Source organism: Heloderma suspectum, chromosome 7 (assembly GCF_057233095.1).
Source record: "Heloderma suspectum isolate Gila_16-S chromosome 7, 16-S_ref, whole genome shotgun sequence".
Lineage (NCBI taxonomy): Eukaryota > Metazoa > Chordata > Lepidosauria > Squamata > Helodermatidae > Heloderma > Heloderma suspectum.
The window spans coordinates 4,450,853-4,679,649 of NC_139464.1; the positions used below are offsets into that span (position 1 = coordinate 4,450,853).

General features: G+C 46.5%; 2 protein-coding genes and 1 pseudogene across 4 annotated transcripts; 2 read left to right on the forward strand and 1 right to left on the reverse strand.

Annotated features, from left to right (window-relative positions):
• Nucleotides 1-3,783: 3,783 nt before the first annotated feature.
• Nucleotides 3,784-43,748, forward strand: SMO (smoothened, frizzled class receptor). Of its 2 annotated transcripts, none has more exons than XM_084808927.1 (12): nucleotides 3,784-4,122; nucleotides 25,963-26,168; nucleotides 27,015-27,224; nucleotides 27,930-28,102; nucleotides 29,485-29,704; nucleotides 30,363-30,486; nucleotides 32,256-32,348; nucleotides 35,497-35,605; nucleotides 36,694-36,879; nucleotides 37,332-37,480; nucleotides 37,822-37,956; nucleotides 40,310-43,748. In XM_084808927.1, the coding sequence occupies exons 1-12, from the start codon at nucleotides 3,867-3,869 to the stop codon at nucleotides 40,954-40,956; spliced, it is 2,508 nt and encodes an 835-aa protein (XP_084665053.1). In that variant the 5' UTR covers nucleotides 3,784-3,866; the 3' UTR covers nucleotides 40,957-43,748. The 2 variants fall into 2 exon arrangements, with proteins under 2 accessions (XP_084665053.1, XP_084665052.1); XM_084808926.1 differs by having other exon boundaries at nucleotides 29,485-29,716; nucleotides 40,310-43,607.
• Nucleotides 43,749-60,378: 16,630 nt separating this feature from the next.
• On the forward strand, nucleotides 60,379-211,825 carry AHCYL2 (adenosylhomocysteinase like 2). Of its 2 annotated transcripts, none has more exons than XM_084808928.1 (17): nucleotides 60,379-61,229; nucleotides 166,054-166,162; nucleotides 172,674-172,817; nucleotides 174,817-174,917; nucleotides 176,290-176,392; nucleotides 177,944-178,038; nucleotides 187,438-187,544; nucleotides 189,179-189,295; nucleotides 192,266-192,329; nucleotides 193,880-193,968; nucleotides 197,122-197,192; nucleotides 197,450-197,544; nucleotides 200,427-200,525; nucleotides 200,885-200,953; nucleotides 204,456-204,534; nucleotides 204,628-204,748; nucleotides 206,067-211,825. In XM_084808928.1, the coding sequence occupies exons 1-17, from the start codon at nucleotides 60,846-60,848 to the stop codon at nucleotides 206,071-206,073; spliced, it is 1,854 nt and encodes a 617-aa protein (XP_084665054.1). In that variant the 5' UTR covers nucleotides 60,379-60,845; the 3' UTR covers nucleotides 206,074-211,825. The 2 variants fall into 2 exon arrangements, with proteins under 2 accessions (XP_084665054.1, XP_084665056.1); XM_084808930.1 differs by lacking the exon at nucleotides 60,379-61,229 and adding an exon at nucleotides 137,079-138,027.
• On the reverse strand, nucleotides 156,532-157,972 carry LOC146339272 (solute carrier family 2, facilitated glucose transporter member 9 pseudogene; annotated as a pseudogene).
• Nucleotides 211,826-228,797: the final 16,972 nt, after the last annotated feature.

The window sequence follows — 228,797 nt, forward strand, 5'->3', positions numbered from 1 at the left end:
GTCTTCCTCCAACTGAAGGGAAGTCTTCCTCCAGCCCAGAATGTTGGAGCAGGGGGGCTTTGGTCCGATCCAGCAAGGAAACCAATTCTACTGTTTGTTCCATTCATATTCATTAATGTGCAATCAAAGCATGGAACATTTCAGAGGCTCCATATTGCTGCACTGTTAAGGCTGAAGAATGGATTTAAATATAATTCTGTTCTGTCGGTGAATTATAGTCTGTGTATCCCCTCTTTAGCTTCCTGGTAGATGAGCTAATTAAGGAGTTACTACAATAACTTTACCAAATACAGTGCAATCCTTTTTAAGGAAAGCTTTTAGTGAGTTTTTAATGAATTGGTGATGTATTTCATCAAGGCCCTGGCTTTTGTAAATTGGTTGGTACTTTTATAATTATGTATCGGACTCATGTTTCCTTAATTTGGATTGCATTTTGTATTCCATATGTAGTTTCTCAGCTGCTTCAAATGGGCTTGTCTTTTGTTTAGTTTTTGGTATGGTGAACTATAAATCACTTAAACTAAGCTGGGGCTGGGAAACCTGTGGTCCTCCAGATGTTGTTGGACTCTAGTTCTCATCAGCCTGGTGAATGGTGAGGGATGATGGGAGTAGTAGTCCATCATTATGTGGAGGGCCCCTTGAACTAAACTAAGTAAGCCTGAGCTGCTAGTCTTCTCAGATCTAAAAACAGAGTAGCCATGTTAGCAAAAACAAGGGAGTCCTGTGGCATCTTCAAGACTAGAAAATTCTAACATTGACCAACTTGGACATGCAGGCCATACTAGATGTTAGAATCTTGAAGCTTAGGTTTAGCAAAGTTATCTTAGGGTGCCATCCTATGCATGTTGAGACAGAAAAATGTCCTACAACTCCCAGCATGCCCCATCCAACATGCATAGGACTGCATCCTTAATTAACTTTCCAACAAACTGCGGACTTGCAAAGCTTGCAGACAGCTGTCTTGCAAAGTGCTTAGTTGCGAGCTAGCCAGCTCAGCTCTTGGAAAGCTTCACTGAATTGCCAACATTGTTTTTAAGGATATCCCCCCCCCCAACATTAAAGGGGCCATTAATGAAGCATATTGAGTGGTGAGAGAAAGGGTGGCAGCAAGGCAAGGGAAGGGAAGGGCTTTTGGTTGAAACGTGTTGTCACTTCTACTCATTTGCTTCTCCAGCACAGTGAAGGCTGGTGGCTCCGATGTCTGTGGGTGGTGAATCCACTCCAGGTTTTAGTCAGAACTCTAAAGGAGCATGCTGGATAACTCCTTTAGAGTTCTTCTGACTCAACCCCAGCCCAGAGCAGATTCACCACCCACTGACATCAGAGCCACCAGCCTCCACTGTTCCAGCACAATCACTTTTCTCAGGCTTCCCCACCTGGGTGCCCTCCAGATGTTTTGGGTTACAAGTCCCAGGATTCCTGATCATTGGCCATGCTGGCTGGGGCTGATGGGACCAGAAGTTCAAAACATCTGGAGGGCACCAGGTTGGGGGAGGCTGATTTGATATGCCTTTACTCAGCGCTAGTAAATTCAGTTCCAGCAGATTCCTGACTGGGCTGTGACTGCCTGTCTTTTTGCATAACACTTTCACACACGCACACACTTGATATAATTTTGGCTTGATGTAATTCTTCTCCTCCCTTTTCCTCCCTGCAATTTCTGGGCCTCCCTTATTTACCTGCCTTGGAACACTACCTGTGTCAGCATGAGCATCTTAGAACTCCTGTCCCTTCATGGCCACATTGAGGATAATTCTGAAGAAATATAACGCATTTAAATAAAATGACAAACCTCTGCGTGGTGGTGTGGAAAGTGTAAAAAAGAAAAGCACTTCCTGTTAACTTTCTATATTTGCCAAATAGAAAGACATTCCTTACACATGTAAAACTGAGAGACATGGGAACCAGGTATGCTGGTACTAGCCACAACTGTGGCGCCACTCTTCTCCAACCGCATTCACAGTGGGAATTGTTGCTGGCCAGGTCATCACTATCACTCCCTTTAATAGCAGACGCAGTTGGTAAGTGCCAACAGGATTATAGTCAAACCCAGGCCACTGAAACACATGAGGAATGTACCAGCATGCTCAGAGGGACCCCAGGGTTTGCACAAGTATGGAAAACCTCTTTAGGTGGGAAAAACACCTGAGGGGGGGCAGTCCCTACCCCAAATAATCCAATCAGGGCTGAGCATGTGCTTAGTGGCCACAGAATATGGGGGGGGGGAGAAACCAGGGGGTGAAATGGGAGTATCCCGGGTGGCTGGCTGGCAGGCACATTGAACAGACACACTCCACAGTGCGACGTTTGCAGCGGAGGCTGGTGGCTCCGATGTCAGTGGGGCGGTGAACCCGCTCCAGGTGTCAGACCCAGCCAGAAGTCTAAAGGAGCTCTCCAAGGTGTAGAGTACTGACACCTGGAGCGGATTCACCACCCCACTGACATCGGAGCCACCAGCCTCCGCTGAACGCTTTATTTCAGATCTCCCTTGTGATTGTCCGTTTCCCACCTTAGGCGTGTTCACACATGCATAAGGACTGCTCGTGCCTCCCGCAAATGGGATTGGGTGAACCGTCCCCCAAAGTTCGGGGTTTGGACAGTTGCGAGCATTTTTCAATCCGCTTGGGGGACGTGCGCGTGTGTGTGGGGGTCTCCTCCTGGGGCCAGCTCAGGAAAAAAAGAAGCCATGCGGAGACAACCCCAGTGCGCGTCCCGATCCGAGCTTCTCCGCTTAGAACTCAGGAATACGCGGCAACCCTCGACGACAGCGATGGGGCGGCGGCGAGGGGGGAGACACTGAAATGGCGCAGTCGACCATAATACTGGGCTGGGGGGCCGCCCTGGAGAACCCCCTTCATCTGCATGGCCCCGCCCGTGTCCAGTCCTCGGTCCCGCCAGGCTGTGACCGAACGTTGGGAGCCGGACTTGCTCATAGCGTCTAAACGCGAGCAGAAACTCACAAAGCTTTGCGGCGGGGGTGGCGGGGAAAAAGTTTCCGGGCTCTGTGGGTAAATCCAACTCAAGTCTTACTCAAAGGGGAGAAAGGGACTTAAGCGGGTCATGACTAACGTGTCACATCCATTTCCATGGGTCTACGCGAAGTAGGACTGATGTGGGCTTTCCCGAGCCCCTGGCTTTCCCGCGCGCCGGGCCTTTCCGTCGGGATCTCTCCAGCTGCGGCTCAGCCTCCCCTCCCCGCCCCGCCCGCCCGCCCGCCCAGCTGTGTCGGGCCGGTCTTGCTCCCCCGAAGGGAGGCGTCCGGAGGCGCCCCGTGTCCAGCGCCCCTCCGGCCCCGGCCCGGCCCGGCCGCCGCCCCTCCTCGCCCCCCACGCTGCCGCGCTTCCATTGCGGCGGCGGAAGGGGGAGGCGGCGAGCGAGGCGCCGTCTTCTTGGCTCCCGCCGCCGCCGCCGCCGCCGCCGCATTCTTGAGAAAGCAGCAGAGCAACAAAGAGCTGCCCCGCGCCGAGCAGCGGCGCTTCCCTGCGGCGGACGAGCGAAGGAGCGAAGGGCCCAGCGTTTGCGGCGCCCGCCGGGGAACTTCGGCCCAAGATCGAGCAAAGTTTCTGGAAAGTTTCGGCGGGCGAAGAGCTGCGCCGAGCGGCGGCGGGGCAGGGCGAGCGGCGAGGCCCGGGGCGCCGCCCGGCCTTCCCGGGCAAGAGCGGCCCCACCGGGGGGCGGAGGAGAGGACGCGGCTCGGCGCTCCGCCCGGGCGCGGGGAGGCCCGCCGGAGGATGGCCTCCGACGGGCCCCGCTCCCCGGCGCTGCCCCCTGGGCCGGCCGCCCCGTCGGGCCCGCGGAGGCCGGGGCGAGGCGCCGCGCTTGGCCCGCCGGCTGCGCCCTAGGCGCGCGGCGCGGGGCGGCGGCCCATGGCCCCCGGCGGCCGGCGCCTGCTCGGGGCGCTGCTCGCGCTCTGGCTGGGCCCCCTCGGCGGCGCGGCGGCCCCGCTCAACGGCAGCGCGGCGGGCGGCGGCGAGGCGCGGTGCCGGCGCGACGCGCCCTGCGAGGCGCTCCAGCGGGGCGAGTGCCTGGGCTCGCCGCTGCCCTACGGCGCCACCTCCACGCTCCTGGCCGGCGACTCCCGCTCGCAGGCGGAGGCGCGCGACAAGCTGCTCCTCTGGTCCGGTAAGGCGGCCGAGGGCGGGGCGGGGCGGGGGCGGGGGCGTCGCCGAAGGGGCGCGCAGGAGCCGGCCCTGGCGGGGGGCCCGGAAGGGCGCTTGTCCGCCGTCAGTCGAACTCCAGCCCCGCTCAGCCCAAGGGGCCCGCGCCAAGTAGGGCTGGCGTCGGGCCGCTTCAGCGCGAGCGCGTCTGTGATGGCGGATGAGCGCGGCGGACCAGGGCCCGCTTCCAGGGGCGCGCGGAGCGCCGCTTGGGCTGGCGCGGGCGCGTATGGGCGCCCACGAGCAGGCCCAGCGCGGTGTGGGGAGGGGAAGGGGGGAACCCTCAGCAGGAAGAATTCTGCGGGGAAGGAAAGGCAGGAGCCTCAGACAGCGAGCACTAGGTTAGACTCAGGCCTGTGTAATACACCTGCGCGACCACTTACAAAATAGTGTTGATTAACACCCTGGCATCGATCAGTTAGTGAACGGGTGTTGTGGGATAAAACCCGGAATCTCGATTCAGGCCACAGGTGACAGAACTGAACCTCCTGGTAAGTTGGCAGTTCCACTCTGGAGTTCCCCACTGAAGTTACTGTTGTTCAAGAATAGCCACAGTAAGGTCACTGGCAGATTGGGAAAGCCTGGTGTGGAGGGGGACTTGCTTGCCCCAGGCGGAATTCAGAAGATGATGGCAGATGTCACACTGTAAGCTGGGTGGATGAGTGAGGCCCTGGTGTTGTGACTGACACGATTTAGTCCAGTAATGGTGTTGCCAGAGTAGAGACAAGGACAGAATATGTATCTGGGCTTGTTGCTAGAGATGTGAAGGCCTAGAAAAAAAAAACGGAAACACTTGGGGAAAAAACCTTTTTTCTCATTTTTTTCTGAGGACAGTTTTTCTGAGGACCGAAAAATGGAATAGCTTTGGATTTTGAAATATTTTCTTTTAGAATTTAAGACAGAGTATTTATATATTGTTACCCAGCCTTTACTCCCTGCAAAATGATTTCTAAAAACTATGTAATAAGAACACTTTTATAGAAAGACTGGAGATGTAAAATGTCTATAAATAATGAAGCAATGGGGAAAATACTTTTTTTTAAAATCTCTGTAAAGTTTCCAGCATAGTTATTTCATTCCTTATTAAAATTATTGATCTAAAGTATATTTTACTGATACACATTTATGTTCAGTTTCCCAACATGTGAGCAGAGTCACCACTGTACATTCTTGACAGTAAATGCCCATTATTTAAATTTTGGGTTTTTTTTGTAGAGTCCTGTGTTTCTGGGCTTGTTCTGGTTAGATTTTGTAGCAAAGTTTTAAAATATAATTGTAATTTTAGGAGCAAACTAAGTTATACATAAAATAACTTTAGGAACAGAAAGGCTGCTTCATGTTCCTAAAGCAGCCCTCCCCAACCTGGTGCCCTCTGGATGTTTTGGACTACAGTGCCCAGCATTCCTGGCTATTGGACATGCTGCCTGAGGATGATGGGGGCTGAAGGCCAAAATAACTAGAGGACACCAGGTTGGGGAAGGCTGTCTTAAAGCAACAAAGTGACTTTTAGTGACTTTAGAGCTGTAAAAAGGTAAAGGTGTCCCCAACCAGTCGTGTCCGACTCTAGGGTGCGGTGCTCATCCCCGTTTCTAAGCCGAAGAGCCAGCGCTGTCCGAAGACGCTTCCGTGGTCATGTGGCCGGCATGACTGAACACCGAGGTGCACGGAACGCTGTTACCTTTCCCGCCGAGACAGTACCTATTTATCTACTTGCAATTTCTTGCTTTCGAACTGCTAGGTTGGCAGAAGCTGGGACTGAAGACGGGAGCTCACTCCGTCACGTGGCACTCGGGTCTCGAACTGCTGACCTGCCGACCTTCCGGTCTGCAGTTCAGCGTCTTAACCACTATTTTTAAATTTTTCCCAAAATTTCAGTTTTTTCCCAGAAAAAAATGGGGAAATGTTTTTTTTCCCATGGCCTCAATTTTTTTGGAAATTTTACATCTCTACTTGTTGCAGGGTCTGGTCCCTGTGTTTGTGTCCCCAGGGTAGACGTAAAAGAGAGAGTTGCAGAACATCACTTGTTGTCACCTGATGCTCCCAGCCAAAACCACTCTAACAGGAAACAATAGTCCATCCTGCACAATGACGCTTTCCTTTCACAGCCTTGCTTTAGGTAGCCGCCCAACCAAAAAAGTTGGTTTGCTGGCGGGTAAAAAAAGATTACCCGCCAGCAACAGCAGGCTGTATCACAGAGATCAGATGCAGTCGACTCTAGTCCATGAAATTTCATGCCACGCCAAATGTGTTTGTCTTTACGGTGCCTCCAGGCAATCTCTTGTTTTCGTTACAACAGACTAATACAGATCCCTTCAGAAACTCCAGGCTTAGTGATAAATTGGAAGGTGTTGCACACAGCAGGCCGGGATGTCAGGGGGGGCACTGCAAGCAAAGACATTTGGGGGCAGGGCCTAATTTGAGATAAGGAGCCCACCCCACCAGGGCTTGGCCCCAGAATTCATTTTTCTTGACAGCATTTTTTCCTGGAATTTTTCAAAGCAATAATATTTGAGAAGACCAGCTTGGAGCATATGCAGAGTGCATTTCCCAAAGCTCCTCTGAGTAAATGCAGCAGGTGCAGCTGGGTTTCTGAGGGCGATTCAGACTCGTTGAGTTGTGCCCTTGCTTCTTTGATGTGATGGTTAGGATAAGCGCGTTGCTGTTCGGAACATTCCTGGGCCCAAAGGAATCCTTAGAGCTGTAAACCACATGCAACAGATGTTCACACAGGTAACACAGACAGGAACAGCAGCTCCGAGGAGGATAGTGTCAATATTGTCTATGATGATCTAAAACAAAGCCCTATGAAGAGAGACTGAAAGAACTGGGCATGCTTAGCCTTGAGAAGAGAAGACTGAGGGGAGATAGGATAGCGCTCTTCAAGTCCTTGAAAGGTTGTCTCAGACAGGAAGGCCAGGATCTTTTCTCGATCATCCCAGAGTGCAGGACACGGAATCATGGGCTCAAGTGACAGGAAGCCATATTCTGGCTGGACATCAGGAGAAACTTCCTGACTATTAGAGCAATACGATAATGGAACCCATGACATAGGGAGGTGGTGGGCTCTCCCACGCTGGAGGCATTCAAGACGAGGCTGGACAGCCATCTGCCAGGGATGCTCTGACTTGGATTCCTGCATTGAGCAGGGGGTTGGACTTGATGGCCTTGTAGGCCCCTTCCAACCCTACTATTCTATGAGTCTATGAAAAGACAACTTTACCTGTATGAAAATTCATCATATAGAACAACTCTGCAACTCTCCTACATAGCGATGCTTTCTGTGGTGGGTAGGTAGGAACCCTTGTTCTTGTGATCCTGCAGTTTTTCCAGAGATGAGCCCCAGACCACCATCTTCCACATAGCTCCATGGATGCATAGACACTTTGGCAACCCTCCCTGTCTCTTGTCCCCTGTTTTAAATGTTCCTGCCCCATGTTTTAATGTCCAGATCTGGGGATGCTGGAGAAATCTATGATGGACTCCAATGAGGTTGGATTCTGCAGCGGACTGGCTCTCCTTAACTGCCGCAATTTACATACAAGCAAGCACTTTATGGCTGCAAATGGCATAAGATACGCTAGTTATGGCTGTAATTTGCCCACGATATGCTAACTGTAGCCACAATTCACATATCTTGCCCTCTTCAAAGTCAGAAAACCCCCTTGCGAAATCGGAGGACATGCCAGGAAATCTGCAGAGCCCCAAGCAACCCAGATTTACCCACAGCAGCCCCCCCCCCCCCGACTGGACCTCGGGTAGTTTGCACCTCTCTATCCAGACCATCCTGCTTGGATTGCCTAGCACAGCCCCAACTGGGAAATGTATTTGTTTAAAATATGTGTAGCCCTCTGGCCCCATCCTACACTCAAGGTGGCTTGCAAGCATAATTAAAATCACAATACACCCCCTCTATTAATAAAACATAATTAAAAACATCCCAAAATAGCAGCAAATTAAGTTCCTGCCCAGCTGATTTTTGCTTCCCAACACCTTTCTAAATAGAAAAGTATTCCAACTTCTAAAGCCATCGGGGATGTGTTTAGTGGAAGACTATTCCACAATCATGGGGCCACCACATAAAAGGCCCTGTGGCTTGCTGAGCTTGACTTGACCTTATTCAGTAATGGAACATGGAGCAAGGCACTTGATGTAGGTTTTAAAAACCTGATGTAGGGATAAATATTGAGAGAGGCAGTCCTGTTACAATGCAGGGCTGATGCTGTGAGGGGCTTTAAAGGTTACAACGAGCACTTAGAATCAAGACCAGAAGTTAACCATTGCAACTGCTGCAAGATTGGTCGCCTCTGCGTCCACCTTTCTTTAGGATGTGGAGTATGTCCAGAACCTGATTTTCCAGTGCCATGCATGCAGGGATCTGTATCCCTATCAGGGAGTTCTCCACATGTCTCACTGAAAATCTGTGTTTTTTATTCGTAACTATCTGCAAAGCCAATCTGAGTGTCTTCCCTTGCAGGGCTGGCCCAAGGCCTTTGGCTGCCCAAAGCAAAGGGCAAGATGGCGGCCCCATCCCATGTATAGAAGCCAATCGAACTGGCAGTTGACTCTTACTTTGATATTGGTGACGACGGGCCGGCATCCTCCGCTACCTCTAAGCACAGCAGTCTCGCTTAGGAGACCCAGGGCCCAGCTCTGCCTCCTTGCCACTCGCTTACCGCTCCACAGGCGCCTGCTCGCTGCCTGTTCGCACACTCACGCTGCAGTGCAGCAGCTGCAGTGCCAGCATGCATCATATGTGCAGGGCAATTCTTGCATACATGTGATGCCTGCAGGAGTGCATGGCCTGGACTCGGTGCCTCTCTGCCTGTTCATTCGGTCAGGGGCCTTTCCCAAAGGTGCCATTTGTGTCACGCTGGGAGAAGGCCACTAGGCAAGAGCCACGGAGATATTTTATTATATTCAGTGGTATGTAAATGCCACGAATAAATAAGTGAATGAGAGAGAGATAGAGCCAGCCCAGGCAAGCAAAAAGCGAGTCTTGCTGCTCCTGGGATACTGACTCACGCAGATCAGAATGGCTATGGGGAAACAGCCAGGGGAGGCTCAGGAGGAACAGCTGGGGAGGCATCCATGGCCCCCCATAGCATCTGCCGCCTGAAGCAGCAGACTCACTCTGCCTTACAGCAGAGCCGGCCCTGCTCCCTTGATCAGCACCTTGATTTAGTAGTCAAGGGGAATGCAATTCGTATATCTTAACTTCAACCAGGTTTTGCCCTGGTTCCACATGACACCTTCCTAGGAAACCTTGTTGGCTGTGCAGTGCGAGGTGGCAAAACAGGTGACTAGTTGGGGGTGGGTCCACTGATTTGGGAGGAGTGATTGATATACTTAGCAGATTCGCAGTTGGTACTAAGTGGGGAAGGACTGCAAGCACTTGAGGACAATTGGTGAAAAATACAAAACGTTTTCAAACTGGAGAACAAGGTACAAAGCAACAAATGAGATTTAGGGTACAATCCTATGCGTGCTTAGACAGAAAAAGTCCTACAACTCTCAGCATGCTGGCTGGGGAATGCTGGGGGTTGTAGGACTTTTTTTTCAGCCTAAACATGTATAGGATTGCACACTTAGCAAGAAAAGGGTGTTACACATAGGTAGGTACCAGTTCACTTTCATAAGGAGCCTAACTGGCATGTGTGGGTGACCTGGTCCCCTCCAGATGTTTTAGACTACAACTCCCAGAAGCCCCAGCCAGCAAGGTCCATGGCCAGAGAACTGTAGTCCAACACATCGGACTTAAACAGTGCTAAAAAAGTGCATGCTATATCTTAAAAACATTTACAAGTATTCCAATAAAAATAACTTCAAAGTAAACCGTGGAATATTTAGTTTTGCTTACTAAGTATAGGTCAAAGAAACATGCCAAATCTGACCCAAAATGATTTAGGGCAGCAGGAAAAAACAGTCTGGCAATGCTTCTGGAATATTTTCCAGTTTGAAATTTTCCAGAAAACTCATCGCTTGTGACCATCTAGTCTTAGTACGTATTGGCTGGGCTCATCCAGCTGTTGCAGGAAGCAGAAGGCAAGTACAGTCCGTAATCACAGTCTACGCAAGAAACAGGGAGATCTTCTCAGAACGGTCACTGTCAGGCCCCAAAGTAAGATCAGGAACCGGAGTACATGCAACCAAGGCCAGATAGCAGACAACGAGCCAGAGTGTGCCCTTTTATTATTATTTATAACATTTATATCCCACCTTTCTTACATTGTGGAACTCAAGGTGGCTACATGGGATTCCCAGGTGGTCCCCCTTCAAGCACTGACCAGACCCAGACCTGCTTAGCTTCAGCAAGGTGGCTGCCTCATGCACCTTCAGACCATGCGTTGGGCCATACTTTTATTCCCATACTGGCCCCACTTCCTGTCCCCGGTTCCGCCACAGCTCTGAAACAGAGAAATCTTAAAGAGGCAGCATTTGACCTGGATTCTTGCAGTTGGGTTATTGTTCAGTGCTTTCCTGATGGGCCCATTAGGGCGCAATCCCATATATGTTTCATATGGACGTTGGAGAAATCTGCAATGGATTCAAATTAGTTTGGATTTCTATGAATCTGACCTGTGGTTCCGCAGCAGGCTGGATTTTTTCAAATCACTCAGATTCTGTGGACTTAGGGACTGTTTTTTAACTTTTGGGGGGATTTGTGCAACTTTGCACGTATGCGTACTTGTGCAGATGGAATGCTTCTCATACATACCTAAAAAAAATCAGATTCTGTCAATGAGCAGATGATGGAACAAAGGATTCCTGACAACCCGTGAAACACAGATGGAAGGCATTTAACAAAATCTGTACATCCCTAATTTTTAGACAGAAAAAAATCCTACAATTCTCAGCATCCCTCCAGCCAGTCATACTGGCTGGGGCATGCTGGGAATTTTAGGACTTTTCTTTCTCTAAACTTGCATAGGATTCCACCCTTAATTTTGCTTACTAAATATAGGTAAAAGAAACATGACAAATCTGATTCCAATTCAATTTTTAAGGTTGTTTTTTTAATGTTCTTCTATGTTTTTATTTATTGTGATTTTTTTCCCCTGGACTTTTTGTAAACCGCCTTGATTGGTTTCAGAAAAGCAGTGTAGAAATTTGTTGTTGTTCAGTTGTTAAGTCGTGTAAAACTCTTCGTAACACCATGGACTATAGCACACCAGGCCTTCCTGTCGTCCGCTCTCTCCCGGAGTGTGCTTAAGTCCATATTCATTGCCTCAGTGATGCTACCTAGCCATCTCATCCTCTGCCGTCCCCTTCTCCTTTTGCCTTCAATCTTTCCCAGCATCAGGGTCTTTTCCAGGGAGTTTTCTCTTCGCATTAGGTGGCCAAAATATTTGAGCTTCAGCTTCAGTATCTGTCCTTCCAGTGAGCAGTCAGGGTTGATTTCCTTTAGGATGGACTGATTTGACCTCCTTGCAGTCCAGGGGACTCGTAAGAGTCTTCTCCAGCACCACAGTTCGAAAGCATCGATTCTTCGGCGCTCAGCCTTCCTTATAGTCCAGCTCTCGCAGCCATACATTAGTACTGGGAAAGCCATAGCTTTGATTAGACGGACCTTTGTCAGCAAGGTGATGTCTCTGCTTCTTACTATGCTGTCTACGCTGGCCATAGCTTTCCTCCCAAGGAGCAAGCGTCTTTTAATTTCATGGCTACAGTCACCGTCTGCGGTGATCTTGGAGCCCAAGAAAGTAAAATCTGTCACTGCTTCCATTTCTTCCCCTTCTATATGCCAGGAAGTGATGGGGCCAGATGCCATGATCGTCGTTTTTTTAATGTTGAGTTTCAAACCAGCTTTTGCACTCTCCTCTTTCACCCTCAACAAGAGGCTCTTTAGATCTTCTTCGCTTTCTGCCATTAGGGTGGTATCATCTGCATATCTGAGGTTGTTGATAATTCTCCCGGCAATCTTAATTCCGACCTATGATTCATCCAGCCCGGCGTTTCTCATGATGTACTCTGCATATAAGTTAAATAAGCAGGGTGACAATATGCAGCCTTGTCGTACTCCTTTCCCAATTTTGAACCAATCGGTTGTTCCATGTCTGGTTCTTACTGTTGCTTCTTGACCCTCGTACAGGTTTCTCAGGAGACAGGTAAGGTGGTCTGGTACTCCCATCTCTTTAAGAATTTGCCACAGTTTGTTGTGATCCACACAATCAAAGGCTTTAGCGTAGTCAATGAAGCAGAAATAGACGTTTTTCTGGAATTCTCTTGCTTTCTCCATGATGCAGCGAATGTTGGCGATTTGATCTCTAGTTCCTCTGCCTCTTCGGAACCCAGCTTGTACTTCCAGTAGTTCTCGGTTCACATACTGCTGAAGCCTAGCTTGTAGGATTTTGAGCATCACCTTGCTGGCATGTGAAATGAGCGCAATTGTACAGTAGTTTGAACACTCTTTGGCATTGCCCTTCTTTGGAATTGGAATGTAAACTGACCTTTTCCAGTTTTGTGGCCACTGTTGGGTGTTCCAAATTTGTTGGCATATTGACTGCAGCACTTTAACAGCATCATCTTTTAGGATCTTAAATAGCTTAGCTGGAATACTGTCATTTCCGCTAGCTTTGTTGTTAGTAATGCTTCCTAAGGCCCGCTTGGCTTCACTCTTGAGGATGTCCGGCTCAAGTTCAGTGACATGGCTATCAGGGACATTAAGATCTTTCCTGTATAGTTCTTCTGTGTATTCTTTCCACCTCTTCTTAACCTCATCTGCTTCTGTTAGGTCCCTGCCTTCTTTGTCCTTTATCATGCCCGTCTTTGTACAAAAAGTTCCCTTGAGATCTCCAATTTTCTTGATAAGATCTCTAGTCTTTCCCATTCTATTGTTTTCCTCGATTTCTTTGCATTGTTCATTTAAGAAGGCCTTCTTGTCTCTCCTTGCTATTGTCTGGAAGTCTGCATTCAGTTGGATATATCTTCCCCTTTCTCCCTTGCTTTTCGCTTCCCTTCTTTCCTCAGCTACTTGTAAAGCCTCATCAGACAGCCACTTGGCTTTCTTGCATTTCTTTTTCTTTGGGATGGATTGAGTTGCTGCCTCCTGAACAATGTTACGGACCTCCGTCCATAGTTCCTCAGGCACTCTGTCTATCAGGTCTAATCCCTTAAATCTATTCCTCACCTCCACTGTATATTCATAAGGGATATGATTTAGGTCATACCTGAATGGTTTAGTGGTTTTCCCTACATTCTTCATTTTAAGCCGAAATTTTGCAAGAAGCAGCTCATGATCTGAGTCACAGTCAGCTCCAGGTCTTGTTTTTACTGACTGTATAGAGGTTCTCCATCTTTGGCTGCAAAGGACATAATCAATCTGATTTCGATATTGACCATCTGGTGATGTCCATGTGTAGAGTCGTCTCTTGTGCTGTTGGAAAAGAGTGTTTGCTATGATCAGCGTGTTCTCTTGGCAAAACTCTATTAGCCTTTGCCCTGCTTCATTTTGTACACCAAGGCCATGCTTGCCTGTTATCACGGTGATTTCTTGACTTCCTACTTTAGCATTCCAGTCCCCTATGATGAAGAGGACATCTTTTTTTGGTGTTAGTTCTAGAAGGTGTTGTAGGTCTTCATAGAACCGATCAACCTCAGCTTCTTCGGCATTAGTGGTTGGGGCATAGACTTGAATTACTGTGATGTTGAATGGTTTGCCTTGGATTCGTACTGAGATCATTCTGTCGTTTTTGAGATTGTGCCCCAGTACTGCTTTCCCCACCCTTTTGTTGACTATGAGTGCTACTCCATTTCTTCTAAGGGATTCTTGCCCACAATAGTAGATATGATGGTCACCTGAATTAAATTCGCCCATGCTTGTCCATTTTAGTTCGCTGATTCCCAAGATATCGATGTTCAATCTTGCCATCTCATGTTTGACCACCTCCAGCTTACCTTGATTCACTGATCTTACATTCCAGGTTCCTAAACAATATTGTTCTTTACAGCATCAGATTTTCTTTTCACCACCAGACACATCCACAGCTGAGTGTCCTTTCGGCTTTGGCCCAGCCGCTTCACTCTTTCTGGCGCTACTTGGAAATTCCCTCTGCTCTTCCCCAGTAGTATATTGGACACCTTCCGACCTGAGGGGCTCATCTTCCGGCGTCATATCTTTTAGCCTTGTGATACGTTCCATGGGGTTTTCTTGGCAAGAATACTGGAGTGGGTTGCCATTTCCTTCTCCAGTGGACCACATTTTGTCAGAACTCTCTGCCATGACCTGTCCATCTTGGGTGGCCCTGCACGGCATAGCTTATGGCTTCACTGAGTTACGCAAGCCCCTTCGCCACAACAAGACAGTGATCCATGAAGGGGAGTGTAGAAATACAGTCAATCAACCAGTGCCCGAGATGGGCTTGGAGATAGGAGCTTTGGGCTTTAGAGGGGTTCATGTGCCACAGTTGCGTATTGGATCTCAGCCTCTTGATAGTGGTCAGGTGGGCCTCTTCAGGATCAGATGCTTTCGTCTCTTTGGGAGGCATCTTTCTATAACCACAGGGACCCCCATAAGCTCTCTGGCACCCTTTCCTTGGAGCCTCGGGGCAGGATCCAGCATTGTCAGTTCCCTGTGCATGCATAGCCCTGACCGCTGGCGGCAGCGATCATTGAATCATAGGATAGTAGGGTTGGAAGGGGTCTACAAGACCAACCCCCTGCTCAGTGCAGGAATCCACGTCAGAGCATCCCTGACAGATGGCTGTCCAGCCTCGTCTTGAATGCCTCCAGTGTGGGAGAGCCCACCACCGCCCTAGGTAGTTGGTTCCATTGTTGTATTGCTCTAACAGTCAGGAAGTTTCTCCTGATGTCTGGCCAAGAAGTCTCTCTTCATAGGGCCTTGTTTCCAGTCCCCCGATCATCTTCGTTGCCCTCCTCCGAACCCTCTCCAGTTTGTCAGCATCCTTCTCAAAGTGTGGTGCCCAGAACTGGGCACAGTACTCCAGATGAGGCCTAACCAGTGCTGAGCAGAGGGGAACTAGTACTTCCCGGGATTTGGAAGCTATGCTTCTATTAATGCAGCCCCAAATAGCCTTTGCCTTTTTTGCAGCCACATCACAGCGTTGGCTCATATTCAGCTTGTCATCGACAACAATTCCAAGATCCTTCTCGCTGGTAGTGTTGTTGAGCCACATATCCCCCATCTTGTAACTGTGCATTTGGTTTCTTTTTCCTAGGTGCAGAACTGGGCATTTATACCAATGAAAGGTCATTCTGTTGTTTTCTGCCCAGCGCTCCAGTCTATCCAGATCACTTTGAATTTTGTTTGTGCCTTCCAAAGTATTGGCTATCCTGCCCAATTTTGTGTCATCTGCAGATTTGATCAGCATTCCCTGCACCTCCTCCTCCAAGTCATTCATAAAAATGTTGAAGAGCACTGGGCCCAGGACTGAGCCCTGCGGTACGCCACTCATTACCTCTTCCCGGTTTGAGAAGGTCCCACTGAGAAGCACTCTTTGAGTCCGATTCTGTAGCCAACTGTGGATCCACCGGATCGTTCTTTCATCTAGCCCACTTTGAGCTAGTTTGCTCATCAGGTTATCATGGGGCACTTTGTCTAAAGTCGAGGTATATGGTGTCCACAGCATTCCCACAATCCACAAAGGAGGTGACTTGATCAAAAAATGAGATCAGATTTGTCTGGCAGGATTTGTTCTTGACAAATCCATGTTGGCTTCGAGGAATCACTGCATTGTTTTCAAGGTGCTTGTATTGATGGATTGCTATATTTACTGACTGGTCTGTAGTTCCCAGGTTCCTCCTTTTTTCCCTTTTTGAAGATAGGACAACATTAGCCCTCCTCCAGTCATCTGGCACTTCCTCCGTCCTCCAAAATTTCTCAAAGATAAAGTGGTTCTGAGAGTTCTTCTGCCAGTTCCTTTATTCCTCTAGGATGCAGTTCATCTGGCCCTGGAGATTTGAACTCATTCAAAGTAATGAGGTGTTCCTTGACCATGTGCCTATCAATCTCAAGCTGCAATCCTGCCCCTTCAGCTTGTACTTCGTCTTTGCCGGGGGGTCATGGACCCTCTTTTTAGAGAAGACTGAGCCAAAGTAGGAATTGAGCACTTCTGCCTTTTTTTTTTTGTCATCTATTATTGTTTTGCCATCCTTATTTAATAGCTGAACCACCATTTCTTTCCTCTGTCTTTTACTGTGCACGTAGCTGAAGAAAGCCTTTTTGTTGCTTTTAGCATCCCTCGCTAACCTCAGCTCATTCTCGGCTTTAGCCTTCCTGACGCCATCCCTGCAATTCTGTGCTACCTGCCTGTACTCTTCCTTTGTTGCTTGGCCTTCCTTCCACTTCCTATATGTGTCCTTTTTTGTTTTCAGGTCATCCCTAAGCTTTTTGTGAAGCCACATTGGCTTCTTCTGTTGTCTTCCACCTTTTCTTCTTGTTGGAATTGTTTGTAATTGTGCCTTGAGAATTTCCTTTTTTAAAAGCTCCCATCCATCTTGGACTCCTTTTCTCGTTAGAGTCACTCGCCATGGGACCTTACTGATCATTGTTCTGAGTTTATTAAAATCAGCTTTCCTAAAATCCAGGGTACGCGTTTGACTACACTCGGCTTTTGCTTCCCTTAGAACCAAGAACTGAAGTATAACATGGTCGCTTTCCCCCAGAGTTCCTGTAACTGCTACTTTATCCACTAAGTCATCTCTGTTGGTTAGGATCAAGTCAAGGATAGCCAATCCTCTAGTTCCTTCCTCTACTTTCTGTAGGAGGAAGTTATTTGCCACACAAGTCAGGAATCCCTTGGAGGGGCCATGTTTTGCAGAATTTGTCTCCCAACAAATATCGGGGAAATTGAAGTTCCTCATTACTGCTACATCATGCTTCCTTAAAACATTGGCTACTTGCTTTTCAAAAGTTTCATCCTCGTCTTCTTGATTGGGTGGCCGGTAGTAGACTTCAACCACCAGGTTCCTTTTATTCTTTGCTCCATTTATTTTGATCCAGATGCTCTCGATGGGGCTACCAAGCTCCTCCTCCTGTATTTCTGTGCAGAGATATGTATTTTTCACATACAGTGCAACCCCACTTCCCTTTCTGTTCCTCCTGTTCTTTTTGAACAAGTTATGTCCTTCAATTGCTGTATTCCAGTCATGGGAAACATCCCACCAAGTTTCAGTTACACTATCAAGTCATAATTTCCCATATTAAGAGTTCAAGTTTGTTCTGTTTGTTTCCCGTACTTTGGGCATTAGTGTATAGACATCGAAGACCATGTGCTTCATAGTCTGGCTTTCTTCCTACATGTTTCTGAAGACAATGATTGGGCGCTACTAGAGCTGTTCTCTGTGTTGCGGTGCATGAGCCTTTTGTCCATTGTTACCCCCAACTTTACATCTCTCTTCCCCGTAGGATTCTGTTTAAAGCCCTCCCGATGAAGTTCTGCATGCTGTGGCCAAACACATTCCTCCCAACCCTTGTGAGGTACAACCCGTCCTTTGCCAACAGCCTGTCTTCCAGGAAGTGTAGCCCGTGGTCCCAGAATCCAAATCTCCCGCACCGGCACCACCTTCGTAGCCAGTCAGTCACCCGATCTCGGATGCCTGCAGGGTGGGAGAGCCCACTGCTGCCCTAGGTTGTGGATTTCCTTGTCGTACTGCTCTAACAGTCAGGAAGATGTTGTGCTTGCAGGGGCAGCCCCCCAAATGATCTGAAGGGGGAGTTTCCGGCAACCTGCCCCCTCCAGAGGTCTTGTCGTTCGGGGGCTTGTGCACCAGGAACTGGCAGTGCTCACAGCGAGCGGTGGGACATTGCTGGATTCTACCCAGTGTCCCCAGGCACTACTTGAGGTCAGGGTTGTGTCACTGACAGAATTACCTGCTGTAACAGAGTTACCTGCTGAGCAGCTGTGTCCAATTTCTGCTTTAGATGTTTCAAGATGAGTTGTTTTGAATAGCCCCACTTCAGACTAGATGTTGCAGCCTTGAACCCATGGTTTGCCCGAATGCCTGGTATAAGATATGGCATCTCTGGAATTGAGCGGAGATGCACAATTCATTTATATACCAAAAGTCACCTCAAATGATTTTGAAAGAGTGTGCACTGGCAAATCTTGGGTGAACATTGAGGCGGAATCCTTTTAAATTGAGCATCTGCAAAAAGGGCACTTTGGGGGGGATGTTTTGTTTTCTGCATCGAAGCCTCTTTTCTCAATACATGAAAAAGCAGATGACCACAGTAGACCCACCAGGCACTCAGATTACTCATAGTCAATTTATTTGTATATTGCATTTTCCACAATACATTGCGATCAAAGTGGTTCACGAACAAGTACAGTTGCCCTCACTATAATACATCACACTATAGCATTAAATTCAGTTATAGTTTATTTCATAGAAACACAGAGCTGGTAGGGACCTTGGAGATCATCTGTCTAGTCCAACCCATTCCTCAGTGCAGGCTCTGCACTGCAGGGTGCAGCTGCAGCATCTAACGAATGGCCATCTAGTCGCGACATAAATACAGGAGAACCCACCCCTTCCTGAGGCAGTCTGCTCCACTGCTGAACAGCTCTCACTGTTTGGCTAAGGTTTAGCCAAAATCCGCTTCCTGTAATTTCCTCCTGGTGGTTCTAGTCCTGCCCTCTGGAGCAGCAGAGAACAACTCTGCTCCATCTTCTGCATGACAGCCCTTCCAATATTTGAAGCCCGCTATCTTGTCTCCCTGTCATCCTCTCTTCTCCAGGCTAAACAGCCCTTTCAACCATTCCTCATGGGACTTGGTTTCCAGACCCCTCACCATCCTGGTTGCCCGTCTCTGGATGTGCTCCAACTTGTCAATGTCCTTCTTGAAATGGGGTGCCCAGAACTGGACACAGTACTCCAAATACAACCTGATTAACACAGAATAGACTGGAACTGTTACTTCCCGTGATCTGGAAACTCTGCTTCTGTTAATGCAGCCCAAGATTGCATTAGCTTTCTTTGCTGCTGCATCACACTGCTAGCTTGTATTCAGCTTGTGATCCACTAAGGGAGCAATCCTATCTAGATAGGCGGCCACCTCCGAACTCAGAGATCATTCCCTCCACGCTTCTTCTGTCCTGCTTTTTCGGCTAGACAGCCGATTGCGGCTGTCTAGCCGCTAGAGCATGGAGCGGGGAAGGAGGCTGCTGTACGACACGTAGGATGTGTCGTACCGGTAGTTACACTCTCCCCGCCCCGGAGCGCCCCCAGCCATGCCCCTTTCCAGCCGCTCCATGCTTCTCTTGCAAGCGCGGAGTATGGGGCTGTTTTGCATTGCCTCCGAGGGGGAGGTTGGTTCTCCAGGAACTGACCTTGGAGTGTGGACTCTGAGGTCGGTTCCCAGAAAACAACATATCCTATGGCCGTCTAGCCGCTGTCTAGCGACCATAGGATTGCTCCCTCCGATACCTAGGTCCTTATCACAATAGTGCTGCTAGTCCAGGTCTCCCCCATCCTATACTTGTGTCTTTGATTTTTTTTTGGTACCTAAATGCAAGTCTTTATACATTTATCTCTGTTGAATCTCATCTTGTTAGGTTCAGCCCAGCCTGTCTAGATCCTTTTGAATCTTGATCCTGTCTTCTATGGTGCTGGCTATGGCTCCTAGCTTCATGCCATCTGCAGATTTGATAAGCAACCCCTCTACAGTCATTTATAAAAAAAACTTGAATGTTTAAAACATTTCAACATTTAATAGCACAAGACATACTAGTACAGGTGTCCCCAGCGCAGCACCCACAGGTACCATTACCCCCATGGGCATGTCCAGTGGTGCCCACAAAAGGATTCCCAACATGGTGCCTGTGGGCACCAGAAAATTTGTGGTTTTTTTAATTCATTTTTTCTGGGCTTTTTTAATATACATACATGGCTTTGTATGGAACGCATACAACTTTCCAGCAATTATACATAGGCTTCAACAAAAGTGGACCAAATATCCAAATGAGTATCCATTTGAAGGTAATGTCTACATGCCACCTCTTCAAATATTGAAAGTGTTGTAAGGTCCTTAATTCACTGCATTAGAGGAGGTGAATATTTATCCTTCCCGTATTGCAATATTAGCCTTTTAGCCATCAAAAGGGTACAGAGAATCCATTTATGCTGATCATTTGTTAATTTCCATGAAGCAAATAAATAATTTAAAAGAGCGTGTACATACATCAGTGAATATTAAGGACTGTTCCAATACAAAATTTTACTGTGTAATACCGTCCCTGCAAAAAAGAAGCAACTACTGGACATTGCCAAAGCATATGTTTAAAAGAAGGATTAGCAGTATTGCTCTCCCTACAATTAGCCGAATTAGACAATCCCTTATTGAAGAGACGTTGCGGTGTCCGACAGACACGAAGCAACAGTTTCTGCTGAATGAGACGCAGCCTAAGATCCATAGACGCCAAAGGCAGGTGCCAAAGCGGCGACCTGCTGATTAGTTATTTTGTGGTGGTGCCCACAGCAGTTCCTCAGCTTCCCAAATGTGCCCACAGGTCCAAAAAGGTTGGGGACCCCTGAACTAGTAGGTCAGTTAACAAGATCCAGCACCAGTAATTACATATATTCACATCAAACAATTCACTAAACAGTTCCTCACCCACATCAAACACACAGCAAATAAGGGAAAGGAAAAACACACCCAAGACACTTCTAACAGCCTGCCCTCAGGCAGCAGAAAGAGACCCTCCCCTCACCAGGGTCCCATGTCCTGAGCAAAGAAAGGGCCCCCTCGTCCCCAGTGCCCTACCAAGATCTTTGGGAGGTGCTACCTGGGCGTGGCCCAGCATTGCCCTGGGTGTGCCTCCGAAGGCGATAACCAAAGCGGATATATGGATGTGCTGTGTCTCCGAACAGCTCCCCTTGGGCCCCAGAGAGCTTGACGGAGTTAAGACCATAAGATGGTGTCCTGTTGGACTGGACCACAAGCCCATCTGACGCAGCACCCTGTCTCACAAAGTGGCCAACCAGATGCCCCCGTGGGAAGCCCATAAACAGAGCAGGAAGGTCAGATTTTTTTCCCAGGCGGGTGGTGGGAGAATATTATCTATGTCTTTCTTTTTTGTACAACTCTTTGCTATCGGACGAGTAACAAGCTCGGTAAATAGATTAATAGTCCTCACCTGTTCTTGCTCCCCAGCAGCTGTTACAGAACCTGGAAGTGTTATTGAACGTGGACATTGCGTTTAGCCAACATGACTAAGGGTGCGATCCGGTGCATGTTTAGACAGAAAAAGTCCTACAACTCCCAGCATTCTCCAGCCAGCATGGCTGGCTGGGGAATGCTGGGAGTTGAGGGACTTTTTCTGTCTAAACATGCACCGGATCGCACCTTAATAGCCTTGGATAGACCAACCTTCCTTTGTGAATTTGGTCTCCTCTTTGAGCCATCTAAGTGCTAAACTGCACGCTATGTTGGAGCTCCGTGACTGGACCTCCCAGCATTATTTTTCTAAAAGCAGCTATGGGATTTGGATCAGGACCGGAGCACAGTGGTGGGAGTGGTGTCTGACCCATTCTTTCTGTGGTGTAGAGATGTGGAAGCCCAGAAAAAATGGGGTGTTGGGGGGAAAAGAAAAAAGGGAAAAACATGTTTTTCCACAGGGACTTTCGAAATTTTTGTGGGGAGGGGATGGGGTTTTCTCCATTTTTTTTTTCTGGTTTCCCTCAATTTTTTCTTTGCTTTTTTCTGTGCTTTCACTTCTGTACATAAGAACAATATAAGAGCCCTGCTGGATCACACCAAGGTCCATTTAGTCCAGCATTCTGTTCACACAATGGCCAACCAGCTGCCTTTGGGAAACCCACATGCAGGACATAAGTGCAACAGCTCCCTCCCACTCATGTTCCCAAGCAACTGGTGTAAAAGCCTCTGATACTGGAGGTAGCATGTAGCCATCAGAACTAGAATCATAGAATCATAGAATAGTAGGGTTGGAAGGGGCCTACAAGGCCATCAAGTCCAACCCCCTGCTCAATGCAGGAATCCAAGTCAGAGCATCCCTGACAGGTGGCTGTCCAGCCTTGTCTTGAAAGCCTCCAGTGTGGGAGAACCCCCTGCCTCCCTAGGGAATGGGTTCCATTGTCGTATTGCTCTAAAAGTCAGGAAGTTTTTCCTGATGTTCAGCCTGAATCTGGCTTCCTGTAACTTGAGCCCATGATTCCATGTCCTGCACTCTGGGATGACCAAGAAGAAATCCTGGCCTTCCTCTCTGTGACAACCTTTCAAGTACTTGAAGAGTGCTATCATATCCCCCCTCAGTCTTCTCTTCTCAAGGCTAAACATGCCCAGTTCTTTCAGTCTCTCTTCATAAGGCTTTGTTTCCAGTCCCTGATCATCTTTGTTGTCCTCCTCTGAACCCTCTCCAGCTTGTCTTCATCCTTTTAAAGTGTGGTGCCCAGAACTGGACACAGTACTCCAGAGGAGGCCTAAGCAGTGCTGAGTAGAGGGGAACTAGTACTTCCTGGGATTTGGAAGCGATGCTTCTATTAATGCAGCCCCAAATAGCCTTTGCCTTTTTTGCAGCCATATCACATCGTTGGCTCATATTTAGCTTGTCATCAACAACAATTCCAAGATCCTTCTTGCTGGTAGTGTTGTTGAGCCACATATCCCCCATCTTGTAACTGTGCATTTGGTTTCTTTTTCCTAGGTGCAGAACTGGGCATTTATACCAATGAAAGGTCATTCTGTTGTTTTCTTCCCAGCACTCCAGTCTATCCAGATCACTTTGAATTTTGTTTCTGTCTTCCAAAGTATTAGCTATCCCGCCCAATTCTGTGTCATCTGCAAATTTGATCAGCATTCCCTGCACCTCCTCCTCCAAGTCATTCATAAAAATGTTGAAGAGCACTGGGCCCAGGACTGAGCCCTGTGGTACCCCACTCGTTACCTCTCCCCAGTTTGAGAAGGTCCCATTGATAAGCACTCTTTGAGTCCGATTCTGTAGCCAACTGTGGATCCACCGGATCGTTGTTTCATCTAGCCCACTTTGAGCTAGTTTGCTCATCAGGATATCATGGGGCACTTTGTCGAAAGCTTTGCTGAAGTCGAGGTACATGATGTCTACAGCATTCCCATGGTCCACAAGGGAGGTGACTTGATCAAAAAATGAGATCAGATTTGTCTGGCAGGATTTGTTCTTGACAAATCCATGTTGGCTTGGAGTCATCACCGCATTGTTTTCAAGGTGCTTCCAGATGGATTGCTTTATCATCTGCTCCAGAATTTTCCCAGGGATTGATGTCAGACTGACTGGTCTGTAGTTCCCAGGTTCCTCCTTTTTACCCTTTTTGAAGATAGGGACAACATTAGCCCTCCTCCAGTCATCTGGCACTTCCCCCGTCCTCCATGATTTCTCAAAGAGAATAGAGAGTGGTTCCGAGAGTTCTTCTGCCAGTTCCTTTATTCCTCTAGGATGCAGTTCATCTGGCCCTGGAGATTTGAACTCATTCAAAGTAATGAGGTGTTCCTTGACCATATGCCTATTGATCTCAAGCTGCAATCCTGCCCCTTCAGCCTGTACTTTGCTTTTGCCAGGGGGGTCATAGATCCTCTTTTTGGAGAAGACTGAGCCAAAGTAGGAATTGAGCATCTCTGCCTTTTTTTTGTCATCTGTTATCATTTTGCCATCCTTATTTAAAAGCTGAACCACCATTTCTTTGCCTTTTACTATGCACATAGCTGAAGAAAGCCTTTTTGTTGCTTTTAGCATCCCTCGCTAACCTCAGCTCATTCTCGGCTTTAGCCTTCCTGACACCATCCCTGCAATTCTGTGCTACCTGCCTGTACTCTTCCTTTGTTGCTTGGCCTTCCTTCCACTTCCTATATGTGTCCTTTTTTGTTTTCAGGTCATCCGTAAGCTTTTTGTGAAGCCACATTGGCTTCTTCTGTTGTCTTCCACCTTTTCTTCTTGTTGGAATTGTTTGTAATTGTGCCTTGAGAATTTCCTTTTTTAAAAGCTCCCATCCATCTTGGACTCCTTTTCTCGTTAGAGTCACTCGCCATGGGACCTTACTGATCATTGTTCTGAGTTTATTAAAATCAGCTTTCCTAAAATCCAGGGTACGCGTTTGACTACACTCGGCTTTTGCTTCCCTTAGAACCAAGAACTGAAGTACAACATGGTCTCTTTCCCCCAGAGTTCCTGTAACTGCGACTTCATCCACTAAGTCATCTCTGTTGGTTAGGATCAAGTCAAAGATAGCCGATCCTCTAGTTCCTTCCTCTACTTTCTGTAGGAGGAAGTTATCCGCCACACAAGCCAGGAATTTCCTGGAGGGGCCATGTTTTGCAGAACTTGTCTCCCAACAAATATCGGGGAAATTGAAGTCCCCCATTACTACTACATCATGCTTCCTTAAAACATTGGCTATTTGCTTTTCAAAAGTTTCATCCTCATCCTCTCCTTGATTGGGTGGCCGGTAGTAGACTCCGAGCCAGGTTCCTTTTATTCTTTGCTCCATTTTTTTGATCCAGATGCTCTCGATGGGGCTACCAAGCTCCTCCTCCTGTATTTCTGTGCAGAGATATGTATTTTTCACATACAGTGCAACCCCACTTCCCTTTCTGTTCCTCCTGTTCTTTTTGAACAAGTTATATCCTTCAATTGCTGTATTCCAGCCATGAGAGTCATCCCACCAAGTTTCAGTTACACCTATCAAGTCATAATTTCCGTCCCATATTAAGAGTTCAAGTTTGTTCTGTTTGTTTCCCATACTCTGGGCATTAGTATATAGACATCGAAGACCATGTGCTTCATAGTCTGGCTTTCTTTCTACATGTGTCTGAAGACTATTATTGGGCGCTATCAGAGCTGTTCTCTCCCTTGCGGTGCATGAGCCTATATCCATTGTTACCCCCAACATTACATCTCCCTTCCCTGTAGGATTCAGTTTAAAGCCCTCCTGATGAAGTTCTTCATGCTGTGGCCAAACACATTCTTCCCATCCTTTGTGAGGTGCAACCCGTCCCTTGCCAACAGCCCATCTTCCAGGTAGCATAGCCCGTGGTCCCAGAAGCCAAATCTCCCACACCGGCACCACCTTCGTAGCCAGTCATTCACCCAGAGTATTTTTCTTTCCCTTTCTATCCCTCTTCTAACTACTGGAAGTATGGATGAGAAAACTATATGGGCCCTAAAGTTCTTGAGTTTCCTTCCCAAAGCTTCAAAGTCTGACGTGATTTCTTCGTAGCTCTGCTTGGCGGTATTATGGAAGACTAGTAATCGTTACCTTCCATGAATTTGTCTAATCCCCTTTAAAAGCTAACCAAATTGGTGGCCGTCACTGCATCTTGTGGAAGTGAATTCCACAGTTTAACTCTGTGCTGCGTGAAGACGTCCTGTCTTTTATGTGTCCTGAATCTCCCACCATTCAGCATCATGGGGTGGCCCCGTTGGATCCTAGTATTATGGGACAGGGAGAAAAATATTTCCCTATCTACGTTCTCCACACCATGCATAATTTTGTACACTTTAATCATGTCTCCCCTCACTTGCCGTTTTTAAGCTAGACAGTCTTGTAGGGGAGTTGTTCCAGCCCCTTGAACATTTGCGTTGCCGTTTTCGGCACTGCCCTTTTGTTGTTGTTTAAATGGCTGCTTAATTGTCAACGAGTTCAGTGGCATTTGAATAGCCAATTGGCTGATTAAAATTATTTTTAAAATGTTTTTAATTCTAATTTTAAAATTAGAATGGTGAAAATACAAGGATTTTTAAAAAGTATGTTTCTAGTCCTCATGGGCTCCAGAGAGAAGGTGACTATTTGATAGCCAAACAAGGCCAGGAAGAGAGGTATGATTCATCCCCCGTTACTCTTGTCTCTGTATTTCAAGGTTTGCGAAATGCCCCCCGCTGCTGGGACGTGATCCAGCCCCTCCTCTGTGCTGTGTATGTGCCCAAGTGTGAGGACGGCAAGGTGGAGCTGCCCAGCCAGACCCTGTGCCAAGCCACACGGGGGCCCTGCACTATTGTGGAACGGGAGCGGGGCTGGCCGGACTTCCTCAGGTGCACCACAGACCGCTTCCCCGAAGGCTGCCCGGTAAGGAGGTGTTTGTGTGGCATGTCAGCACAAAGGCTGACAATTTGCCGGACTGGGCCGTGGTCATGGGGCCAGGGAAAGAATCCGCTGGGGCCGGAAGCCATCGGACTGCAGGGGAAGGGAATTTCCCTGGATACACACCGAGAGGCAGTGCTGTGTGATGGTTAGAGTGTTGGACTGGCACTTGGGAGATCCGGGTTCTAGTTTCTGCTTGGCCAGAAAATTCTCTGGGAGACTCTGGGCCCGTCACTAACTCTAACCTACCTCATAGGATTGTTGTGAGGATAAAATGGAGAGGGGGAGGATCTAGTATGCCTCCTTGAAGGAAAGGAGAGATATAAATGTGGTGTAGAGGCTAGAGTGCTGGACTGGGAATCGGGAGATCCGGGTTCTAGTCCCCACTCGGCCATGGAAGCTCACTGGGTGACTTTGGGCCAGTCACAGACTCTCAGCCCAACCCACCTCACAGGGTTGTTGTTGTGAGGATAAAATGGAGGAAGGAGGAGGATCATGTACGCTGCCTTGAGTTCCTTGGAGGAAAAAAGGCGGGATATAAATGCAATAAATAAATAAATAAATAAAAATGTAGCGGATACATAAAATAGTAAGAAAGGGAGCAGCAGCTGTTCCTCTCCCAAGAGAAAGTCACTATAGCCAATAGGACTGGGAATGATGGGAGTTGCAGTCCAACACATCTGGAGGGCACCACGTTGGGGAAAGCTGCCTTATAAGCTAGTCTGTGTTGGGCAAAGTATTGTGTGTGGTGGTGAGGAGGGCTGAGCATCACAGCACCCAAGAAGAATTTGACGCCCCATTTGCTCCGTTGTTTCTCCTCTGTTCACACAGAATGAGGTGCAGAACATCAGGTTCAACAGCTCGGGGCAGTGCGAGGCGCCGCTCGTGCGGACAGACAACCCCAAGAGCTGGTATGAGGATGTGGAAGGGTGCGGCATCCAGTGTCACAACCCCCTTTTCACCGAGAAAGAGCACCACGAGATGCACGTCTACATCGCCGCCTTCAGCTCTGTCACTATTTTCTGCACTTTCTTTACCCTGGTAAACAGAATTGCGCAGGGGGTTGGGGAGAGAGAAAGATGAGGGAATAACCGGGGCGGCCCAACCCTGCCAGCAGTCCAGGCAGCTGCCTGAGGTGACAGAGTTTAAGACGGGGCGCAGAACCCGCTCAGGCCTGCAGGCCCAATCCTGCGAGATTGGCTGGGACACACGAGGGGGTCCTTTCTGTGGCTGTCGAATTCGCTTTCGTGAGAGGATTGTCTTGACTCTTCGTCTGTGGAAGAGGGAACAGTTAAGGCTGGGGAATGCTGAGTTGTGGGACTTTTTCCTGTCTCAACATGCATAGGATTGTGCCCTAAGTCGATTTTGTTTAGGCAAGCTATCATTCGGCCAGCCTCCCCCAACCCGGCGCCCTCCAGATGTGTTGGACTACAATTCCCATTGTCCCCAATGAGCACACATCTGGAGGGCAGCAGCTGGGGAAAGCTGCATCAAGCTATATATGTTTTTATGCAGGCTCAGCTGTTTTATTTACCTCTCTTATGCATTTTTAATGTTCTTTTGTTGTTGTTTTGCATCTCCGAGCTGTGAAGTGAATTGACAATTAGCTGCCTTGAGTGCTACTTTTTTTTAAGCGGATGGGTGGGCTATATCAATGATCTTCGGTCATGCCGCCACCGCTGCTTTCCTCCATCGTCCCCCCAAAACGTGTGCTGACGCTGTTGTGCCTCCCCCTGCCCCCCTCAGGCCACCTTTGTCGCCGACTGGAAGAACTCGAATCGCTACCCAGCTGTCATCCTGTTCTATGTCAACGCCTGCTTCTTCATGGGCAGCATTGGCTGGCTGGCCCAGTTCATGGACGGGGCCCGCAGCGAGATCGTGTGCCGCGCCGACGGGACCATGCGCCTGGGGGAGCCGACGTACGTTCCTCCGGTGGCCACCATTCGTGACCGAGATGAGTTTGAGGCAGGACTGGCGAAGCAGTAGCCCTCTGGGTGGAGCTGGACTCCCAACTCCCATCATCCACAGCCAATGGCCAGGGTGATGGGAGTTGTAGTCCAACAACATCTCAGGGGGCCACCAGTTCTCTGCCCCTCGCACAGAACATGCTGGGGAATAAGGCTGGACCAGAACTCTTCTCCCTGACACACTAGCCTTCTGTGTGCAGGGATTTGTCTTGATTTTGGCATGGAGAAGCATCAGCTGTGTCAAGTCCTCACCCCACCTGCCCTCTGCAGTGATGCTGCCCATGCACAGGTGGACCACATCCGTAAGAGCTAGGTTGGAGTGGAGGCTCTTTGGCTCAGGGATAAGTGGCACCTTTGAACCAGCCTTGGCATCCAGAGGGTTCATTTATCCAGCTGTATAATGACTGCTGTGTAGAAGAGGGAACATATTTTAGTCATATGGGATAGTCGTTCACGTACTTGGGTGCTGCTGTCCTTACTGAAACCCACTTCTGTAGCGAGACCCTCATAAGAGCTGTAAAGAATTAGGGCTGTAGCTATTTCACATTCTGCTGCACAAGTGGCCTTGGACACAGCACCCAGCAAATTTTTTGAAAAATTTTGTTTTTTGTTTTTTGAAAAAAACAAGTAAGTTTCTAGCCCTTTAGATTGAGGGTGGGCAATTTTCTTAGGTTGGGAGGATGCACTGGCCCTCATGGAACCCTTCGGGGGCCGCCAAAACCCATTCACACACACCACAGATACACCAAGGGGGAAAGAGGCTTTGACTTCCACTCCACCCCCAGTAATCCCAATCACTGGGTGTTTCCCTGCAGAATTGGGCTCCTGACAGGTGTCCCATGTTGCTGGGATCAGGGCCTGCTGGGATGACACTTCTCCTGTACCCTGTGTGGTGGTGCAGAAGGCAGCTGTGGTGGGCCGCACATGCAGCCTCTGAGGGCCCCTGCGAGTTTCCTGCCCCTGCTTGAGCTGGCCAGAGGGCTCTCGCCTGTCCCTCCCGCCTTTCTGTCCACCTGAGCTGTTTACAGAAGCAGGGAGGGAGAAGTGAAGGCAGGCGTTTGGGGCGGAGCAGGTGGCATCTCTTTGGATGCCAGGTTTGGCCTGAGGGCAGCACGCTGCTAACTCTAAAACTAGGTGGTTGACGGGAAAGTGTTTTGCCTCTCTAAGACTGACACAGCTGTTGCTAGAGGGCTCTGTGGGTTGCATCCTGGGTGCTGCTCGGATGTATTTGCCAATGATGGGGGGTTTATTTGGAGGGAGCTGGGCCATGTTCCCCTTCCAAGGCCTCTCTGCAGAAGAGGAGTGACCAACGACCTTTCTGTCCCCCTCTGCAGCTCGAATGAGACGCTCTCCTGCGTGATCATCTTTGTCATTGTCTACTACTCTTTGATGTCAGGCGTGATCTGGTTTGTCATGCTGACCTACGCCTGGCACACATCCTTCAAGGCGCTGGGCACCACCTACCAGCCGCTGGTGGGCAAGACCTCCTACTTTCACCTGGTGACCTGGTCCATTCCTTTCGTCCTCACGGTGGCCATTTTGGCCGTTGCCCAGGTAACGGCGCAGGTGGGACACATCTTTTGGGTTCCATCTGGGGTGGGGGCCGTTTCTCGGGGCACAAGGGACCAGCAGCCTGTTCCCTGCTGCAGAGGTGATGACTGGCCAGCTGGGCTGTGGGGCAAAGGGGACAGAACTCCCCAGGCCTCCACCAGGCCGCAGACAGAGCAGGTGAGGGCTGCATACGGCCTTGCATGATCTAAACACTCAGCGCCCTGAGGTGTAAGAAGGCAAGGGTGGTGGGCCGTCCAAGAGAAGTTGTGCTTTAGTGCAAGGGTGGGGAACCTCAGGCCTGGGGGCCAAACCTGGCCCTCTGCAGGTCCCAGTCTGGCCCTCTTGGCTTTCCCGGATGGCCACGCCCCTCTCCCCTGGCTCCACCCCTTTTTGCCAACCACCAGTCTTTTGGCGTTTTCCCGGCGTTGACACATTCTCGCCCCCTTCTAAAAGGCTGGAATGCCTCTCCTGAGGCTGAGTGACCGGCAGGAAGAGCTTTCAGCCAAAATGTGATGGCCCCGCCCCTTTTGCCTTCGGACCTTGCAGCCCCCAGAGCTGCTCTGAAATTGAATTCTCCCCTTGGGCTGAAGGAGGCCCCCGGACTGCATGTCACGGCTGACAGACCAGCTTCCTGCCTGCTCCTGTGTGCTCCCCTTTGCAGGTGGACGGAGACTCGGTCAGCGGCATCTGCTTTGTCGGGTACAAGAACTACCACTACCGAGCGGGGTTTGTCCTGGCCCCCATCGGCCTGGTGTTGCTCGTGGGCGGCTATTTCTTGATCCGAGGTGGGTTTCTTTCCATATGAAACCTCTCGCTCCAGTTCCCTCTGCCCAGGAGTTCTGCATTTCTGTACTGAAAACCAGCGAGTGTCGCATGGTTGGGAAAAGATAAGGGCCGCGGGTTCTCCTCCGGTCTCCAGCGCGAAGCGGCCTGGCTCTCAGCATGGGGTCTGCTCCATAGGGGGGAGCCCGCACACGGACAGGCCCGTAGACAGACGCCCTGTTCAGGCCTTTGAATCCACCACGTGGGTAGACTTGCGTGAGGGAAAGCCGTGACCAGCACGCTACCTCTGCCCCCCTCTGTTGCCGTCCTCATCACTGTCTGAGGACAAACATTTGCATGGGGTGCCCACAGCAGACTTTTGCCCCCAGTGACCTGGTGTGTTGTAGCAGTTAGAGCGTTGGGGAGACCCGGGTTCCGGTCTCCCTTTGGTCATAAAACTCACTGGGTGACTGTGGGCCAGTCGCTGATTCTCAGCCTCACAGGGTTTTGTGAGGATACAATGGAGAAGAGGAGGATCATGTCCGCCACCTTGGGCTCCTTGGAGGACAAGCGAGATATCAGTGTAATGAATAAATAAAATGATAAAAGGAATAAGAAAGAAAGAAACTTCTGGAGGGTGTTGGGGCAGCCATACCGCACGGTTCTAATTGCGTGTTGGGTTAGAACGTCTGAATGGATCTAGAACAGCCTTCCCCAACCGGGCGCCCTCTGTGTCATGCTGGCTGGGGATGATGGGAGTTGTAGTCACACATCTGGAGGTCCCCTGGTTTGGGAAGGCTGAGCTAGAGGCCTTGGCACATAAACACGATGGATCTGTTCCGAGGGGCACATTGCAGAGAAAGGCTGCCCCCCCCCCCCATATTTCTGGTATGTACTTCTCTCCTGGTTTGGAACGCGTCAGTCAGCTTTTATGTAACATGTTAAAATTACATGTGCGAGCTTGCAAAAAACAGGAATCGATTCTGTGAAGAACGATTAGCGAATACCCTTGACTGGTCAGCCCACTTTTGAGCAAGAAATGTACACGTCTCACGCTGACCAAATAATCTTTAAAACTGAAACACGGTTCACATGCTATGTGAGGCAGCTTTCCTGGGTCCTAATTAATCTCCTCTGCAGAAACTTGTAAATTAAGGGATTTCCTAGGAAACCTCCCACTTTCTCAACCAGAAATCTCACCGCCTCGGGGTTCAGGATGATTGTATTCCTGGGAGCCTTAGGATTTCCTTATTAACAACCTGTCGTTCAAGCCAAGTCAAAGTTTTATTATAACAGACAATAGAGCTTGTGTTAAACAGTAAGAGTGGCACATTTCCATACATGCATGTGCTTCATTGTGTTCATGCTTTCTTTGGGACCGGGGACTGTGACTTGCAGACCTTTGCAGTCAGGTTCCTTTTAGCTCGCGACTGGAGAAGGAGCCCTTTTTTGTGTGGGGATAGATGGAGGGGCAGTAGAAGTTTCCTGGGGTTTTCCCTCCCCCCAATCTCTTTAAATTTTTTCTACTGATCATCCACCCAAACACTCTCTGGTTCCTACTTCTTTAAGAGACACCAGTGTATTTACTGGGTTATTTTCCCATGAGGACTAGAATCATAGTGGATTTATTTTTTAATGAAGGACAAATCATGTGCAGTTTGGCTTTTGCATTCCCGCATTGTGTGGCAGGCGACAGCAGTTATTGTCCTCCCGTTACTCCCCCTTGGCAAAGAAAGCCTTGGTACCGTCGGGGCTGCAAACTTATAGCAGAGCTTTCCTTGCCTCGTTCCAGGTGTGATGACTCTGTTCTCCATCAAAAGCAACCACCCCGGCCTGCTGAGCGAGAAAGCTGCCAGCAAAATCAACGAGACGATGCTACGCCTTGGTAAGCAGCCAGACTTCTTTAGTTAGTTGCGGTATTGGTATCCCACTCCTCAGCTAAAAAGCCTCCCAGCGTGACTGCCATATAATCAGTAAAATGAGACGGTCCTGGCCCGCGGTCTAGAAAGTCATGACACACAAGGAAAACGGAATGGGGAGGGAAGAGGAAACAATTATTTCAGCAGGGCTGGTGGAACGGCCCCGCATCCCTCTCTCCTCTCCCTCACTGTAGCCTGCTGGAATGGCTGCTGCTGGTGACAGCTGAGGGAGGAGGAGCCTTCACGAGCGACATCGCCAGCAGGACTTGTGTGGCTCCCAAGTCTTTGGCGGGCTGCGCTATGTGTGGAAAACATGTAGCCAGCCCAGGGCGCCCTCAGCCACCTGGGTGAGCTGCAGAGAAAGAGGAGGGCACGCGGCCCAGTGGGGCAGCCTGGGATTTGCATGCTGGGGGTCCCTGTTTGGTGTCTCCTGTTAAGAGAATTTGCAGCAGCAGCACCTGGTTGGAAAAGGCAACTCCTGTCTAGATCAGGGGTGTTGAACCTCTTTCAGCCTGTGAGCTGGATTCAGTTTCAGAGAAGCTCTCAGGGGCCACATTCCAGTGGTGGGCGGGACGGAAGGCGAAATGGGGCGGCGGCAGGGTGAAAATGCCCCAGACATCAGCACATTTTAGCCCAACATTCTTACTGCCAGGAACTGCTAGGAGAGGCATTTCCACCTTTTAGAAAGGGGGGGGGTGCAAAATCCAGGAATCCGCCAAATGATCGGCAGTTGGGAGAAAAGAGTTCAGGGATCAGGGGAAGGGGGCGTGGCTCTCTGGGGAACCCCAGGTGGGCCGGAGTAGGACCCCAGGTAATGTCAGGATGAAACCAAGGCACCCTGGCTTGGTTTCAGATTCTGAGTCAGCTTCGAAGGCAGAGCTAGAAGAAGCCCAGACGAGACAGAGAGTGCGGGAGGAAATTCCCCAAGATTCTCCAGGAGTCAGAGATGTGTCTTCCCAGGAGCTTTTCAAACAGGAGGCCCAGGGTCAGAGACTGTATTCCACCCACCTGCCTGCCCCCCATGGGAATGCAGCCTTTGTCGGAGGGAAAGGGGTACTTCTCAGCGGCTTTCGATACCATTAACCATGGTATCCTTCTGGGCCACCTCGCTGGGATGGGACTTGGAGGCACAGTTTTACGGTGGCTCCATTCCTTCTTGGAGGGGCGGACCCAGAAGGTGGTGCTGGGGGACCTCTGTTGGACTCCCTGGCCATTGGCTTGTGGAGTCCCTTGGGGTTCTGTTTTGTCCCCCATGCTATTTAACACACACATGAAACCACTGGGAGAGGTTGTCCGGAGTTTTGGAGTTCGGTGTTACCAGTACACTGATGACACCCAACTCTACTTTTCCTTTCCACCTAATTCCAAGGAAGCTGTTGGGGTGCTAAACTGGTGTCTGTCGGCAGTAATGGACTGGATGAGGGCAAACAAATTGAAGCTTAATCCAGACAAGACAGAGGTGCTCCTGGTCAGTCAAAAGGTAGATCAGGGAATAGGGATACAGCTTGTGCTGGGTGGGGTTACACTCCCCCTGAAGACACAGGTTCGCAGCTTGGGTGTACTTCTGGATGCAGCCCTGAGCCTGGATGCCCAGGTTTCAGCAGTGGCCAGGAGTGCATCTGCACAGCTCAAGCCAGTGCGCCAGCTGTGCCCGTTCCTTGAGATGTCTGACTTGGCCACAGTGACACATGCCTTAGTAACATCCCGTTTGGATTACTGTAACGCGCTCTACGGGGGGCTGCCTCGGAAGAGTGTCCGGAAACTTCAGCTGGTTCAACGAGCTGCTGCCAGACTGCTGACTGGGGCTGGTTACAGGGAGCACACCACTCCCCTGTTAAAACAGCTTCACTGGCTCCTGGTCTGTTTCCGGGCACAATTCAAAGTGCTGGCCATGTCCTATAAAGCCCTATACGGCTCGGGTCCTGGTTATCTGAAGGACTGCATTCTCCCCTATGAGCCTACTCGTGCCCCGAGATCTTCAGGGGAAGCCCTTTTCGCCGTCCCGCCACCATCACAGGCACACCTGATGGGAACGCAGGAGAGGGCCTTCTCGGTGGCTGCCCCAAGGCTCTGGAACTCCCTTCCCAGGGAGGCGAGAGTGGCACCCTCCTTGATATGCTTTCGTAGGCATGTAAAAACTTTCTTGTTCTAGCAGGCCTTTGGGGATAAGTAGTGTGGACCTGTGAAATATAATGGATGGATACTATTTCTCTTGTTGTCTTTTAATGTTTTGATATTTTCACAATTTTAATATTGATGATTTAATTATATTTTTAACTTTTGTATACTTCTGTTTATATTTCTATTTATAGGTCTTAATTGCACAAGTTTTAATGTTGTAAAGCTGCCTTGAGTCCCAGTATTGGGGAAAAGGCAGGATATAAATATAATAATAATAATAATACCACAGATCCCAGAGTCTGCTGCAGGGTTGAGTGGGCGGAGTTGAGAGGAGGTGGGAGGTGGTCTGCCAGATTGGCTGCCCATCAGAAGTTGGGTCAGGAGGACCCTCCCTGAAGGAGGAGCCCAGTAAAAGCCTGGCGGGAAACCCTCCATCTAGTAGATGGGCAACTGCCTTGCTTTGTGTAGCTGATTAGGCTTAGAGGGTGGCTCCTAGCCGTCACAGATGCTGCAGGTGCGGAGACGTGTTTTAGCTGAATAAAGACTCTGCAGTGCGCAGCGAGTCTCTGTTGCCTCACTGTTCAGTGGGAGGGCGTGCAACCCTGGCAGGTAGGCCAGATGTGGCCGACGGGCCCAAGATTCTGCTCCCCAGGCCTAGGTGGACCGGTGTTCTGACTGCATACATGGCGGCCCTCCCCAACCTGGGGCCTTCCGGATGCATTAGACTGCAGCTTCCATCATCCCCAGCCAGCATGCATCAGGAAGTCTGATGTACAGCATCTCCGGGAATCTGCGGTGCGCGGGCAGGGGTCGTGAGTAGGCCGGTTAGAGCCCGCGTGCCATCCTAAGAGAAAGTGGCTGTTTCCTGCTTTCCAGGTGCCCTGAGATGCCTGAACTGTGGTCTCCTGCCAAAGGACCCACATTTGTATGTGTGTCTGTGGAGGTGGGGGAAGTACCTGTTCGTTAACACCCTTCTTTCCGCACCCATGATAGGGATCTTTGGCTTCCTGGCTTTTGGGTTTGTGTTCATCACGTTTGGCTGCCACTTCTATGACTTCTTCAACCAAGCAGAGTGGGAACGGAGCTTCCGGGAGTACGTCCTGTAAGTAGAGAGTGCCTCCCACCCTTTTTCCTCTGCTTTAAGGCACAGGATGGTTTGTGTATGGATCCCTTGGTGCGCGATCTGCTACAGCGTTGCTCCAGGGGATCATGAGGAATTAAAGGAATGGAGGCTGGTGGCTCTGAAGTCAGTGGGGTGGTGGGTCTGCTCTGGGTTTCAGTCAGAACCAGTCAGAACTGTAAAGGAGGTATCCAAGGTGCAGAAGGTGCAGGTTACAAAGAACAACCCAAAATATTCCAAATTCATGTCTTTGTAGCTCTGACACTTGATTCAAGAGATCTTAGTTGATTAATCGTATGGGTTTTAGTTGATTAACTGATTAAACAATCCATTAAACCTGTCTAAATTTGCATTCAAGCCAAAACAACAGCTGTAAAGGGTGTGGGGCAGGGAAGCAACCTTTTGCTGTTTTTACAAGATGCACACATGTGTTGAATTACTCACATAGGAGAAGACAGCTCTTTCAGGCAGCATTTGTTATCTGCAGAGCTTGTATTAAATAACTAACTAACTAACAATAACTAACTAACTATTAAAAAACTGCCCCTTCAGGAGCATCTTTTGAGTTGATCGTGTTTTTAATCAGTTGATCTAAGCAATTAATCAACTTAAAGCTGGCAGACAAGGACAGGGTCTTCTCAGTAATGTCCACCCTTACAGCCCTTCAAGTAGATCCTAGAGACTTGTTTATTTTCCTTGGCATATAATGGAGATCTGGACTTTATTGAGTGCTGTTGTGAATATGGTGTTCTCTGGTTTTAATTGTTCATTTTGATTTGATTATTGTTTTGTTATTGTTTTTATCATTGATTTATTACGGTTTTAAGTTTTCTATGCTGCCTCAGGAGGCGTTTCCCTTAAAGGCAGCTTATAAATATTTTTAAGTAGCTAATTAATTAAAGTTGTACTTGAATATTTGTTTATTTGTTGGGATATTTATAAACCGTCCTTCGTCAAAAGCTACTGGCACCATCCCAAGATCCTTTGTTTCAGACAGCCACATTCAGATCTGAGGCGCCTTCCCTTCCCTGCCCGTTCCCAGTCTCCCCTCTGCTCTTTCTCCACTGCAGGTGTGAGGCCAACGTGACGATTGCTACGCAGACCAATAAACCAGTCCCTGAGTGCGAGATCAAGAACCGTCCCAGCCTCTTGGTGGAGAAGATCAACCTCTTTGCCATGTTTGGAACTGGAATTTCTATGAGTACCTGGGTGTGGACCAAAGCCACCCTTCTCATCTGGAAGCGTACCTGGTGCAGGTAGGGGCATTACAGTCAGCCTCGGGGGCCGTGGGGCAGCTGTGGCATTGTCGCTCACTGCAGCCATGGGGCTTCGTGGTGCACTCGGAAGGGTGCTGCCCAGCGCACTCTGAAAGTGGCGCCCCGAGTGTCCTTGGTAGTGATGGGGCAGAATGACTCACTGCTGCGACCAGGGGTGCTTGCGCTTCCATTTTCAGAGCACACGGGCAGACAGGCTGCACTCGGCACATCCTATGGCTCGGTTTTAAAGTGCAGGAGAAAATGGTAAAAATTAAGAAGCCCTGGGACCCCGCCTGTGCATTGCGCTGGCGGGCGGTAGGCCTTTCTTTAAGAAAACAAAACAAAGCGAGGTGGTTTCCCCACTCCCCTCGCATGGCCCCGGACTCCCGCCCGAATGTCTGGGCGTAGCAGTGCCGGTGCAAGGGCCCCACTGATGTCTGCTTCTCCTGTAGGCTGACTGGCCAGAGCAGCAATGAGCCCAAGAGGATCAAGAAAAGCAAGATGATTGCCAAGGCCTTTTCCAGGCGGAAAGAACTGCAGCACAACCCCAACCAGGAGCTCTCCTTCAGCTTGCGCACCGTCTCACACGAGGGGCCAGTGGGTACGTCTGGGAGAGTGGGGAGAAATGGGGCTCCCCGTCGGTAAGAACGGGGATGTGTTGGGCTGCACTGCCCATCATTCCCAGCCAAGGGCCATGATGTCTGGGGATTCTGGGAGTCGCAGTTCAACACATCTGGAGGCACCAGGTTGGAGAAGGCTGATTTAGGGGCACTGGGCTGGGACTTGGGTTCAAAAAAGGTCCCTTCAGAAAGGACCCAACGGTCCCTTTTTTGGCGGGTGTGGAATTTTGTCTGACTTTGTTCTTTGAGGACACAGACTTTAAGACGCTAAGAATTCAAGTGTTAACTAATTTTTTTGAAGATCTCCTTTTTCTCTTTCCAGCTGGTTTGGCTTTTGATATCAATGAGCCCTCAGGAGACGTGTCCTCTGCCTGGGCACAGCATGTGACCAAGATGGTTGCCCGGAGAGGGGCCATCTTGTCTCAGGATGTCTCCCTCACGCCCGTTGCGACACCTGGTAATGCTTCTTGTAGGGGGGTGTTTGGGTTACAGGGGGTGACAACTGGCTGGGACTAATTGTGATCTGTCCTGCTGCTTGGGGCGCTTCTGTCAGGCACTGCAGTGATCCTGCCAAGGAACTGTGTGGGTCACACGCTGACTCCCTCCTCCTGCACCACCAGAGTTGATGGCCAGAGGGTGGAATTGGAGGCAATTCCAGCTGAAAAAGTCGAATAACAACCCATTCGCCTTCTGGCCTGGGAAGTCAGGTGACATGGGAGGGTATAAAGGCTCTTGGGCCTACTGACTCCCTCAGCCTGGGAACCTCCTTGCTGGGGGAGGCCACGTGGTTTCCATTCTGCACACCCAACCATCGGCTTTCCAAAATGCCATTCTGTCCTCTTAGCCTGAGTGTCTGACAGGTTCAGTCTCAAGGCCCTGCTTTCTGTTTAGAGGGACAGTCAAGGGTGGGTTTATCCCACACACTCTACAACAGCCTTCCCCTAACCTGGCATCCTCCAAATGTGTTGGAATACAACTTCCATCATCCCCAGCCAGCACAGCCATTGGGAATAATGGGAGTTGCAGTCCAAGCAATCAGGCAGACACCAGGTTGCGGAAGGGTATACTAATACAACCTGTGGGGAGGAAATACCAGCCTCGAGCAACCATTTAAAACTGCTTTGAGTTTGCAGCATCCGGAGAACGTGTCGGCTAGGTCATCCCCCCCCCCAAAAAAAAAAAAAAAAAAAGTCAGTAGGAGGGAAATTCTGTGCACTGGGCTTGGTTCTGGGATAAAGCTGTGCCATTGAGGAAGGCCCGGCTGGGGATTGAAGGAGTGTAGGAGATGGGGGAAGCGTGCCCCTCCCTTGTGATGCATGCCCCTCCCCTCTACTCAGCACTGGTTAGGCCTCACCTGGAGTCCTGTGTCCAGTTTTGGGCACTGCACTTTCAGAAGGATGCAGACAAGCTGGAGAGGGTTCGGAGGAGGGCAACAAAGATGATCAGGGGACTGGAAACAAAGCCCTATGAAGAGAGACTGAAAGAACTGGGCATGTTTAGCCTTGAGAAGAGAAGACTGAGGGGAGATAGGATAGCGCTCTTCAAGTGCTTGAAAGGGTGTCCCAGAGAGGAAGGCCAGGATCTCTTCTCGATCATCCCAGAGTGCAGGACACGGAAGAATGGGCTCCAGTTACAGGAAGCCGGTTTCCGGCTGTACATCAGGAAAAACTTCCTGACTGTTAGAGCAATACGACAGTGGAACCAATAACCTAGGGAGGTGGTGGTGGGACCCTTCCAACCCTACTATTCTATGATTCTATTATGCCCACGTCCCACCCATGGTCACCCTTTTAGCCATTCCACCAGCATCACTAGTGGGTTCTACTGGGGTATTTTTTGTGATGGTGGCCCAGCAAGGCATCTGCCAAATCTGCTCAGCCAGGGTATCGTCAATTTAGGGTTGCACCTTTGGAAGACAAGAATAAAATCAACAGAATAAAATGTGCACTAAATGTCAAATACCAGGTCAAATATATAAGCTACCTCTTACCAGCTTAGCCTGCTGCCCCCACTGGACCCTAGAGGAAGTCCGAATGAGGACTTCCGAGTGTTTCCCCGAATTGCTCAGGTTCAGATTCTGCCTGAGTCTCCAGGGGAAAGGGTGGTGTGGAGCAGTGGCTGACCCAGATCAGTTGCCACTGGTCAAAGAACAAGCCCGTCATTCATCCATGGTTACCCAACCCAGGCTTCACCTCCTCCAGCTCTCTTGCCCACTGTCAGAATGTAGACTGTAAGCGCCCTGGGGCAGAGATGGGTCCTTCCTTAAATCACCATGTCTAGAGATGGCACCCTGCCGATTATTTATTTGATATTGAGATATAGCACATACTGCCTTTCTATAAAAACATCCAAGGCGGCTTTAAAAAAAAGATTAAAAATACATAATTACCCATAAAAATCAAAGAGTAGCAATACTTCACATCAGTCTGAAAACTAACCACCTGAGAAGCAGCAACAGCATGGAGACGTAAACTAAGGACGCTGCAAATGCTTGCTTCTCTTCTATGGGTTCATGGTGGAGCCCCTGCTCTGCAAGTGGAAGGTAACTGGTTCGATCCCCGGCATCTCCAGGTAGGGCTGGAAAAACTCCTGCCTGAAACCCTGGAGAGCCGCTGCTGCCAGGCAGTGCCGACAGTACTGGGCAAGATGGACCCAGGGTCTGACTTGGTATCAGGCAGCTTCCTGTGTTCCCGTGTTCCTTGGCGAAACAAAACCGCTGATGCTGCCACCTGAAGGCAAGCAGCGCTGGGCACTGTTAGGATAACGGCTCTCCCTGCCTTGTCTTTGTTTCCCCTGCCTTGCCTCTGCAGTGCCCCCCGAGGAAAGGGCCAGCCTGTGGCTGGCAGAGGGCGAGCGCTCTCCCCGGCAGCGGGGGAAGAAGCTGGGCCGCAAGAAGAAGAGGCGGAAGAAGAGGGAGGAGGTGTGCCCGACAGGGCCCGACGGTGGGATCCACGAGGCGGACTACTTTGCCTCGCCGGGTGCCAGCTCCGTCCCCCGCCTCCCCCAGCTCCCCAAGACCAAATGCTTTGTGGCCAGCCCCTGGGAATCCCGGGCGCTGAACGAAGTGCTCTCGCCCCGAGCCGACCCCCAGTGGAGGCCTGGCGCTCTGCAGCAGGAAGGCCCCTTTCCCAGAGGCCCCCGGGAGCCCCCTGCTGGCTACCGGCACAGTAGCGCTCTGCAACTCACCCGCCACCCCTTTTGCCCTGATAACGGCCCCCAGGATGAGCCGGGATCCGGGAGCGGCGCTTGGTTGTTCCCTGGGCGGCGGCAGCTCCGTGGCGGCAGCGGCGCCTTTCTCCAGTGCCCCTCCCGGTGTGCCGCCTCGGCCTCCATGTTCCACGGCAGCAGCCCGTGTGGGGCGCCTCAGGCTCCAGGGAGGAGAGGCGGTTTGCCCCCCATCCACTCCAGGACCAACCTCATGGATGCTGAATTGCTGGATCTCGATTCTGACTTCTAGGACTGGGGAAGGGCTTTCCCTGGGGGGGGCAGTTTGCGGGTGCATGTGGTTGTAGATCAGCCGTGAGCTTTTGCGGGGAGTGAGAGACGCACGCTGGACCTTTGCCCACCCAGCAGGAGGCTCAGTTTCATGCCGAAATTCATGAACGGAGAGATGGCTTTTAGCTCCTGTCCTGCGCGGTGAACCCTCGGCCCTTCCTGGGTGACCTTTTGAATTCCTCCCGCTCTCCCTCCCTCGAGGCGGCTGGGCTCTGCTCAGTTGTGCAGGTCCCAGCATGTCTGAGCAGGCCTCACGCTTTGCTAGAACAGCGGGATGGGCAGAGATTCAGGGACGCTCCTGCTCCCCACCTTGGCGTGAAAGGCGCGCGAATCTCTCGGAATATTTATCACTTCACGTGTTGCGAGCAAGGGAGGATTCTCGGCAGCCAGCGCCTCAAGGACAAGACGTCAGAGGGTAGATAATCCTCTTTCTCCTGGTTCCTCCAAATGGAAGTGCCTCTCACTTGGCCCACGTCCCCGAGTGGCTTTTATAAACCTACATTCAGCCCCTGCTCCGGAGCAGATCTGGAATCGGTCCCATAACCGTGGTAGGCTTCTGCCGAGGAGGGACACCCAGTGACTGGGTGCACCAGCTCTTGCCGGGTGGGGTGGGGTGGGGTGGAGAGGGTGGCTGGGTGGCTGCTTCCAGAAGTTTCCAGGTGTGGCTTATGCAGGGAGGATCACCAAGAGAGGTGTTGCCAGGCGCTTAGAAGATGTGGGGCCCCGTCTTTCCGTTGGCATCAACTGAGGGGCTTTTTCCAAGCTTAATTGAAATGTGGAGGGGGATTTGGGGGAGGGCACAGGGAAGGGAGGGTTAACTCTTCCCAACTGTGATCCCCCTGGAAATTCCACACACACACACACACACACACACACACACACACACACAGTCCGGCATGGTAGCTAAGCTTAGGAAAAACCTCCCATTTGCAGCAATGGATTTTTTCTCTCCACTTAATTGCCATGCAGGGGGAAGGGTTAACTCTGCTCTCCCACATTTCATTCCCCCTTGAAAATTGCCCCCTGCGTGCCAGTTAAGCTGAGAGAAAAAAACTTCCATGGGCGCCAACGGAGACTTCCTTTGGGCTCTGGGGAATAGATTTGGGGCTGTGAGAAATGGCTCCAGAGCTGGGGCCCCCGGGAACCCAGGCTTAGCAACGCCCATGGTCACTGGGCCAAAGAAGCGACAGCTAGGGACCCACGCTGTGGAGGGGCAGGAGGGCGGGCGATACGTTTGCAAGGGTCGCTTTGCTCGCCCTGCTCTGCTTTGCCCCTTGCAAATGAGAAGTTAGGCAGAATGGCACCGATAGGGAGAAGCAGGATTCCAGAAGGAACATCAGACAGGACACGGGAGAGGGGGCACGAGCTCCCCATTGAAGGGGGCTGAGTTTACCCAGGTGTCATAATCCTCTGAAGTGCCATCTTGACAGACCCCTGGATGGGGGAGGGGGCCGCAGGGCAGGGCTGACGCACGCCGAAAGTCCCAGGTTTAGTTCCTGGCATTTCCAGTCAAAGCAGGGCTGGCCTGCCAGATGTTGGACTACAACCCCATCCTTGACCCCTGCCTGGGGCTGAATCCAACCACATCTGGAAGGCCACCAGTCGCCTCCCCTGAGTGGCTCTGGCGTGCAGGATAATCCCAGGTTCAGTCCCCAGTTAAAACGAGTTGGAAAGCCACAGCCGGTCCGTGCGGACAGTACTGGGCCAGAGGACGCAATGGCCTGACGCTGTGTATGGCAGCACGGTGTGCTCATTTCAATGGGGGAACCTCTCTTCATCGAGGAAAATACTTAATTTCATCCCAAATGATTGCTTAGAACAGCCTTCCCCAGCCTGGTGCCCTGCAGAGGTGTCAGACTACAACTCCCATCAGCCCTAGCCAGCAGAGCTGATGACAAGGAATCGTGGGAGTTGTAGGCCAAAACATCTGGAGGGCCACCAGTGGCCCAACCCTGGCTTGGACCCTGGAGTGAGTAAGGAGCAAGGCGCTCTAAGCAGCCACTTGGAAGTTTGGGATGAAATTAAGAATCTCCCTTGACAAAGATATTCTGGGAACGTGTTGGGAACTGCAAACCCTTGGTGCGGTTGTCTTTTTTTTTTCTTTTTTTATTGTCTTCCTTGTTTTGGCTTTTACAATTTTTTTTAAAATCCCTTTTGTTGTTGTTTAAACTTTTACATCTGCAATGGAATTTAACTTGTTCTGAGGACGTTTTCCATAGCAAGAATCTGAAGGTTTGGGCCACACTGAAGGACTACGCATCCCAGCATGCAGTGCTCTACCTATATCTTAGCATATAGCCCTTGTCACTGCCTGTTGGGAGTTGTACTCTCAATATTGTAGGCCCTCTTCAGACTCGCATTATCTTGCCTAGGATAGTACAACCAACCATAGTATTAATTCAGTAAAACTTTCATGCCCCTTTGGGCAGAAACTGCCCAAAGCTGTCACAAGCTGAAATATTTCTGTTGGGTTGGGGGACTGTTGTTTGTTTCTGTTGTTTTTTAACCTGTCGATGTATAATGCACAGAGATTTTTGTTCTGAATAGTGTCAAAGCTTAGACTTTGTAGTCTTCTCATAGGAAATGATTCTGAAAAGAGAAGATTCTAACCAGAAATTCCCCTGCTAAGGAATGCTCTCTCTTTCCGTGCATTTGTGAAATCATCCCTTTCCGTTCCCACTCTTCAAAGGTTCTGTTCTGGAGAAAGGTACAGCTAAAAGAGGAAAAGAGACCTATTAAAGGCTGGTCCATACTTACTCGGAAGTAGCCCCATTGGTCACAGATGGCCTTCATACAGTGTCGGGCCCTAGAAGACCCTGTTTAAAAAGCCTACCCTGTTGTGTGCATTAACTGGGAGCACATTCCTCCAGTAAGCCTTTTAAAATTTACATAGCACTCTTGAGCCGTCGGAGCGCTTCAGATAACGTTTGCGCCATTCATACATCACGCCAAAGCCCGGTTCCGTGTGAATCTGAATTGAGAAGCTGTGGCTTGTGATTGGCCGGCAAAACAGGATCCGCCTCCAGGGACCACCATGCCAGGAGACAGATGCTGAGCAGAAGGAAAAGGCGAAGTTGGCGTGTACCATTCTGCAAAGTTGGCGCGTATCATGGCTTGTGCATTCCATGGTCCCAGAAGTAAGCCATTATTTAAGCAGTGGAGGCTTGTGGCTGCAATGACAATGGGGCAGCGGATCCCCTCTGGGTTTCAGTCAGAGCCAGTCTGAACTCTAAAGGAGCTATCCAAGGGGCTCTGCATCTTGGATAGCTCCTTTAGAGTTCAGACTGGTTCTTTTTTTTTTTTTTAATCTATTTTTATTTTATTTTTACAAATAAAATAAACACTACCAACAATATAATCAAAATCTTCGGTTTCCAACATTACAGTATTCTAAAAAAATAAAAGGGAGGATAGCAAAAGAAGGAAGAGAAAAGAAAAAAACAGAATGATATTAAACTTCAATAAAGACAAACCAAATATCCAAACAGTCTTCTAGCACAGAAATAGAAGTAAACAATCCATTTCCATTAGCCATAAATTACTATTCAGTTAACACATATTAATAAACATTAAAGGTTTAACCAGCAAGGAACAGCAACAACAATAATCCCATAGTGATATTAATAGTGATAATACTAATAAAAAGTTCAGACTGGTTCTGACTGAAACCCAGAGGGGATCCACTGCCCCACTGACATCAGAGGCACCGACCTCCACTGTTTTTAAGTAGCCCTTATAATGCCCCTGTAAGGTCAGTAGTATTATCCCCACTTTGCTGCTGGAGGGCTTGAGACGGAGAGAGAGGGGCCTGCCTGAAGGCATCTGGTGAGTTTGCAGCAGAGGTGAAATTTGAACCCAGTGCTTTCCTGCCCACACTCTTGGTCAAGGTGCTGCACCAGCTCTCTACTGCTGTGGGATGATGAGCAAGAAGCTGCAAAGCCCCTGGTTTTAATCTCTCTTCAGTCACAAAAGTAGGCTTTAGGCCAGCTGTGCAGAACCTCTGCTGGGGCCCAAATCCAGCCCTCTGGGGGGGCCCAAATGGCGCTGCCCTTTCCCCTAAGTTCTTGTTTGGCTGTTTTCCAGCAGTTGTGCCATTTCCCCCTCATTCTAAAAGGCTGAAATTCCTCTCCAAGGGCTTTAGTTACCGGCGGGAAGAGCTTTAAGTTAGAAGATACAGGGGGTGGGGGTGGGGGTTGGCTCTGTCCCTTTTGCCTTCGGTCCCGCACACCCGGAATGCAGCCCCTGAGAGCTCTGAAATGGGATTCGGGCTGAGAGAGGTTCTACACCCCTGCCTGAGGCATAGCTGCATTGTCCCAGCTCAGCCCTTCCATCTGCAAAATGGGGATAACACTCATAATAATAATATAACTCATAATAATGTACGTGCTCCAAATACTCAAAAGCTCTAGATAAACGCTATTGGAGAAGTGCACTTAAATTATGCCCTGTGCCAACCTTTCCTTAAAAAGAAAACAAGCTAAATATCTGAATTCCTTACCAAACTGAATGTAATTCAATTTACCTACATATATCTTCAGCCAGGATTAGTTCACTGGAATTGGGCTGCCACGCTCCCTGTTCTTCCCCCATCCATTGTGCTGGAGGGGAGAGATTAGAAAAGCTTCCGCTTGGAGTCTACAGACAACTGCGGTTTCTCCTTGTGTTCAGTTGCAGCAAACTATGGTTTGTGAAAACCATCGCTTGTTGTCAAACCAGGATCTGAAAGTCAGGACCAAGCCAGGATTTTCGCTCCTGGTTGAAGAACAAATGGCAGTTTGCACGTATCATAGTTTGCTACATTTGGACACAATGGCAAATAGTGGTTTGCTGCAAAGTAGATGTCGAAGCTTTTCATCTGCTCTCACCTGTGAAGGAGTGGGGGAAGAGGGAGTGCGTGAGCCCAGGCTGCACTGTGACTCAGTCTTGTAGAAATCCAAGCCATATTTCTGCTTTACATAACCATGCACCCTCCAGATGTGTTTGACTACAACTCCCATCATTTCAGCCAGTGTGGCCATGCTGGCTGGGAATGATGCAAGTTGCCGTCCAACATTTCTGGGGGACCCATGTTGGGGAACAATGCCATAGTTTGCGATTATGTCTGAGGGCCATTTTATTTAAATTTCATGTTAGCGGACCCAGATTAATTGCATTTACACACAAGTCTCAAGAAGATCTTCCTTCCTTTCTTCAAAATCAGTTTTTATGAATCTGGATTACATTTCCCAATTTTCCCAATCTGGATTACATTTAGCCTCCCCTAAAACTCCTGATTTTATTACAGATGGTGAGACTTTTGAAAAAATGAATTGTGCTGCGGTGCTCAGCCCTCCATATCCCTGGCCATAATGAAATGCAGAGGTGCGTAGGGTGGGGTCAGTCCCTTTGTTAAGTCCAGTTGCCAACTCAAAATAAAAATTATGGGACCTGGGAGGGGGCAGACTCAGCAAAAAAAAATGGTCTGTTCACCTGAGATGTACAGCTAAACCGAGACCTTTCCCCCTTGGTTTTCTGGTGATGACCTGGGGAGACCCCCTCCCCCCAAATGGTCAGGACCCTTCATGGTCAACTAAAGGAGCAGAGGTAATATTTCCTGCTGTGGCCTACACTTCTTTGCTAAAGGATGTGCTACGTATTGCTCAGATAGCATGGCCCCTGCCTGAACATTGCCCCACCCCAGTGAGGGTTCACTTTTACAAATGGTCTCCAGCTTTTTTGGGTCAGTGGATGCATTTGGAATGTTGAGAGTGTCATGGGCATGCTCACAAAATGGCTGAACTGAAGGGAAGAACTTGCCCATTCATAAAATGGCTGCCGGGATGGGCCTGGCTTGTCGCAGAACGCGCATTTCCCAAGAGGCAAACTGGCGAGACTAAAAGAGAAGTGACTTGCCCAAGAAACGAAGTGCCAGGCAGAGGCGGGGGTCTGAGCCCCAAAACACAAGCCCGCTCCTTGGAACCCAAATAAGGATGGTGTACAGAAGGGTGACACTGTTTCGCACCATGCCAGCCTTCCCGTTTTAAAAAACCGAATCTTAACAGAGTTAAAACCGGGAGTGGCAGGCAGCCTGGGGTGCCAAGAAGGGTGTCTGTGAGGCAGCAGGTGGACAGGCAGGGGCTGCAGCCGGCTTTGGCAGAGGTGGTCACACCCACCTCACCCCACCATAGGTGATGCGGCCGGTATTGCCCTTCCTTGGTCCCAGTCCCACCTGTAGCAGCCCAAGAGGTGGGGACCCAAAGCTGGTCGGCGTGACCTTTAAAGCCTCAGTCTGGCCTACCAGAGGTCAGTAGCATAAAACCATTTTCCTACTTTGTAACCTGTTGGAGGGGGTGGGGGTGGGAAGAAAAGATATATTTTCAATATGCAGCTGTCAAATAAATACGTACTGTTTTATACTCCATTTGATGTCCATGTGTATTAAGGCATGTCAGGGCAGGTGCGGGGGAGAAGAGGAATTAAAGAACATTTTCCATACCTGTCATGCCCCGCCTGGAGATGTCCTCCTCAGCGGAGGAGCTAAAGGCCCAGAAGCCCAGGGCAGCCCGGACCAGGGACGCCCACCGGACCCACAGGAGCCTGAGCCCTCGGGGGAGGGGGCTGCAGGGCCGTCCCTGGCAGGAGAAAGGGGCCCTGCCTCGGAGGCAGCGGCTGAGCCGCTCCCCAGGTGCGTCGTTGCCTCAAGCGACAGGCCAGCAGGGCCCCCGTGCGAAGGAGGGCTCGCCTCCAGAAGAGGCCTCCTCGGGAGAAAGGGCCTCCTCGGGGTGGGCTCTGGAACGGGAGCTCTGGTTGCTGCAGCTGAGCTCTGGGTGGGGTCCGGCTGGCTTTGGGCTCAAAGGCCTTCACTAGGAGCCCAGCCCGTGGTGGAACAAGTCAGTCCATCCACTCCGCCGTGCGCCTTGCCTCCTGAGCCGTGCCCTGTGATTGATGCTCTGTTTCCTGGCCTTCTGGGCTGCCCAACGGCCCTGCTTCTGGGCTGCCCAACGGCCCTGCTTCTGGGCTGCCCAATGGCCCTGCTTCTGGGCTGCAGAACATCCCTGACTGATTTCTTGTGTTTGACCTCTTGCTTGTCACCTTGACCACTCCTGCTGCTGCCCTATCCTCATTGCCTGATTGACTGTGTTCTGACCTCTGCCTGGATTTTGACCACTCCTGCCTTGGCCTAAGCCTCCTTGGACTGAAACCTGTGCGCTTGACCATTTGCTTGCCAACTTGACTACTCAATTGCCTTGCTCCCTGTATTTGCTTGCAGACAGCCAAGATTTGAGCTAGAGCGCAATGATACCCTTGTTCCACAGACCAGCGCATGAGTCATACGTGGCTTTGAGCCCAAGCATAAAAATTATCAAACAGACAAATAACTGTATACTCTCAGTATAGAAATGTCCCACAGTGGAATGCTTTTTACTGTGCATAAAAGGTACTGGAACTGTACAACATTGAACATTCAGGGTGGCCCCCTCCGTCAGGCAACCATGAAAACAAGCAAACTCCAAAACATGCGAGGCAGAAGAGGTTTCTCAGACAGCGGGACAGCGAGGAAGAGGAGCAGGAGAAAACGTGACACCTTTTAACACCTGTCTGGCCACGGCCTTAAAATCCCCCTCTCCAGTGCACCCGCGTTTCTTGTACTTGAGGGACGTGTTAGATTGAAAGCGGGCATGTGCTTGATTTACACCTTGCTTTCAGTGGCGCAAGGGCAGGGGTAGGGAATCTCTTTGAGCCAGAGGGCCACATTCAGTCTCACAGAAGCTCAGGGTGGGTGGGCGTTCTGGTGGTGGGTGGGGCTGAAGGCAAAGGAGGCGGGGCAAAGCTACAAAAATATTCCAGCATAGTGTAGTTTAAAGCTCTGACTGCGAATAACTAAGCCCTAGGAGAGGCACGTCTATCTCTTCGAAGGCCGGGGGGTGGGGGACTGCACAAGATCTGGAAACCACCCAACAATCTTTGGGGGGGGGGAGGCAATGTTTTGTTTGCGAACATCGTTCTAGTGAGATCTGATACAGAACACCACCTAAAGGTTTGAAAAGTTCCGCCACTAGCGGCACAAACGAACACGTGGGCTGTGGATGGTCACACCCTCTTCCCCTGGAACACACACACAGGGCTGGTTTGCACAATCACTGCAGCCCACTGTGGCTTGTTTAAACCTCAGTAGGTTGTGGCGTGTGCCGGTGACCATTCTGACTATTCATGCCACAGCGGGCAGCCACTGCAGCTCACCGTGGCAGCTGAACCATGGCAGGGTGGGTTGTTGCTGTGGTTACGCCACCTCCAACCCAGAAACGGCCCATAGGCTCCTCCTGTTCAGAACTTGCAGTGACTCTTTTCGCAAACGGCATTCTCACTGCACTGTTTTCTAGGGCCTGAGCTGGAAGGGTTTGCAGGGCAGAAGGAAAAAGCACCATGAAGCAAGCATCCTTTTTGGCTCCCCTTTCTGACTTGAGCTGGAAACAAAATTGTAGCCTTGAAGTCCCTAGCCCTCGTGAATGCAGAGCTGCCCTTGTGTCTATGAGTGTGATGCAGGCTGGCTTTGAGGGTGAGAGGGGCAGGAGCCGTCTTCACACCGGCGGTGCCAGTTGGCAGCTGCCACTTGAGGCCTTTCTCTTCCGTCTCCCTGTAGCCTCAAGAATATCAGGGTACCTATGCTGGTGTTATGTCAATGGCCAGCTCTGGTTCACATGGGAATTGACCTCCACTAAACCACACTGGAGAAATCAGGTTTTTATTTTCTTCTGAAGTAACCGTTCCGGTTCTTCCAAAGCCAAGACACCTCATCAAACCAGCACGCACAAAGGTCTTGAACACCTCCTCCCTTCAGCTTCCAGCAGCCATAACTGTCTCCTGCTCCCTTCAACTGTCAAAGCCCGCACAGAACCCAACCACCATGCTGGATGGGATGATGGGAGTTGCACTCTAACACAGCTGGGGGGGACCAGGTTCAGGAAGGCAGGTGTAAGGTGCACACCCATGAGGCCTCAGCATCCAAGACAGCCGCTACCTAGGGAGGCGGGGGGGCTCTCCCACGCTGGAGGCGTTCAAGACGAGGCCGGACAGCCACCTGCCAGGGATGCTCTGACTTGGATGCCTGCACTGAGCAGGGGGCTGGACTCGATGGCCTCGTAGGCCCCTTCCAGCCCTACCATTCTATGATTCTATGAAAAGGGAAGAGCCCAACAGCTGTCGCCTCCTGGTTACATTTCTTGCTGTGGTGATGCGGTTAGAAACAAGAGGGGAAATCTTGTTAGCAAAGTTTCTGCCAGCAGGTGGCACTGCAGAGCTGGCTCGGGCGGGCGGCCGCTCCGCTTCCCTCCGGCGAGGCTGCCCGCTCTGTCGGGGGCTCCGGGGGGGCCATTCGCTTAGAGAGCCGTTCAGGAGCTGCCCCAATGCGCCCCGGGCCTGTCCGGCGTTGATCAGACCATGGCTGCCGCCCTCCAGGGCTAGAGACTGGCAGCGGCACAGGCAAGCGACTGATGTGACCCTGTGCAAGGCTCGGGCATCTAGATGGCAGATCTTTGAATGCAGGGTGCAAAACCTCAGGCCCGGTGGCCACAGCCGGCCCTCCAGGGTTTCCTAGAAGGCCACACCACTCCGCCTTGACCCCTCCCCTTTCTCCCAATCGTTTGGTGTTTTTCTGGCTCTCGTTCAGCGTTTCCTCCGAGAAGGCTGCACTGCCTCTCCTCAGGCTTAGCGGCAGAGCTCTCAGCTCAATGTCCTGGCATTTGGGCCTGCCCCTTTTGCCTTTGCCCCTCCCACAACGAGAATGCGGCCCCCAAGAGCTTCTCTGTAATGGAATTTGGGCCCCGGGCTGAAAGAGGTTCTGCTCCCCTGCTCTAATGGGAAGAGGAGCTGGCTTGTGCAAGGAATAATTTGAGTTCCCTCAGGTGGCACTGTGGGGGCTGGGGATAGATGATGGCAGGAGCTGGTGTCTAACTGGGAGCAGCAAGAGTTCTGAAAGCCTTGGCCCGAGCAGTGAGCAAGGGAAGGGGCCTCCATTTGGGCTGTGCTTCAGGCAGAAGAGGTCTTGAGCCGGTGCTGAGAAGGACACGGCAAGAGAATGAATCTGGACGGCACACAGAAATGTTACAGTTCAGTCTTCCCCATCCTGCTGCCTTCCAGAGAATTTGGACTACAACACCCAGCATTCCTGACCATTGACCATGCTGGCTGGGGCTGATGGGAGCTGAAGTCTGGAGGACAGCTGGTTGGGCAAGGTGGCTCTGTTTGAATGGCTGTCCAGTCCAAGTCTGGCTCAGAAATGAGAACCCAAGCCGACTTCTTGGGCAAGCACCCGATTAAGCCTCCCTCTTCGGCAAAGGCCGGCTGGCTAGTTGGCCAGCTGTGATTACAGCAGAGGTTACAGGGGGCATTCTATTTCCTGGCCCCATGGGCTCTCTGCTCCCCTCTCTTTTTTCTCCAGCTGGGGAGGGAGGAAGACAGGAGGCTGCAGCGGGCTTGGAAGCCTTCCAGTGGCATCCTTGGCTGACTCGGAAACCCCAAATGGGGAAGCACACCGCCACCAGGAGCACCGCAACGCTGGCGCAATGCTCGGACGGGACCGAGCACGCCCCGAGGCCGTGCCCCTGCTCCAAAAATCCATTTAAGACACAGCCCTCAAACTGAGAGCATGACAAATCCGAAAGTGTCCCTTGTGGAGCAAAGACACTTCAAAGGGAGACCAGGGTGAGAGAGCTGAATCAGAATTCATCAGCAGGCTTAATTCTATTGGCAGAGGCTGAATTGGGATTGAGGGTTTTTGTTTGTTTTTAGCACACTGCATGTGTGAGTTGGCTCACCTAGTGCCAGGATGTTCACAATCAGCAACAGCTGCACTGTGGATGACCATTGTGCATAATGCGATTGTCACCATCAGATCTTCCTGCATTGAACTTCCTTCTGACCTCAGTGTTTGCCATTCTCTCCCCCCACTGCCGCCCACCCCATACGTACTGTATATGTAAGAAAAACACAGTCCAAGTGCATGAATACACCATGCCCTTCCTCCACATATATCTTGGCACACATGCCATTCTCACGCCTCTCTCCTCAGCTGCAGTCCCATGACTTTTACTACCACGGTCACTCCACTTTCTTCATTTCACTCTGTTTTTCCAGGGGCAGCCTGCGCTTTATTTGCATAGCTGCAAGCAGTGGCATTGCTAGGACTGGGCCCCAGATCTGTTTCCTAGGCCCCAGGATCTATTCCCCAGAGCCCTGAGTGTCCATTGGTGCCAACAGAAGGTGTGTTTTTTTCTTTCTTCTCATCTGAATTGCCATGCAGGCAGCAATTTTCAAGAGAGATTGCAGCTGGGGAAGGAAGGGTTAATTCTGCCCTCCCCACATTCTGCAACACACACACACACACACACACACACACACACGCACACACACACCAGTCTTTCCCTGCATGGCAATGAAGCTTAGGAAAAAAATATGTTTTCATTGGTTTAAGATGATTTGGGGCAGGGGGGAAATTATTGAAGAATTTATTTTATTTGAGATGACTCGGATGAGTCATGAATTGGCTACTGTTGCCTCCTGTGGAATTAAAGCCTAGACATTATTTCTGCACTTGCATCTATTTATTTATTTAAAATATTTCTAGGCCGCCTTTCAGGGCAGAAGGCCTCCCAAGGGAACTTACAATATTACCATTTATATAATTAAAAAAATAATGCAAAAAATAGGACAGCAAACATTCATAAAACAATAGAAGGCAGCAATAAAACATTACTAAAAACTGACAGCCACCAAGCAGAACAGTCCAGTAACATATAGTCAGAGGAAGACCGGAGTCAACCAGTCACTCTCCAGAGCCTTCCCCAAGCCCGCAGCAGGCCCCTCAACACCAGGCTGAACAGGCAGACACGCAGTAGGCCACACCAGTCTCCCTCGTGAGGCTGAGATGTCTCCGCTTTCTGTTTCAATTACAGTAATTGTGTCTAAATTTTCATCTATAAATATACACAGTTAGCATATATAAATGCTATGCAAAGATATGCCCTTTTCAGTCTTCTTTTTAAATCTAAATCTGCCCTCTACCAGTTTAAAAGCCAAAGCAGCATCCCTCTCAGAAATATCTGACTGTCAGACATTTCCCTTTTGCGGTTCAGAATTCTCTTCTGCAGCTGCAGTGTGTGAAATGGGCTGTTTGCGCTCTGCAGGCTGCCATTGGGCCTGATCCCGATTTAGTCATCCTTAGAGTAGACCCATTGAAATCAATGGGACTTAAGTTAGGTGCCACAACCAGGTTTGGGGAATGAAGCATGGGCACAGGTATTCCAGCCCAGCTTTGGTCCACCACTAAAACAGCTGGAGCAGGACAGAAGCTCGCAGCAGAGCTACTCAAGTGGTCTTCCAAAGCTACACCTGGGATTCAGAGCGATGTCCATAGATCATAGAATAGTAGGGTTGGAAGGGGCCTACAAGGCCATCGAGTCCAACCCCCTGCTCAAGGCAGGAATCCAAGTCAGAGCATCCCTGACAAATGGCTGTCCAGCCTCGTCTTGAAGGCCTCCAGTGTGGGAGAGCCCACCGCCTCCCCAGGTAATTGGTTCCATTGCCGTATTGCTCTGACACTCAGGAAGTTTTTCCTGATGTTCAGCCGGAATCTGGCTTCCTGTAACTTGAGCCCATTCTTCCGTGTCCTGCACTCTGGGATGATCAAGAAGAGATCCTGGCCTTCTTCTCTGTGACAACCTTTCAAGTACTTGAAGAGTGCTATCCTATCTCCCCTCAGTCTTCTCTTCTCAAGGCTAAACATGCTCAGTTCTTTCAGTCTCTCTTCATAGGGCTTTGTTTCCAGTCCCCTGATCATCTTTGTTGCCCTCCTCTGAACCCTCTCCAGTTTGTCTGCATCCTTCTTAAAGTGTGGTGCCCAGAACTGGACACAGTACTCCAGAGGAGGCCTAAGCAGTGCTGAGTAGAGGGGAACTAGTACTTCCCGGGATTTGGAAGCGATGCTTCTATGAATGCAGCCCAAAATAGCATTTGCCTTTTTTGCAGCCACATCACATTGTTGGCTCATATTCAGCTTGTGATCAACAACAATTCCAAGATCCTTCTCGCTCGTAGTGTGGTTGAGCCACGTATCCCCCATCTTGTAACTGTACATTTGGTTTCTTTTTCCTAGGTGCAGAACTTGGCATTTGTCCCTATTAAATGCCATTCTGTTGTTTTCTGCCCAGCACTCCAGTCTATCCAGATCACTTTGAATTTTGTTTCTGTCTTCCAGAGTATTAGCTATCCCTCCCAATTTTGTGTCATCTGCAAATTTGATCAGCATCCCTGCACCTCCTCCTCCAAGTCATTCATAAAAATGTTGAAGAGCACTGGGCCCAGGACTGAGCCCTGCGGTGCCCCACTCGTTACCTCTCCCCAGCTTGAGAAGGTCCCACTGAGAAGCGCTCTTTGAGTCCGATTCTGTCCACGGGTGGCGTTTTGTGCTAGCACAGCTTCCCCCAACCTGGTGCCCTTCGGATGTGTTGGGCTACATTTCCCAGTGCCCATGCTGGCTGGGAATGATAGGAGCTGGAGTCTGTGGCATTCCTGCCGATTTACTAGTATGAATGCCTTTTCTATACGGCCTTTCCCACAGCAGGCAACACCTTCCATACCAGACACCCCCAAGACCTTTACTCCAGGTCCAATACCTTTACTTCTTGAGATGTGAGGACACGCCAGCTTTTTATTCCGACATATATGCTTCACTTTTACCCTTTGGTAGCCACGAGCCATGGGTGTGGGCTTTTGAAAAATGGAAATATTGATTATTTACAGAAGGTGATAAACAGTAAATAACCACTTTGAACATGAGGGTGCATTTGAGCAATTATGGGGTGTAGAACCTCAGCCCAGGGGGCCAAATCTGGCCGCCCAGGGGGCCAAATCTGGCCGCCCAGGGGGCCAAATCTGGCCGCCCAGGGGGCCAAATCTGGCCGCCCAGGGGGCCAAATCTGGCCGCCCAGGGGGCCAAATCCAGCACTCTAGGCTTCCCCAGAAGGCCATGCCTCCTCCCCCTGGCCCCAGCCCCTTTCTCCCAACGATCAAGCACTGGGTGGCTTCCCAACTTCTTTGGTTTCCCCACATTATAAAATGTCTTAAGTCTCTCCTAAGGCTTAGCTACTACCAGCAAGAGCTTTCAGCTAAAACAGGTATTTTTGGTATTTTTGGCCCCATCCCTTTGCCTTTGGCCCCACCCACCACTGGAATGTGCCCCCCCCCCCCAGAGCTTCTCTGAAATGCAATTCAGCCCTCAGGCTGAAAGAGGTTCAACACCCTTGGGCTATGGGAAAGCACTTGCACATTCCCATGTCTTCTCCCTTTATTATTGATGGATGTGGCATTCCAAAGGTACAGTTCACCACCAGAACCTCTTAGTGACCTCCCTGAGACAAACAGTCCCTCTCCTGCAGCTATCTTTCCAACCTGGTGCCCTGCAGGTGTGTTGGACTACAGGTCCCAGCATGCTCTAGCCAGCATGGCTGGCTGGGGTATGCTGGGAGCTGTGGTCCAACACATTTAGAGGGCACCACGTTGGGGAAGGCTGTTTTATGAGCTAATTTAAAAGAGAATATTTTATTCAGAAGATTGTATTTGGATGTAGTTATTGTGTTTAACATTATTTTTAGATGGCCTTTAAGGGTAGAAGCGAATTCATTTCAGAGATGCATGCGCAGGGTACATCCTGGTGGAGGACTGGGTTTATTTATGCGGAATGCTTAATATATGCCACTTTATAGCTCTCAAAGTGGTTTACAAAAGATTCTCAAAATAAAAGTGCACTCAGATCTAGCACAGCCCCAATGGAACCTGGATTATTCCTGACTTCATCCTTGTTTATTCCTGACTTCATCCTTGTTTATTCCTGATATCATACCAGGTTACAGCTCCCACCAAAATCCTTTGAGGCTAGGGAGTGGGGCTGAGCAGCTGGAACTCATTCAGCCCATGATGGAAGCACTTTTCCCTTGCTGGGAGCTGACAGAGTCCTAGAAAAATCACGTTCAATTTCTGAAAATTGCTTAGAGCAAGCAGATCCAGCTGAGGCCCTCAGAGTACACCAAGGAGATAAACCCTCTCTATGAATCAGAACAGAAGAAGAGTCTTCCTAGGTCAAAGACCAAAATCCTCCACAGTGGCCATCCAGTTACCTCTGTAGAAACCCACAAGCAGGTTGTAAAGAAGGATCTGTCCTGCAGTTCATCCCTAGCAAGATACACTGCATCTGAATGTGGAAGTTAAATTTTTCCATCATGGCAAACAGTTGTTGAAACACTTGATCTGCTGTGAATTATATGTTCTTTGGGCTGGATCCAGATTTAGCTTGGTTATCGCTGTCCAGATAAGGATGTAGTTGGTATTTCAGCCTTAGCTGATAAAAGGTGCTCCGCGCTACTGAGACCACTTATACTTGCAGTGATAATGCTGGATCTAAGAGTATCGCCGAACTGTGAACCTGATCCTTTAGGTTAGGGGAGTACAGCCCCCTCCAGAACAGACCGAGAACCACTCAGACAAACCACCCACTAACAGGACCTCCGCTTTGTCTGGGCTGAATCTTAGTTTATGGGCCCTCATCCAGTCCAGTCTGGCACCCAGGCAATTTACAACAATTTTTAAAAGATGATACACAATAAAACTACAGCAATAACTATACAGTTCATAACAGAGAGTGAAAGGAAATGCAGACAAAAGAACAGTACAAACCATGTTGGGAGGAGAATCATTATATTTGACCCTCTTTTCTTAAAACCATCTAAGAGTGCAATCCTATGAGTGTTTAGGCAGAAAAAGGTCCTACAACTCCTGTAGCTGGCTGGGGAATGCTGGGAGTTGTGTGATTTTTTCCTATCTAAACCACGCGTAAGACTGCGCCCTAAGTCAGTGGTCCATCTCCACCACATGCGGCAGTGAGTTCCATCTGTTTCATCAGTGTTGTGTGAATCTGTCCTGAACCGAAATCAGCTGGTCAGTCGTTGGGTGACACCAGGGTTCCGTTGTTATGAAGCATTTTTCACATCTCAGGATATTACTGGGAGAGAGGGAGGGAAGAAAAATATAACTTGGCAACATCCTATAAATTGGCATGCACATGGATGGAGAGAAAATGCCTCCCTTTGTCATCATACTATTATGAAAGGAGACCAATATTTTCCTCTCCATACACACATTCTCCTCCTCCCCACAAAGCTCTCTCTGAGGCTGGGCAGAAATAGGTCGGCATGAACTGCTTAAGCATGAGATAAAGATTGCTCCCCTTATCCAGTTCTCCAGCCTGGTTTTCCATCAGTATGTGAGGAATGCTGAGTCCCTTACAAGGCGATTAAGCCAGGAAAGGCTGCCCTCTGCGACTTGCTCTTCCATCACTGACCTCCCTGAAGGCTTTGAAGCTGCACGGAGATAGTGAGCCATAAAGGGGCCCACTCTTTGAGGGCTCTGCTCTTTCCACCTTGCAGGCAGAATCTCCACCTCGTTTGCTTCTAACAGGGCTCCTCTGCCTTAAAAGCTGCAGGTGAGGCAGAAGTTCAACTGATTAACCCCATTGGAATCACTTGTGCTGGATAAAAGCAAGGTCCCTAGAGCTCAGTGTTGTCCAAACAGGCTCACAGGGAGATGCAGATGAAGGTATGAACTTGTCTTGGGCTGGTCATGTTATAAGTGCAGGAGCCCTGTTTGGGAAAATGTTGGCAGCTTTAATCTGGAGATCAGTTTTATGCTGCAATTTTTACGCAGCATAATTTAGAGTATAATTTAGAGTACATTTTTATGCAGCATATATTTAGAGTATTTTTATCCCGCTATTCAGCCAGAAAATGCTCCCGGAGTGGATGACAAATAATCAGTACAAGATGACAGTCCCTGGCTGCTCACAGGCTTACAATCTAAAAAGACATGACACATAAGGAAAAAGCAATACGGAAGAAAGAGGGGAACAAACTAAAGGTTGTGTCACTTTATCACACCAACACATTGATTAAAGTTTGCAAACCCTAATTTTGGATTTTGAAAATGGGCAGGGATTAATTTGAGCCGGGCTCCCTAGGAACCAGCCTTGGTGCCTGTTTTAGAAATACAGAAAGCTGCCTTAACACAGGTCAGACTAGCCTGGTATTGCCCACACCAGGAGTAGGAACATACGTGGCTGCCTTCTGCCGTGGCTGCTCCACTTAGCCCAGTATTGTCAACACTGACTGGCAGCAATGGCTCTCTGGGGTTTCAGGCATGGAAGCAGGGCCCTCCTGCGTGCAGAGCAGATGCTCAACCACTGAGCCACAGAGCCAGAGCAGGCCACCTGGCGCCCCCCAGATGTTTTGGACTACAACTCCCCTGACCCTGACTATTGGCTGGGGCTGACGGGAGCTGTCACCCCAAGAATCTGGAGGGCACCAAGTTCCCTACCCCTGGCCTACTGACTGAGCCAGGCAGAGGAGTCTTTCCCAGCCCTTCCTGGGGATGCCGGGAACTGAATCCACTGGAATCTTCTGCATGGCCACTGAGCTGCAGCCATTCCCCAATGCCAAAGCCAGTACCTAACCCTAGCCCTGGAATATGTGATGCAATAGTAAAGACATGAGTGTTTCTGAACACATGCAGAGTGCATTTCTGTCTCCACTGAGTAACCTTCCATGAGGGCACCTTGGGGAACAGAGTTTAAGCCCAGCAGGGAAATGAGGACCTGCCAGTCAAAGAATGAAGGGCATAGGAAGGGCAGTCTAACACAGCCTTTCCCCACCTGAGTGGGCTGGAGGACTATGGGACTTGTAGTCCAACATATATGGAGTGCACCAGGTTGGGGAAAGCTTGTCTAATGATCACTGCTAGGTGTTCTTTTATTGACCCTTCACATTTTCTTCTGTCCTGCATGGAACAATGGGCAGAGTGTGGACCTTGAACATGTGGGTTCCAGCCTCCTCTGTGCTACAGCCTCCTTGTATTGTCTCTAGTTATTTACTGCTTGTCTGCCTGCGTTCTCCATCTGCAAAATGGGAGTGAGACTAACTCACCACAGTTTTGTTATGAGCACATAATCAAGGTTTGCAAAGCACTTGGCAGTTTTTAAGCTTCTATATACTTTAGAAACAGTAATGGAAGATTTGAGAGGGAAGACAAATATGGATTATGTATTATCATATTTATTGACTGTTCTACCGTATTTATTATGTATTATGACTGGTGTGGTGTGGTGTAGTGGTGATCAGTGCAATCCTGTCCACTTAAGTCTAATGGGGCTTATTTGGAAGCCAGTGCGCACAGCATTGCACCCTAAGCACAGAGTCTTTGATTCAAACCTTGCCTCTGCACACACACATTACAACAGCTTTCCCCAAACTGCCCCCCCAGATGTGTTGGACCACAACTCACATAATTGGCCATGCTGGGTTAGGGCTAGGGTTAGGAGTTGCAGTCCAACACATCTGGAGGGCCTCGAGTCAGGGAAGGCTGCACTCAAATTATCTTTGGCAAGCCAGTCACTTTCTCATCCTCATCCCTTCGCCTGCAAAATGGGGATCATAGTACTAGTCTACTTTACAGGGCTGTTGTAAATATTATTCGGACAATATATGTGAAGCACTTTGCATTTTCTTTAAATGCTAAATTATCAGCCACCTTGAGTGCCATTTTCTTGGTAGAAACGTGGAGCACAAATCAAATAGATGGATAAATAAAATTATTTGAGGAGGAGCGTTGTCACCTGAAGAAATAACAAGGAGTCTTGTGGAACCTTAAAGATCGACGGATGTATTGTGACATAAATACATTCATGGACGACCCTGGCTGCCCCTGATTGTGATAATAACGGTGTGCCTTTAGTGCCTCCCTCCCCAGCCTGGGGCCCTCCAGACGAGCCGGACTGCAACTCCCATCACCCCTAGGCCGCCTGGCCGCCGGGAATCATGGAGCCGCAGTCCGACGCGCCTGGAGAGCGCCGGCCGGCCCGGCCCGGCCCGGCCCGGGGCTCGGCCAGGCCAGGCCTTTCACGCGCTAGCGCCTGGCCCCTTGCGCGCCGCCCACCGTCGCGGCGGCCTCGCCAGCCACCGCGCGATTTCCCGCGCCGCCCGCGCTGCTCGGCGGCCGGCGAGGGGAGCCGCCGAGGCCGCCGGGCGCGCCCAGGCCCCGCCACGGCCCGCCAGCGCGACCCTGTCTCCGGGCCCCGCGGCGCCCCGGGCGGGGCCGCGCCGGCGCAGCGCCGCCTCGCTGCCCCCGGGCTGCTGGGCTCCCGGGGCGCGCGCGCGGCCGGGCCAGCCGCTGTGGGGCGCGCGCGCGCTCCCGCCGCGGCGGGCCGGGCCCGGGCTGTAGGAAAGGCGCGCGCGGGGGTGGACGGACGCGCCTGCGCGCGTGCCCGCAGAGGGGGCGGGGCCGGGGCGCGCGCCGCGAGCCCGCCCGCGCAGGGGACGGGGCGCGCGCCGAGCTGCGCCCGCGGGCGCGCCGGCGGCCCGGTGTCGGCAGAGTCCCTCGGAACCCGCCGAGCGCCGAGCCGAGCCGAGCCGAGCCGAGCCGCGGGGTGGCGGCGCCCCCCGGACGGCTCCTGCAGCGCTCGGCTGGCTCCGACGGACGCTCGGGACGCATGCGCAGCCCCGCCGACGCCCGCCAGCAGGGCGGCGGAAAGGCCCGAGGCGGGGAGGGCGGGGCCGGAGGGCGGGGAGCGCAGCGCCCGGGCTCGGGCTCGCGGCGCCTGCCGGGAAGGGCAGTCCTCCGAGCGGAAGCGGGCCGCGGGCTGCGGACTCCGCGTCCCGCGATGCCCCGCGGCCCCGAGGGGAGTGGGCGGAGCGCGCGCGCGCCAGGGCACGGGGGCGGAGCCGCGCTGAGGCGAGCCGGCGCCGTTTGTGTGCTGAGGCGGCGGAGGCAGCGGGGATGATGTCGGTGCGGGTGGCGGCCCCGCCGGCCGTGGAGCTGAAGGAGCTGGCCGGGCCTCTCGACAAGGCCGGCGGAGCGGGCGCGGCCACCCCCGGCGCCGGGCCCTGCGCTCCGCTGCCCGCCGCCGCCCCGCCGCCCGCCCCGGCTTCGGCGCCGCCGCCGCAAGCCGAGCCTGGCGCGCCGGCCGCGGCCCCCAAAGCGCCGCAGGCTTCGGCCATGAAGCGCAGCGAGCCGCCCCCCCCGCCCGCCTCGTCTCGGGCCCCGCAGCCGCCTCGGCTGGCCGGCGACGGGGGCGACAGCGGCGGCGCGGGCGGGCAGCTCGGCGAGGCCCTGGTCAGCCCCGACGGGACCGTCACGGAGGCCCCCCGCACCGTCAAGAAGGTAGCGCCGCTGCGGGCGGGCGGGCGGGCGAGGATGGGTGGGGGGAGACCCCGGCGACCCCCCCGCCCAGCCCCCCCGAAAGTTCCTTTTCTCCTGAATAAAACCCCGCGCCCGAGTCCGCCCCCCCCCCCCCCCGGGCATCACCCACACGGCCCCATCCTGGCAGGCTGGCAGCCTCAGAAGCAAGACTTCTCCTCCTTGGCCCCATCCTTTGTTCAGTGGGGATCCTTTGCTCCCAGGTAAAGAGGATACGATCCTGTGCACCTGGAACCTTCAAGGAAGACCAGCCCTCTTCACGCGCAGGCACCCGCACACGCGCGAGCGTCTTCCAGTTGTTTCCCGTCCTTGGTAGCGTTGCGCCCCCTCCCCCCGAAATTCTTAGGAATTGGGCTGAGCTTGGGGGAAAAGGGATTTTTGAAGAATCTCCCCGCCCCCAACTGCTAATAATTGGAGCAATATATAGAGGACCCCCCTCCCTTTTGATACTGCTCCCCTCGTGCATTGGTGAAGCTCTTAAATCAGCCTTCCCCAACTTGGTGCCCTCCAGATGTGTTGGACTACAACTCTGGCTGGGGTGTTCTTGGTCCTGTTCTTGGTCCTGTTCCTGTCCTCAAAAATCCTATTGGGAAGAGTCCCCCCCCCCCCCCCGCAAGACTGGGATTCTTTGGCTTTGATTCTCAGATTCCTGGGATGGTCTCAGAGCATTTGAAACCACTTGCTCTGTAACTACCGTTTCTCTTCTCCCGGCATCAGTCTCCTGTTTAAACTGCTTGGTTGTTCATATGCAGAAGTCTCTTCCTTACCTATTTGCTAGTAGAGTAATAGTTCCTTTACTATTCTGTTAGTTGAAAGGAGCACCTGCAGTTTGTATTTGAATATGACCAGTCTTATCCCTTTTTTCCCCAGTGAGATTTCAAGGGACATGGTGGGTCTGTATTTGCTGGGATCGTTAATCATTTTTCTCCCTCTACATTTCCTAGGATGTTTTTTGGTCTACGTTATAAATTTGGTTATTCTCCAAAGTCATCAAAAATATCGGCAGCTGTGTGGGTTTATTAGAGAAACATTAAAGCAACAGCAATAACATAACATCTTGATTAGGACCAACTGAAAGTTGCAAAGTACTAACTAGCTTTTGAGTTTCACACAACCTGTTCTCAGTTCAGATTTTAAACAGCCAAAAAAAGAACAAGGTAGGGGGCAGAAGAGGGGAAAAAACCCTGTTGCTGGTAAAGAGCATGTAGAGCAAGGATGGGTACCTTCCAGGGGTGGGGGGCTACATTGCCCCCCTGTGCCCCACCCAAGGTAGCACCCCTGCCTTCTGCAGAATTTGCCACCGAAATTTGGTGGTGCAGCATGAGCAAAAAGGGGTATTTACAGCAAAATAGCCCCTTTTTGCTGTTGCAGTGTGAATTTGGCAGTGTGTTGGGCATCTGCAAAAAAGGCCAGGGGGTTGCATGTGGGCTATCTGTTGCTCACCTGATGTAGGGGCTTTTGGGTTTAATTTTTAACATTCAGCCTGAGGAAGAGTTATGTAAAACTCCACATCTAGCATGCTACTGTGTAACTTTCAGTTAGTCCTAATGAAAGTGTAATGCAACTGCTGCTGTTGGCATTTTGATTATGTATATTTCACATAAAGAAGAGCGAGGAATATGGAGCCTTGAGGTAGGGGGAAAGGAATGATCTCAGAGTCCTCGCCATTACTGTAGCAGCAGATGTAACAGCCAAGGAGGAAATTATGCTGATCCCCCCAGCTATTTCTAATTCCTAATATGGCAGAAATGTTGGTCTCTCATCCTGACTTGCTACCCTGGAGGATCAGAAAATCAGATAATTTTAGAGATCTGTGTTTCATTGTCCATTTTACCATACCAATAAATTGTAATGGGATCAAATTGATTTGTGTAGTGGCTGCAGGTGAGGTGTACCGAGCTAGGAATACACACAGTTTTTTCTCCTGCTGCAGCATTCTTTCACTTTGAGTTTCAGTTGTGGGGCTTGCTCTAGTGATTGGAAAGGTTGGGCCTGTATCTGCTCACAAATCTAGACAAGGCAGCTTAAGAGACATTAGCATAAATACCCGAAATCGCTAATTGGCACCCCCAAAATGTTTCAAGTTTCAGCTTGAACCAGTCAAGGGCATGCATAGCTTGCCCATCTAATGCACATTGTGCAGTGGAGCCTATTGCAGGTAAAACCATTGTAAGCGCCCAAAGGCTATTCATTTAGAAAACTTGGTGTGCTTCGCTCTAAGCTAGTTCTTTGCAACATCCCCAGAGATGGAAAAGAATCAGCTAACCTTGGAAAGGCAAGATGAAGGTGTGCTGTTTCTCCAGGAAGTTGTGTGGCCATGAAGGATTGCTTCCCTGAGATTCCCAGAGGCATCTGGCTAGCCACTGTGGGAGACAGAATGGCCATTGGGAACTGGTCTTACCACATCAGACCAATGTTGGATTTAGTCCACACATAAAAAAGATACTGTAGAACTGGAAAAAGTGCAACTAAAATGATCAGGGGGCTGGAGCATCTCCCCTATGAGAGAAGGTTACAACAGCTGGGATTGTTTAGCTTGGAAAAGAGGGTAAGGGGAGACATGATAGAGGTCTACAAAATTATGCATGATGTGGAGAATGTGGATAGGGAGACATTTTTCTCCCTCAAAATACTAAAACCTGGGGTCATCCTATGAAGATGACTGGTGGGAGATTTAGGACAGATAAAAGGAAGGACTTCTTTACACAGCACAGAGTTACCACAGGAAATAGTGATGGCCACCCATTTGGATGGCTTTAAAAGGGGGTTGGACAAATTCCTGGAGGAAAAGGATATTAATGTCTACGAGTCTTGATGGCTGTGTGCTACCTCCATTACCAGAGGCAGTGAGCCTCTGTACACCAGTTGCTGGGGAACATGGATGGGAAGGTGCTCTTGCACTCGTGCCTTCCTTGCGGGTTTCTGCTCTACAGCTGGTTGGCTATCACGTGAACAGAATGCTGGGCTGGATGGACTGTTGGTCTGATCCAGCTTGGCTGCTCTTATGTTCTAGTCCAGCATTGGTGTTGAATCCTTCTGGATTGATTTTGTCTTGGCTGTTGCTGTTTTTGGCTAAACATTTCATTTTTATGAAGAAACACCAATGATGCTATATGAACTAGAAAAGCTTTTAAAATAAAGGAGTAATTTTGAAATCTTTAGCATTTATATTATAGTGCTGTTCTACTTATTTTTAACTTGCCTCTGGCTTCAAATTTTTATGCTGCTCTCAGATAACAGTGCATGTTTGGTTGTAAGTTTTATACGTTCTTTATTATGTAAGCCGCTCTGCAAGGGTTACGTAATAACCCTCTAAAAGGTGGCCTATAAGTAAGTGTGTAAATACAATTTTCTTAAGCCTTTAAGGATGGGAGAGATTTTGGTTAGCAAAATGAAAATAGCTCTAACATGCAGACAAAACTGAACAGTTTAGGTAGTATCTGTCCTTATTTGAAATATATTTCTGTTAGTGGTAGTGCAAGTGCTGATCCTTGTATAGCAAAGACTACCACCCATGGATAAGAGGGAAGTATCAACATGCTCCATGTTTTGTAGTCTTTTTTGAGAGAAAAACTCTTAAGGGGCAAACACTCCCAAAACAGCCCAGTGAGGGCTGAACATACTCAGTGGCCATGGAAAGCTGACTCTTGGGTGAAAAAAAAAAAACTTGGGAAGGAGGAATGGAATGATTACCCTAGAGGAACACATGACTGGCTAGCTGGAACCCTGACCAGGAACACTCCCACTACAACATTTTGTTGTAAGTCCCACTTATCCAGTTAATCTAAATGTATTTCTTTACTTATTTGCAAATAATGAGCAGATCTGATGTCTGGGCTGGTAACTGTTGACTTGAGCTATTCAGTGCCTTAGTATCTGATGTCAGTTTACAAGAGGTAATGATGGTGTGTCTGTGAAGGAATAAAGCTTAAGCTGCTTTTGTTTCTTTATCTGGGCCTTTGAATAAGTCTTCCTTTTGTTAAAGGGCTGCTACCAAACTAAAGTTGGGATAAAGGATTCTTGGGCCTTGGAATGTAGTAATTATAGGGTCTGAATCTGGATACCTCCTCCTTGAAAGTATTACCTAGGGCTTAATATTCAGTGATGTAAAATCATGTTTTAAAGAATGCTTTAATTGAAATGGTGATTTCAGTATCTGCTGTTGTCCAAGCCTGGCTGATCATTCAGGAGCCCCTGTTGCTTGCAGTTTGAAGTCAAAACCTCAAACTGGGTGATAACACTTGCAAAGTGGGTTGCAAATACATTTATTCAGGATTAGTGGCTGATATCTCAAACCTTATTGCCTGTTCTGATCTGCTGATTAGAACAGGGAACCAATATATTCCCCATTCTGTTTCCTGCTGTCAGGAGCACTTAGCAGCATTCAATCTATTGCTACAACTTGATGTCTGTCTACTTGTCTGTAAAATTGGAATATATGTTACTTTCTTGTAAAATGCTGGCGCTTACCTCTTATTTTTAAACTGTGTGCCCTGAGAGAAGGGCAGATATCCCACAATAACTAAGGCTACAATCCTATGCACACTTACCTGGGAGTAAGTCCTGTTGAACTGTGTGGGACTTTCTTCCCAGTAGACATGCATAGGATAGCACTGTAAATAACTGAAGGCTTTCTGTATCCAAAGCACCTGTCCACAGAGAATGCTGAGTCTCTACCCATCAGCTCTACATGATATACTACTCTGGCCTTGCTCCTTCTGGTAAGCCTTTGCTAGGAGTTGGTAACTGTGGCATTTCTGCATCATTTGTGATTGGATACTTAAGTCACTCCTAACACAGCAGAATTGTCCACTCTCAGTTTTCTGCCCTGGGATCACCTTTCTTTGATCAGGAGGCAAGTACATGCAGGCACACCTCTGAGGGTGGGTAACTGTTAACTCTCTCACAGAAAATGGTTTATTATAGTGTAAGTATGCCTCCATGAACTTGAGCACACTCCGGGAGAGAGCAGAGGCCTGGAAGGCCTGGCGTGCTATGGTCCATGGGGTCACGAAAAGTCGGACACGACTTAACGACTGAACAACAAAGTATGCCTCTAGTTCTCATTTTTGGTATATGTATGCTGAAGCTATCAACAGTTTGGGAAATAGTGGTTTCACACTAATGAGGCTTATTAAATATTAAGCATACTGAGACCTTTGCATGAAACAACTTTGCATCTTAGCAGCATTTCTACATTCATAAAATATATGCTCTCTGTAACCAAATGCAAGCCTCTGATTCTGCCCTAATGGCCAGCACAGCTATAGTGTGAGAAATCAAACTATGTTTTCTGCTTTCTTAATATGGTCAAAACAACTTATGAAACATATGTGCCTGCCCAGACCCTAATATAATCTTCAGGGGTCCTTCTCTGGGAGCCACTGCCAATGGAAGTGAGGCAGGTGGCTTCCAGGAAGAGGGTCTTTTCTGCTGTGGCATCCGGGCTGTGGAATAAGCTTCCTAGAGAGGTTCGCCTGGCACCTACATTGAACTCTTTCAGGTGCCAGGTGAAGACCTTTTTATTTTCCCAGCATTTTAGCGTTAGTCTTTTAACTTTGATATTTTAAATCTGTTATTGTATTTTAAATCTTTGCATTGTTGCTAGGTTTTATTCTGGTTGCATTTTTATACTGTAGTTTTAAGCTTTTATATTTTATGCTGCCTTTATTCTGTACTTTGTGATTTTAATTTTTGTGAACTGCCCAGAGAGCTTCGGCTACTGGGCAGTATAGAAATTTAATAATAAAATAAATAAATAAAACGGGACCCAATCTAGCAATGTAATAGACAATAGCTTTTCTGTAGCTAGAGTACCACTAGTCAAACACATGTATATGGTCAAACACATGTATATGTGTCACATATGTATATGTCATGTAACACAGAGCATCCCATTAACTGGAATGAGAGCCCTGTTGCATCTTACATGATGAGCTGGCAAATAGTTGCAGGGATGGTAAAATTACTCTGTTATTTTTCAAAATGGGTTTTGGCACTGAGTCTGGGTTACAGAGGGCTGGAAATGAGAGATTTGAAAAACTCACTCTTGATTGCTCAGTATTGTGGTTTGTCTTGCAGGAAAAGACTCCCAGAAATTCATTGCCTTCAGTTTAGAATTTATTTTGATCATGCACTCTGTGTCTACTCATTTTCATTCTAATCAGTAGCAATCAGTTTTATATCATGTTAATAAATGTTTCCCCTCAGACTAATTCCCCATGTTCTGTCTCATGAGTATGGTTTGGTAGGATTCTGTTAACTAGTTATCATCATAGGGGAACTCACTCATTGGTTCCAGCATACACGGACCATCTCCTTTTGTATATACCCAGTTTATTTTTAGGAAGCAATCTCTGATGCGTCTGCAGCTGGGTGCAAAGACTACTGGGAAACAGTAGCTGTGCTTCTGCCTTTCAGTAACAGGAATATAAAGGCGTTCAAGATGAGTAGATGCATATGGCTGGGAAATTAATCCTTAATTTATGTAGCATTAGAAATATCATGAACTCCAATGGCTTTCACATGTCTTGCAGTCATAACCAGTTTAAATGTGCATAACTTAAGTTGAATGGGCTGGAAAAAAAATCTGGTATCCCAGGTGCCTACCACTTGGATCCTGTCCAGTTTCCACTGCCTGTTTTTGGCCTGGTCTGCTGCTTCTGCTTCCACTTGCCTGCCTCCTTCCCAGGCACTATGGCTCCACATGATGAGACAGTAAGATGGGAGGATGAAAGTAATGGACTAAGGGCAGCGCAAACTTGGATTTATACTATTTCTAAGGCTTTGTAGACATTTGATGCATTCTTTGTTAATGAATGTCAGAAAATATAGGGAATTAAAATGTGTGTTGAACCCTCAATTCCTTTTAATAAAGGACTCTTTCAGTGCTCGTAGCCTAGTGCTCTGAAATAGATTGGCAAGGGCAGAAATAGGACATTCATTCAAGTTTTGCAAATTCCTTGAGGAAATCAGATGTATAAATACTTTTGGGATTTATGTCTTTTTTCATTTTTTTTTTTTTTACGGGGGGATGTGCTTGTTGCAGTTAAATTGGTCATCTCCCTAAGACTTTCAGGCAATAATCTGTAGTTTCCCTTGTATGAATAAGGCGCTACAGCTTCTGAGAGCATGAGACCAGCTTCATTGGATCAGACCAATTATCCTTGTAACCTAGTTAGTATCCTGTCTCCAGTGGTGGCCTGCTATATAAACAGCAGAAGCAATGTTAAGCTGTCCAATGTAATAAAATAGATTATTGTCGTTTTTCAGTAGTCTGTTTGGAGACTTTTGCAGCAAATATGTTGTGAGTCTGTTTTTGCTAGTAGCTGATGTTTGTATCTTATTTGGCTTATCCAGGGATTAGACATATGAACATAGATGTCTATAGAATATCTGGAAAGACAGGAGGCTGTTGTCCATACATCCCCCCCACCCCCATATTCTGACATTTGGCTGCAGAGGAAAATGTTGGCACATGAAAGAAATCTGGTCAGAACTGATGTAGGAGAGAGCTGAGCAGAGTCCAGAGCACTGTGTGTAATTTGAGAAGGCCACTTTTGAATTTCTTCCTGAAATTTATGGTAGAATGTTAAAATTATGAGGGAAGAGATTATACACATTCCTTGTCTGAGAGAAAATGAGCCAATACAAACACTTGGTATTTGCTTTATCACTATATATTTAAGATTTGATGAGTGAAGGAAGATTCAAGTGGCAAAGTAAGGTGGAGGCTTCTGTTTTGTCAACTGATGGTAGCCAGGGAGCGATGAAAGCTGAAATATATGGGTAATGGGTCAGTTGCAATGAAGGAGGCAGAAGAAAGTTCAGTATGGACTAAGGTGGAAAGACTACAGGAGGAGGAAGAAAATGTACATTTGATGTGAAAGGGAGACAGGAGATGGAAGATCATGAATCTGGAGGTTGCTCTTACTCAAGAGGCTTGCTTTTGTCCTGGAGGCATTTAAATGAAACTAAAGGATGTCAGGAGCTGTGTCAGAAGATATGAGTCAGGATAAGTCACTGAAGACACTGCACTGGAATATAAGTGGTAGGGGTAGGTGAATGTTGGGAGAGGGAAAACTGCAGACAGGCGTGCTGAAAATAGAAGGTGGTGTTGGGCTGTCGTCACCTGGCAGTCATTGGAGGATTATATCTGAGAATGTTTAATGGGACAACAACATGTGGGTGGGAGGAGAGAGACTGCGAACATTAAAGAGACTGAAGAAATCCCCATCCCCCACCTCAGCGTTGAGTGAAACTTGAGATGAGCAGTTCCTTTTCCCAGTATTGATGATTAAAGTTCTTGGATTGAATGGGGCTTTCAGGTCTTAGAGCAGGCTTGGAGATGACTCCATTAAAAAGTTGCCCAAATGTTACGCTCTTTTTGGTTTCAAATAGCTAACATCGAATGTCTTCCCTGCCTGGTTGCCTGGAGCTAATTTTTACTTGCCACAGGTGTCTGGGCAATTGGCTGTTACAAGTCTGTGCTGTTTATTTAAATTTATAACCCGCTCTTCACCTCTTTGACCCAGGGTGGGGTACATACATAGCGATAAAACAACTTAAAACCATCATCAAAAGCTCCATTTGCATCATAATCCAAAAGTTTCACCCACTTTCAAAGGCCTGCATAAAGAGGTGTATCTTGACTTGCGGAAGAAATGCATACAATGAAGGCACCAGATGCACTGCAGAGGTGAGTTGTAATCAAAAACATTTGGAAGGCATAGGTTGCCCACCACACCGTAGAGCATTCTTTGCTTTCTCCATCACCATAGGGGTCCCTACATGCTCATCTTCCTGTTTTTCTTTATCCCATAATAAATGTTCATTCTCTGTACCCCTCTTTCTCTCTACACTGCCCTTGGGCTATTACCCCGTTTTCTGTCATTGACTTTTTTTGTTCCACATCCCACTCCTTCCTTCTCATTGCTCCAAAGGAACAGCGCATGCTTTCTTCACAATCTGTACCCTGGGAGAATATGGGATGCGGCCAGACTGAACAGTGTGGCTCACTGGAAAAAACTGTGCTAGCTCCATCATATGCCTCTTAATCCAGGTATAGAGGGAGCAATGCAGAAGCAGTGACCCGGGCATTTTCCTATCCCTGCTTTTGATTAGCTTGGGTATCCCTTATGGACTACAGTAGACCCTTGGAATTCCCTCAGGGGGCACAGTTGGTTACTGAGCATTACGTTGTGCAAGCCTGTTTGAAGGATTCAGATACAGCGCTGTTGACTTGAAGGAGGGAATGTATCTCAACTTGGAGTGGAAAGTTCTGGTCAATCACTTTGGGATAATAATATAAAAAGATGGTGCTTGTTCAAACTGGCAAAGTCTTGTTTCTGCCCTCCCCTTTGCAGTCTTATTCGATAATGTCTGTAATCCAGTTTCTTAAGTTCCCACAGTGTTTGGTCATGAAAACAGGGAAACCTTGTTTGTCTTCCAAGCAAGCTGGAGCATCATGTCTGTAAAATGGATTGTCAAGATGATTGTTAAATAGAACGTTGAGAGGAATGGGAGAACCATTAGATTGTAGTTCATCCGGAAATGTTGCTTAGTCAAATGTTTGGCTCTGCTTTTGGGAAAGTAGTGCCATCAGTTTTATTTGTTTATAAGAGTATTTCTAGACTGCTTTTCAGTCCTAAACAAGCGCTCCCAAAGTGGTGTACAATACTTCTGTTACAGAGTTTAGAGGAGGCATTTTACTGTCCATTGAATGTAAAGCTATTATAATTAGTCATATTCCTAAATTTAAGAACTACGTTCCGCCTCTTTCCATTAAGAGTATATCAGGAACTTATTGATTAGGAAACACGGGGCTACTCCATCCTTGTAAACCAATGCCAGAAGTTGAGCTGTCAGAGTTGTTGCTCCCCTTTTCTTGTGTGTCCATAGTAAAAGGCTTATTGCTGTTGAGATATGATATTCTGTTGCATAGCCTAGGCTAGGAGTCATAGAAACCTGTTGCCTGGATAGAGGAGCAGTGGGGTTACCAAGTCCTTCAGTTTAGAGCTGAGCTATACTAGAGATGCATTTATAAATTTGAAATTGTGCTCTTGACCTTTCAGTACAAAGTTCAACCTAAATAATCCAGCAGCTATTTGTCTGGTGTTTGTCTTGCGTATGCTCATCATTCCTACAATTTCAAGGCCTGCAAAAATAATCAACTAAGTATACACAAACTTTCCAATTAAACATGTATGGTGTCTCTGATTCCTGGGCTCCGTTTTCAATGAGACTGTCATTGGTCCAGCGAGTAATGAGGCAGAAAACAGCTCTGTGTGTGTTGTATTTTTAAGGTATGACTCACAGTGTGATGCTACGCATGTCTACTCAGAAGTAAGTATCACTGTGCTCAGTAGGGCTTGCATGGGAGTAGGTGTGCACAGGATTGTAGCCTAAGTTTGGCGTTGCAAGAAGCCCCCTGAGACATTGAGCTAAGTCATTGGGCTCTTAGCAACAGAACAGATCCCCCCTGCCTCTAGTCTGCAAGGTAGCTGTTTGCACCTTCCATGGGTTGTATGTGCATGCTGGGGGAAGGACCTGAGAAGTTCACTGGGTTTCTGTGATGTCTGTCCTAATTGCAATGGACATTTGTTTGTATTCCCTGCTGTGATTTTAAAGTAAAGTAGTTACACTCCTGGTATGTTGATGAGTTTTAACCGATCCAGAGTAATCAAGGGTAGAAGCTAATTAAGTGATTCAGTTGTTCCACATTATGTCTGTCCTTGATCTCTTGGTTTCTGTCAAGGAGTTAGTTGCTTGATTTTTAGATACTGACTCATTTCTGCCTATGAGTTGGAGAACCTTCATGCCTGGATTTGCATACGCATCTTGAGGCAGGTTTAGTGCTATAGCCATATTGACCATGTGACACATAATGATTGTTTAATAGCTGATGTGCTCCTTTTTAATTTATACAGGCTTGAGGGGATTTGAAATCTGGGAGTAAAGATATTGGCAAAGAAAACACATCATGCTTATTTAAGTGATCCATGTGCAACGCTTGGCAATCCTTACAGCAGCTACCCTCTAAGTTAAGGTAAAGGTAAAGGTGTCCCCAGCCAGTCGTGTCCGACTCTAGGGTGTGGTGCTCATCCCCGTTTCTAAGCCGAAGAGCCAGCGCTGTCCGAAGACGCTTCCGTGGTCATGTGGCCGGCCTGACTGAACACCGAGGTGCACGGAACGCTGTTACCTTTCCCGCCGAGGCGGTACCTATTTATCTACTTGCAATTTCTTGCTTTCGAACTGCTAGGTTGGCAGGAGCTGGGACTGAAGACGGGAGCTCACTCCGTCATGCGGCACTCGGGTCTCGAACTGCTGACCTGCCGACCTTCCAGTCTGCAGTTCAGCGTCTTAACCACTAAGCCACCGCGGTCTCTAAGTTAGGCCAGTATTAATCTTATATTGCAAATTGGAACTGAGGCTGTATGGCTGAGGCTGAGCCATATCTGTTCTGAATCACTTGCTGAATAGGTTGTCCAAGGGTCTTGTAAGTCTGCCCTTGGAAATTTTCTTTGTCCAGCATTGATCAGTTCTGCCCTAAGCAGCTGTGTGTGTATGAATAGCATTGGGTAATGTGGTGGTTTTCCTGGGTGGATTGATTTAAATCAAGGTAATACAATTAGCTGATTTAAATCGCCAAGAGAAAATCCTGATATATATCATTGGTTTAAATGCAGTTTGCCATTGCTACTGATAGTTCTTCACATATTTCTTAAACTGTGATGGGGATTTGATCATTAAAACAAGTTAATTCAAAGCATTTTACAACATCAAGGAGGGTATATTCCTAGATAGGGTTTCTTAGGCCCATGACAGTTTTTCTGTGGCAAAAGTGTGGAGGAATATAGGGATTGGAAACTGTGTCTGTGCTATAATGGCTTGTCTTTTTCTTTCCAGTTCACTCCACTGTTCTTTTCCATGTTGCCTCCTTCTCTTTATTGTCTCTCTGCTTTAAGTCCACTTCCTTGCTTGGCCCAGCTCTACCACCACATAAGCACAGAACAACAACAAGCCTATCCAGGTTATGTCTTCCCGCGTGTGACTTCAGTCAAAGAAACATAGGGAAGTGCCTTACACTCAGTCAGACCGTTGGTCCGTGTAGCCCAGTATTGTTGATACTGACTGGCAGCAATGGCTCCCCAGGGTTTCAGAAAGGGTTCTTTCCTAGCCCTACCTGGAGATGCTGGGGATTGAAACCGGGACCTTCTGCATGCAAAGCAGGGGCTCTGCCACAGAGTTATGACAAAGCCCAGAACTTTCAAAAAGCAAGAGCTGATGGTTAGGCTGGACAGAGCCATTTTTATGAGAGGAAAAACGGAAATCAGTGCTCATATTTGATTGGTAGGTAACTCAATTTAAACCAGTGTCACAGAGCCATTAATTCATTGTTGTGCAATGGTAAGTGTAAGTTTGCCATGTTTGTGATTAAGAGTTAGTTGCAACTTTTTATTTTTTAAAATAGACGTTTAGTATTTTTATTGATTTTTAAAAATGATTCAAATGAAAACTGATTTTTGATTATTAGTTTTAAATTGTTGATTTTTACGACTCTGTAGTCTTCCAATACATGCTCAAATATGCCTCTGTCATCAGAGGGAAAGCTCATGTGATCACGGTTGCCCCTAGAATCACCATGAGGTGAAATCAGAATATGTGTAAACAATTTCCAGGAGCTTATATGCTTGGTTAGTAGCATTTGTCTCTGATGCAAAGGAAAATTATAAACACCTCTGGGAGCACCTTCTTTCAGGAAGACAGCAGATCAGCAACAACTCAAAATAAGCTATTGCTTGATCTAGTCTGAACAGCTAGCATGGGAATTTTAGGACTGACCAAGGCAAGTGTCTGATTTGGTTACAATGTAATATTAGCATATTTTATTTCAAATTTACCATTTATATACTATGCCTTATGGGGTTAAGTATGCAGATGTACATAACTCTTGTTTTAGCAGAAGAGGAATGATACTAGCTGGTAATCCATGTGGTATGCAGATCTCTTGGGAACCGTATTGCAAGGTCTTTCCCTAGCAGGTGCTAATCTCTTATTTCAATGCTTACTGCAATATAAATTAGGCTTACCAATGCCACTCACTTTATGATTTGAAACTTCTGTGTTTTCTTACCTCAAAGCCGCTGGCAAGGGCTCCACCACTCCCTAAACAATTTCTGTGCCTCTAAACTTTGTTTTGACCAGGAGCCATGCACAGGAAATTTGAAACAGTTTGTTTCATTGTAGGGCAAATTGAGCTTGGGATGCATGGTTTAATTTCCTTTCCACCTATGCTGATAGGCCTCTGTCCACTTTAATTTTGTCCCTCCTGTTCCAGCCTGTTTTAGAGGAGCGGTTCATGACTGTAGGCAGTAGAGCTCATATAAATAAGAGGAAGGAGGAATTGGGTTGCTTGTGCTCATGGGGGAGCCTAAGGGCAGTAGTCAAGTGCCAGGCTAAATCTGGGTGTGGGGGCAAGAGTGCTTTAGAGGCATTTGGTGTAGAGCGATCACGTGCTCCTTCTTTGTTAACCAGTTGAGGCTCATTAGGTTTTAAGAGAAGGTCATTGAATTAAGTGCGAAGTCATCCCCACATGAAATTTAAATGTTCTCTGTAAATTGGGTGGCAATGCGATTTTTGTTACTTGTCACTTGGGTGCTGGTAGTGACTGTATTGAAAGGTTTTAATGCAGGCAAGCAATGACTTGAGTATGGTCCAGAATAGGGGAAAGGTATGTAGCTAAAACACACTAAATTAACTACTGAAACAACTGATTTCTGTACATGACAGACATGTTTTCCTTGGCACCCTCCACTCTTCACATGCTATACATTTGGATGGTTACGGTCCCTTATGATTTACTGATTAGATACACCCATATCTTAGGAAGTTTCTGATATTAATAGAGAATAAAACAATTTATTCCGGCCAACTTTCAAAGATGCTCTAGGTGGATGGATGATATGCTGGAGGTGACGGACTCGACCTTGGGGGAGCTGGGGGTGGCGACGGCCGACAGGAAGCTCTGGCGTGGGCTGGTCCATGAAGTCACGAAGAGTCGGAAGCGACTGACTGGATAAACAACAACTAGGTTAATAAGCAGTATAGTAACTAAACAAAATACAATTGTGCATTTATACATAATGGATAATGGAATGCCTTCCCCAGAGAGGCTCACCTGGTGCTTACATTGTGGTCTGTTTGGCATAAAGTAAAGACCTTTTTATTTTCCCAGGTTTTGTAGTTTTTAGGTCTTTCCCTGCTGCTAGTTTTTACTTTGGTTTTATTCTGTTTTAAACCTTTAATATAAAGGTTTTATATTATGTTTCATCATGTTGAATTTTACAGTTATAATTTTTGTGAACCACCCAGAAAGGTTTGGCTATTAGGTGGTATAGAATTGTGGCACCTTAAAGATGAACAAATTTATTCTGATACAAGCTTTCATAGAGTATAGCTCACTTTATCAGATAGATGGAGTGTTATGGGGGCTGTTCACAAGTCATGGTGGCATTCGGTGCCAAATTCTGTGTGATTTACGGGATGCAAGCCACTTCCGTTTTCTGTAAACAACCGCCGATCAGCTCGATCACAGGTTATGGGTGTGACGTGTGAACCCAGAGTGGGTATTAAACCCAGTGGTTGACCCAACAACAATGGATTAACCGTTGGTTTGTTTTGCCCTTAAACAACCCATTGTCCAGGTTTGTATGTCACACTCACAGCCTTGGATTTGGTTGATTGGAGGTTGTTTACAAAAAATGAAAGTGGGTCATAGATGGCGTTCATCCCCACAAATTGTGGTTTAAATGACTCACAATTTCATAGAATCATAGAATAGTAGAGTTGGAAGGAGCCTATAAGACCATTGAGTCCTACCCCCTGCTCAGTGCAGGAATCTAAGTGAAAGCATCCCTGACAGATGGCTGTCCAACTTCATCTTGAATGCCTCCAGTGTGGGAGAGCCCACTACCTCCCTAGGTAATGGTTCCATTGTCGTATTGCTCTAACAATCAGGAAGTTTTTCCTGATGTTCAGCCGGAATCTGGCTTCCTGTCACTTGAGCCCATGATTCCATATCCTGCACTCTGGGATGATCAAGAAGAGATCCTGGCCTTCCTCTCTGTGGCAGCCTTTCAAGTACTTGAAGAGTGCTATCATATCTCCCCTCTGTCTTCTCTTTTCAAGGCTAAGCATGCCCAGTTCTTTCAGTCTCTCTTCATAGGGCTTTGTTTCCAGTCCCCTGATCACCTTCATCGCCCTCCTCTGAACCCTCTCCAGTTTGTTTGCATCCTTTTTAAAGCGTGGCACCCAGAAATGGACACAGTACTCCAGATGAGGCCTAAGCAGTGCTGAGTAGAGGGGAACTAGGACTTCATGTGATTTGGAAGTTATACTTCTATTATTGAAGCCCAAAATAGCATTTGCCTTTTTTGCAGCCACATCACATTGTTGGCTCATATTCAGCTTGTGATTGACAACAATTCCAAGAACCTTCTCGCTTGCAGTATTGTTGAGCCACGTATCATCCATCTTGTAACTGTGCATTTGGTTTCTTTTTCCCAGGTGCAGAACTTGGCATTTATCCCTATTAAATGTCATTCTGTTGTTTTTTGCCCAGCGCTTCAGCCTATCAAGATCACTTTGAATTCTGTTTTTGTCTTCCAGGGTATTTGCTGTCCCGCCCAAGTTTGTGTCATCGGCAGATTTGATCAGCATTCCCTGCACCTCCTCCTCCAAGTCATTCATAAAAATGTTGAAGAGCACTGGGCCCAGGACTGAGCCCTGTGGTGCCCCACTCGTTACCTCTCCCCAGTTTGAGAAAGTCCCATTGACAAGCACTCTTTGAGTCCGATTCTGTAGCCAGCTGTGGATCCATCTGATAGTTGTTTCATCTAGCCCACTTTGAGCTAGTTTGCTAATCAGGCTATCATGGGGCACTTTGTTGAAAGCTTTGCTGAAGTCGAGGTATATGATGTCCACAGCATTCCCACAGTCCACAAGGGAGGTTACCTGTTCCAAAAGTGAGATCAGATTTGTCTGGCAGGATTTGTTCTTGACAAATCCATGTTGGCTTCGAGTAATCACTGCATTGTTTTCAAGGTGCTTACATATTTTTTATTTATTTATTTATTTATTTTATTCATTTCATTTCTATACCGCCCAATAGCCGAAGCTCTCTGGGCGGTTCACAAAAATTAAATCCAAGCAACACACAATAAAACAATTTAAAATATACAGAACATTAAAACCACAATATAACAATACAACCACAATAAAACCTAGCAGCAGTGCAGGAGTTTAAAATACAGATTTAAAACAGCAAAGATAAAAATTTAGAAATCTAAAATGCTAAAATGCCTGGGAAAATAAAAAGGTCTTCACCTGGCGCCGAAAGGAATACAATGTAGGCGCCAGGCGAACCTCACTAGGGAGCTCATTCCAGAGCCGGGGTGCCACAGCAGAAAAAGCCCTCCTCCTCGTAGCCACCCGCCTCACTTCCTTTGGCAGGGGCTCACGGAGAAGGGCCACTGATGATGATCTTAAGGTCCGGGCAGGCACATATGGGAGGAGGCGATCCTTCAGGTAACCTGGCCCCAAGCCGTTAAGGGCTTTGAATGTTAACACCAGCACTTTGAATCGGGCCCGGAAATGGACTGGCAGCCAGTGCAGCTGGAAAAGTACTGGCGTAATATGAGCTCGCAGGCCAGTCCCTGTTAACAATCTTGCTGCCCTATTTTGGACCAGCTGAAGTTTCCGGACCGTTTTCAAAGGCAGCCCCACATATAACACATTGCAGTAATCCAGACGAGAAGTTATCAGAGCATGGATAACTGTAGCAAGGCTATCTCTGTCCAGATAAGGGCGTAGTTGGTATACCAGCCTAAGCTGATAAAAAGTGCTCTGTGCCACTGAGTTCACCTGTGCCTCAAGTGACAGTTCTGGATCCAAGAGCACCCCCAAACTACGAACCTGATCCTTTAGGGGGAGTGCAACCCCCTCCAGAACAGGTTGAATATCACCTAGCCGGGCAGACGAACCATCCACTAACAGTACCTCCGTCTTGTCTGGATTGAGTTTCAGTTTATTAGCCCTCATCCAGTCCATTCCCGTTCCCAGGCACTGATTCAGAACAGTCACTGCCTCACCTGGTTTTGATGTAAAAGAGAGGTAGAGCTGGGTGTCATCTGCATATTGATGGCACCTCAACCCACACCTCCGGATAACCTCCCCCAGCGGTTTCATGTAGATGTTAAACACATGGGGGATAAAATAGAGCCCTGTGGAACCCCATGGCACAATTGCCATGGCACAGAGCAATAATCCCCCAGCACCACCTTCTGGAATCGGCCATCCAAGTAGGAGCGGAACCACTGTAGTGCAGTGCCTCCTACTCCCAACCCAGACAACCTATCCAGAAGGATACCATGGTCGATGGTATCGAAAGCCGCTGAGAGGTCCAGGAGAATCAACAGGGTCGCACTCCCCCTGTCCCTCTCCCGGCAGAGGTCATCCCACAGGGCGACCAAGGCAGTTTCCGTTCCAAAACCAGGCCTGAAGCCCGATTGAAATGGATCTAGATAATCCGTTTCATTCAACAGTGCCTGGAGCTGTCCTACAACCACCCGCTCAAGCACCTTGCCCAGGAAGGGGATGTTGGCCACTGGCCTATAATTGTTAACATCCTCTGGGTCCAGGTTAGGCTTTTTCAGGAGTGGTCTAATTACTGCCTCTTTTAAAGCGGCAGGCACCACTCCCTCTCTCAAGGAGGAATTTACAACCTCCTGGACCCAGCCGGACAACCCCTCCTTGTTTGATTTAATAAGCCATGAAGGGCAAGGGTCAAGCACACAAGTGGTCGATCGGACTTGGCCAAGCACCTTGTCCGCATCCTCAGGCCTCAGTAACTGAAACTCATCCAATAAAACTGGACCAGACGGTGCTCTGAACGCCTCTACCAATGGAACTGCATTAATGGTGGTGTCCAATTCATGACGAATCTGAGCGACTTTATCCTCAAAGTGCCGTGCAAACTCGTCACAGCGTGCTGCCGAGGGTTCCACCGTCTCTCTCCCTGGCCCAGAATGTAACAGGCCGCAAACCACTCGGAAAAGCTCCGCTGGACGACACTGAGAAGATGCAATGCTGGTGGAAAAGAACTGTCTCTTTGCCACCCTCACCGCCACAGAGTAGGCTCAATAGTGGACTCTTACCTGTGTTCGGTCAGACTCAGCACGAGTTTTCCTCCACCTGCGTTCTAGCCGTCTCCCCTCTTGCTTCATTGCCCTCAGCTCAGGTGTATACCAAGGAGCTGGCCGGGCTCTGCTCAGAGGGAGAGGGTTCCCCCACCCAGGTCTCAGTAATACATGCCATACTCATAGAATCATAGAATATTAGGGTTGGAAGGGGCCTACAAGGCCATCGAGTCCAACCCCCTGCTCAATGCAGGAATCCAAGTCAGAGCATCCCTGACAAACGGCTGTCCAGCCTCGTCTTGAACGCCTCCAGTGTGGGAGAGCCCACCACCTCCCTAGGTAATTGGTTCCATTGTCATATTGCTCTAACAGTCAGGAAGTTTTTCCTGATGTTCAGCCTGAATCTGGCTTCCTGTCACTTGAGCCCATGATTCCGTGTCCTGCACTCTGGGATGATGGAGAAGAGATCCTGGCCTTCCTCTCTAAGACAACCTTTCAAGTACTTGAAGAGTGCTATCATATCTCCCCTCAGTCTTCTCAAGGCTAAACATGCCCAGTTCTTTCAGTCTCTCTTCATAGGGCTTTGTTTCCAGTTCCTGATCATCTTTGTTGCCCTCCTCTGAACCCTCTCCAGCTTGTCTGCATCCTTCTTAAAGTGTGGTGCCCAGAACTGGACACAGTACTCCAGAGGAGGCTTAAGCAGTGCTGAGTAGAGGGGAACTAGTACTTCCGGGGATTTGGAAGCTATGCTTCTATTAATGCAGCCTAAAATGGCATTTGCCTGTTTTTGCAGCCACATCACGTTGTTGGCTCATAAGATCCTTCTCGCTTGTACTGTTGTTGAGCCACGTATCATCCATCTTGTAACTGTGCATTTGGTTTCTTTTTCCTAGGTGCAGAACTTGGCATTTATCCCTATTAAATGTCATTCTGTTGTTTTCTGCCCAGCACTCCAGTCTATCCAGATCACTTTTTTGTTTCTGTCTTCCAAAGTATTGGCTATCCCGCCCAGTTTTGTGTCATCTGCAAATTTGATCAGCATTTCCTGCACCTCCTCCTCCAAGTCATTAATAAAAATGTTGAAGAGCACTGGGCCCTGGATTGAGCCCTGCGGTACCCCACTCGTTACCTCTCCCCAGTTTGAGAAGATCCCATTGATAAGCACTCTTTGAGTCTGATTCTGTGGATCCACCAGATTGTCGTTTCATCTAGCCCACTTTGAGCTAGTTTGCTCATCAGGCTATCATGGGGCACTTCGTTGAAAGCTTTGCTGAAGTCGAGTTATATGATGTCTACAGCATTCCCACGGTCCACAAGGGAGGTGACCTGATCAAAAAATGAGATCAGACTCGTCTGGCAGGACTTGTTTTTGACAAATCCAAATCCTGATGGCTTTATAATCCACTCCAGAATTTTCCCAGGGATTGTTGTCAGACTGACTGGTCTGTAGTTCCCAGGTTCCTCCTTTTTACCCTTTATGAAGATAGGGACAACATTAGCCCTCCTCCAGTTATCTGGCACTTCCCCCGTCCTCTATGATTGCTCAAAGATAATAGACAATGGTTCTGGGAGCTCTTCTGCCAGTTCCTTTATTCCTCTAGGATGCATTTCATCTGGCCCTGGAGATTTGAACTCATTCAACGTAATGAGGTGTTCCTTGACCATATGCCTATCAGTCTTAAGCTGCAGTCCTGTCTCTCTTCAGTCTGTACTTCGCCTTTGCGATATGTATTTTTAACATACAGTGCAACTCCACCTCCCTTTCTATTCCTCCTGTTCTGTTTGAACAAGTTATATCCTTCAATTGCTGTATTCCAGTCATGAGAGTCATCCCACCAAGTTTTAGTTACATTTATCAAGTCATAATTTCCCTCCCATATTAAGAGTTCAAGTTCGTTCTGTTTGTTTCCCATACTCTGGGCATTAGTGTATTGACATCAAAGACTATGTGCTTCATGGTCTGGCTTTTTTCCTACATGTTTCTGAAGACTATGATTCGGCACTATTAGAGGTGTTCTCTCTGTTGCGGTGCATGAGCCTTCATCCATTGTTACCCTCAACTTTACATCTCCCTCCCCTGCAGGATTCAGTTTCAAGTCCTCCTGATGAAGTTCTTCAGGCTGTGGCCAAACACATTCTTCCCATCCTTTGTGAGGTGCAACCCGTCCCTTGCCAACAGTCCATCTTCCAGGAAGTATAGCCCATTGTCCCAGAATCCAAATCTCTCATGCCAGCACCACCTTTGTAGCCAGTCATTCACCTGGAGTATTTTTCTTTCCCTTTCTATCCCTCTTCTAACTACTGGAAGGATGGATGAGAAAACCATCTGGGCCCCAAAGTTCTTGAGTTTTCATCCCAAAGCTTCAAAGTTTGACGTGATTTCTTCGTAGCTCTGCTTGGCGGTATCATTTGTTCCCACATGGATGAGAAGAAAGGGATACCTGTCAGTGGGCTTTATGAGTGTAGACAACCCTTCAGTCACATCTCTAATCCATCCTCCTGGGAGACAGCATACCTGCTGAGTCCATGGGACTTCGTGACATACTTGGGTTTCGATCCCATACAGCAAGGAGTCTCCCACTACTACTACTCCTTGTTGTTGTAGGCCTTGGTTTCATCGCCTCTGCTTGACTGATCTTCAGCCTCTTGGTCGCTCTCATGCAGGTTTCCCTGTAATTCTTCCTCTGCAGGCTGTCCTCCAGTCTCCTCCTCAAGTACCTGGAAATAGTTCCATAGTTGCAGTGCTTTCACTGGTGTAGAGTGGCCTCTAGTTCTTCTGCTCCTAACTGTCATCCTTTTCCAAGGAGTATCCTCTACTGCATTTTTCCTCACCTCAGCATTTTCCTCTTCTTCCTCAGCTTGCCATTGCTCTTCTAGCTTCTGTTCTTCACTTTGCTGCTGTAGTTCCACCGTTCTATCCAAGAACTCTTTGTGTTCTCTTATTCCCTGGAGGGTCGCCACTCGCCACTCCAGTCCTCTTACTTTTTCTTCCTACAGCATGATCAACTTGCACTTGTTGCACGTGTAGGCCATGTTGATCTCAGGCAAGAAAACAAACATGGCAGAGATGTTGCAGGTCACCACCACTGGAGAGTCTTTTCCTTCCATAGTCTCTATTCCCTTTATGTTTCTAGCTTTCTGATTGTACTGGAATAGCCTGTGCTTGGTCCTCTATTCACTGGAGATTAAAAACACAGGCACATTTGCTTCCATGACATGCGAACTGGGTCATAGAGAGTTTTAGATTTATATACAGAATGTGTGGTGGTGGTGGTGAGAATTGTAAGCAGTGAAGTCAGAAGGAAATTAAATGCAGAAAGTACTGCTAGTGGCAATCACATTGTTAATAGTAGCCATTCACAGTACAATTGCTGCTGATAACACAAACATCCTGGACCTAGGTAACCCAGTTAACACATGCAGTGTAATAAAAATCTGTTATCCAGATTCCAGCCTCTGGCAATAGAATTGAACCTGTTGATGAATTCTAATGTAACAGTTTCTCACTCTGATTTCCCTTTGAAGTTTCTTTACTTCACAATGGGCAGTTTTAAGGTCAGTGCCAGAGACTCCATTTGCATGCTTATGGGTTGCAAGCTGCCTAATTAGCACAATTACCCTTGCTGGGTGCAGGAATCTGGTAAGAGTGGGTGGCAGGGGTGATTTACAAACCACCCTGAAATCCATGGCTTGATCTAAGGTTTCAGGGTGGTTTGTAAATCACCCTAGCCACTCACCCCCATTGGGTTCAGACGTTATGACAGCCTGCGTCCAGTGAGGGTAATTATGCAAATTAGGTGGCTTGCAACTTGCATGTGCGGGGAGGGAAAATAAGCTGACATGGCTTATTTTCCCTCTGTGATCATGTGAACTTGCCCAGAGTGTCATAGGACGCTGAAGTGTTTTCTGACTGGGTTTTCAATGTTGCCATTTCTGATGTCAGATTTGTGTCCATTTATTGTTTTTCATAGACTGGCCTGCTTGCCCCATGCAGGATGCAAAAGGGCGTTGCTGACAGAAGATGGCATATATCACATTGGACAATGAGCAAGTGAATGAACCCCTAGTGTTGTGGTTGACATTATTAGATCCTGTAATGGTTTTTCCACAGTAGATATAGCTACAGAGGTGGCAGAGCTTTTTAAGGGTGTAACATTTGGTCGGAGAGGAAAGCAGGAGAGCTTATATTGACCGGGTTCACACATCACTGCAAGTGGGTGGTGATACATGCTGGCTGCCATTTTGAATATTCAACCCCTGATGGGCATTGCCATGGTTTGTCATGTGGCAGGGGTTGTTTAAGTGGCAGGGGTTGTTTGAGTGTTAAACATCCCTCAAATAATACATGGTCTGTTGTGGGGTTATTTGGGAGTTGTTTAAGCCATGGTGGGCTGCAGTGATCATGTGAACTGGTGTATAGTGTGCTCTCCTGTTGGACTATGTACTGTTTTGTATACTGTTCTACCAACAGTTTTGGTAGAAAATGCAATATAAAATATCTTTTAAAAACTCACGCATGTTAAGATTCTGTTCAGTATAGGAAATGCTTCTAATTTCTGAAAAATTAATAAGGTAGAACTGATGTTTGGTATCAAATGATTTTTTTTTTAAATGAGAAATTACAGGCACAGCCCAAACAAGCATCAGCTGAGTGTGGGACTGTAGCCTTCCAATCCACTTGACAGCTTTAGGTAGGAGCAAAGCAGATTGCTGTGATGTGTCCAGGGCTAAGCTAAGGCACTTGAGACTATGGCTGGAATTTAAAAGTAACCTTGGTTACCATTATAATTGAAATAGGCCTCATTAGAAAGCATGGCTTTGTGTCTGCTTGTGCATGTTGGCTGCATTCATCTGTATCCTTTGCAACAGCAGCAAGATGTCATGTAATCAGTCGAGTACTCCAGCACAGAGGCTGGCAGGGGTAATTGCCTTCCTTACTGGCCCGTTCTTACAAACATCCTCTGCTGAGCTGAAGTGACAACACTGATGGTATGTTGATTTGTAGAAACCAAAAAATGTGTGTGCTCCTTGGATTTTGATATATCGGTGTATGAACAGAAATATTGCATAGTGCTGGATACATAGTTGATCTTTACACATACTTTTGACTGTCTTAAGAATATAATGTTGAAGAGAAATACGTGTGGTTGTTGCTTTGGCAGTCAGAAGACAACAGAAAATACAATCTGTGCTCTTCATTCCAAAGTTAGGGCCCTTTCAATAACTGGGCTAGGAAGGTGAAACAAATTAGTAACTTGGGTCTGAATGGCTGCTCTTTTGGACAGCTGGGTCACTGGATAACATGGTGAAGCTTGATTGTCAAAGTGTACAAGATGTGGCAGCTTGGGAAGGCAGTTGTGGGATACTGGAATACAGAATTTGGCCAGCTTTAGTAAAGCATCAGGTTTTTATCAGCAAGGAAAATGAGAGACTGAGGATTAAATGGGTGGTTTGAGTTGGATCCTGAATGTGGCTAGAGGAAGGACCCTTTTTTTAGGGGGGGGGAGTGGTGGATCAGTTTCTAATATTGACTGTCTTGCAAGAAGGTAGGCAAATAATGGATCACTGCCTTGTTGTGGCGAAGGGGCTTGCGTAACTCAGTGAAGCCATAAGCTATGCCGTGCAGGGCCACCCAAGACGGACAGGTCATGGCATTGTTCTGACAAAATGTGGTCCACTGGAGAAGGAAATGGCAACCCACTCCAGTATTCTTGCCAAGAAAACCCCATGGAACGTATCACAAGGCTAAAAGATATGACGCCGGAAGATGAGCCCCTCAGGTCAGAAGGTGTCCAATATACTACTGGGGAAGAGCAGAGGGTATTTCCAAGTAGCGCCAGAAAGAGTGAAGCGACTGGGCCAAAGCCGAAAGGACACTCAGCTGTGGATGTGTCTGGTAGTGAAAAGAAAATCCGATGCTGTAAAGAACAATATTGTTTAGGAACCTGGAATGTCAGATCAATGAATCAAGGTAAGCTGGAGGTGGTCAAACATGAGATGGCAAGATTGAACATCGACATCTTGGGAATCAGCGAACTAAAATGGACAGGCATGGGCGAATTTAATTCAGGTGACCATCATATCTACTATTGTGGGCAACAATCCCTTAGAAGAAATGGAGTAGCACTCATAGTCAACAAAAGGGTGGGAAAAGCAGTACTGGGGTACAATCTTAAAAATGATAGAATGATCTCAGTACGAATCCAAGGCAAACCATTCAACATCACAGTAATTCAAGTCTATGCCCCAACCACTGATGCCGAAGAAGCTGAGGTTGATCGGTTCTATGAAGACCTCCAACACCTTCTAGAACTAACACCAAAAAAAGATGTCCTCTTCATCATAGGGGACTGGAATGCTAAAGTAGGAAGTCAAGAAATCATCGGGATAACAGGCAGGCATGGCCTTGGTGTACAAAATGAAGCAGGACAAAGGCTAATAGAGTTTTGCCAAGAGAACACGCTGATCATAGCAAACACTCTTTTCCAACAGCACAAGAGGCGACTCTACACATGGACATCACCAGATGGTCAATATCGAAATCAGATTGATTATGTCCTTTGCAGCCAAAGATGGAGAAGCTCCATACAGTCAGTAAAAACAAGACCTGGAGCTGACTGTGGCTCAGATCATGAGCTGCTTCTTGCAAAATTTCAGCTTAAATTGAAGAACGTAGGGAAAACCACTAAACCATTCAGGTCTGACCTAAATCATATCCCTTATGAATATACAGTGGAGGTGAGGAATAGATTTCAGGGATTAGACCTGATAGACAGAGTGCCTGAGGAACTATGGACAGAGGTCCGTAACATTGTTCAGGAGGCAGCCACGAAATCCATCCCAAAGAAAAAGAAATTCAAGAAAGCGAAGTGGCTGTCTGATGAGGCTTTACAAGTAGCTGAGGAAAGAAGGGAAGCGAAAAGCAAGGGAGAAAGGGGAAGATATATCCAACTGAATGCAGAGTTCCAGAGAATAGCAAGGACAGACAAGAAGGCCTTCTTAAATGAACAATGCAAGGAAATCGAGGAAAACAACAGAATGGGAAAGACTAGAGATCTCTTCAAGAAAATTGGAGATCTCAAGGGAACTTTTTGTGCAAAGACGGGCATGATAAAGGACAAAGAAGGCAGGGACCTCACAGAAGCAGATGAGATTAAGAAGAGGTGGAAAGAATACACAGAAGAACTATACAGGAAAGACCTTAATGTCCTTGATAGCCATGATAGTGCGGTCACTGAACTTGAGCCGGACATCCTCGAGAGTGAAGTCAAGTGGGCCTTAGGAAGCATTAGTAACAACAAAGCAAGCGGAGATGACAGTATTCCAGCTGAGCTATTTAAAATCCTAAAAGATGATGCTGTTAAAGTGCTGCAGTCAATATGCCAACAAATTTGGAACACTCAGCAGTGGCCGCAAGACTGGAAAAGGTCAGTTTACATTCCAATTCCAAAGAAGGGCAACGCCAAACAGTGTTCAGACTACTGCACAATTGCGCTCATTTCACATGCCAGCAAGGTGATGCTCAAAATCCTACAACCTAGGCTTCAGCAGTATGCAAACCGAGAACTACCGGAAGTACAAGCTGGGTTTCGAAGAGGCAGAGGAACTAGAGATCAAATCGCCAACATTCGCTGCATCATGGAGAAAGCAAGAGAATTCCAGAAAAACGTCTATTTCTGCTTCATTGACTACGCTAAAGCCTTTGATTGTGTGGATCTCAACAAACTGTGGCAAATTCCTAAAGTGATGGGAGTACCAGACCACCTTACCTGTCTCCTGAGAAACCTGTACGAGGGTCAAGAAGCAACAGTAAGAACCGGACATGGAACAACCGAGTGGTTCAAAATTGGGAAAGGAGTACGACAAGGCTGCATATTGTCACCCTGCTTATTTAACTTATATGCAGAGTACATCATGAGAAATGCCGGGTTGGAGGAATCAGAGGTCGGAATTAAGATTGCTGGGAGAATTATCAACAACCTCCGATATGCAGACGATACCACCCTAATGGCAGAAAGCGAAGAGGATCTCAAGAGCCTCTTGTTGAGGGTGAAAGAGGAGAGTGAAAAAGCTGGTTTGAAACTCAACATTAAAAAAACGAAGATCATGGCATCTGGCCCCATCACTTCCTGGCATATAGAAGGGGGAGAAATGGAAGCAGTGACAGATTTTACTTTCTTGGGCTCCAAGATCACCGCAGATGGTGACTGTAGCCATGAAATTAAAAGACGCTTGCTCCTTGGGAGGAAAGCTATGGCCAACCTAGACAGCATAGTAAGAAGCAGAGACATCACCTTGCCGACAAAGGTCCGTCTAATCAAAGCTATGGTTTTCCCAGTAGTAATGTATGGCTGTGAGAGCTGGACTATACGGAAGGCTGAGCGCCGAAGAATTGATGCTTTCGAACTGTGGTGCTGGAGAAGACTCTTACGAGTCCCCTGGACTGCAAGGAGGTCAAATCAGTCCATCCTAAAGGAAATCAACCCTGAGTGCTCATTGGAAGGACAGTTACTGAAGCTGAAGCTCAAATATTGTGGCCACCTAATGCGAAGAGAAAACTCTCTGGAAAAGACCCTGATGCTGGGAAAGACTGAAAGCAAAAGGAGAAGGGGACGGCAGAGGATGAGATGGCTAGATAGCATCATCGATGCAATGAATATGAACCTGAGCACGCTCCGGGAGAGAGCGCAGGACAGGAAGGCCTGGCGTGCTATGGTCCATGGGGTCACGAAGAGTCGGACACGACTGAAGAACTGAACAACAACAATGATAGCTGGAATGCTGGGACACGAGGAACCTCAACCGGTGGAGGACATTTGCTTTTCTTGTTGCATTGTAGGCACTTCTGATTATTTGCCAAATCCTGATGATTATTTTTAAAGCTTCAAATACAGCAGCACTATAATAGTAATTCTGTTATAGGTTTCTATATATTTTAATCCTTCAAGAATTAAAATGCCATAACTGGAAACTCTAGTTAGAAATAAATGGGTGGACTTAGTAGCCATCATGTTACTCAGCAAGGTGCATTATGGGAGCACAATAGATCTAATGATCCCTACAGACATAAGATAATTGATGTTCTTGGGTGGTGATAACACAAAATGTTTTAGAGATGGCCAGGCCCTGTGCTGTGAAATATGTTACCAACGTGGGCAGTTGGAGAAGAGGAATCAGTTTTTGGCAATTTTAAATATAGAAAAAGTACAAACTAGAAAGTAGGTACGCCTGGGTTAATTAATCTAACCACCAAAATTACCAAGGGTGGTTGAAAACTGTCACACATTATGTCCTTAAATCATAGCTAAGATTACACGCAGAAGAAACCTGTACTGGAGCAACTTGGCAATCTGATCCAAATATAGCCTGATCCAAATTCTTTGGGCAGCTTTAGTTGAATCAGAGTTCTGATGTACTACTCCATTGCATACTGTCTATTCCTGGTCCTGGGTTTTTAAAAGGATTTAAAAACTCTTAAATGTATATTGGATTCTTTGGTATTTCAATTTCAACTATGTGAACATCTTTTAAAAAATGGTTTTAAAAGAAATCAGAGTGCAGGGTTTAATGCATTTATGAGTTTCTTAAAACTGAATTATGGGTGAATCATCTTCTGCGTAAGAGAACCATAGGGAAAGACACACTGACCTGGTTCTCATGTAACACTAATTCATGGGTTAAACAACCCATGAATTGGTGGGGCTGTGTGGGAATGAGTCAGTGTGCTGCCTCCCGCCTGCTTGGCACTTCCTCTTTGCATCTACTTTCCAAAAGAGCCCTGGGTTGTTAGTTTTGATGTCCCAACCCAGCACTCTGGGGTGCTGACGATTAAATAACCCAGAGTTTCAATCCAACAACAAATCGTGGGTTCAAACTTCGGGTTGTGTAACCTTTAGCAACCCAGAGTGCTGGGTCTGGACATCAGGTTGCATGAATGCTCTATTTAGTTGCGAGCCAATATGCCTTATTTGTTAATACAGCAATCAGCATGCATGCTAGTTCAAAAAATAGATTAATTTCAAAATGGGACTTGATTTAATAGGTTAACTGAATAATCAAGAAAGTCCATTTTAAATAATTGTGACATAAATTCCTTGATATCAGTCCCGTTCTCCCTTTTAGTTGGGGCGGGGGTTGCCATTATACTATTGGCAATTAGTATTTCCCATGGGAGCGCCTGTTCAGTAGTCTCAGATAAGCCAAGCAGTCATAGGAGAAAGTCAAATGCTGCTTTCTTGATATGGAAGTGATGCTTAAAATACCTTCTTGCAAACAGGACTTCAGCAACTATTAGTGCTTGTCTTAAAAAGTAGACTCCCATCACAGTGTCAGAAAGGAAAGTGGCATTTCTTGCCCAAGTGTAACAAACATTCTGCAGCAAAGCCTTTGAAATTGATGCTTTTGAATTGACAAGTTCCAAACTCTTGGGGAAATGCTCTAGGGAGCTACAGTTGGGCACAGCAGCATCTAATTTGTGACTATTGCATGTTAAGTCTTCCCTTCATATGTCATATGTTCATTGTGATAAGCACTGGTAAAACAGACATCCTAGGCTCCTCATGATGTATGAAGCAGTGCTTGTGTTACCTTTTGAAGAGGATGATTTCTGTCTGTAAGTTGGTGGGGGAATTTTCTGGTTATTTTGCGAACCTCATGGGTGCTTTTGACACTGGACCATAAGTTCGTGCTGCTTAACTTGTAGTTGGTTTTTTAAAAATGGACTGGTTCTATTTTCACTTTTCTACCTGAGCAGACTTCAAGTGTGGCTCTTGGAAAAGTTTGCTCTTTGCTTTTTAAGCTTATAGGTGGAGTTCTACAGGAGTTTATCACCAGTAGTTCAATAGGTTTATGAAGCTGCTAGAAGAGGTTGTCTGGAGTTTTGTGGTTGGGTATCATCAGTATTTCTGCCAACCTAGCAGTTCGAAAGCAAGAAATTGCAAGTAGATAAATAGGTACCGCCTCGGCGGGAAAGGTAACAGCGTTCCGTGCACCTCGGTGTTCAGTCATGCCGGCCACATGACCACGGAAGTGTCTTCGGACAGCGCTGGCTCTTCGGCTTAGAAACGGGGATGAGCACCGCACCCTAGAGTCGGACACGACTGGTTGGGGACACCTTTTTTATCATCAGTATACTTATGGTAGCCAGCTTCATATATTTCTTTTAAGCGCCAGTGCTTAGGACTTTGGTCTTGTGGATGAAGATTAACAAGGTCAGCTGACTCTACAAGTGAGTCAGCACAGCAGGTCCTATAAAGCCATTGATGCCAAACAAGCTTAGTCTAAGCATCTCACCATTAAGAGTGGCCATGCAGAGACTGGCTTACCTCCTTACCACCAGCCTGACTTTGACTACACTTCCTGTCTCTGGCCCTTTTACCTTTGCTGCTTTTTCCCAGCTGTGGCCTGTCCCGATGTGAAGCCAGACATGAAAAGGAATGAGGTTGGTGGGGGTGCTTAGTACTCTGGACATTTATCAGTAGGGTATCTGTAGTCCTATCAGAACAGCTTGTGGGTTCTTCTAAATCTGCATTGCTACCTGATAACAGGTGACACCAGGGGAGGGGCTTTTTATTGATTTGATAAGGTGGCTGTGCTCTTTCCTGGAGGAAAAGGACTTGGCCAGGACCATCTATCTGTTAGCCTCACGATTGACTACTGTCATGTGCTTTGCATGGGGCTGCCCTTGAAAAGAGTTCAGAAACTACACCTGGAACTGGCCCACAGACTTCTGAGTTCTATGGAACTCTTCCCAAGGCCTCATGGTTTTGTACTGTAATGCCTAAGGAAGAGATTTCTAAAGAATTTGAATACTCCTCCCAACAGCAAATTACCTTATAAGATCTGCCCATCATCTCTTAAACCTTTGAAGTTTGATGAATCTGGCAAACGTGGTCCAGCCAAAATAGCAGATTTATTTGAAAGAGCTTGTCCTCCTATCTAAACCTGAATCTGGAGTTGGAATTCCAAGGGAGTGATGGTCTTGTCTGATAACATTTTCTTTTTTTCTTCTTTTTGTGTGGCTTCTTGACCTTACTGCCTTCTCCGATACTCTCATAGGTGCCCGCAAGGCTGCTAGACAACAAGCCTTGGTGTTACATTACACGCACTGTAAAGCATTGATCTGTGTGCGCAGCCATACTTGCTGTCAGGGTCATAATTTTTTTTTTTAATTAAACAAGGATAAGTAAAATAAATTGATTGACACGGTGGTTGTATTGAGTCCTCAGGACAGTGGGAGGGGTGAGCTTCCTTTCTCCCCCTTGTGTGTGGCCTAGTCTGATCAGTTTCATACACCACATCTCATTCCACTTCAGTTTATTATTTTGAACTCAGTTTGGTAAGTTTGCATGCTTAAGCCAGAATCATAAACATATATGCCAAACAAAGGTGGTTAGGGGGCAGGGGTTTTCTGAATTTAACACTGAGGGATCACTGGCATGAAGTGCGTCAGCTGAAGTAAGTGAAGAGTAATAATGACATTTGTGGAAGGCTGTAGGAGCTGCCTATGGCAGGGGAGGGGCAGGTTCAGTAAGACTCATCTCCTGAATACCAGAGCCTTTTGTAGGTAGTGGCATTAACTTTTCAAGCATCTCTTTAACCATAAGGACAAGAAACCTGTTTTAAGTTCTGTACTAGGTGGCAAGAACAGAGTCTGGCATAGGAAAGGCTAAATACTGACATGAGCCACAATGTTTTGAAAGATTACTTATCCCCTCACCCCTCTGATCTGTGCACGTACACACGTGCACACCCCCACTTCATTTAGGTATGTTTATGTCCATGACGTAGAGTATGTTTTAGCAGTTTATGGTGATGTACTAACTGCATCTCTACTTGGGCAGAGATTGCCTAGCCTCAGTGATGCTCTAGTAATCTCCAGGTAAGATTATTGTAGTGATCTGTATCTGGACCTGCCTTTGAAGACTGTTCAGAAGCTGCACTTAGTGCATAATGTGGCCTTTACAGCCCTTAATTAAGCTTAGGTCCAGGGTTATTGTAGGATTGTTGTTGTTGTTGAGTCATTCAGTCGTGTCCAACTCTTCATGACCCCATGGACCATAGCACGCCAGGCCTTCCTGTCCTGCGCTCTCTCCCGGACCGTGCTCAAGTTCATATTCATTGCATCGGTGATGCTATCTAGCCATCTCATCCTCTGCCGTCCCCTTCTCCTTTTGCCTTCAATCTTTCCCAGCATCAGGGTCTTTTCCAGAGAGTTTTCTCTTCGCATTAGGTGGCCACAATATTTGAGCTTCAGCTTCAGTATCTGTCCTTCCAATGAGCAGTCAGGGTTGATTTCCTTTAGGATGGACTGATTTGACCTCCTTGCAGTCCAGGGGACTCATAAGAGTCTTCTCCAGCACCACAGTTCGAACGCATCAATTCTTCGGCGTTCAGCCTTCCTTATAGTCCAGCTCTCACAGCCCTACATTACTACTGGGAAAACCATAGCTTTGATTAGACGGACCTTTGTCAGCAAGGTGATGTCTCTGCTTCTTACTATGCTGTCTAGGTTTGCCATAGCTTTCCTCCCAAGGAGCAAGCGTCTTTTAATTTCATGGCTACAGTCACCATCTGCGGTGATCTTGGAGCCCAAGAAAATAAAATCTGTCACTGCTTCCATTTCTTCCCCTTCTATATGCCAGGAAGTGATGGGGCCAGATGCCATGATCTTCGTTTTTTTAATGTTGAGTTTCAAACTAGCTTTTGCACTCTCCTCTTTCACCCTCAACAAGAGGCTCTTTAGATCGTCTTCGCTTTCTGCCATTAGGGTGGTATCGTCTGCGTATCGGAGGTTGTTGATAATTCTCCCAGCAATCTTAATTCCGACCTCTGATTCCTCCAACCCGGCATTTCTCATGATGTACTCTGCATATAAGTTAAATAAGCAGGGTGACAATATGCAGCCTTGTCGTACTCCTTTCCCAATTTTGAACCACTCGGTTGTTCCATGTCTGGTTCTTACTGTTGCTTCTTGACCCTCGTACAGGTTTCTCAAGAGACAGGTAAGGTGGTCTGGTACTCCCATCACTTTAAGAATTTGCCACAGTTTGTTGTGATCCACACAATCAAAGGCTTTAGCGTAGTCAATGAAGCAGAAATAGACGTTTTTCTGGAATTCTCTTGCTTTCTTCATGATGCAGCGAATGTTGGCGATTTGATCTCTAGTTCCTCTGCCTCTTGGAAACCCTGCTTGTACTTCCGGTAGTTCTCGGTTCACGTACTGCTGAAGCCTAGGTTGTAGGATTTTGAGCATCACCTTGCTGGCATGTGAAATGAGCACAATTGTGCGGTAGTTTGAACACTGTTTGGCGTTGCCCTTCTTTGGAATGGGAATGTAAACTGACCTTTTCCAGTCTTGCGGCCACTGTTGAGTGTTCCAAATTTGTTGGCATATTGACTGCAGCACTTTAACAGCATCATCTTTTAGGATTTTAAATAGCTCAGCTAGAATACTGTCATCTCCGCTAGCATTGTTGTTACTAATGCTTCCTAAGGCCCACTTGACTTCACTCTCTAGGATGTCCGGCTCAAGTTCAGTGACCGCACTATCATGGCTATCAGGGACATTCAGATCTTTCCTGCATAGTTCTTCTGTGTATTCTTTCCACCTCTTCTTAATCTCATCTGCTTTTGTTAGGTCCCTGCCTTCTTTGTCCTTTATCATGCCCGTCTTTGCACAAAACATTCCCTTGAGATCTCCGATTTTCTTGAAGAGATCTCTAGTCTTTCTCATTCTGTTGTTTTCCTCGATTTCTTTGCATTGTTCATCTAAGAAGGCCTTCTTTTCTCTCCTTGCTATTCTCTGGAACTCTGCATTCAGTTGGATATACCTTCCCCTTTCTCCCTTGCTTTTCGCTTCCCTTCTTTTCTCAGCTACTTGTAAAGCCTCATCAGACAGCCACTTTGCTTTCTTGCATTTCTTTTTCTTTGGGATGGATTGAGTTGCTGCCTCCTGAACAATGTTACAGACCTCCGTCCATAGTTCCTCAGGCACTCTGTCTATCAGGTCTAATCCCTGAAATCTATTCCTCACCTCCACTGTATATTCATAAGGGATATGATTTAGGTCATACCTGAATGGTTCTTCAATTTAAGCCAAAATTTTGCAAGAAGCAGCTCATGATCTGAGCCACAGTCAGCTCCAGGTCTTGTTTTTACTGACTGTATGGAGCTTCTCCATCTTTGGCTGCAAAGGACATAATCAATCTGATTTTGATATTGACCATCTGGTGATGTCCATGTGTAGAGTCGTCTCTTGTGCTGTTGGAAAAGAGTGTTTGCTATGATCAGCGTGTTCTCTTGGCAGAACTCTATTAGCTTTTGTCCTGCTTCATTTTGTACACCAAGGCCATGCCTGCCTGTTATTCCGGTGATTTCTTGACTTCCTACTTTAGCATTCCAATCCCCTATGATGAAGAGGACATCTTTTTTTGGTGTTAGTTCTAGAAGGTGTTGTAGGTCTTCATAGAACCGATCAACCTCAGCTTCTTCAGCCTCAGTGGTTGGGGCATAGACTTGAATTACTGTGACGTTGAATGGTTTGCCTTGGATTCATACTGAGATCATTCTATCGTTTTTGAGATTGTACCCCAGTACTGCTTTTCCCACCCTTTTGTTGACTATGAGTGCTACTCCATTTCTTCTAAGGGATTGTTGCCCACAATAGTAGATACGATGGTCACCTGAATTAAATTCACCCATGCCTGTCCATTTTAGTTCGCTGATTCCCATGATGTCGATGTTCAGTCTTGCCATCTCATGTTTGACCACCTCCAGCTTACCTGGATTCATTGATCTAACATTCCAGGTTCCTAAACAATATTGTTCTTTACAGTATCGGATTTTCTTTTCACCACCAGACACATCCACAGCTGAGTGTCCTTTCGGGTTTGGCCCAGCCGCTTCACTCTTTCTGGCGCTACTTGGAAATACCCTCTGTTCATCCCCAGTAGTATATTGGACACCTTCCGACCTGAGGGTCTCATCTTCCGGCGTCATCTCTTTTAGCGTTGTGATACGTTCCATGGGGTTTTCTTGGCAAGAATACTGGAGTGGGTTGCCATTTCCTTCTCCAGTGGACCACATTTTGTCAGAACTCTCTGCCATGACCTGTCTGTCTTGGGTGGTCCTGCATGGCATAGCTTATGGCTTCACTGAGTTATGCAAGCCCCTTCGCCACAACAAGGCAGTGATCCATGAAGGGATTGTAGGATTACCTGTCCCCATACATGCCTACTCATATTTTAAGGTGTTTGGCAGAGGGTCTGCATCAGGTATCCCTGCATTCTCAGGTGAGGTGGGTGGTTACCAGGGACAGTGCAGTGCCCCAACTTTGGAATGCCCCCCTTGAAAAGGTTTGATTGTCGATGACTTCATTGTTCTGGTGCCTGGCAGAGACCTTTATTTTCCTAGACTTTTAATCTATTGAATATTTTATGATGCTTGGGTTGCTGCCTTTGTATTTGAATTATTTTGTTTTGTGGTGTTGTGTTTTACTTATTACTTTGATATGTAGATCACCCTGAGAATTTGATTGAAAGGTGGTGTATAAATGCCTTCAGTAAATGATTTGCCACTTCATGCATCTAATAAAGTAGGGTATTGCCTATAAAAATCCATGCCATTATATACTTGTTCTGCTAATAAGGCTGCTTTTCTAGAATTTGCATTACCTAGCATATTCTAGGTGCAACGATGTAAGAGTGAAACCCTGGATAAATCGGCTGTGCTAATATGCATCAGGTAGATTGTTACAACTGTGAAACTGATGTCTTGTGGCGGGAAAAAGATTTTCCAGGTTACTTGGAAGATCGTCTCCTCCCAGATATACCTGCACAGATCCTAAGATCGTCCTCGGATGGCCTTCTCTGGCAGAAGCCCCTGCCAAAGGAAGTGAGGTAGGTGGCTACTAAGAAGAGGGCCTTTTCTGTTGTGACACCCCAGTTGTGGAATGAGCTTCCCAGAGCTTTGCCTGGCACCTAGGTTGTGCTCCTTTCGCCACCAGGTGAAGTCCTTGTTTTCCCAGGCAGTTTAGTCTTTCAGTTTCTGTTGCTTTAAATCTGTTACTATATTTTAAATCTTTGCATTGCTGCTAGGTTTTATTTTGATTTTATACTCTATATTTAAGCTTTTAAAGTTTTATATTGTATTTTATCATGTTGTATTTTATGGTTTTAATTGTTGTGAACCATCCAGAGATCTTTGGCTATTGGATGGTGTAGAAATGTAATAAAAATATTTTAGGATTTTAATTTTTACAGACCTGGAGGTCTCTTCCAGCTGAGCACTGTTTCCTTGTTTAAAGAAGACTTCTGTCTTTCATATACAGTTGCTGTGTTTGGGCAGGCCTTTCTTGGTCTGTGAGAAATAAGGGAAGGGGTCTCATCAGTCCTTTCCATATCTAGACAGCTTTAGTGGCATAAATTGCTGTGAACCTTTCTACTTCTTCACAGCAGCACCAATTGGAGATCAGATAGGAGTTAATGCAACAGACTGCTTCAGGTGTGACCTCCCCAGCATGTATTTCAGAGGTATTATGACTTGACTTAATGGTGTCTGCAGCTTTGATCTTGATTGCAGTTGTCAGCATTTCTCATATAATGAGCACCCCCCCCCCCTTTACAAGTTCAGACCTTAATCTATACACATTGTCTTCAGACTAGGATATTTAGACAGAACTCTTCTTTCCCTCTTTTTTTCTCTTCTTTTTAAAATGAAGCAAGTTTCTTTTTCTACAAGTGTGTTTGGACCATCTTAAAATTGACACTTTGCAGATCATTTATGGTCTCTCCTTACATTCTGTTGTACTCAATCAGTTGCGTTTAAAATATCTAAATTTTAAACACAGGATTGTGAATCAGGCATCCCATCCCTCCCTCCCTCCCCCCCTCCCCCTTCTCTACAAGAAGTCAAGCTGCTGACAGGCATTTAATGATGGCTTGCATGTGACTTGGTGATATTTCTGAGACTGTTCTCAAACCAGCGAGTGATGAAAGTGTCGTAGTTGTACATTTTTAGCATCAAGTGCACATTTATTACAGAATCAAGTGACACTTTCTTATTGTCCATCTAGCCCAGTACTATGTACTCTCACTGGCAACAGCTCTTCGGGAACTCCGGAGTCTTTCCCAGGCCTGCTGTCTGGTGGTGTAGTGATGGGGGAGCACAGCTCTGGAACTGTGCTCAGAGCACATCTGCTGGAGCATAGAGGGGCTCTTTGCTCTACCACATGAATGAGGCGATAACGAAGTTTTCAAGTTTTATCATTGTTTGTGACAGATCAGCATTGAGAACAAAGAAAAGAATGAAGCAGAGCCTGGATACTACCCTTTTCTTTGGCTTTCCTACTTTATACAAGCAGTTTAAATGGTAATACTACTTCATTTGCATTTTAAATTAAAAATCGCCGCTGCCTGAAGATCTTTGGTCAAAGCTCAGTTTGTTTTACAAGTTGTACCTATGTAGTCAGAAGTATGCACCACTGAGTTCAATGGAACTAATTCCCAGGGAACTATGCATAGGATAGTTGTCATGCTGATCCTAATTAATTAGGTATTATGCGATGTATTGCTTGTGTGTATATGTATGTGTATGCGCGTGCACACACACAGATGCATACACATGCCCTGTCATGATGAGCTCCTGTACTTCAACATTCACCACTATCCCACTGCTGCTATCTAACTGGAGATGCCAGAGATTGAATTTGGAAGCTTTTGCATGCAAAGCACTCTACCACAGAGAACATCCATTCACTGAAAGAGTGGAAAGAGTAGGACCCCTTTTCTATATTTGACATGGTTTTGTAGAACAAGGGCTTGTAATAGAAGGTGGGCAAATATAGCCAATGCGGAGGGTCCCACTTCTCCAAGGTTGCCCACCCTGTGTAATACAGTGGACAAATGGAAGCAGTTTGTCGTAGACTAGCAATGGGCAGCTGTGTGTCTTTCTGTCCTCTTCCCCCCCCCCCCCATATTCTGTAGTTTCTATCCTGTCTTCACATGTTGAACTTGTTAAACTTGGTCTGCCCTGCTTTCAGATTCTTAGCTGTGCTGCTTCCAACGCAGCACCTAGAGGCTCTGCTTGCAGTAGTGTCCAGGAGCTCCTTTCACCAGCTGTTCCCTCTCCCACTGGCAGGAAGACTGATGTGGATCTGGTGACTAACATTATGGTCTTCATTACCTACTGCAGTGCTCTTGAAGTCTGCTTGAAAGCCTAAGCTTGGGGCAGAATGTGGTGGCTTGTCCCTTTAACAGATGGGAAGCCAGGAACATATTACGCCAAAGTTTTCATAGACTTACCATTCTGTCCTGCCACTATTAAAGATGCTGTTTCTGCGTAGCCCTAGTTCAAACAATATGGTTTGCAGGCTCAGGCTTCTAATGCTTGAAGCAATAGTATGGTCAGAGTGCAAGAGAGTCATCCTTGTGCAGGGGTTTATGCCTGTGTGCATGAATTCTGTATTGGTCTGTGCCTTTTGTGGTTCCATAAATACGTTCTTTCTGCATTCCCTTATCTTTGCAACCAGTTGGTTGTGTTATTACTGTGAGGTCTTTGTATTAATGGAAACCTTAGCCACAGGGGTCCAGCTTTGGCTGTTGGAAACAGTTACCCGTGTCAGTTTTGTTATGATTTAGCCTTATCTTGTGATTCTCTAGGGTATGCTATCTCTTTTGTGTTCAGTGGCATTTAGCCACTGGTCTGTGGATCACTTCCTGCCAGTCTGGAGCAGAGTGGATAAAATTATTTTTAAAAGTCAGAACTGCATTTTCAACATACTCGATTAAATTTATTTTTTTAAAATAACCTAGTTTAAAGTGAACATTGAATTTAATAAACACATGTTAAAGCATACTTACAATCTTTTACAGCTGAAAGTGTGACCCTCATATCACACACATGAAGTTTGTTTATTTAATTAAAAATATTTCTTGGCCACCTTTCAGGGCAGAAGCCCTTCCAAGGTGTCTTACAGCAATAAAATACATAAAAACAGTTAAAATATTAAAAGTGATAAAAATATAAAAACAATAAAAGCAACAATAAAAGTCAACAATAAAACCAGCAACTATGTTAACAGCAGTAACAGCAACAATAGCAGTCATATTGCTACACAAGGCCATGGTAAAATAATATGTTTTCAAGGCCTTCTTAAAAGCCTGCAATGACGAAGCGTGGTGGACCTCCGATGGCAGCTTGTTCCAAAGGTGTGGGGCCACTGCAGAGAAGGCCTTCTCACGTGTGGTCACCCACCTGACTGCTCTCATGGGTGGGCAAATGGGAAGGGCCTCTCTTTCTGATCTCAAAGTATGGGCAGGCTGATATGGGTGAAGGCAGTCCTTCAAATAACTTGGTCCCAAACCGTTTAAGGCTTTAAAGGTCGAAACCAGCACTTTGAATTGGGCTCGGAAATGCATCGGTAACCAGTGCAGCTGGCACAGTATAAGTGTTATGTGATTGAATCACCTCACCCCCACCAATACTCGGGCGGCTACATTCTGCACATGCTGAAGTTTCTGAACCATCTTCAAAGGCAGCCCATGTATAGCACAATACCGTAGTCCAGCCTGGATGTGAGTAGTGCATGGATAACTGAGGCAAGGTCTGTCCTCTCCAGATAGGGCTGCAGTTGGCGTAGCAGCCTAAGGTGGTAATAAGCACTCCTGGACACTCCTGGCTTCCCCAGTTAGCTCAGAGTCCAGGAGGACTCCCAGACTGCGCACTTGGCCTTTCAGGGGGAGTACAACCCCATCTAAGACCAGTTGTAAATTTCTATCTAAAGGAGTTGGTTTCCCAACCCACAGTACCTCGGTCTTGTCTAGATTAAGTTTCAGCTTGTTCATCCTCATCCATCCCAAAACAGCCTCCAGATACTGGTTAAAGGCCAGTGCCTAACTTCCCTGTTTTGGGGAGGTGGATTGAACTTGTGGCAGAGCAACTTCAGGGCTTCTTGGATGAAGGCTCTTTTCTTGAAAGTCTGCCTTCCGCTCTGGTTGTGGAACAGACATGGCTTTAGTTGGCCTTCTAGACAATTGTCATCTAGACATCTTTCATATTAGCCTTGACCTCTCCGTGGCACTTTCCCCTCATTGACGGGGAGGGGGGGACAATGTTGTCGCACTGAGATGCAGCATCTTACTGCAGGATGTGGAATATCTGGTAGGGCGTTAGGGAGACATCTTAAGGCTAGGAGGAGGGAACCCCTTGGAGATGTAATTGTATAAAACTGGGGCAGCCCTGAAAAAGCCCCAGTCTTGAATATTTACAATTTATCCTCCCAAGAGAAAGGTATCTCACTACAGTGGAGAATTCCAGCCAGTCTCTAATGTTCTGTTCTTGGACAGAGTAGCGTCTGGCTCCAGACTTGATTTAAATCAAGACCATATAAATTACACCCACCACCTGTCCCTCTCCTACAGCTCACGTGGGCTCACACTGCTCAAGGCTGTAGTGCATGCACCTCACCCCCACACCACTCTGTTGTGCATGTGGGGTGAGTGGCAAGTTTGTATTTGAGGTGCGTTTGCACATGTGCAGCCCCTGCCACTCCAGCAGACACCCAATGTGGTCCTCGGGGCTGAAGGCCAAGGCATTGAACAGGTGTTCCCCAACCCTATTTTCTGGAACTGTCCCTCCAGGAAGGACCAGAACCACTGGAACACTATATTATCCAGAACAACCTACAGGTTGAGAAATTCCCATGAGTTCAAACACCCTGCTTGAACACCTGTTTGGATTAATGGATATTTAGTGATGATGGGTTTGGGCCACTGCTCTAGAGTCTTGTGCTTTCGAATCCATGGCACTCTCTCTTGCCTCTAGAAGCACTTGGATATTTATTGCCTGTTTTAGTCTGTTATGTGTGAGGAAGGTGAGACCACCTCACTTATGGAGTTGTCCTTTAATTGGGGACCTTCAGTGAATCAACTCTGTTTCTGCTTTTGCTAATCCACATAGGTATGTAGGCATGTTGGCTGAAATATACAGAAATCTAGCTGCTGTGGTGTGGTGATGGCTGCATGTACATTCAGAAACATGCGTGGGAAGTTAAGTGTGGCATCATGTTGCTTAGCAACCAAATCCTTGGTCTAGCATTTTTGGATACATGGTATTTTAGAGCAGCTTGTACTTGTGTTCCTGTTACCCGAATATGGCAATATAACCGGGATGTCCAGTAATTACACTGCTGTTAAATCCATTTCTATAGTGCTTGAGAACAGGCTGTAGTGCATCACTAATTCCTTTTAATGTAAGGTAGCAATTTCAGAACTTTAATTGTTCTAGGATCAGGTCCTCCTATATGAATTGGTCTGCTCTCTGAAATTATCTGATGAGGCCATTTTGCCCATGCCACTGCCTTTTGATGTGCAGATGGTGATGGTGCATGAGAGGGTTTTTTCCTTAGTACCAAGTGTGTGGAACTTGCTGCCATCAGAGGTTAGGTTACCTGCCTCTTTGTCGTTGGTGTTAGACGGCTTTACTTTTCTGCCACTTTGTTTTTTTTCTTTGTTAGTCTGGCTGTTGTATGTTTTATTACTACTTGTGTATGTGTTTGTAATATCGTTGGCTTATGTGCTGTTTTGATATTTGTTACCCACTTTGGGCATTTCCTTTTGGAAGGAAAAGTGATTATAAATCCGATTATGAGATTAAAAGAGATGGTTCTTCCAAAAGGTCACCCACAGCAGCATCAAAAGTATCTTCTGCATACTGTTATGCTATGTTGCTGTTGATGTCTTAACACCTAGATGTCTTTAGCAGTTGGTAAAGTCTTTGGGAGACATTAACCAGATTATCTCCCGGGTATGTAGAAAGATCAAACTGCTGGTTGACCATGTTTTTAGGGGTGGTGGGGCCGGTCTATAGATACCTCGAGATCTGAGGGTGGAAAAGGAAAGAAACCTTAATGTAGCTCCAGTCTCTCAAGATCTTGGAGTGGGGTCTGTCACACTTCAAGCTAAGAAAAGCATTGAACTTCAAGGGATGACTAATCTGTTCTTCCAGACTGAAGTGTTGTCTGCCATGTTCCTCTGCAGCATTCAGCAGTTACAGATATCTAAATGTACTCCGCAAAGTTGAAAGTGAACTGTGTGCACACCTCTCCCATCCACCCACTCTCCAATTATTGCCATTTAATGTTAAAGGCTTAAACCAAACATTCAGATATTTGCCTTAAAGATGCCTCTGAGAAGATGAGAATGCTTTCTGTAAGCACGATTGAAAGCATGTGACTATGGAGGCGTTTAGAAGGCTCTGTCACAGCATATGTGCTGCCTCCACTGGCCAATTCAGCTTCACTCCAATTCAAACTGGGGTTTGAATTATGTGCTTGCTTGGCGTAAATAGCACTTTGCTCCCCGATTGAACATTCACGTGGCAATGCATCTGGCAATGTCCCCACTACCAGACACTTTATGGAGAGCCATATTTGCAGATTCCATAGTGCCATTGTCCCTTCTAGCCTACTTAAGAAATTCAGCGTGTGCAAGGAAGTGGTTCTATGTCCTGTTTTGTGCGATGTAAGGTTTTGTGGAACCAGTGACATGCTCAGTTTGCATCCTCCATTCCAGACTCAAATGGTTAATAGCCCTTATAAAGCTAGAAGGAGGAAAAGTGGAGCCTCTGTACTGTGCCATGGCTAGTTGAGGGAGGGAGCAGCAGTAGCAGCAACAACAGCATAGATGAGTGGAGCAGGAAATGGAAATATTTGCAAGACTGGATTGTCCTTAATGTGGAAAATACTAGAACATCAGTTCTTTGTTCACTCTATTTTAATTTCCGTCTGTGAGTACAAGGAAGGTAATCATGGAGGCTGAACCATACCAAAAAATAAAATTGGTTTTAAAATGTATTAAAATAATAAACTGGCAGAAAATTAAATATATTCACAAGAAACAGTGAAGTCATAGAAAGCAAAGGTAGCTGTGTTGGCCATTAGAAAAAATCCAAAATCTTTGTCAAATGCCTTTTGAAGGTGGTTGTTGTTCAGTCGTTAAGTCGTGTCCAACTCTTCGTGACCCCATGGACCATAGCACGCCAGGCCTTCCTGTCCTGCGCTCTCTCCCGGAGTGTGCTCAAGTTCATATTCATTGCATCGGTGATGCTATCTAGCCATCTCATCCTCTGCCGTCCCCTTCTCCTTTTGCCTTCAATCTTTCCCAGCATCAGGGTCTTTTCCAGTGGGTTTTCTCTTCGCATTAGGTGGCCACAATATTTGAGCTTCAGCTTCAGTATCTGTCTTTCCAATGAGCAGTCAAGGTTGATTTCCTTTAGGATGGACTGATCAGACCTCCTTGCAGTCCAGGGGACTCGTAAGAGTCTTCTCCAGCACCACAGATCGAAGGCATCGATTCTTCGGTGCTCAGCTTTCCTTATAGTCCAGCTCTCACAGCCATACATTACTACGGGAAAACCCATAGCTTTGATTATACGAACCTTTGTCGGCAAGGTGATGGCTCTGCTTCTTTCTATGCTGCCTAGGTGTGCCATAGCTTTCCTCCCAAGGAGCAAGCGTCTTTTAATTTCATGGCTACAGTCACCGTCTGCGGTGATCTTGGAGCCCAAGAAAATAACATCTGTCACTGCTTCCATTTCTTCTCCTTCTATATGCCAGGGAGTGATGGGGCCAGATGCCATGATCTTCGTTTTTTTAATGTTGAGTTTCAAACCAGCTTTTACACTCTCCACTTTCACCCTCAACAAGAGGCTCTCTAGATCCTCTTTGTTTTCTGCCATTAGGGTGGTATCATCTGCATATCTGAGGTTGTTGATAATTCTCCCAGCAATCTTAATTCCGACCTGTGATTCATCCAACCCAGCAGTTCTCATGATGTACTCTGCATATAAGTTAAATAAGCAGGGCGACAATATGCAGCCTTGTCGTACTCCTTTCCCAATTTTGAACCACTCGGTTATTCCATGTCTGGTTCTTACTGTTGCTTCTTGACCCTCGTACAGGTTTCTCAAGAGACAGGTAAGGTGGTCTGGTATTCCCATCACTTTAAGAATTTTCCAGAGTTTGTTGTGATCCACACAATCAAAGGCTTTAGCGTAGTCAATGAAGCAGAAATAGATGTTTTTCTGGAATTCTCTTGCTTACTCCATGATCCAGCGAATGTTGGCGATTTGATCTCTAGTTCCTCTGCCTCTTGGAAACCCAGCTTGTACTTCCGGTAGTTCTCAGTTCGCATACTGCTGAAGCCTAGGTTGTAGGATTTTGAGCATCACCTTGCTGGCATGTGAAATGAGCACAATTGTACAGTAGTTTGAACACTCTTTGGCATTGCCCTTCTTTGGAATTGGAATGTAAACTGACCTTTTCCAGTCTTGTGGCCATTGTTGAGTGTTCCAAATTTGTTGGCATATTGAGTGCAGCACTTTAACAGAATCATCTTTTAGGATTTTAAATAGTTCAGCTAGAATGCTGTCATCTCCACTAGCTTTGTTGTTAGTAATGCTTCCTAAGGCCCACTTGACTTCACTCTCGAGGATGTCTGGCTCAAGTTCAGTGACCGCACTATCATGGCTATCAGGGACATTCAGATCTTTCCTGCATAGTTCTTCTGTGTATTCTTTCCACCTCTTAATCTCATCTGCTTCTGTTAGGTTCCTGCCTTCTTTGTCCTTTATCATGCCCGTCTTTGCACAAAACGCTCCCTTGATATCTCCGATTTTCTTGAAGAGATCTCTAGTCTTTCCCATTCTATTGTTTTCCTTTATTTCTTTGCATTGTTCATTTAAGAAGGCCTTCTTGTCTCTCCTTGCTATTCTTTGGAACTGTGCGTTCAGTTGGATATATCTTCCCCTTTCTCCCTTGCTTTTCGCTTCCCTTCTTTCCTCAGCTACTTGTAAAGCCTCATCAGACAGCCACTTGGCTTTCTTGCATTTCTTTTTCTTTGGGATGGATTGAGTTGCTGCCTCCTGAACAATGTTATGGAGCTCCGTCCATAGTTCCTCAGGCACTCTGTCTATCAGGTCTAATCCCTGCAATCTGTTCCTCACCTCCACTGTATGTTCATAAGGGATATGATTTAGGTCATACCTGAATGGTTTAGTGGTTTTCCCTACGTTCTTCAATTTAAGCTGAAATTTTGCAAGAAGCAGCTCATGATCTGAGCCACAGTCAGCTCCAGGTCTTGTTTTCACTGACTGTATAGAGCTTCTCCATCTTTGGCTGCAAAGGACATAATCAATCTGGTTTCGATATTGACCATCTGGTGATGTCCATGTGTAGAGTTACCTCTTGTGCTGTTGGAAAAGAGTGTTTGCTATGATCAGCATGTTCTCTTGGCAAAACTCTATTAGCCTTTGTCCTGCTTCATTTTGTACACCAAGGCCATGCTTGCCTGTTATCCCGGTGATTTCTGGACTTCCTACTTTAGCATTCCAATCCCCTATGATGAAGAGGACATCTTTTTTTGGTGTTAGTTCTAGAAGGTGTTGTAGGTCTTCATAGAACCGATCAACCTCAGCTTCTTCGGCACCAGTGGTTGGGGCATAGACTCGAATTACTGTGATGCTGAATGGTTTGCCTTGGATTCGTACTGAGATCATTCTATCATTTTTAAGATTGTACCCCAGTACTGCTTTTCCCACCCTTTTGTTGACTATGAGTGCTACTCCATTTCTTCTAAGGGATTGTTGCCCACAGCAGTAGATAGAATGGTCACCTGAATTAAATTCGCCCATGCCTGTCCATTTTAGTTCGCTGATTCCCAAGATGTCGATGTTCAATCTTGCCATCTCATGTCTGACCACCTCCAGCTTACCTGGATTCATTGATCTAACATTCCAGGTTCCTAAACAATATTGTTCTTTACAGTATCGGATTTTCTTTTCACCACCAGACACATCCACAGCTGAGTGTCCTTTCGGGTTTGGCCCAGCCGCTTCACTCTTTCTGGCGCTACTTGGAAATACCCTCTGGTCTTCCTGAGTAGTATATTGGACACCTTCCGATCTGAGGGTCTCATCTTCCGGCGTTATATCTTTTAGCCTTGTGTTACGTTCCATGGGGCTTTCTTGGCAAGAATACTGGAGTGGGTTGCCATTTCCTTCTCCAGTGGACCACATTTTGTCAGAACTCTCTGCCATGACCTGTCCGTCTTGGGTGGCCTTGCACGGCATAGCTTATGGCTTCACTGAGTTACGCAAGCCTCTTCGCCAGAACAAGGCAGTGATCCATGAAAGGGCTTTTGAAGGTACAAGTAAACAATGTTTACTGGATCACCCCTATCCACACACTTGCTGACATGCTCTCAAAAACCTCTTTAAAAAATAGTGAGACGGGTTTGCAAAAGCTATGTTTATTCTCGAGTGAGGCTTGTCCTATATCTGGGGTGCACTACCTTTCTCACCCCAATGGCAAACTGTGGTGTTGGTTAGGGGGCCCCTCAGGCCGCATAGGTACACAAGTGTGCGCTTGTGATCTCTCTCTTGCACACACATTCCCTTCCTCCCCTTTTCCTTGAAACCTGAAGCAGGCCTTCCGAGTGCTGGCTCCTAGAGTATCCTTGGTAGTGATGGCAGCAAATTAGGTGGCAGTTTTGGCTATGGTGGCTGTGGGGTTTGCAGCCATGTTCTGTATGCCTGATCATTTTATCTTTAATAATACTTCCCACCAATTTACCTGGAACAGATGTTAAGCTGAATGACCTGTAATGTTCTCGATCCCCCCCCCCCATTCCCTTCTTAAACATTGGCATTACATTGGTCACCTTGCAGTCCTCTAGCACAGAAGCCAATCTTAGGCACAGGTTACATATTTTTGTTAGAAAATCAGCAATTTCACATTTGAGTTCTTTATGAATACTCAGCTACCATCTGGACCTGGTGATTGATTGATTGATTGCATTTATATCCCGCCTTTTTTCCTCTTGCAAGGAACCCAAGGCGGCTTACATTCTCCTTCTCTCCATTTTATCCTCACAACAAAACCCTGTGAGGTAGGCTGGGCTGAGAGTGTGTGACTGGCCCAAAGTCACCCAGTGAGCTTCCAAGGCCAAGTGGGGACTAGAACCCGGATCTCCCTGCTCCCAGTCCAACACTCTCGCCATTACACCATGCTGGCTGGTTTGTCTGGTTTCGAATTGTTAAGTTCTAGACCTCCATCTCTTGTTACCACTATTTGCATCGGCTCCTCAGATTCCCTTCCTGAAAATATCAGTTCAGACATGAGTATCTGCCTTACATCTTCAGTAAAGACAGACACAAAGAAATCATTCAGTGCATCTGCAGCCTTCTTATCCTCCTTTAATACCCCTTTAACTCCCTTGTCATCCAATGGATGAACTGTCTCCTTCACTGGTTTCTTACTTTTGATGTGTTTAAATATTTTTAATTGGTCTTAATGTTATTAATGAGATGCTCCTCACAATCCTTTTTTAGCATCTCTTACTATCTACTTGCATTTCTTTTGTGCAAGTTTGTATTCTTTTTTGTTTTCATTTGGGCATGTCCTATTAGTGTGTGATTCCAAGTGCTCATCCACTGTATTCTCTTTCCTATATTCATCTTCTAAAAATTGCATCTCTATGCATCTAACATCTTTATGTATCTTCTACAAATTGAGACTCTTCTTTGTCCTGAAAGGAGGGGTGGTTGTTTTTTAAGGGTGTGGTGATTTTCTCAGCAAACCTGACAAAATTGGAATAGCTGTCATCCTTGCTGCCATACTAACTTCAGATCATAGTGCTTTCCTTGTGTAACACATTTCCAAAGGTTGTCCTTAAGGTAATGGTCACCTGCAAGGATCAGTTGCTATCTTCGACTGAGAAAAGTAAAGGTTAAGTGGTTTAGCAATGTCATTAGAGCTCCCTTAAGCCAGTTGCTGATTCTGCTTTACTCTGAGCTAGCCTTAGAAAAATGCTTGATGTTCACCATCTGGCAACCCCATGGCCCTTTGTATTTTGCTTATAGCATGTACTTGCCATGTTTCACGACACTTCTGTGTTTGTTAAAGTGGGCAAAATTAATCCCCTGAACCAGTTGACCTGGTCTTCTTCGGCAGCATACAGAACTAGCTGCAGGTTGTTTAAGAATTTATGCTAGTTTTTACACCTCGAACATAAAGATGTTAGCCCAGGGTTTAACACTCTCAGTGCATCCCTTGTATAGGATTGGTGTACTTTGCACATTAAGATAGCAGTGGTGAAACCATGGAAAGCTGCAGCAAGGAAGTCAACCACAAGCTGGATCATACAAAGCTGCCTTCTACTGAGTCAGACCATTGGTCCATCTAGCCTAGTTGTCAACACTGACTGGCAGAGGCTCTCCAGGGTTTCAGGCAGGAGTTTTTCCATCCCTACTTGGAGATCCTGGGGACTGAACCTGGGATCTTCTGCATGCAGAACGTGTGTTTTTTCATTGAGCTACAGGCCCTCTACAACAGGGTGACTCTCTAATAAGCAGCTCAAAATCCCTGATGTGCAATGCTGGTCAGAGCTTGGTGCCTCCTTCCAGCTTGTGCTGCAAACTGTGAGTTTTGAGCACCCTGTTCCGCATATATGGTAAAGACTCCAAAAGCTAGTTATAAGATTAAATCAGTTAAGACTATCTCAACTATTTGCCTAGTAGAACTGGAACATATGTTTGATATCCTTATCCTCCATTAATTTGTCTAATCGTCTTTAAAAAGCTAAGTTGGCAGCCATCATCACATATGCAAGGCAAACAAAGGTACTATTTCTTCATAACTTCAGAAGTGGCAATATTTTAGGCTACTACTCAGAATCCCATTAAGTTGGGTATAAGATAGGTGAAACTAGGAACTTGTTCTGTATTGCATTAGCTATCTGAAGTTCTAGAGGTGTCCTTCAGGAGCATGTGTGTTCTTGATATTGCTACTCTTGTTTCCTTGTACTAAATTCCCATACTTACACTGGTGACTGGATTGTCAAACAACCGACTGCTAGGATTTTGAATGATATTGTAGTCAAACTGGAATTCATCTGCTCTTAAAATGTATTGTAGCCACCAGTAATAGCTATTATGGATTTGTATATCATAGATAATGCAGTGGAGAAGCAGATGCATGACTTGGACTACTGTTAATGCAATTGCCTCTTAATTAAATTTCTATTCTATCCAGTTCCTTTGTTGTTGTTCAGTCGTTCAGTCGTGTCCGACTCTTCGTGACCCCATGGACCATAGCACGCCAGGCCTTCCTGTCCTGCGCTCTCTCCCGGAGTGTGCTCAAGTTCATATTCATTGCATCGGTGATGCTATCTAGCCATCTCATCCTCTGCCGTCCCCTTCTCCTTTTGCCTTCAGTCTTTCCCAGCATCAGGGTCTTTTCCAGAGAGTTTTCTCTTCGCATTAGGTGGCCACAATATTTGAGCTTCAGCTTCAGTATCTGTCCTTCCAATGAGCAGTCAGGGTTGATTTCCTTTAGGATGGACTGATCAGACCTCCTTGCAGTCCAGGGGACTCGTAAGAGTCTTCTCCAGCACCACAGTTCAAAAGCATCAATTCTTCGGCGCTCAGCCTTCCTTATAGTCCAGCTCTCACAGCCATACATTACTACTGGGAAAACCATAGCTTTGATTAGACGGACCTTTGTCGGCAAGGTGATGTCTCTGCTTCTTACTATGCTGTCTAGGTTGGCCATAGCTTTCCTCCCAAGGAGCAAGCGTCTTTTAATTTCATGGCTACAGTCACCGTCTGCGGTGATCTTGGAGCCCAAGAAAGTAAAATCTGTCACTGCTTCCATTTCTTCCCCTTCTATATGCCAGGAAGGGATGGGGCCAGATGCCATGATCTTCGTTTTTTTAATGTTGAGTTTCAAACCAGCTTTTGCACTCTCCTCTTTCACCCTCAACAAGAGGCTCTTGAGATCCTCTTCGCTTTCTGCCATTAGGGTGGTATCGTCTTCATATCGGTGGTTGTTGATAATTCTCCCAGCAATCTTAATTCCGACCTCTGATTCATCCAACCCGGCGTTTCTCATGATGTACTCTGCATATAAGTTAAATAAGCAGGGCGACAATATGCAGCCTTGTCGTACTCCTTTCCCAATTTTGAACCCCTCGGTTGTTCCATGTCTGGTTCTTACTGTTGCTTCTTGACGCTCGTACAGGTTTCTCAGGAGACAGGTAAGGTGGTCTGGTACTCCCATCACTTTAAGAATTTGCCACAGTTTGTTGAGATCCACACAATCAAAGGCTTTAGCGTAGTCAATGAAGCAGAAATAGACGTTTTTCTGGAATTCTCTTGCTTTCTCCATGATCCAGTTCCTAGCTAAGTGTAAATTGTGCATATATACACTGCTGTGATGCTGTATAGTAGGAGGCAGCCAAGTACACAACACAGATTAAAGGTGCTTTCTCCATTCTGTTTATTGATTTGGGGAATGGTGGTTTACAAGGAGGAATCCTTTAAGTAGTCAGTGATACGTTGCATCAGGAAGGACAGGCTTGCGTACTTGTTAAGAATTACCAGGTGAACACAAACAAGGTATATGGTGGTGAAAATATTGAATGTTTAATTTACAATTGGAGAAGTCAATCTGGGATTCAGTTCTTAATTTTAAAAGCACTTTCAATTCAATTAAGCATTTGTGAGTTTTAAATCTTTTGTCAGCTGGTGCTGGTATATTGCCAAGGACATGTCTTCTAATAAACTGCTTCAGTGGAATTGCCTGATCCCTTCACATATGCCTGCACTCCCACTCATACTCTGCTTCATTTCAGCTGAACTAGCAGCTCCCCCTTGCTTTTGTGAGGAAGCCAATTAATGCCAACCATTATGTGTATGACTTCCCCCATGATTGTAGTAGCAGTTCAGTGTGGAGGTAGTAGCTAAGGGCTGATGAGGGGTTGTTGCTGTTGATTTGAATTTAATTGTTGATTTGAATCTTTCAACCTCTCAAGTTTGTATCCTACATTATTGGTCTTTAACTGACAGGTTGTGGTCCACTTCAACATTATATCCTGGCCTTAGGTGTGTTGCACCAGCAGCACTGCCATAAATTATTAACTTCCAGAGGGGTTGCAGCAAAAACAGTCTTGTGTCGTCTTAAGACTACCAAATGTATTGTGGCATAATCTTTTGTGGACTTGCGCCTCTTTGCCATGAGCATGAAGCATTATCCTCAGCTGGCAAAGGCAAGGATCTAGAGGGGAAAAACTAGGGCCAAATGTCCCCTGAAATATTAGAGGAACACTTAAACTTTACAGGAATTGTCACACATACTGTACTACTTGTATTTCATTGCCATTTGGTCCCATTGTTTGCAATTATTCTCTAAGAGTCTCCCAGCTGGGAAGGGAGCCATCCCCTCCCCACCAGGATATGCTTTGAACATATGGATTCAACTGAATCCACTCTTTCAAAGCGGGAGGGGATTGGGTTATTGCAGGCTGCATGCACCCCACAAATCACAGGTGTCTTCCCCCCCTCCCACATTGTATCTGCCAACTGAGAATAGGACTTCATGCATCTGAAGGTGGGGTCTGAGACACAAATGTTTATGCCATAATAAATCTCTTAATTTTTAAGGTTCCCTGGGGCTCTTAAGAAAAAAAAATCTTATAACAACCCTGTTGAGATAGATTAGGCAGATAGATGGTGACTGGAGAAAGGGCATCCAGTGAGCTTTCTAGCAGAGCAGGGGTCTTCTATCAAACAAGCTGAGATAGAAACTGCTTTCTGTTTAAACAAAGAACCATGAGATCAAGCATTATGTTAACCACTTGATATTGGGGGGCAGGAAATAATCACATAGGTCCAGTCCCCTGACTCCAGGAGAGACCATCTTGTATATTTATTGGGAGGGTCATTCACTGTGCCCACCAAACTAGTCATGTATATTCTTGTTCTTATGAACTCTAACTGCCTGAGCTTTACAATTTGCTTAGTTCTCAAATGATGAATATTTACTTGGTTTTAAATCGATTCACCCTAGTTGATAGCCATTAAAACACGCTTAGGACGATCACCTCGTGAGGTACACTTCATGTATTATTTCTCACAGAAGTGATACCTGGTTTAGGAAATGGTACATAACCACTGGTTATCTAATATATCATGAGCATAAAGTGAGGTACCAAGGGGCTTTCTGCGAGATTAGTTCACGTTGGGTAAGTAATTACAAATATTACTGTGAGAACTGAGCGAGCTTTCAAATGGTAGATAGGTAGAAAGCATTAATGCCTAGCATTATTATCTCACGGAGCTAGTTACTTGCATCTCAGTTTTAAGAGAGAAGTGTGGCCTTTGTATTCAGTAAAGATTAATAAGATTAAGGTTGTATAAATCATGCTGAAAACATGAAAAAGTGTACCTAACCAGCATGTCAGCTTGAGCTATGAGCATGGCAAGTTACTTGCCCTGTTGAGTTGCTGGCTGAACATCTGATGCAAACTGCCCCAATCCTCAACACTTCTCTTTTTATATGTTCTGATTAATAGAGATTTAACCAACCAAAATTGGCTGTCTCCCCTTCACTCCACCAAAAATCTCTGAGAAATCTTTTTTCCTCCACTGTGGCCTCCCAGTCTAGGCAATTGACAGTATCCTGTGCCTGTACTCCATGTTGTTGTTCAGTCGTTAAGTCGTGTCCGGCTCTTCATGACCCCATGGACCATAGCACGCCAGGCCTTCCTGTCCTGCGCTCTCTCCCGGACCGTGCTCAAGTTCATATTCATTGCATCGGTGATGCTATCTAGCCATCTCATCCTCTGCCGTCCCCTTCTCCTTTTGCCTTCAATCTTTCCCAGCATCAGGGTCTTTTCCAGGGAGTTTTCTCTTCGCATTAGGTGGCCACAATATTTGAGCTTCAGCTTCGGTATCTGTCCTTCCAATGAGCAGTCAGGGTTGATTTCCTTTAGGATGGACTGATTTGACCTCCTTGCAGTCCAGGGGACTCGTAAGAGTCTTCTCCAGCACCACAGTTCAAAAGCATCGATTCTTCAGTGCTCAGCCTTCCGTATAGTCCAGCTCTCACAGCCCTACATTACTACTGGGAAAACCATAGCTTTGATTATGCGAACCTTTGTCGGCAAGGTGATGTCTCTGCTTCTTACTATGCTGTCTAGGTTTGCCATAGCTTTCCTCCCAAGGAGCAAGCGTCTTTTAATTTCATGGCTACAATCACCGTGTGCAGTGATCTTGGAGCCCAAGAAAATAAAATCTGTCACTGCTTCCATTTCTTCCCCTTCTATATGCCAGGAAGTGATGGGGCCAGATGTCATGATCTTCGTTTTTTTAATGTTGAGTTTCAAACCAGCTTTTGCACTCCATCTTGGGTGGCCCTGCACGGCATAGCTTATGGCTTCACTGAGTTACACAAGTCCCTTCACCACAACAAGGCAGTGATCCATGAAGGGGTGTACTCCATGTACAGAATGCCAATCACCTCTGTTTTCTTTCTGAGTGTGGGAGTAAATATTCACCAGCTCTACAGATGACATAATAAAACAGTTGCCTCTTCAGCTGTCAGAATGTTCTTATTTGAGACCAAAAGTGTGAGCAGTTTTCCATTATTTTAAAGTGCTCTCATTATTTAAGTGTTCTTCCACATCCCATGGTATGTCCAGTGCGAGATTGACTTAGCTGTAGATTTACGTCTATATTAATAACTTTTAATGCATTATTTGTTAATACTTTTCTTCAGCCACATCTTTTCTTTACCCACGTCACTGTGAACTTTTTGTGAGAATATTCATGGAGCTTGGTGTCTTGGCAGACATTTTTATGTAAGCCCCTTAGCATCAAGTCAAGTTAAAGGAGCTGTTGTGACAACTCTGCATCAAAACCCTAAATATGTTAGTAACAAAAGATAGAAAATGTTGGCAGATATTTAAATCCTTATAAGAGTACATGCATCTCACGCATTTATGTTACAACTGTTCTTTGTATGTAAAGATTTTATTTCAGAAAACTCTTTAATAGCGTAAGCAACCATTGTGAATCATATCAGCATACATCTTTGTCTTGGCAGCCACTAACTCAGTTTAATACTTTGCCTGTTTGCAAATAATAAAATTAAGTAAAAATACAAATTTCATTTGACTGTTTCCTGACCCCAGTTTTGGAGTTCGTTGTATCAGTGAGCAAAATTTGCAGATGGATCAAAAATATCTTTTTGGCAGGGGTCCAAATAGCTACCTTCTTTTCAAGTTATGTGAATATCTTCCCGGACCCTCAAGGTCCTTCTCTGGGTGCTCCTGCCAAATGAGGTTAAGTGTGTAGCTACTATGGAGAGGGCTTTTTCAGTGGTGATGTCCCAGTTGTGGAATGCCCTTGCCACAGAAGTTCACCCGGCACCTATGTTGCCGTCTTTTCAGCGCCAGGTTTAGACCATTTTATTTTCCTAGGCCTTCTAGTCTTTCAGTTTTAAAAATGGCATTAGTGCATTATTTTAGATCTTTGCATTGCTGCTGGCTTTTACTGTGTTTTTTTTACTTTGTTTTTATTCTATTTTAAACTTAAGGTTTTTATGCTATGTTTACTATCTTATTTTATTTTATGGTTTTATGTTCTGCTGTGTGAACTACCTAGACAGCTTTGGCTATTAGGTGGTATAGAAATGTAATAAATAAATAAAATACTTCAAGCATACCCATAGGATTTGACTCCTCCCTCCCCTTTGAACTGCAGGACCCCCCCCCCCCATATTGCAAACTGCAAGTTGACATCAGGCATCCCTTTCACTCACAGTGCAATCTTATACATAACAATTCAGTCTTGTAATGTTCATTGGGGTTTATCCCCATGTATCTGGGCATAGGATAGCAGCCTTCAGATCACTCACTGATTCAATCCAACATCATGCTAAACCATGGTTTAAGCTTTCAGATTTTCAGGTGAAGCATGGGTAATAGCCATTGGTGTGCTTTTATTTTCTTTCTGTTCTTCTTCAGTCTCTAGGTGCAGTGACCTCTGGCAGTGGAGCAACTCCGTAGTTCTGGTCCATCAGTTCAGATGATGTCACTGGTTTGCCAGCATTTTGCAAACCGTGACTTCTTTATTCAGATATGGCATTAAAATATAGTTCACCATTCTTTACCATGGTTTAGCATGATGTCTTAATAGAGCGACTGATATGGAGAGTTTTCTAGCCTCTAATTATATTGCTTTTGCTGATCAGAGAAATCAGCTTGACAAACTGTTAAACACTAAAGGCCGTGCTGCAAATTGAATGAATTGAAGAGCTTGTATTAAATGGTAGCTGCATGGGGACAGGAAATTAGGAGCGATTATACAGTAGTCAACTGCACTGGCTTCCATCCTGTTAGCTTCTGGGCCCAATCCAGAACTCTAGTTTTTCTGTTTTTAGACCTTCAGGATCTGGGACTGGTAGATCTCTTTCTGCCACTGTCTTATTACGATGGATGTATTGCTGAATACCTTTTTTATTTTAGTTGTCTAATTTTGTGGAGGTTTATAGTTGATAGGATAGGAACATCCTTCTACTGAGTCAGACCATTGGTCCACTTAGCCCAGTATTGTCAACAGTGACTGGCAGCGGCTCTCCAGGGTCTCGGGAAGGGGTTTTTCCTGCCCTACCTTGAGATGCCAGGGGTGGAATGTGGGACCTTCTGCATGCAAAGCAGGTGCTCTAGCACTGGGCTATGGCCCCTCGCTGTAGGTTGGATTTCTTCTGTGTTTTGAGGAGCCACCTTGAAAGAGCGAGCAAGGCAGTATGTATTGTTTTATAAGCTAAAATATATTCAGTCATGTGGATTACCGTTTATTTCCATTAACATTGTGGGGTGCCAAGCCTCAGCTTGTTGGATATGTTGCGTATTTCATGATATTTTGTTTGAGTCGTTAATCACAAGTGAGAGAGCCTTGAATCAACCACTCCCCCTAAAGATCTTGAAGGCTTAGATTTGATAAATGCAAACTAAAATGCACATGCACACTTATCAATAAAACAGATGCATAATATCATGGAAATCCTACTTCCCTGTTTAGCAACTAGCTTTCCTGGATGCCCACTTTTGGGTAGGAATGTCCAGTGGTGAACAAGCACATAATCACAACCACCCCCAACGTAGTCAACAAGCAATATCTTTTGCCACAGAACGCACTTTCTCTTTTGCCTCTAGAATAGCAACTGGGGAACCAGGCAATATCAATTTGTCTTGGGAATGAATTTAGCCTAGGGGACTCCAGTAGTTGACTCCTTCTTGTTGTTGTTGTTTATTTGGTCAGTCACTTCCGACTCTTCGTGACTTCATGGACCAGCCCACGCCAGAGCTTCCTGTCGGCCGTCGCCACCCCCAGCTCCCCCAAGGTCGAGTCCGTCACCTCCAGAATATCATCCATCCATCTTGCCCTTGGTCGGCCCCTCTTCCTTTGGCCTTCCACTTTCCTAGCATCAGCATCTTCTCCAGGGTATCCTGTCTTCTCATTATGTGGCCAAAGTACTTCAGTTTTGCCTTTAATATCATTCCCTCAAGTGAGCAGTCTGGCTTTATTTCCTGGAGGATGGACTGGTTTGATCTTCTTGCAGTCCAAGGCACTCTCAGAATTTTCTTCCAGCACCACAGTTCAAAAGCATCTATCTTCCTTCGCTCAGCCTTGCTTATGGTCCAGCTCTCTCAGCCATAGGTTACTACGGGGAATACCATTGCTTTAACTATGCGGACCTTTGTTGTCAGTGTGATGTCTCTGCTCTTAACTATTTTATCAAGAGTTGTCATTGCTGTCCACCCAAGAAGTAAACGCCTTCTGGTTTCCTGGCTGCAGTCAGCGTCTGCAGTAATCTTTGCGCCTAGAAAGACAAAGTCTGTCACTGCCTCCACGTTTTCTCCCTCTATTTGCCAGTTATCAATCAAGCTGGTTGCCATAATCTTGGTTTTTTTGAGGTTTAACTGCAACCCAGCTTTTGCACTTTCTTCTTTCACCTTTGTCATGAGGTTCCTCAGTTCCTCCTCGCTTTCAGCCATCAAAGTGGTATCATCTGCATATCGGAGATTGTTAATGTTTCTCCCAGCGATTTTAACTCCAGCCTTGGCTTCATCAAGCCCAGCACGTCACATGATGTGTTCTGCGTACAGGTTGAATAGGTAGGGTGAGAGTACCCTACCTATTCAACCTGTACGCAGAACAGTTGACTCCTATCATCCCTTAAATTTCCTCTTCCAAGAGTAAATGCATGCACTGCACAAATACGTTTTGCGTTGCCTGTGAGAGGGAACGTAAAGCAGCCTCCAAGAGCACACTGAACCTTGCATGGCTTTATTGCTTTATGTCTTAGTTACCTCCAGGTTAAACTACTCTAATGTGCTCCATATGGGACTGCCATTGACAAAGCATCCAGAAACTGCCATTGGTGCAAAATGCAGCAGCTAGGTTGCTGGTGACAGCTAGGCATTTTGACCATATTACACCTGTTCTACTTGAGATACCCTAGCTGGGAGTTTGTTTCCAGGGTCATTTCAAGGTGCTGATGTTAACTTTTTAAAGCCCTACACAGCTTGGGATCTGGTACCTTAAGGGCTGCGTTCTTCCATATCTTCCTCCTTGGATGCTCCCATAGTTATTTTTTTAATTCAGTTTATAACCCGCCTATATACAAATACTCTAGGCAGCATACATAGTTTAAAACAATTTAACAAAGAATCCATCAATTAAAACAACGCAGCTTAAAAACAGTATACAAGAGTCAGCAAAAGGAACAAGTTATCTAAGGCACTAGCTTAGATCCCCTTGTTCCATGAAGCTAGCTGGGTAGCCACAAGGTCTAGAACCTTCTCTGTGACTGTACCTACTTTATGGAATGCTCTGCCAGCGGAGATTTTTCCGGCACTGTAGTATTTAAAGCGCTATGTTAAAACTTGGCTCTTAAGAAGGCGTTGGGTCAAATGTTTTAATAGCCTTTGGGTGTGTGTTTCACCCTTATGGTTAGCTGCTATTTTGACAAACTGTTCTTGTTGTTTGTTAATTTGGGGCTTTGTGGTTATTTTAAACATTGCTAATTGTTCACTGCCTTGAGATCCTTTTCAGTAAAATAGATGGGATATAAGCTTTTAAAATAATAAATAAAATATCTTAATACAGCAGTGGTAACTACAGAGAGCACTGAGCACCGTTCACTTCCATTCCTGTGAGCTGTGCCTGTGTACTTCAAAAGGCCTTGTGTTTGTGCCCATTAGGAGAGCTTTTTAACTGGAGTGCAGCTGAAGAAGTGACCTTGTAGCTCACAAAAGCACATGGCACAATACCTTTTAGTCTTTAAGGTGACACAAGACCCTCTATTTCTGCTTCTAACTGTAACAGACTTATCATGACTAACCCTCTGGAATTTAAAATGCTGACTTAATGTCCAATATGTTCCCATGAGAAAATGGGGTGGATGTGGGAGATCACCCATCATTGCCCTCTATAGAAGGCCGTTTCTCTGACTGGAACAAGGTCTGCTGATTAATGCCCTGCTCATTAACTTCATTTTCCCTAGCCCACTGACAGCTTTGTCATTTGTGATGTGAAAGAGAGCAGCACTAATTTCCCGCTACATGTTTCGCACCATTTTCAACCTGCCCATAGTGTAGGCTGCAGAGTGCAAGAGGCTTTTCACAAATGCACATACTAAAAAGTGATGTCATCTAATTATACGCACCCTCTTGCCAGAAAGTTTTCCTGTGGTTCATTGGAACAAATTCTCTTGGGGAAGCTGGATGTGTATGCATGGTTTGCATGGTTTGCTAAGAGAAGCAACAATTTGTGACAGGCTGATGCATGTGGGAACAGGGTGGGAAGGCAAGGCTGGCAGTTGAGAGCACAACGATGCCAGCAGCCTGTCCGACCCCCTTGCAGAGTTCTGGGCTTGGGATCTCAACAGGGGGATGGCTGGGTATGTTTTTCAGCTGGTTGGAGGAGGGAGGTTTCATTTGATGGGGTGGTTGTATGATAAAGTGCTCCCTTGAGATAGAGTCAAGGATGTAGGTGGGGCTTTTTTTAATTTAGATGCTGTATCTCTAGGACAGGGAAGTAGTTTTATTGTTGGGAATGCTGTAATCCACCTGCAGCCCTCAGGCTAGGGTGGCATGTGATTTTCTTTAAAATATCCTTGATTTTACTCTTTCTGTAGCTATGCACATTATCTAATTTCTACAGTGCTTTTTGATAGCCAAGCACCTTAAACCAAAACAGTCGAGTTAACAAGTTCCCTCTTCCCTCTTTATGAATGGGTGTTGACTGAGAGATTTGCCTGAAGCTACCCTAGTGAGCTCACAGTTTGGCTACTATTTGAACCCAGGCGTTTCAGGCATTTATTTATTGGGGCTATATCTCGCCTTTCACTGCACAACGGTCTCAAGGCACTTCACAATAAAGTTATACAGGCAATACAATAATACTTTGAAATACAATGCAGTATTTTAAGATACAGTATTCAAACCCTGAATCACATAAATAAAAGCAGCTTAAACCATTGGAGGACCTAGACAATAATTAAACATATGGGAGAACAGAATTTACCTGGCACCTAAAAAGACTGCCAGGCAAACATATCTAGTGGGAGAATTCTATAACTTGGGTTGCCAGGACAGAAAAGGTCACCTCTCTACTCACCATTCACCTAAACTCTGGAGGCAGGGGCACCCACAGAAGCACCTCTGAAGATCTTAATTGGGGGCACCTTCATGTGGGAGAAGGCGTTCTAGGTACCCAGGAGCCAGGCTGCATAGGGCTTTAAAAGGCAAAAAAAAGAAGAGAACTTTTAGCTCAAATTTTGGGATCTTCAAGGACAAAATCAACTTGACTTTTGCCACCGTTTTGTTGCGGCAGCTCTCCTCCCAGGTGCTGCTGTTTTCTTTTAATTTCCCAGAAACCGTTCTAGCAATGCTTTGTCATGACATAACATTTTGAGGATGGGGGAATAAAAATGGTGGCTGCTATCAGGAGCACCATAAAAGTATGTTTCTAGCCTCCTCCCAATTGTTGAAATGCCTCCGCCATCTTCATCACCTGCAAATGGGGCAGTGAAAGTGTGTGCGTGTGTTGTGGGGAGGGAATTTCAGGGGTGGGGCCTATTTAAAAGGTCAAGAATAGCACATTGAGTCTGAAAGCAAACTGGAAAGGAGTGCAGATATTTTAATACTATTCCAGTCTTGCTGCTGCATTCATCTCAGTGGCTCTCAGGTTCTGTGCAGACGTTCAGTCTAGTCACGTGAGGGCTAAAACTGGGGAGGGGACGTAGGCATGCTTGCAAACCCTGCCCCAACAACCTTTTCACTGACTTTCCCGTGTTGAGTGGGGAGTACTTGAAGGGCTACTTGGCCCTACTTGTGTTGTGAGTCCAACAGCTTGAACATGAGTAGAAGCCTCTGTGTGACTGGAAACACTTCAAACGAATGTGAGTAGAAGCCCCCTTCAGACCTCCCTGCTCAGTGCAGGAAGGTTAGAGTGTGCATGGGAGTGGAGGTTTGGGGGTGGAGCGTGCATGCACACCCATGTCCCCTCTCCACTTTTATCCCTCACCTGAGTAGGCTGGACACCTGCATAGGGCTCCATTTTTTGAGGATTTCTGCATATGTGGTTACTAATCATGGTAGAACTGAAGCATATGTGCTTAAGATTGTGCTGCATTTTGCAGAAATTGCTCTCCCCCCAGCTGAACTCTCTTGCTTAAAATTACTATTAGTCCTGCTTGAATGTTTCAGACATACTTGGTGGCACTCCAGTGTCGTGTCAAATTTCTTTTTGCAGCAGCTGTTTGGAAAGGGGCACTTGGTCAGATCTTTCTCAAGCCATTGAAGCCAGGCTTCTATCTTGTCATCCACAACATGGATACTGTTTCATACGCAGATTATTCAGTTGTCCCAGTCTGCCAGTTCTGCACTTGGTGGAGGCTTCAGTAAATGCTTGCCTAGCTCTTACGTGTTGTAGGAACGCAAAGTTCCAACTGTGCAAGATCCCTATACTAACATAGATTGGTAGTTAAATTCCCACCTTGAGCAAAATACCTTGTTCTCTATAAACTGCCAGTCTTTGGAGAGAGTTGCACAAGCTAAGGTAATCCTGTCCAAAACTTCTTTCTAGAAACAGGAATGTTCTAATATGTAGCACCTCTCCAGACTGTTCAGATGCTCCATATAAGTTACCTCAGTCAACCTTAAAACACCCTTGTAAATTGGTAGTATCTTCATGTTGCAGGGCCTGAGGCTGAAAGGATGGTGGCTAAGGTGAGATTTGAATGGGGGACTTGCTCACACTTACCTAATATGCTTTGCCAGCTCTCATTCTGTTTTATAGAAGAGATCCAGACCCGAATACAGAGTATTGTCATCTAAAGAATCACTGGTGAATGCTTGTCCTACCTTTCTTGAGTACTGCCAGAGAAGGAACTCACCCAACCTTCCTGGGTATTGTATTTCATTGCTGAGCTACTCTTAGAGTTGCAAAATTCTAAGCTCTAATGCCGAAACAAGGTCTTATCGTCCTTTTCACATTTTTGCTGCTTCTAATACTTGGCATATAAAGTTCTGTGGCTTTCAAGGATGGTTTGTTTGCTTTGGTCTGATACCTATGTAGATTTTGAGAGACCTTTCATGATAATCCATGCAATAGGTCTGAATGAGGAACATTCTTGGTGGCTGCTCAACTGAGCGCAGTGCCCTGGTCTGATAGCTGGAGTTCAGTTCCTCAGTCACCAGTGAGTCTTCTTTGTTGGCCTTGGGTAAGTTCCTTATCTTCTTGCCTAATCTAGCTCATGGAGTAAGGAGGTAGAATAGGAGTGAAGGATGATGGGACAGAAATCTAAAATGATTTTCTGTGCCCTATCTCCAGGGGTTCTTTTAGATAGTGCTTTTAGTTTGCCATCACCCTGCCTTATTCACAGAACTGTATGGGGGTGGGGGTAGGGGGTCCAGATGTCATCGTCTTTCACTCATAGCCCTTCAGTATTTTCCTACTGCTTACATCTTTTTTTCTACTGTGGGAAATCCATTAAGGAGGAAATTGGAATTACTGCAAAGTCCCTTCTGGTTGCTAATGCCAAATCTCAAGCCCAAGGAAGTTCCAGAAGTGATGCTATTTGGGCAGGAAGCAGATGGGAATTTACATTTGGAGCAGTGGTTCATTTTATCATTTTATTTACTATCTTTTTGTTTTGTATTGACATCTAACCCACCTTTGATCCAGTGTATGGAGAAAGGCAGGATCATCAAATCCTAGGAGTGCTTTCAGACATGGACCCAGTTTGCGCTATTGTGGCATGGTTAACAAGCCCCAATGGCTTGTTAACCCTCTGGTGCATGCTGGTTGTGTGCTGACTGGGTTTCCCTAATTACCCTCATTGGTACGACTTGCTGTGTCATCCAAACTCAGGCAGCATGGCTCATTTGAGGGGGAAGAACCCTCAAATAACCAACCCATAGGCTGTTGTTGGGGTGTTTGAGGGTTGTTGCCCTCTCCAAACAAGCCGTGCCACTCAGATTCGGACAACATGGCAAACTACGGCAGTGAGGGTAGTTAGGGAAATACAGCCAACATGCACGGTGGGGTAAATAAGCCACGATTGCTTACTTTCCTCGCTGCGATTGTGTGAAGCAGCGTGCTTTAGTGTACTGAGTCTTTTGGAACAGCATTCGTATGAAGGTAAAATGTGGTTTGCAACAGACAAAATCTAAACATCTTTCTCCAATGTGTGACATGTACCTGCCCATTTATCAAGACCAGAACTGTGGTATTTGCTCTTTGGTTTAGGGGAATTTCATCTGAGATTCGCAGTTAGGGCTGTCATGTGATATTGTAAACATCATGTAGGCTGCATTCAAGTGGGCTGGCTGCAGTGGTGTCGCTGGTAAGTAACCTTTTGGTTTCTGTGATCCTGAGCTCAGTGAAGACCCTTCCAAGGATGGGCTGCTCCCATCAAGGTCAAAGCACCAGGATGTTTTGAATAGCAGGGATGATGATGTCACCCCCCCCCCCCCGGACTTCCCCCTTCCTTTTGAGTTTTGCTGCAGTCATCAGAGTTGGTGGGGTGGGGTGAGGGGTATGCATTTTCCCAGCAACAGTATATTCTTGTGAGCTATCCCATACACACACACTCATAATACATACACACGCGTGCGCGTACACACACATGCACAAACATAATACACATGTATGTGTGCACAGCTCGATATGGATCGACACTGCTACCTGCATTTTAGGACTGTCCTTGAGGGTGTAGCTGTGGGAACTGATACGACGGGTGCTTGCACCTTAATGTTTACCGCTACACCACTGCACAAGTGTAGGAATTCACCTTCTTGCAGATCCAAAGCAGGGTAGTTTCCCTGGGGAAACTTGGAGGTCCACAGTCCCTGATCTCTGGGAGTAGCAGCATCTTGGAGCCTGGGTAGACACAACTCAGTGGTGGTTAATGCTTGCACCTTGAAGGGACTAAAACTGACTATAATTAGGACTGAAATCAAAAGACACAAAGGCTTGGAGGTGTGGCTTGTAGGGCTTTCCTTGTAGATGACATTTAAGCAGCGCTTTTTGCGCATGGGAAATCTGTGTCCTCTGCTTCTCTTCTGGTGTGAAACACTACCAAATGTACCAGTCCCAGCCGTTACTGCTCTTGTACCCCTGCTCCATTCCAGCCTAAGAGCTCTGCCTGCTCTTTACGTTTGGGGCATTTTCTGTTCAGGGTAATGTGCACATTGTAATCTATTTTATTTATTTATTTCATTTCATTTCATTTCTATACCGCCCAATAGCCGAAGCTCTCTGGGCGGTTCACAAAAATTAAATCCAAGCAACACACAATAAAACAATTTAAAATATACAGAACATTAAAACCACAATATAACAATACAACCACAATAAAACCTAGCAGCAGTGCAGGAGTTTAAAATACAGATTTAAAACAGCAAAGATAAAAATTTAGAAAGCTAAAATGCTAAAATGCCTGGGAAAATAAAAAGGTCTTCACCTGGCGCCGAAAGGAATACAATGTAGGCGCCAGGCGAACCTCACTAGGGAGCTTATTCCAGAGCCGGGGTGCCACAGCAGAAAAAGCCCTCCTCCTCGTAGCCACCTGCCTCACTTCCTTTGGCAGGGGCTCACGGAGAAGGGCCACTGATGATGATCTTAAGGTCCGGGCAGGCACATATGGGAGGAGGCGATCCTTCAGGTAACCTGGCCCCAAGCCGTTAAGGGCTTTGAATGTTAACACCAGCACTTTGAATCGGGCCCGGAAATGGACTGGCAGCCAGTGCAGCTGGAAAAGTACTGGCGTAATATGAGCTCGCAGGCCAGTCCCTGTTAACAATCTTGCTGCCCTATTTTGGACCAGCTGAAGTTTCCGGACCGTTTTCAAATCTAGACTTTCTGGCTAGTTTTGGCAGCTCTATCATAGAGGAGGCAGCTTCCTTGACACAAGCCCAGTTAAACCCATGGTGCTAAGAATGGTAAAAAGACCCCAGTTGCACAGCCAGGGCAAATATTCCCATCTTAACACATAAGCACAGTGATAAACTCTCCTTTATTGATGTTGATTTGATTATTTGCATGAAATGAACATGTGAGCAATCAAATAGTTTTCATGGTCTCAATGAGCTACTAAACAGTGTCTGCTCAGCACATCATGCAAATCCCTTCTGCTATATTCATCTCCCTGAGGTTATTATCCAGTGTGTTCTTGAATGACCCACCCCCACCCCGTGAGTCAGCCTTTGACAGTTTTGCGAGGAGAGCTAGTTTTGCATGCCCAGGCTTGGTGTTCTTGAAGCAAAAAGGGCTCTGTGATATCTTCCAGCTTTGTATTTTTGCTCCCTTCCTACTGATTCCCTCTTTATTTTTTCCATTCCACCCTCAAGCCTCCCTATCTTGAGGATGAAAACTTTGATTTTACAGTGTTTATTTCTGCATTTATGGGTTGCCTTTCAGGGTTCAAGGCAGCTCAAAATATATTAAAATCTATAATATTACAAGCCATAAAATCATAATCTAAAATATACGTCTAAAAATGTTGTTGCGGTGGCAGATAAGAACAATATCAGCACAGGCAAACAATATGAAATATATACCTTTACTTGCAACTTTGTCTCTTTCAAAGCCTTGGCATCTCAATATCTTGTAATCTCCCCCGGCTTCCTGTCATGAACTCTGAGCACTTTGCACATACAAGGCTAGAGTATTCTTTAGATATGGCATATTAAAAGAATACAACAAGGTGGGATATGTGATTTATGGCTGTTTAATGACTCAGGTCAGTGCTCAGTACTGAACTCTAGTGTAGGAAGGACCTCATGTCTGGATCAGAAATTTGTCCTTTCTTTAATCTTTGAGCTCTACATAAAGAGGGATGGTAGAAAGTAGTGAAGGAGAGAGACATGGGTTTAGGTAGCCAGGACATGAATGGGGAGCCCTATGCACTTGTGTCGCAACTATGGGGACATTCTATCAAAAAGTCTGAGTTGGAACATCTGAGGTCTAGGGGAGGCTTGTAAACGTCTTTGCTCCCCCTGTACCTTTTGTGTCTGTCACCAGGAACCAAAACGGCAAGAGACACCAGCAGTGGCAACTTGTGTGAGGAAGCCTCACCCTGTAAAGGACTAACTTCTGGCTGCTACAGAAGCCATTTCCTTTAAGATCTCTTGTGGCCCCCAGAGATTCAGAAGCAGAGTTGGAGCTTAAACTTCTGAAGTTTGGGGGAAAACATCTGTTCCTCCCTAATAACTCTTGCATATTTTGTTATATTTTAAAAGTACTGTAAGCCACCTTGAACTTTGGTTAGTAGGTGAGGTACAAACTCTCCAAATAAATACGTTCTGATTTTGAGTTTTTAACAGGCATTGCCTGCATGTTTTCCAGCTTTGCCTCTGGAGTCCTTAGTAGAATCTGGTGCTGGGTGCTGTTGGACACTGGATCTTCAAATGTGAGATGGGCCTTGCTACCAAGGCATGAGCAGTTGTTTCAGCAGAATACATCTGTAGTATTCTCTATGCATTCCCTGCTTGAACTTTTGTGTGTATTTTGAGCGGGCCAGGAAGCAGAGAGAGAAACCTGCCTCCTCTCTCCAGTTTCTTAATTACCTACCCACCTTGTCAGTGGAGCAGCTTTACTGTTTTCCCCCCTGAGTTCTAAGTTTTCATGGAATCCCTCTCTTTAACACAAACAATGCACATGCCCTCTCCTGGAGAAAGAAAACACTCATGACTTGGTGGTGGTTTAGGTCTTGCACTGTGGTGGCCATATTCTTGCTCTGAGCAGTGCTTGTCTTCATATTGTGATCATGGTCCCCTCCAAAAGATCTGGAGACATCATTCTATTCAGTGGTGCTGCCAGGGTTGCCTCCCCCCCTCAAGTCAAGATACCCTTGTGGGGGCCTCCACCCTACTCCATCCTTAAAAAGAAAAGAGGGCCGACCTTTTCCTTTCCTTCTACCTGATCACTTTCCTTCACCTCTTGTCCCCTCACCTCTTGTCCCTTCATCCCACCAGCTGGGCACCAGTAGCAGCAACATCTTTTTCTTTTCTTTTAAAAACTTCACAGCAGGAATGTTGCGGAGCAAAGCTCCAGTTGCATCTACTACCTTTATTGATCCAGAAGCACAGTGTGCCAATGAAGTTGGTAGGCACAACTACAGCTTCGCTCTGCAGCATGCCCACTGTGAAAAGGGTTTTAAAAAAAGGAAATAGGTGTTGCTGTTCACTGTCACTATCATTTGGGGGCCCTCAGATGCTGTGGGGCCCTGGGCCTGTGTCTGCTAGTCCAGACCTTGTGTCACCAATGATTCTACCCACTTGTAAATAAGGAGCAGCTATTCTTGAGAATTTAAATTTTTCTCCCATGTTTTCTGATTTTTGTCTTATGTCAAATGCTCGTTAATATCTGCCCCCGTCCCACTTCCTACTTGCATAGTTCCCTCCAGAGAAGGTGCTAATTTACACAGATACCCCGCCCCTCCAACATCTTCTCTCTTTAATACCGCTAAGTAAACTGCCCTAGAAACTTTATGGCGAAGGGAGGTATAGAAATCCTTAAAGATAAATAAAAGTAACAGTATGTCATCATGCAACAAGGCTCAAATGGTTTTCCTTGGATTGCAGAAACATGGTGCTTGGATAGACCTGTTCAGCTGCTTGTGGCTGTCATGGAAAAATCCATACAGGCAAGGTATGAACTTCTTTTCCCTCTATACTCCAGCCCAGTCATGTGCATGCTTTGCATGCCAACAGCACATTCCCCTGGGGGCACCTGACACTCCTATGCTGGATCAATGCAGCTACTTATCAGGAGCAAATCTAGGCAAATAGGTGTTCCTTTAGAACTGCCCACTCTCCCCTATATTTAGAAATTACTACATTATGAACATACTTCTCAGTGTGTTGAGAATCTTTTCCCCTCAAAAATCATTTCCCTCCAGCGGAGTACAGTATCTGAGATGTTACTTCTGGAAGAAGGCCCATGGCTTACTGGTAGAGCACACTGTATGGACAAGGTCCCAGCTTCAATCTTTCACATCTCCACTTAAAGGCTGTTGGGCAACAGGGCTGGGAGAGATGTCTACTTGAGACCCCACTCAGAAGAGAGCATGCTGGGCTAGAGGTAGACCAACTAACTTGATACGTTCCTAAGAAGCCATATGGGAGCATCCACATGAGTTTATGGGTGGGGAGCGTTTATTCCCAAAATGGGAAGTGCCCCTCTTTTCCAGTACATCTTAGGGTCACAATGTAATTTGCCATGGTGTTCCTATCTTCTGTCTGGATGTGTGGGCAAACTAGGCCCAAAGCCCCTTGTGTGGGAATAGCTTGGAATGGAAAGATATTGGCATCTCTATCTGATACCTTTTAAAAATTGCTTTGCAGATGCCCCCATATTCTAAAACAGAGGCTGTTTGAAACTCTAAAACTTGAGCAATGCTAGTGCTGTTAGTGGTCCTGGACCTGCAAGGGAAGAGGGAGCCAATCTGAACAACTATCACAAATAAAATGTCCTGTTAGTAGTACATAGTACTAATTATGAGATAATGTTGGCTTATCAATGGTTGGAAACTCTCTGTCAGTTAAGGGTTTCCTGAAATGTATATTTGCTTTATAAATTTTTTTCATGCTTGCGTTGGCCAGCACATTTGAATGCCTGTAGGTGCTTTGGTTCAGTCTCAGTAGCTAACAAAAATTGAGCTCTGTATGTGTTTTGTAGCAGGCTTTCTACCCAAATTTCCTGGCAAACTTCCGTCCTATTATATTTGGTTATTTTTTTCAAATATAAACACTTGTTTCATAAAATTAGAAACTTGTTATCCAAGGTAAGAGCTGGAGCATTGTCTTAATGAACTTTCTGTCAAGTATTACAACTTTGTAATGTTGGGCAACTCCAGTGTGTTGACCTGGCCTTCTCCAGTTTCTCATGGCAATGTCTTTCAGGACAAGATGTAGTTACAGACAACCCTAATCCTATCCTGCAAGCTGCCCTTGTGCATAATCTAGGCAAATGCTTTCTCAAAAGGATGTGTGGAACTCCCCAGTTAATTCTGCAGAAAGTCTCCTTGTTGAAAAGTGACACCATATATTTGAGAGGGACACTTATCCATAAAAAATGATATATGCCATTCTTGCAAGGATAGGATTTTCCAAATGGTTAATTTACATGTTGTTTTGGATCCTAGTTAGCAAACCAGCTCGGTATTGCAAGGTGTGAGACTGTTGTTCACCACCATTCTCCTTTCAAATAACAGACTTTCTTAGTTTGCTTAACTTATTTTGCTAGTCATGTAATGGAGAAAGAGACAGTAAGCTAAGCAAGATGCTGAAGTCTCACCTCTCATTACAGTGTAATCAGGGGAGTTGAGCCTCTTTCAGCCCAAGGGCCAAATTCAGTTTTGGAGAAGTTTTTTTTGGAGAGGGGGTGCATTCCTTTTGTTGGCAGGGCTGGAGGTAAAAAGAGGGCAGGGCCAAAATACAAAAAATACCAGCTTATTTTACTACATACTTATTTTTACTGCGTATTTATTTCTTACTGCCAGTAACTAGTGTTAGGAGAGGCATTTCAAACTTTTAGAAGTGGGGGCAGGGAAAGCCGGGATACTGCCAAACGATTGATGGTCAGGGGGAAAGGGGTGGGTTCAGGGGAAGAGGGCATGGCCATCTGGAGGGCTGGATTTGGACCCCAGGTGGGTTGGGGGTTTGACACCTGGATTATTTATTTATTTATTACATTTCTATATTGCCCAATAGCTGAAGATTATAGGCTTCACCATCACACAGCCCTGATTTTGCCATGACTGGCAATAAATTTGTGCCAGGGCATCCTGTCAGGATTAGGATTTAAAGAAAGTCCGGCGCTGTCTCCTAGACATGAAAAGGGAGGGGTGGAAACAGTGAAAGGTTGCCAGTACGATCAAGCATATGGCATGGGGGTGGCTTGGTGGGCTTTTAAAAGAGGCATGAGTAAGAGCATTAATGAGTCATGGCTGAAGATGGCTTCGTGTGTGCCAATTAGGCACCCTAATTACACCACTGCCCTTTCTGATCATCCTTTGAACCTGGCATGGCAAGTTGAGTATCGCTGAATATTCCGTGCTTCTTCACTTTGAAAGAAATGTTCCTGTGGTTGTAGCTGTCTTGTGTGCAATTAGCAAAGGATCCACATGCAGGATTGAGGTTTACATTTTACAGCTTTGCAGCTCATGAGTTTCTGTAGCTAAGCAGGGAGCAGAAAGCAGGGATTCTGTGCTGACTGGGAAGACTGTGTTTGGCCATGACCTCAGGGAAATGGAAAAAACTTCCAATGGTTTGTTTGACTCTGGTTCATCTGTGTTTCAGTTCCGTTTTTAGCAAGCTGTGAAGTGGGCTGCCTGTGAAATGCTGGGATCTGTCTGAGGGACATTTTCAGGTATTTTTGCCTCACCTGTGATTTGCCAGAGATGGCTTAACTGTAGTATACCTACTTACTGAAAACACAGCTTATCTAATTGCATTTGCAAAGTGCATTACAATCTCATTTTTCCTCACAACATTGTTAAATGGGTTGTTGTTCCTATTTTACAAATAGGGAACTGAGGCGGAGAATTGGTTTGGATGTGACTCTGTTCCTCCATAGAGGTGCTTTTATTTATTCAATAAATGTATATCCTTCCTTTTAGAAAATTTTCATGCCTGTGGAGCAAGAGACACAGAAAATGGAAAGGAAAAGCCATATGTATTTTGTAAGAAAGATATGTGAATAGGAGTAATCAGGAATGTGGTATCACAATCACTGATACTTTCCATTCCACCATTACCTCTTCAGATGAATTTTAGACCACTCCTGTGGAGGATTAAAGATGTACAGAAACTCCCACAAGGCCTCTATGGCTCTTGTGAAATTTAAACTGGCCTTTATTCCAGTTTGGATCATTCTGGCTACTTAATATGGGGCATGGGAGTCCCATCTTTTGACTGACCTTTATTGTTTGTGCTTGACTCTCATTAAGTCATAATTGTTCATGATAAATCTCTCAAAAGGCCTTGACTGGGACTGATTAAACACTGTGAAACTAGGAGAGCTGCAGTGACTAAATTCATGACTTATTGACTTTTTATAGTTTTCACCAAGGGATGTTGATTTTAGTTCTGCTCCCCTCCCCCCCAAACCATCAGGTTTTCTGCAAGTTTGCGTGGATTTACAGCTCCCTCTAGTGTCCATGTTGAACATTCACCAAATAAATTAAAGCTCATTTGTAATTTCACTCTTGACCAGCATGGGTTATTTGTAATCTAATCAGCAGTATCTGCATTAACGAACTTACTTCTTGGCTTGAGAGGAGAGCAAAGATGGCTAGGTTAAGAGCACAGCAATGGGGCACCATTCTCAGCTGAAACTTTAGCCCAAGGAAAGGCAAAGTTTACATTGACCAGTTGAAGCACAGATCATTCTGAATAAAGGTGAAGTCATATGTGCTCTGTGTGTGCATTGCAGGGGTGGGAAGCCCCCAGCCTGTGGGCCAGGTGCGGCTCACAGAGCCTTTGGATCTGGCCCACGACCTCCCATCTCAGCCTCACCCCTGCACAGTGGTTAGCCTGTGTGAATGGGACTTTTTTCAAAAGCCAATTGCCCTGTGAGGATAGTAACAGGGCAGTGCATGGGGAGGGGAGGGTTCCCTTTTGTGCCCAGGCAGCAACTAATTAAAGAAAAAAATAGAAAGAGGGTGAGGGGATGTTGCCTTTGCCCCACCCAATTTTGACTTTGGCCATGCCCACCAGTGGCATGAAGTACCCAGAAGGTTATGCATAAGCGAATGTGGCCCTTGGGCTGACAAAGGTTTCTCACTCCTGGGTATCAAGGTGCAATGCTGTGTCAGCTTTACATAGTAAAAAATGTAAGGTAGGGGCCAGTTCACATGGGCTCCAAGCATGTAGAGTCTGTATGTCAGGTAGATAAACACGGGTACCCTCCAGATACTTTGCATGACCCCTCCCATCATCCTTGACCAATGGCTGTGTTGGATGGGGCTGATGAGAGTTGTGGTCGCAAACAACTGGAGGGTACCAGGTTGCCCAATCACTGTTGTATGCGGTGGGATTCAGGAGTGACGCTTTGACCCCACTTCACTTGCGGCAGACAGAATGTATGTGTGTGGTGTGTGTAAGCAGTCAGGCTTTGGATCAGATCCCATAACACTGTAAAGGGTGTCTGTGTGGTGCGGTGGCATGTGTGAAGCCCCCCAGGCTTGTTGCGCACAACAAAAATGTGACTGGTCCAAGGACATTTATCTTTGCGTACTCCTGCTTTTTGTGCGCTTTTTGTGCTTAGTCCTAACCCATCAACCATCTTGAAGGGAGGCAGCCCCTGTGCAAGAGACCAAAAAGTTATGGTAGCTTTCCCCATCCTGGTGCCCTCCAGATGTGTTGGATTAAAATTTCTAGCAGTCCCCATCTGCTTATGCTGGCTGAGGGCTGCTGGGAGTTGTAGTCCAACACATCTAGAGGGCACCAAGTTGGGGAAGGCTGAGCTATGGGAATTTGTAGGAATAGTTGGCCTTTACACTGGCCAACATCTGTGGGTCCATTAAGCAGCACCCTGTGGGTGATGCGCAGCTGTCCTATGCAAACTGCACTGTGCCTTGGCCACAAGTTTGTTTGTGTGCAGTGGATGTGGCAGGCCAGAACAATTCCTAGGGCGACGTCTGTGCTGATGGAGTGGTGTCAAGGACAGGTGGGGGCATAACTGCACTTGAAAGGGTTTGGAAGTGCTGTGTGAAGTACAGACTCATGGAAGTGCTTGGATTCCCCTGGGCTGTCCACACCAGAGAGCATCAGCTCCAGTTGTGTCAGACCGTCTTGCAAAGTACAGTGTGGCTTGTTGCTGCTCCTGTGTTCTGTCATGTTGGAATAGGAGGGGCTGGCTCTGCCTTAGTGTCAGCACTCCCCCCCTTTCCCAGCCATTTTTTTGACCTGGACATAGGGTTGATCCTCCTGTGTGTTACAAGGTGACTTTCTAGATTGCTGGATGTTTTGCAAGCCCGCTGTGGCCTTACAACTGAAAGTCAGTGTTTATTTTGGAGTGGAGTTCTTGTGATGCTAGAGGGTGTTTTCCCTGTTTTCTTCAGGAGGAACTTGATAAGGCCTGTTTTGTTTTAAGGTGAACTTTTGTCCTCTGACACCTTGTGGGGTCAGGATTTGTTTTCTGCTTTCAGGAGTCTTGAACTGAAGTATGAGCAATAGGAAGCAATGAAGTGTGATAATATAATTAAGTGATAGCAGGATAGTTTTTGATGGGTTATGTGGGGGTTTTTTCAGACAGAAAGTATGCACAGTTTCTGAACACAGAACGAACAAGAGTTTTTTAGTGGTTGTTTCTTATTATACTGACCAAGAAGAGAGTACGCATTAGACAGCACTTGTGGCACACAGGAGAATAAACTGAGATGAGCAGGTTAATAGTTTCAAGTATTTATTCAAACATGTATATTCCCTCTTCTACCTATCAGAGCTCAAGGTGACTTTGAAAAGATTTGAGGCCTAATCCTTGGTTACAGATTAGAAGAAAGCATAGATTGATTTCTTTAGACTGGCATGGGAGGCAGTGTCCAGAGTGCCAAATATTGTGCCCTTCAGGCCTCAGGTAGCCTACAAGGCACTCTTTTATGATGTGGGGTGGGAGAATCCTGCACACACCCCTCCTCCCAGTGTGTTTCTTTAATCTGCTTGGGCAGATGATAATTGTTAAAAGTAATAAAACCTACCAAAATGTTAGTGGAAATTCCCCTGAAACTGAGATAATATGCAAGTCAAAACAACTTGCAGCAAGCTCAAGTTTAAGTGCAGCAGCTGTTTTAGGACTCCTATCCATGCCCACATGAAAATGACATTCGAATTAAGCGTGTAATGTATACATTTCGTCGTAAACAGTGGCTTTGTCTCTTTGAAAGCATTGCAGAATGGCTCCCTTTCAGCTGAGGTGCACTTGCACGACTGGCTTGGTTTTCATCTAAGACTGGTTGTCACTTACTGACATAATGTTGACATCAGAGGCTTGGAAAGCATTTGATGTGGTGTAGGTGTGATTCTTCCCCTTCATGGATCACTGCCTTGTTGTGGCAAAGGGGCTTGCATAACTCAGTGAAGCCATAAGCTATGCCGTGCAGGGCCACCCAAGACGGACAGGTCATGGCAGAGAGTTCTGACAAAATGTGGTCCGCTGGAGAAGGAAATGGCAACCCACTCCAGTATTCTTGCCAAGAAAACCCCATGGAACGTAACACAAGGCTAAAAGAGATGACACCGGAAGATGAGCCCCTCAGGTCGGAAGGTGTCCAATATACTACTGGGGAAGAGCAGAGGGAATTTCCAAGTAGTGCCAGAAAGAGTGAAGCGGCTGGGCCAAAGCCGAAAGGACACTCAGCTGTGGATGTGTCTGGTGGTGAAAAGAAAATCCGATACTGTAAAGAACAATTTTGTTTAGGAACCTGGAATGTCAGATCAATGAATCAAGGTAAGCTGGAGGTGGTCAAACATGAGATGGCAAGATTGAACATCGACATCTTGGGAATCAGTGAACTAAAATGGACAGGCATGGGTGAATTTAATTCAGGTGACCATCATATCTACTATTGTGGGCAACAATCCCTTAGAAGAAATGGAGTAGCACTCATAGTCAACAAAAGGGTGGGAAAAGCAGTACTGGGGTACAATCTCAAAAACGACAGAATGATCTCAGTACGAATCCAAGGCAAACCATTCAGCATCACAGTAATTCAAGTCTATGCCCCAACCACTGGTGCCGAAGAAGCTGAGGTTGATCGGTTCTATGAAGACCTACAACACCTTCTAGAACTAACACCAAAAAAAGATGTCCTCTTCTTCATAGGGGATTGGAATGCTAAAGTAGGAAGTCCAGAAATCACCGGGATAATAGGCAAGCATGGCCTTGGTGTACAAAATGAAGCAGGACAAAGGCTAATAGAGTTTTGCCAAGAGAACATGCTGATCATAGCAAACACTCTTTTCCAACAGCACAAGAGGCGACTCTACACATGGACATCACCAGATGGTCAATATCGAAATCAGATTGATTATGTCCTTTGCAGCCAAAGATGGAGAACCTCTATACAGTCAGTAAAAACAAGACCTGGAGCTGACTGTGGCTCAGATCATGAGCTTCTTGTTGCAAAATTTCGGCTGAAATTGAAGAATGTAGGGAAAACCACTAAACATTCAGGTCTGACCTAAATCATATCGCTTATGAATACACAGTGGAGGTGAGGAATAGATTTCAGGGATTAGACCTGATAGACATAGTGCCTGAGGAACTATGGACGGAGGTCCGTAACATTGTTCAGGAGGCAGCAACGAAATCTGTCCCAAAGAAAAAGAAATGCAAGAAAGCCAAGTGGCTGTCTGATGAGGCTTTACAAGTAGCTGAGGAAAGAAGGGAAGCGAAAAGCAAGGGAGAAAGGGGAAGGTATATCCAACTGAATGCAGAGTTCCAGAGAATAGCAAGGACAGACAAGAAGGCCTTCTTAAATGAACAATGCAAGGAAATCGAGGAAAACAACAGAATGGGAAAGACTAGAGATCTCTTCAAGAAAATCGGAGATCTCAAGGGAACGTTTTGTGCAAAGACGGGCATGATAAAGGACAAAGGAGGCAGGGACCTAACAGAAGCAGATGAGATTAAGAAGAGGTGGAAAGAATACACAGAAGAACTATACAGGAAAGATCTGAATGTCCCTGATAGCCATGATAGTGCGGTCACTGAACTTGAGCCAGACATCCTCGAGAGTGAAGTCAAGTGGGCCTTAGGAATCATTAGTAACAACAAAGCTAGCGGAGATGACAGTATTCCAGCTGAGCTATTTAAAATCCTAAAAGATGATGCTGTTAAAGTGCTGCATTCAATATGCCAACAAATTTGGAACACTCAACAATGGCCTCAAGACTGGAAAAGGTCAGTTTACATTCCCATTCCAAAGAAGGGCAACGCCAAAGAGTGTTCAAACTACGGCACAATTGCGCTCATTTCACATGCCAGCAAGGTGATGCTCAAAATCCTACAACCTAGGCTTCAGCAGTATGCGAACCGAGAACTACCGGAAGTACAAGCTGGGTTTCGAAGAGGCAGAGGAACTAGAGATCAAATCGCCAACATTCGCTGCATCATGGAGAAAGCAAGAGAATTCCAGAAAAACGTCTATTTCTGCTTCATTGACTACGCTAAAGCCTTTGATTGTGTGGATCACAACAAACTCTGGAAAATTCTTAAAGTGACGGGAGTACCAGACCACCTTACCTGTCCCCTGAGAAACCTGTACGAGGGTCAAGAAGCAACCGTAAGAACCAGACATGGAACAACCAATTGGTTCAAAATTGGGAAAGGAGTATGACAAGGCTGCATATTGTCACCCTGCTTATTTAACTTATATGCAGAGTACATCATGAGAACTGCTGGGTTGGATGAATCAGAGGTCAGAATTAAGATTGCCGGGAGAATTATCAACAACCTCCGATATGCAGATGATACCACCCTAATGGCAGAAAGCGAAGTGGATCTCAAGAGCCTCTTGTTGAGGGTGAAAGTGGAGAGTGCAAAAGCTGGTTTGAAACTCAACATTAAAAAAAACGAAGATCATGGCATCTGGCCCCATCACTTCCTGGCATATAGAAGGGGAAGAAATGGAAGCAGTGACAGATTTTACTTTCTTGGGCTCCAAGATCACCGCAGACGGTGACTGTAGCCATGAAATTAAAAGACGCTTGCTCCTTGGGAGGAAAGCTCTGGCAAACCTAGACAGCATAGTAAGAAGCAGAGACATCACCTTGCCGACAAAGGTCCGTCTAATCAAAGCTATGGTTTTCCCAGTAGTAATGTATGGCTGTGAGAGCTGGACTGTAAGGAAGGCTGAGCGCCGAAGAATTGATGCTTTCGAACTGTGGTGCTGGAGAAGACTCTTACGAGTCCCCTGGACTGCAAGGAGGTCAAATCAGTCCATCCTAAAGGAAATCAACCCTGAGTGCTCATTGGAAGGACAGATACTGAAGCTGAAGCTCAACTATTTTGGCCACCTAATGCGAAGAGAAAACTCTCTGGAAAAGACCCTGATGCTGGGAAAGACTGAAGGCAAAAGGAGAAGGGGACGACAGAGGATGAGATGGCTAGATAGCATCACCGATGCAATGAATATGAACTTGAGCACACTCCGGGAGAGAGCGCAGGACAGGAAGGCCTGGCGTGCTATGGTCCATGGGGTCACGAAGAGTCGGACATGACTGAACGACTGAACAACAACAAGGTGTGATTCTTGGAAGACAGAAGAACGCAAGGGAATGCACATACACTCACCATCTCTTCCTGGATACACGGACACACACATGCGCACACTTTGCGAATAAGGATGTCAGCTGTTGAGCCAGCAGCCTCTGTGGTGACTTTGCATGCATGCTTCTTTCAACACTGCCTGACAGAGGGCGCCGCAGGCAAGCTGATGACGATGCAAATAAATGTCAAGAACAATAGCCTTGCAGTTCCCCCAAAAGTCAAGGCTTTCAGAAGTTAATTTTAAATTCTGCCTTGCTGGTCTTTTGCCAGGTGTACTTGCTTGGCAGCTGGAAATCCTACTGGGTCTTTTGCTTCAGTTACATGAACTTTTAATGCTATCAAGTACCAAAGCTATATGTGAGAAGACGTGTCTTTTGCAATTCATGTAAAAAAGCTCCTCCTTGACCTTGAGCCTTATTGATCCCCGGTATCGGCTGTTGGGGTGACGTAATCCGTTGGCTGTACATAGGCTGGTGGTAGCTGGCTACACACTCACACAACTTGGAGCTTGCCTGTCCATGTAGTCTGCTGTCGATCTGAACTGAGTCAGTACAGCATAAAGCTACAGCTAAAGATAAGGAATTTGGAGCCTTAGTCTGGCCCAGGATTTGTGGCAGTAACAAGCCACAGTCTCTTTGGGAGAAACGTGTTCAGTTGACTACTTGAGAAGAGAGAGCAGTCTCCTGGAAAGAAATTGCAGCCCCTGTAAATTCCTGCCTAACACCTGCATCCACACTTGCACACGATTGGATCAGCCTTGTAGATCCAAACCAAAGCTTCCTTCCTGTGGCAGCAGCGAATCCAAACTTCACGAAGTGTCTGTGATGGAGAAGTGGGACAACAGTGCAGGTGCCTCGGCTTTCCACATGCCAGATTGGATGGTGAGTGAACTGCTGTTCATCTTTCTTTAGCAAGCAGCAAAAGGTTCTTGGTTGGACATAAGTGGTTTTGCACCATGCTATATGTTTTGTCTTTGATTAGAGCTCTGTCAAGTCTGAGGTGGATGTGATTTTGGCTTGTGCTCCTATTCCTCACTATGCCCAAACTGATTTACAAATGGCCAGGTGTCAGGATTCCATCTGTAGAACGGAACATATTTTTTCTTACTTCGGGAGTCCCCCGCCCCCAAAGAAAAACGTTCAGTTGATTTGGGCATAAAGCAGAATTGCAGAGAAGGGCACAAAAATGGCCCATTTCCTAGAAGCGGCAAGATGAGGCAGGAATCTCAGGCAGCAAATTTTTGATGACCACTGAAGGGTGATGGAATTGGGAAATGGATAGATCCAATGCATGCGCTGCAATCTACCACACATACAGCTGCACAGGAACACTGCTGTGCTCCTGCGAGGCTCCTGTTCCTTCCACTGAGTCTTACATAGGAAGACATCCCAGTGGATTGTGTTCCCATGAGAATTTGTAGGGTGGGAAACATCTGGATGTGCCACTTCAAGAGCCACAATCTCTTATGCTGATCCTGCCATTGGCAGAAGCTTCTACCAATTTTTCCATTTGTGTGACCTTTTGGAGCCACAGGGCAGCTTGAGCAGTTGGTTCTGTCAACATATTTGCTTGCTAGGATATGTTACTTTCCTAGTGGGCAAATGGCTAACTTTAAGGCTGGCATAAATCTTTTGTGGAAGTTAGTGTTCACTTCTATTAGGTTCCTGCCGCCCCGCAACCCCCCCCATAGTAAAACTTGCTTTAATTACTGCAGAAATTACCTTGTTTCTATTTTAATATGTTGCTGTAATTATTCAGCATGTGCTTATTTCATTCTTCCTTGCAGTTTTTGCCTCCAAATGGCTACTGTGTACTCCTTTTGAGATGAGTAAGTGTTATAGATGTGGAGGGTACTCTACACAGTCCTGTTTTCACTGAAATGCTTCATATTCCAGGACTTCTGTGCTCCAGATTTCTAGGTCCTTGGGATGCTCAGAATTACTGCCATTGCTTCCTGTTGTAACTAAATAGCATTTAATACCAAGCTGCTACAGGAAAAGTCTAAACCTATCATAAGTTCATAATGTCCAGTAGTAGTAGCAGCAGCAAAGAAGTGGTGAGGTGCTAATGGGGATGTTCTGCAAGATCAAACACTTAAAGAAGGTCAGGCATTGATGCCTTTATAGGACTTTGGAAGTCTGTCTTTGAGCTCTTGCTTGCAGACTGTATGCCCCTGTCTTCAATGATGCATGTTTGAAAGCTTTTGTAATTGCTTTGCAGAGCCAGTTTTATGTTGGCTGTTAGACTGAAAGAGGAGACACTAGAGAGCAGGAAGAGATGATGAAGTACAATTAAACCTAAATAAGCATTCTCTTGGCAGGATTTTTTTGACTATCAGGAACTCAAATTTATTTATTTCATTCCTAACCTGCTTTAGTTCGTATTATAGAGTTAGAAGGGGCTTCAAAAGTCATCTAGTTCTACCCCCTGCTGAAGCAAGAAATCTAGTTGATAAAGGTAACATACTTTTTTTTTAAAAAAGGGCTTTGATACTTTCACTTAAGGAAGTTCACGGAAAGAAAGTTTCCCCTTCACCCCATTGCAATCACATGCAACCTCTGGAAAGTCCCCTAAACAATGTGAGATGGGGCACAGGGGACTACTGAGGGAGGAGTAGATGGGAAATGTTCCTTCTGTGAATGTCTTTAAATATTTATTTTTATTCAAAAACTTCTATACCATGCTTTCATCCACAAAATGGATTTTATGGCATACATCAATCATCAGTATAATACTAAATATCACAATATCAAAATTACATATAAATAAAATTTTGAGAGGATTTTTTTTAAATGATGCAACCAGCTAAAATTATACAACCAATTTTAAATGGCTGGATAAATTTAAAGAAGAAAAGAAATCTTAACCTGACACTGAAAAACATCCAGTGTGGGTGCCAGTTGTACCTCCTTCGGTCAGGCCGCCACCACAGAAAAGGCCCTCTTCTGCGTGAATGAGTAATGCACCTCTCTGAAACTGAAATAAAGTTGCTATATGCATGAAGTTTTGTTAATAACTTATATTCTTTCACTGGATGGATTCCAGCACTTTTATTACCTGTGTAAATATTTTGGAGAGGAAGGATATTCCTTGGGATCAGATGCTGAGGAACCAGATTTCTGCCAATGGATACCAGCTTGGTATGCCATTGTGAAGTAGGTCAATAGGGATTTATCTTTGGGTGCTGCCAGATGAGGCTTTTATAGCACCAGAGTCCTGCATCATTCACACAATTTTATTTGGGGGTGTGGGTGACTGTGTCTTCTACTTGTAACCTTCCGGCATTTTCCTACCACTTCCATCCTTTTCTTTACTGCAAAAAAATTGGTTAAGGAGGAAAAGATGGAACTGCTGCACACAATGCTTTCTGACTGGTAGCGCCAGGAACCATTTGCCTGAAAGCAGCCTTTGTCACTAGGGTGGAGTTCCATAATTTCTGGTAACACTTAAGAGAAATATATTAACTCATACTACAGTTCTTTCCTTTTTTTAAAAAAAAACAGTCCTTCACACACAACATTTTCCCCTGGACTAATTAATCTCTCCTCCTCTTGGTGTACTAACAACTGTGCTTGTTTCATCTGCATGTGCTGGCTTCTCCTTTCCTGTACTCGATTGGAATGAGTATAAAAGTATGGTACATATTCTGCTCGAAATAGGTAAAAGTGCTATAGCCAACACACTTAGCTCCCAGTTCCTGGAACTGCCACTGTCATCACAAATATGCTTCCTCTGGGATTCTCTGAACTGTTGCTGAATCTTCTAGAATTAATTGAGGATTTTTATATATATCGAAAAAAAAGTTTAGCTTGATTTTGCAAATGCTGAAAGTTGTTTATCTTTAAGACAAAGATAAACATTAAGATAAACATTGTCACATTAAGACAAAGCTTCATTCTAGCAGCAGCATCAAGCCATCCCTAAGTGCCATAGTCATAGACAATCAATGAATGGGCTTTGCACAACCTTCTGAAGGCAAGTCAAGAGATGTACAAGTGCACCTCTTGAAGGACATCTTTCCGCAATCCCAGGGCCACTACTGGAAAGACCCTGCTCTTTGTCACAGATTACTTTACTTGAGAGAACCTGGAGCACATCCCAGCAGGCAGGTGATCGTGTTTCTGCAGAGAGAGGCATTAAAGATAAATAGGCTCCAGAAGTAACTTAAACAGAACATCAAGCTGTCACTGAGGAAGGACAAGATCCTACTGTTCAGGAGCACTTCAGGGATCGTTCAAGAGAGAAAATGCACCTGTTAATACCTCATATACCTATGGAAGTTGTGGCTTCAGTGTGGTACTATAGTGGTAACATATACAAAATCATAGGAATGTCCTCTTTCGTTGAAAGTTGTGTCTGACTGGAAAACTATGAAATGTGTGTGTGTGGTGTTGACTTTGTCATTCAATAGCAAGAATTTAGCATTGTATTAAATGCACATTAGAACAACAAGGAAAATTGATAACTTATCAAATGGTAGAAGGTGACCTATTACCAAGCTTTGTGCAAAATGGCTTTCTTGGCAGTACTTTAACCCAGCTTATCTTGCCTTTTGCATATTTCTAGAAAATATCTGAGGTGTGTCAAAGGTGTATACATAATGGTCTCTTTTAAGTACATGTGTGTACGTTCTAGTGTAATGTGATCTTTTTTGTAATTAAAACGTCTCTGCAGTAATCAACCTTTGCAAGAAGTCAGTTTCATAGTATCCAGCTCTGTTTTTCCTTTACCTTAAAGTTTTTGGTCTCATTGGCAGTTGTCTGAATTTAGTCATGAGTCATTTGGCAAGCATTACAGTTTTAGCAAAAAGTCTTCATTAGTTCTAGGATCAAAAACATGAACTCTGCTTTTAATCCTAAACCATGCCAGCTTTGAAAGCCCGAAATGTGTGTAATGATTTAGAGTTTAAACTTTAATCCCAACAGAAGCCAACTATAAAACAATTTGTTAAAAGAAGGAAAATTACAGCCTTAGTATCATATTCAGAAGGGAAGAAAGGCTTGGCTAGTTAAAAAGCCAGTGTGGTGTAGTGGTTAGAGTGTTGGACAGGGACTAGGGAGACCCAGGTTCAAGTCCCCACTCGGCCATGAAACTCACTGGGTGACTGGGTGACTTTGAGCCAGTCACTGACTCTCAGCCTAGCCTACCTCACAGGGTTGTTGTGAGGATAATAAAATGGAGAGCTGGAGGATCATGTACACTGCCTTGGGTTCCTTGGAGGAAAAGGTGGTATATAAATGGAACAAATAAGTACGTAATTTATCAAAAATTATATCCTCCCCTTCATTAATGAACTCTCAGTAAGAACAATAAAATCATAACACACCAAGTTAAAATAACAAATCAAATCTATTAAAACAGCGCCATAGCAGCAGAATAAAACCAGTTTACATGACATTTTAAAAGGCCTTGGAAAATAAAGAGGTTTTATTGTAGCACTGAAAAGACATGAGTGGGCATCGGTTGAGCTTCTCTGGAGAGAGCAGTCCAAAGACGGGGCACCCCAGCTACCTTGCTTGCCAGTCACGGTCCACCTAACCTGAAAAGGGGCCTCCAACAATGACTTTCATACACCTGCAGATTTGTGTAGGAGATGGCATGATATACCAAGCTGTAAAGGGCTTCAAAGGTAAGTGCCAGTACTGTGAATTGTGCTCAAATGGACCAGCAGCCAGTGTAGTTTCAAAACTGTTCAAAATCCATGTCTTTCACACTTCACATCCCCCAAATTACAGAAATTCAGTGATGGTCTGCTATTTGATGTGTGTGTTGTGATCCTCTTTGTCTTGAACTTGGTCTCTTCTTCACTGGTAGCTAAATGTTCTACCAGAACCAAATTGAAAGGCTCCTCTAACTTCTGATTGATTGACCTAGGAGCTTAAATGTTGTCTGTTGATATAACCTGGGGTATTAATGCTCGTAATGAATTTTGGCACAGTCATTTTGACCAGCCAAAAAACATTTGTGACTGGCCAAGTATTGTCAGATAATGGTCAAATATTTTTAAAGCATTAACTCCTTTAGAGCACAAAGATATTTTCACAATCAGCAGGGTTCATATTTGTGCTAATTACAGCAACTAATTAATAAATGTCATTGTTTCATAATTAGCTTCTTAAAAATTGTCATAAAATAGTGTAACAATGTTAAAGAAGGTTTCTATAAATATGTACAATTCGTGGATTCTTTTGCCTTGTATTCTCAAACTCAGGGTTGGCCTACAAGTTAAACAATATGAAATTAACATGGTAATAAAGTGAAGTGAAAGCAGCTATTCAAAAATGAAAGCCGATTTTTGTTAAGTCTGCACAGTAAGCATCATGACTTCATGGCATATTTGACTCTAATCAAATTAGGTGATCAATTGATCTTCCCCCCTGTCTCACACACACGTGCACATATTAAGTGTAAATTATTTACAGTATTTCTGGACTGCCCATTAACAGTGGTTTACTGGAAAATGATAAAACCATACAATATAAAAGTACAACCAAAAACATATCAAAACAATTTTAAAAAGGCATCGGAGTAAAACCAGCAAAAGAGAACAATAGTGCCAAGAATCTACAAGCCCTGAAAACATGTTTTTTAAAACGGAAGGCCTGGGAAAATAAAAAGATCTTCATGTGGCACCAAAAAGATCAGTATATATACCAGCTGAGCCTCTCTGGAGAGATTTGCCAGATGCTTTGTAATCAGTGTGGCAGATCAGAAGGCATTGTGGGATCAACATGTATAAAAGAGTCTTCAGTGGAGATATTCATAACTCTGTGTGTGTGTGTGTGTGTGTGTGTGTGAGAGAGAGAGAGAGAGAGAGAGAGAGAGAGAGAGAGAGTAGGGGGAGGGTGCACTGAGTTTAAGGGCTGAAGAGTTAAAGTGTTCGTGTTAATCCTCTTCAGGTTCAAACTCATGTGACATTCTAGCTACAGGCTGGAATCTTAACCACTCTGCTAAATCCTTAAAGGCCTTGGCACTGCACCCTTAATTTAAAACATGAGCGTTTGGTATAAGCAGCTACCTCTCTGAAGGGAGAAGTGATCTTTAGGCCTTTGTCTGGAGTCTAAGGAGTCCAGGTTGGAGCATGTGAAGTTTCCCTATTATAACCCCGATTTTGTGCAAGCCAGCTGTTCTCTAGAAGAAAGAAGGGATGGTGTCTCATCCCCAGCAGAGAAAACTCTGTTTCTGCAAACCATCACTGTGTGTCTTGGACTCCCCCTCAGGTGCTAACCCCAGGCATCCAGAGGCATACTTGTGGTTTCATGTGAGAAAGTAGGGCAACTGATAAGTATCTTGCCCTGGAACCAAAGCATTGCTTTTTAAGTTTCTACTGTCATGTGACTTTCCTTTCCTCGCTAATGAAGAGTTCTTGCACAGTTGGCAGGTTTCCCCCATCTCTTTGCTTAATGCACAACACAGTTCTGAAAACCAGAAGTGCAGAGTTCAGTTCCTGGGTGCCAGTCTTATACTGAAGCCCAGTAGCCCTTGCCCTCCAGCATTGCAAACAACACTTCTGTGATAGAGTGAGGATATTCAAGATAGGAGATACTATGGAAGAGTAAACCGTTGGCTCTGTGCAATCTGTATAGCTAAGGTTTCCCAAGAGCTTATTTCTTTTACTGGTGTGACTCAATTTTCCAGGACGTTTGTCGTTCGGAATTAAAGTTGTTAGTTATCATTGCCTAGCCTTGGCCATGCTCAAATGGCCCAAGGTTTTATTCTTGATTGGGAGCATACATTGGTGTGAGAGTGTTCCAGGAAGCTGGGAACTCTCCCTTGATGGTATGGTTTACAGACCGCTAAAAGTGCCATCCAGGCTTTGTTAATGGACAAATAAATGGCTGAACTTTGGAACAATATATGTAACAGATGTTGTTGGAGGACTCTGGGAAAGCATTCTGTAGAGCTGAGCGCAGACCAAGGTGTGTGTATGTAGTTCAGCAAGACATCAGCCTGTAAGATCTGACATTATACTATGGCATGAGAGTATTTTTTGAAGACAGTAGTTTGCCTTATTAGATGTGCTTTGTTATGAATCTGGAGTAGTAGACAGCTACCTGTGAACCCTCATTTCAGAGCAAGCTGGTTCAGGTGTGATTTCCTTGTTTGTGGCTTACAGCATTCAGCGATAACTTGCGCATGTGACAGAATTGCCCCTGGCAGAATTTTTGTATCTCATCAAGCAGAATCCGTTTTCACTGGAGGCCATGCACACGTTCCACTTGTTACAGATTTGGGTCTTGTTGAATGTTACCAATCTGTAGTTCCAGTATTTAGGAAGCCTTTGGCTGCCAGTGAACTACCCATAGCTGATCAATATATTTAAACAAAGTTTACACCAAAAATTGTTTTAGGTGATTCAATTTTGATTTTGTACTAACAAGAATTAGTAAAGGAAAATCTTTTTGATCAATTTTTTTGTATTTATGAGAAATACACTTGTAACATCTAATCAAAATATAACTTGCATAAACTGACATTAAAATTTTCTTGTTGTTAAACACAGCTTTGCTAAAGATTCTTGGATCTTAATAGCTTAACAAGAAATAGCATTTCATAACCATTTCTTGATCTTAGACCTGTAGCCTTAATACTTTAAAAATGAGAGATCTCATTCTAAGAACAAAGTTCCCCATTCAGTACTGAATAGGCTATTCACCTGACAGGTACAGAGGTCTGGTGAGCATCTAATAAGAAGTTTCCACATTCTAAAATCAGCACATATTTATACTCTTTTTGAGTAGAAATTACGTCATAGCTATTATCTACTGTCCCATAAATTAGGGCTCACAGCCTTAATTATTGTTGTTAAACAATTAATTTTTTCCTAAAAAATAGGACATATAAAAAGGCTTATACATACAACTTTAAGGCTAGATAAGATCAATCTTGAATTATACCTTGAGAAGATAACTCCTTACTCAGCATTTGCTAATTAAACCTAAGTTTATAATTTTTCTGGACATCTGTATATCAAGCTTTTTGATGTGTATGCCTTACACAGTATTTTTTCCTAATTAATTGATAAGCGAAAACTTTAAGTACACTTTTGATCTGGATTCATTGTGAACCTGTATCTTCCCTTTATCATAGAATCATAGAACAATAGGGTTGGAAGGGGCCTACAAGGCCATCGAGTCCAACCCCCTGCTCAATGCAGGAATCCAAGTCAGAGCATCCCTGACAAATGGCTGTCCAGCCTCGTCTTGAACGCCTTCAGTGTGGGAGAGCCCACCACCTCCCCAGGTAATTGGTTCCATTGTCGTATTGCTCTTACAGTCAGGAAGTTTTTCCTGATGTACAGCCGGAATCTGGCTTCCTGTAACTTGAGCCCATGATTCCGTGTCCTGCACTCTGGGATGATCAAGAAGAGATCCTGGCCTCCTTCTCTGTGACAACCTTTCAAGTACTTGAAGAGTGCTATCATATCTCCCCTCAGTCTTCTCTTCTCAAGGGTAAACAGGCCCAGTTCTTTCAGTCTCTCTTCATAGGGCATTGTTTCTAGTCCCCTGATCATCTTTGTTGCCCTCCTCTGAACCCTCTCCAGTTTGTCTGCATCCTTCTTAAAGTGTGGTGCCCAGAACTGGACACAGTACTCCAGATGAGGCCTAACCAGTGCTGTTTCATCTAGCCCACTTTGAGCTAGTTTGCTGATCAGGATATCATGGGGCACTTTGTCGAAAGCTTTGCTGAAGTCGAGGTATATGATGTCTACAGCATTCCCACGGTCTACAAGGGAGGTTACTTGATCAAAAAATGAGATCAGATTTGTCTTGCAGGACTTGTTTTTGACAAATTTTAATGCAATTACTACTTTTTACTTATTTACATTTTCAGATTCTCAATTATTTATCATTGAACATTTAGCATTTGCATTTCATAATAAGACATATTGTTTTAAGAAAGGTGGGTAAGCAATTTCTCAATAGTCTTCGTTGTTGTTGTTGTTGTTGTTGTTCAGTCGTTCAGTCGTGTTCGACTCTTCGTGACCCCATGGAACATAGCACACCACGCCTTCCTGTCCTGCGCTCTCTCCCGGAGTGTGCTCAAGTCCATATTCATTGCATCGGTGATGCTATCTAGCCATCTCATCCTCTGCCGTCCCCTTCTCCTTTTGCCTTCAATCTTTCCCAGGATCAGGGTCTTTTCCAGTGAGCTTTCTCTCGTATTAGGTGGCCAAAATATTTGAGCTTCAGCTCCAGTATCTGTCGTTCCAGTGAGCAGTCAGGGTTGATTTCCTTGGCGTGTGAAATGAGCGCAATTGTACGGTAGTCTGAACACTCTTTGACATGGCCTTCTTTGGAACTGGAATGGAAACTGACCTTTTCCAGTCTTGTGGCCACGGTTGAGTGTTCCAAATTTGTTGGCATATTGAGTGCAGCACTTTAACAGCATCATTTTTTAGGATCTTAAATAGCTCAGCTGGAATACTGTCATCTCCGCTAGCTTTGTTGTTAGTAATGCTTCCTAAGGCCCACTTGACTTCACTCTCGAGGATGTCTGGCTCAAGTTCAGTGACCGCACTGTCATGGCTATCAGGGACATTACGATCTTTACTGTATAGTTCTTCTGTGTATTCGTTCCACCTCTTCTTAATCTCATCTGCTTCTTTTAGGTCCCTACCTTCTTTGTCCTTGATCATGCCCGTCTTTGCACAAAACGTTCCCTTGAGATCTCCGAATTTCTTGAAGAGATCTCTAGTCTTTCCCATTCTATTGTTTTCTTTGATTTCTTTGCATTGTTCATTTAAGAAGGCCTTCTTGTCTCTCCTTGCTGTTCTCTGGGAATCTACATTCAGTTGGATATATCTTCCCCTTTCTCCTTTGCTTTTCGCTTCCCTTCTTTCCTCAGCTACTTGTAAAGCCTCATCAGATAGCCACTTTGCTTTCTTGCATTTCTTTTTCTTTGGGATGGATTGTGTTGCTGCCTCCTGAACAATGTTATGGAGCTCCGGCCATAGTTCCTCAGGCACTCTATCAGGTCTAATCTCTTAAATCTATTCGTCACCTCCACTGTATATTCATAAGGGATATGATTTAGGTCAGACCTGAATGGTTTAGTGGTTTTTCCTACGTTCTTCAATTTCAGCCGAAATTTTGCGATAAGAAGTTCATGATCTGAGCCACAGTCAGCTCCAGGTCTGGTTTTTACTGACTGTATAGAGGTTCTCCATCTTTGCCTGCAAAGGACATAATCAATCTGATTTCGATATTGATCATCTGGTGATGTCCATGTGTAGAGTCACCTCTTATGCTGTTGGAATAGTCTTCCTAGCAAGTCCAATAAAGCAGAATCAGAATCCTAAAATACAGGACAAACTGAGTTACAAGATGGGGGATGCTTGATCAGCAATACTACAAGCGAGAAGGATCCTGGAATTGTCGATCACAAGCTGAATATGAGCCAACAATGTGATGTGGTTGCAAAAAAGGCAAAGGCTATTTGGGGCTGCATTAATAGAAGCATAGCTTCCAAATCCAGGGACGTACTAGTTCCCCTCTACTCAGCACTGGTTAGGCCTCATTTGGAGTACTGTGTCCAGTTGTGGGCACCACACTTTAAGAAGGATGCAGACAAATTGGAGAGGATTCAGAGGAGGGCAACAAAGATGATCAGGGGACTGGAAGCAAAGCCCTATGAAGAGAGATTGAAAGAACTGGGCATGTTTAGCCTTGAGAAGAGAAGCGTGAGGAGAGACATGATAGCGCTCTTCAAGTCCTTGAAAGGTTGTCACAGACAGGAAGGCCAGGATCTCTTCTCGATCATCCCATAGTGCAGGACACGGAAGAACGGGCTCAAGTTACAGGAAGCCAGATTCCAGCTGAACATCAGGAAAAACTTCCTGACTTTTAGAGCAATACGACAATGGAACCATTACATAAGGAGGACGAGGCTGGACAGCCATCTGTCAGGGATGCTCTGACTTGGATTCCTGCATTGAGCAGGGCGTTCGACTTGATGGTCTTATAGGCCCTTTCCAACCCTTCTATTCTATGATTCTATGACAGTAATGGTGGTGTGGAAGTGCTATTTTTCTGTAGTCCCCTTGATCCCGTGTATTGGTGGTAGTAGCAGGGTAGATTCCCATGTGTCATCCTGGCACACGAAGAAGTGAGAGCCCCAAGGGTATACTGGATTCTGAACTTGTTGATACGTATAAGTCACTATCTACGAGTATTTCGAGTAATAATGGTATTAGATTACCCTTGCCCCTCGTGGCTTACTACGAGGTAGGGAGGGCATGACAGTTAGTACAGAATATGGAAGCTAGTGTGCTCACTGGAACTGGGAGTTAGGACCATATTACGCCAGTATGGTGATTTCACTGGCTCCCGCTTGGTTTCCAGGCCCAATTCAAGGTATTGGTGTTAAACTATAAAGCTCTTCATGGCTTGGGACCACAGTATCTGAAAGACCTTCTCGTCCCATGTGTTCCTGTCTTTGCCCTGAGATCATCATCTGAGGCCCTGCTCTGAGTGCCCCCACATACTGAGATTTGGTGGTGGCTTCTGAGGAGCTGACCTTTCCTCTGGCAGCCCTCAAATTGTGGAATGCCCTCCTTAGAGAGGTCTGCCTGACACCTACTTTGTTGACTTTTTGTTATCAGACAAACACCATTTTATTATCCCAGGCCTTTACTTAAAAAAATTGTTTTTAACTGCTGCTTGTTTTATTTTTAATGATAAAACATTCTTTCCCATGTTTTAGCTGCTTTGATATTTATCTTTCTTTTAAAAAACAATTTAAAATTATTTTGCTGCTTCTAAATTCTTTTAAACTCTTTTAAAGTGTTTATTTTTGATTTTATAGTATTTGTTTTTATTAAAAAATAAAAGCTCTACAAATGAAGCTCTGAAAGCTTCGACTGCAGGGTGACTCATAAATTGAATAAGGGTTCGATCCTATGGCTGCTAGACAGCAGCTAGATGGCCATAGGATTGGTCTGTTTCCAGGAAGCAACCTCGGAGCCAACGCTCTGAGGTCAGTTCCCAGAGAACTGCCTCCCCGCCCCCTCCCCTGCCACCTTGTAGGCGGTACGGAACTTCCCCGGGTGCCAGACTCATGAAAGCAGCACCCAGTGGTGCAACAGGGGGCGGGGCGTTCCAGGGGGCGCGGAGGTCAGAAGTGCTGGTAGGGCACTTCCTATGTGTCTTCCAGCTAGGGATGTACGAAAGTCACTTACCTTTTCGACAGGGTGAATCGCAGTTGGGGGGAGGCGCTCCGCAGCTCCCCCCAAAATCCTAGCCCGGCTGGCTCCGCTCCACGGAGATTCCACAGAGCCACTGGCCAGGGCCACCCGCGGCCGGACATCCGGCTGCTGGGCAGCCTGCAGGCAAAAAAACGCAACAGCGTACGCAAATGGCGGCGGCTACGGTGGCTGCTATTTGCATTCCCTTTTGTTCGCTGTTTTAGCCTACGTAAATATTTACGTAAGCTATTACGGCGAAAAAAAAAGGTGAACGCAAATAGCGTAGTGGGCGACATTTACGTTCCTTTTTTCCCCGCTGTTTTAGCCTACGTAAATATTTACGTAAGCTATTATGGTGGAAAAAAAGGAACGCAAATAGCACCCACTATGCTATTTGCGTTCCCCTTTTTTTCGCCGTAATAGCTTACGTAAATATTTACGTAGGCTAAAACAGCGAAAAAAAGGGAACGCAAATGGCGGCCACCGTAGCCACTGCCATTTCCGTACGCTGTGCTTTTTTTTTCTAGCTTGCTGTGATAGGCTACGTAAATACGTAGCCTATCACGGCCTCCGCAGGGACGCAAATGGCGTCCCTGCGTTAGCCGTGATAGGCTACGTAATTATTTACGTAAGCCTATCACAGCTATGATGAGGAAGTGAATGGTGGCCACAGCGCGGATGGCAGCAGGTAAGTGCTCCGTTTTGCACGCCTTTCGTGGGGTGAGGGGGGGCGGGGGCTTCTTTCCGCCACGGATTTCGGGGGGCCGAATGCACTGGCGGAATTCTCTGACATCCCTACTTCCAGCCTCCCCACTCCGATGTCCCGCAGCTAGACAGCCAAAATTGGCGAATGCAGGGCGGCTGGATTGCGGGGGAGAGGATCCCCTCCACGCTGCTCCTGCCCTGCATTGGATAGGTGGTTGCCTCCGAGTTCAGAGGCAGTCACCTATCCTGATAGGATTGCCCCCTCCATGAATAAATGTATGTTACACGTTTATTACTGTATAATATGCACATTTACTATGCAGCTTGCATAGATGCTAGAAACAGAGTATGAAGGAAAGTGAGAGGGAAGGTTTGGCCGACACAGAACTTAAGAACTTATTCTGAATCCTGAAGCCCCCTTAAGATTCATCGCCTTAAAGATGGTTGGAACTGCTTCTGTCAACTTCAGGTCGCAGCTGTTAACACAGAGTTGCAACTGAAGTACAACCCCTCCATGAGCAGTTTCAGCAGCAGACTAGCAGCGTTTGAGTGGCTTTAATCAGGGGTAGCATGATCTTTGTCTTAGACGCAGATCCTTAATTTACAGAAACAGCCATGTTTAAAGTTTACAGTTGGGGATTGGTCCCTGCAGCTTCTCATTCACTTTGTGCTTAAGTAATTCCAGAAATAGCCTCTCCTTCCTTCCTTCCTTTCTTTCTTTCTTTCTTTCTTTCTTTCTTTCTTTCTTTCTTTCTTTCTTTCTTGTATGCTAACATCCCTGTATAATAAAATTCGGGCTTCAAGGAAGCTTTGCTTGTTATGAGTAACTGAGGGAGGAGGCCTAAAATAACCTTCAGCTCTTGCACAGTGAAGAATTGTGATGTTGAAATTGAACCTTTCAGTGATAGTATGGTTTGGGGCAGCTGCTTAACACGTGGGGCCAGCTTTGCTGCCACATCAAGCATGTTGAAAGGAATGGTAAAAGGAATGATTGATTACACTTTGTGAGCACTCCTTTTTTCTTTTCTTTTTCCCTGAGACCCCTGATTGTTTTCCCCCTTTGGTGGATTTAGAAATACAAACAGGGCTGTAATATTATCCAACACAAGTTCAACATTATAGCCAGTGTTGTGGAATCAAATTCCATTTCAGGCAGAGACTCTGGATAGCTTTGAGTAAGTTGCCACTTTGTTCCTCCTTCCTTTAAAATGAGTATAGAACCTCCCTGCTCCATTGTGCAGTTGGGAAGACAAATGAGAAATGCAAAGGTTACCTATCCAAGATGAAGGTTAGGCTTTAATGATGGAATCTTACCTCCCCCTCCCCCCTGCCCCTGTAAACCCGTAAGTAACAGCAAAAAATTCATATTTCAGGACCAGAAAGTATAATTCAGTATAATAACTGCATAAATATTTACGTAAGTATTTACGTATTTACATAATTTACCTGAGTACATAACATTTAGTGTATTGTCCCATTCCATTCAACATTTCCTCAGCAGAAACTTACATATTTTTCTACGGATTTATATGTGTAAATTTCAGGAAAGTAAAAGAATCATGGCCTCAGAGGGGCAGTCTGCAGTAGAATGCACAGGTCGGATTCTTAGAAATCCGAGCTCATTTTAGTCCGTCTCAAATTTCTCCAGCATGCCTACATTTTCCATTGCAGACTAACTTAGGAGGTGAAGGGAAGGCCACTGGCACACAGCTCTTCTTCCATTCCTAGCTGCTACCTGAGGCAACTGCCTCACTCTGCCTAATAGTAGGGCTGTGCTGACATTCATCATGCACTGATGGTGTGGTCCATTGTTTAGGGACCTCAGGACTGTGTTCTGGTGGGTTTTCATTGTGGCTTTATCATTCCCTCTGTTTCCAAAGTTCAGAGGTGAGTGTGGATCCTTATGTAACCAGAATGGTTATCTATACATAAGAGGATCTCACTGGACTATTTTTGGGGTCCCAATTTGGGGTTTATTTTCCCTAAGTTTTTTGTACTTCCGCAAATCTTGAGATTTGCCCAAGCCTGTTGAATACCCCCTTATCAAAAGGCTTGTGCGAATCCCAAGGTTCGCAGAAGTTAAAAAAAAAAACAACCTTAAGGGAAAAAAACACCCCATGAGGGCTGAGCATGGAGATGCTCATTCATTCCTGAGCATCTCCAGTTAAAAGGGATCTCCAGCAGCAAAGTCTATTCTGTCTTAGACCTTGAAGAGCTACTGCTAGTCACAGGAGCCACTACTGGATTATGTGGACCAACAGTTTGGCTTGGAATCAGACAACCTTTATATATTTCATGTAAAGTCTGCCTTTGTTTGGTATGTCAAAAATGGTTGGTTGGGCATGATGCTGTAAATTTGGTCCTGTTTAACCTCAGAACCTGTGCCAAATGGGTCCGAAGCATCCCAGTGGGTAACGAAGGTAATCCAAACAGACAAACATCAATAGAGACAAAATTGTAAATTAAACCTTATTTATTTTAGAAAAATTACAAAATTAATGGCATAATGGTTATATAAGCGTTAGAAACACTCTGATTACAAGGAAAGAGAATGCAACAGAACAGGAGATTAATTAAAAGAATTGCAATTGCTAAAGCTGGTACTATGAGTTATCTGCTAATAAGATAATGGCTAGAGCTTCTAATATTGTTATGACTCCTCTTTCCTACTTTCTCCTGTTTACTGTTGTTGTTCAGTCGTTAAGTCGTGTCCGACTCTTCGTGACCCCATGGACTATAGCACGCCAGGCCTTCCTGTCCAACGCTCTCTCCCGGAGTGTGCTCAAATCCATATTCATTGCATCGGTGATGCTATCTAGCCATCTCATCCTCTGCCGTCCCCTTCTCCTTTTGCCTTCAGTCTTTCCCAGCATCAGGGTCTTTTCCAGAGAGTTTTCTCTTCGCATTAGGTGGCCAAAATATTTCAGCTTCAGTTTCAGTATCTGTCCTTCCAATGAGCACTCAGGGTTGATTTCCTTTAGTATTGACTGATTTGACCTCCTTGCAGTCCAGTCCAGCACCACAGTTCAAAAGCATCGATTCTTCGGCGCTCAGCCTTCCTTATAGTCCAGCTCTCACAGCCATACGTTGCTACTGGGAAAACCGTAGCTTTGATTAGACGGACCTTTGTCGGCAAGGTGATGTCTCTGCTTCTTATTACGCTGTCTAGGTTTGCCATAGCTTTCCTCCCAAGGAGCAAGCATCTTTTAATTTCATGGCTGCAGTCACTGTGTGCGGTGATCTTGGAGCCCCAGAAAATAAAATCTGTCACTACTTCCATTTCTTCCCCTTCTATATGCCGGGAAGTGATGGGGCCAGATGCCATGATCTTCATTTTTTTAATGTTGAGTTTCAAACCAGCTTTTACACTCTCCACTTTCACCCTCAACAAGAGGCTCTTTAGATCCTCTTTGTTTTCTGCCATTAGGGTGGTATCGTCTGCATATCTGAGGCTGTTGATAATTCTCCCGGCAATCTTAATTCTGACCTGTGATTCATCCAACCCGGCGTTTCTCACGATGTACTCTGCATATAAGTTAAATAAGCAGGGCGACAATATGCAGCCTTGTCGTACTCCTTTCCCAGTTTTGAACCACTCGGTTGTTCCATGTCTGGTTCTTACTGTTGCTTCTTGACGCTCGTACATGTTTCTCAGGAGACCGGTAAGGTGGTACAAACAGCTAAAAATATAAAATACAATACAAATATTTAAAATACTGAAATACAGTGCGATGCAGAACGGCAAAGAGCACAGGAATTGATAGAACAGCTATAAAAATCTAGAACTACATCTCTAAAATGCCTGAGAGAAACAAAAACATAACTATGTAGGCTCCAGGTGAACCTCCTGTGTGTGGGGGGGTATTCCATAAGTATTCCACCCATCTGGAATCTGTTTAGATGTGGAGCGGTATATAAATGTTGTAAATATATGTAGATTTTTTTTTTAAGTAGGGTGTCACAGCTGAGAAGGCCCTCTCGCTTGTAGCCACTTCCCTAGCTTCCTTTGGCAGGGACACCCAGCAGAGGGCCTCCGAAGGTGACCTAGGGGTCTGTATATGCAAGAGGAGACTTCCTTTAGAGCACAATCCTATGGGATCTAACCAGGGTACTCATAAGCCTCCGAACACAGAGGCTTATGAGTATCCTTCCAACTCCCACTCTGCATTTAAGCTAGATGGGCCTTTCTTGGTTGCTGCCCCAGTCTCCTCCCCTCCCCCGAGAATGCCCCCTTTCACCCCTACCAACTTTGCATTTGCGAGCTCATAGCAGCAGCCAGCACAGTTCTCTCCATGCTGGCTGCAAAGGGGAGGGGTCAGGGAGCACAGTTTCCTGGCTTGGAGCTCGGAACCCTGTCTCTGAGCTCAGATCTAGGAAGCCAAAATATCCTATGTCCCCCAGACTCTGTCTAGGGGACATAGGATTGCTCCCTCTGATATGCTGGTCCCATGCCATTTAGGGCTTTAGAGGACAGCACCAGCACTTTGAATTGGACTCTGAAATGGACTGGAAACTTAAAGACCCTTACTACAAGTAACTAAGCCTTAGGAGAGGCATTTGAAGATTTAGAATGGGAAAAACCGTGCCATAGCTGGAAAACTGCCAAATGATCAGCAGTTAATAGAAAGGGGTGCAGCCAAAGGAAGGGACATGGCTGTCTTGAATCTTGGAGGGGCAGATTATGACCCCAGGTAGGCTGCATTTGGCATGTGGGCCTGAGTTTTAACACCACAGATCTAATAAGAACCATGTGGTACTGACCCATAGAAGTAAACATCTGGAATGTGCTTATATGACTTGATATGGGGACTGTGCTATATGTTGCAATGAATGCTCTGACTTGGATGCTATGACTTGGATTCCTGCATTGAGCAGGGGGTTGGACTGTATGGTTTTGTAGGCCCCTTCCAACCCTACTATTGTATGATTCTATGAATGATCTGCAAGGAGGTTGGAAGGAGCTCAGAGTGCCCTCTAATGATGGCCCATGCCTTTTCAAGGGAGGTGTTTCCCATGTTTTGACAGTCATAGACAGAAATTAAGTGTAGAGGTTGCCAGTTGCAAGAAAGGGACTGTTTCACTTCTGAATGTTACATTCAGGTTGACTGCTGCCTATGTCAGGCTAGCTTTCCACAAGCAGAGAATTTATCAGGGTGGAGGGCTCTAGCCTAGTCATCTCCCTGAAGTACTAGTTTCTATATTTAAAAGTGAGTTTGTAGTTTAATATGGGGGAACATTCAAACTTACAATTCCCCCACCTGCATTTGAATTGGTACAGTATGAGGAGGTTTGCATTACATTCCTGCGAAGTGCAACTCTGCTTTAAGTAAGAGTCTTTTTTTTAAAAGACTAGTCTCTTTTATTTTATTTTATTTCTATACCGCCCAGAGAGCGGTCTCTTTTGGAGTTCTGTTACCCACCCCAAACGTGACAACCTACTCTCTCCCTACAATAAGCCCCTTCTTTCCAACTTTTTAGAGTTCTGTGCACTCTGTCAGATCTTTTCCATTTTTAAATGGTTGAATTCCCCCTGGATGTCCATGAGCGACTTGCCTTTTGTCTCCGGGAGGAACCAGAAGAAGAGAACCCATGAGATTGCAATGAAGCCCATAAAAAATAGAAAGCAGAAGGTACCCAGATGGTGAACTGCATGTGGGAAAAGCATCCCAATCACATACATTCCAACCCAGTAAAGACCTGAGGCAATAACTAGTGCAGCAGGCCTGGATGACTGTGTGAAGAGTTCCGTTGAAATAGGGAGTGTTACTCCTGCTGGCCCTGTTCCAAAGCTAATGATGAAGAGGAAGATCAGGGCAACATTGCAGCATGGTATCCACAAGACACTGTCTTGCAGTGAGAACATAGCTGGTAGGAGTGCCAAGACTAGCACCATCAGACTGTATCCCCACAGTAGGAGTTTTTGTCTGCCCAAATGCACAATGGTAAAGAAGCAAACAAGGGCAGAACACAGCTCTCAGACTCCAACTCCAACAGACACGTGGGGGATGAGTTCTTGATCAAACCCAGCAGTTTGGAACACATCAAAAGTTTAGAAGTAGATGGTGTTGACTCCACTTACTGATATTGCAGACCCTAGTAGGATCAACAAGTATAGCTGGCATTGCATGGAATTATCTCTCAAGAGCTCCAGGGCAGTCATAATTTTGGCTTCTTTCATGAATGCCTGATCCTTCAACATATCATCCACTTCTGCTTTATGATCCCCTTCACCCCAGAACTGTTTCAGAGCTTTCATGCAGCCTTCTAAATCTCCCTTCTGGATCAGAAAGTGAGCTGGAGATTCAGGGAAGAATGGAATGGTGATCAGTGGCACCAAACCTAAAACTCCACTGCTGGCCAACAGGAGAGGCCACAGAGACTTGGTCCCTAAAAGTTCGTGTAGTCCTGTCAGTTGCTCTAGGAATTTCCCCAGGTTTACAAAGAGTCCAGGAATGGCATTGGTCAAACTACGGAAGTGCTTAGTAGAAGTTTCTCCCAGATACTGGCCTTGGATGCAGGAGCCAAAACCTGCATTAAAACCATACAGGAGACGTCTATGCAGAATCTTTTCGAATGTATTTGCTAATTTACTGGTGCCCATGATTGCTGCAGCTACTAACATGAGTAGGCTGTTAAATAGTAGACAGTTCTTTTTCTCATATTTTGCAGACATATCTTGAGAGGCAGGTTCCTATCAGTCCTCCAGTACTTAGGATAGACACAGTCAATGACCATAGGAACGTGAGGGTTTGTTCATTGATGGGGGCATTGTATCTCTCCAGCCAGGTGTCATTGATGAACTTCTTGATGTATGGTGAAGTAAAGTTGATCATAGAGATTTGGAATCCCAATAAGAAGCTTCTACCCAAGCCCAGAATGATGGACATCTGAAAGACTCTTCAATACAAAACCAGGTCTGAGCAAACATTGTCCATCTTCAGTCTTCTAACCCTTAATAGTATTTTGTTGGGGCTGTAGAGTCCTTTTGTAGTAGCAGTCCAGTTTGGTTCCTTCTCTTTACTAAGTCATGTTACCCAGGTAGAGAATCATATGCTAGAGGCAGCCAAAATTAAATGTGACTTTGTACTCCATACATGTCATCATCTTTGGTGAGTAAAGTTCACTCACTTTTCTGTCTGTCGATGTAAAAAAAAAAATTCTGGACACCCTCTGCTCAGGAGTTCTGTCCAGCTAAACCGATTCCTGAATATTCTGACACTTGGCTCACTTGTGTTCTCTAATCTAGAGAATGGAAACTCTAGATAGTTGCTTTTTTGGCACTCTCTTAGTTTGGCACTTTACTTTATTTGCCTCTAATTTAGCACACCAATTTAACAAAAGCAACTTTCTTTTTGATGGGCCCGTAACTATAGCTTTGAGTTCTTTTTCTGGTTGGCCACTGGGAAACAGGATGCTGAACTAGATAAGGACTTTGTCTGATCCAGCAGGGCCCTTACATTTTTCACAGACACAAATGTGACATTGGTCATAGAATGTAACTTGCTAAGGATATTGCCTTTAAAAGGAAGAAAAGCCATTTTTTTTGCCCTTACAGCTATGAAGCTGACTTATAGACAGGTGGTGCTTTGCCTTTCCAGAATGCACCTGAGATAGTAATATCATAGAACTTACATCTAATACATACAGAGATTTGATGACCATGTCATGGTGGCAATTCTTGAGTTGTATGCTGTGGGCCATTGCCATGGGCAGTTGTTGGGTTAACTTTGGGTTGTTTAACCAATAACCAACCCAGAGTTCTGTGTTCGCACATCACGAAGCACCCCAGGAACAGGATCCTGTTCCTAGGTTGTTAATTAAAAGCAGAAATGACAAGTGTGTGCCTCACATGCGCTGCTTTTGCTGTAATGTGCAAACCAGGTGATTGCTTTTTTCCAAACAGGCAAAGTTGTGAGCAAAACAGTTTACTTGTATTGATTAGGGCCTCCCCGGCCAGAGAGAGTTTTGGGGGGGCTGATTGTCTCTCAGGCCACCCATCACTCACCACTACTATGTGGTACTTTGTGTATAAAATGCTTAGTTGTGTCTTATTTTCTTTTTGGTCTCTTGCAAGTAGAAAATTCAGTGGTGTCAGTCCTATTTTACAGATGGTGAATGGAGGCTGAAACATTTGGAACCTCCCTCTTTTTCCCCACTGCTTCTTCCATCTTTTTTTCTTACCACAAAAAAAGAAGGAAAAGATGGAATAGGTGCACAACTCTTTTTGATTGGTAATGCTAGGAACTATCTGTCTGGAAGAACCCCAAGTTTCTGAAATGTGATTAGAATCCAGCTGATCCAACTCTCACTCTGTTCCTAGCCTGCTGCTGCTTGCCTCTTGGAGTGTCAGAGGTGCTGCCCTGTGCTTGATAGCTGTGACCAGAAGTGAGAGCTTCCTGCTTGTCGAATTTGTTAATTGTGTCTGGGACTTGTTGCCTGGTAGATTTCTCAAGCTTTGTTAGCTGCATATTGGGAGAGCCATTGGTAGCAGTATTTGAACACCTAATGTGCAAGACATTTTAAAGAAATGTTCTGTGCCTGCTTTGGAGCCCTTCTGGGTACACCATTATGGTTGGAGAAGAGCATTGGTCTATTACAGGTGACGTGCTCTCTTCTTGGAAGGTACATAACAAAGCTGTCGACAAGCCTTTGTCCTTCCTCATTCTTTTCCTTTTTCAAGGAGGTGCCACAACCCAGAGAAAAACAAACATGCAGGTGTTAGTCTCATGTAGGTTCCTTGAATTACACTGTTTTTGCAAGAGGTCTTGACCCTCTGAAGGGCATAGAATTCTCTTGCAAGTGTCCTGACTTTTTTTAAAGGGGAGGGGGGACCTCTCAACCACCAAGCCAGCCAATAAATACCTTCATTGTTTCAGTTGCTCATTAGTTAACTTTGTTCTAACGGAGCCTCTGTTTAAACATAATCTGACCCTGAGGAAAGTGAGGATGGGGGAAGGGTAGGGGGAGATACCCAAGTTAAAAGGTGCCTAATTAGCAAGTTAATTATAGCAGACAAGAAAATGTACTGGTTACATAAATAAGCTATTGTTTCAAATACACAAGCCAGGCCATATTAGAAACCACAGCTTAATGATTTTGAGGTGAGGGGAACATGAAACAAAAATTAAAGGAGAAGAAAAAAATAGGGGGTGGCGGATAGTTGGTAAGCCCTTGTTTGCCAGGCACAAGCAGCAATGCCTCATTAAACCTTAGGATTCTTTCTCCGCTAAAGGGAGTCCTGGAAGAGAGAGTGGAAGCAACCAGGCAAGAGGCAGGAATCCTCTTTACCTCTCGCAACCTCCCTCCCCTCCCGCCTCTACCCCATCTTCCCTCCCTGAGCAAAAGAGTTGAAACCAGAGCAGACAGGATCACTGGTGCAGGGAGGTATAAAGGAATGGCCAGCTGCCTCCCTGGAGGACTGGACGGGGTTGCAAGAGAGCTCTAGGTAGCAGTGCAATGCCGAACCAAAAGAAGTACATTGTGAACGGCGACTCGGGGATTAAAGCCCAGGTGAGGGAAGCTTTTCAGTTTGCTATGGTAGCAGAGAGTGTAATTCTGTCTCTCTTCCCCATTTCCTTTGGAGGCAACTAGAGCTCCAGCACCAGAGCACCCACCTGCCTTTGTCTCAGTTTTCCACAAGGTCAGGTGCATCAAGTTGAAAGTATTAGCAGTTAGAACAATTCTTCTGCCTCCCCTCAGCCTCCATAGTGTGCTGTGGGGAAGATGGGCAAGACCTGTCGCTTGAAACAGCATCCTCAGATGGCCAGGTGCACGCCTAGGCTCTGCGTGTTGCACAGATAACACAAGGCAGACCCCGCTGGTCATGGAATAGGGTCTTTTGTGAGATGCGGGATATGTCCTTGCTGTGTTAGAAATCATTGTTGTCCACTGGCAAATTAAGTTTCTAGCTTCAAGTGTTCACAGCTGTCAGACTTTGTATAAGCAGCGCCTACCTAACTGCAGCAGGCGAGAGTCGCTAGTTGCCTGTGCGCACATGTGTTTGAGGGCCACAGAATGTATTATTCAGAAACCAAGTTGCCCCACAAATGGATGCTTATCTTTAATGGATTGTTGTCTCTTGGAGCAAACTGGCCCCCATAGGTAATGGGTATCCCTGCTTGTTCTGGCTCTGAATGGCAAGAGGAGATCCGGTAACTGTAACACAGGACACTCATGTTATATACCATGAGGAAGTGCTGTTTTCAGGCAGGTTTATTTTAGAGGGTCAAATTGAGATACATTGAGGTTTTCACCCACCAAATAAAACGTTCAAAAGCAGAACTGAAAGTTACATCATAATCTAAATTAAAAATTGCTGCAGTTTGTACCACCACCAAGAAAATTCACCAGAAAAGAAATTTGAGCTTCATATTGCAGAGTTTTAGTTTCGCCTTCCCTGAGTCAGAGCATTATTTCATCTAGCTTAGTACAGAATACATGGCTTGGCAGCAGCTCTCCAGGGATTATTTCCCAGCTGTTACCACCCTTTCTCAAGACACGTGTCTCAATCTGTAGATCCCCTTCGCACATAACAGTGGTAAATCATGGGTTAATTAAACACCACACAGTTAACCAAAGAACTAATTGTAGGTTAACTGCGGGTTCTTTAACCCACAATTAACCTATAGTGTCCGATTAGACTGATTGGAGATTGCATATCCAAAATGGCAGCAGCACATAACCCCAACAAATCATGGGTTAATTAAGGGCTAGGGTAATTAACCCATGATTGCCTGAGAAACGGATGCTTAAATAATTGAATTAATTAATTAATTAAAATAAAATGGTTTGCTGCCATTACATGTGAACCCGGTCATAGTCTGAATCTGTTTCTGTGATTGTGGAATAAGCCCCTCAGAACCAATGGGAGACTGGAAGAATTAGTAGGGTGCTCGAGGAGCTTCTTCCCTCTGCAGTGCCTCACTCTGTTTCTGCTGGAAGACAGCTGCTGGATATGGCCCTGGGTGGATGGTCCAAAAAAACTACATGTAACATCCTAATGGCTGCCTCCTCTCTACCAACCTGCCTACTGCCTGATCTGGTGGAGAGGCCCTTCTCCATATCTGCACAAACTGTGGAACATCTTGCCCCATGAGGCCTGGGTGGCTCCCTCTGTCACCCCGGCTGGTGATTTCCTTATTCCATCAGACTATTGCCTAGCTAGGCAGATAATGCTTTTATCTGAAGAGCTGGTTTTTACCTGTAATGCTTGCTCCCATTGTGTTGTATTTTTACTCTGTTTTTTAATTTAATACTGTTTTGTTGTGATATTGTGATTTTGTTGTAAGCTGCTCCGAGTGATGCATAAGCATTAGAAGGGTGGAGTAAAAATGTTTGTGTAAATAAATGCCTTCATCTGGACCCAGCCTAGTAGCTATGAACTACTGTGATGCCTGGACATGTACATGGCTGGAGAAAATACAGACATTCAGGCACATAAATATTACGTATCTAGTTTTTCCCACTTTTACTCTGCTTTCCTTCTTTTTCAAAAAAAAAAAAAAAAGGAAAAAATACTCAGAGCTTCTTAAAATGATAAGGCAAACTATTGCAGCAAAACACAAAGCAAACACCATCAAATTAAAAATCCAGTAGCAAGGTATCTAACATGTCAGTAAAAGCCAACCTTTTATCCAGCTCAGGATATATGTATGCTCACAGCAAGAGTTAACACCACTTGCTGTATACCATCAGAGTCAGAACCCCCATTGTCATAATACGATTATCTTTGAGGCTCTTGTGGCTGGCTGGCTTTTCCCTTTATGGTTTTCCCCCACTGTGGAGCTGGCCTTGTTAAAAGATGGGTTGGTGCAGAGTAGACAAGAGGATGGCTGGGTGGGTTGACCTTGGGGCTCTCACTTTACCTATAGAACTGCTTGCCAAATTCCTCTTGCTTCTGCTGGCAAATGACAGAATTGCTGCAAAGCTCTGACGATGGATAGCAAGCAGTTGGCATGACAGTCCAGAGTCGGTCACAAGCACATTTTAAAATCTTTTTGAAAGCGGAATTTAGCAAGCTTTGTACTCTCACTTAGAGTGGATAAATATAGAGCTGCCCAGACCTACATGTTCTCATTCTTCGGAGGAGAGCTGCTCATGAGGTTGGCATTGTAAAGCCTTTTGCAGTCTCAGATGTACATTGGATTAAGTTCAAGTCTGTGGGGAAGGAAAAAAGGTACTGCCCCACGGAGGCTCAGTTTCCGCAGATATACTCAGGATCAGCAACTAGAAGTCCCCAGGCCAAATCCAGCATTCCAAGAGGCTTTGCTTGGCTTTCTATTTCCCAGCCAAATGTATAGAGAAAGTGTCATCTGTGGAAACAAGACTTACTTGAAGGAGATGGAGGTGAAAGCATTTGCCCACCAGCCTTCGTTCCCCTGGGGAAATTAGTGGTTGTCCAAGGCTTCATTTTGAACAGGATATTTGAGCTCTTGTAGAACTTGGTATTTTGGTAGCTGACATGAGAGGCCCAGTGAAGAGGTGGTGTTAAAAGAGGCCAGTGACTGAGTTGTAAGGCCAAGAAGGAGCAGTAGGTGCAGGACACAGGAGCACCATCCCCTAAATGTTGGAGTCGTATGCAGATATCGCTTACGTTTTTTCTGGGTGCTTTTAAACAACATGAGGACTAGAAGCGTGCTATTTTGGGCGGGGGGGAATGGAAGCTGAAAATTCTTAGGAATGCAGCTTGTACACAAGGGTAGGTGCCACAAGTACCTGGCAAAGATAAATGAAAGAAAATGAAATACTATGAATATAATGATTACTTATCATCCATTTAGGTTCTTCCTTGTAATTTTTTCCCATAAAGTTGACCACCATTCCAGATTTTATTATTTATTATGATTGGTAGCCTTTTCTCTAAACCAAGGGATGGTAGCAATTCAGTTTTTCAGTATTAGATAGAATGTTTAGAACAGTGCCCCCCTGTGGTCATGGAGAAGAGTCTACCTTTACAATGTGGTATTTAGAACTATTGCTGTGTTGACACATGTTAACTACGGCTAAGTGGATTTCAAGGGATGCACTTCCTTATTTCTAGAAAAAGGAAGCAAGCTCTGGAACCTTACAAGGTTCCTGCAAGAAAAGGTTCATTAGCTTTTAGCTATTGAATGCATCCATTATTGACAGTAACAGTGGGTAGGGTTTCCCAGGAAAAGAAGGGTGGGAACGTTGGGCAGGGCTTCACACAGTATCCCTTGCTATAAATTATTCCTTCTTTTTTAAAACATTTGTTCTGATGGAAATTGGCTGGATTTCTTAATGTTGAATTAGCTTAACCCGTCCAACTCCATCTTTTCTGAAACCTCAGACCTCTCCCCCTCCCTCCCAGTCTCAAGAAGCCTGCTTGATTCTAACAGTATGTTCAGTTTCCTGTAGAGAAATCCCATTTCATATGGGTGTTAGCTGTGCATACTCCCATCATGTAAGCAGGATGATGTCACTACTTTCCTACATTTGCATGAGATCTGAAAACTTTATTTGCCCTCTCCTGTGATTTGGCTAGAGTTTTCACATTTCTCTGTCTTGTTGGCTAGAGAACTCTTTCCATCAATCTGGATTAGATACTTGGGATTGAAATAATGCATTCAGCAAATTCTCAGTTCAGTTATTGGACCTTTTCTGATACTGACAGGAATGCTGTAGCCTAGGTAATGTGAGGCTGTATCCATTGTGAAATTTATTGGGCAGTATCCAGTGTTAGCAGTTTGCCAACTCTAAACACATTGTGCTAGTGGCAATGAACGCTAATGCAATAGGAAACTAGTACTTGTTAGCACAACCCGGGATAGCAGCGTGAGTGCTAGGCAAGCCTCCTTATGGAGGGCATGCCATAAATGAGGGGCCACATCTGAGCAGGCCCCCTTTCTTGTAGCCACCCGGCTAACTTCCTTCAGCAGGGGTACCTGGACAAGGGCCTCTGAAAGGTGACTTAAGGGTCTGGGCAGTCACCATGGATAGGGGGAGGACTGAACTCCTCATTGACCCTGACTGGTTGTCTCTTGGTCATTCATTTTAGTCCTCCTGTTGCAGCAGTCACATGCCAAACACATGTGCCCCTCTCCCTGCTCTCCATTTCTCTGCTGCTGTCTAGCTCCAGGTTACATGCAACTGTTTTTTAGGCATGTGGTTTATACTTACTGATGCCATGCAGGTCCTAGCACTGATTTTGGCTGGCAGTACCTCCTCCCCATCTGTAGATGTTCCCCCATTTCACAGTACTGCTTAATTTTTCAACTTGACATTCCCCTGTCTCTTTACAAAAGTCCCTTCCCAAGTGGAGCTTGAAATATATTTCAAATTCCTAGGCACCAGAACCCAGTTTTTATAATCCATCTGTCAAATGTTAAGATCATCCTCTGTGCAGGAATGGAGAAAAATGTCAACACAGTTTGGTGCAAGTATCAGACTTCTGGATGTCTTGGATTTATTCCTGCCCTGCAGGATCCAAAATAGCCTACCGTCGTGAAGAACCTGGAGAGTTTTAGAGTGGGGGGAGAAAAACATTACGGGAATGACTGCTAGCACAACAGGGAAGTAGTGCTTGCCAGTGCGACCCAAGAAACTACCCTAAACTACCACTTCCAGAATGGCACAAGTCAGTGGAGATTATGAAAGGGAGTTCTGCTGACTTGTCCCATTCTGGAACCGGTAGTTTGTTATGTTGTGCTAGCAAACACTACTTTCCCGTTGTGGTAGCAGTCATTCTCACAGATGCAACATGTTTACAGCTGGTGAGTTTCCAGCACTGGATACTGCCCATTGTTTGGAACGTGTGTGTGAAGTGAAAATGGAAGATAGTTGTGATTAGAAGGGAGTAATGGGATAATATGCAGTGTATTGCTTGGGGCTGAAGCAGGTGAAGTAGCCAAGCCAACAAATTATTAAAACAGAATTCATTTTGAAGAAATTGCAATTCAGTCTAATTCCTTGACCCCAACAGAGAACATGGAATTATTGCATGGTTGTTGTTGTTTTATTTTCCCTCACTTTGCTAAATCTGGGCTTCTTTTGACAGATCCAGTTTGCTGACCAAAAGCAGGAATTCAACAAGCGCCCCACAAAGATTGGTCGCCGTTCGCTGTCCCGATCCATCTCTCAGTCATCAACAGATAGTTACAGCTCTGGTATGTATCACTGGCCTCAGCCTCTTAGAAGATTCTCAGATTTGGGGTGAGGTCTTTACATGTATATGTGCAGTTCCGTCATCTTCAACAACAGCTCCTTGATGAAAACCAAATTTTCTAATCCCCTCTAGGATTGAAAATGGATTTAGAAAGAGATATTGGTTCCCTGACACCATTTGTAGTTGGCATTGGGAGACAGCAGCAAATAGTGTTCCTCTTAAGACAGGGACATCCAACTGGCAGCTTGTGCACCATGTTGCCAGCTGTGTGCCACCTTTCCCTGGGCAGTTCACAATAATATCAATAATAAGTTAATAACCCTGCCCTACCGCTAATGTAAATGTTGGCACGCTAGTGGAAATGATCTCTAGCACATTGCCAATAGCACTTGCTGATGCAAAGCGTTTCCCTAGAAAATTCGTTGCACTAGCAAATGCTGTTGGCATTGTCCTAGAAATAGTACACTAGGGCAGTGTCATTTACATTAGTGGTAGTGCAGCACTGGATATTGCCCCTTTTTTCTAACAAATTGGCAAAACTTTAAGTGCAATCAACGTATCAGTGAGTCATCTGGAGGTTTGGGTTCAAGCGTCATCAGTATGCAGATGACATGCAGTTCTACTTCTCTTTTCCTCCCAGCTAGTCCCAGGGAGGCTATGGGAACCCTGAACAGGTGTCGGAGGCAGTTTTGGGATGGTTGAGGGCAAGCAAGCTGAGGCTTAATTTAGGTAAAATGGAAATACTGTGGGTGAGAAAACCTTCCAATCTGGATGGAGGAATGAGGCCAGTGTTGGATGGGGTTGCCCTCCCTCTGAAGGACCAGGTGTGCAGCTTGGGGGTCCTTCTATGGAAGTGCAGGTGGCACTGATTACTAAGAGTGCCCTTTATCAACCTTGACTGATTCACCAGCTGTGTCAGTGTTTTTCTTTATTACATTTCTATACCACCATTTCAAAGCTCTCTGAATTGTTCACAAAAATTAAAACCATAGAATACCACATAATAAAACATAATATAAAACCTTCAACAGTTTAAAACTGGATAAAACCAGAGTAAAAGTCTGCAGCAGTGTAAAGATCTAAAAACACAATAACATGTTTAAAAAACTAAAGCTGAAGGATTAAAAAGCCTGGGTATCTGGAGAAAGCGAAGCTTACTGCAGTCATATGGTTACATTCAAACTAGACTACTGTAATGTGTGGTACATGGAGCTGCCTTTAATGACTTTTCTGAAGCTTCAGCAGGTGCAAAATAAAGCTCCCTGGTTGCTTGTGAGAGCTAGGTGATCGGAACATGTAACACCAGTTGCACCATCAACTGTATAGCTTGTACCAGCTATACTGGTTGCCAGTGGGTTTTTGAGCCCAGTTCACAGTGCTGGTAATCACCTTTAAATCCCTAAACAGCTTGAGTCAGGTTGAAGGACCACCAGTACTTACATGAACCTGCCCAGCCTCCAAGATTGGCCATAGAAGCCTTGCTCACATGCCCGCCAGTAAAGTCTGCTAGGTTGTTGAGTAGAAGCGGTAGGGCTTTTGCTGTGGTGGCTCCATGTAACTTGTAAACCGCCTTGAGGAAGCTTTGCCTTGAAAGGTGATATAAAAATAGCTTGAATAAATAAAGAATAACTAAATAGTCCTGTGGGTTTGTTTTTAAATGTAGTTAAACAAGGCTTAATTACCCTGGGAGAGATTAAGGTGGAACATAAGGTTTGGCTGTGCTTATGCCCTCCCTCCTTCCCTCAAGCTCTTTAATTGCCTCTCAGTTCACACAGTGGCTTCCAGTTCCGATGTGGAGACAAGCTGTGGTTTGTGGTAAACATCGTTTGCCCAATTTGGATGTAACAATAGAAATGGTTATTGTGAAGCAGGACAAGGGGGCAGAATTGGAGTGCAAGAGGAGAAGAGGAAGGGAGATGGGGGAGCATGCAAGCAGTCAACCCATGCTTAAGGTGATGCATTTTCCCAGGAACAGCAAACCATGCATGCTGTGAATCATTCTGATTTGGGGAAGGGCCACAGCTCTGTGGTAGAGCACGTGGTTTACATGAAGTCCCAGGTTCAGTCCCTGGCATCTGCTGTTGAAAGAGGAGATGGGGGAAGGATGTTAGGTCATAGAGCTGGGGAAAACCTTTCTCTGCCTGAAACCTTGAAGAGCCAGTGCCACTCAGAGTGGACCATATTGGGCCAGTTGGACCAATGATTGAATGGTATCAGACCAGCTTTCTGTGTTCATATGGATTGAACAACCATACTTCTAGGGACTGTCATTTAAATTAAAATGTGATGTTTTCAAATGCATCAGCTGTGTTCACAAGTTCAGAGGGTGTGGGGGAAACCTACATTAGGGAAAAGAATACATTTTCTAGATCACTCGTGAAACACAAAACCCAAATACTGCCATTATTCCAATTACATAATTAATTCTTTAGTGGAATTCACTGCCATGAAATGTGGCAAGAGCAATATTTTAAATGGCTCTGAGGAGGGATTTGACAAATTCATGGGAGGAGGTAGGTCTAGCTGTAGATATTAACCAGGGCCAGATGGAACTTCCATGTCAAGAGGCAGTATACCACGACCCCTGACCGGCAGTTCCTGGCGAGCAACAGAGGGGGAGGCCCCTGTCTTCAGAATCTGCTTGTGAATGTTGCAACAGGCTGGTTGTTGACAGAAAAAAAGTTGGAGAGATGGGCCTTTGGTCTGACCCAGTAGGGCTGCCCTTACGTTTTCCCTTAGGGTGAGTTGTGTCAGTTTAAGTAAGTGTTATGATGCCCATTAGCGTTTGGACTATTTGAACTTACTACAGACTTGAGAATATATATGTGCCAGAACTTGCTTCACAGAATTCAAATAAGAATAGAAATGGGGTGGTATGAACTTGGAACCCCAGAGAGAGATGTTAGTAAACATTCAAGTCCCTTTCTGGGGACCACTTGGCTATGTGGCTTTTGCCTATTTTCAGTTTGTGACAGTGCAGGAAGCTACTGTGCCTGACAATGAGAGCCAATATGATGCTGTCTTCCCTTCTGTCTCCGGAACCTAAGGTCACAATGGCCATTTATGACTCATCTTTAGCCCCTGAGCATGACTTTGACTGATCAGCTACAAAGCAGTCCAGGAAGATGATCCTCAGATATGCCCTTGTACATGTGCATACACAAGACCCTTCTATGCTGAGAGGAAGGGTTCCTTGCAGATAAGATGGATATACCAAGGGTCTTCTCATGCGATTCTTATAATGATGAAATCCCTGCTGTGTCACAGCTTTCAATGTGGTCAGAACCGGACAGGAGGCCAAGTCGGTCCATAAGTAAGCAGGTGGACCGAGGTGGGTGAGAAGTGGCAGAGTCAGAGGGGAAGCAGACAGGGGAAAGTGGCAAGGGCTGTGCATGGTGGAATCATACAAAGATTTTGCTGTGTGGCTCTTAGGATAATCTGCTGTTACCTGTTGAAATGATAGATCCTAATTCATCCTGTAACCATACCAGGATCTGACTGGCTTGTTGTAATAAATTGCATCATCAAAGGGAAAAGAGGTAGAACGGTCTGCAAAAAAGAGTCAGTTACCAGAACTCAGATACTGGAGGGAAAGAATGAGTAACTTGGATCCTAGTCCTGTTGATTGTCCTGCAAATCTTGTTCCTCTCTGCTGAGTAACAATTAAGATGGCCCAGTTCTCACATAACAACTAGCTATAGGTTAAACAACCCATAGTTAGTTGTGGCTGTGCTGCATCGAGTGCAAGTGCTGCCTCCCGCCTGCTTGCCACTTCTGCTTTCCATTAGCTTCCATAAACAACACAGGAACCCATAATTTGTTGGTGGGTTAAAGCTTTGGGTTGTTTGTACAGAGTTCCAGGTTTGGACATGACATTGAACAACCCAGGAATGGGACATTCATGAAAGCTGAGGCAGCACGCTTGCTCAAACAACCTATGTGTGAACCAGGTCAGTGTGTTTCCCCACCTGTCTGCGTGTTCTTGTGTACCACAGGGTGGACTGCTTGAGCATTGGTCCTGGTACACCAAGTTAGGTCGACCAAGTGGTCAAGGCTGTACTGTTGGTGGGGAAATGTATGGTTTCATGGCTGGGTGGATATTCCAGAGCAAAGGCTTGCTCACATCCTTAAAGTAAGCTTTGGCAACAAATGAACGCTGTGAGAAGATCCGGTCCTATGGTCATTTTTCAGATGAACTACACTTTTAAAAATGAGATGGGCTTTTAAAATCACACTGACAAAGTGAGGTGCAGCCAACAGCTGCTATAACGATTTGCCCCTGGCATCTCTGTATGAAAGCACCTGGGTGAGTGGGACTTTCCACACAGCTTCTCTGGATGATCCCTGTAACTACAGTGGTTGAGGAATTCAGCCTTGCATTATAGGATTGTTGCATGTGGGCAGGTTGTGTAAGCTTCAGGAGTCATTCTGTGGCTGTCAGAATTGGGGGTGCTGCTGCATAATCTGGCTGTGGGCCTGGTAAGGTGCTATTTACAACTGGTGTTTCAAGACTAATCATGCTAGCAAGGACCATATTGCCCAACAGATGTCTAGATCAGTGGTCTTCAAACTTCTTTGATCCCACACCCCTATCAAAAATTTTGAGCATACCCCCTCAATATATGTATATTTATTTATAAATGATATACATGTACTGCTGTTCTAATATATTATGTATGATATAAAACATACACAAAAATAGAAATTAAAAAAGGATGAGTTAAAGATGAAATAAACAATATTTTTAAAATATTTATTTTATTACAGGATAAACCCCCTTTTTGCTCTCACTAAAAAAATATTACTATTAATAATAATTTTAGTGAGAGCAGTATGACTGAAGATGCTTCATTATTTTTTAAAATCTTAGTTTAACACTTTGATACAGCGATTCAAAGGCCTGGTTCTAAGTTAAATTTATTTCGATACTTGGTTTTAATGGCTGTCATAGCTGAAAAAGACACCTCACAAAGATACATAGAGCCAAATGGAAGAAGTGCATCATTGGCTGCGCTTATTAAATTATGATACTCATTTTTCAATCCCATCCACCAATTATGCAAACGTTTTTGTTGAAATTCAGCTAGTAAACTTCCATCTTCTCTGATGTCAATCAGTTGTTCTAATCTAATAGGAAGGTGTTGCATTTTTATATTTTTAACAAATGGGTTCAAACCCCACTGAAACTCTTTGGAAGATTTTTAAACATGTTAGAAAATTCCACTTCCAAGTTTTTTAATTGTGCAGATATGAGAGGTTTTATAGGTGACACATTTAAATTGTTTCCAGCAACAAAATCACATACTGATGGAAACATTTCCAAACAACCATTTTCAAAATGCTCTCTCCATAGCACAAGTTTCTTTTGAAAAACAGTTACTTTCTCACTCAAGGTTAAAATGTCACCTTTACCTTGAAGATTAAGCATGTTGATTTTTCAAAAATATCTGCTAGGTAGCATACTACTGACAGCCGCTGCTCATCACAGAAAAGGTCAGCAAATTTGGAACAAATTTGCTCTCCTTCGGCAGGATGGCAGCTGCTCCAGTGCCATGGCTGAGCAAGCAACTGTGCCTTCCTCAGTCGTGCCTAGCAGAGACTGGCGCAGTTGTTCTTGGTGGCCGCAGCAGAGGCAAGATGGGAGCGGAGCCGAGAGAGAAATCCTATGGACCTTCTCTCTCAGCTCCTGCCCCATCCTGCTACCTCTGCCACCACCATCATTGCACACAATGGCAGCTCATCAGGGCAACAGGAGGCTGCTCAGTGATCAGGGGACTCATGCACCCCAATGGATTGACCTGCGCACCCCACTTTGGAGACCACTGGTCTAGATGATCAAGGGCCTGGAGCAACTCCCCTATGAGGAAAGGTTACAATGTTTTGGACTCTTCAGCTTAGAAAACAGTGAGTGAGGGGGAGGATGTGATAGTCTATAAAGTTAGACTTGATGTGAGGAAAGTGGATAGAGAGAAGTTTTTCCTCCCTTTCCCAGTGCAAGAACCCAATGGGGTCATCCCATAAAGCTGAATGATGGGAGATTTCAGGGCAGGCAGAAGGAAGGCCCTCTTCACAGAGCACATAGTTAAACTGTGGAATTTGCTACCACAAGTTGTAGCGATGGCCACCTGTAGGATCGGAGGCAGCATTCCTCTCACTAGCAGTTGCTTGGGAACACGAGTGGGAGGGCACTATTGTGCCATATCCTGCTTGTGGGCTTCCCATTGGAACATCAGGCTGGCCACTGGGGACAGAATACCGGACTGGATATATCTTTGGTCTGATTCAATAGGGCTGTTCTTATGTTCCCATCAAGTATGCAGCTTACCTCAAGGATAGTGGGAGGCACCAGTACTAATCCTTGAGTGTGATGCGCCATCATCTCTTGACTCCTTTTGATCAGGAGCTTTGCTTATTTAGATCTCTTTCCCTGCCCCCCACCCCATGGTGCTTCCTGTATATGCCAGGGGTGGTTGTGGCAATTCTCTCACTGTGCTTTCTGTCTCTTTCTCCAGCTGCCTCCTACACAGACAGCTCCGATGACGAGACCTCCCCCCGGGACAAGCAGCAGAAGAACTCCAAAGGCAGCAGTGACTTCTGTGTGAAAAACATCAAACAGGCTGAATTTGGGCGCCGGGAAATAGAAATTGCCGAACAAGGTATGGGAGGGATGTCATCCTTGGTCCATTTGGTGCATTATGAGCTCTTTACCTTGCATGCATTGGCTACACACCCGTTCTGGCACAGCTTAGTGGACAAATGCTGAGAATTGGCTCTTCTGGTCTGTCCCAGAACCCCTTGAGGCAACTGTACAGAAATATAGGGGATGGAGAATCTTTCAAGGACTGAGATGGAACAGGAAAAGGGTTTTGGGAAACATGGAGGGTTGGTTTGGTGCTGCACTCTAGAATGCATTATTCCATTCCCCCAGAATGTTTTCTAACATTGCTCCTATTCTGTGTAGATCAGGAGATCTTACAGAACGTTGAACAGGGCGCACTATAATGTACAAAAGAACAGGAATAACATATTTTTGTTGTGTCAAACACCGCAGGCATTTAGCTTCCAATGCTCTTTTTATGGAACTTCTTAAAGCAGAGTTATACATTACAAGGTAAACACAGGGTTCTGTGTGGTAATGTGGGGATGGGAGAGAACCATTGAGCTGGAGGGAATGCTTAGCCATTTGCCTAGCTGCCACCTTCTCTCCTGGCAAATCTCCCTCCCACCCCCACCCCCATCTTTAGCCTATTTTTCCCCAGCTAGCCAGTCCCAGAGACTAAGGGTGCTTCCAGACAAGGCTTTTATGCTGCCATCACCCTGCCTCATCCATGGAAATTTATAGGGAGTCCAGACATCGTTGTATTCTACTCCTCACCCTACTGTGTTTTCTTACAGCTTTTTCCATCTTTTCCTTTGATGCAGAACATCTGTTAAAAAGAGACAGCTACACAATGCCTTCAGATCGCTGCCACTAGGAGCCCTCTGTCTGGAAGCACCCTATATAATCCACATGGGGAGGGAGGAGGCATTTGCAGAGGAGAATCAGGCATGGGGTGGAGTACATACAACTGCATGCATTTGTGTTGGTTGGCAAATGTATGTCCCCGAACTTGCATTTGCACATGTAATGTGTAGTTTAGCCCTTAAATCTTGTTTCCATAACCAGGGAGGCTGTTTTGGAGGTTCTTGAATATTCTGAATTCACAGCTTACATGTGTAGGGATCCCTAGGTAGCTCAGGCAATTTTGTTTTGTCACTTCCTGTCACTGCAGATGTGCAAGGCCTCCCATCTGAGCATTCCCTCACCCAACCTAATGAACGCACCGTTCCTTTTTTTCCTGAGTTGAAACAGAACAGAAGAGAGGAGCTTTCAGTGGTTCTCTGTCATCTTTTTCAGTTCACACCAGTCTCCAGCTTAATCTTTGACTTTGTTATCAACCAGCCAAGGTATTCTGGACCTTGAGTCCCACTTGGGATTACAAAATCGAGCCAAGCAAAATCACCTAAGTTTTTAATTCCCAGCTTTCATTCCCAGTGCAAGCAAAACAAAACTGTAATCCTACAGACCCAAGAGAAGCTGACCTTTCTCTTCTTGATCCTTTCTCTCTACCCCCTCCCTTTTTCCTATAGTAAGGTAGATTGTGGAAGTCTCCCAAGTTGAGTTTAGCCTTGGAAGAAGTTACCTGGTGTGGATGGGGTATGGGGAGAGGCTGTGGAATCTTCTTCCTTGGGGATTCTTGAGGAAATGTTGAAGAAGCATCCCTAGGGAAAGTTTTTAAGCAAAGAGTGTCCTGCTTCATGGCAGTGGCTGGGCCCCAGCTATTTCCTTTGTGTGTCTTCCAGCCCTGAGATTCCAAAATTCCCTTGTCTAGTTAGCCATGCACCTTTGGGGGTGGGCAAACCCTTGAATGTTCCCCAACAATTTAGGATATTGTCACTGCAAGGTATCCCCCCCCCCCACTGCCGCAAAAGTTACATAGATAATGAATTCTGTCAGAATGTACTGCCATATTTTAAAGAGGTGATTTTGGGGGTGGTGGGTGCTAAATGTAGTGTTGGAAAATGTCTCCTGTCCTTTCCAGGATATTCATGCCAGTTTGGGGGTTTGCTTATCAGAGTCCATTTCTGTGTGATTTCCTTTCTCTTCCTTCCTAGAAATGCCTGCGCTCATGGCCTTGAGGAAACGAGCTCAGGGAGAGAAGCCATTGGCTGGAGCCAAGATCGTGGGCTGTACACACATCACGGCCCAGACTGCTGTAAGTCAGCCCATCCATTCAGCCCTGCAGTGCCTAGCAGCCAGCGCACATGCCCAGCTGAATATACATCTTGACTTAAATATGTGATATACCACACCGTGGCACTGGGAGGAGAGTAGACAGACAACTCAGATTTCAGGCACTTGTGACTTTTCCAGAAAATGTCTGGATATCTCCAGAAATCCAGCCATGTTCCACTTTGGGAAATCCATGCTGTGCTTTTCAGAAATGGAGAGTTTTTATTTTATTATATTCATGCCCTGCCCTACAATTCTCTGGCAGCTGAACTTGTGGAGATTTCAGCACACCTGGCTAATGTCACTATCTGGCACCCATGGGCAGCTGCTGGGCCCTTGCAGCCTGGCAGAGCCATCACCATTGAGGTCTCCTATGGGTAACCAGGCAGCTGGGTCTGCAACCGCAATTTTACATTTCCCACAATGTCTTGGAGTGATGGTACATCACAGGCATTGTGCCAAATTGAAATGGTTGCCTGCTGCTGCCTCTACCAGGTAAGCCCACAGCCAAGGGCCCACCAGAGGGCACTTTGCTGAAACTTGGAGCAACCCCTATGCACTCACTTGCCCATGCACACTTCCTCCCCTTGTGTATTAGGAAGTTCACACTTGAGGGAGTTTGGAAGCTAGCTTGGTAGGCAGCATGTGGGGAGATTAATGCTGCTGAGCGTTCCACTCCCTCTTTTTTACCCCGTTGTCTTCTAGGGCTGGTACTTGTATTCTTGGGTGGTGGCTTAATGCTTCCCTAGCTGCTTCAGCTAGGTATCCATTCCGTTGAACCATGGAGTAAGGCTGTTACTTGGGCTCACCCTCTGCCATTGTCACCTGCTATTCTCACTTTCTGCTCTTCCAGCCACTATTTTGTATGTAGGTGTGTGCATAGGCTGGTGGGGGGCGTTGCTCCAGCTGCTGTCAGGTTTTGCCGGTAATTAGTGTGGTCCTGGGCAAGTGGTGGGATATGATCAAAGAAGTGTGTTATCTTCTGGACATGTTAAGTGAGAAGGATGATCTTTTTTCTAGCAGAAGAGGAGGAAGCAAAGCAGTGGGTCCAGCATTCTAGCACTTGGGAGGGAATTAATGTTACTGGCTGGAACTGATCAGTCATTTGGCTTTCTTTGTATTGTGACTTATCCTTGTAGGTTCAGGAAAGCTGACAGCAGTGTAACATGCTCATGATACTTAAAATATATCCAGCATGAGCTGTGTTAAAATAAAATAAAAACGTTATAGGTAGCAAATTTGAATATTACTGTCAGTAGGTAGCTGGGTGTGATTTTTACTTAGTACCTGAAGGTTTGTGTAGCCCTGGCGATAACCAGCCCAGTCCTGTTCACTCTGGATTCACCTTGTCCCAGGTTCTCATGGAAACCCTCGGTGCCTTGGGTGCTCAGTGCCGATGGGCTGCCTGCAACATCTACTCTACCCTCAATGAAGTGGCTGCTGCCCTGGCTGAGAGTGGTAAGGATTTGGCTGTCTAGCCAGAGATCACTAAAATACTAAAGGTGTGGCTGGACGTGATTGGATGAAGATTTTAAGAACATTTCAGCATCCCAGATGATGGTGCAACTCGCTAACTTTGTGGGACAGATTCTGCTTGTATTCTTTTTAAAAAAAGCAGCTCAGACGAAAGCCCCGACCTTGGCGGGAAAAGGACTTTGCTGCTGTTGAATGAGCTGCTCTTTGTTGCTCTTGTCTCTGCTAGCTGGTGCATTTGAAATCTTTGCTGAATAACACCGGCTAAAAGTGTCTCTCTGTGCTGTGCAAGGCCTTCCTGGCACATAGGGGAGGAGCTGAAGGTGTGTGGCTGAAGTCCCAGCCATGAAAAGTTAAGAACTAGCCTTCCTCGTAAATAGTGGCTGCTCTCAGACCCTGTGGCTTGTCAGGAACATTGGGTAGAATCCAACTAAAGTCCTCAGAGTAGACCCATTGAAATGAATGGGACTTAAATTAGTCATGACTATCGAAGTTCCATTCATTTCAATGGATCTACTCTAAGAAGAACTTTATTTGGATTCTACCCATTGTCTTTTTCTCCCCACATTCTTGCCTTTCCCTCGTTCTTGTAGGGCATCAGGGATTGCAACAGATATAGGATGTTGGGAATTCGTGCCCCTTTAAAATGTGCATTAGCATGACACAAGTGCGTTTTGGTGAGGATCTGTCTGACTTCCCTGCATAGGAGCTGGGAGATAATCTGCCCTTTCTCCCCTTGTTGATAAGACTGACTGGTGATGCTAAGGATTTTACCTCTTCCCTCCTGCAAGGTGTGGCTTGGTATTCACTGCTTGTTCTGTGGGTAATTTTTTCACAGATTTCTTAACACTCATTACTCGCAGTGGCTGATCATGTGTAGGCCGATGCTGGGTGGCTGACTTAGCCTTGTGCCAACAGTAGGACTAGATGGCCTTCTGGCTTCATGGGTGCCTACTGAAGATGGCTCACCAGCTTCCATTAACTTCCTTGTCGTGCTCACAGACTGGTCCAGTTCCATTGTCAGAGCTTGCTTCCCCATGGCCTGATCTCACCTTGCTCCATTAACCCATCTTAAGAAGGTGCCATCAAGGTCACTCAACCCATGTGGTTCCTTTTTACAGACATTAGCAGAGCAACTAAGGACTAGGCCAACCTGGTGCCCTCCAGCTGTTTGGGATTTCAGCTCCCATCAGCCAATGGGACTCTGGTCAAGAATGCTGGGAGCTGTAGTTCAAAACATCAGGAGGGCATCCAGTTGGAGAAGGCTAAACTAGACCACAGAGAAGCACCTCCTGGGCTGTTCCAGCAATGTATGAACTGGGCCCCTTGAGTGTTGAAGCAAATAGTTAAAGAGAGTTTTCACTATGGTTCAGTGTCTGCTTGCATGTGACTGGAGGATTCCAACCCCCTAATGTGGGTGGCAGTTATTCTGTCTGCAGTGTACAAAGGCAGCGGTCTTCATGTGCATGTAGCATCCCATGCTGCGATCTGCCTGCTGCTGCCATTTGAGGTACACTTTCTCTATCTCTTGTGCAGGATTCCCCGTCTTTGCCTGGAAGGGAGAATCTGAGGATGACTTCTGGTGGTGTATTGATCGCTGTGTCAACGTTGAAGGATGGCAGCCAAATATGGTGGGTCTTCCCGCATCTTTGCAGCTCATGGAGCTGGTAAATGTGTCACACCTTGTGCCTGGTTCACATTTTTTGTGTCTGAGGAGTGCAAGTCTTATTGTTGACAGAAGGGAGGGGAGAAATGGTAATCTAGCTGGGTGGTTCGGCAACAATGGAGACTTTGCAAGCCTGCGCTGCCTCTGGTGTCCGACTTGCATGTGAAGCCCCATGTTCATGTGAGCCTATGAAGCTGCCTTACACAGAGTCTATTTAGAGCAGTTCATTCTACTCTGAGTAGCTTTCCAAGACCTCAGGTAGCCATCTGGGGAAAGATGTCTCCTGCGTGAGAGCCTTGTACCTAGAGATTCCATAGGTTGAACCCAAGGCCTTCGGCAGGCAAATCAGCTGCTCTGGAGCTCTGCTTGCAGTTTCAAATGTGACTTTAGTGGGAACAGAACAACCCTCTTGCAGTACTGAAGAAAGGTCAAAATAGGAAAAAAGGTGTGAGCAGTTTGATTAGGGAGGGTGTTGGTGTCCAATCAAAACGCAGGAGGGCATACTCTTTTCTGGAGAACAAAAGTGGGTAACGTGTGGCCCTCCGAATGTTTTCGCCTAAAGCTCCCATCAACCCTAGACAGCATAGCCAATGGTGAGAGTTATAGGCCAAAACATCTGGAGGGCCACAAGTTGCTCATCCCTGCCATAGGATCTTCAGTGTTGCCTGAGAGCCTTTTACTTGGAGATTCCTGAGGCAATGCATGGCTAGAGAAGGGGCCCTTGCTGCCCCGAGGGTGCCTTGAAACTTGGCTTGGATGTTGAGTATGGGACTGGCCTCTGTGCCAGAGAATGGGAAGGTGGGGGAGGAGGGGAAGTGCAGTGCAAGGAAGCTGTGAAATGTTTACGACCATTTTTGGACTAGCTGGTTGATATGAAAATAATGTTCCTGTGGAGCTCTGCCAGGATGTTTCACTGCAGTTGGTTCAAAGGGAGTAAAGAGTTTTCTTGAAAGGGCAGCATGGTGTGCAAATGTGAAAATCACCAGTTCAGAGTTACCGAACTCTTATTTTCAGTCACATAATTGCCCAGCATATTTCAGGTCTAGTTCTTGGAGTGGTGGGAGGGGTCTTTGATATTGCTGGAAAGAGTTACATATAGTGGTTTAATAAGCTACTCATGCTTGAGGAATCAGTGTGCTTTTTGGAGTGAACCAACCTTATCTGCACCTCCTAAACTGCTGTGTGAATTGGGACATACTCTGGATTTCACACTTTTCTGAACTCAAATACATAGTGTTACACAGTGGACTTTAAAGTTTTTCATTCTTAAAAACAAACAGGGAATAGCTGCTCCAAGCAGCTAAAAAGTCCAGCTGCCTCTGCATGTTCAAAATGGAACTGCAAATGCAGCCCTATTTTGAATGCATGTACAGCATTCACGGAGGCAGCCAGACTCTCTAGCTGCTTACCTGTTAATTCTTTAAAGATAGAAAACTTTAAAAGCAGCTCTCAAACCACCTTGTAGCATTGTAAGTTACAATGGAAATGGAAACGAGGTGGAACGGACTTAGAATTGGACATATATGGAAGTGACATGGACTACAAATAGGCTGATCCATCCATCCTCAGGTATTCAAACTAGTCTTAGAAGCAGTTGTGGAACAAACACCTGTCTGCCCCACCTCTTATACTTCTGCCCCCCCCCCCACTCCAGCTCCTATTTTCCCTGCATTCGCTACTTGCTTCCCATCCCCTGCTTTCCTCCCTCTTTACTCTTAGTAGCAGAGCAGGATATACACAAGTTCTTGTTTGTTAAAGCTTGGAAAATGCAGCCAAAATCCCATGGCAAGCATGCTTGGTTGTCTGGCTATCCAGGCTTGGTTGCCTGGCTTCAGAGGGGTTGGGGATGCCAGGTACTCCGCCGCACAGTCCTGGGCTGCTTGCTCACGAGCTGAAAGAGCACTGCAGAGCTATTCTGGCTGGCTGTCCTTTTATCGGTTGAGAAAGAGCTGGGATAGCGCTGTTTTGCTCTTCCCAGTTGCGGAAAGTGTACTGTAATCGCTAGACTCCATATCCCCAACCTAGTGCCTTCTAGATGTGTTGGACTTCAGCACCTAGAATCCCCCAGCCAGCATAGCTAGCTGTGGGATTGGGGGAGTTGTAGACCAACATAACAGAGGGCACTAGATTGGGGAAGGCTGGTCCCTACCCTGCTGTAACCAAGCCTAAGTGTGTCTAACAGAAAGGAATGCCTATTCTTCCCCTATTCAACCCTGCCTCCCCTCCCTTGTCTCTGTTGTCTCCTCTATGTAAAATTTTAGGTTGTAACCTCCCTCAGCACCGACCTGTTTCCTTGTATTTTGTAAAGTGCTCTGCACCCTGTTGGCACTATATAAATAATAAGGGAGAGGAGAAAGCAAGTGGCTGTGGCGGAGTAGATCTCCTGTGTCACTTGGCTTCATGATTGCTTCTTGCCCCAGGTGAGAGTGAAACTGCACCTCTAATTAAAGCCACACCACTGCCACTCTGTCGGCCCTGCTGTGTATTGACAGATTCATTTGAAATGTATAACGAAAGGGGTCATGGTTGGTGCTTTGTGCTGGAAAAAGATCATCTCTTCCTCCTCCCCAGGAACCAGGGATATTTTGGCTGCAATCCTTGTTCTTTTTTCCCTGAAGGGTATAAGGGAAGCTAGCCAAAATGTGCAATTATGGCCTATTTGTGCACTTAAAGGGGGGGAAAGTGGATTATGCAGCCTTCTTAATTAAATGAAGATTAATGAGCTCAAGCCTTGTTTGGGGCGGGGGGTAGGAGAGAATGAGCTTTGTACTGCAAAGTTTTCTCCAGGCCACCAATCCGTTGATTTTGAAGATGATGTGGTTTGAGCAAAGGGCTAGGGAGCATGAGCTGTTGGTCTCTCCCTTGCTTCTGTTGTCCTGTTTCTCCTGCATCATTTGCTTCAAGTATTACCTTCACTAACAAGGCAATGCTGTGCAGACACGCCTGGGAGGGAGAAGAGAGATTCAAATTTCAGCATTTATGCCTGGCAGTTGGCTTCCATATTTGGAGCTCCAGCTGGCTCCATGCATTTCAAGAGGGCTGCTTCTGGAAATGTTGTGATAGGTTGTACCCCACCCATTAACAACAGAGCCCCTGTGGCAATAGCAGCCACACTCTTTGCTGTGAGAGCCTATAACTAGGGCCCTCACCGAAGCCCCAGCCATCAAGAATCTTACTTGCCACCTACTTGGTGGCTTTTGAGGTTACTTTCAAGCACATCTTCACAGCCACAAGGGCTAGAATTTTGTTTTTTGTTTTTAGAAAAGAAAAAGAACTGTGATTTTCAGGAAGCTGGGTTCAGACTCCACCACCATGTTCTGTGTTTTTTCTGTGATTCCACAGAATTACGCCCTGCCCATAGCAGCTCCTTGTAATAACTACCATAAGGTCTTCTGATTCTTCCTTACCCCACAGTCGAGCCTTCTAAATCCCACATAAGTAGGGACACAGCCCTCCCCTAAGGAGTTTGCATTATGGAGAGAGGTTCTAATTGCGGCAGCAAATTTCACATCACAGTTGCTGAAAGTGTAGCTCAAAATTTGCTTTTCCTGCTGCATGACAAAATGATTTTGAAATTTATTTATTTATTAGACCAGGAGACCAGGGCATGTACTACCGATGGGAGCAGATGGTCGGGAAGGAAGGGGCGCAGCCGCCGTATTAGATGGAGTTGATACAGCGCTGTCCGGCTCACAGCTGACACCTGAGCCTCCATGGACAGCTGGGAGTCCAAAATGACCCCCAGGCTGCGGACCTGGTCTTTCAAGGGTAGCCATACCCCATTCAGCACCAGGTTAACATCCCCTAGCCTCCTCTTGTCTCCCACCAAAAGTACCTCGGTCTTGTCAGGGTTCAGCTTCAGCTTATTCCTCCCCATCCAGCCACTCACCGTCTCCAGACATTTGGACAGGGATTCTACGGCCAACCTTGGTGAAGATTTGAATGAGAGGTAGAGCTGCGTGTCATCTGCATATTGATGACACTGCACCCCAAACCTCCTGATGATAAGCCCCCGTGGCTTCACATAGATGTTAAATAGCATTGGGGAGAGGATGGAACCCTGTGGCACCCCACAAGTAAGTGGCCACGAGTCCGAAACCTCCTCTCCCAGTGCTACCCTCTGATACCTGCCAGAGAGGAAGGACCGGAACCACCGCAATACGGTGTCTCCAATGCCCAACCCCTCCAGGCGGTCCAGGAGGATACCGTGGTCAATGGTATCAAAAGCTGCTGAGAGGTCGAGGAGAACAAGGAAGGAGCATTCACCCCTATCCAGAGCCCTCCTCATATCATCTACCAAGGCGACCAAGGCCGTTTCTGTCCCATGCCCAAGCCTGAAGCCCGACTGAAATGGGTCTAGATAATCAGTTTCTTTCAAGTGTGCCTTCAACTGCACCGCCACCACCCGCTCAATCACCTTGCCCCAAAATGGCAGATTTGAGACTGGGCGAAAGTTGTTCAGATCTTGAGGATCCAAGGAGGGCTTCTTTAAGAGCGGTCTTATCACTGCCTCCTTGAGGGCTGATGGCATCACTCCCTCCTCAAGGGAGGCGTTCACCACCACCCTGATCCCCTCACCCAGTCTCTCTCTGCAGCCCATAATGAGCCAAGATGGGCAAGGATCAAGTAAGCAGGTGGTCGGCCTTACAGATGAAAGCACCTTGTCCACTTCATCAGGAGGAAGAAGCTGGAACCAATCCCACAAAACCGGTTTGCCACAGGCCGCCTCTTGCTCACTAACTGTATCCACAGCGTGCAGAGTAACACACCTAATCTGGTCAATTTTATCTGCAAAGTGCCTTGCCAAGGCCTCACAGGAGGCCTTAGAATGCTCCAGTGGTTCCGGAGCCACAGGACCGACCAGGCTCCAGACCACTTGGAACAGCCTCCTGGGACAGCACTCTGCAGACGCAATGGAGGCAGCATAATATTCCTTTTTTGCTGCCTTCACCGCCACGTGATAGGCTGAAGATACAGCTCTAACCCGTGTCTGATCGTCTTTGGAGCGAGACTTCCGCCACCGGCGCTCTAGCCATCTCACCTCCTGTTTCAGAGCTTGTAACCGCGGATTGAACCATGGTGCAGTCCGAGCCCTGTTCAGGGGGAGAGGGCGTTTCGGAGCCACCTGATCTAATGCCCCAGTGATTGCGGCATTCCAGCCACCCACCAGGGTCTCAACCGAGTGGCTGTTGGCGTGCCCCAGAGAATCCCCAAGCGCGTTCAGGAATCCATTTGGATCCATAAGACGCCTGGGGCGGACCATTTTAATGGGTCCTCCACCCCTGCGGAGGGGTTGTGGAACCGAGAAGTCCAACGTCACCAGATAGTGATCTGACCATGACAAGGGGGTGGTGGATATACCCCCGACTTCCAGATCACTCCCCGCTTCTCCAGAAACAAACACAAGGTCTAGTGCATGACCGGCTACATGGGTGGGCCCAGTTAGAATATGGTACAGCTCCCAGGAGGCCATGGTCTCCCTGAAGTCCCGAGGTGGTCCTGTGAGGATGGCCTCCGAATGTACGTTGAAGTCCCCCAACACCAATAAGTTAGGGGACTGTACACGCACATCAGAGACCACCTCCAGCACCTCGGCCAGGGAGTCAGTCGTGCAGCGGGGTGGACGGTACATGAGCAGAATCCCCAGACTGCCCTTCGGGCCCAACCTCCACTATATGCACTCAGCAACCTTGGTCTCCCGGAGAGGGGGTCTGGTGAAGACCAAGGACTCTCGGTAGATAACAGCCACTCCCCCTCCCCGATCCCCAGCCCTCAGCTGCTGTGCATACGAAAATCCAGCTGGACACATGGCTGCAAGGGTTGGACATGGCTGCAAGGGTTGGAAGAAATTCCACTTCTTTCTGAAATTTGCAAGCCCATCTAATTTAAAGTAGTTTTCTGCTTTGCCTACAGTTCTCTCACAGTAGAAGTTGGAAGAACCACTTCACACATATAGTGGTCCACTGTTGCACTCCATTTCGTTGTATAAAACAGCCACTGATATCTCCGTGCGTGACGCTGGGAGTCGATCGGGCTTCGTTTTGCGGGTAGGAGGTTCCCCTGGAACCTGTGTTTGTGGAGATGAACTCTGGCTTGGGGACGCAAAGCGATGACTACTGCAGAACCAGCAGAGGGCGCTGCATGCTGTACGAAGCTCAGAGACAAGGCTTCCTAGTAATGCACAAGCGAAAAAATAAGAGTGCAGGTGCTTCAAATGCAGCCTTCCCCAAGCTGGTGCCCTGCAGATGTGTTGGGCTGCAACTCCCATCATTCCCAGCCAGCTTGCTTGTTGGGAATGATGGGAGTTGCAGTCCATCACTTCTGGAGGGCAGCATGTTGTGGAAGGCTGTTCAGACGCATCCAGATAATGACTGTGTTTTAGGCTGATGTATAACTCATTCCTGCCTCTTTAAAATCTTCCTACAACAGGCCTGGGTCCCCAAACATACCCAGGGCAAGTGTCTGGGAGATTGTTTCGAAACCCTTCTGGGGTCTGGCTCTGTAGCCTTGGGGAATGGCTTGAGTGCCTCCCAGCCAAGCTGCCTTAATCTACAGATGCAGTTAGATACTTATCCACTCTCACAGGTGGATTAATTGTTGCCTCTGTAGTTCGTAATGATGCGTCCCCTCCTGGTGGGCAGGTGAATGCTTTGCCATCACTGGGCATGGACAAAGTGCCTGCTTCAAGAAGCAAGAGCAACACAGAAACTGTAGTGTCTTGAAGGCGAATTGATGGAAGAAGTAGCTTTTGTGGCCCAGAAAGTGCTTTGTCAGATGTAGCTTTTGCTGGTTCCCCCCCCCCCTTATATTTGCAATAAGATCGTTTTTAAAAATGTGCAAAGGTAATCCTTTGTTGACAGATAATTTATATGGATATATATTGTGAGCACCCAGAAACAAAGTTGTCAAAATTGGGGCCAAAACCCCATGAAATGTAGAGGCAGCAGTAAACCTGTGACGTCTCTGAGACTTCTGTTGGTTTTGCTGCAACAGAGTCACATGGCTGCCCCTATGGAATATCTCAAATAGTGCAGATCTCTGAGTGGACTTTACTTGTCATGGCCTAGATAGGTTGCCTCCATCTTAGAAAAGCGGGAACACACTTAAACATGAATGCCACGTTATGCTTTGTGGCGTTTGTCAGAAAGGGGCTGTTGCTCAGTGGCAGAGCACGTGGCTTGTACTTGGAAGTTTCTAGATCTAACCCTTGGACACTCCTGTTAAGACAACGATAAGGCTAGATTTGGGGAGGTGAAAGGTACCTTAAAATTCTTGCCTCCTGTAGAAGTGGGCACAGCTCTCCTCTCTCTCTCTGAGAAAAATTGCGTGCAGCAGGTCCTCGTGGTGGTGGCAGCATGGCAGCTTCCCTTGTTCTGAAGGGACGTAAGAAGAGCCTAGCTGGATCAGACCCCAGGCCCCATGCACTCCAGCATCCTGTTTCTCACAGAAGCTAGCCAGATGCTCGTGGGAAGCGCATGAGGAGCCCATAAAGGCAGCAGAGCCAGCAACTGGCATTTCCATGTTTACTGAACATAGAGGTTTAATTTAGCCATTGTGGCAAATAGTCATCAATAGACCTTTCCTCCACCATGGTTTTGTCTAATACCTCTTTGAAACCATCTAAGCCAGCCTTTCCCAACCTGGTGCCCTCCAGATATTTTGGACTTCAGTTCCCATCAGCCATAGCCAGCATGGCCAAAGCTCTGGAATCCTGAGAGTTTTAGTTCAAAACAACTGGAGGCCACTAAGTTGGGGAAGGCTGATCTAAGCCAATGTTGATCACACTTTGGGGCAGTGTATACTTTTATTATGTGTTGCGTGGAAACACATATTTTTTCTGTTCTGAATCTGGTATCAATCAATTTCATTGGGTGAGCCCCTCCCCCCGAGTTCTAGTATATTGAGAGAGAATAACCTCTGTCTGTTTCTCTCTCTCTCTCTCTCTCTCTCTCTCTCTCTCTCTCTCTCCCCATGCCATTCATAATTTTATATATCTCCCATGTTGTGCCCCCCCCAGTTATCTTTTTCCCTCTAAACTTAAACCCTCCAAATGCATTAGCCTTTATTCATAGAAAAGGTGTTCCAATTCCTTAATCTGAGGTCTTGCATCTGAGGTCTTTAAGAACACTAAGGTGTTTGCACGTGTGTTTGCATGTAGCACCAAGCCATAGTCCCACAACTACATGAATTAGCTTTGTGCTTGTTTATTCCTTCCCTCTCCCTTGTATGCTCCATTTTAACAAGCTTCTTCCACTTTCACAGGATCCATAATTTGTCATTACATCTGAACTGTGAGTCCTTCAAACCAGGATTGGGAATAACACCAAACCATAGTTTGGCATTATATGTGAATCAGCCCTGTGACTTACTCTTATGTAGCTTTGTCTTTTAGCATTAGAACGTCATCTCTTGTTAATCTCCTTTATTGCTTATTTGACTTTGCTTGTTGGCCACAGAGAGCACCTCATGACCTTGTACCTTACCTAATCTGTGATACACATTTTTATCTCAGCTTCTGCTATAGTGTTGTTAAATGCCCTCCAAGCATCCTGGAGACATTTGACCTCTTGGCTTTCCTTTTCAACTTCCATTTAACTCATCACCTCATTTTCTTAGAAATGTCTTTATTTGAAGGTAAATCTGACCTTGTTGGACTTTCTTGCCAACTTTTCCTACTTAACAAATCTGTTGGATTTGATTGCACAGTGGTCATTGTTCAACATCACATACATCTCACACCAGATTCTCGGTGCCACTCAGGACAAAGTCAGGCATGGCTTCCCCTCTAGTTGGTTCCATGACAAACAGTTCTAAGGGGCAGTCATTTAGGGTATCTAGAATGTTTGTCTCTTCTGACATGACATGAATGTACATAGATATCTGAGGATAGCTGAAGTCAGTTTTTATTACATCTCTTTTTTGCCTGTCTCTCTATTTTTATTTTTCCATTTTAAGATTACTATCTGAATTTGGGTCAAAAGGTGATAGTTTGTCTCCACTACTAAATTGCTTCTTGTGCCTGGTATTTATTCACACAGTGTTTTTGTGGTCAGGTTTGTTCCCCTTACATTTTCTAGTTTATTGGACGCTGGCCTCTTTAATATGCAACAACCCCAATAATACACCCTTCCCTATTCTTTCCAAAGATTTTCTATCTGGGATATAACGGCATTATATCACACAGATTCTTGCTGTGCAGCCCATTTTCTGTTAATCCCACTATATATATATATATATATATACACACACACACACACACACATCCAACAGTGGGGAAATCTTGATATCCACCACTTATGTGGAATAACCTCTATTGGGTCTGTAGTAAAGCAATGTGGTAATAACATTTGTGTTGTTTTTGCAGATCTTGGATGATGGTGGGGATCTCACACACTGGATCTACAAGAAGTACCCCAACATGTTTAAGAAGATCAAGGGGATTGTAGAGGAGAGTGTTACTGGTGTTCATAGGTAACTGCACTCACATACTTGGGTGGGCTGGGGAATGTATCCTAACCCAGTGGAATCTATCCTATCTATTTGGAGAAAAACGGCTTGTTTAATTGTATTGCTCTGAGGAGCTTAGAACAGCCCTGTAACCCAACAGTAACCCATTGAATTAGGCTAGGCTGAGAGGTAGTAATGTGCTTGAGCTCAGCTGGTGAGCTTCATAACTGAGTGGGAATTAGCTTCCCACCTTCAAGCCCCACAGTTGCTGCTGCCCCACACTTTGGACTGTGAGTTACGGTATTTCAAACTACTGCTTTGGGCTTGGAGCCATTAAATATGGAACAAAACAGTGGTAATGGTACGAGTGCAGTCAGCTCCAGTGTGAAGGTCATGAGTTACAATGTGTGTACAGAGCTTTGTGCAAGCAATGGCTTCTCTGTTCATATCAGGGGAACATGTCCCCAAATGTGTTCTGTGCACTGAAGTGAATGTTGAAGTCCCTGTATTTGCAGAGCTCTGTATTTGCATCAGAGTTAGTGCAGAGCTGTTGGCTGTAGCCATTGATACTCCCCCTATTCTGTCAAGTTCTGGGTGATGACCTGGCCTATGAATCCTGAACTTACAGAATCAGGCCAAATGGGAGAGTAGGAGATCACAGTTCAGAAACTACAAGCTAATAGGGATGTGTGAATCCCAGGATTCTGACTGAATTGGACAGCAACTCTGGAGGAAAACTCTTAGACTGCAGTGTGTAAGAAAGCCACTAGAAAAGAGCCAAAATTGTGATGTAGCAAGGTAGGGGAGGAGATGCTATTGGCATTTTGGTATGCTGTGGATGTCACATGGAGGAGCTAGCTTGGTTGGGTTCTTCAGGGGTTGGACTCTGACAAGAGAAAGTACAAATTCTTCCACTTAACTGGTAATATGTATTCTCTCTACAAGATGAACTGTAGTTCCACAGAATCAGTTGTCTGGTGTAGCAGAGTTGTAACTTCCTTTTTATTGCAGCTAATCCAGATTTACTGTCCACTAGCCATGTTTCTAGGAAATGTAGAGGGGGTGTGGGTGTCCGCATTGTCCTCTCTCCTGAGCATGACTTTAACAAGGAACAGTCTTGGCCACTGAAAATATGACAAAGTTCATGTGGTACCTTTCCCTGCTGATGGACACGTATACCTGTCTGTGTCTGTAGTATACTCATGGGAACAGTGTAAGACTGGAGGACGGGTCTTGCTTGAGAACCTGGCTCTCCGTTGTCCTTTTTTGGGGAAAGGAAACACTGTCTCATTCAGGTTCCTTTCTCTCGGTTTCTATACATACGTGCATGCAAGTACCCCAATGGGGAAAGGTAATGCATAAACTGCTGCTGCTTTTCCCAGGTAAACCATTCTTTAAATAGCCATACTTGAGTGTTTCAGAGCGGTGCAGTTCTTAAACTTTAAAAGGCCTTTTACCATCCAGCTGTTCATTCTGCTTGAAGTAAAAGCAAGTTCATCTGGAAACAGAGCTTGACACTTCACAGTTGTAACAGTCTATCAACATCAAATGTGCTGGTCAATTGATCATGCACCACCCTGGAAGACCGGAGGGCATCCAAGGAAACTGGAGGAAACCTTTGGCCATTTCCCTGTTGCTGTTTTTCTCACTTACCTCAGATTGTACCAGCTATCAAAGGCAGGAAAGCTCTGCGTCCCAGCTATGAACGTCAATGACTCAGTCACCAAGCAGAAGTTTGACAACCTCTACTGCTGCCGGGAATCCATTCTAGATGGGTATGTATCTTGCCGTTTAAATGAACGTTCCGAGAGGAGAAGGAGGCCTTCCGGTAGTAGATATGATCACTGAGAGGGGGGACACAAAGCAGCAATGAGCAACTAGCTGAGACAACTGGCTCACTTTCCCACTTCCTTTAATTTTTTAGGATAAAAGCATACTATTTATGGTAGGAAAAACCCTCAGCATGGTGTCTCTGTTCTCCTGTGCTCAAGCTTTCTTATGAATGCACTCCAACCACAGTCTTGGTGGTGGATCATTTCTTCTGGATATAATGGGTTTTAAAAAAAACAAATATAAGGCCCCTCTGGATGTTAAATAATGTTTAACAGCACAATAAGGTTTCATCATGGGAGAATGGCAGTGAACAGGCACCATCCAGTTATCAGTCAGTAACCTGATTATATGAAGTTTTCATCACGTGGTGATGCAACGCAACATGCTCTTCATCTCTTAGTTTACTGTTTTCATACAAATTGATTACAACAAGAAAAATAGTGTGTATGGATTTTATCACTCGTCCCTGTCACGCCATTCTTTTCAGCAATAAGTGGCATCTAGCATGTTATCGTGTTACCTTTTTTCTGCTAATGGAATGTTAGTTCATTCCTTGAACTATATTTAGTATTATTGCTCCAACCCCATTTTTTTTTATTTCCCAAGGGTATTGGATGTTAGTAGCAGGAAAGCTTTCGCAGAGGGAGAGCACAGCGATGTGAAAAGGAGATAGACATAGACAGACATAGAATCATAGGGTTGGAAGGGGCCTACAAGACCATCAAGTCGAACCCCCTGCTCAATGCAGGAAGCCAGGAGGTCTCCCATCCAAGTATGAACCAGGGCTGACCCTGCTTAGCTTCCGAGATCAGACACCTGAGCCCACCAAATTCTGCTCTGTGTAGGGTCAGAGTCCAGTTCGTTCGACTTCTGTACCCAGTTTTGAGTCAGTGTGACTTTGGGACTGGCTGCACCATGCAATCCCGAGTCCAAATCTCGTCTAGCTGTAAACTTCATTGGATGTCCTTAGGCCTGCTAGTCAATCTCCGGGCTGCTCCACAGTATATGCAACAGATGTGCGTTACAGTGACCATCTCGGTGTTTGAGAAGGAGCTGCGGGCAGTCATGATTCTGCATTTGCCTGCCCCCGTCTGTTTCGGCAATTATCTCCCTGTTGGTAGTTAGGGTATTTCCTTCCCCAACCTGCCTTTCCAGATGTGTCGGACTACAACTCCCAGAACCCCCCAGCCAGCTATGGGAGTTGTACTCTGACACATCTGGAGGGCACCAGGTTGGGCAAAGACATTTGTAGGCCTACGTCTCACTGCGGGTGGTTAACCCTGTCTAGGCTGCACAACTTCAGAGGGCAGGTGGGGGTTCACATGACTGAATGTTCCTGCTAGGCTAGAACCCTCCTTCTGACATGCTAGTTTCCCATGTACAGGCAGTGGTTATTTATAGAAGAACACATTAAGCTATGTGAACTCCCACCTGTACTCTGAAGTGGTACAGCTCAGACACAGGTGGACAACCTCAGGGAGAATGAGATCATAGCGAGCATATTGGAAATATATCTGATGTGAAAGGGAGAAATAGCCCCTCTCACTACCCTCTTCTTGCTTCCCCCGTTGGTAAAAACACATATGGCTGCTATCTAAGTCTTAATTACAAATACACTTAGATGCAAATATGATAGTAGCAGCATAGGAATTCTCATCGGCCTTTTTACTGTCCTGCTGTGTGATACGGAAATGGTTAAAAGATTCAAGTAAACTAAACAGCTGAGAGAAGCTTGGCTTATCTGTCATAAAATGGGCCACAGGAAACTGGAGCAGAATTGCAAGTTGAGTCCTCTGGGACTTCTGTCTACATTCAGTGGAAAATGGGAGTCGCACGCTCTCTCTACACCACTAACCTGTTTTATTTGTCCGCTAAAAATAGACTACAATGTAGGGCACAGTTGCAGAGATGCTAAGCAGAGAGGATACACTAGGAAGAAGTGTGTTCATGTGCAGCATGGTTTCACCTGGAAACTACAGTTTTTTGTGCCTGTTCCTTCTGTGGTTATGTCAGCAGAGCACACGTCAAAGAATTCTCCAATATGGCAAACGTTGGGACATCACAGAGTCCCGTGGTTCTCAGAGTTGAAAAGAATAGGAAGCAGGGGGAGGGGGGCAAGCAAAACAAAGAATTAACAAAAGGAAAGATGAGAGAGACTGGAATATGTACAGAAGGGACAACACATGCAAAGACTAGGAAGGGAGACAACCTTTTCATTGCCAGTTAATTGCTGTGGGTATGGCTTGAGATCCAGTGAATGCAATTCCGTTGACCCACACACACCAAGTAGTTTGCAAGAGGCAGCCTGGCATTCACTATTTTGCTCATGCTAAACCTCATGTTACTTGCTCCTTTCCTGCTGACTGACTCTCCTCCCCAATCCTTACCACTCATTGACTGTTCCCAACCTCTTCCCTGTCTGTGACTCAAACCACAGGACCACTTCGCATGTTACAAAATACTTACACAGCAGCGTCTTGCAGGAGACCCCACGTGTGAATAATGTGCAACAATGGTGCATGCAGGTTTATCACAACATGTGCTGCAGTCTCCCAGTGTGTGAACAGAGGCCAAACAATCCACACATATCGTTGTGACTGCCTACACATTTGTCTCATAAATTGCAACAAATGTGTAGGCTGTCACTTCCCACCTAGGAACTTTGTCACATGCAAAGTGGTCTGCAGATTGTAGCACCCCTTGGCAAGAACTGTGCTGCTCTGTGTTTTGTACAGCATCTAGCACACACCATTGTCATTACATCAGTGTTTAGCAATAGTAACAGTAGCTGTTCACACAGGGGTTCTTACTCAGAAATCAAAAGTCTGTGTCACCTTCTGCCTGAAATTCCATATATGCAGGATTACTGAAGATTAACTTTGGCAAATGTCTTGGGTTTTGTTTGTTTTCAGCCTTAAAAGGACAACCGATATGATGTTTGGAGGAAAGCAAGTGGTGGTCTGTGGCTATGGAGAGGTAAGGCTTGAATGCTTGCCCTTCAGAACAAGCGACATCTGTGTGTGATGCCACAGATGTCTTCCTTGCACAGTTCCAGGGAAGACTTCTCTTCTGCAGGACTTCCCTCTGCATATCTAAGGGCATCTCTAGATAGGGGTTTTTGAAAGGATGATTTGGAGAAGGATTCATCTCACAACTCCTGAACGCTGCAGTACATGCAACCGGAAGTGGTGATGCAGGATTGATCTTCCCCGACCCCTTGACTCCTCAACAACTCACAACATATGAGAATCTCAGCCCAGTGTCGGGGGAAGCCTTGCACGCTGCATTGTCTTTGCCCTATTGTGGGGGCAACAGGATGGTGGTGGGCCTGGTTCTCTGGGGAGCTCTTCCCGTATGATTCATATGCCATTGATATTGAAATGCTACAGCACTAAATGATGCCAAAAGCTGCTATGAAAACTAGTTTCTTTCCTCTGTCCTTTTGCAATCTCTTAAGATCAATGGAGTGCCTTGATAGAACACCTGAATGCCCTATGTGACAGGAGCATGCAGAGAAGTTTTCTAACCTAAGGGATTGCCTCAACTATGGGGCTTCCTCCCATTGGAAACCCCTAGAAAGCCCTATAATGGATGGGGAACCTTTTCTGGATTGTCGCTTGGGAAATCTCCGGGCAGGGGACATGCCAGCAGTGAATGAGGCCAAAGTGGGTGTGGCTACCCCACTTTCACACAGACAGGTGCACCCATCCACACCATTCATACACGCACTTACTTGCTAGCCCCACCTCCTCAGTTGATCCATGCTGATCACCCAGGGGGCATTTTTCCTGCTTAGTGCTGAGAGAGGCTCCCTTTCACGGTGCTGGGCAGGGAAAAGGTCTTTATCAGAGATAAGACATTTTGCCTGGGGAGAGGGGCGGCGCCTTGGGCAGAAGCAAGCAGGCTGGATGGGGAACACCTGTGGGCCATATCCAACCCATGGGTTAGAGGTTTCCTATGCATGCCCTGCATGAATCATTGGAAGGCTACCAGCTCACTCCTGTGTACAGTCTGGTGGAGTTGTTTCCTGTTCAGGCTTCACTGATATGGATGAGCACAGAAGCACCCTAGAGTATCGTCTGATTTCTCTCAGTGGAGCCTGCACACTTGGCTTCCAGTTGCTAGTTTAAATTGGGATGCTAGCAGTGTATGAATAGAGCTGTAGTGAATGCACTGACGTTGCTGAGCTGCCTCAAGTTTTGCTCATGCTAGCCTTCGTGGTATGCTTCTGTCCTGCCTTCCTGAAGCCTCTTTTTCAAGAGATGGGGAGGTGAAGAGTCTCTTTAGCTGACCATGCTGTGGAACTCCCCTCCCCAGGGAAAATAAAGACCTTTTTATTGCCCAGGATGTTTGGCAATGGCCAGATGCTGATGGCAGATTTTATGTTGCTGTTACTTTGACTTCCTGACTCTAAACCTTTACTTATTCTCACATCAGGGCTGAGACTGTCTGGTTGCACTTTTTCCACCGCTGTCCAGCCGCTGAGGCCTCTGTGTCTTTCCTTATGTTCTGCTCTCCTGCTGCAGGTTGGTAAGGGCTGCTGTGCTGCTCTGAAGGCTATGGGCTCCATAGTGTATGTGACGGAGATTGACCCCATTTGTGCCCTACAAGCCTGGTAAGAATTGAAGCCACGAAGGAAAGAGGGCAGCCTTCTGCCAGTCAGGGAGATGTGCCTGGCAGAGGCTTTGACTCCTGCTTTAGTGAACTCCATTTGTCCCTCCTGTGTCAGCAACCAGCGAACAGTGTGTCAGAGTAGAAACTGAGCCAATAGAGCCCCAGAGCAGTTCTGATTCTGAGGAGGAACAGCAATCCGTGGGAGAGGAGCTCACTCATCTCTCACAAGCACAGCAGCTGGCAGAGATTCTTCCTGCCAGCATTCCTGGGATAGATAATGACCCTTGCAGTGAGAGAGCGCTGGAGGGGGGCTTGCTGGATGCTCGGCACAGATGCAGGGAGTGACGACAGATGGCGGGCGCGGAGAGGAGGCGTAGCGCTCGTTTGGCGAGCAAACAAAGGCCGTGTCCTGAGGACCCAAGGGAAAGAGGGAGGATCTCTCCCTAGCCCATAACTTCAGGGTCTTCCCATGATTCCCCTTCAAACAGGGACCAACTGCCTTACCTGGAGCTTAGGCTACTCAGCTATCTTTCCCCAGTGCTGTTCCTTGCTTTGGCACTAGCGACTAGTATTCTGAAAGAGTCATAAAGTAATAAAGGAATAAAGTCTTGGAAAGAATTCCTCGTCGTCTGTGTCCTGAGTTGGCTATTAGTGGGGACTGCAAGAGGCAGCTAGGGTGCTCCTGACACAGTGGTTGTCAGCAAAATTTGGAGGTGATGGAAGGATTGGGGGAGAAGTTAAGAGAGGCACCTGCTATTTGATATCCAATGAATTGGGCATGGCTGAGTTGTTAAAAGCCAGTTTAAATTTACAACTTGCAAAGGAGCTGGAGAACTCCAAAGATCATAGGAATCTCAACCCTCCACATCCTGATAGCTTGGGTGCCTGTCATCCATATAGCACATCATCTCAATGTTTTCTGGAGGGATGCACGATCAAAAACAAAGGCTGCATTGTTAATAGGGCAACAATTACATATCAAGGCAGAGCCACCCACAGTCCTTATTTCAGGGGTCCCCAACCTTTTTGGACCTGTGAGTTCATTTGGGAATTTGAGAAACTGCTGTGGACACCATCACAAAATGCCTAATCAGTGGATCACTGCTTTGGTGTCTACACCTGTCACATCTCTGGATTTTAGGCTGTGTCTTATTCAGCAAAAAAAAATCTTGTCTAATGGACACTGCATTGTCGCTTTAAGGGATTGTCTAATTCAGCTAATTACTGGTGATGCAATACAGCTAATGCTTCTTTTAAACGTATGTTCTGCCAGTGTCCAGTAGTTGCTTCTTTTTTGCAGGGACATCATTACACAGTAAAATTTTGTACTGGAACAGTCCTTAATATTCACTGATGTACACGCTCTTCTAAATTATTTACCTGCTTCATGGAAATTAACAAATGATCAGCATAAATTGATTCTCTGCACCCTTTTGACAGCTAAAAGGCTAATATTGCAATATGGGAAGGATAAATATTCATCTCCTCTAATGCAGTGAATTAAGGACCTTACAACACTTTCAATATTTGAAGGGGTAGCATGTAGGCATTACCTTCAAATGGATACTCATTTGGATATTTGGTCCCCTTTTTATTGAAGCCTGTGTATAATTGCTAGAGAGTTGTATGCATTTCATACAAATCTATGAACTCATATTAAAAAAAAAATTAAAAGATTTTGGGTGCCCGCAGACACCACTTTGCGAACCCCTTTGTAGTTGCCATTGGAGGTGCCCATGGGGACGTTGGGGAACCCTGTCTTATTCAAACTTTGTGAAATGCAGTCAAATTTGTTAGGAAAATCAGAGCAGCCCCGTGAGCTCAGACACCAACTCCCAGGATGTGTGTGTGTGTGTGGGGGGGGGAATTCCAGTTATCTTGGAGTTCACCTTATTAACTTGGCTTATCCTCTAGAGTAGCCTTCCCCAACCTGGGGCTCTCCAGATGTGTTGGACTACAACTCCCAGCATGTGCCACTGAGCCATGCTGGTTGGACATACAGGGAGTTGTGGACCAGCACATCTGGAGGGCATCAAGTTGGGGAACGTTGCTCTAGTGGGACTCGCACCCTGTGTTTGTACATATAGAACTTGGCTGAAAGCAAAGCAGGCCCACACCAGATGGAAGATTGCCTGGGAACCCCACGTACGCTGCCTGGAGTTCTATGAAGGATATCAGTGAAACAAATAAAACGCCACTTGGTCAGTTCCCTTCATGCAGTGGATGAAGTACGCTGCTGCCTGCAAGAGCTCATGCAACAGTAGATCAGTTTCCGTGGTGTGTCTCTTAGTCTCTAGGCTTAATTCAGGAATGCAGGAGCTGGGGGGAGGGGGAGGGGGAGCATTTGCTGCTTCTAGCATCAATGTAATGCCAGTGTTGTTTTAGTTGAATGCATTTCTTAGTTGCCTTCCAAGACGGCAGTCTTCCAAAGGCGGCTTACAATATTAAACACATTCAAAACAGTTCAAAAAGCCTACGCCAAAACATAAATAACCAACAAAAGCAGCATATGTCTAGTGTCAGGGAAGACCCAGAGTGCACAGTGGAGGTGCAATGATGATGTACTTGCACAAAGGCCTCTAGTAGCAGGCTGCCAGTGTCCTTGGGCTGCACAGATTGCTAGAGAGTACGCGCAGTGGAACAGAACTGTACCTGCACAGTGCAGACTGGACCCTCCCTGCTACCATTGTTGTGATATATGAAGCGCCCTGCACAGTGCTGCCAAGACATGGCAGGCAGTATCACGCTTGCTTTATTCTCAAACCAACAAAACTATCAGCCAGACTAGTCGGGACCTGAAATGCCCAGGAGTAAAACTTTGGCCCTGTTAATCTTGGATGGAAACGAAATTGACTTGTGTTTAGGCAGCGGTGTGGCTCCTCGTGCGGTGCTGTTGCTGTCATCCTGGCTCGTGCATATGGAGAAGCCTGCTGGGTCTCTGTTCCCCAAATGCACAAAGGACTCCAGCTGAGCAGCCTCGCCCAGTTCCTTTGAGCAAGCAGGGCCAGACCCTGCGGTATTACACATCTGTGGTTCCCAGTCCCCAGCTGCAAAGGGCTAATGCTGGTAGTCGAGGTTATAGTGAGATTTTAAAGTTTGGGTGTTTTTCTGCCGGCCTTCAGATTTTAAGGATCTGTCTGCTTATTTCTCACAGCATGGATGGCTTCCGGCTTGTGAAACTCAACGAAGTGATTCGGCAAGTCGACATTGTTATCACCTGCACAGGTACCCATTTTGCACTGCAGTGGGATTTACCTGTAAAAATGATCACACATGCCCCCTTGCCAGCCCCGCCAGTAGTTGTAGAAAATCCATAGTCGGGGCGTGCCTGGGAGGGTGGAGTGGGCACAGGTCCTGTCCCTTCCAGTCAGGCTATGTGCAAGAGAACGCGCTGCTGGATTGTACCCATTGTTACAATGGCAGGGCTACAGTAATCATTCATTGCTGTCATTTCTAATTCTCATTTCCCCTATGTTTTATAGGCAACAAAAATGTAGTGACCAGAGAACATCTTGACCGAATGAAGAACAGCTGTATTGTTTGTAACATGGGACATTCCAACACAGAAATCGATGTGGTAAGAACCGGGCATTTCTTTGCTTAGACACAGTGCGTAATGATGCAGTGCATTATTGGAAGTGTGGGAGGCTTCCAGGTCTCTGCTAGCAGAGCTACACCTAAATACAGGTAAGTGGCAGAGCTGCTCTTCTATGGGAAAGTAGAGCTCTGTGAAGCCTGGAGGTTTGTCATCTTACCAAAAGATAGTACCAGATAACTACGTTTTGTTCTTAAGAAACACTGTGTCTGGGTTCCGCTTGGGGCCTGCCTGCCTTCTGAACTAGCAAATGCCCAGAATGATTTAATAATAAAGAATACATTACCGCTTCATTGGTTACTTTTTTTAAGGAGCTCAGAGTATGAGGTTCTCCCCTCCACAATTAATCCTCTCAACAACCCTGTGAGGTAGGTTAGTCTGAGAGAGCGACTGGCCCAGGGTCTACCCAGTGAGCTACATAACTGAGTGCAGATTTAGAATCAGAGAATCATATAGAATCATAGTAGGGTTGGAAGGGGCCTACAAGACCATCGAGTCCAACCCCCTGCTCAATGCAGGAATCCAAGTCAGAGCATCCCTGACAGATGGCTGTCCAGCCTCATCTTGAGAGCCCACCACCTCCCTAGGTAATTGGTTCCATTGTCGTATTGCTCTAACAGTCAGGAAGTTTTTCCTGATGTTCAGCCGGAATCTGGCTTCCTGTCACTTGAGCTCATTCTTCCGTGTCCTGCACTCTGGGATGATCGAGAAGAGATCCTGGCCTTCCTCTCTGTGACAATCTTTCAAGTACTTGAAGAGCGCTATCATATCTCCCCTCAGTCTTCTCTTCTCAAGGATAAACATGCTCAGTTCTTTCAGTCTCTCTTCATAGGGCTTTGATTCCAGTCCCCTGATCATCTTTGTTGCCCTCCTCTGGACCCTCTCCAGCTTGTCTGCATCCTTCTTAAAGTGCAGTGCCCACAATTGGACACAGTACTCCAGATGAGGCCTAACCAGTGCTGAGTAGAGGGGAACTAGTACTTCCCAGGATTTGGAAGCTATGCTTCTATTAATGCAGCCCAAAAGAGCATTTGCCTTTTTTGCAGCCACATCACATTGTTGGCTCATCTTCAGCTTGTGATCGACAACAATTCCAAGAACCTTCTCACTTGTAGTGCTGTTGAGCCACGTATCCCCATCTTGTAACGGTGCATTTCGTTTCTTTTTCCGAACCCAGCTCTACTGGTCCTGGTCTGACACTAACCACTATGCCCAGCTAGCTATTATAATATAATAAATGTTAACATTTGAATAGACATAATGTAGATCAGGGTTGAGGCATGAGGAGAAGTGGCTAATTCAAAAGGCAACGTAGAATCTGTTTGTGAAAGCATTCTTGAGCTAAGTCTTGTCCATCCTGTTCCAGCCTCTCATCAAGTGCTCTTTCGACCCATCCTCACATCAGTAGAAGCAGATGAGAGTGTGGGATAGCTTTATTCACCTCTGGCCTTCCCAAACAGCATGAGAGGGATGGCTGGCATTTGTTCCTATTGAAAAGCAGAAAGGGCCAGCCTGAAGCATCCAAGTTGGGGGGAAAGAGATCAGCAGTGGAGCTCAAGGCTGTTAGGACATCTGCTGGAATGCCAGTTCGTGTTCAGCTTCTGCAGTAAATTAGTAAATGTGCATTGCTCATAAGAGCTTCCTTCCGATCAGACCTTTCCTTGTGGCGGTGGCCACATAGGAATTGAGGAATCCAAGCCAATTTTTTTACTCTTTCTGTGTATTTTTGTATCATCCCCCAAAATATTGCTACTCATGGGTAACCACTGAAATTACTTGGGCAGGTGGGTTAGCCCTAGCTGGATGTGCTCTTTCCACCTATCTGTGCTGGCAGAGCACTTGGGTTTGCGTTGGTCCCTTACTGGTCTGCTGATTTCCTGCCCGGGACTGTTTCAGAGAGGGGGTGGAGTGCCTTTGCCTGGGCTGTTTCTGCACTGCTAACTCTGTAAAAGTCAATTTTTTTAATATCCCTTTTTTGTAATTACTGCATTCCAGGTGGGTTCAGAAGGGGTAAAGATACAACAACATCAATTTTGAATTAATTACCAAAATGAATAAATCACCAAAAATGACCTCAGAACAATGTCAGTAATCAGTGCAATACTTCGTTCCTAACAATTCATTATACCAGTAGTATAATATTCATTATACCCAGTAGTAGCAACATTAAATAGTAAATAGTCACAATTTGTTTACCCAAAAGCATTTGAATTCTCTAGTTTGGAGAGAAGTTTATTAAGGGTGGGACATTAGATGAGTGTAACGTTATGCATGGTGTGGGGGAAGTACATAGGTGCTCTCCCATAATGCTAAAACCCAGTAGGGCCATCCCATGAAGCTGAATAGTGTGAGATTCAAGATAGACTAAAAGTTCTTCACAGGCACATAATTACTCTACAGAATTCACTTCCATGGTCTCTGACTTAGAGGGCCTTAAGGCGGGATGACACAAGTTCATGGCAGAGGAGGAGGAGAGGTTTGTCAACAGCTGTTGGCCATTATCGCTCACTGGGGCCTCCATGGTCAGAGGCAAGACCGGTTGCTGGGGTGGGCAACCAGCTGATGAGAGCTGTTGCCTTCCTGCCCAGCTTCTTGGATTCCTGGACACATCTGGCTGGCCACTTGGGAAACAGGACGTGGAGCTAGATGGGTGCCGCCCCCAGTCTGATTCAGCAAAGCAGTGCTTGGTTCTTACCTACTTGAGTGTTGAACTGGCCATCAGGCCCCCAACCACCTCAGGTCATGGTTTCTTTATGCATATCTTAGAGAGATGGAAAGTTAGGTGGGTTGTCCCCCCTCCAGAGACCTTAAATCCCACTCAGCCTACAAAAAGTTATACTGACTTTTCCTGTGCTGTCTTTCAGGCTAGCTTGCGTACACCTGAACTGACGTGGGAGAGGGTGAGGTCTCAGGTAGACCATGTCATTTGGCCTGACGGGAAGAGGATAGTGCTGCTGGCAGAGGTAAGTCAGCAGCAGCCATGGAACCCAGGAGAGCTTTGGAGATCGGGTGGAACCTGCACAGATGAGTGGGCACCAGGAGCTCCCTCAGTGCAGTTGTGAATTAGAAGGTGATCGACTGGTGAGGGCCCAGTTCAGGCCTGGGAGGTGTCCAGATGCTGACGGGTTAGATGCTTCTCCCTAGAGCTTGCATCCTGGCTGAATCAAAGGCTGTGCTGACTAAGTTCACTTCCATTCGAGCTCACTCCTGTTGCTTCCTCCTCACATTTGATGTTGGGGTTTGATTGCTGATTCCCCACACAGATCGGGGGATCTGCCAGTGGAGAAGACAGTGTTGCTGCAGAAACATGTTTGTTTTTCAGGGACGCCTGCTGAACCTGAGCTGTTCCACAGTTCCAACCTTTGTGCTGTCAATCACAGCAACTACCCAGGTGAGTGGGATATGGGGGTGGGGGTGCTCAAGAAACTTGGCCTTGCCTTCCTGGATCAGACCAAAGACCATTTATTTCAGCACTCTGTAATAATGGCAATGTTGTGGATTGGTCCCAACACTCTCAGCTTGCCTGGGGCACTCAGAAAGGCAGCGCAAGTGTTTTCTGAGTTTGCACACCTCACTTCTTGCAGCTTAAGGGGTCCCGCTCAGGGTGCCTTTTCTGAGGTCCCATAAGATCTTGAAGCCAGCACTGCAGGGAAGCTTCGAAGCAGGATATAATGTTAAGTTGCCACCCGCTGCTCTTCTTCCTGTAGCGTCTGATATACGGAAGAGTTCTGTCTGTGAACGTAGCTCTTGTGCCCAAGAGCTGCTGATAGACTTCTCCTCCATGACTTTGCCTAATCCTTCATTTTAAAAAAAGCCATCTCGACTATTGGCCATTATCCCATCTTGCAGCCACGTATTGCACAAGTTAGTTATGCTTTGTGTGATGAAGTACTTTCTTTTGTCTGTCTCAAATCTACTGCAAATCTTGTTCATTGTATGACTCCCAAGTTCTAGTACTATATGAGAGGGATGTCTCTCTTGCCATTTTCCACACCATTCATGATTTTATAAATGTCGATCATGGTCTGCCCCCCTCCCCCCATCATCTTTATTTCCTAAACTACAAAGCCCCAAACGTGTTAGGTTTGCTTCATAGGGAAAGTGCTCCAACCTCTCCTTGCTCATGCTTGTTGCTCTTAATTATATTCTTCTTGAGATAGGACAAGGACTGTACCCAGCATTGCAAATGTGGCTGCACTAGATCTATACAAAGGCATTAGGGCACTTTCCTTTTTATTTTCGGTTCCTTTCCCAACAATTCATAACATGGAATTTGCCTTTGTCACTACTGCAGCACTCTGTGATGACTTCCAGTGTGACCCCAAGATTTGTTTCCTGGGTGGTCGCTACCAATTTAGACCTGTGCATATGTAGTTAGGATTTTTCTTCCACCGTGTGCATCCCTTGGCACTTAATTACATTTATTCTCATCTGCCATTCTGGCATCCACTTTAGAGAAGATCCTTTTGGAGCTCTTCATGGTGTACTTACGATTTTACCATTCTGAATAATTTGGTGTTGACTGTGAGCCAAAGTGAGGAGAAAGGCCCCTTAGAGTATGAGGGAAGCGAGATTCAGACTATTACTACAGGAGGCAAGCACTTGGTAGCCTTGCATATCTGGGTCAGCATTTACCCAGGATGGGCAGAGGCCCACTCCAACCTGGCAGCTGATGTTACCCCTATGCCTTCAGCCCCTGGAAACAAAGTGAACAGTGCTAGGAGCTAAAGAACGTTGCTAGCTGAGTACATTTATGAAGGAGATGTGACCCTTAGTGTGGTCTCACTCCATCTTGAGTGCCACTTTTGGGTAGAAAAGCAGGGTACAAATAAAATAATAAGTAAAATCCCTCATTTGTGGCTCATTGGAGAAAGAAGGGGGCTCTTCCCCTTTCCTCTCCCCCATACCATTTTCAAATACCTGTCCCCTCCCCCACACACAGTGCATCCACCTTCTGGACTATCACTCCCCACAGTCAGAGACGATGCTGAGTGGAGCAGGTCTGTGCAGAGGGCTCCCGCCCCCATCCCCCGCAGCTGGCATGTGTTCTCCAGCCCCTGTGTTCAACTTATGAGACGTGGGAAGGATCAGGAGGGGAAAGAGTTTGGGGCTGTGTCAAAGATGGGATATTTACACTTCATTCATCCCATTGCTCTGACCACGAACTGTGGAGGGTCGTGACCTGGGATGCTTCCAGATAAAGGGCTCCTAGTGCTGTCGGTCAGAAGGCATCCTACCCTTTTCTCCTTAAGGGATCTTCTGCAGTGAGAGAAAAGATGGGGGAAGGGGTGGGCAAAGACAGAAGAATTACGAGTGAAGGGCAATTGTCAGGGTGGAAACTGAGCCGATAAAACCACAGAGCAGTTCTGATTCTGAGGAGGATCAGCAGTCTGTGGGAAAGGAGCCAGCTCATCCCTCACAGGCACAGCAGCTGGCAGAGATTCTTCCTGCCAGCACTCCTGAGATAGATAGTGACCCTGGCAGCGAGAGAGTGCGGGAGGGGGGGGCTTGCTGGATGCTCGACGCAGACGCAGGGAGCGACGAGCGATGGAGGGCGCGGAAAGGAGGCATAGCGCCCGTTTGGCGCGCAAGCAACGGCGCGTCCCGTGGACCCAAGGGAAAGAGGGAGGAACTCTCCCTAGCCTGTAAGTTCAGGGTCTGCAAGTGATTCTCCTTCAAACGGGGACCAACTGCTTACCCGGAGCATAGGCAACTCTGCTGTTCATTGCTTAGTCGCTGGTGATTAGCATCTGAAAGAGTCATTAAGTTGTAAAAGGATTAAAGCCTTGAAAAGAATCCTTTCATCCGTGTCTTGAGTTGGCTATTGGAGTGTACTGAAAGAGGCCGCTAGGGCACTCCTGACAGCGATGCTATGTAGACCCCCTGTAAGATTCTGTGAATGTCAGGGTGAGGGCAGGAGAAAAGCCTTGCCTTGAAGGATCCTTAGTCCCACAATGGTCCCCAAATGTGGAAGGCCAGCATAGCCAGTGCAAGTTGCAGTCCAGCACATCCGGAGGGGCCCACGTTGGGGAAGGCTCACCTGGGCGTCACTGCTTCCCTCTTTCTCAGGCACTTCTCTGGCGGAACTGAGCACACTGGCCGCACTGCTTCCGTCCACCCCTGACTGTTGGCAGCTGGCCCTTTTTATACACACTCAGGACCCTGTGACCTATGACCTTCTACCACCTCTATATTTGCCAGCCCATGGGCCTATATTTATGATAGTTAAAATAATGTTTGCCTTTCAAAACCTGTCCTTTAATTTTCCTGTCTAGTATATAAACTGACAGGATTAACTGTCATCAAGGATGGGCAATGTGTTCCAAATGTTTAGGCCTACAGCTCCCTAGACAGCATAGCCAGTGGTGAGAGATCATGGGAGTTGCAGGCTAAACTATTTGGAGGGCCACAAGTTGCTCACCCCTGCGAGGTCTGCAACAGTTTTCTTGGGAACTGCAGCAACTTTACTGACAGCAGACTGCCAACAATAATCCTGGCATGTAAAGTAACAGGCTTCAGTTACATTCAACCCTTTTAATTCTCACTGTTAACCTCTCATAATCACCACGATACTATGTTCTGTTTTTTACATTTACATAAAATTTAAAGGACATTTCACCTCAGACTGCTTGGTTCTCCACAGGCTGATATGGAAGAGATCCTGCTGAATGGTTGAGTCCTAGTTTGGATGAGCTTCTGACCTCTTCTGATTCTGTTTCTAATAACAAAACACTCACCATTGGGTATTCCAGTAGACTTAAGCAACTGCTGATGGGCAGATTTTGTGTGGGTTGAGTCTCGGTTTAACAAGATTTTATTTAAGGTTTATGTATTTATTTTAAATTACTTTTAGGCCACTGTTAAGCATAGAAACTCTTTTTATTTGTTTCCAGGCTCTTGCCTTGATAGAGCTCTACAACGCACCGGAGGGACGCTACAAGCAGGATGTCTACCTGTTGCCTAAAAAAATGGGTAAGCTTCATCCGTCACCTCCATTACTATACGGCAAGATCCCTGTGTTTATGATAAGCCTTGCTAATTTAGTGCTGTTCTTTTTTCTTTCAGATGAGTATGTGGCAAGTCTTCATCTCCCAACATTTGACGCGCACCTGACGGAACTTACAGATGAGCAAGCAAAATACTTGGGGCTAAATAAAAATGGGCCTTTCAAACCAAACTACTACAGGTACTTCCCTTTTGTTAAAATAAAAAGTAAAAGTATCTGAAGGGCATACAATCCGCCGGGAACTTTTCCTATTCAAGCCCCATGGGAACTGACTAGTTTCCTTGGGGGTTCCCTGAGGAGGGAGTGTGTGTAACCTCACCTGGGACTTTAGATTGTATGGGCAGGGGGGGCAATTTGCAGGCTCCTTTTGCACGTTCCAGTGGTGAAGTTAACCTGGCCTTGAATCCTTCCAGTGAGTCTTCACCGGGAATGGGTAATTCTGCCATGTCCACGTTAGGTGTGATGGGGATAATTTGGTCGCTCTGGCACACCATCGCTCTAAGGGGGTTGCCTCTTGAATCTCTGTGTGAACCACTGCTCTGGGCTTGCCTTTTCCCAATAAGGAAGCCCTTCTAGACCAAGGATTCTCTCAGGACCACGGGAACGGGCAAGCGCTGCTGGTCCTTGCATGCTTAAATTGAACAAAGGTGCTTCCCGTTTTAATTCGGGAGGGAAAGTGTGCCACCACAGCTATCAGAACTTTGGGAAACTCTACAGTGAAGCAGGTGGGGCAGCTACACTTGTCAGTACATATAATGTCCCATGTACAGATGCAAGAGTTTGTGTCAAGGTCTGAACTCTAGGCTGGATGGCAACTAAACTGATTTTGTGTGAATTGGCAGAGACCAAATAGGTACGACGAGACCTTCATATGTGATCAGGTTGTCTTGGTGTGAGTATGTTTGGCAGGATTCTCAGTTATACCAAACATTTTGGTTGAAGATTATAGGAGAAGATAGACTTTTGTAGTCGCCGCGTGGCAGGAAGCAAAAAGAGCAAGGTCTAGGGAATCCCACAGCTGCAAAAGTCTAACCAAATGGTAAAGGCAGCAGAGTTCCTATTGCATTGCATCCCTGCTTCCAACAATGCAGAGACTGTCAAAGTCATAACTTGGTTTGGGGTGACGATAGAGATAGAAGCTGGTTGGGTCTGACTGTGCCCAAGGGTCTCATGATCAGAGCTTGATGGACTTCACAGTGCCACACTAGTGCACAGAAATTATGGTTGCTTGCCAGGACAGTTTAATCCAACTAAATGAATTGGCTTTCCTACTTTGTCAGTCTCTTTCTTGAATACAGTATGACACTGTTTCCAGGAAAGGTGTTCAGTCTGGCTTAGGTTGCATCAGGAATCAGGTGTGGGAGCTCAGAAATATTACAAGACAAATGCCAAAGCATTGCGCAAGGCCCGTTTTCCTACCCTCCCCACAAATGTCTCTTGAGGGGGAATAAAGGTGGATGCTTTTGGCTAACCCAGTTGTTTTGTGATTTTTGAACAGGTATTAATTTCCTGTGGCTGTAGCTGGAAGGAAGGGGAGGAACAAGAATCCCAAGACCTCTCTCGGCTACTGTACAGGACGAACCAGTACAAGCTTCTGAAGTTAGAACCAGGCTTGCTGCCGTAGTACACAGTGTGTTAGGTTATTTATTTATTAAACTAGAATACTGTAAATGCGGCCTCTGCCAATGGTGTTTTTTAAACTGCCATGGGACTGTAAGATGATGGACCTCGGGTTTTTTTCGTTGGGGGTGGGATGGCAAGCTGTAGTTGGAGGTGGGGGAAAGAGCATCTGGCCAAATGAACTTTACAGCAGGCTCTTGTCAGCTTCAAGCCATCTGTTGTCACTGTCTAATCCCATGTATAGCAAGGGGTCAAAGGAAGCAGCCAAAGTGAGATGGGAGTGAGAAGAGCAGGTATCGAGGACATCCATCTCTCTTGGTTTCTTTTGTCTCATGTTTTCAAGCCATGGCAGTTGGGAAAGTAGCTGCAGCTTTGCAGGGCAGTTAGGAGCTGCCCTTGCCATGTTAAAATGGAAGTCCCAAAACCTATTTCTCCAGATGCTGCTTAAGACAGTTCCAACCTCATTGCAGGAAACCCACTTCTTTTCTTAGCTGCTTGCGCAAAGGGGGCAACTTTTGGGGAGCAGGGCCAAACAAAGGTTGTCACTCACACACCTTGCTGGGGAGGGATCTTCTGGAGTCTGTGGAACAGTCACCAGTTTTGTGTAAGATCGTTGTCGTGCTTCTGCAGGGTTTATACGCAAGTTATGGCCAGCCCTATCCTTTTCCAAACCTACCAAAGCTGTGCTCTCGGGGGACTGTGGTGCTGGGGCATCAGGCACTCGTCAAGCTGATAAGTGGCCAAGCAACGCATTTGACAACCATTGCTTGCGTTTTATCAGTTCCTTGGAAAGCTTGTAATTCACAATTCACGTGTCACTGTGGAACAGTGCAACCAGCACAAAACAGAACCTGCCTGTGAGGATCTTTCTTGGTTCACAATCCTTCTCTGTGTGCCCAGGGATTTCAGTCCTTGCTGAGAGTAATTTTTGAGACCCATCTATATTTGATCATGAAGAATTTCTGACCCTCCCCTGGTTGGGCACTGTTTTTAACTGTTTCAAACACTCTCAAATCTGATCTGGGACTTCGTTTGCCCAAGCTCCCAAGGTGACAAAAGTACTACTTTTCAGTTATCCACAAAAATTGGGCAAAGCCCAGTAACGTGAACTGAACCAAGGTGTTAGCTAAAGACTTTTGGCTTGTTCCAGCGGGAACATCTCCTGACCAAGATGCCTTGAAATGGATGAGTCTTGGACTTCTGCGATCTTGCACATGTCCCATCCATTTTAATGTGTCTTGCACAAGAGGTGTTTCCACTGGATTCTGTCTGTCGTGTCTAGATGATGCATGAAAGGGAACCCCACCAAAACACAGCAGTGTTGCCTCGAGCAAGGGAATAATTGCATGGCAGGCTGTGGAAACTCTACGACTCAAAATGCAGTCAGTTGAGGGCACTTCCTACCCCTCGTATTTGAAGAATAAATGTCCTCCTCTCCCCACTGTAGAGTTGCCCACATGCCTGTGGCATTTCCACTTGCCTGCTCAAGGGAAAGTGACCATTCAGCATTTGAATCACTGGCAAGAGTTGTTGTCAGGCAGCAATTCAGAAAGAAATTAAGCATGTGGGGGCAGCATTGTGCAAGACCATGAAAACTAGAGGGAAACAGTTGTCCCGTAGGGAGGGTAGCCCTAAGGTTGCTTTTCTGTTTGAGCCCCTGCTGCTTTGCAGTGTCCTTGGGGACAAGCACGCAGAAAACCCTTAGGGTGCATCCAGACCAACATTCTTCTTGCAGTTAATTTTAGTTTTGTGTTGCCTTTTGCTGGTACTGATCTTTGAAAATACCCTGTATCTGCTTAGTATCTGGCATTGTAGCCTCAGATTTTATTTTTTTTTAATGTCTTAATCCTCTGAATTGGCACTGTTGCACCTGCGTGCCTATACCCACCCTAGTGAATTTGATTCGTTTTACCAGAAAAGAGGGTGTGGTGGGTTGAGCCTTCCAAATGGGATCACAAAGGGCCTGAGTTCAGGGATGGTTGAGCTTCTGCTAAAATAAAAGAACAGGTCGAATGAACACCGTGGCTGGGTGCGCCTGATCGTAGGGGAGCAAACTAACAATTAGGAAATAGTTTGAAAATAGAAAAGCATCTCCTGATTTGGGAGGGCGGGGGCTGTGACAAAGGCCTGGAAGTGGGACAATGCAAATGGCAAATGCTTGTGTTACTTTGAGGCCTGCGTGTTTGGGGGTGGGGGGGAACATGGAGTGCGTACAGCGACCGAGCTGCCAGACTCACAGCAGACTTTGTGGCTGCCTGTGTGTTTGGCGGTGAAACCCTGCCAGTCTAGAGACATCCTTTATCCTTTCAGTACCAAAGGTTAATCTGGCTCTGATGTCTCTGGGGGTCGTGACTATGCAGAGGGTCTGGCTGTGTGATGCTCCAGCAACCGTTGCAAATCTAAACGATGAGTTTTAATGCCAATCACATAGGAAGAGGCTGTTGAGCAGTTTTGTTGTTTGTAATGCAGGCTGGGTTTATTCTTTTCTTTTTTTTTAAGGAAATAAATCATGTTGATTCTTTTGCTTCTCAGAGTATAGTTTGCAGCTGCTTGCCTTCTCCCTGGAGTCAGTCTGGTGCATCTGATACTGGGACACTTGAAGTGAAACTACCTGGGTTTCTTAACCGGCCAGACCCAGGGTACTGCGGGGGGGCGGGGGGAGTGCAGCTAAGTGGTAAGGACATTAGTAAAGATGGTGCTTCAGCATTAGAGCCACGTTCACACTGGAGGTTGTATTCACATCTAGCTACAAAATAGTGAAAGAACAGATACTTTTGCACCACAGCAAGAAGACCCTTTAGCCCAGGAAAAAAGGGTGGGCACGTGAATACACCACCACCCCGAGTTGCAGGTGACTCTGACTAGACTGCTCCATATGGACTATGAAATACCTTAGCAACATGAAGCACAGAGTCACCTTTGTCTCACCTGCAGTCTGGTCAGGTTTGCCTTGTCCTCTTAACTTGGATCTAGCAGCATTAAACCTACTACAAGTAGTATGGTTTTGGTCTGGAGGCAGACTAGTGCTCCTGTGCGTGTGTCTCAGCTGCCGTGCCTCCTTAGGATGCTGAGTGGGTGTTCAGCATGGTTGATGCAGCCTCCCGACTACCTAGTAGAGACCTGGACTATAGATGCGTTGGGGATAGGGCTGGTGGAGCAAGCTTTAAAACAACTCCATCCTTCCCTTTTGACTCCGCAAGTCAGATCTCACCTCCTGAATCCAGGATTTATTTGCTACAGGAATGTTTCTGAAGATGTTCTCCTTTGGGCATAGATTCCCTGGCTCTCAAATTGTGGCAACTCCTCTTCCGTTCTCTGGTAGCCCACAGGTGCAAAGCTTCTCCATTCTCTATCCTTGTGCTTCACTGAGAGCATAAGAATGCTCAGGTGTTCCTCCTTGTGGGAGGCTTCCTGCAGTCACATTCTCTTCTTGCACACTGGCGTGCCTCCCGTTGGTGTAGCAGAATACTCACCTGTCCTTCCTTGCCATCCTGTCAGCTCCTGGAGAGGAAGGGTCGTTTCTCTTGTTACTTTTTAAAGACACAGGAGCATCCTCCAAAGCCACAACCAGCTTGGAAGATGGGCGCAAATGCAGTATTATCATTTTAAACGTATTCCCTACACTGTCCTCTCTGTAACATCAGAGAAGCTGCAACATGTTACACAGGTCTGCGTCTCTCTCGCCTGCACCTACCTACACCTTAGCGGATGTTCTGAGCCCCATGACCTGCACAAGCATGTGTCTTTAAAAGGTGGCTGGAAGCTACCTTAAGCGGGGCTTCATCAAATGTGAGGTACTAAAGAGGTGTTTGGAGCAAGAGCCCTGGGGCTGTGCTCGTGCTTTTCCAAACGGGACGATTGGGCACACCTTGTACACTTGTTAGAAGGAATGTGCTTTGTCTGGACATTCCTTGTGTGGCTTGAGCAGCAAACCAGTTGCAGGGCAATGAATGGGAGTAGACAGGTGAAGGCCTGGGAAAAGAATGGGGTGAGGGAATTAAAACGTTCAAAACAACCTATTCCCCCCAATCCCCCCCACACACACTTTTTTTCCAAGAACAAAAAAGTCCCTGGGAAAAACGGGGTTTCCCCTGTATGTCTCCCCCTCAGTTGCTTCCCAGGCCTTCACATCTCTAAATGAGAAGCATCTTAAGGTCAGGAGACACTCTTGCATGGATTGTAGCTAACTGTTTTTAGGCAGAGAAGCTGCCTGCAGTCTTGGGTAGGGATGTACGGACTGTGTAAAATCCACTCCCTCTGTGTTTCGCGGATTGTCGGGCACCTTTTGTTCCGTCATCCGCCCACAGACAGATGCGAATATTTTTTTTGTCGTCAAGTGGAAAATACGGAACTAATTACGTAAATATTTATGTAAATATTTACGCAAGTATTTACATAATTTATCTCAGTACCTAACATTTAGTGTATCGTCCCCCATTCCATTCAACATTTCCTCAGCAGAAATTTACGTATTTTTCTACAGATTTATATGCGTAAATTTCGGGAAAGTAAAAAAAAATCATCTGAAAGACCACAGACTCCGCAGGGCCTGAGGGGGTCGCTCCGCAGCGGATTCCGCAGGTCAGAGTCTTAGAAATCCAAGCTCATTTTAATCCATGTCGAATTTCTCCAGCATCCCGCCCTAGTCTTGGGGACAGAGCAGGGTGGGGGGAAGCTCTGTGTTTGCAGGTAGATGGCCAGTGGCTCTTGTAGGCTGCACTCGGGTCAGGAATAAGAGTTATGTAGAGGACCATTTGGGGGAAGGGAAGCAGCAGGGGCTGCTCAGAGAGACAGGCAAGCGGGCCACCCAGGTCAGCGGGCCCATCTAATCAGCATTCTTCTTGCGTAGCTTTGGTTTTGTCGGGAAGAGTGATCCTGTGACCCCCATTGCTTAATTTTTGGAGTGATGTTACTGTGGGGAGGGAGGGGGAAGCCCTCTGAGTAGAATGGAGCAAAACCTAGTCCCCTACCCCAGGCAAGAAACACAACCATTCCGCCCATGTTGGCCCTAAAAGTGTGTAATCTGAAGAGGGGGGAGTGTGAGGGTGTGGGGGGAAGGGGAGTCACTTACCTACTCCGTGTCTGTCACTAGCTAGAGCGTGTGATGGTGCTATGCTCATTTGTAAATTGTTTGTGCTAATCATTTTTACGTTTGTAGAATGGGAAGGGGGAGAGGAACAAAAATGTCCCACAAAAAATAGGCTTTTATCCCCCTGTGATTTAAAAAAAAAAGTCTCTGTGTTCTGCATATTTTTTTTATCTGTAAGCTATTTTGCTTGCTCAGCTTTTCCTAATCAGTTTGGAATTGCCATACTCTGATCATCTCTAAATTTAAACTGTGTAATGTTTTATTTTCTAATGTAACATTTTAAAGGCTATTAAAGAAAAAAAAAAGATAGGAGACACCAGCAAAAAAAAAAAAAAGCCGCATAAGGAAAAACAATTGTTTTCAAAATGTCAGAAACCAGGAAACAAAGATCATGTCATGATTCTCCACTAAGGGAAGTTTTAAAAAAACATATGAGATTATAATATTTTCAAAAGGATGTTTTAAATATTAATGTCTGAGTGATTGTATTAGATCAGCAATAAGGACTCTGTAATCTCAAAATTACAAATAAAGTCTTGTAAAATCCACTTTGTTCTCTCAGAAGTTTTTAATGAGCTTTTGCGTCCTTTGGATATGCCTGGATTGAGGCAGTCATGATGCAGGCCCCCGAGTTCTCAGCTGAGGTGGCGAATCCACAGGCAGCCTCTCCTGTCCAAATGGGAAGAGAATCTGCGTGGCTTGGGCCAAGAGCCGCCTGGAAGTCATCCTGGATGCTGAAGTAACTTACGGGGACATTTGTGGGTGTTAAGAGGGATAGAAGAAGCTCATTCTGAAGTCAAACAAGTTCTGCTATGCTGACAACCACTCATCTCTTTCAACAGTCCAACTCGTTCCATCTGAGGTGCTGGGGCATCTTCCGTTTCACTGCCACTACTTATTAGTTCTATTTCACACTGAAACATACGTGTATTTCAATGATATTGAAATACATGTGCACGTTCTCTCGCATACTTGCTAGGGATAATTACCTGAAAAATGTTATTTACAACTTTGAACCGGCCACACTTGCCTAATACTGTATTTGCAATTGGCATCCATTAATTAGGGACGGGTTGCACCTCACAAAGGCTGGGAAGAATGTGTTTGGCCACAGCATGAAGAACTTCATCAGGAGGGCTTTAAACGGAATCCTACGGGAAAGGGAGATGTAATGTTGGGGGTAACAATGGACCGCTCATGCCCCGCGACGGAGAGAACAGCTCTAATAGCCCCCAATAATAGTCTTCAGAAACATGTAGGAAGAAAGCCAGACTATAAAGCACACAGTCTTCAATGTCTATATACTAATGCCCAGAGTATGGGAAACAAACAGAACGAACTTGAACTCTTAATACAGGAGGGAAATTATGACTTGTTAGGTATAACTGAGACTTGATGGGATGACTCCCATGACTGGAATACAGCAATTGAAGGATATAACTTGTTCAAAAAGAACAGGAGGAACAGAAAGGGAGGTGGGGTTGCACTATATGTGAAAAATACATATCTCTGCACAGAAATACAGGAGGATGAGCTTGGTAGCCCCATCGAGAGCATTTGGATCAAAATAAACGGCGCAAAGAATAAAAGGAACCTGGTGGTCAGAGTGTACCACCCAATCAAGGAGAAGATGAGGATGAAACTTTTGAAAAGCAAATAGCCAATGTTTCAAGGAATCATGATGCAGTAGTAATGGGGGACTTCAATGTCCCCGATATTTGTTGAGACAAATTCTGCAAAACATGGCCCCTCCAGGAAATTCCTGACTTGTGTGGTGGATATCTTCCCCCTACAGAAAGTAGAGGAAGGAACTAGAGGATTGGCTATCCTTGACTTGATCCTAACCAACAGAGATGACTTAGTGGATAAAGTAGCAGTTACAGGAACTCTGGGGGAAAGCGACCATGTTATACTTGAGTCCTTGGTTCTAAAGGAAGCAAAAGCTGAGTGTAGCCAAACGCATACCCTGGATTTTAGAAACACTGATTTTAATAAACTCAGAACAATGATCAGTAAGGCCCCATGGCAAGCGACTCTAACGAGAAAAGGAGTCCAAGACGGGTGGGAGTTTTTAAAAAAGGAAATTCTGAAGGCACAATTACAAACAATTCCAACAAGAAGAAAAGGTAGAAGACAACAGAAGAAGCCAATATGGCTTCACAAAAAGCGTAGAGATGACCTGAAAACAAAAAAGGACACATATAGGAAGTGGAAGGAAGGCCAAGCAACAACGGAAGAGTACAGGCAGGTAGCACAGAATCGCAGGGATGGCGTTAGGAAGGCTAAAGCTGAGAACGAGCTGAGGTTAGTGAGGGATGCTAAAGGCAACAAAAAGGCTTTCTTCAGCTACATGCATAGTAAAAGACAGAGGAAAGAAATGGTGGTTCAGCTATTAAATAAGGATGGCAAAATGATAACAGTTGATAAAGAAAAGGCAGAAGTGCTCAATTCCTACTTTGGCTCAGTCTTCTCCGAAAAGAGGGTCTATGAGCCCCCTGGCAAAGGTGAAGTACAAGTTGAAGGGGCAGGATTGTAGCTTGAGATCGATAGGCATATGGTCAAGGAACACCTCATTACTTTGAATGAGTTCACATCTCTAGGGCCAGATGAACTGCACCCTAAAGTAATAAAGGAACTGGCAGAAGAGCTCCCAGAACCGCTGTCTATTATCTTTGAGCAATCATGGAGGACGGGTGAAGTGCCAGATGACTGGAGGAGGGCTAACGTCCCTATCTTCAAAAAGGGTAAAAAGGAGGAACCTGGGAACTACAGACCAGTCAGTCTGACACCAATCCCTGGGAAAGTTCTGGAGCAGATGATAAAGCAATCCATCTGGAAGCACCTTGAAAATAATGCAGTGATTACTCGAAGCCAACATGGATTTGTCAAGAACAAGTCCTGCCAGACGAATCTGATCTCATTGTTTGATCGGGTAACCTCCCTTGTGGACCATGGGAATGCTGTGGACATAATATATCTCAGCTTCAGCAACGCTTTCGACAAAGTGCCCCATGATATCCTGATGAGCAAACTAGCTCAAAGTGGGCTAGGTGAAACGACGATCTGGTGGATCCACAGAATCAGACTCAAAGAGTGCTTATCAATGGGATCTTCTCAAACTGGGGAGAGGTAACAAGCAGCATACTGCAGGGCTCAGTCCTGGGCCCAGTGCTCTTCAGCATTTTTATGAATGACTTGGAGGAGGAGGAGGTGCAGGGAATGCTGATCAAATTTGCAGATGACACCAAATTGGGCGGGATAGCTAATACTTCGGAAGACAGAAACAAAATTCAAAGTGATCTGGATAGACTGGAGCGCTGGGCAGAAAACAACAGAATGACACTTAATAGGGGCAAATGCCAAGTTCTGCACCTAGGAAAAAGAAACCAAATGCACAGTTACAAGATGGATGATACGTGGCTCAACAACAGTACAAGCAAGAAGGATCTTGGAACTGTCGATCACAAGCTGAATATGAGCCAACAATGTGATGTAGAGCATTTGCAAAAAAAGCAAATGCTCTACTCAGCACTGGTTAGGCCTCATCTGGAGTCCTGTGTCCAGTTCTGGGCACCGCACTTTAAGAAGGATGCAGACAAACTGGAGAGGGTTCACAGGAGGGCAACAAAGATGATCAGGGACTGGAAACAAAGCCCTATGAAGAGAAACTGAAAGAACTGGGCCTGTTTAGCCTTGAGAAGAGAAGACTGAGGGGAGATAGGATAGCGCTCTTCAAGTCCTTGAAAGGCTGTCACAGAGAGGAAGGCCAGGATCTCTTCTCGATCATCTCAGAGTGCAGGACACAGAATAATGGGCTCAAGGTACAGGAAGCCAGATTCCGGCTGAACATCAGGAAAAACTTCCTGCCTCTTAGAGCCATACGACCATGGAACCAATGACCTAGGGAGGTGGTGGGCTCTCCCATACTGGAGGCATTCAAGATGAGGCTGGACATCCACCTGTCAGGGATGCTCTGACTTGGATTCCTGCACTGAGCAGGGGTTGGACTCGACGGTCTTATGGGCCCCTTCCAATCCTACTATTCTATTATTCTAATTGTTACTAATAAACTTATGAAATGGAAAATTTTCTTTGGAAAAATGCAGCACTGTAAAATTTTCCAACCCACATCACAGCTCCGAACAAGTTGAGCATGACGTTAAGTGTGAGGGGGGAAGAGAATGCTGCTCTCACTTCATATGAGGGCTCCCTGCCTTCATAGTTTCCCTGTGTTAAGATGTTTAAAACTTTAGGGATTAAGTATTCCCATTTGTGGGGAGGATGAAAATGCACCTAGGGGAGCAACCAGAAAACAGGCCCTGAGGTGTGGCGCTCTGTGCTTTTGGAAAGAATCCGATGTGTGTAGGAAACTCTCTGGCATCGTGCATAGTTCCTAGGAACTTCTCAAGAATCACATGTCTTCTACTCCGGCCTGCTCCTTCTGGTGTATCTCAAGCTTTACTGAGACGAGTGGGAAATGTAAAGCCCAAAATGGCCCTTGAGGATGTTGTGCTCTGCCTTAGTTCATCACCTAAAAACTGCGAGTAGCAGTGACCTGTCGTGAGAACCACTGTGCGGCTAAACTGAGTCTGTAAACCTCCATATACATAGTAGCATGATAAAGATGGAAAATGTCAGTTCTAGAGCCCTGGGCTAGTAGATGAGAAAAAAGCAAAGGGAGCAGCACTTGGCATGTCTTGGCTCTCGCAGAAAGCATGCAAAGTCAAGCATCACTGGTCTTGAAAACATACTTGAAGGGGATAGGTTGTTGCACACCGTCATTATTAGTGCAAGTGGGAGAGGGGGACTTGGCACACTTGCTTCTGACTCATTGGATACAAATCAGGAAGTGATGTTGAAGAACTTCACAACTGGCTACCTTGCTGGAGTCATCTGAAAGGGCACTTGCGCATGGAGTTGGTGCCACCGTTGTTGTGTGTGTCATGCAAGTGCTTCAGTGGGTGGTCACCTGCGGGGGGGTGGGATGCTTGACCCAGGTTAGACAGTTGGCACCTTCTAACTATTTTACAAGCTGCCCCTTGGCGGTCTGCCTCCCACTTCATGCAGCAGATGCATGTACAGTTGGTACACCATTAACTTGTCACGATGAATGCTTGAAAGTGTGACGGAGAGATGCATTTCTGATAACATATGATTTGGATTGGGTCCACCTTTGTGCAAGCAGTCATCCACTGGAGCAACAGACTTCCTCGTCCTCTCCTCCCACCTGCAGTTCCCTGTGTGTGCCCCAAACCTTCTGTGGAGGGTCCCCCAACTCTCTGGAGCAGGTTTGGGAAGGGGGCTGCGGGGGGGGGGGAGATCCATTCCACTAGCAGACAACCAGCATTGGATCCAACCCTTTATTTATGGCATCGATACAGACTGCCCAATAACCATGCTTGTTGGCTGGCTCTCAAACATAAAATACTTGAAATACAATTATCATAAAATACCAGACTGAAGCATAACATTGTCACCAAACCATTTTCAAACTATAACTCGGAATACAGTATAAATAAACAGCGGAGTAAAAGTTAAGATTACAGATTTTTAAGCCTGGGAGACTAAAAAAAAGTCTTCACCTGCTGCTGAAGTGACCATCAAGAAGGTGCCAGGCAAGCCCCTCTTGGGGAGGGCATTCCACAGCCAGGGGATCACCACCGCAAAGGCCCTCTCTCTGGGAGTGACCCACCTTCACTTTGGACCTTTGAAAAGCTCCCCCTGGTTTGGGGTAGGAATATCTGGGAGCAGGACCGGCCCTGCAATGAGCCAAGATGAGCAACATGGCTCAGGCGGCAGATCATGTCCACCCCCCACAGGGCCACCCATCACTGCTGCCACCACTGCACCACTGGTGTCACAGTACCCCCGTCCCCTTCCAGTGCAGCTGCTGCCTACCAGGCAGCCATGGAGTGCTGCTGTGGCAAAGACTGCCTGTGACCATGGGGGCTCTGAAGCGTGCCCTCCCCGCATGCCTCTCACTGGGGGCTTTCCTCAGAGCAATGTCTCGTCAAGGCGGCCTCAGGGAGCAAAAAAAAAAAACAGGGGGGATGGAGGGAGGGATGGAAGCAGGGCAAACCCTCTTCCAAGTGATCATTAGGGGACCACCCCTTTCTTGTCTCTCTCTCTTCCTCCCTGCCCAGCAGATTGCTGGGGTAAAGTCACATCACCCCATCTGAACTGATCCCTTGTAGAGGGCTTCCCCCCCACCCCATTTTTCACCCTCCTCCTCTCCCTCTTGGCTCCCCCCCCCATTGCATGAAATTAGTCTGCCTACAGCGCTCAGTCTCCCAAGGTGCCTATGTGTCTCACTGGCTTTGGACAAGGGTAGCCCAAGATGGCGTTCTCCCAGGCAGGGCCAGCACAAGACATTGCTCTGCCTGAAGTGAGGAAGACCCTCCATCCGACTCCCCCCCCCCCACTTGCCTTTAAAAAAGGTGTTCACTGCCACATCAACGAGCACAGCGGCTGCACAGTGGGTTTCGGGCCCATCTCGCCTCTCTGTTCTGCATTGTGGGCGAGAGGGTGCGAGGGGGGTGCCTCGTGCCCGTGCACCCGGCGCTTTGCTGCAACAGCAACCAATACTGTGTAAAGCGTAAAGGTCTAGATCCAAAGTTGAGTTGAGCGTGTCCAAGCCAAGCTTTCAACCAGGGGTGCAGGACAAGCGTGGGTGGGGTGCTGGGTGACCCCGCCCACCCAGCCCTCCGCAGGTCAGGTGAACTTTAAATGTATCTGTCACCGATGCAGCAAAGCAGCAGTGCAGGCGTTCTCTGGGGCCACCTCGCCAACAATACACGACTCTGAGGAAGGCCCCCTGACTGATTGCTCCCCCGCCCCGGGGGGCATGTGGGCCTCAGTCAAAACAAGGACTGCTCTGGGCTTTAAAGGTCAAAAGTAGCCCTTCGAACTGGGACCAGAAAGAGACTGGAAGCCAGTGCCATTAACGAGGCAGTGGCGTAATAGGATCAAATTGTCTGGTCTCCGTTAAAAATCTTGCAGCCCAGTTTTGGACCGACTGCAGTTTCTGAACTGTTTTCAAAACCCCACATGCCATACAACGGAGGCACATTAGTGGGATACAGCCAGTCATGACTTCCTGGTTCATGTCATCCCCTCCCCAGACTGAGAGCTGCTTCTCCCCTTCATGAATTCTTGCCATGTTCAAGGGACATTGGTATTGGCAGGCACTATCACCCCCATGCAGACTGAATTGGTCCTAAGTGGCGTTTCTGAGCCCAACTAATGGATGGCCTTGGAGAAACGGGGAGTGTTTTGGCTCTTGATTGAATAGCATTCCTTCCTGTTCCAAAACAGCCTTTGGTGAATCTTAATTGTGTCTTGGAGCAAAGACTGTTTAGCTTGTTTTGCCCTTGGAAGACAAATTGCTTTGGAAGGGGGTTCCTTCAAGCCAGCAAATGCTAAAGTGGGAGAGGAGGCAGCAGGACCGCTTTGGAAAAAGGCAGTGGTGGCTTCCTGGCAGGGGGAAGGGAGCGTACAATTCGCCACTTCACCACCTGAGGCAGGGGATTCACCCCGCCTTATGCGAGGGCCGGTCCTGTTGCTGTGGGTTAGCAAGAGATTGCAAAGACAACTGGAGTCCGGATGGCCGGGGTGCACGCAGACTGTGTATGCCAGTCCCAGCCAGATGTGTGTGCCACCTTGTTCCTCCAGTTGATTGCCTGAAACCCAATTAGACTCAGCTGCATGTACACCACACCAACGTTCATATGTGCAGAATCACAGAGACTGGGTATGGATGTGCCCATTGCTACTTTCCATCAGACTGTGGATAAAAGCAATTCAAGTAGTAAGTTCCTATCTACAGAGTTTAATAATATATGTCTTGTAGGATTCCATCTTTTGATGTCATATTTGGGAGCTATTGGGAATGTGATGCATGGATCTGGTATTGAGGAATTCCTGGAGCTGGGGTGTGGGTCATATAAGGACAGGCAAAGCATACTCATGTGCTGTTCGTGGCCACTTACTGATATCAACAGCCATAAGTGCTGTATTCATAGCTGAAGTACCCTACAATACACTACTACGATATTGCAGAGGTGGGAACCACTAGAGGAGCACATATTGTCTTCAGTCTCAGACATCAATAAACACACCACAGCAAAGACCATAAAGAGAACAAAGAACCACCCCCTACACCACCCAGTGAAGGAATGGAGACTGACAACCCAAGGAAACCTTGCCAGATAAATTCAATAATTCTACAGATCTTGTCCAAAATGCTTGAAGAAACTAAATAAATTCTTGAGCAAGATTAAAAGAACAGCAGACCTTTGGATTATGTGCCTTCACATGGTTGATGATGGGCAGAAATGCCTGGAAACTGGAAATTATATTTGCAGAGAATTGAACTAATGCTTCCTTTTTTTTGTTTTTTTTTCAAATGCTGGACACAATGTGCCAGATGATACATTCAGCAAACAACAGAAGGTAAAGACAAGTAATTAGAAGTAAACAAGGCATTCTGGGAAAGTATTTTCACATTAAGGGCGCAATCCTGTGCATGTTTAGATGGGAAAATGTCCGAGAATTCCCATGCTGGCTGGAGAATGCTGGGAGTTGTAGGACTTTTTTCTAATTAAATATGCATAGGATTGTGCCTTAAGGCAGCAGAATATGACCTGGAGTATAGACACATATGTTCGTAGAGCAAACGCTAATGCAATCATCAAAAAGCCAAGGAGGGTTGATTGGGGGGGATGATGGAAAGCCCACGAGCGCTGTGGATTGTGAGCCACTCGGCATGCAGCAGTGTACATTAACAATGTCTCTGCAGAGAGCTTAACACTGCATGTCTCCCTCCAATTGTTGATGCTGCAATGTACCACCAGTACAGGGTTCATGTTCAGTGTTTGGTATGGAAAACACTTGGAGTGTGCAGCCGGTCTCCGGCACAATGGGAATGGCAACATTGTCATGGATATCTTCATCCAATCGCCACCAAAGAAAGAACTGGCACCACAGAAATGGCTCAAGACTGTTCAGTGCCCGTTGACAAAAGTTGCAGTCGATGATGTACATGCCGATCTTCACACAGCACAATCAGTGGCTATTAGTCCCGATGGCTCTGTGCTGCCTCCCATGTCAGGGGCAGTCTGCCTATGTACACCAGTTGCTGGGGAGCTTGGGCGGGAGGGGGCTGTTGCACTCGTGTCCTGCTTGTGAGTCTCCCATCGACAGCTGGCTGGCCACTGTGTGAACAGAATGCTGGACTAGAATCATAGAATCCTAGAATAGCAGGGTTGGAAGGGGCCTACAAGGCCATCGAGTAGTGCAGGAGAAGCCACCACCACCACCGGGGAAGAGGCGTGCTTGCTGCTGCTGGGCCTGCTGCTGCCGCCGCTGGGCCTGCTGCTGCCGCCGCTGCCACCACCACCAGGCCTTCCCTGTGGACTTCTGCCTGGCAGACCGCCAGTCCCTGCAGGACCAGGCCCCCAGGTACCGAGCCAGCTGTGCTGCTCCACCTGCCCCTCCCTGGAGGGGCTACATGAGCTGGCTGGCTGAGGTGGCCTGGGAGAGCCAGGGCCTGCAGGAGAAGCCACCACCACCACCACCACCGGGGAAGAGGCGTGCTTGCTGCTGCTGGGCCTGCCGCCGCTGCCACCACCGCCACCACCACCACCACCAGGCCTTCCCTGTGGACTCCTGCCTGGCATTTTTAAGGGGATTTTAATTGTTTTGTTTGTTTTATTTTGTTGGGGGGGATTTTGTTGTGTTTTTAGGGGTGGGTAGCCTGCCTGATAGGCGGGAGCGAGGGGGCATGTGTCCGCCTGATGGAGGCAGTGGGGGGAGTGTTGGGGGCCAGAACATACCGAGGCTGGGCGGCAGGCGCTGGCGGAGCGCTAGGGGCAGGCCATGCCAGGTAAGGGGAACAAGGGAGAGATGTGTAGTATCTGTCCCCTGCTCCGGGCCTGTCCAGAGCCAAAGGATGGCTGGGGGAGGCGTGACTCCATCTTCTGGCCTTCGTTTGCTGCTCTGCAATGCCAGGTCTGTTGCCCAGAAAACCTCCCTCATCCATGACATGATCCTGGACGAGGGTGCAGACCTGGCATGTATAACGGAGACCTGGCTGGCCGAGGCTGCTGCTCCAACCCTTGCAGCCATGTGTCCAGCTGGATTTTCGTATGCACAGCAGCCGAGGGCTGGGGATCGGGGAGGGGGAGTGGCTGTTATCTACCGAGAGTCCTTGGTCTTCACCAGACCCCCTCTCCGGGAGACCAGGGTTGCTGAGTGCATGTACTGGAGGTTGGGCCCGAAGGGCGGTCTGGGGATTCTGCTCGTGTACCGTCCACCCCGCTGCACAACTGACTCCCTGGCCGAGGTGCTGGAGGTGGTCTCTGATGTGCGTGTACAGTCCCCTAACTTATTGGTGTTGGGGGACTTCAACGTACATTCGGAGGCCATCCTCACAGGACCACCTCGGGACTTCATGGAGACCATGGCCTCCTGGGAGCTGCACCATATTCTAACTGGGCCCACCCATGTAGCTGGTCATGCATTAGACCTTGTGTTTGTTTCTGAAGAAGCGGGGAGTGATCTGGAAGTCGGGGGTATATCCACCACCCCCTTGTCATGGTCAGATCACTATCTGGTGACGTAGGACTTCTCGGTTCCACAACCCCTCCGCAGGGGTGGAGGACCCATTAAAATGGTCCGCCCCAGGCGTCTTATGGATCCAAATGGATTCCTGAATGCGGTTGGGGATTCTCTGGGGCACACCAACGGCCACTCAGTCAAGACCCTGGTGGGTGGCTGGAATGCCGCAATCACTGGGGCATTTGATCGGGTGGCTCCGAAACGCCCTCTCCCCCTGAACAGGGCTCGGACTGCACCATGGTTCAATCCGCGGTTACGAGATCTGAAACAGGAGGTGAGACGGCTAGAGCGCCGGTGGCGGAAGTCTCGCTCCAAAGACGATCAGACACGGGCTAGAGCTGTATCTTCAGCCTATCACGTGGCGGTGAAGGCAGCAAAAAAGGAATATTATGCTGCCTCCATTGCGTCTGCAGAGTGCTGTCCCAGGAGGCTGTTCCAAGTGGTCTGGAGCCCGGTCGGTCCTGTGGCTCCGGAACCACTGGAGCATTCTAAGGCCTCCTGTGAGGCCTTGGCAAGGCACTTTGCAGATAAAATTGACCAGATTAGGTGTGTTACTCTGCACGCTGTGGATACAGTTAGTGAGCAAGAGGCGGCCTGTGGCAAACCGGTTTTGTGGGATTGGTTCCAGCTTCTTCCTCCTGATGAAGTGGACAAGGTGCTTTCATCTGTAAGGCCGACCACCTGCTTACTTGATCCTTGCCCATCTTGGCTCATTATGGGCTGCAGAGAGAGACTGGGTGAGGGGATCAGGGTGGTGGTGAACGCCTCCCTTGAGGAGGGAGTGATGCCATCAGCCCTCAAGGAGGCAGTGATAAGACCGCTCTTAAAGAAGCCCTCCTTGGATCCTCACGTTCTGAACAACTTTCGCCCAGTCTCAAATCTGCCATTTTGGGGCAAGGTGATTGAGCGGGTGGTGGCGGTGCAGTTGAAGGCACACTTGGAAGAAACTGATTATCTAGACCCATTTCAATCGGGCTTCAGGCCTGGGCATGGGACAGAAACGGCCTTGGTCGCCTTGGTGGATGATATGAGGAGGGCTCTGGATAGGGGTGAATGCTCCTTCCTTGTTCTCGACCTCTCAGCGGCTTTTGATACCGTTGACCACAGTATCCTCCTGGACCACCTGGAGGGGTTGGGCATTGGAGACACTGTATTGCGGTGGTTCCGGTCCTTCCTCTCCGGCAGGTACCAGAGGGTAGCACTGGGAGAGGAGGTTTCGGACCCGTGGCCACTTATTTGTGGGGTGCCACAGGGTTCCATCCTCTCCCCGATGCTATTTAACATCTATGTGAAGCCGCGGGGGGCTATCATCAGGAGATTTGGGGTGCAGTGTCATCAATATGCGGATGACACGCAGCTCTACCTCTCATTCAAATCTTCACCAAGGTTGGCCGTAGAATCCCTGTCCAAATGTCTGGAGACGGTGAGTGGCTGGATGGGGAGGAATAAGCTGAAGCTAAACCCTGACAAGACCGAGGTACTTTTGGTGGGAGACAAGAGGAGGCTGGGGGATGTTGACCTGGTGTTGAATGGGGTACGGCTACCCTTGAAAGACCAGGTCCGCAGCCTGGGGGTCATTTTGGACTCCCAGCTGTCCATGGAGTCTCAGGTGTCAGCTGTGAGCCGGACAACACTGTATCAACTCCATCTGATACGGCGGCTGCGCCCCTTCCTTCCTGACCATCTGCTCCCATCGGTAGTACATGCCCTGGTCTCCTCTCGTTTAGACTACTGTAATGCGCTCTTCGTGGGGTTACCCTTGAAGATGGTTCGGAAGCTGCAGCTGGTACAGAACGTGGCGGCTCGCCTGATTAAAGGCAGCCGCCGGCGAGATCACATCACTCCAGTGCTGAAGGATTTGCACTGGTTACCAGTTATTTTCCGGGCCAAATTCAAGGTGTTGGTTTTGACCTTTAAAACCCTATATGGTTCCGGCCCAGCCTATCTTAAGGAGCACCTCCAGCAACACCAGACAGGCCGCTTAACAATATCAGCCTCGGATGGCCTTCTCTCTGTCCCATCAGCCAGGACAGCTAGACTGGTGGGGACGAGGGAGAGGGCCTTTTCTGTGGTGGCCCCCACTCTGTGGAACTCCCTCCCTAGGGAACTCCGTCATGCCCCCTCTTTAATGAGCTTCCGTCGCGCATTAAAAACGTGGTTGTTCAGGCAGGCATTTGGGGTGGGTTAGGGTATTTAAAAAAAAAAAATTATGGTAGAATTTTATTGTTTTAAATTGTTTTATGGTATGTTGCACATCGCCCAGAGTGGCTGAGTGACCAGCCAGATGGGCGATTAATAAATTTAATAATAAATAAATAAAATCGAGTCCAACCCCCTGCTCAATGCAGGAATCCAAGGCAGAGCATCCCCAACAGATGGCTGTCCAGCCTCGTCTTGAACGCCTCCAGTGTGGGAGAGCCCATGACCCCCCTAGGTAATGGATTCTATTGTCGTATTGCTCTAATGTAGTTCTTGGCTGCTTTCCCAAGGCGGCTTACAGCAATAAAATACATAAAAACGGTTAAAATTTAAAAAGCAATAAAAACATAAAAACAACAAAAGCCAACAATAAAACCAGCAACAACAGCAGTCATATCAAGAAAAGGCCATGGTAAAGTAATATGTTTTTAAGGTAAAAGCCTGCAATGACCAAGCATGGCGGACCTCTAATGGCGACTTGTTCCAAAGATGTGGGGCCACTGCAAAGAAGGCCATCTCAGGTGTGGTCACACACCTAACTGCTCTCATGGGTTGGCAAATGAGAAGGGCCTCTTCTTGATTTTAGAGTGCTGGCAGGCTGATATGGGTGAAGACAGTCCTTCAAGTAACTTGGTCCCAAACTGTTTAAGGCTTTAAAGGTCAAAACCAGCACTTTGAATTGGGCTCAGCAATGCACAGGTAACCAGTGCAGCTGGCGCAGTATAGGCATTATGTGATCGAATTGCCTCGCCCCCACCAATACTTGGGCAGCCGCATTCTGCACAAGCTGCTGTTTCTGAACCATCTTCAAAGGCAGCCCCACATATAGCGCATTACAGTAGTCCAGCCTGGACGTGACTAGTGTGTGGATAACTGAGGCAAGGTCCGTCCTCTCCAGATAGGGCCGCAGTTGGCGTACCAGCCTAAGGTGGTAAAAAGTACTCCTGGACACCGCAGCCACCCGGGCGTCCCCAGTTAGCTCAGAGTCCAGGAGGACTCCCAGACTGCACGCTTGGTCTTCAGGGGGAGTGCAACCCCATCTAAGAGTAGTTGTAAACCTCCGTCTGAAGCAGTTGGTTTCCCAACCCACAGTACCTCAGTCTTGTCTGGAATAAGTTTCAGCTTGTTCGCCTTCACCCATCCCAAAACAGCCTCCAGACGCTGGTTCAAGAGTTCCACAGCCTCCCTGGGATGTGCAGATGGAAACGAGAGGTAGAGCCGAGTATCATCCGCATTGTGATTGCATTTATCTCCTGATGACTTCCCCCAGCAGTTTCATGTAGATATCAAAAAGTAAGATAGAACCTTGCAGCATAGGCTAATGGCCATGGGCTGGAACAGAAGTCCTGCAGCATCCCCCCCCTGAGAGCGCCCCTCCAGAAAGGCCTGGGACCACTCTAAAACCATGCCTCCCAAGCCCAATCCAGGTAAACTATTCAAAAGGATATCATGGTTGAAGGTGTCAAAAGTTGCTGACAGGTCCAGAAGAGCCAACAGGGTTGCACTCCCCCCCACATCCATTCTGCAGCGTAAGTCATCAACTGGGGCGACCAAGACTGTTTCCATCCCATAATCATAATCAGTCCCGAAACCTGGTTGGAATGGATCTAAGTAATCAGTTCCATCCAAAACAGCTTGGAGCTGTGAGGCTCACATGCTCCAGAACCGTTGGTGGTAGTTATCTGAAACCATAGGATCTAAATTTGGTTCCGTCAACAAGGGCCTCATCATAGCTTCTTTCAAAGCTGCGAGGACCTCACCATCCCTCAAGGAGGCATTTACCACCTCCAAGGTCCAGATATCCAGCCTAGCTCTGGCAGATTTCACAAGCCAGGATGGGCAAGGATCTAAAGGGCAAGTCCCCCAAGCAGTTTGTCTGTGTCTTCAAGCTGCACAAGCCAAAAGGCATCCATAACATGACTAGATGGTGCACCAGCCCCACCCACATCAGACTCTGTCAAAACAATGGACTCGATGGACCCTTGGTCTGATCCAGCAGGTCTCTTCTGATGGTCTTCTGCCAACTTTTTGGTCTTCTTTGTACTGTGGTTTGCAAACACTGCAGTGGTAGCAAGTTACTGACTCTTACCAACGAGGAAGAGGGCTAAGCAGTAAACTTGGCATTGAAAAACCAGCGCACTTGTCAATTGCTTCATTGTCAAGATTTGCATATAATATTTATATATAACAACTTTTTCACTATATAGCATAATGAGCATATCGGCATATCACCTATATCTGCCTAGATTTTGGTGTGATAAGACATTAGCTATACAGCAGATAGCTTGATGTTTCACGTTGGGCATGTTTTGACACTTCTCTTAGGATAAAGGCAATTCACATTTGCATTTCAGAGAAGCATTGTATGAAAAACAAAAAAGGTCACTTTTTTCCAGGCCCACTTCGTTGGTTCTAGATTTCGGATATTTAATATAGAACACTGTTCTGAGGAAAGTGCAAGTGGAATCATTTGGAGGGGTGTGTTTGCAGTTAGGCCTTCTCTATGCAGTGGGTCTACTGGGCGGCAACGGCAGCACTCGGAACTTCTCCCAAGTGTTGCTTCAAGGCCTAAGAAACGCGTAAGCCCCCCGGCTCCGGCTCCCTTGCTAGAGGGCTGGTGCTGCTGGCCCAGAGCCGTCCAAAGGGCTCGATGTGTCCTGGGAGTCGGCAAAGTTTTCAGAAGCACCAGGATCAGCTCGCCTTCTCTTCCTCCTGACTCCCCTTATCTGGGTAAGTAATGGAAGGGATCTGAATAATTCAACAGGGGAGGCTGGCTGAGCTCTGCTCAGTGGGGCAGGTGCCGCTGCCGGGTTTCATGGCGCAGCACAGGTGGAGGCTGTGAGTTGGCGGCGACAGGAACGTTTTGCTTGCTAGAAGCCTGCAGGTTCAGTCTCCGACAGCTCTGTTCAAGGCTGAGGTGTTGAGCCCTTGGCCCGCGGGCGGCATCTGCATCACCTCAGGTCCCACTTGACCCTCCAGGGTTCCCCAGGGGCCACAGCCCCTTCCCCTGGCCCCACCCCTTTCCTAATTGGTGGTTCGATTCTCCGCCTTTTGCACTCCCCCCCTTCTGAAAGGTTGAAATGGCCGTCCTGGGGCTTGGTTACCGGCGGTAAGAGCTTTAAGCTAAAATAGGCTTATATTTTTTGTATTTGGCTCCACCCCATTGCCTTTGGCTCCACCCACATTTGCTTTCGGTCCCGCCCAGCACTGTAATGCAGCCCCCTGAAAACTTCTCTGAAATGGAATTCGGCCCTTGGGGGGCAAGAGGTTCGACTCCCCTGGCTGAAAGCTTCTCCCTGAAAAATCATAGAGTCCTGCTGGACTGCGGACTTGATTTGACCGACTTGTCCTAAGATAGCCAAATAGTAAAAATACAAATCCATTGTTTCCCACCGTGGTGCCCCATTCTTTCTCCAAGCAGCTTATTATTATAGAAGCCTCCCCCAACCTGGCACCCTCCAGACGGTTGGACTGCAACTCCCATCATTCACAGCCAGCTGTCCATGCTGGCTGGGGGATGATGGGAGTTGTATTCCAACACTTCTGGAGGGTTCTGGGCTGAGGGAGGCTGGTCTAATCTGTTTTTCAAAGCCGCCTAAGGCAGAAGCACGATGAAAGTAGGTGGGGGGAAACCACCTAACAACAATGTTGTGCGGTAGGCTCAGGCGGAGGAGGGTGACTTGCCCAGGCCACAGGGCTCGGAACCGCACCAGGCTGGCTCTCTGGTACCCTGAGACGCTCCACTCAGGTGTGGACATGGACTCTAAACCTTGGGCCTCCAGCGCAGTGCCGGCAGACACCTCTCTTAGCGCCCGCCCAGCGGCCTGCCCCTCCTGATTTCCATTTTATTTTTAAAGAGTGTATTTCCTTATTATTAACTGGAAGTGATGCCCTCCAGCGCCACATGCCTTTGGGTTCAAAAGAGTGGCTTTGTGTTTTGGGACTGAGATCCCACATCTGCCTTCTACTGAGTTTCTGGGGCGAGTTACTTTTCCTTTAGTCGCACCACTTTGCCTTCTGGAAAACTAGTGTATTGTGACCGGCTGTGCCCACCATGCCGGCTGTTTGAGTGGGCAAGCACCCCCACCAGCAAGCAGCCATTTTGTGACAGTGCCCATGACACTCAACATTCCCTGGCTGCAAACTGCCTCGGCGCAAGGCCTGTGGCCCAAAGGAGGCCCCCACCACTGTGGCTGAGAGGGCTGTGCAAGCCGCGGACTCCTGCCCCCCCCCGCTTCCTTTGCGCTCTCCGCTGCCTCGGCCACTTATCAAGGCTCCGCCGTTCTTGTCACGCCAGCCCTCGAGGGCGAGCCCAGCCCAGCTCAGCGATGGTGGGGCGGGGGCGACGCTTTGTCCGAGTGCGGCGGCCAAGGGCAGGCCTGACCCCGTCGAGGGCACGGTCCGCGCGTCGTGTCCGCGGGAACGTGCTGAAGGCGGCAAGGCCGGACGCCGGACGCCCCGTGCGCCTCGCGCAGCCGACCCCGCGCTCTTTCGGGGGTCCCTCCGCTCCCGCCCAAGACAACGGCCCCTTCCTCGCCTGGCGCCCCGGACGTGTCAGACTGCAGCTCTCATGGACGCCGGCGGGCGGGGCGGGCGGGGCGGCAGCCCAGACATCCGGAGGGCCCTGGCCGGAGCGCGCGGCCGAGGGCGAAGGGCCCCGGACACCCCCGCCCCACCGCGGCTCGCTGCGCGGGGTCACCGCAG

Coding starts and splice junctions, on each gene's coding strand:
- AHCYL2 (XM_084808928.1), top strand. CDS start 60,846: ATGATGTCGGTGCGGGTGGCGGCCCCGCCGGCCGTGGAGCTGAAGGAG. Junction 176,393..177,943: donor TGCTGCCCTGGCTGAGAGTG/GTAAGGATTTGG, acceptor TCTCTTGTGCAG/GATTCCCCGTCTTTGCCTGG. Junction 197,545..200,426: donor CCAACACAGAAATCGATGTG/GTAAGAACCGGG, acceptor GCTGTCTTTCAG/GCTAGCTTGCGTACACCTGA.
- SMO (XM_084808926.1), top strand. CDS start 3,867: ATGGCCCCCGGCGGCCGGCGCCTGCTCGGGGCGCTGCTCGCGCTCTGG. Junction 26,169..27,014: donor GCTTCCCCGAAGGCTGCCCG/GTAAGGAGGTGT, acceptor CTGTTCACACAG/AATGAGGTGCAGAACATCAG. Junction 37,481..37,821: donor CTCACACGAGGGGCCAGTGG/GTACGTCTGGGA, acceptor TTCTCTTTCCAG/CTGGTTTGGCTTTTGATATC.